General features: G+C 41.7%; 11 protein-coding genes across 30 annotated transcripts in view; 5 read left to right on the forward strand and 6 right to left on the reverse strand.

The window, feature by feature from the left end:
- Positions 1–18856: 18856 nt before the first annotated feature.
- lrp1aa (low density lipoprotein receptor-related protein 1Aa) lies at positions 18857–139546 on the forward strand. The gene is made up of 89 exons (XM_049581894.1): positions 18857–19466; positions 37739–37861; positions 58992–59129; positions 63545–63664; positions 65350–65478; positions 65564–65827; positions 76701–76863; positions 78800–79022; positions 82528–82717; positions 82827–82970; positions 85281–85517; positions 86103–86283; positions 88203–88425; positions 89043–89232; positions 89375–89500; positions 90815–90955; positions 91504–91629; positions 91723–91839; positions 92687–92767; positions 93703–93870; positions 95955–96137; positions 96228–96425; positions 96584–96829; positions 97744–97941; positions 99972–100176; positions 100324–100488; positions 100604–100848; positions 101544–101675; positions 102589–102816; positions 103554–103728; positions 105659–105753; positions 105853–106002; positions 106531–106671; positions 106912–107037; positions 107151–107282; positions 107481–107615; positions 108216–108345; positions 108504–108630; positions 108738–108889; positions 109013–109137; positions 109298–109672; positions 115871–116060; positions 116173–116377; positions 116556–116748; positions 118539–118664; positions 119914–120042; positions 120134–120253; positions 120352–120465; positions 120573–120722; positions 120943–121065; positions 121162–121278; positions 121840–121968; positions 122104–122226; positions 122343–122483; positions 122984–123171; positions 123260–123443; positions 123525–123610; positions 123712–123831; positions 124017–124204; positions 125280–125485; positions 125565–125753; positions 125851–125999; positions 126087–126180; positions 126286–126402; positions 126508–126627; positions 127269–127391; positions 128638–128763; positions 128843–128959; positions 129667–129773; positions 129852–129984; positions 130085–130207; positions 130311–130433; positions 130594–130734; positions 130817–130954; positions 131274–131393; positions 131544–131809; positions 131925–132106; positions 132221–132327; positions 132724–132843; positions 132998–133174; positions 133257–133397; positions 133481–133654; positions 133805–133966; positions 134090–134273; positions 134359–134466; positions 135626–135699; positions 135797–135890; positions 136843–136987; positions 138259–139546. The coding sequence occupies exons 1-89, from the start codon at positions 19370–19372 to the stop codon at positions 138397–138399; spliced, it is 13671 nt and encodes a 4556-aa protein (XP_049437851.1). The 5' UTR covers positions 18857–19369; the 3' UTR covers positions 138400–139546.
- LOC125892156 (galanin receptor 2b) lies at positions 112249–114350 on the reverse strand. The gene has a single exon (XM_049581957.1). The coding sequence runs from the start codon at positions 113679–113681 to the stop codon at positions 112665–112667; it is 1017 nt and encodes a 338-aa protein (XP_049437914.1). The 5' UTR covers positions 113682–114350; the 3' UTR covers positions 112249–112664.
- Positions 139547–139996: 450 nt separating the features above from the next.
- On the reverse strand, positions 139997–148285 carry dtex3lb.1 (deltex E3 ubiquitin ligase 3L b, tandem duplicate 1). 2 transcript variants are annotated; one of them, XM_049581906.1, is made up of 5 exons: positions 148195–148285; positions 147879–147932; positions 142426–142627; positions 142102–142262; positions 139997–142011 (listed from the first exon to the last, which is right to left on the reverse strand). In XM_049581906.1, the coding sequence occupies exons 3-5, from the start codon at positions 142619–142621 to the stop codon at positions 141046–141048; spliced, it is 1323 nt and encodes a 440-aa protein (XP_049437863.1). In that variant the 5' UTR covers positions 142622–142627; positions 147879–147932; positions 148195–148285; the 3' UTR covers positions 139997–141045. The 2 variants fall into 2 exon arrangements, with proteins under 2 accessions (XP_049437863.1, XP_049437873.1); XM_049581916.1 differs by lacking the exon at positions 147879–147932 and having other exon boundaries at positions 148195–148283.
- A 1319-nt stretch (positions 148286–149604) lies between these two features.
- On the reverse strand, positions 149605–155027 carry LOC125892184 (E3 ubiquitin-protein ligase DTX3L-like). 5 transcript variants are annotated; one of them, XM_049582003.1, is made up of 10 exons: positions 154961–155027; positions 154613–154643; positions 154143–154199; positions 153755–153811; positions 153540–153596; positions 151961–152150; positions 151727–151875; positions 150494–151639; positions 150170–150387; positions 149605–150072 (listed from the first exon to the last, which is right to left on the reverse strand). In XM_049582003.1, the coding sequence occupies exons 2-10, from the start codon at positions 154625–154627 to the stop codon at positions 150003–150005; spliced, it is 1959 nt and encodes a 652-aa protein (XP_049437960.1). In that variant the 5' UTR covers positions 154628–154643; positions 154961–155027; the 3' UTR covers positions 149605–150002. The 5 variants fall into 5 exon arrangements, with proteins under 5 accessions (XP_049437960.1, XP_049437968.1, XP_049437983.1 ...); XM_049582011.1 differs by having other exon boundaries at positions 150494–151636; positions 154961–155023; XM_049582026.1 differs by lacking the exon at positions 153755–153811 and having other exon boundaries at positions 154961–155023.
- Positions 155028–156874: 1847 nt separating this feature from the next.
- Positions 156875–180717, reverse strand: esyt1b (extended synaptotagmin-like protein 1b). Of its 2 annotated transcripts, XM_049581982.1 has the most exons (52): positions 179998–180679; positions 178767–178808; positions 177613–177747; positions 177444–177517; positions 177267–177339; positions 177063–177152; positions 176831–176886; positions 175799–175919; positions 175523–175699; positions 175213–175295; positions 174925–174973; positions 174741–174830; positions 174163–174258; positions 173581–173652; positions 173404–173490; positions 173157–173306; positions 172870–172983; positions 170971–171147; positions 169737–169822; positions 169599–169647; positions 169338–169427; positions 169156–169251; positions 168984–169055; positions 168756–168842; positions 168500–168646; positions 168014–168120; positions 167747–167924; positions 167464–167634; positions 167259–167341; positions 166525–166573; positions 166349–166438; positions 166062–166157; positions 165619–165690; positions 165109–165195; positions 164867–165013; positions 164649–164785; positions 164220–164337; positions 164047–164135; positions 163758–163896; positions 162155–162331; positions 161975–162057; positions 161495–161543; positions 161287–161376; positions 160986–161081; positions 160819–160890; positions 160642–160728; positions 160397–160543; positions 159959–160107; positions 158534–158665; positions 158338–158440; positions 157996–158045; positions 156875–157640 (listed from the first exon to the last, which is right to left on the reverse strand). In XM_049581982.1, exons 1-52 carry the CDS (start codon positions 180358–180360, stop codon positions 157613–157615), a joined length of 5502 nt encoding a protein of 1833 aa, XP_049437939.1. In that variant the 5' UTR covers positions 180361–180679; the 3' UTR covers positions 156875–157612. The 2 variants fall into 2 exon arrangements, with proteins under 2 accessions (XP_049437939.1, XP_049437948.1); XM_049581991.1 differs by lacking the exons at positions 167464–167634; positions 167747–167924; positions 168014–168120; ... (5 more) ...; positions 169599–169647; positions 169737–169822 and having other exon boundaries at positions 179998–180717.
- Positions 180718–181264: 547 nt separating this feature from the next.
- Positions 181265–189350, reverse strand: zc3h10 (zinc finger CCCH-type containing 10). Its single transcript, XM_049582047.1, has 3 exons — positions 189159–189350; positions 187498–188708; positions 181265–183486 (listed from the first exon to the last, which is right to left on the reverse strand). The coding sequence occupies exons 2-3, from the start codon at positions 188644–188646 to the stop codon at positions 182968–182970; spliced, it is 1668 nt and encodes a 555-aa protein (XP_049438004.1). The 5' UTR covers positions 188647–188708; positions 189159–189350; the 3' UTR covers positions 181265–182967.
- Positions 189351–189529: 179 nt separating this feature from the next.
- LOC125892218 (dnaJ homolog subfamily B member 9-like) lies at positions 189530–192769 on the forward strand. The gene is made up of 2 exons (XM_049582059.1): positions 189530–190067; positions 192356–192769. The coding sequence occupies exons 1-2, from the start codon at positions 189830–189832 to the stop codon at positions 192655–192657; spliced, it is 540 nt and encodes a 179-aa protein (XP_049438016.1). The 5' UTR covers positions 189530–189829; the 3' UTR covers positions 192658–192769.
- Positions 192770–192958: 189 nt separating this feature from the next.
- si:dkey-28n18.9 (sorting nexin-6) lies at positions 192959–201350 on the forward strand. Its single transcript, XM_049589234.1, has 14 exons — positions 192959–193203; positions 193399–193509; positions 193667–193774; positions 195389–195449; positions 195571–195695; positions 197224–197307; positions 197394–197468; positions 197597–197627; positions 198617–198704; positions 198842–198881; positions 198977–199063; positions 199219–199308; positions 199514–199579; positions 200728–201350. The coding sequence occupies exons 1-14, from the start codon at positions 193198–193200 to the stop codon at positions 200863–200865; spliced, it is 1110 nt and encodes a 369-aa protein (XP_049445191.1). The 5' UTR covers positions 192959–193197; the 3' UTR covers positions 200866–201350.
- Positions 201351–248529: 47179 nt separating this feature from the next.
- LOC125896062 (leucine-rich repeat neuronal protein 1-like) lies at positions 248530–261926 on the forward strand. Its single transcript, XM_049588389.1, has 2 exons — positions 248530–248987; positions 258868–261926. Exon 2 carries the CDS (start codon positions 259102–259104, stop codon positions 261247–261249), a length of 2148 nt encoding a protein of 715 aa, XP_049444346.1. The 5' UTR covers positions 248530–248987; positions 258868–259101; the 3' UTR covers positions 261250–261926.
- Positions 261927–262452: 526 nt separating this feature from the next.
- sumf1 (sulfatase modifying factor 1) lies at positions 262453–274812 on the reverse strand. The gene is made up of 9 exons (XM_049591693.1): positions 274412–274812; positions 270651–270824; positions 270483–270557; positions 269433–269515; positions 267525–267647; positions 267292–267406; positions 266151–266264; positions 264763–264822; positions 262453–263955 (listed from the first exon to the last, which is right to left on the reverse strand). Exons 1-9 carry the CDS (start codon positions 274670–274672, stop codon positions 263854–263856), a joined length of 1107 nt encoding a protein of 368 aa, XP_049447650.1. The 5' UTR covers positions 274673–274812; the 3' UTR covers positions 262453–263853.
- A 130-nt stretch (positions 274813–274942) lies between these two features.
- LOC125898002 (inositol 1,4,5-trisphosphate receptor type 1) overlaps positions 274943–288358 on the forward strand; it is a 108403-nt gene continuing 94987 nt past the window's right edge. For 13 of the 14 annotated variants that reach the window (XM_049591594.1, XM_049591611.1, XM_049591603.1 and 10 more), the window contains exons 1-3: positions 274943–275183; positions 277280–277391; positions 281782–281852. In XM_049591594.1, coding sequence (XP_049447551.1) covers positions 274943–275183; positions 277280–277391; positions 281782–281852 — 424 coding nt within the window. Of the gene's footprint in view, positions 275342–277279; positions 277392–281781; positions 281853–288358 lie in introns of all 14 variants that reach the window. The other variant, XM_049591661.1, reaches the window with a different exon arrangement.

Below are 288358 nucleotides of genomic sequence, written 5' to 3' on the forward strand. Positions count from 1 at the left end.
CACTTAATTCTCCAGATCTACTTTGTTTGAACTAATGGGACAGCATCCAATCAAGTTGCAGGAGAGAACTATGAATATGTAACATTATGTTACGGAGCGGCAGTTGGAAAAAAAATGATACCAAAAATTATTTTGTTCACTACAAAACTATGCAGTGGTCAACATAAAATGAACGGCAGTAAGACACAGGGTTTGTAAATTTAAAACGAAGATGCAACAACTTCCAGCTTCATTTGACATTTCAATTTGCCCAAAGGACAGTAACCAAAGACGAATATTAACATAGTTAGCAAGCTAATACTTAGCTAAAGTACATTAGCTAAGGAAAGTTCAACAAACTTGTTCAAACAAATAAATGCAAATTCTAAAAAGCGTTCGTAATGTATTGTAACTCTGTTCTTCGTTATGACTTGTTATGACTTGTTTAGGACTTGATACCTAAACTTGCCTGTCTTGACTTGGGACTTGACTTTGGAATTTAAGTGGAGAGCATTGGGACTTGACTTGTGACTTGTAAAAGAATGACTTGGTCTCACCTCTGATAAATTACTGTATGGGCCTCCCGGGCACAGGCCCAGGGACCCAAAGTATCATTGCCCCTCCCCCCACCCACCTCCCTTGGCTTACACCTGCAAAATGTCCCTCAAATTAACATGTACCAACCAGGAAAAGACTCAAAATGACCATAAAGAGATGCGAAGGAACTGCAGAGGAACATAAACTAACAGCAAGAGGGCCAAACAACCAAAAGGAAAAAAAACCCACAACGATGATAATGACTACAAAGGGATGCATGACAACAGCACAAAGAGGCTAAACATCTCTAAAGTCTGTGTGTCTTGCTCCTATGTGGGAGAGGTTGTGGGGCCTTTTGCATATCTGTGCCCAGGGGCCCATTGACTCATACTCCACCCATGCTTTTAGGAACAGCCTATGCAAACATTACAGTTTTATAAAACCAGCTTTACATAAATGCAGGAGTAAGTGGACATGTTTTTACGCTGACCAGAAACAGCCGAGTTTAAGGAGGATCTTATAAAAAGCAATTCACAGCCGAATGGTAAAATTCACCTGAAGCTTTAAGCCAACATATAAAACTACAATCTTCCAGGAGAGTGTAAAACCATTAATAACGGATCAGGCCAGGCTAAAACATGCTGCGTTTATACTCTTTGTCTGCGATAAGGTCGTACTGTAAGTGTGTAGCAACTCCACCACCTTTTAACCCAACCAGAGAGTGTGTGTACCCTCTTTGATTTTGCCCCTGTCCTCTCCTTTGCTTGTGTAACCTTCTCTCATGTTTGTTTGTATTGATTGCCATGCACTCTTTAAACTTTGTTGTAGAAATTTGCTACGCAAACAAAATCATCAATCATCAATCCATATTACATTATAACAAGTCCTGTTTAGGAATACTGCATGATTTAAATTCTCTTGATAAACATACTTGAATGCAAAAGTTCAGAGAGTTCATAAAAGTAAAGCCAGTCTTTGTATGAAGCAAATTCAGACTTCAGAGATGAGGTCACGTATTACAGTTAGGATCCTCTGCTTTTGATTTTAACACGTTCATGTCATGATCTGTTTTATCTGTGCCATAAAATAAGATTTATGAACATACCCAGACCTGTTCAACCTTTTAAATGTGTTCACATTGGCACACAGGCCAAAAAAGAGAACTTAATAGAAATAAGGTCATTATTAAGGTTTTCCTTCACCACGGACACTTCTGTTCCTGTCATCACCTCATCAGAATGACAATAAAGCAAGCAGCAAAAAACGCATCTGGCAGAGTATTGTGTACACAGGTCGAGCTCTGTAGGCTTCATACTGAGCAATTCGGTCATGTGTGGAGGAAGCATGTGTGGGGCTATGATCCACTCCTTGTTTGTGCTGTGAACAACCATGTCATGGCCACCTTGCCTGCAATGGATGATACAACTTGTTACATCCGTGATGTGCGTAATAAGACGACTACGACAGCTTGTGCTCATTTAATTTATTAAAATAGTCAAAAAGCTGCAGTTTTATCCAAAACTCTTAAATTACTTACTTGATACATATAATATTTACAGGTATATAAATGCACTTGTAAAATACAATTTTGGGCTTTCAAAGGAGCTGTGTATGACATTCGGAGCAAGATTCAGAGTATGAGCTGGGATTGTCTCTACATGGCTCTCAACATGGAAGTGGGTGAGCTCAGTGAAAAAAAAAAAGAAAAAAGGTGAGCACACATTGGCAGGTGCCAGGCTATCGATGACAAGCTGAACAGTGTCTGAGAAACACTGATTTGTAAAGGGAAACTGTTTTATTCCAGCATTTTTACCAGTTTAAATCACCTCGTCTGTTTGTTTTTTGGAGAGAAGGAGACCTTTGCGGACAATTCGGCTCCTGGTAATAACTTACTGAACAAAGATCACTGAAAGAATCCTACCCAGGTGTTGGCTGGGACTTGGCTCATGGGAGTGAGTCCTTACCTAGTTTATAAGTTACTTTATAAGTTTATTTACTTTATTAATCCCCCTGAGGGGAAATTCAATGTTTTCACTCTTGCTTGTCAATTACACACAGGTCTGAAAGACACACACATGCACAAACAGGACCTATACATGCACAAAGTGGAAAGAGATGTCAAGTTGCAACTAAATCCAACACACTGTTCCTTTAATGCACAGGAGCAGCTGATGATCAAAGGTCCATCATATGATATGGGTGGTGCTGCCCTTTCTAACTTAAACTGCTGGTAATCCTGCAGCCTTCCTCCCATGCAACCCATTATTCCTTCCATTAACATGATGTGATTAATTATGCAGCACCACACCGATGCAACGAGGCTTCACGTAAGACATTGAATCAGACCAAGTGAGAACTCTTGAGGGTGTAGTCAGAGGCAACCATCAGCTGAGCACATGCAGCCCATTACTAAGATAATTTGTTGTAAATGGCCTAAAATAGAAACATCTGCAGTGATCCAATGATGTGGACGGGTCATGGTGTAATGCAGTTGGTCCAGTGCATCTGGTGCCCACACAAACAGTATCCTGCAGTTTTCTCTGAAGGTCACAGACGAAGGCTGTTAAACAGCAGACACACACACACACACACACACAGGGTACTAAACCTAAACATTTGCCATCAGCGTGTGAATGAGCAGTATCCTAGAGTTACCTTTCACATCTTATCCATGGCTGCCTTGTCAGTGACTCTCTGGCTTCTTATCTACTTCTGCTATATTTAAATGCCTTTTCACTTTCTCCTGTTGCCAGCGATTGGCACAGGAGATGTTTCCTAACACAGATGGCAGCTGAAACCTGATGCCTAAAATGCAGAGGTATTCAAAATAATCAGTGCTGGTTACACTACAAAGCATATCTGCTACACTTAATATATCAGGGTCTGAATTATGCAACTGAGAAGACACATGCTCCATTAATAATGCGCCGTGGACAGCTCACTATGAATAGCATGAAATGTAATTTTATGATGTATGCAAAAAAAAAAAAAAAACTGCAAGAAAAAGTGTGAATCATATTTTTTGTTGAGCAGTCTTGACCTCCCCTCAGAATCTACAGTATGTGCCTGTTATTCAAATGAGGGAGCTGAGCTGAACGACCTTGCCAAGCCTCAAAACTAAAGTTTGCCTGTACAGTTTTGCCTGCAGCTCAAAACAGATGTAAACGAGCCAGCAGTTTATAATGTGGAAGATTAATTCATCCTGTAAAAAGCCAAAAAAAAGGTAAAGTGATACCAAACATCATTTGTCCACTCTTTTTGCAGATAAATGCAAACTATAATTTAGGTGAAAAAGAAATCCTTTGTACATTTATTACCTGTCATAAAAGACCAAGCCAGTTACAGCATTAGTCAAATGTTCATATCCCTGCCCAGTCTGTGCACATCTTTCTCCTTCCTTCACAGACGCCTCACTTCTCTAGCTGTGAGCACTGCATGCCCTCTACATGGACCGTAAAATGACAAATAGAGCGGTGTGAACAGCATTTCTATGAATTAGCGCCGTAAGCACTTTGCGTTGGTCTCTGTGTCATTCAGTCCGGCAGCCTGTCTGTGGGCTGTTCCTCCGTCTGCATTTAGGAACACACCAGTGACATTGTTGCACTCAGCAGAACCTCAGTCTGGCACAACCAGCCACTTTGACGACATGAACATTGTTTGGACGTCAACAGGCTCGTTGCTAAGTAACCCAGCCCCCTCCATCCCAAGTGTTCTGGCCTGTGAATCCATACTTATTACCTCTAGGGTAGCTAAGCAGTGTGTTTGTGTATGTGTGCATTCGTGCTTGTAAGTGTGTGTGTTGCTGAATTGAATTACCTAATGATCTGTCTTGGGTAAAGAAGAGTTGGTGCATCGTATAATTTTTTTCTGTTTAATTTATTCTGACCCTGATGTGGGAGGGAACCCACACATTTAAATGTTTTAAAACACAGGTCAAAGGTCATTCCATAAAACCGTGGCCTCATCTGGTCCAGTTTTGTACTGAAGCATGTGCTTCTTGTTGTTATCTAAAATAATTTAATAAGTTAGCTTCTTAGCTTCTATTTTAATGGGCAACTTTAGCATGAAACACAACAAAACAGTCACAACGACCCGTATACAATCTATTTAAGGACAACAACACATGTTGAGGAAATACCACCCTTCCACCCTTTGCCTGCATTAACAACCAACACACCCACCCACACACACACACACACACAAAACAGCATCAATGCCGTGGGGGTGACCCTCTGTCTTCAAAGTGGGCTGTTGTTTGGGAGGAAGGGGATCCAGAGTGTGTGTGTGTGTGTGTGTGTGTGTGTGTGTGTGTGTGTGTGTGTGTGTATGAATGGCATGGAAGGGTTCAGCAAGTTCATGTGTGAGTAAGGTGCTCGGTCATTGAGACCGTCAGTGTGGGGTTCAAGGTCAGAATGGCTAACAGAGGGGGAAGGACAGCAAACGCTGATTGAACATCAAGTAGCAGACAGAAATAGGGGGAAAAAACAGGAAATGTTCAGTTTTAAGAGTTTACATTTGAGAGTTGTGTGTGCTGACTGGTTCAGGGCAAAAGTAAAGGAAAAAAAACACACGCTTAGAAAGTGGACCTGGACTTGATCAGAAACTGGTCAACTGTGAACTGCATCCAGAAGGAACTCTGCACACACGTGTAGCTCAAATTAAACAATCTGCAACATTTGTATTCACGTTTATCCATGGTAGTTATCAGGAGACATAAACCATTTATAATTCTCACGTAATTCATCCAGCAAGAGCAGTTTTGATTCGCATTTTCTCGACTGGTTAGTTTCAGAAATAATGACGTGACTTTCAAAATAAACTATTTTTCACGATGCAATAAAATGTACAACAGGCCTACCACATATTGAGCTCACAAAAAGAAGTTGAAGATTTACTCTAGTTGCAGCTTTAATGAGACACTTTTTTAAATGTAATGACCTACATATGTACACGTGTAATAACGCTTCTGCACAACAGGGAAATCAGGAGGATGTTTACATGCCCGTTGCTGTAAATAAGAAGCAGTAAAATGATGTATTCGACAGCACAGACAAACAGACGGATGTATGTGCTTGCCTCACGTGAGAGGAGTTACTTTACACGTCTGCTGAGCAGACCACACACACACACCCTCACACACTCAGACAATCAGTCAAGCATTCCCTGTGGTTGGAATGTGTTTTTGAGGGAGAGTGAGAAAGAGGAAGTTTGGGTGAGGAAGGCTTGGGGCGAACAAAAAACAAATAAATGTCAGTGGCCTATTTGTACACAGAGGAATCCCTTTTGTTTTTCCATGGGTGAATGTAAATATATGTTTACATGAAACGAGATCAACGTCCATCCCATTTCTTTGTCTCCTTTTTATTGAAGCTCCACTGCAAACTGAACAAAAGCAGTTTGGTTGAGGTTTGGGGGCCCTTAGGAAAGGCAGGCATCGGACCGCTGACTGCCAAAAACCTGACTCTTTTTAAATCTATCCTCAGTAAAAGCTACTCTCAAATTAGACCTGAACCTACAGAGTCTGATGAAGTTTATATTCAGTTTTATGTTCAACACCATCAACAAGCACAAGCATTAAGAGCTGATTTTATGTGTGCAAAGTTGTCAATAAAGTTTTTGTTCTCCTCAAAGATTTATGTGCAAATGCTTTTTATGCATGGAAAACATTAAGACTACTGAAATAATTAAATTCATTTTTCCAACATAACTTGAAGTTCGAATTTATTTAGAACTGACCTATTTTCAAAATCATCTCAGATAATTTAAAATTGTTAATGCAAACTAATGGGCATAGGACATAGTTTTACAAAGCACACTAAGGTAAGTAAACTGGTTTTGCTTTGTGCTTGCTTTTTTTCTGTAATAATATATTGTTTTAATTGGCTAATTCATTGGCAATTCAGGGGAATTTATAATTTGGCCTACTCTTGTGCATTTACAGTGATGCTGATCAATGTGCACTACAACAAAAAATTAAAAATCAGACTGTTCGTTTTGTTTTCTGTCTATGTATCCATTAAATACTGACAGGTGTTGAACTATATAAAAGACTCAGGGTAGATCAGTGAAACCAAGATTTTTGTTTATGAGATCTATATACATTCCATCAGGGTTCTCCCTCAAAAACAAATAGTTTTGGAGTGTCCATCAAGCCTGTTTCTACAAGTCAGTCACTGTTGCTTGATTGGTACAGTTGAGTAATAACATCTCAAATCTAATCATCCCTGGATGTGATTAAGCAGAAATTGTGCATTTGTTAATAAAAAAAACAAACAAATTCTGGCCCTAACACCTTTTCATCGCAACAGTTCATACGAAGTGTTGCAGAACCTGACTGTGGGAAAAAAAAATCCTCTAAATTGCATACTAGTCTCTTTTTTTGTAAATTAGTTTAATGAAACTCTTGAGTGGGTTATTTACTCTATGTTCCAGCTGGAAGTAATCTGAGCAACAGATTTGAGTGTAAAGAGGCAGAAAGCGAGCCTGATGATGGAGTGGGAGGGAAGGGAAGAAGGGGACGAGGGCAGGGGGAAGGGGAGAGAGAGCTCAGCGGATGGGGGAAGGGCTGTTTGCACATGCCTTGAATTCCTTAGGTGTTATCAGCATTGCCCGCTCCATAATTGTTCCTTTCGAGGAGGAAAAAAAAAAATACAGAGACTGTACAACATTGTAAAGCTTCCTCTGTGTTGGAAAACCTGAGGCCAGGAGGTCAAGATCTTTGAACTCTTTTACCGCCATTTTTTACTTACTGCTATTCTGCATTGTTGAAGATAAGAATCAAAAAATATATGTGCCCTTTTTTTAAATCACTTAAAATTAATCATGCTTTATACAGATTATTTCTAAGCACGTGTCATGTCTAATTTCATTTAAATGAGATATGATGAGATGATATTTGCTCTGTTATTAAAAAACCCCAACAACAAACAAAAAACGAATTCACGTTTCATGGTTCACGTTTTGTTGCCTTAGGTTAAATGGAAAGATTCTAGTGTAGCTCAAATAATTTGAAAAAATAGAAATTAACGATGATTTGATTTAAAGAATATATCCACACATTATGGATTATTGATTATTATTTCACATATGCAAGAGTGCGTGAAAATTAGCTAGCAAGCAAGCAAACATTTTAAACAGGTATTGCTAAAAGTATTCAATACAAAAAAAAAATAGATGAAAGAGCTGAAATGATTAGCTAAAAGTAATAGAGGAATAGTTAAAATGGTTAGCTTAAAATATTGGATAAGCCACAGAAAAAAATTGCTAAAAGTACAGATTCAACAGTTTAGAAAGTTAGCTAAAAGCAGCTTTTCTGACCAAACAGTTCAAATAATTAGCTGAAAGTAATCGAGAAATGGTTAATATAGTTATCTTAAAATATTGGCAAAGCCGCAGTAAAAGCTAGCTAAAAGTACTGACTTAACAGTTAAAATAGTTAGCGAAAAACAGCTTTACTGACCAAACAGTTCAAATAATTAGCTTAAAGTAATTGAAAAAAGGTTACAGCTGTTAGCTATATGTACTGGATAAGCGGCAGAAATGGTTAGCTGAAAGTATTGACTACCGTTCAAATAATTACCTTAAAGTAATTGAGGAATGGTTAAAACAGTTAGCTTAGAATATTGGATAATCCGTAGAAATAGTTAGCTAAAAGTACTGATTTAACAGTTTAAATAGTGAGCGAAAAGTAGCCTTTACTGACAAAACAGTTAAAATAATTACCTTAAAGTAATCAAGAAATCGAAAATTGTTAGCTTAACGGTTTGGACAGTGGCAGAAATGGTTAGCTACTGACTACTGTTTAAATAATTAGCTTTAAGTACTAGAAGGATGGTTAAAATAGTTAGCATAATATATCTGCCTCAGAAATAACTGTCCAAATGTACTGTCTAAACCGTAGCTTAAAGTAAGAAAGGTCAGTTAAAGTGGTTAGCTTAAAATATAAGATAAGCCTCAGAAATAGCTAGCTAAAAGTACTGACGTAACAGTTAAAATAGTTAGCTTAAAGTAATGGATAAAAGGTAAAACATTCAGCTTCAGTCCAGATAGTGGTAGTTGCAGACCAGACCAACTTAAATATTGACAGTTCAATTGTATGAAAAAATCACATTATTATGTAATTAATGGTGTTGCACATTATGAATGCTGGGAACTGATAAAGGTGTGAGTTCATCTGACACAGCTGCAGGGGTTCCTCAGACAAAAATGTTGGTAACCTGCCCTTTAGAACAACTGTAAAGGATTACTGACATCCGTAACGTGTCAAGGCCACCCCAAACCCCCCAGATATTTTGATAATGCAATTGTCTCAAACAGTGTTAAAGAGGCTTTCGTGCATGGGCGAGATTAGCCGTTTCCTGTGTGACTCTCTCAGAATGAGCAGATGAAGAGGAATGATAAAGTAATTACTTGAAATATCTTTTCTTTTTCTGTCATTACAAAATGGCTGCGCGGAGTATCCTAGTGAACAGAGACACTGCATTAGTGGGACACACACACACACACACACACACACACACACACACACACACACACACACACAGGACGTGATTCTGGGAACTTTGATTGATGAGGTAATCCATCTGGCTTTGAAGCAAGGGAGGGGAGGACGAGCACCGGTGAAGGGAGGGGAAAAAGGGAGTGTAGAAGATGAGTGATGATGTAGGTCCAAATCATGATGCACTTTAGAGATTTATGAATGTGTATAAGCAGATATTTGTGTGTGTATATATAAGGGTGAGTTTTATCTGAAAATATCTGATGCTGATATAAATTCTTTAAACTGTCCATTTTTGTATTATTATAGAAATGTCATGTATGTTAACAGTAATGCAGTGTGAGAACCGGCACTGACCTGTTTCTTCTCTCTGGGCTTCAACCTGGCTTCCATCACAGCTGCAGTGAACTGGGCGGAGGTGCATCATGGGCCTTAGCTGTGGATGAAAGAATGACGCATGAAATACTTGCTCCAGTCATGACACAAACCAGATGAATGGTGTTTTCACTTACTCCGACAATAAAATCGCCCTGGAAAGAAACTCACCAGCAGCTCAGGAGTGGTCTTTTTTTTTTTTTTGCCGGAGAGACTAATAACCCACAGCTCTCTGATATTTAAGAATCCTGTGACGTGAAAATCACTTTCACAAGGAGAGGAATAAATCAAGTCAGTGTCTGTCTTTTGGGATAGATTAATAAAGAGGAAGTGACAGATGCTTTGCTGTTGCATATTGTTGGCACTTGCTCATTGATACCTTACTTTAAAGAGACAGTTCATCACAAAATCAAAAGTGCATATTTCTCCTCCTACCTGTAGTGCTATTTATTGGTATAAATTGTTTTGATGTAAGTCATAGAGTGTTGGAGATATGTGCTGTAGAGATGTCTGCTTTCCCTCCAATCTAATGGAACTAGATAGCACTCGGCTTGTGGTGCTCAAAGTGCCAAAAAAAATATACATTTGAAAAACTCAACAGCAATGTCTCTTTCGTAAAATCATGACCCGGTTACTCAAGATAATCTTCAGACCTTGTTGTGACCAGTTTCATGTGGGAGCTGGGGGTTTTGTTTCTGCCAAACTACACCCGCTAACCGAATCAACTCGCAAAAGGAAATGTGCATCCACTGCTAGCTCACCTAGCACTGCTGAGCTAGCTAACTTTACAGCTATGCAGAGGAGTACACCATTAATGTTTACATATAGCACTGTCACGAGCATGAACCTCTCATTCATGAGTAGATGTACGCTTCCTTCTGCATGGTGAGACAGTTGGCGGGTGTGGTTTGGTAGAAAGAAAATAAGAAACTGCTCACAACAAGGTCTGTGGATTATCTTCAGTAACCAGGTCATGATTCCCAGAAAGAGACATTGCTGCTGGGTTTTTCAAACATATAGTTTTGGAGCTTTGAGCACCACAAGCCGAGTGCCATCTAGTTCCATTTTATTTGAGAGAAGGCAGAGACCTCTACAAATCACACCAAAACAATCTAGACTGATATATAGCACTAAAGGCAAAAGAGAAATACATATTTTTTTTATTTTGAATTGAGCTGTCCCTTTAATAAATCTTCATTTTGCAAGATGTTGGGAACTGCTAATCCATGCAAAAGATGTTTATTTTCAAAGGAGAAGTGTTCTCTGTGCTATTTACCCTCATTTTATAATATGATGGTCCTCAAATATCAAACAAGGCAAGGTAATCGGGGTTTAATGACTTGACTGGCAACTGAGACGGTAATCCTGACAAAGAGAATTAATTTTGTCCAAAGAAGCGTGTCTAAATCCTCCAAAACTACAGTGTAACACATGAGTCATTCAACAGTATGATGTTACAACATGATGCTGCAGAGGCACAGATCAATACACCAGAGCTACAGATGGAAGAGAAAATTGCTCAGAGATGGATGAGGGGAGGCATTAATGCTGTGCAAAATGTCAGAATAATGAAAGATGTGTATATACAGTATCAGTGAGTCACTTTTTAATGACTGCAGGGTCAGATATCAGCATAAGCCATTATAGCTGATCTCTTTCCCTGTGTCTCTCTTTCACACACGATACACACACACACACACACACACACACACACACACACACACACACACCTGACTGGTTTGTTAAGGCATAAGGAGAAAGATGACGTAAAAACAAGTCATCATGATTCCGGGAGGTGATCCAACACTGATAGATAACCAAAAAGTGATAGGACATCAACAATCTTTAACATCCTCAGCTTTCATCATGAAAAGACTTCAGTAATATAATGAGAAATGAATGGAAATATTGTCCACTATAGAAGATATTGCATATAATGAGCAACATTGCTTTATTTTATTTCCATTGTTAACCTACTTCAAACATTTTGTGAAGCAAATAGACTGTTCTCGAAAATATGTAAAACACAGATGCTAGTTTGGTTCACATACTGTTTTGAATATGCACAGGACTGAGGTCTGACCTTTGGAAATGAGATTTAAATGAAAATAATGCAAGGGGCCTGGATGGCTTGCCACCGGGATGTCTGTCATCAGTGTTGTGCTTCCATCTGCTGGTGAGTTGTGTTAAACACTACTCCATGCCCGACTGACACAGATCGACATCCTCCCTTCACTGACGCAAAAAAGTTTGGAAAAGCAGCAGTACTGTTGAGTAATCCTGCACTTCACTAATAGGTCAGTATGTGCTTTATGTCTTCACATAATCAAACAATACTATAAGTCAGTGGTTGCCAACTTGTTTTTGCTTCTAACCTCTTATTATGAAGTCAAGTCTACATGTGACTCCTCAACACAAGTTGCATGTCCATGACTCTTAGGCAAAAGAGAAAAGATGTACTGTACTTTTACTAGAAAAAGCAAAGATTGTAGAAAAATACAAGAAAAAATATATGACTTGTGACTTCACTTGCACTTGAGCCCTTTCACTTAAAATTATTTGACAGCTTCTTTCAAGCCCAAAGATTGAAAGTATGTTTTTTAGAAAGTGTGCCACGAATCAATCCATTTCCTGAACCTACTAACGTTAGTCATATTCATGTAAGCAAGTCAACATTCAATTCCCCAGATCCACTTTGTGTGAACCATTCCAACAGCATCTAGTCAAGTTGCAGGAAAGAACCATGAGGAACTAACATTATATTACTGAGCACTGGTTGATACCAAAGATAATTTCATTCAAACTACGCAGCGGTCGTCAAAAAAGAAATTGCTGTGTGCATAAAACACATCAAGGACAGACTGAAATGTGGCAACTTCCAATAAACTTGTTTTAACAAATGCAAATTTTAAAAAGCATTCATGATATTTGTAAATGTAATGTATTGTTACTTTGTTCTTAAAATGGCATTACATGTGGTGAAGAGTGCATTATGACTTGTTTAGGACACCAAACTCAAAGTTTAGGACTTGGGACGTGACTCAGGACTTACCTATCTCGACTTGGGACTTGACTTCGGACCTAAATGTAAAGACTTGAGACTTACTTGTGACATGCAGAACAATGACTTGATCCCACCTCTGCCCGATAGTCATCCTGTCACCCCTTGGATTCACCTGGCAGTACCTGGTGGAGGGTTTTCAACTCTCATGGTTGAAACCACTGCCTTAGCCATATGACAAGTCATACAACACACACATAAACATCAGTGCTGTGGACCTATATAGAAACTGTACAACAAGGATTGCAGACAATGACATTTATAATGGGGTAAGTGAAAGATTATTATGGGACAAACAAACAAAAACAATAATAATTGCAACTGAGTTCACTCAGATGCATTGCTTTATTGCACGTCATTCCCCTCTCCCGCTGTATGTTACATATCTCTCCTTTATGATCTGTCCAGACTACGCAGACAAATGCTCAAAATGCAAAATGACATAAATAAATAAGCATGTAGCCTGCCTGGTTGCTGTTACAAAGTTCCACAGAAACTGCTGGGAGAACAGCACCATCCTTCAGCAGACTGATCGCAGAATAATGTAAAATGCCTCAGCAAATGTGCATGTTTGTTTGTGTGTGTGTGTGTGTGTCTGTGTATGTGTGTTTCTTGTGCGCAAAGTCTTTGTCGTAGTGTCTTTCCCTTTTCTTCCACTGCATGTCTGGTCTGTTTTTAGTTAGGTCAGGATTGCGCAAAAACATTTGCTATGAGGACATTTTTGGACTGGAACTCAACATTTGATAGGTTAAAGATTACTGTTGTGTGACTATTGATGTGTAAGCTATGCTAAAAGCACTAAAATAAGCACCTCAATATTTGCCAATCACCTCAGTGTGAATAAAAACATGAGGGTGGATGAAGAGTGAATTGGGGAAATACCTCAGAATCCATAGAATTGAATTAACCCAGAACAAAGCTTGCTTAAAGTGACGTCTTGTCTGCCTCTTTAAATGCTGCAGCCTCGTTTCAGAAAATGAAAAGCAGTTTCTCTTCACGGTGCCTGCAAAGAAGAAGCTCAAAAGATATAATGGTGGCGAGGCCCTAAAATTAGGGAGGAGATTGCTCAGTTTATACTGACAAGACACAATAAGACTCTCTTTCTCAACACAGCTCTGTTAAGTGGTTAGCTGGATAATGTCAGTGATCACAGCTTGATTTTCTCTTTTATCATTCTGAAAACAATCTCTGAAAGAGGCACACTTTGGCTTGTGAGTCAGAAAATAATACCTAAAACCACAAGTCACTTTGGTGTTATGTTAAAAAAAAAGGCTTTTTGACACAAAGAACCTATTGTTCTCTGAAATGTAATACTGGCAGTGTAGACCCACTAGATGTCAGTGTTGTGCAGCATTTCTCAGACAGGTCCGGGTGGCTTTGGAAATTACAGTACACCATTTGGTATAATCACTCCAAACTGATGTATTAATATTTTTAACGGTGTAAATAATAAAAATGCATATCAAATCTGTATGATAAGGATGATTATGTGTGTTTATATGTTCCTGTCTATGCAGGATCACCTGGTATAGATTTACATTTTAAAAAGTGGATATTAAAAATGTAAAAAGGTTGTGCCAAACGTTTCCAGAGTGTGCTTTATACTGAAATAGAGAGTGCAAAACAACAAATGTATGTGAAAACTAACCAAGAAAAGGAGGGGATGTGAAGACCTAAAGATAAAGGTCGCATAGCAAAGTAGTGGACTCATACGTTCATATGACTTTGATTCAAGACAAACTGAAATCCCAAATTACATGATTCCAAAAAGGATCGTAAGTAAATCTAAAAAGTCCCCAAACTCAACTTTGACACCTTTAACTTGTGACTTCACTTGGAGCCTTGAGTGACTGATACTTCTCCAAAAACCAGACTAAAATAACCTTGGCCAGACCAACAAAATAATTGGCAAGTTTAAACTTGTACTGACTCCATTTGCTTCCATTTCCTTAGTATTTATCTTTTGAGAGTACATTTCATGTGTTCACATCATGACATCTTTAAGACTCAAGGCTAGGAATCAAGATATGGCTTGAATCTTGGTTGTCAAGACTTACATAATGACAGAAGACGATATGATACATGGACCTATTACTAATACACGTCCTTCAAATGGCTTGGATTATGGCACAGTGTTGTCAAATGTCAAAAAGTACAACATGAGGATAAGTGTCTGCTGTTTGTGATAAGTACTCAAAAAAAAAATAAAAAATAGCAGACCTTGGTCTTTTTGCCATGGCTTTGATTATTATGTGTCTTATCTTACATTCATTCATTCATTCATCTTCTAACCACTTATCCTCTTGAGGGTCGCGGGGGGGCTGGAGCCTATTCCAGCTGACATCGGGCGAGAGGCAGGGTACACCCGGGACAGGTCGCCAGACTATCGCAGGGCTGACACATAGAGACAAACAACTATTCACGCTCACATTCACACCTACGGACAATTTAGAGTTATCAATTAACCTAGTCCCCAATCTGCATGTCTTTGGACTGTGGGAGGAAGCCGGAGTGCCCGGAGAGAACCCACGCTGACATGGGGAGAACATGCAAACTCCACACAGAAGGGCTCCCACGCCTGGGATCGAACCGGCAACCCTCTTGCTGTGAGGCGACAGTGCTAACCACCACACCACCTTCTTATCTTACATATTCTTGATAAATATGATTGCTCCATGTATAAGCAAGCAATCTATGACTAAGGATATAAATTGGTCTCATCTGCTCTGAAGCAGCACTGTTTTACTCTGAGATTCATGGTTTGGCTTTAACTCACATCCCCACTTGTAATTTAAGAAATTAGTGTAATCAAAGTGTCCTCTAAGATTCCACTTTTATAGCTCTAACTCCATATGCTCTGCTGCACATAATGTTGTGTCTCTCAAAACCATATTTTTGTCAGAGACACTTGAGTACATTCGAAGATCTTGGACCATTTCTGCTGCAAGAGGATAGACATTTTTCTTTGGCTGAATAGTTTTTGCAATTGTGTGGTCCTCTGATCATCCAAGAATTGCCCTCAGTCAAACTTGTTCCCTACCATGTTCTACTACAATCATCTCTCCCTGGCCTGCACTTTCTTTTGTACCTGTACCCTACAGCAGCAAGCAGTTCATAAAGGATAAATATAAAGTGATGTTGAATCTATGATAATATCATTAGGACCCTGAAGTATCTGCAGCCAGACAATTGACAGTGCACTGTTAGTAATAGCCTTGAAAGATAGAGTAGAGAAGATTCTATGTTTGTGCAAGGATTCAAGCATTTCTGGCAATGTCTTTTGAGAGGCTTTTCCAATGTGGTTCTAACAGACTATGAGCCAAACCTCACACCAGGATTTCTGACCAATTTGGAGAGCTGTTATGGAACACATTGTTGGACCTGCTTTGTTGTACAACTCAGACCCTCAGCTTGTAAGCTGTTGTAGTTTATATGCACAATCGGATGTCATCAGCATAGCAGTAGAGAGATAATCTATGAAAGTTTGTTTGTCTGGGAGCCAGAAACTGTCAGTTTGTTGTTAGAGAAGCTGAAGGGGTGGGGTAATCTTTGAAGGGAGATTTTTCAAAGGGAGATTGTATAAGGAATTTATCCCAGTCAATGCAGTAGCAGTCGATGTATTGCTTGTTTTTATCAAAAGAGTCTGGTGGCTTTGAAGAGAGCATAGATTAATAGAATGGCTTCAGTTTCCAATGGGAAAAGGTTGCCTGACAGCAAGGTAAAGCAGTGAAAATACTCTAATTATAGCATATACTTAAACTGATGTTGATTTTTTTTTTTTAGGTTTTAGTACTTTTTTTGTTTTTTAGTTTGGATGCTGCCCCCATCCACAGCAGTACATTGCTTGACTCCCGTGTCTGTACTCCTGTCTGCCTCTCCAAACTGGGGATGTCCTAACGGCTGTCTTCTGTAGGTAATACACACTGACTAAGGATAAATACCTCACACAACCCTGCATCAAAAAAATCCAAATTATTCCTTTGATATTAAATGCAGCACTCGGCCCAGAAGAATCATGAGAGCACACTCCAAAAAACACAGTCTGCAGTGTTTGTGGGTGAAGCCAGCGTGGGATCCTTGCTACTGTTTGTTGCTGCACTGGTGGCCTGGTCACTCACAACACCATCACAGATTAGGGTAGGATATGGGAAGGATGGCACGAACTTCTTTCTCATTACGGCTTTCATTAAACTCTGGCAGGAGAAAAGACGCTGGTGACACTATTTGTCATGGTGACAGCACATTTCTGTGGACTCCCTCCTCATGTCAGTCTTGTCTTGTCTTTCTTTTATATCTTGTCTTGATGCCTTTATGTCTTATGTAAAGCACTTTGAATTGCCTTGTTGTTGAAAGGTGCTATACAAATAAACTTGCTTTGTTTGATTTATTTTCCATTAAACCATTTGCATTTGGCACCGTTTGACAGTGTGGTAGTTAACAATTGATGTCGGCTATCAATAACAACATAAATCAAAACAAATGTGAAAAAAATAACATGTATATTAATTGATACAGGAAAAAATCAAGATCAATCATGAAGACTTTATTGCTCCATGAGAGAGAAATTCAAAAATCAATTTGAGCACACAGCTTAAAAGTAGGGAAATCATTTTCTGTATTCCAAAGTAATTTACCAACATCATTTTCAAATAAGAAGTGAGAGGCGCATGCTTAATTCAATATGCATTTACCACCTGGATCCCCATTTACGTTTCCATTTGGCAGTAATATTGTAGGTAGTGGTGAATCCATTAAACTTAAATGACTTATGAATTCTTGATAGCACACTATGATGTGAAGCAGCGATCTGGATTCATTAGGCTCTCCATTTCAGGACTGTCTCCTCCCAAGGATGCAGCCTTCATGTAGGCTTCAGAGGACAGAATTCTGAAAGAACATATGCCTCCACCCTAAATGAGATGAAATGTCCACAGAGGATTCAACATTGCATCATCACAAAATCCTGCCCTTAGTTTAAGGAGGACCAGAACTAGTGACCAGCATACAAATTAATTCTGGGATACTGACGGCCATAACTAGTTATGACTTTCAAATTATGGCAAAATGTGACTACACTGGAGCCTTAGGAAGGGCTTTGTTAACCCACCATGTTGCATAAGATCTTGAAATAAAGACTATTGTTTTGTCCATATCACCCACTCCTAATAGTAAGTCAAAAATGTTCTTAAATCATGGATGGACTACTGAACAGGTACATGCAACATGCCACTCAAATTAACACTTACCAACCAGGAAGAAACACAAAAATAGCACAATGAGATGCAAAGGAACTGCAAAGAGACACAAAACAACTACTAAGAGACAGAGAACCACAAAAGGATGCATAAGGACTAGGCCTACAGAGATGCAAAATGACCTCACAGAGACACGGAACAACTACTTAGAGACAGAGAACCACAAAAAGATGCATGAGGACTACAAAAAGAAACAAAATGACCTCAAAGAGACACAAAATGACTGCTAAGAGACAGAGAACCACAAAAAATGCATAAGAACTACAAAGAGATGCAAAATGACCTCACAGAGAAACCAAACAACTAAGAGACAGAGAACTACAAAAAAGATGTATAAGGACTACAAAGATACACAAAATGACCTCACAGAGACACAAAATGACTATCAAGAGACAGAGAACCAAAAAAAGATGCATAAGGACAGCAAAGAGATACAAAATGACCTCACAGAGACACATAATGACTAATAAGAGACAGAGTACCACAACAATATGCATAAGGACTACAAAAACACACAAAAGAAAGAAAAAAAGGCAGCAGTATGTAGGAGAGGTGGTGGGGCCTTTTGCATGTCTGTGCCCAGGGACCCGCTGTTTCATAATCCACCCATGTGTTGAAAGTATTTTAAGAGACTGTTTTTTATTTTAAATCAACCCTTCTATTGCCCAATCTGATAAATAGCTTTATGATTTGATGACATGTTGTTGCTGTTGTTTTCATCTTTAAGTGCTCTAAACATTCTGCTTTTCTAGTATCTTAATAATAAATACTGATTGGGATGCTTAGCTGCTCTATAACCTTTTGCAAAGCTCTAGAGGAGAGATGATGATGATGATGATGATGATTGTTGTTGTTTTCAGTAATAGCCATACATTTAACCATCAACATTAGCACAACAAACTTGCAAAGTACTTGCAAGTTAACAGACAATGGAAGAAGTATGAATACATGATGGCACACGCACTTCATAAATTAAGCAGGGACTGAGACACTGTTGCAGTGAGTTTACAGGACAGTGTGTGATGTGATGGAGGTGGATGGTGGGGTGTCGGGTGCTGTAGGGAGAGAGACAGAGAGGCAAAGAGGGAGAGAAAGGGGAGGGCCAGCAGAGCTGCTGCTGCTGCGACGTCACTCAGACCACTGACTGACTGAGCTCCAGGCTTCAGGCTCAATCTGCGGCCAGCAGCAGCAGAGGTGGTGGGGAGGAGAGAGAGAACATTTGATCTACTACTTTATATCCTCCTGCGGCTTCTTCCACTGGGGCAGGGAGAACAAAAGACGGACAATTGCATGATTAGAGGCGCCAGCTCCTCTGTCTTCATCTCTCGACTGTAAGCCAGGCTAGCTTGATGCTCAGTTCAGCCTGCTAGCCTTTGTGGCAGGGCTGTCCATGCATCCAAGGAGCCCCTAAACAACCCCGGGCTGGGAGAAGCCTCGGCTTTCTTTTATTTTTTTTCCTGCTTTGACAGTCTGCAAAAAAAATATTCTCCGAGCGGGCAGACGGCAGCATCCCTGTCAGCTTCATTGCGCACTCACAAAGCGGATTTCCAGTGTGGAGCATCACCGCCTGGGCACGGTTTACACGTCGTCGCCTGTCTGCAACCTCCAGCTTTTGACAGCACCAAGAGACGATTGATGACTAATATTCTTTCAAGATAGGCTACAATGTTGCGCACCGTGGCCAACATGTTGGCAACAGGATTGCTTTTCTTGGGATTGTTGCACAGTTTGGAAGTATTCGCTCCGGCAAGGGCTGTAGATGGTAAGCAGAGCTGGTTTCAGCAGTCTTGTATTAAATGCTCAGGAGGAGGAAAAAAAACTCAATCTAAGTGTTTGCATGCTGGTTATGACAGGGTCTGTGGTGTTTTGTGTCTGCTTGTGTGAGGAGAGTAGACTGTGCCCTGGAGGAATGACTGCTCGGCTGAGTGGAGCAACGTGGAGGGGATGAAACCGAGGCGAGACAATTAAAGCGGTCTTTTGTTTCTGTCTCCCAGTGCCACATGTGAATATTGCAATGTCACAGCGGCGATCGCACATTTCCTCCTGCCCTCCGCTGGATACAGGCGCTCTCACACATTCACACGGACAGTCACTGATGGAAATTGTAGCAAAGGCCCCAAATACCCGCTTCAACCACTTGTTTTACAGATCGATGCCTCTTCTTTCTTCTTGCAGCAATCAGACACAAACCCATGATCATGGTGTCATGTCTGTTAATATGTCAGCTTTGGAGCATTCTGCGGAGAGCTGGAGTGTATCTGATCTGTCAGTTCACGTTCAGATCTCAACAGATCTTACTGAGTGCTGGTGTGATGACAGCAGTCATACTATTCTTTAAGTCCAACAACACTGTCATTTTCTATACATAGGTGTGGATTAAAGGGGGGGGCACAGGGGTCACAGCCCCCTAAATATGTAGAGCATGTGCATTTGTGTCCCTCAAACATGGCAGCAGCAAAATTAAAGACATTGATATCATACATTGGTGCAGAAAAGGCACAAAATGGTGCACGAAAATCACCAGAATGCAGGAAATTAAGTGTTTGATGCTCAAAATTTTGTGGCAGAAGACCCCCTGTTTCATATGTGTGTGTTGTCGATGTTGAAACCTACAACCTTGTTTCTGTTGCTCCTAAGAGGAATCAGATTTGTGTGTGGTTTTGATATGATATCGGAAAGTGTATGTGGCTGATTCTATGAGTAGATTATATGCAATCATCCCAGTTAGTTTTTCCTCTAAAAGCTCAGATGTTTCGTGCTGCTATTGACAGGCATGAGTAGCACTGCGTCACTGTTGTGTATCAGTATGATTGTTCAGCTTATCACACAGGCTGGGAACCCCTGAATGCCGACAGTCACATTGTGATCTGCAGGCAAATAGCGAAGAGTTCAAAACAGCTCCCCCCTACGACCCTGCGAACACACACCTTCTCAGGCTGGAACAACTTCTGGAAACTATTAAGCCTCACAGTCAGTCCCACTCACGCGCTCCTCTGTTTGGTAAGGAAAGGAAAAGGGCGTCATCAAAGGGGAGTTAGTGCAGACAGATTTGTTAAATTCTTTGCAGGTGAAAAGGGAATGTGAGTTTGTTTTTTTTGTTCGCAGAGATCTGCTGCTTCTCATTCATCTTGGGGATGTCTGAATATTTTTAGATAACTTTTCACTGCAGTAAAGCTGCCTCCAAGAAGGAGCACCAGTTGCTGTAAAGATAATCAGTGTTCTAAATTTAACATTGCATTAAATCCTGTAGGACTTTAACACGCATGACTGACTCAAACCACAGGCCGCATCTTGTGAGATTCATCGTCGAGCCATAAAAGCATCCCTCTGCCTTTGAAGTCATCTCATTGCACTTGGCAATCCAGTGCTGTGAGCTTCTTAGGGAGCAAAATCCACATAAATTACCACCTTGAAGATCAACTTGGATAGCCTGCAATCACCTGCAGTTTTCTCGCTCCTCCTTCGGTCGACAGCAACAGCTGAGAAACGCTGCCTATAAACAAACAGTTTCTGCCTCGACGCACTGTTATTGTTTCAGTGAAATTTTCCTCCCTCTCAGTCTTAATGCCTTGATTTGATGAGTCAGCCTTGTGCAGTACACCAGAGGAGATCACCAAACCTTAGCTTTACTTGAAAACTCAGTGGGATGCAGAGGCTGCTGTGCTTGACAGAGCCTTTCAAGGAAACACATTGAAATGTGTATTAATCAGCCAGACTGAATGTGAGATTTATCCTATTACTCTGATTTTTCCTGGTTGCCTGTAATTGCAACACCCTGAATTTGAAGCCAACCTCAGCAGACCATAGCTGACATGTCACTGTAGGAAGCCAGACTGCATGCTACTCCCTTTCAAGCAAAGCTAAATTGCTTTTTTGACCTCTTTGATTGCCTCTTTAATTTTTAAGGCCCTTTGAACCACATATGTTAGTAGTAAAGTTTTTTTTCCAGACTTGCCTGGAACTTGTCTTTTTCCATTTTCTAGACCTCTAAAGATTTTCTCTCACTGTCTATGTACTGTAGCCAGAGCAAAGACCCCGGGCCACCAACAAACCCTGTGTTTAATTGGGTCTAAACTGCTCTTTGTCTCCCAGAGGAGACCTCCAAGAACAGTCTCAAATTGTTCAGAAGGCGCTGCTAATTGGGGGCCCTGTAGAAAAGGCCCTAATGAAAGAATTTGCATCGTTTCACCTCATGAAAGTACTGTAATGTTGCCTCAAAAAGGGATCAGTGGTCCTCAGAAATGGACGGTGCTGTCCCCTGAGGCTTTATGTGATGTTTCCTATGAAAATAAAAATGGAGAAATGTGTTTGACATCTTGTCACAGAGGACAGCTGGAATTCTGACTTGAGTCATTTCTATTTTTTTCAGTTAGACTTCCATTTAAATGTTTTTGAAGTGAGCCTTCCCTATCTGAAATGCGTCATTCCTCATTTCACGTCTCCTTATTTTTCCTCCCTTAGATGTTAATTCATTTAGTAGCACAGGCTCCTCTCTTCTTAATTAACTCACCATCCAGTGCTTCTCCTGGCACTTTCCCCCTGTGGACTCTTCTGCTCTAACATTTGTTAGAGGCCTTAGACCTGGGCCAGCATTTGGCTCTTATTGGGGTGATACTGCCATCACAATGACATCCACATGGCCAAAAGGTTACCACTTTATTGTTTACTGACAACTCAGGGCAATATGGAAAAACAGAGTGCATTTGTGAGGTCCTTATCACTATTGGCCTTATGTCACACAAGCATTTGAAAGTGCATGTAGAAAAGCAGATAATGCAAATAACAGAGGAAGAGTATATTTAACACTGCTATAAATATGTGGTTCAGATCATGCATAACTAAAAGAGTGTTGGTTACTGCCTAAATGCGTTATATGACACAGCGAAAACCAGCCACGACTGCATAACTGAGCAGATATAAAATCCAGTACTCTGGTCAGCAGCTTTTCCTGGGGAAAACAACTCAGAGGCTAAGTAAAGTTCACTCTCATTATTGCACCGATGGTTTATGTGGCTGAACAGTCATAATGAAATTCTGTGCTGCTGTAGCCATAGACTTCCAACTGGCACATAACTGACAATACAACTGCGTCACACCTGATGTGAGATCTTTGTGCCCTGGAGGTATTCATTTATAATGGTCACAGTAAATTTATCTGTTTATGAAGGTCCTTGCAGCATTGTTAACTGCTCCCCTCATTTCTTCTTTTTATATTTAATGCAATAGAACACTGCATTTTGAGCCTTAAAGGGATAGTTTTGGAGATATGTTGATTCACTTTCTTGCCAGCCTGTTAGCAGCCAGTTAGCTTATCTTGGCATAAAGACTAGAAAGGCCCAGACACACCAAACAGACATCAAAGAACTAGCGGTTAAGAAAGCGGACTGTTGCATCACCTCACGTCACCTGCGTGAGAGCAAGTAACTGTCCATGCCAGCAAATGGCGGTAGTTTATAATCATTATTCAAATAGGGAAACTGGAAGACTGCCATGATGCTAGTTAGCCAGTTAGCATATTAAGGCCCCGTTCAGATGTAGCGTCTAAAAGCGTGTGGAAAATGCCAGCTGTGCTGTTTCCATCCTTTTATCCAAGGCGCTTCGGAGGTTGCGTTACTGTCGCGCCTGCTGTTACTAAGCAACCAAAACCGCCTGTCTCTCACAGGGGGAGTAAAAAAGTTACCGTTAGCCATAAAAATAGTGTATCATCATGCTCACCAGTTATCCCAAGCTCCGAGCTGATAATTCTCCAGGCATTGTTCCTTCTGTTGGAGTCAAAGTAGTACAACGTAGACAGGTCATATAACTCTAGGAATCCCTGGACAAGAATGATCAGTTGCTCCTCCATTGCTTGCTGCGCTGTCTCTGAAGCTGATCCAACATGCTGAATCATCTGAGAATAGACTGACAATGGCCAACAAGGGCGAACGGTGTGGAACACACCGCAAAGACTGGGGCGACAGACGCTCACTGATTACCAAACAATGTATGACGGCCTACCATTGGCTTGGTGTCACATTCCCTTATAAGCACCTCTAAGGCAACCAGAGGACAATCTTGTAGCCCTTTTCCGTACACTCATGCGGGCTTGGTTTGACTTGGTTTGACTCTGCGTGGTGGCCCAGTGTGGCAGGGCTTTGCATCTCCAACAGGGTTACCCACTTGGATGTGTGTCTTAAGCTGAAGATTCCCTTATCGAGTCAATGACGCTCTAAAGCAGCGCCCTCTTTAGCACTGTTTACTATCACACTGTGCAATGGCTGTTGGTAGCCAGCTACTTATCATCATGGATTTTCAAGCTGTTCTTCTGATTGTGCTCGGCAAAAATCTTTTGTTTGAAACTGATGAAGTATCTGCTATCGCAGTAGCATAGCAACAGCAGCAGAGGCTACTTAAATCTTTTGTGAATTGACACTGAAATTTGACACTGAATCCCCCCTGAATGATGATAATGTCCATCTGATGTCACTGCAACCTGCTTGACGGCCAGGTGCGCGTTACCTTTTACGAATTGTTTTAATTCTTTTTTTTTTTTTTTTTTGCAGATAAAACAAATAAATACAACATGTTATTCAGTGAGCCTTAGAGATGCTTGCAGGTGGATTTGTTACCTTCGAACAGAGCTAGCCATTTCCCTAAGCTAAGCTAAGTGTCTCTTGGCTCCAGACTCACACTGAATAGACAGATATGAGACTGGTTTTGATCCTCTGACATATTTCTAAAAATGTTGGACTATTTTTTTTTTAACTGGCAGTGTAAGATGTTCCCAATCAGGGAGGGAAATTAACACCAGTTATGAGAAAGTGGCTGGTAGAATTTTAGACACTAAATAATGACTTACTATAGAGTGGCATTTATCTCTTAGTGGCTGGATGCTCACAATTTAAAAGAAGAATTTCCCACCCTGCTCCCAACTCCCAAATTAGAAAGGATCAACAAAAGAGACTTTTTTTTTTTTTTTTTTAATAATTGCCTGAAAACAGTGCGGAAGGCTTTCAAGAGCTGACATTTAGTACCGCCAAAGTGCTCTGGGTACATGTGGCCAGGCTTGTCAGAACCGCCCTATGACCCACTTTAGAGTTGTGACCCAGTGATTGAGAAACACTATCTAGAAGGAGCTATTTAAGGATGGGAGATAGAACACGGCCTCAGGAGGCCCACTGAAAGAATATGAGCAGAAACTTGCTGGAGGATATCATGAACACGCACATGTATATTCACAATACATTAGGCAGCAACTCTTGACACCACAGCTATCAATACATAAAGGTAAGGATAAGGCAAAAAACCACTGGTGAACGCAGGCTTGGAAAGTGCAAAGCACTACCTGCCAGAATTCTTTGATTTATAGCCAAGACCAAATGCTGAGGTGGAGGCTGTATTGGCTGGAAAATCTGTCTGATTCAGTGGTTACTATTTCTCTTGGGACAAAATGACAGAAATCCCTCCTGGATGATGACTAAAGGTTAAACATTGCTCAGTTAATACCAAGGAAGAGATGCCATTTTGCCATATTCCTTTCTGTGTTATATGGGGATAAGAAACAAGTGCACTGAATATACAATAATATCGAATCGAATAATACAAAGTGCTTCTAATGAGAGAGAACAGAAAACCCGGGTTTTAATTCAGGGTCAATATTACGTTTGTCTTGGTGGTCCAGTGCGGTGAAACCTCGATAAGAGCTTTCCATACTCAGCTGTTTAAAAATGTTGATGAAATTTGTTGGGGCATGTCTCTTTAGTTGGCAGTGTAACAGTTGTCCAACTTTATTAATAAGTTAAAAAATATAGCTACCTCAATTAGGGTTATGGTATCTGGTCAGCTGATGACATTGTCATTGTGTACCAAACAGCAGTTGACTCACGCATACAAAAAACAATACTAAAGGCAGAAATGTGCAAATTTCAGCTCTCAACCTGTAGTAACTGGGGTTTTTTTGGCCACTTTGGGGCAGCTGAACCAGCTGGGTATATTACATCAACATATTATCACCTTTTTAGTTAATATGGCAAACACAGCGATGTCTCAACAACCGCTTTCATGCCACTATCCCAGCTAGAAAACCAGCAAGGCGTGGCTACAAAACTCTCCAAAAACTGCCTGACAGGCTGCTGGAGAGACAGGGCTGGGACGCTAAATCACAGCAGTTTTTGTTGTTTGTCTCCAACAGTGGTCTGCAGCTTGGCAGGTGTCTTGCCTAAGTGACACAACATCCACCATATCCTCCAACACCAAATGATGGAGTCAGCTCATATAATACATCACTTTGGAAATGTTAATATGATACGTATGAAACGTAGAAATGTAAAATATTCGTTATTTGCAGAAACGTATAATGCCAACATTTTTCTCTGGTGACTGGGCTGTGCTTTTTGCAGCTTTAAATCTGAAGTCCAGAACACTAATGTGTTGTCCTGTAGCTTCTTTGTTTAACTTATTGTAAGTCCAAGTGCGGAGAAAACCATCACTTTGCTTTATAGCTGTAGCTCACTTTAGTTTTATGTGAAAAGCGCTTTAATATTAAAGCCATACATTTTTTCCTGATATATTGCCCGCAGTGGAAGCAACAGACATTGTACTTTATGGTGTCAGAGCAGATGAGAGCAGAGTGAGAGAGATGATACTCCCCTGATAATTCAGCAGATACATTTGTATCAGCGTGAGTTAGAGTGTGTATGAATGAGTGAAAGTTCTATGTGTCATAAGAAACTTCATTTGAGATGAAGCCATTATAAATGAGCAGCAGTCCTTCACATGGCTATGTAATATACGTAGGTATGAATGTGATCATGGGCAGATTATGAGACAGTGGGCCCTTGGGTACAGATATGCAAAAGGCCCCACCACCTCTCCTACATAGGAGCAAGACACAGCAACTTTGTGCTGGTTTTGCATCTCTTTGTAGACAAGCGTCTTTATGTAGTTTAATGTCTGTTTGTGGTCATTTTTTCCCACATGACTTGAATAGCAACTACAGTTTTGTACACATCACTGCTGAAACTTTGATATAGTGTAATTCCATCAGCTTTAAGGGGCTTGTCACATTTGCAGTGTTGTTTTTATACTTGACATAAAAAATATGCATCTTTATTGTATTTCTTTCTTTTCCTTTCTCTTTTCTATATGTAAGTAACAGGAACCCATGATCACCCTTTAGCGCAGAGGCCAGGCAGTGTCAGGGTCAGGTCGGATGACTTGCGTTGACCCGTTCACACCAACAGCATACATAGGCTTAACTTGCTGCTCTGTGTCAGTCTGAAAGGACTGTGTGTGTGTTGTTCAGTGCACAATGGAGGCTATATCGCATGTTGTTGCTGCCAAAGATTGAACCTATCTATTTAAATCATTTATGCACAATATAAATCCAAAGCGTCATATTACTCTGCCTGTCACAAACATTGTTTAGTTTCAACTCCAGCTCCAGATAAAAATTGTCATTTTTTTTTTTTTGTTCATAAAATGTTACCAATCTTGGTTCCTCTGCCAGATAGAATACAGTCTATTTTCAGCATCAGCCCACACAACAAATACATTCATTCACATCCATTTAAGCCTCTGCTACAGGTTTTTTTTTTCTAAAGACATCCATTTTTTTTCTGGGACAAAAGTGTGACAGAGCAGAATCACACCCATTGTAGACGACTTGTGAATCCATTCCCTGTCGGAAGAAAATTGAAGCCAACAAACAGACTTCATTCTTTTGCAGCACACCCCTGACAGGAGTCGCCATAACTGACATTTTCAGATATGTTACTCAGGCAAACAGAACATCTTCAGCGACGCACACGCTCAGCACCAAGGTCGCTATTCATGCAAACGTGATTTAGATTTACTCCCAAACTTCTAATCCTAAACACAAAGTACCCAACCATAACTTTAACATAAGCCTAATTGTAACACTAATCCCTCAAGCAGGCATTCACCCTTCACTTAGTGGCAGAAATCCCCTCACATGGACCCACAATCATTATTTCTGCCTCCCGCCTGAGCAAAAACACAACATGAGCGAGAGATGATTGTGGAAAACACCTGACAAACATTAAGGTGATATTGCATCCAGTAAATCTCTATGAATATAATTCAGAGTATTGTGCATCAAGCGATCCTCACATTTACTGTGGAGGATTTCCCATACTCAACTGCATGTGTGTAGGCAGTATGACCTCTCTGATTGTGTGCATTGTGTGCTTCTGGGAAGAGAATGGGCAACTGTTCGCTCGACAATTATTACCCTACACACACTAACACCGATGCTACACTGAACATATTTAACAAATAACCCTCAACGTCACATCTTTTTTTATTGTTTGGAGATGATGAGGCACTTTGAACACAGTGAATGGTGGATCTCTACCCGTGTGTTTGCATGCTGAGTTGACTGAACTGGCTATAAAGATCACTAAAATGCCTTAAAGAAATAGTTTGACATTTTGGGGAATAAAATTATTTGCTTTCTGATACCCCTCTCACAACTGTCTATTAAATGGCATGCTACAACCAGCTGCTGGTTAGCTTAGCTTAGCACAAAGTCTGGAAGCAGAGGAAACAGTTAGCCTGGCTGGTTGATGGTAGAGCGCAGCTTGGGCCGCATTTTCCTGGCCAAACCCGACCCGAGTCCTGGTGAAATGCCTCCATACCACTGATTTCCCTGCATGGTTTTCGGAGCTATTAAACATCCCTGATAGCAAGTTTTATCTAGCGGCCTTCATTTTCATTAGCTCAGTCTGAATATTTACTGCCTCCTGCCTGAAATGTAACTATTGGCCTGTGTTGTGTTTAGGCGTTTAGGCTCCTAAATAACAAATTCCAGCACTTGAATAGGCCATAGCACAACAGAGCAGCATGACAAATGGGCCAAACCCGAACCGAACCTGAGCAAAAATTTCCGTCAGGCTCCGAGGGGTCGGGTGATGGTAACAAAATCTGCCTATTGGCTCTTCTAAAGGCAATCTTGGAAACCATCGGCTATCGTATCGTATGATGATATAGCCTCTGGGGACAATGGACAATATGTCAGGAGGTTCTGGTGTATCCAGTGGATATCCTGATATGGTATATGCAGGTCAAGGTTTCCTCTTCAGTGTTCCTGTCATTGTTAACAACCTGATCAGCAACTTGAGACGTGAGAATGAAGTCGATCCAGGTCTAGACAACATTTTGTCTTATCTCTATTAGCAGATAACTGTGTATGAATGAGGATAAATTAGGAAAAGCTAATTAAAAGCTAAATCGTTGAGAGATGATAGCTGTTGGGTTCCGAGATTGCGTTTCATGCAATGCGTTCTGCCTCTTCACATGGACGGTTTATCCACATGCAATCAAAACCCCCTCAAACATGATTGGCCAATACTATTTGAACTACAAATGGACTACAAACGGAAACCAGGATGCTTCTGTTACCAAAATCTTATTCTGTTGCCCACAGGTTCTGTAATTATTTGCAGATATGTTTATAGAGAGTACTCTAAAGATCCCTAATCATGTTATATGTTGTTTAATCTGTACAAAAAAAGAGGACACTGTTTTAATAGAGATTGATGGGCCAGACTATTTTTGACCTGGAGCAGTAACTTCCTTCCTGGTTTCCTGGCAACTGCAAGCAGCCAAAAAAATGTCCAGTATATTACCCATCAGGAACGCTTTGGTTTCTGTACAGACTAAACAACGTATTTGAGTGTCATGAAAAGCGCTATATAAGTATAATGTATTGTTATTATTATTACTATTAGTATTATCTTTAATGGTGCTGGTAGGCAGATTGTGATACCTTTGGCCAGAGATAGGCTGTCCCCCCGTTTCCAGTCTTTATGCTAAGCTAACCGCTGCAGATGAGGGTGGTATTGATCATCTTGTTTCTTAGTGTTTATTGTGTTCCTCAACAAATGTCTTGTTCAAGATTTCATCATCACAGAGTCATGGTCAGGCCCCCTTCTCATCAGGTGTCATTAGCAGTGCTCAGGTTACTTCATCACATGGATAGTTAATGTGAGAGAACATTCTAGAGAATCTCGTCTCATTCCATGAAGCTCATGCACACTGAGGCTTGAAGCTTGTACTGGTCTTATGAAAAGGCACTAAAGAATTTCATATAATCTTCTTTAATATGTTTCCCTCGGCAGCATACTAAGTAGGCTTAATTGTCATTTTTCTCCCCGTGCAGCTACGTACAGAGTATGCTGTGGCGGTGGTGTGGCAAAGGGATTTGTCTAAACTGACTGGTTTGATAATGGCGGATCACACCTTGTGGTTTTCTGCTTCGTCCCCAACTTTGCTGCTAAATTCGATTTAATCCTTATGTGGAAGTGGTGGAGGTCGCAGATCTCCTCCCTCTGAGCTCCAACACTGCCTCTAGTACAAATAGCAGTCGTGGTTGATTACCACTCAGGGGTTGAGACATGGTGAAATCTCAGCCAGACATCCAAATAGCTTTTAATTAAGTTCACATTTGATTACTCTGCTTGGCTCAATAGGCTCTACCTCTCACTACCACAGAGGCGTGTGTAGATTGACTGTGTTTGTGCTCAGATCTGACCTGTAAAATAAAAAAACAGTTTCAGGCAGGGCTGCGTCGTCCTGCATGACGGAGCCCCATTTTACTTGGCAGCTATCACCAGACATGAGCACATTCCTGATGTTAATTCTCCTCAGCTCTAAGTGCATGCATAACACACACTTACGTAGACTTGTGAGCACATAGACGGTTCTAGAAACACACAAAACATCTCATGAAAACGTGATTAAATTAAACATTCATTAATCATCCAGAGGATGACAGACACATCCCCAAACCTTTACTTGTTATCTTTCAAAATATTGATACAATAATGGTGACTGCTTTGTAAGCATGAATACGCTTTGTCGTCCATTCTCTGAGGTAATCACATCCAAATTCTGTCTGAACTTTTGTTCAGTTTGTTCACTCCTGACTCGACTTCCAGCTCCTCCAAACCCTGCCGGAAAGGTTTATTTAAGAGGCGCAGCTGGGGCCTCTTTTTCTCTGTTTTGTAACATGACAAATTGGAAAAGTTTTTTTCCCCCTCCCTCTTCCTTCTTCTCACTCTCTTCCAATACAAACTCCTGAAGCGTTTGTGCCTGAGCTGTGGAGGAGGATGAGGAGGTGGCAGGCCGCAGCCAAACAGTCTAATATAGACTCTTCCCTCGTTTCATGGCCCTCAGTAGAACCCTCTCAGGTCAGCTCAGAGGTCAACAAAATAGACCCCTGCCTCTGTCTTTCTGCTCTGTATCACTCTCTCCCTTTACATCTTTTATTTTTGCTTTGTTGTGGATGTTTGCTGTCTCATTACTTGCCAAGTTATTAAATCAGGCCTGAACACAAAATATTAAAAAACATTTCTCACTTGATATTCTTTGTGGACTTTTCTGAGTTGTTAATCATTAATATCCTGCGGCATTTCTGATGTTTCACTCTGTCCCATTTAAGATATTTAGCTATGAGTCAATGTTGAGCTGGTCACGCTGCTGTGTTATTCTAGTCTGTGGCCCTCTGAAAAGATAAAGTGCGTATATAGATTTGGCCAAGTGGGCGTCAGTGTCGAGATGGATTACACACAATTCAGGTTGTTTATCTTGCCCTCATAAAAAGCTCCCTTTCCTAAATATTTGAAAAGATAACGAAGCTTTATCATGTCTAATAGTGAAGAGTATTTGGGATAGCAGGAACATCTTTTCCCCTTGAGAAACAGTGTGTTATTTGCGTGAGTACACACTATCTTCAGTAGACTAAACTACATGAGTCTTTCCCCGTAGACATTGCAATGGTCTCTAAGCATTTTGATTAACTTCACCATGCACTTACTTCAGCCGACACACCCACCTGACCCGGTGCTTTTGTGCGGCCTGCGTCCTTTATTATCCTCAATTGTTTTTTGTGAGTCATTCCCTGTTACAAAGGATCACCTCCTAAAATCTGAGATGATTTATTCTGATGCATTTATTGTCTTTGTGCTATGTAGTAAAGGAATGCAGCTGCTCTCATGGAAAAGCTTTAAATTTATGTATGCCCAAATAACTTTCCATGCTTATGTTGTATTTCTCTTCACCGTTGTCCCTCTCAGTCTTTAACAGTCATACTGACCTATACAAGGTGTGTGCGCGCGCGCGTGTGTGTGTGCGTGTGAGTGACGATGTTTTAAACAATACAGGGGAAACCCAAGTCTGTTATCTCACACAGCCAGGTAGATTCCAGGGTTATGAAACAAGATTTGTTTAACAGATCTAAACTGAAGATAACCATCCATAGTGCGCAGTATTCTGCAAAAGAATTACAATGAGCTTTTTTTCCTCAATGCTAGCAGCATTGCAGTGTCTATCTGTGTGTCCATAACTGTGGCCCAGACTGAAATATTTTAATAACTATTGGTTGGATTGCTATTAAATTTGAACATTCATGGTCCCCACAGGATGAATCATACAGATTTTGATGATCCTCTGACTCATTATCTAATCTCACCAGCAGGTTGACATGTTTGGTCTTCAGTAAAATATCTCAGCAAGTATTGGATGGACTGCTATGAAATTTGGTGCACATGTATGGTACCCCTTGGATGAGTTCTAATGACTGGTGATCCCCAGACATTTCCTCTAGCACCATCAGTAGGTCAAAGTTTTCACGTATATGATTATGACATTCATGGTTTCCAGTGGATGAATTGTAGAAGTCAGATGATTCTTAGACCTTTCCTCTTCTACCGCCACAAGGCTGACATTAGTTAAAACTTTAATGTGACACAAATAAGACATAAAGGCTAACGAACAATATGTTACTCCAGTGTTTACTGCTGTTGATGTGTAGAGCAGCCATAATGGATTTTGAGGTCAGGGTTGATGAGGTTCTTCCGACTTTCTGAGTGGAAATCCGATTTCAGGTGGTTTCAGTTTAACTTTTTGATTGGGAACTTCTGACTGGAAGATACTATTATACTTGGCTGAAAGATTACCAAGGCTTGCAAGTTTGCATATATTAACTGGTCTCTAAAATTCTAATTGTGACTGTGTCTGCCTCTGCTGTCAGAGCACTAGAAAAGTTAGAGAACAGCAGTTGTGGGGCTGGTGAAGATTGGCTCACTCAAGGGCACTTGATTTGTGGCTGTCCAGTTAAAGGTGTGATACACACAGCCAGCTTTGAAGACTGGATTCCATACTGCTTGAGCTCCCTTTCAGCACCACTGCTGACGGTACTTTAAGTCCGCCTTCACCTCAACCGCTGCTGAGTGGTGCGTGATGAGGCGGTAGTCTCAGTGTCTGCTGGAGCTTTGTAGTGCCCTGGTTGATCTCAGAGGGCAGGCCGCCAACTTATTTATAGCTCTGCTGTGGGTGTCGGAGGAAATGGGGCTGTGGCTGGGGGCGAGGCTTGTGTTTGCCTTAGGAGAAGGCTCTTCCTCCCAACCAGACTGAGCTCATCTTGGAGGACCATCAGACAGCGGCAGGGGCAGAGGGCAGTGGATTTGTAATCCGGTCCAAATGGCGATGACCCAAAGCATTTTCACTCAGCCACCACTTTGGTAAACACACAGGCAGCTCATTGATAGCATGTGTGACATTCCTCCATCCCATCTCAGTATCCTGGCCCAGCTCAGTCTGTTCTCAGATCTTCAGGCCTGCCCCCAGCTGTGAGAGCCCTGCCCCCCTTTGACTTCTGGTTCACTCCCCGCCTCTCCATTTGCTCTCATGGCTGCAGTTCATCCAGCGTTTTCTCTTATGTCATCCTGTGTCATATTCATCTGTTTACCATCTTTATTTGGCTTCATCCTCTTCCTCCCTGCATCATTTCCTTTCCAAACAAAAGACAAACCTGTTAAGACCTGCTGTATTGTGCACCAGTTCACAAAACTGTGAGACAGATAACTCATGCCAAAAACATGTTTTGCTCTGAACTGACTGGCTGTCTTTACTTGGATATTTTTAATCAGATAAATCCTGAGTCTGTCAAGCAGACAGAAATGTTAAAATAACATTAAAATGGTTGTCAAGTGTGCAGAGACCAATTGGTTTTATTCAGCTTGACATGGAAACGCAGTAAACCTTTACATGCCTTATGCAATACCTCAATGCCACCAACCCAAAGCAAGGTTATCATAAAGACAAAGGAGCAAGAAAATGGCACATTTCAGGTATATTGTTGGTGTGCATTGCACTATATAGGTATTCATTACTCCAAATTTTAGATTTTATTTTTTGCTGATCAAGTTTTATTGGATCTGTGTTAAATGTAGGCCTGATTAATAAAGAAAGAAAGACACCATAAACAGCTTTAATCAGTTTAAAAGCTTTTTATCATTTAAAGAAATTGAGCTGGGGGAAGGGGGGTAGTATTCATTCATTCTCTGAGATTACAAAGTCATTAATTTACATCCTGAATTCTCTGAGAATAATTGTCAGAAAGTCAAAGAGCAACAACGCCTATGAAAGAAGGAGGTTGTGGTGGATCAATAGGTATCACGTAACTTAATATAAATAAATACAGATGCAACAGATGAATACACTCTGGAACATAAATGGCACATGCATTCAGTGTCTGAGCAGTAAAATACGCTTATGAACTGTTATCAGACCGATCTGTACTCAGTGTAAATGCACAACAGCTGTGGATGTTTGTCAGACGTTTCATTTTAAAACCGACAGGGCTGGATGTAACTGGGCATTTCACTGAGGAACTGTGTATGCCATTAAAGGAAGAGATGCACCCATTGTCTGAGCTTGCCAACCTGGTCACGGGTGTGGTTTGCGCTGCGTTTGAGTTTTATTGTTTTGTACAAGTGAAAATCAAGGAGAAACACAAGGAAATACAACTTTCAATGGAAAATGGTGTCAAGGGAGAGATTTTTCACAACTTATCCCTAAGCGGTATGAACCATTATTCACCATATATGCAGTTATGTTTATAACTGCTGCATATTTTCAGATATCTTGTTGTGATTTGATGACCTGAGGCCGACTGTATTGGCAGCTCTGACCGTGCGCGTTGTCTGCTCTCCCTTCGCTTCTCTCTAACCATCACAGCTGAGCTGGTGGTACAGTAACCCTTATAGCTGACTGCCTTCACCCTCAGCTAGCTAACCTCCTGACCTACTTCCTCTGGTCCCCGATATGTTTCTGTCAGCAGCATCTCGTGGTTGAGGCTGAGGCGGGCGTGCACTCATCCCACAGCCATTATTGGGAGCAAAGTGAACAGCAAGTCGAGTTAAGGCACGTCTAAATAAACAATACACAGACGCACCGCAACTAGCGACCTGCTAGGGCCAGTGTTGACACCTCTATACAAACAAACAAACAAATAAATGTGCAAGAAAGAAGAGGGATGAGGAGCAAAGAGGAAACGCGTTAACACAAGCCTGGTTGCATCTCATGAATAATTCAAATCCTTGTGAATTCTGAGAGAGAAAAAGATGCCCTACGCACACACACACACACACACACACACACACACCGATCACAGTGGTACACAGAGGGGGATAACTGGGGAGTGTGTGAATGTGTGCAGCAGTATGTCAGGTTGAATTCATGGTATTTAGGTTGAGTTCCATTTCAAGATTCCCTTCACCACTGGAGTTGGAGGCTAGCATTAAATGTAAATACAGTCATCCTGTTTATCCTGCTTCATCCCATCATCCATCCCTCGTCTATCCCATGCTTCCCCTCTGTCTTATTCGTCATGCTATGTGCCTAAATAATCAAGGGGTTACACTAACATTAATGTTTCCAATCAGTGCTTTATACTCTGACCTAAGCAGCTGGAAAAGTATCTGTAGGCTACAGGGCAGATGATGACAAATTCCAGACATCACACTTGATAGTCAGCATGATGACAGAAAGAAACTAGAAAAGCACTCGGAGATCACAGACCTCCGCCAAGCAGCTCGGATTTCCTGCCATTTTATTATTTTATCCACTTCGCTTCAACCGATCAGCACCAAAATTTTATCATCTGTTCCTTGTCCCATTATCAAACTTTCCTGAAAATTTCATTAAAATCCGTTCAGAACTTTTTGAGTTATTTTGCAGACAGACAAACAGACCAACGCCGACGAAAACATTACCTCATTGGCAGAGGTAATGAAAGTTGAGTGTGTATAAAAAGGACCTGTCCAGGTGTAGACATGAGCTGAGATGATAGAGAAACAGTTCAATAACAACCCGGTGATAAATAAGTGAGGGAATTCCAGTCATAGTTTGGGGTTGCCTGTTGCTCTCTTTTAAATGTCAGCTGGTAAAATGTTTGTTTGGCTTTAGTGGATAATAGTTTTGAAGGAAATACTGTTTTATGGAAGCAACTACTTCATTAGATTTGTTTATTATTCAGCTGATGCTTTAGTCCTTAAGTGTCCCGATGCCCTCTGTTGCTTTACACCCACAATATGACATGGTCCTGCAGAGCCTCATGAATAAAACTGATAAAAAAGTGTAATGTAATTCTTCTTTTTAATACTATTAACTCTACATTACCATGACATGGGGTCAAATATCCTATTATAAGGTCTCAGTTTTACTCTTTTCATCCTTTTTCTATGACCTGCTGTTAGAGTGAAGAGGTAGCCTCAGCCAAAAGAGGAGGGTAGTTCCTTCTGGTGTCCAAAGTCTCAATAAATTTACTGTCTGAGCTAGTGATGGGAATATATAAGATTTTAATGATACCAATGCAATTATCCATATACCATCCAATAACCTAAATGAGCTACTTTGGTTGTGTCGGATATTTGTAGCAGTTTGTTACCAAGTGAAACCATGCAGACACAAACAATGTGTCAGTATTGGATTATTATATGTGACTGCCAGCGTTGGTGCATTTACAGCCATTCTCCATTCTGCCAACAGTTTGTTGACAAGTCATGCCTTTTCATCAAGTAGGAGACATCGCTGTTGTCAGTAAATCCCGACATCTCTGACTCAGAATTACAAGTGGGAGGCTGGCGTGATTGCGTGGCTCATAATATGAAAGTGGTATAAACCACAGCAAATTCTCATTGTGTGTATTTGAAGGCAGTTGTTGGCCCCTAATACATCACTTACTATTACTTTGGCTGATGTTTAATTAATAAACTTCTTTAATGAGTTTTGTAATGACTAAAACAGACCTGTTTGGTGTGAAACGCAGCTTTACAAGAGGATTTTAGGAAAGAAGTTTGACATTTGAATTATTTAGTGCAGCATAACATGCAAGACGTGCAAATAAAAGGCTTGTTTGTGAAACTAGGACAACATGAATGGCACAGTTGAAGTGGCCAATCCATTAATACTTTCTTTTCTTTGCTATACTTTCCAATGATGGCTGAGGACCTGCTGAATGAAAGACCATTATGAAGCTTGGGTCATGGCTTACATTTTCAAATTGAGTTTGTAAAATCCCAAGCATAATATAATGTACTCATGTACATCCTGCACATTTCTTTATCTTGCCTTTTTTTAAAAGAATATGCACGCTGCTTTTTTTCCTACATATTTCCCACTCAGCAGTAAGTTGTATCAAACTACACTCCGTCCCCCGAATGCCCCTGGGTGACTCAGCTTTGTTGCTTGGGTGTGTGTATGTATGTTGTCAAAGTGTTTATTTGCTGTTCTGAGAGGACTGTGTGGGCTTGAATACGCTCCCCCATTTGGCTGCGGCTGGAGTGGGCCGTTTTTTTCTCTCTTTTTGGAAGGTTGGATTGAAGGGGATATGGATGATGGTGATGGGGGGGGGCAATTCACAGAACAAGATGTTCTTTGATATCCTCCAGACGTGTTGCATCACTGCTGTTGGCCTGGGAACGCTGACCTGGATATTTAGGTGCAGCAAGTTTACGCAAAGCCTGCATGAATGTGTGTGTTTGGGTTTTTGTGTATCCGCCCTCCAACCCCTCCATCAAATAGCAACTTTCCAGGACCTAATTAGGGCCAGTGAGGGCCACTATTGACTCTGAACACAACAGACCTCGCTTGCTAATGAGACCTCAGAAATAAAGATCGCTGACACAAAAGGAGCTGTTTTTTTCTCAGAAATCTTTTAATTAATTCACTTTTTTCTTTGTCTCTTTCCAGCTCCAAAGACCTGCAGCCCGAAGCAGTTCGTGTGTAAAGATGGGGTGACGTGCATCTCTAAGGGCTGGCGCTGCGATCGGGAGAAGGACTGCCCGGACGGCTCTGATGAGGAGCCTGATGTTTGTAAGTCTTAAAAAAAACATATAAAATATTGAGTCCAAGATATTGTATCCTGACACTGTGGGCTACCCTGATTGTTATGATCCTGCTGCATGTGCTTTTCACAGCACAGTGAACTTTGGCTGACATTTAAACCATTCAGGGAAGATAATTGCAGTGTGGAGAGGAAATGCTTCTCAGTTTATGCAGATCTCTATATGTGTATTATATCATTTAAAGCACCCCTAGTCTAGTGGGTTTAGGACACTTCTTTTTCACATCACATAGCAGATAGTTTGCCCTTTTTAATTCTACAGTATGAATTGTGTGTAACTATGTGGAATAATCTCGTCATCTCTGATGGGAATAAGGGGAAATTAAACAGTGGTGGAAGAAGTACTCAGATGTTTTACTTAAGCAAAAGTAACAATACTATAATGTAAAAATACTCTGTTACAGGTAAAAGTCACGTGTTTAAAATCTTATTCAACTAAAATGACAAAAGTATGAGCATCAACATTTACTTAAAGGAACAGTGTGTAGGATTTAGTGGCATCTAGTGGTACTCCTTTTGTAGAATGGCTTAATTCAGGTTAATGTATATTATGCTAGTTGGAGCTGATTTTATATGCTGCTTAGTAACTTAATCAATAATAGTATGTCATTATTTATTAGCTGATTTATATCTGATTTGTATTAATAATCTAAATATGCAACATAACTAGTTACAAAAGTTGTCAAATACATGAAGCTGAATTTAAGTTCAATATTTGTCTCCAAAATGTAAAAGTAAAAGTAGGTAGAAAAAGTGAAGTACAAGTACAGCAAACTTGTACTTATGTACGACACTTGAGTAAATGTACTTACCGGTAGTTAGATTCCACCAATGAAATGAAAAGAGAGCCAAATCATGAATATTATTCATCTGTAAAAATGCTAACCCATAATTGGTTAACGTAACATCTTCATCTTCATCTGTGCAAGAGATAGTTTTTTAGGCAATGTGTAAATTATGTAATTGGACTCGAACACTGTTCAACAGGTGCAGTTTCCGAGTGCAAAACGTGCTGTGCTGGCTTTTAAGGCATTCCTTTTAGTAACAGCAAAGGTATGCTAATATGTTACTGTAGCGTTTGATCCCTCCGAACACACTCTAAAAGTAGTCGTCGGCGAACAGACTGAGATTGTCAGGCCATTAGATTTATTTGGCTAACCACAGCCAGGCTGGAGAAAACAATGGGATGTTTTATGAGCGAGCGCGAGAGGTCGTTCTGCCTTCAAACAGTCCTGTCATGCCCAATTAGGAGATGTACAAAGTTTGTCTTGTTTTGATCGATGTGATTTCCTTTTGCATTCAGAGCCACAGAGGACGCAGTCATGAGACGAAACCAAAAGTCGTACTAAAAAAAAAGACAGCCGTCGTTTCAAAGTCTTCATTAGAGTGGAGATGCTTTGAGGCCGAATCCCTGGGGAGGGGATGAAAGCAGCAGTGTCTTTTTGGTCAGCCTCTCAGGCTGAAACGCCTGTAGTTTTCTAAGAGGACAGAGGGCTTGGTTTGGGGGGGGGCAGTGTGTTTGTGTGTGTGTGCATGTTTCTTTGTGTGAGGAGGGGTTGGGGGGTGGTTGGCCTGGCAGAGAGTGAGTGAGGCCAGGGTAGAGTGCCATAGCTGCAAGTCTAGATGCAGCGACTGTACGAGAGTCAGTCTGGAAGTCATTAGAGACTCGCCCAGAGCAATGGAGAAACCTGCTGTTTTTCACAACCTGCTCTTCTCCCCCCTTCTCATCTGTGGGCCAGCCTCCTTCCGTGTCTCTATCTGGGACAGAAACAACAGTGACTCCATCCTCTGTCTCTCTCTTCTCTGTCAACCTTATGCCAAACTCTCTCACAAACAACAGTTATAGGACCTAAGCTGCAGAGGGACCTGCCTCCTCTCAGTGTCAGGGTGGAAAAGGAGTGAGTCAGAGAGACAAAAGAAATACCAATCTTCATCTTAGCTTTCTTAGAGTGTAGCTGTTTTAAAGGTTGGAGTAAACATGTCAAGAGCAGAAGTCAGAACAGAAGGTCCAACAGTCTGTCAGGGTGCTCTCTGCTGAATTGTGGTTTTATTTTAGTTAAACTGAAATTAAAGGATAAGTGTGGTGTTTTCTTTTTGTCAACAAACGTCATGAACAGACCAAAACCATCAACAAACACATCCTATTACCAAGTATTGCCTCAGTTGCCAAAGCTTGATATAATTTATTCCTCTGAGCCTCTATTTTTGTTCAAAATCTTTTAACAATACATCAGTGAGCCACACAGTTGCACTTGGTGACATATTTCTTCATTACGAGGAGCACGGGTGCTGTAGTTTATTTGAGCCAGTCCCACATACACCATCCTACTGCTGTGAATAGATGCTCGTGCAGCAAATCTGCAGTTGAAAGAGGCCCAGAAATGCACTTGCATTTGCTCTTGTTTGAGTCACATTTTTTACAGACTTAAAGTATATATATTTGTGACCCAGTTTTAAAGATTTCTGTCTTCTGTGTAATCACATCCATCTTTCAGTTCAGACCTTCGTCACATCTTCCCCCTCTCTCCCTGCGTTTCCTGAGGCCTTCTACTGTCAGATTATCAAAACACAAAACAAAATGTTGTCAGGAAAACAGAGAGATTAAACTACATGATGTTTGATGAAGAGCAGATGTTGGGAGTCAAAGCTGTGACGTACTGAATAAATGTCAATCCAGTTAAATTGGGATTATTAGGGTAGAATATTGGGGCCAGGCAAAAGGGAAAAAATGAAAGGAGGAAGTTTTTTTGTTTGCATTTCGAAAATAAAGTTGAAATATTGAGAAGAATAACCTTCAATATTAGCACCAGGTCTAAGAAAAAATTAGGAGAAAGATGTTTTCTTTTTTTGCATTTTGAGAAGTATGTCAAAATGTTAACAATAAAGTCTAAAAGTCAATAATAAAGTTGACATTTTGAGATTAAAGTTGGATTTATGAGAAATTATTTTTCTATTAAGAGATTGTGCCAAAAATGGGGCGCCCGGTGGCTTAGTAGGTAGAGCAGGCGTCCCATATATGAAGGCAATGTCCTTGCCACAGCGGCGGCAGGCTCAGTTCCAGCCTGTGGCCCTTTACTGCACGGCACCCCCTCTCTCCCCCCGTCACACTTAGACTGTCCCATCTAAAGATGGCAGAAAGCCAAAAAAAATAATGTTTAAAAAAAAAGGGATTGTGCCAAAAAATTGCTTCTCTTCAGAAGGAGCTATCACACAAAATTGAAAGAGGTGGCCACATTTGTGGAAACTGAAAAAGCTGGTAATGGACAGATGCAAGGGTATCCATGGTTACCTCTGTGTGCAATACAGAGAGGTTTTGTTTTATTACAGGAACAATTTTATGACTTAATTCTTCGCATTTTAACTTTATTCTCGACATTTCAACTTAATTCTCGCAAAAAAATAAATAAATAAACACATATATATTTTTCCTATGCCTGGTACTAACTCTGAAATTTTGACTTTATTCTCAATTTTTCAACTTTATTCTCATCACTCTTTAACTTCATTCATTCATTCATCTTCTAACCGCTTCATCCTCTTGAGGGTCGCGGGGGGCTGGAGCCTATCCCAGCTACATCGGGCGAGAGGCAGGGTACACCCTGGACAGGTCGCCAGACTATCACAGGGCTGACACATAGAGACAGACAACCATTCACGCTCACATTCACACCTACGGACAATTTAGAGTTATCAATTAACCTAGTCCCCAATCTGCATGTCTTTGGACTGTGGGAGGAAGCCGGAGTGCCCGGAGAGAACCCACGCTGACACGGGGAGAACATGCAAACTCCGCACAGAAGGGCTCCCACGCCCGGGATCGAACCAGCAACCCTCTTGCTGTGAGGCGACAGTGCTAACCACCACACCACCGTGCCGCCCACTCTTTAACTTTATTGTTGAAATGCAAAAAAAGTCTTATGCCTTCTTTTTCTAATCTTTTCTTATGTCTGACACTAATACCAAAAGTTCAACTTCATTCTCATCATTTCAACTTTATTCACCTTTCATTTTTTCCGTCATGCCTGGCCCTGATGCTTCTCTGTAATGAGCCGATATAGTACACGGAGGGGAGAAAAAAAAAACGCTAATCTGTTTATGTGAGCTGGAGGAGATGTCACAAGGATTAAAAATGAAAATTGATTGAAATGCCATGTTATCATACGCTTTATGAGCTTGTATCCCAAACTGTATGTACACCACCCGTGCCCTGGGAGGCATTTGTAGTTTTATTGTTGTGATAAATGTGCCCTTTGTGAAGGTGCTTTTGCAGATGCTTCTGGTTAAAAAGATGCATGAGAGAGGTTTATTTATTCACTGATGTGGATGGGGCTTCACAGTGGCCTTTGTTAGTGTGTTGGCTATTGCCAGTGAAGTCAGCCACTGTCCAGTGCAGCTGCTTTGCCCTGCTGTGTAACCCCCACAATGCTGTTCTTTGTACCCCGGGGTGCTGGGTCAGACTGGTATAGAGGGATACTGAAAGAGTAAAACAAAAACAAAATGGTTGTCTGGGCATATGACCTTTTATATAGAGCTTTGATCTGCATTCCCAATCAATGAACAATTGAAAGCCACGCAGTGAAGATAAATGTGAAGATTATTCATCTGGATAGCCAACAGGTAGGGCGGGGGCTCTCGTAGAGCTGCCATCTCCCCAGGGTGTAGCCTTTATTGGGGTCCTGAAATATTCCCATGTGCAGTGAACGTGCCCTGGAAGCACAGGAAGTGTGTGACGCTGAAATGACGTCCCCTGCCCCTGGCCTGTAATAAGGACAGTTCTAAAGACAGTTCCCACCTAGGCTGCAATTATCTCTTTAGGAGATGAAGCACTTTTGTAACAGCCACTTTCAGAGTGGAAAACATAATCTTTCATGATGTAATGTGCGTCTCACTGGCTCCTATCAAAAGAAATGAAAGACTGCCTTAAAAAAGAGATTAAATCTTTGCACTACTTGCTCAGAAGTCAGACCTGCAGCAGTTGTAATGAGACAAAGGGGTTTATTTATCTGTTTAGTGTATTTTTGATCAACGGTGTGATTTACTCAACAGCTGACCCAAAGCCAGTAGTTACACTGTTCAGATATGGAAGAGGAAGAGATCCGTCTGATCCTGCTACTGTCTCCTTAAAGCAGCCACCACCCAGTCCAGATAACCATCAGCATGTTAAGGAAAACAACCTTTGCTCAACATGAAAGAGTCTGTTGCCTTGCAGCACCCTGTCCCTACAAGAACCTGCTGCAGGTGTGAGAGCATGTGCACACAGTCTGCCTCTTCTCTACACACATACACTCAACGTATTTCTCTCATACAGACAATAAAGCAAACATTTAATCTCTCTTAAAAAAAAGTTCAAAGATGCTTCACACTGTATTCTTCAAATGGCGTTCCCCAATAGCCACCACCAGCACACACACACGCACACAAATATTCATGCAGGCATTACATCACACACCAACAGAGGAGAAGGATTGTCACCATGAGTGTGTACGACTCTTAAATCAGCTCATGCTTCGTAAGGTAATGTGCCTGTAATTACATGGAGTGTGGTAATTTGGCAGTGAATGGTTTTTGCACGAAATTGTCTGCAAAGTATGACACTATCATAGTGAGTTATGTGTTACGTTCTACTTTTATTGAGTCAGAGAGAAGCAACAACATCCCCACGACCCAATACCCAAGACTTGAAGTAGTTGTACCGTAGAACTTCACTCCGTGCTGCAGAGTAATCAATATTTAATGTACTGAAACCAGGAAATTTGGCCAGAGTATCTGCATTAATTGATTTTTTTTTTTTTTTTTACATTTGGAGGCACCAAGCTGAACTTTAATACTGATATATTAACACTTTATGGAGTTGGTGCTGCTACCTTTTTACCAAACAGTTGTTGGTACTTACACATCCAGAAGACACAGAGCAACATTAACACTGATTCGGTGTCATGTCTCACTCCCAACTCGTCAATACTGACACTTGGTCAGTAGCCCTCGGCGTCAGATACCAACACACCGAGGCATCTTATAGCAGTGGTATAAGACGTACCAAGTGGCGTGTCAATATACACTTGTGGCATGCATTGTGTCCTTTTAAAATAAAATTCCATTTTCACAGGAAATGCAGTTTCTGCTTGTTAAATACACACAGTTCAGACCAATGGTTTGCAACAAGACAAAACTGTTTGAGAATGCTGTAGAGAAACAGAACTGGCTGTCTGAGCTCAACTCAAATCGGCTTATGGTGTCACCTGTAACTCCGCTGGTCAAATCACTGGCAGCTGGTTTTAGAATGTAAAGCACATCACCTGTTTCAACAGCCACTCAGCTTATAGTGAGGTCCACTGGTCAAACCAAAATGGCCAAAGATGGCGTGTTTGCTTGCAGCGTCAGGTGCTCCGTTCTCGCAGAGACCTCTGTTTCCATCCTCACGTGTGCCAGTGTCGAATGGTGGATCACTGCTGCAGCTTGCTGTATGTGCTTATGCCCCCTCACACACACACTTTCTTGTTGACTGATAAATTGGCGCTACTTACTTATAATACTGTGGCGTATTTATTCTGAATACAGTCCATCTGATGCTCATTTTATGTTTTTTGCCATTTCATCACTACTACAAATGCAACTATAGTCAGTATCTCTCTATCACTATCTTTATTCATGTTTTAAGAAGCTACAAACTATATTCAGCCATAAAATAAGCCAAAAAAGCTGGAAATCAAAATGGAAGTACAGAGAGTTGTTGCATAGAGATGATACACTGTCTCATCTAGTTGCATTGGTATGAACTGGCAGGTTTTTAGAATGTATTTTAAGTAGCTGCCTTTTTCAACTCATCTCGTCACGAATCTTTGGTCTAAACTGGGCTTAAAATACACTTGAAACGTTAGTAAAAAAGTTTAGTTTTACTTCCTTCGGTGTAGGTAATAAAAGCACGTGGTTGGGTTTAGAAAAAAAACATGGTTTGGTTTGGCATGGGAAATGAACAGCAGACCATCCTGGGTAGAGGTCCAGAGTTTGTTTGACCCGCCCATCCTCCCTCTCTCCTACCCTATGCAGACTTTTTCTTTTATACAATGTAAGTTGTTAGGAACATCAAAACGTGCTGCCTCCTGGTGTGCCTCAAAGCGCCAGTAAAGGGTTCCTCAGTGCGTCACTATCTGATGCTGAGGGCCTCTGACCAAGCATTGGTATTTGACGAGTTGAGTGTGAGACCAGGTTTCTGGCCAATTTAACACTAATTTTAACTCTCTGTTTAATTTTCCACCATGAGCTAGTTAGCAAAGTTCTCTTAAAAAAATGGCTGCCTGCTGCACCTGGAAACAATGCTGATGAGAGCAGTTAGACTGAAACAAAAGGATAAAGTTGTAAGCTGTGAATCCCAAACAATGACCTGAAAGATGCTAAAATGATCCATAGAGTTGAGGAGAACTCCATCAGTTTCAAATTACATGGTACAATACATATTTCTACTCACTTATGACTAGGGCTGCCAACATTTAAATGTAGTCTGGCGTGAGATAGTAAAATGACTTCAGATTTTTCATGGTCAGAGTCAGGGTCACCCTGAATAGGACTGTACTGAAAATTTCAGCAAACCTCTGAAAGCAAGGATTTTCTATGCGCTACAGTGCTTTGAGATTTCACCATTTAATTTTCAAAATACAAAACAAACCTGTACAATAAAATGACTTTAGATTTTATATGGTCACAGTCAGGGTCATTAGATTATATTGAAAGTTTTAGCAAACCTCTGAAAAAAAGGTTTATGTATTTGATTTATGAAGTTTGAAAATGGGGTCATTTTCATTATGTTACAGCATCACCTAAGCCGACTTGCCCTGCACAGTGATACACTGTGTAACTACTGATGGTCACAGTAAGAGAGACTTTGCAGCAGGAGTCCATTGCGCTTCTCTGCAAACCTTTTATAGAAACCGTTTTATCAAATTAGGACTTCTTGGTGACGTTTTTATTTGGAATATAAAATGTGAGAAAATATTACTGAAATGCGAGTCTTCCTTGTTTTTTTTTCCATAGGACAGCTCACTTGACCACAGTGTTTTATGGTGCTGCTGTTGCGCTGTGCTGCTGTCAGTATCGTCTTTTCGCGACACGGCCTTATCAGTCAGGCCTATAAATTTGCTGGGGTTTTTTTTCATTGCAAAGAGATACAGACATAAGAGCGTGTGAAAAGTGTCGATTGCATGAGCCTTGCAGTCAGTCTGTGAGATTTGGCAGCCCTTCTTATGACTTCATCCGACAAGCAAAGAAGTAAATTAAAAATAGTTATTTATTTGAACACATATTTTCAGCAACACCAAACTTATTCATGTCGAAGATTCATAGGGGTCTCAAAAAGAGTTAATACAGACGGAGCTTGTGCAGCAGTAACAGTAAAGACATATAGAGAAGCTTCATGCAGAAATAATATACATGCTCTATTTAAGGGTGTGGTGAGCCGGATGTGATCCACAGGCCACCAGTTGGCCATTTTTAGATGAGGACATGAGGCCGGGGCAGTAGAGAGGGCAAAGCTGGCCCCTTGAAACAGGACAAGCGAATCCGGCCGGCCTGTGTTCAGCCAAGAAAAGCGTGCCAGGGGTTTAAATTTTAAAAAGACCATTATGTAATCTCAGCAGGGCTCTCTGCAGAAGGGGGTGGGCCAGGACAGAGGCACCCTTTGGAGAGGGGGGGGGCAAGCCTGGGACATGGAGAGAGATAGAGCGGGGCTTATGATGCAGGAGAATCAGGGACATGATCAATAATAATATGATAATTAAAGCCTCCCACCCTGCGTCATGAAGGTGTAGACACCCAGATGCTGAACACCTGGCGATGCCTTTCGGCTGGTCTTTCACTCTGCATGGCAAACTACCTTGTGTCTGATTAGCAGTGGTAATAAACGACTACATCCTGTATGCGAGATTGCATTATTGAACACACAGCTTGCCTTCCGCGGTGGTTGTTTAACGTCGGTCTCCTCTGGTTTCTTGGCTCGTACAGTGACGATTACTCTCATCCTTCTCTCCGAAGTCCCCTTGGGCCTTTCCTGTCATTTGCATAGCTGTTTTTCAGCGCGATAATTAGTCGTCTGTCCTTTGAATTAGTTTTCTAATTCTCTGCGCAACAAATGAAAATGACTGTCTGGAGAGGGGCTCGGCGCTTAATTTGCAATGATTAAAGTTAGTCTCTTGCTTTCTGGGTAAGAACTCTAAGCCAAAACAGACTAAATGCCTTTCAGATATTTAGTCGTCGTGGGGCAGCAGTATGGCCCCCTCTCTGCTCTTTACAAGAAAAACTTGCACAATGCTAATAGTTTTAAGTTAATCCTCGGGTCCACTGTGAGGAAATAGGAGGTGAATGAATCAAATAATGAGCCTTTTCAATCTGAGAAATATAGTAAAGGACCTTATGCCGAGGGCAACAGATCTATTTTTCTTCTTTCATCTGTGTGTGTTTGTGAGAGAATATAGAAGAAAGGGAGACAAAAAGGAGAGTGTCTGTGTGTGAACTTTTATTATCTGCTCTTTTATGCTTAAGGTTAAGGAAATAGTTGTGCGTGAATGAATGACATAACCTCTTGCAATTCCACCACTGATTTCCTTTGTGTGTATTTGCTTACTTTTCCTCTTTCATAACCGATATAGTCCCAAGCTATTTATTTGGTCGGGGTATCTGGTGGTGTTGTCCTGTATGAATTTTGCAATTTACTCTGCTGATAGAACTGTTTGCTTAGTGGTCTCTGTACCCTGAGGAGCAGTGGTGCCGCTGTGTTTGGAGAAGGCTCAGTTTGTTGTGCTTTCGAGAGCTGGATTTAGCCTTCCTGCTTTGCTTGTCGCCCTGCCAGCCACCCCAGAAGCCCCCCAGGAAGGAATAAAAATGTGGTGTTGATATCTTGGAAGGAAAAGGGGGTGAGCGGGGAGAGCAAAGATCCAAGCAGCAAGTGCAGAGTGCAGAGAGGGCACGCAGTCTGCCACCAGGGTGAAAGCCAGAGGTGGTTAGAATAAACTGCATTTACGCTGTCAATTTGTCCAAAAACATTGTTAAACGGAGACGTGATTGCCTGGACAAAGGGAGCTGAAAATAAACATACTCTAGTATTAGTGAGGCACCCACAGGTGCGGTTGGAGTGGCAGGTTAATGTGTTGTTTTCCACCTGCGGAGTGAAGTGTTTATAGGATAGCTGTCAGAAATAAACAGGGGTATTGTTGCCCTCAGGGCTCTGCGGCTAGCTGTTGCCATGCCTGCTCTTTTGCTGCCCGTGATCTTTTTGACAAGACTGCGTTGAGTAGCAACATCAGAATAACACACTCCCATGGCAGCCACCATGTCCTCTCTGTTACCCTGACTCGAGCTCTGGTGTCGCGTCTTGTTTTCGGTGCTGTGTCCTAGTTGTTTGGAGTTTTTCGTTTCTTTGGCAGGGCAGACGAAGGAGGGAGGTCAAGGGGCGCCTCGGGGCTGCTTGGTCAAGATTTCGGCTGCTGCGGCCAAGAATGTGTCAAGTGGGCCAAGAGCATCGCAGGGAGGGCCAGCCGGTTTGTGAGGACATGGTCATCAGTGGTCAGAGAAACCCAGTATTAGTATGTCATTAAGAGCTGCTGGCAGTAAACTGGTGCAGCACTATTTATTCATGAGGTATATTTATGGATCAACATGTTAAATTATTCAGCTGTATCTGGATGGTTGATGTCTGTGAAAAGTAGCAGGATTATTTTTTAATTAATCTTGCTTGTTAGCGGGATATGTGTTTCTGCCATTGTCTCATATGCTGAAGCATCTGCAGTATTTAGAAGCAACTCAAGGCAGTGGGTAGCATCGTTGCTCTCCCCAGTTGGCCTCATTCTGGCCCACATAAAGTCCCTTTTATGTTTTAGCACTGGCAGCGTCTTGTTATTGTTTGTGTGTTTGTTATTGGGTGAATAAGCATTGTGTTGACGAGCATATGGAGCTGAAGCATGAAGTAGTGAATGGAAAATCCCCACAGCCTAACAAGCTTTGGGCTTGGGGACAGCCTGATCTGGACCTGGATCCAGAATCCCTCTCAGTCAGCTGGGCCTCTTTGCTACCACTGCAGAGGGAACACAGATCAAGATCAATAATTCTGCAAAAACTTTACTTGTGAAAGAGAAAAAATTCAACAGTTATAAAAGTATAAAAGGTCGCAGTAGGGAATATGTGTCCTAAAATATCAATCTGAAAACAGCACATAACTAAAAAGTGCCAGCTCCCCTCTCAGCACATTGTCCCCGTGGTCTTCACCATCACCCCAGCTCTCCCTCCAGGTGGCCATGCCACAGTTCAGATCAGGCTTCGCACGTGACGCTTCTTACAACACCGCGGCTCAGCCTGCTTTGTAGGGAGCCACAGCCGATTTGTGTGATCCAAACAATGGCCTTAGTTCTCTTGCCCCCCCCCACACACACACTTCTTTCGTCACCCCCTCTGCCCTCACTCCCTCATACTGGAAAAGTGCATGTGATCCACCCCTTATGTGTAGCGGCTTAAAAACTCCACTCGTGCAAGGTGTCTGAAATCCAGCGTGCCGCAAGGTTGTTTTGATAGATGTTTAGAGAAACAAGGCTTTGTTTGGCTCTAATGGTGACTTGCAGAAAAGTATCCATCAGGTGTTAAAGGGGAACTGCAGTATTTTTTAGAACCTGGACCCTATCTGTCAATGTGTTAGTGTCTAAGTCAGTGGTTTCCAACCTTTATCCCATAGGGACCCATTTTCTATCATTGAGTTAAATGATGACCCCCGACTAAGTGACATATTTTATGGATATTTCATATTATATTCAATGTATAACAATAATAGCACAGAACACCTGATAAATCAGTGCAGTTAAGTCAGATACTGAACACAGTGGCTGCAGAATGAATTTTGAGCAGATTATTTCCCACGAATGTTGCGTCAGAGATGAGTTCTTGATATTTTTAAGAACTTTTTATACCATTCTTTGTCTATTTTATGCATTTTTTTTAAATTGAACAATTATACAGACTTAATAGACTTCTTTTTTTGGCAGATTCAGTGTTTTCTTCTCCCTGACACTTAGCCATTGTTCTGTGAGCTCTTTGGTCGTTAAAACTGCAGTAGGAGGCTGTCAGGAGACAGTGAAGGCTCTGTGAATATAGCTTGTGTTCAGGTCTTCATCGTGCCCTGTGACATTCTTTTTAAGTTTATATCTTGAATAATAATATGAACTTTATTCAGTTTCCTTCACAGAAAGGAATAAAATATTGAGATATAGGCTTACTGTATATTTTTTTAAGTTGTCTTACATCCCCTAAGTTTTAGAAGGCCTCCGTGAAGCTTTGGTGACCCCTAATGGGGTTCAGGAACTCCAGGTTGGGAACCACTGGTCTAAGTGACTAATGGAGACAGCAGTTTTTGAAACTAGTCCAGTATTGGGAGGGACAGCTGCAGCTGTAGTGGCATCAATTTACGTCCACTAAAAGTGGTTGTTTTTTCTACTGACAGGTTAAAATTTTAATTTTAAGTGTCTGACAACATTATGGAGAGAACTCATTGGTGAAATGAAACGCTTTTTCTTACCTGTCACTGATACAGTCTGTTTTTGTCATCAAAGTCTGGCTCATGCTTCTGCATTTTCGTAATCAACTAAATATTCAGTCATGACATTACAAATCAAAGATGACACTTATTCTCGGAACCCATTGGCTGTATTTGGCATCTGACTTCCGGCAGACGGCAATACAGCCTCTGGGGGCAGACCCCCGATTTTTTGGCATTCCGGTTTGATTTGGGTGGAGGAGGCGAATTTCCGTTTCCGACTTCCGTTTATATGTAAGTAAATATGCTGAACCATTGCGATGGATTCAGAGTTTGCAGTGATGCCAATTATGTTCCGCCTCGTTAGTACACCGCGCGGACCGTTTAACCTGGCAACAACTGCAGCCGGCTCAAACGTGATTGATCAATATCACATGGACTACAAACAGCCTACAACCGGAAACCAGGGCTCTTCCGCTCTTCTTCCAGAGGCAAGATCTCCGAGGTTTGCCTACAGACTCTACATTCACTGTATGTAAAGTCTGTATATAGAGACTAGATAACACTAAGCTATACTATCTGAACTCCAGCACAACACAATCTTCTTGGCACTACTCTGTCCATCTCTCACTAACATTTCTGTTATTAAGAGTTAGCCACCTCTTGTGAGATTTCAGAGTGGCACTTCTCCTTGAAGGAGACTTGGTCACAATAATAAACAGAGTAGCGAAAGACACAGGAAAACATTTCATTTCTCTGAGGGAATTCTCATGTTGCCAGACTGTCCGTAGCAATAACAAACACTTTTAATGGTAGTAAATTGACGGTGCGCAATTGCTCGCAGGAATGCAGTGCTCTTTCAATACTGGCCCAATTTCAGAAATTGTTGTCTCCATTATTAACTTGCACACAAAAACATGGGGAAATGGGGTCAAGCTTGAAAAATACAGAAGTGACCCTTTAATATTGTTTCTTTATAGGTATTGCACTGCAATTTTGATAAAGGCTGAAGCTGTTGGCGTGTGTTTGTACATCCTCAGACAAATTTGTTGCGTCAGACTAATGGAAGAAGTGAAATGTGTCCTGGTATCTGCTTACATCTCTATGACGTCTGTAGGAGAGAAGTGAAGCCTTGGAACGATCTGTCGTTCTCCATAGGAAAAGAACAGTCAAATCTCCAGCCTCAGTTTTCACCCACGGGCTCTGTCACAAGGAAAGCCTGTATGGGTCGATGATGGGAACACCAGGATGATTTTCCTTTTCCTTGGGTGCCCTAATTGAGCTACAGAACAGAATAGTTGAAGCTGTACCAGCCAGGCTGTGTAGATCTTTCACTGAACTATTCAACGAGCTGTGTAGAGAAACAGAGCAAATAGAAACTTCTCAAAGAAAAAAAAAGGTTTGGGCCTGCTTAACCTGGCTCGCTCACAGTAGAGGAATGTTGAATAAAAGACCCTGTTTAATTCAAATTAGCGATGCCTTTTCCACCGCGGCCCCGCCGACCGCTGCCAGCTCGCTCAAGAATGAAGCCTTGTGGGGCTCTGTCCACTTCCTGTGGATGAGGTGTTCCACTCTCTGTCTGCTCTCTCACTTTCTCTTCCTTTCTCTTTGTTTCTCAACTGTGTTCGTTTTCCACACACTGCCCTCCCTCTTATACACTTACTGTAAATGGGTCAACAGATGTTGGAGGAAAAATGATGGGAGGAGATAAAGACGGGGAGAGAGAGAGAGAGTAAGGAGGAGGAACAGTTTGACTTTCCACATGGGTTGTGAAACATGAGCCCTGTATAGGAGTGATTGGTTTCATATAAATTTGATGTATCAAAGGAAGGAAGGAAGAAGTTCATGCATTTTGCTTGCAGTTTTATCTACTTTTCAGTAATAAGAAGAAAGAAATTTTCACTTTCTTGCTGAGAGTTAAATGAAAAGATCAACACCACTTTATTTTTGTTTGCTAAAGAGGAAACTAGAGCTTGCAGCTCATTAGCTTAGCATAGCAACATAAAGACTGAAAGCAGGGGGAAACAGCCAGACTGGTTCTCTCCAAAGTTCTACTGTCACCTCTAAAACTCACTAAGGAATATGTTGTACGTATCATGTTTAAAGGTTTACTATGCAGGAATTGTCACACGCAACACACAACTTTAAAACTTGGGCCCTCCTACCTACAATCGGTTCACTGCAAGTTACTATTGTAGGAATGCTACGTTTGTTGTAATGGAAAAGTGGATAGTTTAGCAAGCTCACTGAGCTAACCACCCGCACCTACCTGCCCAACAGAAAACAGGCCAACTCTGTGTCGTTTTTAATACCCATTCTCTCCTTCAGTGCTTGCCAGCGACAGTTCAATTGAAAACCAACCCCAGATTCACACTTGTTTTGGAATGAGCTTTGTCTACTTGGCGTTTCCCCTCACTATATTTGCATTTTCCTGCTGCTATGTCTGAAATTTTCGTAGCTTCCTCTTGGATGGGTGCCACCTGGTTTTTATAAAATCCTGACTTCACCTGCACACTAGTTTTGGCTGGGGGTTACACACCCAGAAATGCCCTGTACACAGCCAAATAAGAAGAAAATAAGAAAATACAGGCAGAGGGCAGGGTCTCTGCAGATAGATACACCGCCACATACAGCAATGTATCTCCATACACCGGTTTGTATAATATCTAATGAATTAGCACCGCACAAATGGCATCATTACATTACTTCCTTAATGTAAAGTTACATAGGTTACGTTTAGGAAAGTATAGTTATATGTAGGTAAGGTAAGGTTTAGGAAAAGAAACATGGTGATTACATCCCACAAAATGACCGTTCATGTATCAAATAATCATGCAATAGCACCTTAAATTTGTGGGGAAAAAAACTTTTTCTGGCATGCATTTGATGAACGAAGAATCCAAAAATGGCAAACTTTGTTGATTCACTGATGTAAACCAGGTTTAACACTAGCAAAACTATATAAAAACATCTGTTTAGAAACTCTCACAGAACTCATCTAGTATAATCGAAGTTTTAGGTATCTAGTCTCATGCTCAGTGCATCCAAAACAGGTTGCATTGCTTTGCCTTCAGCTCTTTCTGACTGGGACTAAGAGTGAAACTTTTCACCTTTAGTCGTGGTCAGAAAGGGCTGTAGGCAAGGCAATGCATCATGTTTTGGAAGAACCTAGCATGTAGCTGAATACAGATGTTTAGGTAAGGTTTTGGTGTTGTTAAATGTGGTCCGCATTTAGCTCAATTAATAAACAATGTTTGTTGTTGTTGGATTCTTTGTCCAGCGGAGGTATGTGAGAAATATAAAGTTTTCTTCACAAATTCAAGGTGACCCAGGATGAGTAATTGATACACAAATGGTCATTTGTTGGGTGAAGCATTCTTTTAAAATAACTTCTCCTGGGAAAAAGTCCTGTGTTTGTTTGATCCATCCACCACCCCAGCCTGTCTACCCTAACCCTAACCCTGACTTTTGTTCTTTATACTACTTTACTTTACTTTTGTTTACCCTGACAGTGCATTGGTCACCTGATCACAGCCTTCCAGATTACATGGGTTATACACAAATTCCTGGCTCATGATTACAGGATTATATATGAATAGCAGTGCATTTCTTTCGTAGGTATATGTACAAACAGTGCATGAGAACAGCTGCTTTTAGGAAAACCCTGCATACTATGTCTTTAATCCACTGGCCATTTAAACCATCAGTGCAGGGACTTCCTCAAGTCTTGCTCTCATTGCTAGGTTGCCAGGCAACTGGTTGCCAAGAAATTATTTGATAACATAATTCCCAGTGAAAACAGAAACTATAATTTATACATTTAGCTTTGTATATGAAATAAAGGCACAAGATACAATATTTAATAAGTGAGCTTTAGACGGACGATAAGCAGTTTATTGGACCGGAGTAGCTGTATGCGTTTGTTGTAATGATTGATGGGTACATAGTTTGTCAGTCATCTCACAGCCCATCGACTTGGAAAGTGATGACAGCAGTTTAACTTTAGGACAGAAGTTGTGCTGAGTCATTAGTCATTTGTGGATGCAAGACTGGTCAGAGTCACAAGGCAGGGAACCTCATCCAAGAAAAAGAGTTCAGTAATAAGACCATTAAGTGGAAAGGCCCTCACAGATTGTCCAGTGACTTTAGCAGTACATTCACTCCTCTATCGAGTAAAAGCCGTATACATTTAGTGTCTTAGGGGGAGCAGTTTTGGACCAACTCAAGATGTTTTCTTTCCCAGGGATTCTAAAATCCTATCACAGCAGATACTACTATACCAGGCCTGCATGCCACTACATTGGTGTGCTTATTGTTGGTGTTGTGCCTCTGAAATGGATGTGTGTACGCTGTAGATGTAGGGAACGTAGTCATTTGGCCAGTTCCAACTAGGATAATGGTGTGTTTGTAATTCCTGCTAGTTTTCTCTAGTGGCTATCTTTTGCTGCCACAATGGTACTTTGAGTGTCTGCCTTGTGGTTTAGTCTGCTAAGTTGGCAAGAGGAAAAGATGAATGTAAATCCATGACGGATGAGAAGGGGAAGGCTGAAGTGTTGGGAAACAAGGTAAATGAACAAAACAGCTAGCGTTAGGAAATAAGGCAAACAGATGCACACAAATAGCCTGCTTTCTTGAACAAATCATTTTAGCATCAGAACTTTGTCTGGTACATTGAAATGAATTTGCCTTTGTGATGTTCCTACAGAGACAGTTTATTAAGGAAGTTTCCAAAATATTCTTGCAGATGTTGTACAAGTTTCCCAACTTGTGAATATTTACAAAATCTTCAGATTTTCCTGACATTACAGCAGTGAGCTCTGATTAATTATTGCAAAGCGCAAGCTCAGCATGATTGATCAATCACTCTGCTGAGTCACACAGATCCTGACGTATATTGTCTCATTATGACTTGAAAGTGTTAACAATTGCTTATGTTGTCAGCATGATTTTAGGAACACTAAACTCGCCCTGTGTTCCGTTCAATTGTTGAAGAAAAGTTTGTTTTTGTCGTGTGCCTCCGGTAAATGAAGAATCCACAAACAGAGGAAATTCTTGATGAATTTAAATAAAAGGGGTCCACATTTGACAACAATACCAAAAAAATTAATTTACAGTCCCTCCCACAACCTGTGCGCTATAATCTAATTCTCATTTATCCAGTGGTATGCTTAGTACTTCCAAAACAGGGAACTTAACAGAAAGTAGAACCTCTGCTCTCTTCAAAAACAGGCTCCATTGGCAAAAACATTATTTTTACTTTGCTGAACACAGGAGCTTCTGGTCTACCACTGCCTTGTTTAATTAGTTAGTTTGTGTTATTGTGTAACTTTGTTGTTTTAAAGGGTTATTTTGGATTCACCAAAGTTAAACAATAACACAAACAAACTATCAACTGAGGCAGCGGTAGACCAGACGCTCCCATGGTCAGCAAAGTAAAAATACTGTTTTGGTCAATGGAGTCTGGATGAATGGATGTCTTTTTTTTTTGTTCTTTTTTTCACTGTAGTTAAATGATGGTGTCAATTCATCAAGAATTTTCTCACTTTTTGGATTCTCCATTCACCGTGAAGGCATACGGGAAAAAAAGTTTTCTTCACACACGAGTAACTCAGATATAAATGGTATTTTGAGGCGTGAAGTATTCTGTACGACACTGAGCATCCCTAGATGATAAGTTGGCCCACTGATTTTCAATAAGGCGAGCATGAGGAATCTTTGGAGGATCTGTTTTTAGTTTATTCATAGCCAGATTGTTTGCTGCAGGTTACTTCTGACTTGTATCTGGGTGTGTAATGGTTTGTGATGACACCCACCACAGTGGTGCCATCCACAGATATGAAGGAACAGATAGCTTGATGTGTGCTCACTGGGGAAGATGGTAGAAAAATATTTCAGTGTTGCTCCAATCTAACAAATATATTGTCAGACACACACAGTTCAGAAACTTTGTCGCCCACTGGCGACAAAGTTTCTGAAACCAGGGTAGGATCAGTTTTAGGAAATACATGGTGTTGTACTATATGTGCTGTCATGGCTTCAAACAAACCAGTTTGTAACGGAGTGTGTGGAGTGGCACAGCTGGAGCTGTGTTCACAGATAAGGTAGTACAGTGCAATTTGTGGTTTATGGGCCCTCTGCTAGGGGGTCCCGATGGGGGATTGACTGCTCGTGGCGGTCCGCTCTCTCGTGTGTTGGTGGGGGCCCATCCTGGGGGGTTCGGGCGGGTGGCCCTTCGCGGTCCCCTGGTTCCCGATGCGCCGGGGACATATGCCTTGCAGTACCACCGCCTCCTTGCCTCCCTCGTCCGCCCGGGCCTGGGTGGGCTCTCATTACTGTCCGGTCCGGCGTCTGCTGGTGGCCGGCGCCTGGTGCGGGCCCGTCCAGTGCGGTGCTGGTTCTCTCCCCGGGGGCGGTGCCGGGCCCCCGCGCCTGGCTCCTTGGGTTGGGGGTGGTCCCTGGGTGCATCCGTGGGTGGGGGTGGGGTGGGGCGGGCGGGTGGTCGGGGCGGGTGGTGGTTGGGGGTGGTGGGGCGGTCCGCTGGCGGTGGGTGGGCGGGCCCTCCTGCCCCGCCTGTCTGGGGTGTGTCTCTGGCTCTCTAGGGGTGCCGGCCTTTGCCGCCCTGGGTCCTTGGGCCTGCGTGGTGTCCTGCTGCCTCTGCGGCTCCCTGGTCTTGGGGTCTGGGCGCTCCTGCGTTCTTGGGATGCCATACCGCCCCCCTTCCCCTGCAGGGCTGGCCCTGGACCCTGTTGATGGTTTTCATAAACACATTGGGAGGGTTCAAATACACGCATGCATGTTCAATACTTCAGCTCCTTGACGCATCGCAAAGAACCGATGGGATCACTCCAAAGGGGCCCACTTTGCCTCAGACCTACCACAACGTGCTGGCAACTCTTCTCTGCAATCGGGCTTTCCCCCTCCACCAAGACTCTCACATTTTTGGTGTTCAGTATAGACTTCTCTTTTGTTTTTGTTTTTCAGTACAGTATAGTAGACATGTATATGTTTATTTTTGATAATCTGCATGAAGCACAACCACCTCAAGGCTACAATACATCAGCTACACTGCCTGTTTCTCCCCTGTTTTTTTTCTTTCTTTCGTTTGTTTGTTCATTTGTTTGTTTTTCCTCCTTCTTCTCCGCATGCACTGTCACTATATAACTCAGGACTTAAGCACCTACTCCCTCCCCCTTGCTTGTTTCCTTACTTTCCCCCTGACACACTTTGGTGTATCACGGCCCTCTCTGACTCATATTAGGAAGTTTTTCCAATAAAGGCTCCAGGGAGGGTGGGTGATGGTCACAACCACGCATTATGGGTATAAAATACTTGACTGCAAGATTAACAGTGCATCAATCTTCACAAGAAGCTTACACCCTTTAGTGGCGCTAAGCTATGAAGACCAATGCAGACAAGTATTAAAAAAAGAAAAAAAAAAAAAAAGTACAGTGCAATTTTGGTATCCATTTTGGCATGACATTGCACTTTTGTTTCTGCCTGCTGAGAATGGTTCTTGTTGCAAACATAAGCAGAGAAAACAATTTCAGCTGTGTACCATACAGGGATTGTAAGTTACTGTTTTCTGTTTATGTTTGTATGAGTCTATACATTGTTTTTAGGAAAATTCTGCATTGTATACCTTCAATGACTTTAGTTGACAGAGGCATACACAGACCCAGTTTTGCATCTTTTACTTTGACATACTTTACAACTTTAATCTAGTGCACTGCACATTCAAAATACATCAAATGACAGTTTAATAATGCAACTGAGAGAGACTTTATTTGGCTCAGATTTATTTGACTTGAACTAAGCGGCAAGTTCCGGGGCTAAATAAATGAAGCCAATGGAAAGTGCGGAAAACTGCAGCTCCTCGAATAGACACTTGAACCTGACTCTAGAAGTGACTCAGTCCCCATAGAGACCCATGATGAAATGCCCAACTGTACAGCAGAAATAAACATATTTACAGCCTGGTACAAAAAACAGTTTTGGTCTCTATAGTTAATTTCCATGTTCATAACAGCTGCACAGTGATGAATTTTTATATAACTGGTTTAAATTTGTCCAAATATGGTCACCCTGGGTCACTTCTGGCTCCAAAAATCCAAGATGGAGACAGTCAAAATGCCAAACTTGATGCTTCAAAACGGGAGTCCACAAACCAATGGGTGACGTCCCTGTGGCTCTATCCATTATTTTTATACAGTCTATGATTTGAACCAATAATGTCACCCACAATGTTACAGGATGTCTAATGTCTTCCTATTGCAGTTGACTCGATATATGTGGCCATGTTGCAGGAAAGATATGTTGTCTCTAATTAGATTGATGCACTGCATACAGTTATGACCAGATCAAACAGCATGGTAAAATGAATAGATAACTAAATTATCAATTAATGGGAAACAATAGCAGAACCAGAAAAGTTGCCACTTTTATTTAAAAGATGAAATATTTGTTTCATCTGTATCGTTGATGTTCCTGAGGGTTTCATGAAATAAAATAGACATTTTTTCATTGTACAGAGAGTTATTATACTTTTTACTGTCCTTACTTTTTCAGTCAACCATAATTGCATGTGTCTTCCTCAGGTCCACACAGCACTGTATCACGTTGCCCTCCCAATGAGTACCAGTGTGGAGGAACGGAGCTCTGCATCCACATGAGCAAGCTGTGCAATGGGGCTTCAGACTGTACTGACGGCTGGGATGAGGGACCACACTGCAGAGGTATCACTGTCACACACACAGACATATTTTTGGGCTATGCAATATGCATATAAAAGAGTGTTCAGGTTAATAACACAATTCTCATGCTAGTACATCCTGTCTGTGTGAAAGAAATGGGAGTAGGAAGTCTGTTGTTCTATTTGACACTTTCTTATCTTACAGTTCTCACCTCTGAAATCTTCACACTGAAGTCACAGTAACAGATTCATTTACCACATCAGTGTGAAAATACTGTGTTGTGTTTTTTGCTGCCACAATTCTGTTTGCTCTATGGAAACAAAATCAACTGTGTGTTTGACATCCCATACCCGGAATAACTAATTTTTTTAACACTCAGATGGGGAAGTTGTCATTTTGGAACCTGAAACTAGGAAGCACATTTATGATGAGCCTTAAGAATGTAATGGCCTCTACAAGAATGTGCTGATCCAAGTCGACCACATTGAAAGAAAATAGAACTTGATTGTGCAAAAGACTTTAATGTATTCACTGAATAGATGGATTATTACAGGAAATGGTGAAGGTCTAAAGGGAACTGAGGAGTTCCTCTATTTGGGAGTCATGTCTGTCAAAAGGTTAGCAGAGAAACTCGACTGACGATGGAGAGCCAAATACTGTCCATCAAGCTAATTTGTGTCCAAATCCTAACAAAGGTCAAATAAATGTAAGAATAGCCAGCAGGCATTACTGCTGTATAACTGATATGCTGAATAAAAGCATAAATGCAACACTTGTCTCATTTTTTATGAGTTGAAGTAAAAGATCTGATACTTTTTCTAAGCACATTTGCACAATTTTGTTCACTGATGTGTTGAGAGCTGTATGGCATATCAAGACGCTGATTAAACAGTATCCTTACTAAACAGGTGTACCTTTACTTAGGATGGTCAGGTTTTGAAGGAGTGTGCCACTGGCATGCTGACTACAGGAATGTCCACCAGAAATGTTGCCCATGGAGTGAATGCTCATTTCATTACCATTCAAATAAACACAAGAAGTTTGTGCTCTAGAGAAATGATCAGCACTCAGTGAATAACCTTCTAAGCCCTATGATTAGCTATTATGGCAAGGCTTAACTATATAGACCAGTGAGCAGTGATAACTAACATGTCTTTGGGGTCATCAGGTGGGAGGCTCCTTTCACCAGTGTTTCGTCTAGTTGGTCCCACGACACCTCCAGGAGGCTAGACAGTGATCTCTGGTGTCCCAGAGACACACCCCTAATGCCAGGTCTCACTGCTCCCCACACCAACCCAATAACCTCCTTTACCTTACTTACACATGGCTTTTTCAGCCCAAACAGCACTGCCACCTTCTAGAAACCCAGGCTCCATAAGCTGTCTGCGATAACATTTTGGTGAATTTGGCAGTACATCCAACCATCCTTACAACTGGACACCAGCCTAGGACGTCCACATCCAACGTCCTCACCTGCAAGATCATCTGAGACCATCCCTTGAGCATCCCTGGGATGGTTTCTGACATATTGGGCAGAAATGATCCAGTTGTTCAAATTAATTGATGCATCAGCTGTCCGGGTGGCTGGTCTCAGACGATCTTGCAGGTGAAGAAGAAAAGGACATCAAATTGTCCTGCACTTTCAGACTGGCTGGACTTTAAAGTGAGAATTGACTCCTGTGTTTGTGTGTCTTTCATATCCACCATAAATATCTGCCCATATGTGGAGGGGCACCAGCTTTCTGGGGACAACCATGGGGTCCATGACTGTAAGGTTAGAATTCAATTAAAGGGTTGGGGTTTTTGTGTGTATTTGCGTCTGTAGCATAAATATCTATGGTTGACATCTTTTGTCTCCTAAAGGGTTGTGTTTTCCAGTCAGGGGTCATCAGATTGATATGAGTGGTTTGCATTCTGAACCAAAACAGAGCAATTTACTGAGCTTTTATTTGCTCAAAATAAATATTTTGTGGTATGTGTCACGGTTGGTTGTTTACATTGTTGCCCATGTTGGTTTTCTAAACACATCTCAGTTGTTCGGTGCTCAGACTTGTTTTGGAAAATTCCGGGCATGTCTGTAATTTGAACTGTGGTTGTCCCAGCAGGCTTCTGCAGTGCAGCAAGAAGACTTGTGTGCTTGTCTATAATATTCATCCACTGTATGAGGATTGGCAGCAGGGTACTGGTTATATGGAGTAACTCATCTGGTGTTTAGTCTCATACAGAGCAGAACACTTAACAGTCGGGAAAAATAGCTGGAAACTGAATAGAAAAATGCTGATTTGTGATGTTTAGCTTTTTCTTGCTCAGCAGTTATAGCTGTTTGGGGCTGTTCGGGTTCAAGATAAACTTTATTATTGATTTAGGAAATCCATTTAGTGCAGAAATACAATATGCGCAGCAGCATAGTATTGCACCAAAACTGTGGGCTTTTGTTTCTTTAATCTCAAAAGTTTCTTGAAATTCTTGCTCCGGAGGTGTTGTGTTAGTGTGAATTGTCTGCCAGTGTTTTCTTGGCGAAGTGAATCACTGGTGACTGATAGATCTCAGCGTGGTTTGACATGACTGTGTCTGTTTGACTATGACTCACTGTGTCTTGATTTATAGCTCACAGGATGTGCAGCGCACTGTTGAAAACACTGCAGAAATTCCATTATGCGTCAGTCAGCTGACTGGAAGGTGTGACTGTAGCATGTTGTGTTTGTGCTCTTCTATATTTGATGTGTGTGTAGCCTTGGAGATGGTCTGGGTTAGCAGAGGGGCATTGATTGTGAGTGCAGGGCCGAAGCATTTATTTGTTTTACTTACTGATTGAAATGTAAAAGTGAAAAGCAATTGCAAGTACAATCATAATGGAACAACAATAACAGTTGATATAACAATTGGTACAACAGTAACCACAGTGTTAAATATTACTATTGTTTTTACATGTGAGATGAGCTGAAGACATCTAGGAGCTGAAAAATCAATTTACCGAAATGGGCTTTTTGGATTTAGAAGTAAATTGAATCCACAACTACACATTTCGGCAATTGAATTTTATCGTGCATATACATTCAGTTTACAGTCCTGAACTACATGGGTAACATGAATTCTTTTTTTCCCCAAGTACCATGCAGTGCTTTATGCTAAAGACAAATAATACAAGTTAATGAAATCCGAAACACAAGACATAAAACTAGACAAAATAATTTAAGCAATTCAAACAAATACGGTAAGGTAAGGTAACTTTATTTGTACCCGAAGGTAGATTTGGTTCACAGTTTAAGTGATGAATGAATGAAGAACAGTCATGAGATAGAGAAGAGGGAAAAGGATACTGAGTTTGCCTGAGGATCTCAGGTAGGGAGCTCCACACATGAGGAGCCTGGTTGCTGTCAATGATCTCGATGGATGCATTTGTTATTCATAAAATAATTTGATAGCTCCAGGCACCTCTGTGCCTTCTGAACTTGCCATCTCTGCCATTTTTTAGTTAAGACTGTTATAGTATTAGAATGGTGTTTGCACAATAGCAGCACTGTGTTCTGCAAAGAATAGCTGTGTTATTATTATTTCCGCCCGAAGTAAGCCCCGGGATCATGCGTTCGGGTGTGTGTGTGTGTATTTGTCTGTCTTGGCAAATCTTGCATGCTACTGGGCCTATCAGCCTAATGTTTTCTGTGCATATGTATGACTGTGTGCTCAAGGCATGCACTTTACTGAGTGTACCTTTCTAGTTAATTCTAGCACTCTTGATTTTGTTATTCTCTATCTGTACTGTTTTTGCACTGAGCTATTGTTCACATATGATCCACATTTGTCGACTCAAATGAATTTTCCAATCAGAAGCTGATGTTTTCAGGGACAGATCTAGAAACTGTATCTAAGAATCTCTTCATTTTTGAAAGTCACACTGCATCCAATCCCACTCGCTGTAGATCACATCTTGTTGATGGTTCACTGAACTGACTCTGAATGTTTTGCACTTACTATTTATATTCGCCTTATTGTCAAGAGGAGGCTGCAGAGAGTATAGTTCAACTATTTAGCCAGACACACATCAAGTATTAACGCACTTCACCACCCTACTGAGCTGTAAATTTTCCCCAGGAATTGTACAATGGCAGCTTCAGCAGCACCTGCTCCTGTCAGGCATGCCTGTCTCTGTGTCTTCTGCCAGATAGAACCCTGCAGGATGAATGAAATGAGTGATCACAGTATAATCTGTGGGTTTAAAGTGGTATGTTTAGAGGATTATTGAAGAATTATACACAAATCCAGCTCCTATTGGAACCACTGATGCAGTGTTTTCAGCCCGATAACAATGTCTGTAACAAGAAAGAAACATGAATAAACACCTTATGTCTTGAGTCACTCCTTTATACAGTGTCAGTCGTCTCCCCTTCTTGCTACACACATTATTCTGACACTCACTCTTGTCTTCTGTCCCCCTCCCTTCCTTTGTCTCCCTCCAGAGTTTATATCCAACTGCTCCCTCATGGGTTGTCAGGAGAGCTGTGCGGTGACTCCAGGAGGGCCTGCTTGTTACTGTAAGAGTGGTTATGAGATCAGCGCAGATGGAAAGACATGCAAAGGTGAGTTCCTGTAAGCAATGGCCACCCTCAGTATGTGCCGCAAGTGTTAAATCAATAAGTCGGGAAGAATAGTTGATGTTTGTTTTTTATTCCTGGATGAAGTGTTAAAGAGCCGGCAATGACAGGATGAGAACAACAACAAACAGATGCTTATGTGCTTATCTTTTCCTGTAGTTTTGCATAGTCAGACCTATATCCCACACTTACTTCTAGTGCTGTGCCAGTGCTTGAGAAAGATCTGGCTGAACCCATCATGATTCCACGCTAGGGGAAAAAGTGCTGTGGGTTGTTTGTATTTCTTTAAACCCTGGGTCTTTAACAGGGGGACAGAAACCCCTAGGGGGTCCTCAGAGACCTGGTCATGTAAAAACAAACAAACAAAAAGTTAATATACAGTACAAAACATTCTTTCAAACCCATGAATTCCCTTGTGCAATGTGAGTTACCTAACGTTAAATCACTGTGCACCACCTGTTTTTTTGTTTGGGTTTTTTGCGAGGAGAACTAGCTAGCTAATAGTTATATACTATTGGAACATATTGGCCAATTAGCTGTATTATTATTACAAGTATACAGACATTCTTGTGAACTACAATGGATCGTTTTGTAACTTTTCAAGCAAGAGACTTTGAAATACCATCCACCTCAGAAACCACTAGTAAAAGTGCAGAGGTTGAGGCTAATGCACCTAGCTATGCTACAGCTCCTGCTAACTTAGCAGCTAAAGGCAACGGCAAACAACAGAAGACCTAAAAATATCCAGAAAATTTTCAAGTACAACTGAATTTTATATGGAGGGTGTCCCTGCTCTGTGCCTCTATCAGCTAAGGGGTCCTTGGCCTGGAAAACAACAATGACCCCTGGTTTAAACCAATTACATTGTCTTGGGCAGCGCTAAGCCCAGGATGCAGCGATGGTGCTTCTGCAAAATAGCGTTGGGATGGAAGTTGTTTAGGTCAAACATTTGCAAAAGAAAACCCCAAATAGAGCATTAAAAGTTTTAATATGTAAGTTAGGTTGCTAGCTCAGAGGTTTTTATTGTTGTTTCACACACAGCTCTAAAACAGTTTGTGGAGCTAGGTCAAGCTATGCAAAACTAGTTTTATGTAATGACAGGGATTTTAAAAACAGTTTCATCCAGATAGCACAAGGGGAGGAAAATTCTGTCTGAAATAAGCTGCCAGTGGCTGGCTTATTGAAAAGTCTTCATCCTGTGAGTCAGACGACTTGTCCGGTAACTCCACATCAATGCTGGAGTCCAAAGCTGCACCAGTGTTTACTCAGGTTTTGGCGAGGCTGAATCAAGTGCAGAGCACACAGTGGGTAGTTCAGGGGGCCCTGGGAGTGTGGAGCATTTCCCACACCAGCCTGTTTAGAAACATTCATAACTTAACAGTCACTGAAATTACAGAGGAGTCACGGGCATTGATGAACAACACTTGTAAACTTCACTGATGTAATGGTTATTTTGCAAAACACATCACAGTGTAATGAATCACTAACTTAGTCTGGCAAAAATAAACTGAGCAGGAGACGCAGAATTGTTAGCTTTTAAAGCTAAATCAGTGTTTTATGCCCCATCTGTGCATATGTTTTTATTGTGTTTGCTGTTCCTACCAATTTCGGAACTATAATTTGTTATGTGCCATATCCTAATAAGACCATCTGTGGTTTCTGTGGTTCAGATTTTGATGAGTGTAGTTTGTATGGGACCTGCAGTCAGACCTGTACCAACACTGAAGGCTCCTACACCTGCTCCTGTGTGGAGGGCTACTTGCCCCAGCCAGACAACCGCTCATGCAAGGCCAAGAATGGTAAGTACCAGCAGACAGCAGCAAGACTGAATGTGTGGATGTTCTGTTCATGTTCCTCCTGTAAACCATTCCTGTCACGTTCCAGTGCCAGTAGACCGTCTGCCTGTCCTGCTGATCGCCAACTCCCAGAACATCCAAGCCACCTCCCTGAGTGGCACCACGGTCCACAGCCTGCTGTCCACCAGCACTAAGCAAACCACAGCTATGGACTTCCTCTATGCCCAGGAGACTGTCTGCTGGATCCACGTAGGAGACGCCCCTGCATCCACACACCTCAAATGTGCCAAGATCCCCAATCTGAAGAGCTTCACAGAGGAGAGAGTCATCAACATCTCCCTCAGCCTGCACCGTGAGTACACCTTGGCAGCATGCAGCTTCGTCCCGGTACATTTATAAAGCACAGTGTGATCTGCACAGGCTAGAGTACATACAGTTCAGTTCTCCACACATTATACATAATACAACAGTAGAAAAAGTTGCCTCAGACTGCAACAGGGCAGAGTATGTGTATGTGAATGTGTATGAGTGTGTGTTATAAATTTTCAGGGTGTTTTATACCTGGAGGCCACAAAAGGTGAATATTCCCTGCAGATTTCATTAGCTCATGTGGCAAGGCTGGAAGAAAACACTGTGTACCACCTGTGGCTACACATCAACCTGTCAAACATCTCATGATTTTTTCAAGCTGAATCTTCTACTTTTGGTAGTGCTGTTTGCTACTGTGGGAATTTCATGCATCGAAAAACACAGACCTGATCCACTCTTCAGAAAATGTATTTTGAAATAAAAATTTAATCATCGCTCGTAATGAATCTTTTGATAGTGATATATGTTTGCCTAGTTAGATCCTGTGTGACTACAGTGCCAGTTTTTCCCTTGCTTCATATACAAAGGAGGAAGATTGTATTTGTGTCGCATTTCACTCAGAGAAGTTCATCCCATGCTTCCATTATTCATGCAGGTCTGGCTAAAATATAGTACAGACTTGATAGCACAGTAGATGAGAAACGATGAAAATACAGACCAAAAAAAAGCAGCACAGCAGACATCCATTTCGCCCACGGCTCCTTCAGCAGGTGGACCTTGAAACTATTAAATAAGCTGGCTGGAAGTTGGTTTCGACACACACACACACACACACACACACACACACACACACACACACATAATTCAAAGAACATATCCAAATTCAATAGGAATTGGCCTGGTAAATACAGTAAAAGCACATTGAGGCAGATGTTTTTTGTCCTGTTTTCTGTCCTGTTGTTCTCTGGAAATGAAGGCAATTGAAATCAGATGTCTGCTCATGTGACAGTTATCTAACAAATCAGAACTGTAAGTCTGATTCACCTCTGGCCTTCCAAGGTCTTCCCCACCTATCAGTAGCAACCCCAACCTTTGGTTAAAGACCTCGACTTATCCTCACCTTAACTTATTATTTTTTGTCTGCTTCGCATCCTTTGCAGGTGGGGATTTGGCCAGACCTGTTGGTCTGAGTGAATTCAAATGCGCTTCACTTTTTAGAATGTAAACAGGTGGAGAAAAAATGTCCTGAAATGTAGCCAGAACCGAATTGTGCATCAATACGTACGTGCTCGTGCACAGCCCATGAGTCAGAGCTATGGTGGCAGCACATTAAAAGCAGCTGTGTTTTTCCATGGCTTAACTTTCAGAGAGAGTCATTTCTTCTGTTAAAATGAAACTAAAAGACAGCCCTTGGAGATCTAAAGGAGTGGAGTTGAGTGCAGTCATGTGTAGTGCGTGCTCCTGACTGTTGACAACCTGAGGGTCAAAAGCCTCCGCACCCACACATGCTTCCCCTCCCATCTGTTTATTACGTCTTTGCTTTAAGTTTCTAGCCCTGTTGCGGCCTGGTTTTCTTGTCTTGAATCAGAGAGAAAGCAGCCATAGAACAACACATATATTCACACAAAGCCAGCAGGAATGTATCACTGTATTGTCTTTAAGGAAGTTGGTTGCAGATGGTTTATAACTATCTGCATTGCCAGACTTATCCGCAAACACTGATTAAAGGACTTGCCTTAAATTAAAGCAACATTCTCACTCACTTAGTCATTATGCTTATATTCTCTGCACTGTCCTTCATAGTTGTCTCCACAGTCTCTTAACTCCACTTCTGATCTGTACACACTCAAGGTATAATGCCGTAGCAGATTGAATCATATCACTCAGCTTTATTTCTTTCTGTTTTGTACTTTCACACAAGCATTGTGACCGATCACATCCACTCAGTATGCAGCAGCTCATCTCCATTCACATCCCTTTTCCATTTGACTAAAGAAGGCATTAACATGACAGAAATGACTTTCTCAGCACAGGCCATCAGAGAAAATGGCCGAGTGATGACAGTTGGGCAGATGTGTCTTCCACATGCTCATATGGTGCGGTGTAGCTGTCATTTGGAAATATGTTCATTTCAAACCAGATGATATCAGGCAAGCTCCGAACAATGGAAATTATGCATGAGGCATTTTGGTATCCCTCGCAGTAATAAGTGGAAGATCCAGCCTAATGCACCTCTAAGTCTGTATTGAGCCACATCTGTTATTAGCACATTATACAGTACATCCCTTAATCAATCAGGCTCATGCAGGAACAAAGACATTATAACACCCCCCTCAAAATATTAGAAACAGTGCCACACTGATATGGAGATTTAGGAAAAAATGTATCTGTGCTTAATTATTATAATCAGAGTAATTAAAATAAAAAGCATTATCACTATAAACCATGCAGCATTAACGAGAATCTTGGCTCGACAGTTTAAGAACCAGAAGAATGTACAGGAAATTCCAGCAGCTTCAGCCGGGTTCTCCACGGCTGTCCTCCCCTCCACACACGCACCCACACACACTGCGGCGCTTGTGCACACACAGACATCCTGATACACATGTGTGCGCGAACACACACAGATAAAATGGAGAGCTGGCTGCACTGAGGAGCATGGACAAGATGTGCATGACTGATGCCGAAGGATTAGAGCTGTATTGCTGAAATAAGGAAGCAATTGAAGGGCATCGTACTTCCTGTGTTCAAACGACAATATTACTGGTTTCATGTCAGTGTGTGTATGAGTGACATGACAAAAAGAGAGATGCCATTTGAAGGCATTTCAACACAAATTGACAGAGAAAAAAATACTGGTTGTTTCCTAGTGTGACTGTTTTGCAGAATAAACCATATCTCAGAGGCAGACAGGCACTGGATGTGACACAAAACATGGAATAAATAGTATAAAGCTTAATATTTATGATGACTTAGACAAATGATGTCAGGAATATCTAAATCTGCATCCTCTGACCACCCAGAGGACCCTGAATGCTTAGCGTCAGCGTAAAAATATACAATACAAAAGGGCACATTTTTCTCATCTGTCCCAGCCCATAATCTGGAGAGACTGCCCAGACAGCAGAGTTGGTCTTTTGGACAGGCTGCTGGCGTGTGAGTGTGACAGCATAGGAGGAGCAGGTTTATGCTTACAGTCAACATGGATGGAGCCAGCAGCAGTAACCAATGGCAGGAGTGAACATACAGGAAATGATGCGCGTGTGGTTGGAGTGACTCATGACCTCAGAATGCCACAGACGAGTTGTCCAGATGTTCCTCCACCTCCCTCTCTCTCTCTCACTCTCTCCGTCTCTCTTACTTTCATTACATTCCCTTTGACTCTTTTTTTTCTTAGTCCCACTTTCCTCTTCCAAATGTCCTGAAACATACACTTACTCTCATTCTATATTTGACAGTGTCTGCTCCTTGCCATTGCTAATTATACCAGTCACTCACAACCATTGTCAGACACACAAAAGTGGTGATGTAAGCACCGTGTGACTATGAAAAATGGAACTTATTTTTTCCACTACTTTTATCTTACATTAAACAAAAAACACAGAATATATATGAGTTTATTTTGATTTATTTTCCGTAACCACTTATCCTGTTGGGGGTCGCTGCAGTACTGGAGCCTATCCCAGCTGACATTGGTTGAGAGGTGGGGTACACCCTGGACAGGTCGCCAGACTATCGCAGGGCTGACACATAGAGACAGACAACCATTCACACACATTCACACCTGCAGCCAATTTAGAGTCACCAATTAACCTAACCTGCATGTCTTTGGATTGTGGGAGCTGAAGTACCCGGAGAAAACCCACGCTGACACGGGGAGAACATGCAAACTCCCCCACCCCAGGTTCAAACCAAGGAAACCTTTTGCTGTGAGGCACCAACGCTAACCACTGAACCACCGTGCCATACAAAATGCATTGGCCTAAAGTAGTAAGTAGTAAAGGAGGTTCACTGTTGAGTCTTTATTTAGGCAAAGTGGTGCCTTGAGCTAAATGCTAACATCTGCATGCTAGCATGCACGCGATGGCAATGCTAACATGCTGATTTTTAGCAGGCATAATGTTTACTATAAACCATCTTAGTTAAGCATATTAGCATGCTAACATTTGCTAATTAGCAGAGGTGGGGGACTTGAGTCACAAGACTTGAGACTCGCTTGACTGACATTGATAAAAGTTTTGTTTATGAAAAACAGCTGGGTAATTTTCTTGTGCTGGGCGTGCAAATCTGCTGGCAAACTACAAGGCCACACCAGCAGAGGCCCACACACAAGGATGGAGGGGGGTAATTCAAAAATAATAAAGTTTGGATCTGGTCTGACTTCATCCATCACTACAAAACCCACAATGAAAGGTACAGAAATGTCTTTTTTAGCTAACGTATTAGATTATTGAGTTATCAGAATTTTAAATGACTTGACTTGTCTTGCTTGACCTGAGCAATGACTTGACTTGAGTTGTGTGGCTCTCACCATAGTATCTTGGGACTTGCGAGAGACTTGAAGGTTAAGACAGAAGACTTGCTTGTGACTTTCACATGTTTGACTTACTCCCACCTCTGCTAACTAGCACCAAATAAAGTACAGCAGAGGCTGATGAGAATGTCATTAGTTTTACACATACTTAAAGGCGCTGTATGTAAGAATGTGGCCAAAACGGTTCCTGCACTCAAATTCAAAATACTGCCGCGAGTCGTGTCTGCCCCCCCTCCCCTACAGATTCAAGGTTGCTGGACAGCGGCATGCTGACTGATCTGTTTATCCACAGGCGGCTGCCGTGGCAGGGCTGCGTTGCCGTGTCCTTGATCTTCGGTTTTCCAGCGGACTGTTCGAGCAAGTCCGAGCTGCTAATGCTATGTACCGGGACACTGCTAATGCTGCTTGCCGTGCTGCTGTAGCTCAGTCGTAACTGTAACTGTTGCTGAGGCTCTACTGACTGCGTGACTGGTAGGTGGCGGTGGGTGGCGCAACAGGCCAGAACACAAATTCAAAACAAAAACATGACCGCAGACCGTAAATTTTTTTTAAAAATGCGAATATTCTGGTTGTACTATTGCTGTCGGTGAGATCAGTATGTTATATTAACATTATTCCTTAGTCTCTGTGACATATTAGGAGGATTTTACGACTATTTGCTTTAGATTTCTTACATATAGCTCCTTTAATTAGAAACCAAAGAACTTGGCAATCTACAAGTTTGACCTCATGTTGGTGCGAAAGATAAGGGATTACCAAGTGATTGCATTTCATCCTGAGGGGACCATGAATGTCTATAGTAAAATTTGTGTCAATCCATTCAATAGTTGCTTAGAGATTTCACACACAAAAAAAACTAATATGTCAGCCTCATGGTGGTGCTGGAAAAGTCCATTGATCAACAAAGTCTGTAGGAACCAAGAGTGTCTGTACAAATTTCATGGCTATCCATCCAGTAGCTGTTAAGAAGTTTCAGTCTGTACCAAAGCAGTGGATCGACTGACAGAGCATGGCTTGATCCGGATAGAAACTGGATTATAAAAACAGCACTTGCAGTGCAAACACATTGCATTTTCAACATTTATTGTTTAAAATTACTTTGAGGTACTTTGGTGCACGAGTCATATCTAAATTGCATTTCCTCACAATTTGTCCTCATCATTTTTCATTCCATAATCTGAATGAGCTGTGCTTGTCAGACATCATTTATTGTAAACTGTAGTGAGGAGTGCCTTATTGCAACATGAAACAATCTTTGAATACACGTGGTACATGAAAATCAGTTTAATCATTTGTTTCTAACATATAGGTGCTGAGAGCTCTCCCAATGGGAAACCTAGAAATGAAGCTTAACACTCAGTGGTCCTGTAGATGCTGATGCTCCACACTATGCACAGGAGGGCTGATCTCAGAGCTGTCACTAAGCTCTCCTTTCTCTGCTGGTACTGTAAGAGCTACAGTACCTGCTCCCCCCTGCACAGTGAGCTACAGTGTGCTGCTTAGCACAGACACTGGCCTGAAATCTCCTTAAGAGGTCATGTGCTGTTAAAAGGCAAGCTGGTCAGCACATTTTCAAATCTTCTCGCTATTCAACACTTTGTTCAGCTTTAAATCTCTCTCCCATTCCTCCTCTCTCCTTTTGGTGCATTAACTTTGAACCATGAAATACATTTTAGTTCCTCAAAGTATCCACTTCCTTTCCCCTCTTGCTTTGTGTCTGGATCTTCACAGAACCATGATTTTTTTGTTGTTGTTTTTTGTACATTCTCCCCCTGCCTGTGTGTTTCTAGTGTGACGCCTAGTGTGACGCCTTCACCAGATGCTGGAGGGAGTGTTTTGGAGTTTGGGAGGTTGGCGAGGGGAAGTGGGGGTTGGAGTGTATGAATGGTTGGTGTTAAAGCTTCAGTCACAGTTCAAAAGTGACAATTCGGAGGTATCAAAACCATATCAGCCGCCTTTAAAGTGATGCCTGTGATATAACTACACTATTCACCCCCCTGTGTTAGCGCAGTAGTACGAGCAGCTGGCGCCTGTGAAGATGTATGCTCCTCACTTGTACTCCTACATACAGTTATTGGAGTAAAACTCTGCCTAGCATTGCCCCATTTGTAGTACACTTTAAATACATTATCTAGACATCCACTCGGCTGTTGTTTTTCTTAGACCAACAGGGAGCTGAGAGATGAACGAGGAAACACGTAGAAAACAAGTTGTTAGAGAGAGAAGGAGGGGAAAAAAACGAAGAAGGCGGCCGGTTCTGTTTTTTCAATTATGCTGTGTTGTTTTTTTATAGCATAGTTTGAGACAGACAGAGCTGCAGTTAATGAATCCAGACTGTTTTCCCACCTCTGGGGAACAGACAAAGGGGTGGATAGGGGGATGATGCATGGAGGAGGATAGAGAATGGGAGGAGATTGAGAAGTCCTTGCTGGAGCCATTTCTGTTCAGCAGAGGTGGAGGAAAATAGAGAGTGGGGGTGTCAGAAAGCAGGGGACAAATTTTTTCAGGTCTTTTAGTAAACTTTTCGAATATTTCACAATCTCCTCTTTTCCCCCTTTGTTTACCCATTGCTTAATCAGTGAGTCAGTGTGTTGTGAGGCAGCTGGAAGCATTTAAACAGAGAACTCTGTGTTAAAAATTAAGAGCACCTTTGGGAATACGGCCCCTGATTCCCATAAACCTCAGAAATGCTGCTGCACAATGGCCAAGTTTCCCTGGTGGAAATCAGATATCGCCCTCTCTCTTTCTTCTCTTCTCTGTCTTCTTTCTTTTCTTCTCACTATTTCTTCCTTTCCTCTCCGTCCATCTGCATTTTTTCTTTTATCCGTTTTCCACTTTTACTCGAACCCAAAATATTTGAAAGACTTCCATTTCCCTCCCTCTGCTAGCCAGGCTCTTCAGAAAAATGTGTCAGTTTTTCTAAACACAGAGGGCTCCTCTGGAATTACAGTCAGATTTATTGGTCCGGAGCTGGTAAGCTTTCACTACGCACACGTTTATTGCACTGTTATGGCGAGGAATCTGCTTTGTCATTTCCCCCAACCCAAGCTTTTCACTTCTGGTTGGAGAAATCGATCCTCTGGTCTCCCCTAAATCATCACAGTGACCTGCTCACCCTGGTAAACATACCATATCAGACCTCCACCCTTAGCACTGAGCGCAGCACGACCACGGCCTCCTGCAGCACGACTTTAGCCCTATATCTGAGGTGTTTGTGTACGTGTGAGTCGGCGTGTGTGCAGAGCAGATCTTGGGGCAGCTGTGAAAATACAAGTCTTGCGGTTTGTGAAGCCCTTCTCCCCACTCTTAAACTCTCTCTGTAGTCATGCAGACTTACAGTTTTCATTTCGAGTTAAGGTCAGTGTTTACAGGTACTTCAGTCAGTGCTGCAAGAATTATTCAGATGCTTTGTTTACATAAAAGTAGCACAAATTCTCAGATACAAATAAAAGACTTCATATTATCTTCATAACACAACTTAAAGGAGCTGTATACGACATTCAGAGCATATCTATGATTCAAAGTCTGGGGTGGTACAGACTGAGCACAGTTCTCAACATGGAGGTGGCTGAGCCAGTGGTTAGCAGCTGATGATGCCAACTTAATTGACAGTGCTAATGACGGCAACAGTGCTGACAGAGCTAACATCGTTAAATGGGGAAACTGAGAGGTGGGCGCTAAACGTCTGCAACAACAACGTCTTGATATCAGTACTTACCACCATATGATCAGTGATTTGCTAGCCAGAGGGACAAACTCACGGGGATTCACATGTACAAAGATGCATACGCGGCTGGCTAGGCTACGACAACAACAAACCGAGAAGTTTGGATTACGATATAGCTACACAGAGGTATGACTTCATTCTTTGCTCAGGACGCCATTACTCCACTATATGTTTGCATTAAAAAAAAATAGTGGTGTGCTGTTATATTAATGTTCTGAATGTCACATATTGCTATAATAAATATTTTTATCTTAACAATGTGCCACATGTCCACATGACTACGGTGTGAAAGGGATCACTTGTAGTGACAAATCAACATGTAATTATCACCAATACCAAAGTTCTCCTTAGCTTTATGGAGCCCTTTAGCATCTTCCAGCTCATTGTTTTCATTTTTACTATACTTGACTGCACTATTTAGTTCAAATATATATATATATATATATGTATATATATATATACAGTACAGGCCAAAAGTTTGGACACACCTTCTCATTCAATGCGTTTTCTTTATTTTCATGACTATTTACATTGTAGATTCTCACTGAAGGCATCAAAACTATGAATGAACACATGTGGAGTTATGTACTTAACAAAAAGGTGAAATAACTGAAAACATGTTTTATATTCTAGTTTCTTCAAAATAGCCACCCTTTGCTCTGATTACTGCTTTGCACACTCTTGGCATTCTCTCCATGAGCTTCAAGAGGTAGTCACCTGAAATGGTTTTCCAACAGTCTTGAAGGAGTTCCCAGAGGTGTTTAGCACTTGTTGGCCCCTTTGCCTTCACTCTGCGGTCCAGCTCACCCCAAACCATCTCTGAACAAAGATAAATTGGCAGATTTACATTTATCAGGACTAAACCTCAATGTAAGTGATATGTGATATTGGGCTTTATAAATAAAATTGATTGATTGATTGAATGTCAAACGAATGCTATTGTTAGGCGTGACTTACTCCATATTGCCTGGATGTGAAAACTGAAAACATCTGTTTGCTAACAACTTATCAACTTGAAAGGTGATAATATGTCAGTGTTGTCTTCGCAGCCTCTTTCCGCTGCCCTCAAGTGTACAAATGTTGTTTTGGCTACTATGGAAGTAGCCATTAGTCCTCCTTGGTTTGTGGACTCCCATTTGGAAGCCTTGAGTTTAGCATTTTGGCAGTTACCATCTTGGATCTTGGAGCCTAAGGTGACCAATATTTAGATGAAAGGGTGGAGCTTACCCTGACGTTAGCTTCCTGCTACCTTGGTTAGCTCACTGCTACCTTGGTTAGCTCAATACATTTACGGTTATGTTGAACTTGGTTGATGGTAATGCTAATTTTTGCTAATGAAAAAGGTCAAAACCATTCAAACACAATGTAGACCACATAGCAGAAACATCCATCTCTTTAGAGGGTCTTTTAGTACAACCAAATACTGAACAAGACGTTTTTTAGGTGACCAAAATGGATAAAATGAAAACACACTGAAAAAGCGCCCGGCTATGGCCATCTGTTATATAGTGTATAGCAATGCATCTTATATGCTCAATATAGTTTTTTTTTTTTTTTTTTAATCTAGGTTTGCACTGGTAACTGCAGCTGTCAAATGAATATTGTAATGTAGAGGGTACATCATTTTCCATCGAAATGTAGTGGTGTATGGTTAACCTATAAAGTTGAAATGGATTAAAGTACTTGAAAAAGTATTTTCATTCTATAAAAAAGTATAAGTACAAGTAGCTCAAAAGTATACCCAAGTACAGTACTGGAGTAAATGTACTTTCCACCATTCACTACAGTAAATTAATTATCCTGGACCTTTAAAATCCTCACATTTCCTTTCCTTCAGCTTTAACAATAGCTTTCTTTCTCTGATCCTTGGCTCAGACTCAGTGTGGCTGAGCTGCTGTTTGAGGAGAGGAAGGAAGAGGAGGGAATGAGTGATCCAGGGAGAGGGGTATATTAGTGTCTCGTGTTATTCTTTTTCACTATTTTTCTGCACTCTCAGACCCTTCCTATGTGGTCCTGCACCACATTCAGGACAGTTTGGATAGAGCAGGGGTATTCCATTTTTTTTCCCCTGTAAATGTTCCATAAATTGGGCGTGTGTGTGGTGGCATGTGCACACGCCTAGGTGTTTAATTTTCATCATCGGGTGGGGCGCTGGTGTTCTCCGTGAGCCGAGCCTCAGGAAAATAAATGCAGCGGCAACCGCCCGCCTGCTGTCACTTAGCTACAGCTACGGCAACATCACACTCCTTGAGGCAACAAACAGCTTGTCTCATATTCTGTCTGTCTGAGCGACTTTGAATGACAGACGCATTACCTAGACACCTGCTAATTGGAGTTGGCTGTCGTCTCATTTGTCAGTCAGGAAAACTACCTCAGGTCCAAACCTGAAATTGTGGACTGTGTGTGAATGTGTGTGTGAGTGCTGTAGAGAGAGATGTTGAAGTAGCTGCCACACAGTATTGCTGACTAATTTACTTCCATCACATGACCATGAGTCAACCTTCTTACCCATCTGCTACAAGTGTGTACAACAACATCACACGCTCAGGCTCTGCACCAGTCAATATGAATCCATTCGAGTACCAAAAACACTGTTTTTACCTCCTGTGTCCCATCTTCCCCCCCTTCTCACCCCTCCACTCTTTCTCTGTCCAGATGTGGAGCAGATGGCCATCGACTGGCTCACAGGAAACTTCTACTTTGTGGATGACGTGGACGACAGGATCTTCGTGTGTGACAAGGATGGGCAGACATGTGTCACCCTCCTGGACCAGGAGCTGTATAACCCTAAAGGCATCGCCTTGGACCCCACCATGGGGTCAGTTTGATCTCTTACTATCTGTCTTATGCGTAAACACAATCCATGCAAACTCATAAAAACCCCATGAAAACAACTGGAGTCAGACTTCTGTCATCTGTCATTGTTACCAAACTTTAAACTTTCAAGTTGAGATGGGGGAAAAGGCTAAATGGGAGTTTGGATGTTGGAGTAATTGAGCGCAGATGTTCCATTTGCAGTGCGGTACGCTGACTGTATAGGTTTGGAGAGTAAAAGCATGTTTTTGTTACAGCTCTTTTGTTTATGACCAGACTTTCCAACTAAATTCCTGAAGGTGCGTGTGTATCTGTGGTGCATGCTTGTGTGAGTGTCTGAGAGTTTGGTAGAAATTAACAGGACAAATGTGAGAATGTGGGTGTATATGTGCCTGTAGCTGTGTGCATCATTTTCATCCCACGCTATTTCCTTGGACGTAATTGGTTCTTCCAGTAACAAGGTCAGGTAGATTCACTGTAAATGATTTTTTGTTGGTCTCTTTTGTTGTGGTCCGCAGTGATGAGAGGGGAAGAAAAACAGCACGAACAACAATATGACAGCAAAAATCATCCTTTGTTGTGCTGTTAAATTAGTGACCACAAATCTTTTCAGAAAGCCCACACAGACTGTTTACTGTATGCACCTTCAAAAAAGTAAAATTGACAAAAACAACATCGTTAAATTTCAAGTTTCCTTCATCTGCTGGTTAACGGTTGTTTTACTCCACTGTGACAGGAGTTTGTGAGGTTTCAGTTTGACAAGGAAATTGTGTGGAATGTGTTTTCCAGCTTGTTAAACACATATCTTTTTTCAGAAAAGATGTTGCTTGCTAACACATTTGCAGGGACTGTGGGCATAATTTGTCATTTGAAGCTTTGAATAAGTAAATAAAACTTAAATAAGGATTACGCTCTGACATACAGACATAGATTATGTTTCACAAAGTAAATACTTGTCAAACTTGTCAAAGTCCTCCACATGATTACATCTCAGAGAGAAACTCATTTTAGGTCTTGAAAATGGTGAAGGGAAGTTACTAAATCCAAGTTGAGGACTTCAGACATCTATTTTTCTCCAACTAACAACACAAAAGTTAAAGATTATGAGCGCACATTCCACATTGTCCTTGAAAAAAAATGACTTAAAGGAATACTTCACCCACAAATGACCATTTGTTTATCAGTTATTTACCCCAAGTTATACTGAAGTCTTAAAAAAAAGTGCCTCAAAGGTGAACGAAGAATCAAAAAATCTGATGAATCCAAGCTTCATTTACACAGTACTTTCTAAACATTTGCTTTTTTGCTAAGATACCACTATTGAAAACCCTTCAGCGAAGGTGTGTGTTTGAACTCTCCTGGTGCATGTTATTGGGCAGGGTTCAAACACACGCACTTGCCCAGATGACCCACTTGTTTGTGTAAGAGACTGTTGATGGGAAAGTGTTTTAAATAGTAAAGTTTTAGCGAAAATTAATGCATGTGTTTGGGAAGTACAGGAGACTTGAAAAATAAGACTTGGATTATGCCACCTGAGTTTGAAAAAAAAATTGTAGATGGATTGAAAATGTTTTGATGTAGTTTTGTTGTTGTTAAACGCAGCACCCTTTTTCTCCAGTTCATTAATTTTCTCCATTTTTAAAGTCTTTGTTTACCTTGGAGGCATGTGAGAAAAACAAAGTATTCACATTTTCAACATAACAGAGGGTGAGGAATAAATAAATAAAGGATAATTTTGTGGTTAAAATCTTCCTTAAAACAATGAAACTTGCTTGCTGTGTGCTACTGAAACTAGATAATTATTGTCTCCCTGTGAGGGGGATAAGGGCGATGAATCAATTTTAACAAAGCCAGATGGGCTGAAAATGAAACAATTTTCTGATTCACTTGATCTGTTCCTCCATCTGTCCTCAATCACTTCTGACCCCTTGTCTCCACAGGAAGGTATTCTTCACAGACTATGGTCAGATCCCCAAGGTGGAGCGCTGCGACATGGATGGCCAGAACCGAACCAAGCTCGTGGACAGTAAGATTGTATTCCCCCACGGCATCACACTGGATCTCGTCAGCAGGCTGGTGTACTGGGCCGATGCCTACCTGGACTACATTGAGGTGGTGGACTATGAAGGCAAGAACCGGCATACCATCATCCAAGGCCTGCTGGTGAGAACAGCTGCACTGGACTCCCATTATCATCAATTAGCAGGCAGATAATCTCTCTTAAATTAGCTGTCCTTGTGTACGCTATTCGTAATGCTCTAAACACTCTAGTGTTCTTTAGAGTTCCCTATATATCTATAATACTCCTTATGTTTCTCCTGTGTGCTCCTGTAATGGGTTCTTGCTCAGTGAGTTATGAGCACAGAGAAGACGGTGGACATTTGCCTTTTCATTAAAGCAGCTGATTAATAGTGTTTAATGCTGAGGCTGTTGATGTTACAGCACTGATAAAGCACACTAACCTGTTACCATGGCTTTTACTGTGATCTGTTGAGAAATAATGGCTTTCATTTACTCACTGATCCTAAGGGCACACACACACACACACACACACACACACACACACACACACAAACCACCAGCTCTTGCTTTGTGTGTGTGTGCACCAGTGATAGGGCATTAGTGCATGCCCATCCTTTAGGTAAAGGTTAAAAGGAAGTGTATTATTGATGGTGTTGAGTTTGGGCTGTTTTATCAAGAGCGTGTGTTTATTAATGTCTGACATGCTGTCTTAAAGCTAGAGTTTTCAAAGTTCTGATCAAGATGTATGTGGTCCTAATTAGACGCCATGATTAAGTGTCCCATGCCTGCTAATTAAAACCCTTTTAGATTGATTGTATTTGGACAAATTCAGTTCTGATGTTGGCTGCAGATAGTTATAGCCACTTGGAACTTGGAGTATGTGAAATCAAGTAGCGCAACGTAACTATTCCTCTCATGCCCTCTTGCATTTGTCTGGTTTGTCATGGGTGCATCTGTTGTTAAACGCCTTTACACATCAGTGTACAGAGTAGGTTTTTGTTTTTTTGGTGCAAATAATTTGCACGTCAATTTATTTTTTTTTGAACTGCTGTTTTTGCCAGGAGTACTTTCACACAGAGCGCGAACAAGTAGCGAAGATGCAGCTTTTATTTTTTTTATTTTTTTGGAATGAAGGTGCTTTTTTGTAGTTTTACAAGTAAAAGGCACCAACCAATCAATGTGTTGGGGATCACGGGGGAGATGGAGCCTATCCCAGCTGACATTGGGGTACACCCTGGACAGGTTGCCAGACTATCACAGGGCTGACAAGCAGTCAGCCCACACTTACGCTTGCTCATTCACGCTCACATTCACACCTATGGCCAGTTTAGAGTCGTCGATTAACCTAGCCTGCATGCCTTTGGACCGTGAGAGGAAGCCAGAGTACCCATAGAAAACCCACGCTGACAACACCTTTCCCACCCAAGGTCGAACCCCCCAGCCCGGGTTTGTACCAGAAACCCTCTTGCTGTGAGGCGACAATGCTAACCACTGCACCGCAGTGCCGCCTATACTTATGAGGATTAAAAAACAACATCATGGAGGCTCTGTAGTCCAAACCATAAACTGTATAAAATAATGGATGTAGCTACGTACTGTGACATCACCCATTGGTTTGTGGACTCCTGTTTTGAAGCCTCAAGTTTGGCATTTCAGCCTTTACCATCTTGTTATTTAAGATCTAGAAGTCACCAATGAAAGGGTGTAGCTGTGGAGGAGTGAGGGATGGATCTGACTCATAGACTGTAGTGATGCTTTGCTGACAGACTATCACTCAGAGTTGCCCCACAATTAAATATGTGTAACGTTAAGCCTTAGTAAAATGTAAACAGGCGAGTTAACTAAAAACTGACAATCTGTAAAGTTGTCATGAACGGTAAAATTAGGTAGAGACCAAAACCGTTTTTGGTTCCAGGCTGTAAACCTGGTATATAGACCCTCATTTAAACATGGGGGTCTGTGGGGATTGACTCGCTCTTGGAGCCCGCCTCAAGTAACCATTTGAGGAACTGCAGTTTTTGGCACTTCCGTGTAGGCTTTATTTTTTTAGCCCTGGAGGTTGTCACTTGGTCTGAACCAAGATGGCAAACTGCATTACTCCTTATTACCTTGACAAAGGCAGCACATACCAGATCTAAACCTTCCATTCTTACCTTTCACAATAAAAGCCCTGGACATATACAATACATAACTGTTTACCAGAGGGAACTCAAATTCACTCAAAGCATTTTGCTAGACGAACTGCCAGACAGTGTCCTTGGTCAGTAGGTTCCTGGTAGTTGTTGAAAGTTTGCATAGCTGCTGGTATGAAAAGTTTTGATGCAAAATATTTGCAGGCAAGTATTTAGCATTTTCGTGTTGTTTATTTGTCATGCCCCTAGTGTGTAAAGACATTAAATGTAACATAGTGCACACTACACAGTCATGTTTCCTCAATGCCTGATTCCAATAGGTTTCCATTCACTGTATCACCAGAACGTCGCCCTTCAGTCTACGATAATAACCCTTTTTCTCTTTCTGAGTTTCTTTCTCTCTCCCTCTATGGCCCAGCCTGAGATAAACCACAATGCCATCTCAGGTTTTATGCTGCTGCTGACATGGCTTCTTTGGACACTGAGTCACTGGCCTATGTTTATCCAGATCTGAAACTTGTTGCCGTGCTTTTCTTCCTGATTTTTTGTCAGCTACAATGAAAAGCTACAATTTGTCTATGAGTTCTGTCTATTGTGAGCAGTGGAAGCTTTCCTGCTTCCTCTCAGTCACACTTCATCACTTTACAATACCACTTTGTACCATGACCACAGAGAATACTTGTTTCTGAGCAAAAGGCAGGTGGCTGTTAAAATTGTTTATCAGGACACCTAAAAAAGATGGTAAACAGTTTAACCACTGCTCCACATCACAGCACATGGTTTATTAAACTCAAAGTTACCATGGAAACAGCACCTCTGCTTCATGCTACATTACCAGTTAACACTCACTTGTAAAATAAAACTAACCATGGGAAAAATGACTAAAGAATATCTTTATAACATGGAGGATAATTGGAACAGAGTCTTTTGTGTGTGTGTGTGTGTGTGTGTGTGTGTGTGTGTGGTAGGTTGCCATGGAAAAGGCACAATAATGGACACTAAGGTTTCCAGATATAGAATATAATGGACCCACTGAAGTAAAATGCCACTTCACATTGAATTGTGGGCCATTATTTTCATATATCAGGGCACATTATTGTGTATTATGGCTTGCATAAAGACAAGATACAGTATGAAGATGAGGCACTAGTTTGCACATCCAAAGTGAAAAAGTTAATGGTAGACTATTCATTTTTCACCAGACTTAGCTCACACTGTATTTTTGCCTGCACAGCTTTCATCAGAGTACATAAAATTTTTTACAAGCTCTGCAAATATGGCACTGGTACAGTATATCTAATTTCTGTGGAAGCACTTATCTATTTTATGGTCATGAGGGGCAGCAAATTACACCAGTGAATGCGTGACTGTCAGTGAAAGTTCATTTTTGTAAAACTGAGTTCTTAGCCAGACTACATGACTGTTAATAAGTAAGTTCAGTAAAGCCCTGGGAGAAGGTGAAACTAATACCATCTCTCTCTCTTTTTCTCTACTTTCTGTGTTCTCTCTTCAAGATCGAGCACCTGTACGGGCTGACTGTGTTTGAAAACTACCTGTATGCCACCAATTCAGACAATGCTAACATGCAGCCTAAAACAAGTGTGATCAGGGTCAACCGCTTCAACAGCACAGACTATCAAGTAGTGACCAGGGTGGACAAGGGAGGAGCACTGCACGTCTACCACCAGAGACGCCAGCCTCCAGGTAGACTACACACACACACACATGCATTCATATCTCATCTGAACACATCTGAACACTATATTGATGATTCTGGTTTTGTGATTTTATCTCCCACCTTTTTGGTGTCCAGTACGTAGCCATGCATGTGAGGTGGACCAGTTTGGGAAGGCTGGAGGCTGCTCAGACATCTGTTTGCTGGGAAACGGCCACAAGACCCGAACCTGCCGCTGTCGCTCTGGATTCAGCCTGGGCAGCGATGGCAAGTCCTGCAAAAGTGAGTAAGACTATTGGTGTAATGAAACAATGATTAAGTCAGTGCGACCTCTAGCTCACCTGGTATAGTGTGTGAACCATGTAGACTGGGGGCTTTGCAGTGGCTGGGGTTTGATTCCCACCTTCGGCCCTTTGCTGTGTGTTACTCCCCATCTCTTTCCCCACTTTCCTGTCTCTTTCCGGCTGCACTATAATAAAGGCAAAAAGCTGTAAAAAACCCATAAACAATAATTCAGTTTCAGTGGCTGCAAATCAACAAATGATCCACATAAACATTCTAGTAGGCACTGTCTCTGTTGCTGTTACCTGTCAAAAGACTTTTAAACATTCATACATTCATTTTCTGTAACCACTTATCCTGTTAGGGGTCACGGGGAGGGGGGGGGGGGCGGCAGAGTCTACCCCAGCTGACACTGGGTGAGAGGCGAGGTGCATTCTATTAAGGTCGCCAGACTATCTCATTACTCTGCAAGGAAGGGCTCCCCCACACTCAGGGTTCAAACCCTCCACCCTCTTGACTTTCAAACATCCACTGTAGAATTGATTCTGAACAACAGGTAGGCTAACCTCAACAGGTTGTTAACGTTACTTTTGCAGTCGCCAGCGGGTATGTGGAAAGATTGGGAAGTAACGCTAACTAGATGAGGTAATTTGGGAAACAAATGAATACATTTTGAGTAGGTTGTGACATGACTGAAACTAGGTAGCAGTTTTATGTTTTGAAAACAGTCATGAGTTAGCAACCAAGCAGAGAGCCCTAAACAGTTAACGCTAGCTTAGCTTATTTAGCTTAAAAATACTGAATGAAATATAAGGTTGAAATTGATAGCTAACTTTAACACAATGATAAAATATAAATCACAGTTAGCTAAATGTATTGGGTAAATTTTTGAAATAGTTAGCTAAAAATAGTGGATAGCAGAAGTAGTGAACAGTTAATGTTAGCTAACAGTAACGTTAGCCAAGTGGCTAAATTGGTAAAATAGATAATGTTAGCTAACAGTTGAAATAGTGAGCCTAATCGATAAATTGTTCAAATAATAAGTCGTTAGCTAAAAGCAATAGGTAAAAGGTTGAAATTGATAGCTAACTTTAACTGAATAATAAAATATAGTTTGAATAGTTACCTAATGTAATGGATTAACTGTGTCGAAAAAGTTAGCTAAAAGTAATGGATAAGCAGAAATTGTTAACAGTTAACGTTAGCTAACAGTAATGTTAGCTTAGTGGCTCAATTATTAAAATAGATAATGTTAGCTAAAAGCTATGACTAGACAGTTGAAATAGTAAGCCTAACAGATAAATTCTTAAAACAGTGAGTGGTTTAAACAGATTAAAGATTTAAATAGTAGACTAATAGTAGCAGATAAAATGGAGGAAATACCTAGCTTTTGTTCCTCCAAGTGGTAGTGCAGTTCAAACTTGACCAAACCACCCTCAATACTGACAGTTTAGTTGTATGAAAGCATTTTTGCAACAATATTTATTTTCATAATTTAAGATACCAAATTACATTCAGTTTAAAATAAATTCAAATTAGCATGTAAGGAACGTGGTGGGTTTTGTCAGCGAGGACACATGAGCCCATCTGATAGGGCTGTGGAAGTCGCCAACGTAGGACAAAATAAGGTTGGGAACCACTGCACTGTAGCATACTGTAGATTCAGCACAACTGATGTGCGCATAGTCCCAGCACAACTGTGAGTACACTCTCAGGAGCCACAGTGATTCAGCTCTGTAGACCTAAAGCCAAGGGCAGCCAAGGTTGGATCGGGGATGTGGTTCCCCCCTGGGCTGTAGACTGGGAAAGAGCTATGTGCAAAGTAGCTGAGCAACACATAACTTAGTCTGAGTCTCTAGCTCATCGCTGACCTCCCCATGAAGCTGCCAGCCTGATTCAGCTTGTTCTGAGAAGTGTTTTAATATTCTATCAACCAATAATAGCATTATATTGATCTGCCTCCTGAGAATAGCCTGTCCTTGAAAATGACACAATTAATTTAAGTAAAGGCACCCCCTCCTCCTATTCTCTACTCTCTCTGCCTCTCAATTCAAAATCACTTAATTTTCATGCAGGGCTTTTGCTGATCGTGCATGTTATTTACTTGTTTAATCAATACACATTTTTGGAAAAAAATAGTCATGAGTCAGCATCTAATTTTTTTATTCTTTGTAACTAGTAATCATTAAAGAACAGGAATGGGTTAGAGGGCAAAAGAAGATTAGTGTTAGCAGCCTCTGTTGAGTTGTGTAACCATATATTTAGGTCCAAGATAAAGTCTTTTGCCTTTGTCTTCCTGTTTTGCTGCAGAACCCGAGCATGAGCTGTTCTTGGTCTATGGTAAAGGTCGCCCAGGGGTTATCAGGGGCATGGATATGAATGCCAAGGTGCCAGATGAGTACATGATCCCCATAGAGAATCTGATGAATCCCAGAGCTCTGGACTTTCACGCTGAGAGCGAGTTCATCTACTTTGCCGATGCCACCAGCTACATCATCGGGCGACAGAAGATTGATGGAACAGAAAGGGATACCATTGTTAAGGAAGGTAGGTATCAGGGTTAAAATAAGGGTCAATGTGAGTTTGAGTTTGTGCAGTGATTTTCAGAAATTATTTGATTGGCTGCTTTAACAGATTTTTTTGACTCTGTAAATTAAATTTCTTTCCCAGGTGGCACTGGAGTTACACATGCACACACACATTCAAGTTATACATATGGATTTTGGCTCAGCTTTTGGCAGTAAACGCAGAAACACAATTTGCACTTGGAACATGAATGCATGCCTGAGATTTTATGCAGGTTAACAAGAGGTGATAAACAACCGTAAGCTATACGATTTTTTTCACAAGCCCAGAATCTTGTTAACACAAACATATTTTATTTGTTTAACCTCAGTTTATCCAGGTTATTCCACTGAGAACGAATTAACTGCTTTCCACAAACCTAGAAAACAGTCTGCATGATATAATACCTGGTGAACTCTGTGTATCAGTAATCCAGTCTAAAATCAAGGTTTAAATCTAAAAGTATAAAAATGGAAATCTTGATTTACTCTTATGAAAAGACTCTAGTAGTGTTTACATGTGTGCTGTAGCAATAGGCTTCTCACCAACAGTATGTGTTTGTCTCAGGAATACACACAGTAGAGGGAATAGCTGTGGACTGGATGGCTGACAACTTGTACTGGACAGATGACGGGCCCAAGAAAACCATCAGTGTGGCTCGGCTGGAAAAGGCTTCACAGACACGCAAAACCCTCATCGAGGGAAAAATGACTCACCCTCGTGCCATTGTAGTGGATCCTCTGCACGGGTAAGGGAGACAAAAAAATGGAGGGAGTGATTGAGGTTTTTTTGTTCCAGAGAAAAGGGATGAAGATTGTGGAACAAGAGTTGCATAGGGGTTGCACCGGCAGTACAGTAGACGTTATGGCAGCAGTTAAAATTGTGTCGACTTCGAGGTAGCTGTTTAATGAAGTATGATGCGACATATGGTGAGAGATGATGATGGGTGGTCATTTCTTTTGGTTAACTTTGGTTAACTGATGACTCAAGTGAAATAATCACAGCTGCTCTGTCACTCACCTCTCAGCAAACTCGTATCTCTGTCAGCTCGCTTTCTGTCAAAGTTTCACTCATCTCTTGTGTATAAGCCGTTTATTGTTTTTATTACTCACCACTTTTTCCCACTGTCTCATCTGTGTCCCTTCGCAATTTCCAGCAGTGAGCCTTTTATCATTTTCATCACATCTGTGTTGTTGACCACCCTGATATACAACGTCCCCTCTGATTACACTTATCACACGCTATTTATTAAAACGGATGGAGCATTTTTGCGCATTACATGGTAGATTTCCTCCACAAGCTTATTAATATCTCTCTCGCACTCCATCAAATGGCCCTTAATCTTGCCGTGTATGGATGTGTCTTATTGATATGACCTCCTGGGCTCTCTCCTGAGATGCACATGCTCATAAACACCAACATGCTTTTTGGATTGCTTGCGACAGGGTGATGTGTGTCCACACACTTCCCAGGGGAAAGGCATTCGCTTCCACTAATGCCTGTAATCAATCAGGCTCAGAGAGAAGAGGAAGGAGGAGGAGGAATTCGCAGAAAGAAAAGGAAGAGAGGGAGACAGATAGAGAAGGAAATATGAAATGTTAATGCTAATGTCACTCATATTCCAGGAAAGAGGGGGTTGAGTCTAGTTTTGTACGATGTTGCAGACAGCCAGTGCTCACAGGCTGAGCCTAGAGCAGTGAGGGATATTGACGGGTGCTAAAGTACCTGGTGACAAACATTTGTCTGCCTGTGGGCAGATCCACTGAGAAACACTGTGGAGCCACATCACAGGATGCTCTGATGAGTATTGTGTGCTTTAGGGCAGCTAGATAAAATGTCATTGGCTCTGTTAATGCCTAAAGATTTTTCAAGATGCCCCAACAAATATCGCTTTTCTCTGTCCTGCTGTCACATATTATCAGTACCTGTACCCATGGTCAGATTATGAGACAATGGGCCTTTGGGCACAGATATGCAAAATGCCCCACCACCTGTCCCACATAGGACCATTCACACAGTTTGCCCTTTTTAAAAATGATTTCTGTTTCTTTGTAGTTGTAGTCATTTTTTGTAGTTTTGTCTCTCTTTGTGGTGACTTTGTGTATCCTTGTGGTTGTTTTGTGTCTCTTCAGGGTCATGTTGTATGCCTTTGGGGTATATTTGACTTTTTGGGCATTTTTCCTTTATGTAGTTGTTTTGTGTCTCTTTGTTGTCGTTTTGTATCTCTCTGAAGTAATTTTGTGTCTCTGAAGTATATCTGTGTCTTTTTTGGTTGTTTTGTGCCTCTGTAGTTTTGTCTCTTGTTTTTTAGTTTCTTTGTATCTCTTTGTACTTGTTTTATAACTCTTGGAAGTTTTTCTTTAAGTTATGTTTGTGTATTTGTTTTTCCTTTGCATGTCGTCATTGTTTTGTATCTCTTTAAAGGTCTATTTGTGTCTCTATATTTGGATTTTTTCTTTGTCATTTTGTGTGTCTGTAGTCCCTTGACATCTCTTCATGGTCATTTTATGTCTCTTCCTGATCCATAAGCGTCAAATTGAGGAGCATTTTACAGATGAAGGCCGGGGAGGCCCTGACACTTACAGGCCTCTGGGCCAGTACCTGGTAGGCCCGTTCAGTAATCCATCCATGCTTGTACCCACAACAGTTCCCTTGTTGCTTCCTCAGGTGGATGTACTGGACAGACTGGGAGGAGGACCCTAAGGAGAGCAAGCGGGGTAAAATTGAGCGGGCTTGGATGGACGGCTCCAGCAGAGAAGTGTTCCTGACCAGCAAGACTGTGCTGTGGCCAAACGGCCTCAGCCTGGACATCCCGCAGGGCATCCTCTACTGGGTGGACGCCTACTACGACCGCATTGAGATGGTCTACCTTAACAGCACTTTACGCAAGGTCAGCACTTGCTTCCATCATCAGGATTACTTTACTGCGGTCTAGAGGCAGAGTGGTTTGCAGGAATCAAGGCAGGGGATTATTCTGACGGGGTTTGACGAGCTGTGAGCGAGGAAATGAGAAATGAGTTTTAAAGTAATGGAGGACAGTGGGTGGTCCATCACAATGCAGGCTTCAGTCTGTGGGCTTGAGGCCTTTTAATGCCGGTCACCCTTAGTAGCTAAATTGATGGTATTTTGTTTTCACTGGCCTGTGTGTTGGATATATTTTGGTTTGGTGGTGTTTTTTTAGCGTTTAAAATTTATAATGTTATGGTTGACATAAAATGAATGAAATTTAAATATTTACTCACATACTCTGAACACCACCGAAAAGGGTATTTTAGGGTTTTATGATCTGCTTTTTTGTACCACTGTTGTTTTGACACTATTTTTAGATTTGTAGCATGCTTTCATCAAATGTTAACTGGTAGAAAGAAAATAAGGTCCATTACATCACATTGTATTGCCACTGTGAACACAAACATGTTTTGAGCTGTAATTCTTGGCACAGAGTGCTGTAGTCTGTTTTTTTTTGTTGTTTTTTTTACCATCTTGTTGCTTTTGTCACATCACCAGACGGTGTATGAAGGTCAGGAACTGAACCACGCCTTTGGTCTATGCCACTACAAACACTTCTTGTTTTGGAACGAGTATCGTAGCGGCAGCATTTACAAGTTGGACACTACCACTGGCACTGCCACACTGCTGCGCAATGAGAGACCTCCCATCTTTGAAATCCGCATGTACGACGCTCAGCAGCAGCAAGGTACTTGGAAACACATCACAAACACATTACTCTTCTGTCCATCCATGTCAAGCCAGATGTTATCATTGTTAAAATGCAGTACATGAGGCATAATATGTGTTTGAATTAACTCATATATACATTCATGTTTGTTCATCCACAGGCTCTAATGCCTGTCGTGTGTACAATGGCGGCTGCAGCAGTCTGTGTCTGGCTACACCAGAAGGCAGGCAGTGTGCCTGTGCAGAAGACCAAATACTCGACCCAGCTGACAACACCAGCTGCAAAGGTAAGTTCAAGACTGATGGGTATTAGTCATGGCATTACATTTTGCTCCATTACAAATACAAGGTTTTATTTCTGCTATGTTGGACAAGAGGAGTCAAGCGGTGTGACTGTTTGCTTTGTTGGAGCTGCTTGACAAAAGCAGTATTTAAACAAATGCAAACATAAAGGGGGCAGTCACAACAACAGAAGCACTTGCTAAATGTAATGCACAGGGCTGCAACTAAGGAATACTTTTTATTATTGATTAACCTGCCTATTATTTTCTTGTTTTATCAATCATTTTGTCAATAAAACAATAGAAAATAGTGAAACATGTCCTGTTTAGTTTCCAGAGACTTTTTCTTCAAATTGTATATTTTATTTGACCAACTGTCCAAAATCCAAAGCTATACATTAATTTCCATAACCGCTTATCCTGTTGGGGGTTGCGGCTAGAGCCTGTCCTGGCTGACGTTGGGCGAGAGGCAAGGTACACCCTGGACAGGTCGCCAGACTATCGCGGGGTTAATATATAGAGACAGACAACCATTCACACTCACATTCACATCTATGGGCAATTTAGAGTCACCAAGTAACCTATCCCCAACCTGCATGTCTCTGGACTGTGGGAGGAAGCTGGAGTACCTGGAGACATGAGGAGAGCATGCAGGCTCCACACAGGCGCTTCCCCACCCTGGGTTCGAGCCAGGAACCCTCTTGCTGTGAGGCCACAGAGTCAACTAGATGTCTGACTCTATACCAGGATAAGCAGTTATAGATAATGAGTGAATTATTCAGTGTTCATAATAGTTGGCAATTATTTTTTTGTCTGTTGACTAATCCTGTAATTGACTAATCAATGCACAAAGTCCAATACAAACTGCAACATATCCTGTCTTTTTGGAGCCTAGAATAATCAAGGTGTTCCTGGTATTTTGCCTTCCCCGATGTTGCTCAAAAACACAAATAAAATACAATCCAATTAAACAACACCACAAATCAGCCAATTTGACACAGTCTGAATAAAAATAAAAGATTCAAATCTTTGCAAAGGTTTTTATTGCAGCACTCTTTATAGTACAAGTGTTGCTGTTTTTATGTCCACCCCTTGTATGTCTTCATTTTAATGCAATCACTAGTCAGCTCAGTTCCAGTCTACTGTGGGTGAGGTGGATTTTGATGATGGATTTCTACTTTTCTTTTAACTGCTCTTTTCCACAAATCCCCTCTGTTTTCTATAATTCAGAAATGCATTTAGATTTTTTTCATGTCTTCAATGACCTCGTTTTTTCACATTCCTTTCATTCCTCTTTTACCCCTCCTTCTCCTTCCACAGCCAACCCATCTTACGTACCCCCTCCTCAGTGCCAGCCTGGGGAGTTCGCTTGTAAGAATAACCGCTGCATCCAGGAGCGCTGGAAGTGTGACGGAGACAACGACTGTCTGGACAACAGCGATGAGGCTCCTGAGCTGTGCCGTGAGTTACTGCACGTGCACACACACACACACACACACACACACACACACACACACACAAACACCTCAGCTAACATGGTTTCGAAACAGCTACCCCTCCTGTTGGAGTCAGATGACCTCTGGCAGTCTGAATTTAACAGTGTGATGATGCCAGAATGAAATGAGAGAGCAGACGTTGAATCTAGTGAGTATGTGTTTATACTTGCTAATTTTTAGTATATGCGAGTACACAATGTATGTGTGTGTGTGTATGTGTGTGTGTGCGTATGTTTGTACAAGGGAGAATGTAGCAATGTCTGTGGATCTGGAAAAGCTCTCTGTCTGCTTGTCCGTCCGTCTGTCTGTGGTTGGAGTGCAGACATGTTCTCGTCCAGACAAAACAAAACCCCGTCCAAGACAGCTCGAATATTTTCGCTCTCTTTCACTCATTTGCACCTCACATCTCTCCACTCTTTCACCTTTCCATTCCCTGTACGCCTCTCCCCACGTGGCCTCTCATTTTCCCATGTTTCCTTCTTGCCTTTGAATGTGTCCTTTCTTCTTCTCCAGACCAGCACACCTGCCCCACAGACCGATTTAAGTGCAAGAACAACCGCTGCATCCCTCTGCGCTGGTTGTGTGATGGAGACAATGACTGCGGGAATGACGAGGACGAATCCAACACCACCTGCTCAGGTACTCTAACAAACATACCCCCGTACTGAAATCGTACTGGTTATTCTCTTCTGTTGTTTACCTGAAGATGAGCTTCACTGCGTTGTCTTTTAGCTCGAACCTGCCCGCCCAATCAGTACTCATGTGCCAGTGGGCGCTGCATCCCTATTTCCTGGACATGTGACCTGGACGATGACTGTGGTGATCGATCAGATGAACCTGCTTCCTGTGGTTGGTCAACTTTGGTGGTTTGGTCTTAAGCTCTAGGCTGATTTCTTGCTTTATATAGAGGTTGTTTTACAGAAAAATGTCACCCCAAATGACATTTGTTTACCAGTTACTTGAGCTTGCAAAAAAACCCCTTTGTTTCTCTCGCATGCCTCCACAGTGAACAAAGAATCCAAAAATGGAGAAAAGCCTTTATGAACTGAAGTCATAGGGGTTCGCATCTAACAACAGCGAAACTATATCAATTCTCACACAGTGCAAGCAGTATAATCCAAGTCTCATTTATCCAGTCGTATGCTCAGTACTTCCCAAACACATGTATTTTTGGTTTAACCTTACTATTTAAAACTGAACTGAAAGTGAAACTGATCTATGCTCCTTTCAAAGCCAGGCTCTACTCAAAAAAATCATTTTACCTTGCTGAACATGGAAGCAGTTGGTCTACCACTGCACTGATCAATTTGTTTGTGTTATTGTGTGACTTCGGTGTTGTAAAGCGTTAGTTTGGATTCACCAAAGTCACACAATTATACAGATTATCAATCGAGGCAGTGGTAGACCAACAGCTCCTGTGTTCAGTGTGGTAAAATTAGTTTTTGTTAACTGAGTCTGGCTTTGAAGAGAGCATTGGTAAGTTTCATATTTGCTAGTTTTGCTGTTGTTAAACGTGGCCTCCTTAAGACTTGGATTCATAAAAAAATTTACTTGAGTCTTCATTCACTAGAAATATGCAAGAAAAACTGAGTTTTCTTCACAAATTTAGGACAACACGAGTTGATATACAAACATTCATTCAGGGGTTGAAGTATTCCAGTGACATTAAGTGTCTAAACTCTAGTTCTGTCCACAGCCTACCCCACATGTTTCCCCCTCACCCAGTTTACCTGCAACAACGGACGCTGCATCAACATAAACTGGCGCTGTGATAATGGTTAGTGTCCTGCTACTGTATTCCCATTTAGCAACTTCTCGCTTTCCTTTATCACAAGTTTGGTGCATGTTTTGCCACCACCCTCATATTGGCACACGCTCCTCTTTTTGTCACCGCGTACCTTTGTGTGTTGTTGCCTTTCTCTCCTGTCTTTTGTTGTTCTGTGTTGTTGGTTTTGTTGTTCCGTGTTGTGCTGTTCGCCCACTCTGCTGTCTTCCGTTGGTTCTGTCTTTCAGAAAAGGATTGTGGGGACGGCTCTGATGAGTTGAATTGTCCAAACCTGACCGGTTAGTGCATAGATCAACATGCACCACAACAGCCATGATGCTAGCCTAGTTCTAGGACCGGCCAAGCGGGCTCAGAAACAGTTAGGGCTGCTTTTCTGCTAATTGAACATGGCCGCAAGCTGAGGCCAATACTGCTGCCTTTCATTGACTGTAGTCTTCTCCACATTATTATTATTCAGCCAACTGAATACACAGGGAAGTCAAAGTGTAGCTGTTGTGTTAGCAATCAAATTAATGAAACTCAATTTAATCCGGTATAAGCTTGATAGAATGCAGGTAAAATGATAAAAAAATTTGTTTACTATAAAATTAGCTGCTGTAAAAAGGCACTAAAGGTTATACGTTTGGTTGCCCTTTTACATTAGTATGGGTACTTAGTGCTTATGATGCTCTGCTGCCAAGCTCAATGTATCAGCGCTTGGTACATTCCCTCATGGTGCATGGTCTGATCTATGCAGTTTCTGTCATTATTCACTCTCTCATCTCTCATATTCTATTTTATTTATGTTCCATTGTTTTCACTGTCACCCTGTTAATTGTGGAAAAAAAAGCAATTACTTTCTGCATATTTATATGTTTTTCCTTTGAGGCAGTGGGCACCTCATATTGCGAGAGAGTGGGTGTTGTTTGATTGTGTTTGTTTTTCAGATAATGACTGCGGGGATAACAGCGACGAGGCAGGCTGTAGTCACTCCTGCTCCAGTGCTCAGTTCAAGTGCAACAGCGGCCGCTGCATCCCAGATTACTGGACCTGTGACGGAGATAATGACTGTGGGGACTACAGTGACGAGACGCATGCAAACTGCACCAATCAGGGTCAGTGTCTTAACCTGCTGATCAGGAGTGACGGTTAGGAAACTCATCCCTGCAACAGATAATTGTATACAAGAAATAGTAAATAAGGATTTATAAGAAATTTCTATAAATTAGACCAGCATCCTTGCAACTATACTTTCAAATTGCTAAGCAACTTCAAATCAAAGCCACAATGGTCATTTTTCACACCTTTCTTATATAAGTAAGTTTTGAGGACCAAACAGTTCTGGGGACTCCCTGAGAGGAACTGCCCACTAGGGAGATCTCCCAAGAACTAGATACCTTAAAGGGCATTTTTATGCCTCTGCATCAGTGAAAGCCCTGGCCTGAGGCATTTTGCTTTCGGGTTGTCCGTCCATCTGTCCGTCCGTCCCATTCTTGTCTCAAAATACATTCAGGGACTTTCTTCAAATTTGGCACAAATGTTCACTTGGACTCAATGATGAAATGATTAGATTTTGGTGGTTAAAGGTTGAGGTCACTGTGAACTTGCATCCATCCCATTCTTATGAACTTCTTCAAATTTGGCACAAACATCAACTCGTAGTCAGGAATGAACTGATTAGAATTTAGTGATCAAAGATCAAAAGTCAAGGTCACTGTGACCTCACAAAAGTTTTTGTCCATAACTCACAAATTTACACACTAGTTATGACAACATTTGAAACAAATAGGATGTCTAATATGATGTAATGATGCAGTGTTGAAATTTTACATCCAAATGGTCATGGGTCAACATCACTGTGACATCATAATGTTGCCGCAAAAATTCTGGCCATGACTCAGTGTCATGTTTCTGCTGTAAAGTTTGGCATTTTAACTTTGGGGTCTACGGGGATTGACCCCTGAAGCCAGCATCAAGTGGCCATTAGAGGAACGGCAGTTTTTTACACTTCTACACTGGCTTCATTTTCCAGCCTGGAGATTGCTGCTTGTGCTTAATGGTAATAATGCCTTCTGCAGTCATGCTTACAATCCACACCTGCTCTCACAGAGTGCTGTTTTTGCGTTGGCATTAGCTTCCGGTCCTTGTTCATAGAGCACACCTGCGGGAGGATGCTATACCATGTAATTATGACAATTGAAATAACTTAAATCTGTATGAAATCCATAAACACACTACCTGGTATGTTTTAATGGAACATTGCACCAATAACAGTTGCGATTATTTGTGGCAAGATTGCATGATCATAAATATGAGCTCCTGCAGCTGATGGGAATGACTGCAATTGATACCAGCCTCTAACACTAATAATGTATGATAATAGATTTCACCCGATCCCAGCCTGTTTCCAAATGCACCATGGGTTTACTATTCACCTGGAGCTGAAAATGCATAAACAATCAGCACCTGATGCAATGACTGATCTGCATCTAGATGCTAGAAAACCTCATCTCTAAGAAAAACTTTGAATAACTAGTTGATATTAAAAGCTAAAGCTCATGTTAAAAGCCACTATTCACAAACAAATAGCCACTGGTCCTTTTCTTAACAGTATTTATGGAAGACAGCTGTAACAGGTGGTCGTCATTATCATGGGTGGATTGTTTCATCGCTGCACTGTTTTGTCATTTATTCCCCGAAGTGCACTAGAGACTAAAATCATAGCTAGTATTTACATTTCAGTCAGCAGATGTAATAGGTCCCTGGTCCCTATTAGTCACACTGGCACCAGTCCAAAGGGTGCCACCACTGGCACCTAATAACTCTCACTAGTCATTTAGTAAGTGATATAATAACTGTTACGATATGCCCTACTTATAATCATCTATTCGTTATTATGCTTCTACTGTTAAGAGCAACATTCAAACAATAACAAAAACTGATTCACTGGCAGCTGGTGTTTATGACTAAAACAATGACCCTCCATCTGAAAGGCATACTTTAATCTGTTCAGTCTTTCCTGTTGCTAAGACTTGTTGCCATCCAGATTCCTAACAGACAGCTCATTAGTTTTTGTTCTCACAGTCTTTTGATGTTGCACATTGTCTCTGCTCAGGGCCGTGTGTCCTGATTTGATTAATGCACGCAGGGATTGAAGACAATGTCATTTTAGAGTTTTATGACATCTTTCTCTCCACAGCCACGCGTCCCCCTGGAGGCTGTCACACCGATGAATTTCAATGTCGTATGGATGGTCTGTGTATCCCCCTACGTTGGCGCTGTGATGGGGACACTGACTGCATGGACCTGAGCGATGAGAAGAACTGTGAGGGTGTCACACACATGTGCGACCCGGCTGTCAAGTTTGGCTGCAGGGACTCTGGTGAGAAGACCATATTTAAACTAGTGTGAAGAACACAAAGTCAAGTTTAAGTACATGTTTTTTAAAAGAAACCCTGCCTTCTATCCATAGCACGCTGTATCAGCAAAGCCTGGGTGTGTGACGGTGACAGCGACTGTGAGGACAACTCCGATGAGGACAACTGTGAGGCGCTAGTGTGTAAGCTCTCTCACCATGTGTGTGCCAACGACTCCACCATCTGCCTGCCTGCAGAGAAACTTTGTGATGGCACTGATGACTGTCCAGATGGCTCTGATGAGAAACTCTGCGGTAAGAGACAACAGTGCCCAGGCTGTGTTTCAGTACAGGGGAACGCCATAACAGCGAGTAAAACTTGGCATCATAAATCATGTCATCAGGGCTTTAATAACAGCTCTGTGAAGCTACCCCTTATGTCAGTGTTCATCTGACTTTCTCTTTTTCTACAGACCTGTGTTCACTGGACAATGGCGACTGCAGTCATAACTGCACAGTGGCCCCTGGCGAGGGGGTGATCTGTTCCTGCCCACTGGGCATGGAGTTGGGGCTCGACAACAAGACCTGTCAAATCCAGAGCTTCTGTGCCAAACACCTTAAGTGCAGTCAACGCTGTGAGCAGGACAAGTTCAGTGTGAAATGTTCTTGTTACGAGGGCTGGGAGTTGGAGCCTGACATGGAGAACTGCAAGAGCACGGGTAAGGGGCCGTGGAAGCAATACAAGAAAGGGAGATGATGGAGGGTGGGTGGCCAGGAGAAGGCAAGAGACATCACTGAAGAATTTTAACATTTGATTGATGGTAGCTGTACAGTAAGGGAGGGAGCTTGAGAAGTGGCTGGGTTCTGGGCTTTGTCAGGGTTCAAGACTGCAGAATCAGGAAGTGTGGTGTGGGTTTGGGATCAAGCAGAGGAGAGGCCGCCCAAGCAGGAAACAGTGTGGTTTGAGAAGACCCACTCTGCCAAAATGTGATTCTCCCTTGGACAATAGATAGAGTGCTTGAGACAGAAGAGGAAGAGCTTCAATGTTGTTCACTCAAGTATATGACTAAGGAATAATAAAAAGCCATAATTATTTTATGAAAAGAAATAATATGAAATATTGAAGAATAAAGTGAAGAACAGATATGCTTTTTGTTCAAATCAGAGAGAGGGCAAGACATGGGAAAAAAAAAGCGGAAACTGCTCAGTCACAGTAAATCAGCTTTGAATTTAATTATCCACATAAAAAATATATTTCTCCCCTGCAGCAACTAGCTGATGAGGAAACATATATTTATGATTGTGCTCTTCACTGCCAGGTCTCAAAGACTAGCCACAGCACCATGTCATTCATCTGGCTGCCTGTTAGGTACAGATAACTCCTGTCTTATTTACACTGCATTTTAATTACCCAGGATTAGAGCCACTTTCAACACAGCCCCTCTGTCATTGGACAAGGCACACACCGCAGTGGAACAGGGCTGTGATGTTTTCCACAGTGTGGAGCAAAGCCGCTCTGCAGTGTTATGAGTAACAATCAAACAGTGACCAAGCAAAGGGTTTTTAACCCTTGACCATCTGGTTGGCTTTTCTTTTAAAGATGGCCACTGATCTTCCCTGTTCATCTCCACAGATCCTTTCAAACCCTTTATCATTTTCTCAAACCGCCACGAGATCCGCCGCATTGATCTGAATAAAGGAGAGTTCAGTGTGTTGGTGCCGGGCCTAAGGAACACCATTGCCCTGGACTTCCATCTGAGCCAAAGCGCCCTCTATTGGACTGATGTGGTGGAGGACAAGATCTACCGTGGGAAACTGTCCGAGAATGGAGGTGAGCTTTTTAAACACAATCATAATGCTTTAAAGACTTTTTGTACCATCTAGGATTTTATCCAAGACTGCATATGATGATGTATGACATGACACTCTCTCCCATTGTTCAAAAAAGAAGCCAAAATATCCCAAACACGGTTATTGCCATCTTGTCATTTTGAGCCCCAGAGTCCGCGCAGTAGTTATCGGGAAGCCATGATAATGAGTTCCTGCCCATTCTACTGCCTGACTCACATCTGTGCAAAATCAACTTTGGCTATTCGCTTCCCGCTCACTTTCATTCAATGTAAGTGAAGGGGCCAATGAAACATTCGGTCTTGGTGGCAAAGCAAATTCACATCTTTGCACTGCGTGGAGTTTAACTTTAGTGAACTTTGACTGTTGAAGTCGCAGCCACAACCAATAGCAAAGAAGTGTGTGTGGAGGAGTTATTGTGTCTAACCAGTCAATGTATTGCCCATGAAAAATACAAACTGCCCCACATTATAGATGATGCCTGGCTGACAGTGAGTCAGGAGACAGGCAAGGAACATAAGAAAATGGAAAACGTGCCAATAACATAATATTTTCTTGGTATTTATTTGCAAGCTAGCTAACATTAGCTAGCCAGCTAGCTCTCTGTCTGCATCACATCAGGCACTGCCCACATTGAAAACAAATACCGCCTCGACAGATGATGGTTACTCACCTGTGTTTACTCATGCGTGACTGCACCCTCAATCACAGCTGTGAGTCATGGGCTTTCTTGTGATAAATATCTTCTGTGATTATTCACCCGTTTTCTGATTAGAAATGAGAGTTGAAAAATGTTTAGCTCCGTGTAAAATGCTGTGCTTGTCACTGTCATCAGCCGTCCAATCACAGTGGAGAGGGGGCGGGACAAACACAGCAAAGACCCAACCATCATAGAGCACAGATACAAGCCCCCAACAACCTTTAGTGGACACCCAGTAAAGCCTGTAATATTTCAGGATGTAAAGCTGCACTGTTGGTTGCTGTTACTGTATTTTCTGCTACTTGTAAGCAGAAAATCTGTTGGTTTCATGAAGGCCAGACCAGTCATTTATGGCCATTATGCATGGCAAACAACAGCCAATCATCACAGCAGCAGTAATAATGAGCAAATCATGTAAACAAGTCTACACTTCAGTTGTGTTGCATTTATGTGTTTGTCTGTGCATGTGGTTGTTTCGTGCCACGTTTTCTGAGCATAGCCAAAAGGCTACATAGTGCATACAGTAAGTGTGTGTTTTCATTGCTCCAGACAGGATAATGACTCGTCTCCAATAATTAGACATGTCCCTCTGATTAGGGACCCAGCGGAAAATGAAAGGGATAGAAAGAAGCCCGAAAATGCATCTCTTTAGCCCTGCAAGACACCACATATTTAGCTTTTCTTTAAGGCCCACTCTATAATTGTAGTATCACACCCCCCGCTGCTGTGCCACTACTGTATTTATTTATGTTTTCATTTATCTTACTGACGTGTTTTCTCCCGAACTTTGCCTCTAAGCATTTGATTAAAGGAATTACAGTTTGTGATGCAATGTTAGCGTTGAATCCAAATAGCTTGATTGCATTTACATAATTTGTAAATACTGAAGCAGAGTGGATCAGTGCTTCGGGTTACAGTGCAATCTGAAATGTTGCCATCAGCAAATCCCAGTTTTCAAAGCATTTATCCGTATATTGAAATGCTGTGTGAGTTCATTAAGAAACTTAAGCGCCCCAGAGGAATGTTTATTTTATTGAGTAGAAAGATGAAATATGATTAGATGAGATTTCTCCTGCAGTTTTAAACAAAGATGGATGATACAGCAACATGCTGCTTATTTGTTCCCTTCCACTATGTTACATAGTTAGACAGATAGATTTTACAAAGGTCATGACATTCATTGAAACTGTCGAGTACAAAAACACAATAAACTTTGAATTTCTATTGCAGTTAGAGAGGGAAAAGGGTACAGTGACATCTTCAAGTCATACAGACATACTAAACAAAACTGTCCTTTTTATTTGTCCTTGCAGCTTTAACCAGCTTCGATGTGGTAATCCAGTATGGGCTGGCTACCCCCGAGGGCTTGGCAGTGGACTGGATAGCAGGAAACATTTACTGGGTGGAAAGCAATTTGGATCAGATAGAGGTGGCCAAGTTGGATGGCACCATGAGGACCACACTGCTGGCTGGGGAGGTGGAGCACCCTCGAGCCATTGCCCTGGATCCCCGGGATGGGTATGCTTATTGTACTGCCCACTGATATAAAACAATGCTCATTTACAACCAATTACAATGGTATTTAAAGGGTAAGTGTTTTGGTAATTAGAACCTATTGTACCTAAAGTTTTAACTGTGTGTCCATGTTGTGGCATGACATTGCAGAATCCTCTTCTGGACAGACTGGGATGCCAGCTTGCCCAGGATTGAGGCGGCATCCATGAGTGGAGAGGGCAGGAAGACCATCCATAAGGAAACTGGCAATGGAGGCTGGCCAAATGGACTCACAGTGGATTATCTAGAGCGCCGCATCCTCTGGATTGATGCCAGGTCAAAAAAAAGGGCCCAGACATGAACAAGCCCACACAAACACCTTTTTTTTAATTCACATTTGGTATCTTTAAGTCATATCCAGATATTGATTTAAAAATCGTGTTATATGCAGGTCTGATGCCATTTATTCAGCCAAGTATGACGGTTCTGGTCTGATCGAGGTTCTGAGGGGACATGAGTATCTGTCGCATCCGTTTGCTGTTACTATGTACGGAGGAGAGGTTTACTGGACGGACTGGAGGACCAACACTCTGGCAAAGGCAAACAAGTGGACAGGAAGCAACGTCACTGTGGTCCAGAGAACCAACACACAACCTTTTGACCTTCAGGTCTATCATCCATCCAGACAGCCGCAGGGTGAGAAACACGCACATGAACGTGCACATACTGTCGAGATCAAGTTTTGAAATTAAAGGAATACTTCACCCACCAAATGATCATTTGTATATCAATTACTCACCCAGTGTTAAGTTGAATTTGTGAAGAAAAGTTAGTTTTTCTCATATGCCTCGTTGGTGGATGAAAGATCAAAAAATGAGAAAATTCTTGATGAATTAAAGTCGTAGGGGTCCATATTTTTAAACGGCAAAACTATATTAAAACATCAGTTTACAAACTCTCACATAACTCGTGCAGTATAATTCGAGTCAACATAAACATCCTTTGTAGAAAGTAAAGTTTTAGCAAAAATGTTTTTAGGAAGTACGGAGCATACCACTTGTAAACGAGACTTGGATTATACTGCACAAGTTGTGTGAGAGTTTGTAATGATGTTTTGATATATAGTAGTTTTGGTGTTGTTAAACGTGGACCCCTTTGAACAAAGTTTTCTTCACAAATTCAAGGTGAGTAACTGATACACAAATGATCATGTTGGGGCTGAAGTATTCCTTTAAGACTCTGAAAATCTTGTCAGTATAGCTACAATGGCAGCCAGTATGTTCCTTATAGTATATTTATTATGAGAATGACAACTCAGTTTTATACATGCTGCTTCATGAGATGTTTAAGGATACATTCTGAATACTTTTTCCATACTCACATCTCCGTAGCTCCTAACCCATGTGCGGCTAAAGACGGCAAGGAGCCCTGTTCTCATCTATGTCTTATTAACTACAATCAGACCTTCTCGTGTGCCTGCCCTCACCTCATGAAGCTAGGCCCCGACAAACGCACTTGCTATGGTAAGCAAGAACACACGACACGTACATAAATGCAGTTACTGTAGAAAAACATACTCTTTGATTCTCCTTTGAGCCAGCAGACAATTTTCCCCTCTGCTTGTCTTGGCAAAATTGTTGTTGAATACCACAGTGTAATCCCTGTCCTTGCAGAATTGTTTATTTCCATTTGTGTGTTGGTGTGTGTGTGTGTGTGTCAGAGAGGACACAGAGAGAGAGAGAGAGAGAGAGAGAGAGAGAGAGAGAGAAAGAGAAAGAGAGGTTTAAACAATCTGGACTTTTTTCACTTTGAGGTGCTACTGCTGTGACAGCTTTGGAGCGCATTGAAGTGTCTGTCCGTGAAAAGTGAGAGCAGGCCTGTTTATTCAGTGTGTGAGCTTAGTATTCAGGGCAGCACTTTCTATTATCTTCAGGGGTAATGGAATAGAGAGCCCCATTCTGTCTGAGGTAGGCATCAGCCACAACCCTCCACATCCACCACCTAGTCTGGCCTGGCCGATACAGCCTGACACTGTCATTACTCTCCGCTCTCTCCTCCCCTCTCTTCCTGTCCATCATTTAAGCTGCACACAGTGAAATGATGATAGGACTGTTGAGACCAATACAATTGTAACGTCCCAGCACTGATTGAATTCACTCTCGCTGTCATGGCTGTGCTATTGAGTTAGCCTGCCAGACACAATCATTAGAGTCAAAGATGCAATTGGATTAACTGTTTGTTCAAGTGGCAGCAATAATGCGCTGATGCACCCATCCATGCTGCAACCACCTATTCCCCACAGCTCTAACATTAGCGTGCACTCATGCATTTGACTTTTGACTTGAAGCTGCATTTAACTCCTGATTACCCCCATTGAATGCCGAAGGTTTGGGGAATCACTGAAGGTTGCATGTCAATGTGTTCCCCACCCTGCAGAGTCTCGTCAGTTCCTGCTGTACGCTCGCCAGATTGAGATCAGAGGAGTGGACATCGACAACCCCTACTACAACTACATCATCTCCTTCACTGTGCCTGACATTGACAACGTGACCGTTGTGGACTATGATGCTCTGGAGCACCGAATCTACTGGTCAGATGTGCGCACTCAGACCATCAAGAGGGCTTTTATCAATGGCACTGGAGTTGAGACTGTGGTCTCTGCTGGTACGGAGAAGACACACCAGACTTAAATTCCATTTCCATTTCCATTCCATTGGTTTACAGATCTTTCACTCGGATATTATGTACATGTGCTTTTAGAGGTTGGGTTTCTTGTGCCAGGGAAACAAATTATCACAGTTTGCAATAAAAATGTCCTCTTATGATGAGGGGTCTAAAGAATATGATCCCAATGATAGAAAGTCAGGGAAAAACAGTGATAAATGCTTTCAAATGATTATCCTTCAAAGTTGTGTATGAAACAAAAAAAGGATCATTTACCATTTATCCATTTATGGATACTCTGTATACCCTGTAACGCTGTATTCCCGTAGTCATATGTTCCCACAGGCCTATGTTCCCCTCGACCCTAACTTAGTCCCTTATCCCTATGTTCCCTCAGTCCTTGTTTCCTCAACCATATATTACCTCAGGCCTACTGGTATGTTCCCCTCAGTCCTATGTTCCTGAAGTCCTATATTCCTTCAACTCTGTGTTCCCTCATCCCTATGTTCCCTCACATCAGTACCTCTGCCAATGAGGTAATGTTTTCTCCCCTGTAGTAACGTGGGCAACCTTAACCCAGTTATGGAAGGGCCAGCTCTTACGGTGAGGGAACATAGGGCTGACCCTCAGTAATCAATTCAGCAGACAAAATCTGTGGCTGTAGGGTAGAAACAAAAAGCTTGCTTTGACTGATGAGGTTAATTAATGGCTCTGTGTGTGTGTTTATCTTTGTTCAGATCTGCCCAATGCTCACGGCCTGGCAGTGGACTGGGTGTCCAGGAACCTGTTCTGGACCAGCTATGATGCCAATAAGAAACAAATTAATGTTGCCAGACTTGACGGCTCCTTCAAAAATGCTGTCATCCAGGGCTTGGACAAACCACACTGTCTAGTGCTGCATCCAATACTGGGGTTGGTCATCCACACACACACACACACACACACACACACACACACACACACACACACACACACACACACAGAAGCTGTCACACTTAGTCTAAAAGAAACTTTCAGAAATTGTTCTCAGACATCCTCCTGATTTCACCTTTAACCTACAACACATACACACAGAAGTGCACATGCACAATCATACACACTCAGGCAATGTCTGGCTGTCAGGCTCCCCTCTGTTTGCAGTCAGAGATGACAGGCAGAGTAGTTGGTCGCTGACCTCTGACTGTTTCTTCACTCAGGAAGTGGTTCCAATTTTTCTCCCGTCGTGTCATCTTTCTCCTCTGTCGCTCTCTTTCTCCATCTTGCTCCATTTCTATTTTTGAAAGATAGCTTCTGCGCTCAGATAGACTATCCATGAATTATTTACTGCCAATGTCTCTGTCGCTTTCTGTCGCTATTTCTGTTCCAGTGTTTATCTTACATCCTGTCCCCTCCTACCTTGTTTAGCAAATGTCCATTTTTCCCTCCCGTCTTCCTTCTTGAAACCTCACCACCACCCCCCCCCCGGCTCCCCAAACACAACCTGGCCTCCGCCCCTCCTCCCACCAGCAGAGCAGAGACAGACCATCTGTATTTATATATTTAGTTTTCTCTTGCAGGAATATGTGTCCCTTTGAGTATTTTAGGTGGATGAGGGAAGGATATTTTCTTAAGAATTGTGTCTCCCTCCTTGTGTTTTTTTTTTTGTGTGTGTGTGTACTCCTTCCTCTCTGCAAAGACTTAGCCTACTTAAGCAGAGGAATGTTTCCGATCTGAGCATTGTTGGCATGGGGGGAAAATGAGAAGCAGATGCTGGATCCATATGCTGGGGCTGTCTCCTCTTCCTGGCACACAAACACACTGCCCAGAATACGTCCAAGGGTGGGTGGGGGCAACAAGAGTCAGGGAGGGACAAACTAAAACTTGCATGTGTGCACAAAAACATGACATTGGGGGCGTTTAAATGCTGCAGAAACTTCATTTAAAGTTAACAAACAAATGAAGGGTGTGGTGGATGTGGTGGGATTTGACAGGAAGTGGGTGATAGAGGCAGAGGATAGATACCCTTTAAACACAGATTACACAAAGTCTAAACACAGTGACACATTGTCCTGTGTACTCCGCATGTGTGTGTGTGGGAGGTCAGAGAGGACTTTAACCAGTTTGAGGAGCAAGGAAGTTTAAGGCGATGAGGTCGCCTTAAATTTAAACCCACATACTGTATTTTTTTTTAAAATTGCTATTAAAGTCACATATGGTTTTTTATGATTTACAGACCAGATGCTCCACAGATTCCACAAAATGTTGTTTATACTATTACTATTATTTGTGTTGCCAATGTATTTGACTTTGAGATCAGCTTTTCAAGAGCGAAAACATCTAGTAAAATCTAACAAACAAGCCTAAAACCAGCATACAAACCATGGCCACCGGTAAACAAATCTAAAGGCAGCCACCCAAAAATTGAACAACAAAAAGTAATAATAAAAACTATTACCAGCGTCCTAACAAACATCCCATAACAAAGCTTTAAATCTCCAAGGGGAATGAAAGAATGTAGCAGGAGAGCTGTTTGCAATCCAGTCTCAATTCACTCCAGTCCTGCCAAGATCAGTGTGTACATATGGGATATCGAAGGTTAAGAAATTATTGGAATGTGTGCTGGAGTTAGTATGAGAGAAGATAAATGAGGTGAGCTGGCCTCAGTATGACAGGAAGTTCAGGACGGCAAATTGATTCCCTCAAATCATTTATTAAACCTTTTTGTCAATATATATACACTGAGCAATGAGGCTTGTATTGCGAGGCATATGAATCTTATTAGGCCTATTGACCAAGTTTAGTCAACAAGATGAATGATGTTGTGAAAATAAATCAAAGTTCTCTCTCTGTCTGCCTCTTTCAGGAAACTCTACTGGACAGATGGGGACAACATCAGCATCGCCAACACAGACGGTAGCAACCGCAGTGTCCTTTTCACGGGCCAGAAAGGCCCTGTCGGTGAGTGACGGACTGTACTTCCTTGTGTGACTGCATGAGAGACAGCGCACCCTAGTGACAGGGCATGTCAACAACATCAGCTCCCTCTTTGTTTTCCAGGTCTCTCTATTGACTTTGAAACTGAGCAGCTGTACTGGATCAGCTCGGGTAACAGCACCATCAGCCGCTGTAAACTGGACGGCTCTGGACTGGAGGTGCTGGAGGGGGTTAAGGGCAAGTTGACCAAGGCTACTGCTCTGGCCATCATGGGTAAGTTTAAAAAAAAACAAAGCCCATTTTAGCCAATAATTAGGGCTGCAACTACCGATTATTTTCATTGTGGATTCATCTGTTGATTTTTTTCTCAATTAATTGATTAATTATTTGGTTTATAAAATGGTGAAAAATGTTGATCAGGGTTTCCTAAAACCCAAGATGACGTTCTCTGATGTCTTTTTTAGTCCTCAATCTAAAGATATTCAGTTTAGAGGGATCATAAAGGAGAAAAGAAAGCAGAAAATATTAACATTTAAGAGGCTGGAATCAAATAGTTTTTACTTTTTCTTAAAAATTACTCACACCAATTAATTATAATTTATTTATAAAATTGCTGGTGATTAATCATCACACTTCTAACAGTGACGCATGTAAAGGGATCTCAGCCATGAGATATGATAGCTTATTCATGTTGCAAGTGTATGTGTGTGCCTTTAAATATTGCTCTGAGTTAAGGTTGAGGGGTCTTCCAGTGTTAGGTCTGAGAGTGTTGAGCATCCTGTGGTGTGTTGCATCCTTCAGGAGACAAGTTGTGGTGGGCGGACCAAGGAACTGACCAGATAGGAACCTGTGACAAGAAGGACGGCGGCAACTGGAAAGTCCTGAGGAACAGCACATCCCCCATGATGCACATGAAAATCTACAATGAAACCGTGCAGAAAGGTGCAGGGTTCTTGGCCACACAGCAACTTTTTCTAAGCCTGTGCAACATTTGTTTGGTTAAATTACTTGGCAAAAAATACAAAAAAGTAAAGGGAGTAAAATATGTCCTTGTCTCATCGCAGGTCTGTTTTGCTTCTTGCATGTTGCCTGTTTATCTATGCCAAAGCACATCTGTTTATGTCTCTGTAACCCTTCTTTGATTTGTTTTGTGTATTTGTTCTCGTGCCTTTGCGTTCCCAGGCACCAATCTCTGCAGTAATAACAACGGAGACTGTTCCCAGCTGTGTCTCCCCACTTCCCCAACCACCAGGGCCTGCATGTGCACCGCAGGATACAGCCTGCGCACAGGGCAACAGTCTTGTGAAGGTACGAGACATTTATACACGCAGTGTTTTCTTGATTTAGCCAAATTTGGATTCAAGGATCGATGAAAATGATGAATGTGTGATGCAACTCAAAATATGAAATATTTGCTGTAGGTGTTGGCTCTTTCCTGCTGTACTCTGTGCATGAGGGCATACGTGGTATTCCTTTGGATCCATCAGACAAGTCTGATGCCCTGGTACCAGTGTCAGGCACATCCCTGGCTGTGGGAATAGATTTCCATGCCGGTAGGACTCGAGTTTTTTTTTTTTAACAACATATGTGGGGGTTTTTTTCTACAAATGTGGAAGAATTACCCAGCATGAAGGGTTTTTTTGTCTCTTGGCTGAAAAAAACACCTTAATTTTACCACTGAGTTTAGTACATATTGCTTTATAAGGGTATAGGAAAGTTCCAGCTCAGACATGTTTTACTTGTTTTCACAGACAATGACACAATCTACTGGGTTGACATGGGCCTGAGCACCATTAGCAGGGCCAAGAGAGACCAGACATGGAGAGAGGACGTGGTCACTAATGGCATTGGCAGAGTGGAGGGCATCGCTGTGGACTGGATAGCAGGTGAGAGACTCCTCGGTCATGAAAAAAACATAGTGTACATGATGAAAATTGTGGAAATCAAACAGCCTTAATAATACATAACGATAAACTGATTCACTTTTGTTGTCAGTCTGTCTTTCATCCTTGCTTGTCTGTTATCACACAATATGGGTGTAAGAAAATACTGATACATAATGTTATCAATGTTACGTTTTGTGATACTGTATCAATTAAAAAAAACTATAATGATTTTTAATAGTTTACTTAATTTGTTTACCTAAAGGATCCTGCAAGCACTTTAATTTTAATTTTTACTAATAGGCAAATGCCACTTTCTTTGCTGAGACTGCACAAAAAGTAGTGCTACTGTATGATAAGGACTGTGATAAATACAAATGCAGATGTCACGGTTCTGATTGCATAAAAACAGCACACTTACTTTTGCATATGATGATATCTTCTTTATACTATGACAGTTTTCATAAAATTAGATTTAAACCATGCAATAGGAAGGGAGATGAACCTAAAGTAATTAGGAGAACCTATTGTACTAACAGAATAATAATAATAATCATGTCAAATAGTGCCAGAGAATCATTATTTCTCCTCCATCCTCAATAGGAAACATCTACTGGACGGACCAAGGCTTTGATGTGATTGAGGTAGCCAGACTGAACGGCTCTTTCCGCTACGTGGTGATCTCTCAGGGCCTGGACAAACCTCGTGCCATCACTGTCCACCCTGAGAAAGGGTGAGAGGAAACAGCACTCCAGTTATTGTCTGTCTTTAGCTTCTGCTTCTGTAATCTCTCTCATTATTGATCACTGAGGAAGTTATCTCTGTGCTTTACTGTGTGTGTGTGTGTGTGTGTGTGTGTGTGTGTGTGTGTGTGTGTGTGTGTGTGCATAGGTATCTGTTCTGGACGGAGTGGGGCCAGTACCCTCGTATTGAACGGTCTCGTCTGGATGGCTCTCAGAGGGCTATCCTGGTCAATGCCAGTATCAGCTGGCCCAACGGTATCTCCATTGACTATGAGGTGCAGTATAACAGACCTTCTTTACATTTATATCACTATGTTAGAGTGCAGAAAGCCGACACTGCATCATAACATTATTTCAACTATTTCTGTCTGCATGCGTGTAGGAGAATCTGCTGTACTGGTGCGATGCCAGGACAGACAAGATTGAGCGCATCAACCTGGAAACTGGAGAGAACAGGGAAGTTGTGCTTGCCAACAACAACATGGACATGTTCTCTGTGTCTGTGTTTGAGAGCTACATCTACTGGAGTGACAGGTTAGATAAATCCCCCTCATTTGTCACTTATTTATGAATAATATTTGTCGTCACCCTTAATGTTTTAAATTTTTTATCTGCAAGCTTAATTTTTGTTTAATTTCTGTTTAATTTTTGACCCAGGACACATGCTAATGGCTCCATAAAGAGAGGCAGCAAGGACAACGCCACAGACTCCGTGTCTCTGAGGACTGGTATTGGGGTACAGCTCAAAGACATCAAGGTTTTCAACAGGGCCAGGCAGCAAGGTGAGCACCGGGGTGTTTATTTCAAAACTTAAATGTCTGCTTTACATGCCAAAAATGAGCATCGAACATTTGCATAGAACATTTTTGTGCAATGTCATGTTCAAACTTGAAATTCAGATGTACATAATGATCATGTCATGGATTTCATGTCTGTATACAGGAACAAACGTATGCAAAGACAAAAATGGCGGTTGCCAGCAGCTTTGTCTTTTCCGTGGCAACGGACAGCGGACATGTGCCTGCGCCCATGGTATGCTGGCCGAAGACGGCTGCAGCTGCCGTGACTACGATGGCTACCTACTCTATTCGGAGCGCACCATACTAAAGAGCGTCCACCTGTCAGATGAAAACAACCTAAATGCACCCATCAAACCATTCGAGGACCCTGAACACATGAAGAATGTCATTGCACTCACTTTTGACTACAGAGGAGGTGGAGGAAAGGGAGCTAACCGCATCTTCTTCAGCGACATCCACTTCGGCAACATCCAGCAGATCAGTGATGATGGGTCTGACCGCAGGACTGTGGTAGAGAGTGAGTATTCCCACATCTTAAAGGGACCTATTATGCTCATTTTTAGGTTCATACATGTATTTTGGGTTTTTACTAGAACATGTTCACATGCTTGAATGTTCAAAAACACTTCATTTTTCTTAAACTGTCAATGCTGGAACACCTGTATTCACCCTCTGTCTCAGACCCTCCATTTTATAGCCTGTCTCTTTTAGCCCCCCGCCCCAAAAAGGCCCAGACTGTTTTGATTGGTTAGCCTTTTCTGAGTCTTCTGTGTCTCAGCATCTCTGCACTTGTCATTGCACGTTTTACCATAAAAAAAATCACCAGTAAAAGATAGGCATGTTCCAGCAGGAGTATAATCCAAAATTAGGGAGAAATTTACAACATCAGCAACCAAGATTACCACGGTTGGGGAGTAACGGCAAGTAATTAAGTTATGTATCTAAAATACAAAAAATGAGTAACTGTATTCTGTTACAGTTACAGTTTAAATCAATGGTATAATGAACACAGTTACTGTCTTTAAAAGGAGATTACATAAAGAGATCACTTATTTGTTTCTGTTTTCTTTGTTCTAACACCATGTCCTAACAAATGTGATGTGAGCAAGCATCAGTTGGATTGTATAGTTTTGGGTTTTTTTTGGAATGTCCTTATTGGCTGCTTGTGCTGCTGTTTGGAGCTGAACTTTTGTCAGAAGCTAATGCTTGCTTTGAAAGCTCCACAATTGATGAGGAACAGCTAATTTGTGACATTGAATTAAGGAATTATCTACACAACAGAACCTAAATAAGATGGGAGCTGGCAAGAGAGAGATCGCAAGGAAGCGTTAAGTTTCTGTTAAATGACCATCACTAATAACAACCCACTTGCTGTTGGCTGTATTGTAAGTCATTCCCAGTAAATATGTAAGGGATAATGTATAGTGAGCCGGTGCGCGTCGGGGTTCCATTCCCCTGTTGGGAGTTATTTTTCAACTGTCACCGGCTCACTATACATTATCCCGCTTAGAACATGGCTTACTACTAAAACATTCAAATGTTACAACTGGCATCAATATTATTAAATTGCTGGCAGAGTGTATTGACAGAGGAGAGGCGTTCACCAGACAAACGGGAGCACAAGGAGAGGATTTTACTCCACTTCTCCCAGTCGGAGATGCTGGGTGCCCAGTAGCTGTGAAGGCTACCCTCACATTTATGGCCAGTGACCAGCATGATCTCCCTGCTCTCCAGGCCAGCTTGGGAGAGCTGTGTGGACTAACGTTAACTGATTTTGATGCTCCTCAGCCGAAGGCTGTTGCTATGGCGTCTCGAGCAACGGAGCAGCAAAGCAGCGGTGATACCTCAAGAAATAAACACAGCAGAATTTTGTTGATTGACCAATCAGAATCAAGTATTTAAGAGTGCCGTGTTCTAACACAATTTAAAACGTGTGTTTTCTTTTTAAAAAACACAAACGTAGAGAGTTAGAGTGTACTTGCCCACCTTACATCTCCAGTCCAATGCACAATGGATAGGTAGCCTACTTGGGTTTGTTTGCATAAAGTAACAGAAGTGCATATTTAACAGCGTCAGTGTGGACAGAGAGCAACACTCACATATTGTTAAGACACGGTGTAAAATTCATTTGGGTTAAGTATTTCTTTTTAACAGATTTTTAAGAAGTTTGTACAGTACACCTGCCGCACAACAATGGTGAAGGAGATACACAGCCTAGACAAATGAGCTCAGCAAGACGATTTTTAAAGTATTCCAAAAGTAATCCAAAGCATTTAGAGTACGTTACTTGGTTTCTAATTCAGTACACAGCAGATTACATTTTAGAGCATGTATTCAGTTATGTGCAGTGGAAGACATTTTAAAGATAACCCTCCCAACATTGAAGATTACACATTTCTCTGACATTAGCATGTAGCTTCTTGTAGCAGTGTATGTAATGTAAATATCTAGAGTAGCATGTCTTGAGCAGATGACCATGTGAGGAATTTCTTCACGATCTGATGTCATCCTGTAGCCAGATTAGACGAAACAGTTGAAAACAGAGTATTCAGAATGGTCTAAAGTCTGAGGTTTTTCTCACAGGGATTACTTTTACATGCGTTCGTCTCATTTTTGAGACCTTTACCTCGTTTGAACGAACATCAGACGTTGTAACATTATAGATACCGGTATGATGGTAAATAAGAAAAAACATAATAAGTCCCTTTAAGTTTGTATAATTTTTTAACACCCCTTTGTCCTTAAATTATCAACCTCCACCCAGCTTATTTCCTAGTTTATCAACAGTGTATTCCCCCTCCATCAGTAGATAATAGGCTTGTCATTAGTCAGGAGTCTTTTCTGGTTACTCCACTTTTTGGTGAATAACAAAGAACTTTAGCTAGAAACATCAGACCTCCCAGTGAGAAATCTCCTGGAGGAAAAAACAGCTGGAGTTCTCCAAAACACCTACTGATCTAAACACAACCAGCAAGCTCTTATTCTGAAGTTGTAGCTAAACTAGAAACAAAAGGAAATACTTTTTTTTTATCTGTGCTTTGAGAACAGTGCATACCAACATAAACAGCCTTACAGAGAGACTTTCATTTGCCTTATCTCAGCACAACAAAATACAGGTGCAGCATTAATGTTTTACCAAAGTGCCTTTACTTAAAACTGTTTTACAAGGAATGCATGATTCAGGATTGTTTGTCCCACTGTCCCCGTGGTGCGGCACTTCCCAGGGCTTACTGTTTGATCCTCTTGTACAATATCAAGACTACCAGTGTATGTTGTAAAGAGGAAAAGATGTTGAACATTGCCTGCTGCTGTGAGTGCTGTTGTTTTGCCTTGTTTAGTATACTTTCCTCATGAGGGTGATGATTGTGTCCACTTTTTTCCATGCAAGTCTTTCAGCAAAGCAACTCAGCTTGTAATTGTTCTACTGGAATTCCCAGTAGTCAGGGTTTGCTCAGTGTTTGTTTGTTAGGTGTTCACATATATCAAGCTGGTTGTTGATAGTAATACAGTCAGGCAGCAGCCATATCCACAGCAACACTGGCTCTTTGCCCTCCAATCTTGAACAGCCTCAGCAGGTCTTGTCTGAACTTTTGGGACATAAGTACATAGAGAATGGGGTTCATCACTGTAGAGGAGGTCGCCATGAGACGTGAAAACACACTGAAGGTGCCATAACGTGGTGAGGTGCCAGTGGCCCCTGATACATCATCCGCCAATAAGGCCAGCGTCAGACCATAGGATGGCAGCCAGCACAGGGTGAAAGCCAGCACCAGCATGGCTGACGTCTGGGTCACTTTGCTCTGGTAGCGTTCTACTTGGGGGACCCTGCCAGCATGCTGCTTCCCCCACAGGAACATGTAGATGCTGCCATACGCCACTGCAATGGTGACCAGTGGAAATAAGAAGGCCACGAGGAAGTGAAGCAATCCATAGATCAGCTGGTCTCGGTGGGACAGGAAAGCAAAGCAAGCATTGCCATCAGTGGCTTGTGGGGATCCCACAAAGCGAAAAACAAGCTGGGGAGCAGCCAGACAGCAGGCCGGGACCCAGAGGAGTGCAGCAACTATAGACACCCGGCGAGGGGAGAGGAGGCTGAAGGCTCTGTTAGGTTTTACCACAGTTAGATAGCGAGATATGGCCAGTGTGGCCAGTGTGAAGGCGCTGGCAGAGGACCAAGCTGATCCGAAGAAGCTCACAATGCGACACATGAATTCCCCAAACGGCCATTGCTGCATGGCTGAGGCGACAGTGTGGAAGGGAAGCACACAGAGAAAAAGCAGGTCTGCAGCGCTCAGAGCCAGCAGGAGGACATCAGTTCCTGTGCCTGTTGGGGAGCTTTGAGAAGACTGTCCAATATGTCCCGCCCCACTCCTCCGCCGTCTACACAGGATCACCATCACCATGGTTTGCCCGCTAACTCCCAGCACCAGAATCAGTACATCTAATATTGGGACCAAGACCTGCTCCACATTACGGAGGCCAGTGTCACTGCTATTCCCCAAACCTGTAGAGTTCCTCAGCAGCATCCTGACTTAAGATATAGACATGTCTTCGAATTATACTGACACTGCTGGCTTTTGGTTGGGTGAAATATGATCAAGCCAGTCATAAAACTACTGATAGTACATGTAGGAATGATTACTCATGGGTCAGTAGCACTTTACTCATAAATAATAGCTCACTGATTTCCAATGACACTCCCTAAAGGTTGATGGTAATATTGTGCAATAACGGAAGACAGATGTTAATACACGAATAAGCACATACACACAGATTATATACATTCAGGTCCCTTCTAACATTGTGAAAATCACACTCCCTTTAAAACATGTGCTGTACATGAATCAAGCCACTCCGGTCCTCGCAATCAGGGCCTCCTCTGATTGGCTGGGGCTGGTAAAGTGAGTGAAATAAAATGAGAGCCCTCCATTGAAGACATTCCTGATTTCTCAGCTGCTGGAGTCTCCATCCCTCCCTCTGGACTCTTGTTAAGAGCGTCCAAGTGTTGAGAACTAAATGCAGTAGATTGTGTGATTTCCTGTCACCTCAGAGCAGGCAGCTACTCCACATGACATCTCAATCAGGTCCGTGTTCGGCAGTCCACAATCAGCCCCACTCCTGCCTCCATGGAACGGATCTCCTGAGGAACACAGTTCTAGCAGAGGAGGAAACGAGAGGCGAATAGTTCGACAGTAAGAGAGGATGAAGCAGAGTATACTGCAGGTGAACTCTGGACTGATTATCACAGAGCACGCGAGAGATAGGCCTGCCTGCTCTCTGTGGGAGGGCCTTATGGGGACAAACACAGTTTTTCCCATGGTGTATTGTCTCTGGTTATTTTCTAAAAGGATCTGTACATTTTGTATAAGTATTGCTTCTGCACACAAATATACATAACAGATACAGATATGGTGTACACACAGTCAGAGACAGAGTGACATCGTGTTTGCCTTCAGAAATCAGGGTCGTTATTGACTGCCGGCCTGATAGCAAACGCTGAACTGCTATCACACCTTATGCAGATAACCGCAATAAAGCACTATCGGTGTCAGTATAACCAGCTGAGCTCAAGAGCTTTAAATTCAGCTCATCTGGATCATTGTAAACAACAAGCACAAATGTACAGGAACCCAGATAGGCTTAGGTCAACAGTGTGAAGATAAACACAACTGAAAAGCAAGAATTTGAGTGGAGAGTACTGCAGGTGAGAGATTTACAATTCATTAACAGCACTGAGGAAAGAGGAAATAGGGGCGAATGGATTTTGTGTTGTTGCTCCTCATCGATTTTTTTAGGGCATTGATTTATGAGCATGAGGAGCCAAGGGGAGTTGTTTTTGTGTTGCATGCCATCACTCGGCCCTCCAGTTGCTTTGCTTCATTCACAGTGTCCTAGCATTCAGCCAGACAAATGTTGATTCATGTCTGCCGCGTTGCACTGGAGATGTTGAGGTGTAGTGTTAAGTATCCCACCTGGTGGTGAACCTCGCTGATCCTCCGGCCCGAGCTGATGGAGTGAGATCATAGCCAGCTCTGGAAAAGGCTGCTGTGATCATTAGACCCTCGCTGTTCCATTGCAGTAACAGTAACAACAAGGCGACTATTACCAGTTATTTGGCATTGGATTGATCTGATGTGTGTTTTCAAATTTACTCCCCCACAAGTGTGTGTGTGCATGTATTGTCTCTCACCGGAGCGGAGCAGCTGTTCTCTATCTGTTGCTGCGGAACTTTGTGTTCCTCCATCTTGGCTGACTCTTGCCTGTCCTCTGGCCTCTGTGCAGGCGAGGAGCTCATAACCTCTTACTCATTTCAAGGCTGTGGAGCAGAAAAAATGACTTTTTTACTTCCCAACTGTTGATGAGGTAGTGCGATGGAAAGTAATACGCTAGGCGGCAACTGTTATTGTGACCTTTTTAGTGAGCTATTTGCTGGATAAAAGCCTTGAATCACACTGTGTTCTTGGTCATTAATACCAAGCTGCCATGTCCATAGCCCTGACTCTGTGCTGCCCCACTGCAGTCTGCCAGCACTGAGCTGCTGCCAGACAGTCCACATTTGGCCTTTTAACATAGCACTGGGATTGACGTGCTTCTTTTCCTTACCCTCTTTTCTCCTCTGCGCTCTCCCTCTTTGTGGTTCTTTTTACCTCTCCCTTTTCCACTGTTCTCTGTATTAATCTCCCCCTCTTCTCTCTATTCTTTCGATCTTTTTCAGATGTCGGCTCGGTGGAGGGCTTGGCGTATCACAGGGGCTGGGATATGCTGTACTGGACCAGTTACACTACCTCAACCATCACCCGCCACACCGTGGATCAAAACCGCTGGGGTGCTGTTGACAGGCACACCGTGGTCAGCATGTCGGGAGATGACCACCCCAGAGCCTTTGTCCTTGATGAGTGTCAGGGGTCAGAACAGATACAATAATTTATATCGCACCTCTTCGCCTTCAGAACTATTCCCAAATTAGGTAAAAAATGTCTGCACACGCACATTACTGATTGTTATTCTCCCCTGCAGCCTCATGTTTTGGACCAACTGGAACGAGCAGTCTCCCAGTATCATGCGTTCCACACTGTCTGGCTCCAACGTCCTTGTGATCATTGGCAATGACATCCGAACCCCTAACGGCCTGGCCATAGACCACCGTGCTGAAAAGCTTTATTTTTCCGATGCCACGCTAGACAAGATAGAGCGCTGCGAATATGACGGCACTCGCCGCTATGTAAGTGACATACACACTGGCATGCATTCGCAGGCAGTGTACATTTGCTTGTGCCACAGTCTGATTGTATTACAGGTTTGCGGAATAAAAGCTGTCACTGTGTTTATCTTTTCAAGTTGCAAGGCTGGAATTTCCTGAATGAATGAGGTCATGACTGTGGTTGTGCTTCCCCCTGCAGGTGGTGTTGAAGAATGAGCCAGCCCACCCGTTTGGCCTGGCTGTGTACGGTGACTACATCTTCTGGACTGACTGGGTGAGGAGGGCCGTGCTTCGGGCTGACAAATACACAGGAGGGGACATGAAGGTGCTGCGTGCTGACATACCTCAGCAGCCAATGGGCATCATCGCTGTGGCCAACGACACCAATAGCTGTGAGTTTTTACAAAGAGTGAAGAAGAAATGTGTACAATACAAGCACAATTAGACAAAAAATAACAATAAACAAAGATAACAACAAGATAATTAAACAATACCAAATATACAAAAAAACAAAATCAAATAAGACGTACCAAATTAGGGGAGATTATACTATATATGTATGAAATGGATGAATTTTGACTAATCCAGCAAGGTACTTCGTCACATTGCTGCAAAAATAAAAGTCATTCATGACAATAATTACAAAGTAAAAGGTTGTTTGAAGTGTAAAGTTGAATCATTTGTGTTATCTCATATTACACTAATACAGTATGCACCTATACCAACTAATTACATTTATGACAACTTGAGCAACCAGTTGCTTGATAGAATCTGAAGTAATAACATGAAATATAATTACAGCACAGATTATAGTTCCAGGGTAGAAAGTACATCATAAATTAAGCTAATTAAAGAGGATCCACTGTGCTCATCTTCAGGTTCATACTTGTAATTTGGGTTTCTACTAGAACATGTTTACAAGCTTCAGTGTTCAGAAAACACTTTATATTCATCACACTATCTGTGTTGGAACACCTATATTTTCCCTCTTCCTCTTTTAGAAAAAACCCATGCTGCTCTGATTGATCAGTGTTTCCATGTCTTCTGTATCTTGGAGAATGACAGTGATGGAGAGTAGTGACAACTTCTACCATGACAAATCACCCATAAAAGCTTCACAAGTGGACATGTTCCAGCAGCAGTATGATCTTAAATCAGAGAGAAATTTACAGCATCATCAACCAAAATTACATGTTTTCTATGGCATTAGAATGTAGCTACATGTAGCAGTGTAGGCTATGTAATGTCAACACTTTAAACAGAGTATTCAGAATGGTCTGAAGTCTGAGGTTTTGTTCACAGGAATTACTTCTACATTTGTTTAATTTATTATTTGAAAATTTGTCCACCTTTAATATAAATATCCATTATTGTAACATTATATATAGGACAGAATATGAGGAATGCCAAAATAAGTCCCCTTTAACTGGCAAGTCTTAATAGGGGCTTTTTTTAAGCAAGTGTCATACTTCAACACAAACAAACACAAACACGAAGATGCTTTTCTGCCTCAACAGAGCGGTTAATTAGGTGATAGAAGTTATCTAAGAGTGTCACTGGAGCAGTTGAGTTACAGACATTTTTGGAACAGGCCCATCTGACATTCTCAACCCCAACATCAGCTTTATATCACCACAGACACAAACATGCATAAGCCTGCTGAACTGCTGTTCCTCCCTTTAATCCATACTTCTCCACCTCCTTCTCCAACTCATCTTGTTCTACATCTCCCATTATCTGTATACTTCTAAATCAATGCAGCCCTGTTTTTTTCTCCGCCCTATTGTCAGCCATCTTCTCATCTTCCTTCAAGTTGCCTCGTTCAGTAAACTCTCTCGCGCTCCAATACCCACCGTGACCATACAAGCTGAGAGCCTGTGGTAATAGCTGCAAATCCCATTTAGATTGAGTCACATTGAATTATGCATTCAGTGGAGGCAGAGCCATCGCCACATTCACGCAGCCGGATCTGTTTGCTGATGTGGATGAGCATGTGAGAAGGGGGTGTTTGCTTGAGTGTCAGGAGGGTGGATATGAAAATTCTTAGCTAACTCACTCAGGTGTGTGTGTGTGTGTGTGTGTGTGTGTGTGTGTGTGTGTGTGTGTGTGTGTGTGTGTGTGTGTGTGTTAATATGTGCAGGTTTGTTTGGCTAACTTCCTCTAACTTGCCTCCTCTCTACAGGTGAGTTCTCCATGTGCCGTGTCAACAACGGAGGATGTCAGGACCTGTGTTTGCTGACCTCTGAGGGAAGGGTCAACTGCAGTTGCCGTGGCGATAGGAAGCTTTTGGAAGACAATACTTGCATAGGTAATGCAATATCCTTTTTCCTCCCAAATTAGTGTATACACTGCATGCATGTTTTTTAAAGTGAGAACATCCACTAAAAATAAGTGATAGACTCCTTCCTCATTGCCTGTAGACCAGGGTAGACAAGTAGGCCTTTCTAGGGGGTTTTCCCCCCATGGTTTGTCATATTCAACATCACAGAAACAGGTTAGTAAAAAACAGAAAGTGTATGGAGGTGCACTAGAAAAGGGCCAAAACTTCCCAGGTCCACCCAGGTGGGGAATTTACTTTTACTAGGACTGTAGAGGCAAGGCCTGCCCTACTCTGCCTAACTCTACTGCTGATTGGCTTACCCTGACATTCCTACCCTAACCCTTACCAATCTCACTCCTCTTGCCTAAACCAAACCAACTCACCCAACCAAGGTAACAAGCACTAACCATTAGAGGGAGAGTTGGGCGAGTCAAGAGGTAGCTATCCTATGAAACTCAAATTTGCGCTCAGGGGTTGTATTTCTATCATCAGTGCTGGAGCTGATGAATACCCGTAACTACTGCAGAGACATTTGGGCTGGGAGTGGATGTTGATTGTAACCTCACCATTAAAGACTTAAGCCAGATGTTAGTGGGGTTTTTTGCATTTGGAAAGGGGCTTTGGTGAATCATAGAAAACAAATGTTTGGTTTTGAAAACTTTAGGTGTCATATAAAGATTTTAAAACAAAGTTATCTTCATTCATTCATTCATCTTCTAACCACTTCATCCTCTTGAGGGTCGCAGGGGGGCTGGAGCCTATCCCAGCTGACATCGGGCGAGAGGCAGGGTACACCCTGGACAGGTCGCCAGACTATCGCAGGGCTGACACATAGAGACAGACAACCATTCACGCTCACATTCACACCTACGGAGAATTTAGAGTTATCAATTAACCTAGTCCCCAATCTGCATGTCTTTGGACTGAGGGAGGAAGCTGGAGTGCCCGGAGAGAACCCGGGCTGACACAGGGAGAACACGCAAACTCCGCACAGAAGGGCTCCCACACCCGGGATCGAACCGGCAACCCTCTTGCTGTGAGGCGACAGTGCTAACCACCACAACACCGTGCCGCCCCTTATCTTCGTTCTATCTAATAAAATGCTTTAATAGAATATTTTTTTCATTAAAAGACTGAGATCAGGCTTTGAATGGATTTGAACAAGCACTGAAGATTTTCCATGTTGCATGCCACGGAGGTAGGCAACTCTTCTTAAGTGCAATTTTCTGTCTCGCAGCCCTCAACACTACATGTAACAACATTGATGAGTTTGAGTGTGGAAATGGAGATTGCATTAACTACACCCTGACTTGTGATGGCACAGCTCACTGCAAGGACAAGTCTGATGAGAAGCAGTCCTACTGTGGTGAGTGGAACCTCTCTCTGAGTCAAAACAATATAGTCCTGTTGTTGACATTTGTGATGTGAGTCCGTATCATTTCCTGTCTGGTTCTCAGCCAACCGTGTGTGCAAGAAGGGATACAGGCGGTGCGTGAACGGCCGCTGTGTGGGGCATAGCTCCTGGTGCAACGGGCAGGACGACTGTGGAGACAGTTCTGATGAAGTCTTCTGTAACGGTGAGTCGACTCTCCTGATTAAACAAGTTCCTCCTGCCTGCAGTCATATGACATTTTGAAATGATATTCTACCTAAACACCGTATCTTCTTTTGTCAGCCACACTGTGCACAGCCGATCAGTTCCAGTGCAGAGATGGAGGCTGCATCTCCAACTCCAGCAAGTGCAACCAGAAAGTGGACTGTGAGGATGCCAGTGATGAGATGAATTGCAGTACGTTTAAATGATCCCATTCATTCAGAATAACTAAACAATGCCAACACTTTCTAGCAGGCTACGGTATAAATTAGTGCTGCTCTCTCTCTCTTTTTTTTTTTAAGCTGCCACGGACTGTTCCAGTTACTTCCATCTTGGTGTGAAAGGAGTGACATTTCAGAAATGCGAGTTCACCACACTCTGCTATGCCCCTTCATGGCTGTGTGATGGAGCTAATGACTGTGGAGACTTCTCAGATGAAAGAAATTGCCCAGGTATTTTTGTCCACATATTTTCTCTCAGCTAAATGTACAAGCAATATTCAGGGAAAAATTGAATTTCCTTTTTTCCACAGATGGATTAGAGCAATTGAATTATTCAAATGGAACAAAAACAGCAAAATTTTTCATCTGTTAAATTGTGGTTTAGAAGGAAATTGTTAAAAAATATTAAGCCTTCACTTTTTCTTCTTTGACTTTTCTGTCACTCTGCCAGGGAGCGGGAAAACAAAGTGTCCAACACCCTTCTTCGCCTGTCCGAGTGGACGCTGTATCCCTATGAGCTGGACTTGCGATAAGGAGAATGACTGTGAGAACGGCGCAGACGAGGCTCACTGTGGTAAGCTCAGATACTGGAGCCCAAACAAACCACAAACCAAAGTGTAACAGTGGCACTTGTATTTTTTACTTTATACATTCTTTCTGTACCTCCTAGATAAATTCTGCTCAGCCTCGCAGTTTGAGTGTGGGAACCACCGCTGCATTCCCAACCGCTGGGTTTGTGACGGAGCGGATGACTGTGGTGACAGCAGTGATGAGGACAGCAAGTGCAGTGAGTGTTGGCCATGAGCTTTCTGTGACTACAAATACAAGAACCATGGGAGCTAACATATCTAGCACCAAAGATATTTTGACAGCAGTAGATTCTGTGGAGAAATATGAACATGCACATCATTCTCAAACTCAGAGGAATCCTTTCATTTATGGACATTGTGATACTTTTAAAACTAGAGCTTTAATCCAGCTGGTGATTTTTGCACAATACTCAATATGCGCCATAGTCACCGGTGCAATATGGACTAAAACATTGGCATGTATGCAGAGAATTTAGGTTTTAAACAGTCATTCTTACATTATTAACAGTATCTTAAAGGAATACTTCAACCCCAATTGACTTCATTTCATCAAGAATCATCTCAGTTTTTGGATTCTTCTTTCTTCACAAATTCAACATACATTTGGGAGGTGAATTGTTACTTTAACTGTTCCTACATGGCTTCTGAAACATTCCAAAAATATAACTATTTGGTTATTTTCAGAGTTTGCGGTATATTCACAAATACTCAGGTCAAAGAAGGGCACCAAAATCTTCAATAAGCTCTCTCCATCACAGAAACCAAAACCTGCAGTCCTGAGGCGTTCCAGTGTCCTGGATCACATATGTGTATCCCTCAGCGCTGGAAGTGCGACGGAGACAAAGACTGTCCTGACGGAGCTGACGAGAGTGTCAAAGCTGGCTGTGGTGAGCGCAGGCTGGGGTTGGATTTTGTCAAAATAAGAACATTTTAATAACCCAGAGAGATGAAGACATAAATCTGTGCTGCACCTGTAGGGGTATATTTATCTTAATCACTCACCAAATGTTTTTATGTCACAGTGTTCAACAACACGTGCCCCAGCAATGAGTTCATGTGCCAAAACCGACAGTGCATCCCCAAGCACTTTGTGTGCGACCATGACAACGACTGCAGCGACGGCTCTGATGAGTCCCTGGAGTGTGGTGAGTAGAATCATGACCTCCTATTTCTCAATTGGGAAATTTTAAAAAGATCCCCGCTCCTTCTCATAGCAATAGAGTTCAACTCTCCTTCACACTCGTGCTGTTTCTCACTGCAGAATATCCGACATGTGGACCCAACGAGTTCCGTTGTGCCAACGGACGCTGCCTCATCCAGAGTTCATGGGAGTGTGATGGAGACTTTGACTGCCATGACCACTCAGACGAAGCCCCCAAGAACCCACGCTGCACTGGAGCAGGTTAGATCCACACAGACACCCCTGCAACAACTTTTTTTTTTTTTTCATTTCATTCACCAAGGAAGTCATGTTTTCCGTTCAGTTTGCGCAGTTGTCAGAGGGATTATGGAAAAAGTACTGGCCCAAATTTTATAAAACTTGGTGGAATTGTTTTTCACTTTCATTAAACTTGCAATATATGCACACAGTTCTCACCTCGGATGTCACAAGCTAACATGGAGGTGACTGAGCTGAAAGGGCTCCACTAGCAATGCAGTGCTAACAACAGCAGTGATATGAGCGCCGCTGGCACTTGGCCTTAGCTGAAGTCTGCACTCTATAAATGCCCCTCTAGTTTATCCTATTGAATCAGTATAAAATGACATAAGTACTTAACAGCAGATCAATAGTACAGAGAGCAAACATGAAGAAGACACATCCAACATAAATACGCACAATATGTAATGCACTTCGTAAATATCACACACAACAATACTTGTTATCTTTCTTTCTTTTCACAGAGAAGAAATGCAACGACACCGCGTACGCCTGCAATAATGGAAACTGTGTCAATGAGACATTGCTCTGTGACCACAAGGATGACTGCGGCGATGGCTCAGATGAACTGAACTGTTTTATTAATGAGTGCCTGAACAGCAAACTGAGCGGCTGCTCCCAGCTCTGTGAAGACCTCAAAATAGGCTTCAAGGTACGTGAACACTGTGACATTCTGACTCGAGCTCTCCAGCAATAGTACGCGCTGTTGCTTTACCTGCTCCGTGCTTTGCCCCTCACAGTGTAGATGCCACCCTGGCTTCCGTCTGAAAGATGACGGGAAGACGTGTGTTGACATAGACGAGTGCACAACCACCTATCCCTGCACGCAGCGTTGCATCAACACACATGGCAGCTTCCACTGCCTGTGTGTGGAGGGTTTCCAGCTTAGCCCTGAAAACCCCACCATATGCAAATCCACCTCTGGTAAGAAACATGACGAGATTAATCACATTCAGGAAGTGTTTACAGTAAATCCACTCACGTACGATGTGTCCCTCCCTACAGATGAAGAACCCTTCCTGATCTTTGCCAACCGCTACTATCTGAGGAAGCTCAATTTAGACGGCTCCAACTACACACTCCTCAAACAGGTGAGACTTGGAGATACAGGATGTTCTTTTGAAGTGCTTAGAAATCCTGCAAAGAGGCGTTTATCGCTGGCCAGACTGATGCAACTCCCATGCTTTGACAGGGCTTGAACAATGCTGTGGCTCTGGACTTCGACTATCGCCAGCAGATGATTTATTGGACAGATGTGACCACCCAGGGCAGCATGATCAGACGCATGCACATCAATGGCAGCGATGTTCAGGTCAGTGTGGATAGCGGACAGTGAAGTGTGCTGATAATACCTCCTTGGTCTTAACATAAAACCTGCATTTAAAATGATTAATTAATCTTCATTTGTATGCATGCATCTGCAGTAAAATCCCAGGAAAAAGAATTAAATTCCCCCTCTGAGACAGAGAAAGTTAATACTGCTTGCTCATTTGTTAGGTCCTTCATCGCACATCACTCAGCAACCCAGACGGTCTGGCAGTGGACTGGGTTGGAGGAAACCTGTACTGGTGCGATAAGGGACGGGACACTATCGAGGTGTCAAAGCTGAACGGAGCATACCGGACAGTTCTGGTAAACAGCGGCCTGAGGGAGCCACGTGCTGTGGCTGTGGATGTGCGTTATGGGTAAGAGTGATGCTACACAGGTTTTATCTGATGATCTGAGGCAAAAATGAGCATGGAAAGTTTGCAGTTAAATAACACCATGAGTTCATGTACAGCAGAATGAGACTGCTAAACCTGCTACTAGTTGTCTGCTACATATAGTAAATGTGTATAAGACTACTACTACTACTGCTCTCTGAAATTTGCAATGCTTGAAAGTCAGTGTTTTAGTTAAAGTCTCCCTCCTCTCAAAAAAAATGTTTTTTTCTTCTGTCAGTGACCTCTCAAATGTTTGTTTGTTAAGTTTGGGGCGATAGTTTGTTATTTTGGGGCGACATCTGTGCATTTCCCTATCCCTGTTCCCTAGATCCAAATGTATGCCAGGCACACTAGATTAGGCAGTTACTAATTGAAAAATAATTCACCATCTAATACAAGAAACATGAATTGACTGCATGGAGAACCTGAAACCTCCATGCCAGAGCGGACTTATCAGTACAGTGAGCGAGAGTTAGCATTAGCATGGTGAAAGTTTTGACAGCAAACATGGTAGAGTGTGCAATTTTTAGATGTGAAGCAAAGCCTGCAGCATCTTCCCACTATCCACCAAAAACCCCAGTGTGGCAGATATTATGTGGTTAATGCTATGTCAGTTATCGCCAGTTAGCCTACAAGGTAACTAGCTAACAGACAAGATAAATAAAAGATGCTAACTATGCTTACCATTCTCATTTGTCTGCTAGTTGCTGAGTTTAGTGCACAACAGACTCCTCATCTGAGTCTGTTTCTGACAGAGGTTCAAATGAGTATGCTGAAACTCTCTAACACTGATGCTAGCCAGCTTGTTGCACAGTGCTCTTTCACTAGTGAACCTAGCACTAGCAACGCTGGTGAAAGCTAAAGGCAAAACCTGTCGCAAGCAACTGTGGGGGTGGGGTGAAGCCAGATCGGAAATTTCTCAAAGGAAAAAGTATTTTACTTTTAAACATATCTGGAGGTGGACTTTAACAAACACGAGACATATGGAACCTAGTTGGTGTTAAAATCTGATTTGTTATGACCAATAAACCAAACTAAAACAGCACATCCCTGACAGGTACTTATACTGGTCAGACTGGGGTGACACCCCCCACATAGGAAGGATTGGGATGGATGGCTCCAACAGGAGTGCCATTGTGGAGGAGAAGATCACCTGGCCCAATGGTCTCACGCTGGACTTTGTCAATGACCGCATCTACTGGGCCGATGCTCGCGAGGACTACATCGCATTTGCCAGCCTGGATGGATCCAACAGGCACACAGGTAACACACACATAGACTCAGTCTCAGTGTCTTTGTGCACTTCTTCCAGTTGATGTCACTAACCTACTTGTCTCCACAGTTCTTGTTCAGGATATCCCCCACATCTTTGCTATGACTCTGTTTGAGGAGTACATCTACTGGACAGACTGGGAGACAAAGTCCATCAACAGAGCTCATAAAACACTGGGAATCAACAAGACGGTGCTGATCAGCACTTTACACAGACCGATGGACGTCCACATTTACCACCCGTATCGCCAACCTGAAGGTAAAACCAAATTACGAGCATCATTCACAACCACGTGTAAATCTCCATCTATGTCCTTGTCCCTGGTCTGATAATTCTACATTTCCTTTTTCTTCAGTGGCCGGCCACCCGTGCCAAGACAACAACGGGGGATGCAGCAACTTGTGTCTGCTCTCACCTGGAGGCGGCTACAAGTGCGCCTGCCCCACTAACTTTTACCTAGCAGCTGATGGCAAACAGTGCTTGTCCAACTGCACCGCAAGTCAGGTGAGCTAGCTTGGAGCTATTGTTTTAGCCCGTATTAACACATTATTTATTTCAAAACATTAATACTTTTCTCTTCTGTCCTTTCAGTTTGTTTGCAAAAACGACAAGTGCATTCCATTTTGGTGGAAGTGTGACACTGAGGATGACTGCGGTGACCGCTCAGATGAGCCTGCAGACTGCCGTGAGTGCTGACTGCAGCCAGACTACAACAATCATGATGATAATTGTTGTTGCAGTTTGTTGTTGTTTATTCTGCTTAATAATGTGCTGTGTTTTGTCACCATAGCTGAGTTCAAGTGCAGACCGGGCCAGTTCCAGTGTGGCACAGGCATCTGCACCAACCCAGCCTACATCTGTGACGGGGACAATGACTGCCAAGACAACTCTGATGAGGCCAACTGCGGTACACACAACGACACATACTTATAGTACATAACAGAAGTATTTATCTTAGGTGAACCCTTCAATAACCCATGTTCTTTTTTGTTTGTTGTCTTCCTGTTTCCAGACATCCATGTGTGTCTGCCAAGTCAGTTTAAATGCACCCACCCCAGTCGCTGCATCCCTGGCATCTTCCGTTGCAATGGACAGGACAACTGTGGAGAGGGAGAGGATGAGAAAGACTGTCGTGAGTCTTATTGCCCCTCTAGTTCCCTTAGGAATTCTGTTATTTTTCAGCTGCAAGTAGCTGTGCTTAAGTATGGTGGTCCTGGTACAGTATGTCTGTCTGCTCATTTGTCCGAACAACACTTTGGTCCATTGGTACAACTCGAAGCATGACTAAATTTTGTCCCCACTGGATGAACCCTACCATTTATGCTGACCCCTCTGACTTTTCCACTATTGCCTCCGTAGCCCACAGTTTCCACTTCTACATATTGTATCACAAATTTAATGAGCAGATAGGAAATTGCTGAATGCTATCAAGCCCCCCCAGAGGATCTCTGTCCATCCATTTTGACCTTTCCTTTAGCGTTCCCCTAGGGCCAAATGATGTTGCATAATGTAATTGCCATGACATTTGCTGAGCACATTCATCCTCCACAGAGGGAGATCACTTGAACTGTTGTGTCGTGCCATCCTGAGGTCAAAATTTACATTTAAGCACCTTTTACTGCAAAGCTGTAAGAAGAATAGCAAAACCACCGTGTCATTATGTAATGAACATTGCAGTCTAGCACGGCTGTAGTCATTTTTATTTTTGACATTTGTTCATAGGCAGAAATTCTTCTGTATTTAGTGGAGTAACTGTCTCTATTTCTTGTGCAGCGGAAGTGACATGTGCCCCCAACCAGTTCCAGTGTGCTATCACCAAGCGCTGTATCCCACGGGTGTGGGTGTGTGACAGGGACAATGACTGTGTGGATGGATCTGATGAGCCTGCCAACTGCAGTAAGACGCAGTTCATTATTTCTGTACAAAACAACACCTCTGCTTCAGAAATAAGTCTCCTCCACAGCATCCACATGTTTATCTAATGGGACCTGACTGACTGTAGTGATGGGAGGCTGTGGATGTCAGTAGTAGATGAAAAACAAAATAACAGAGGAAACTTAAAACCTAAAATTATACAGCCACAACAGAACTGACTGCAGGAGAGGATTGATTCTGACTTAAAGAGATAGTTCGGATAATCAGTGTATTATGCACAGGAGATGGCAGTCGCCCCTAGTTTGGAGAAAGAGACAGGAGTACCACCATGAAAGCTAAGCCATGTACCACTGAGGACGAGGGCAGCAGCAGCAAAAACGTCTTTTAGCTATCTAAAAAAAAGTCCTTCCCAAAAATATTGGTAAAAGTTTAAACTGTCCTCCATATTTAGAATATTTTCATTGGTTTACTTTGACACAGACAGCCCTTTCCTACAGGGGAAGCCACTTCAGTTCCCATCTACGCCCCTGTCAAAGCCACCAGACTCCATTGAGAAAAACAGAAATTTTAACCTGCTGAACACAGGAGCTGCTGGTCTACCGCTGCCTCAGTCAGTTGGTTTGTTTGTGTTATTGTACGACTTTGGTGAATCCAAACTTACCGTTTAAAAAACCAAAGTCACACAATAACACAAACAAACCAACTAATAGAGGCAGTGGTAAACCAGCAGCTCCTGCGTTCAGTGAGCTAAAATTACTGTTTTTCTTAATAGAGTCTGGTTTTCAAGAGAGCAATATAACAGCTTCAGTTACCGTAGGAAATCGCAGTCTGACGGCAAGGTAAAACAGTGAAAATGTACTAAATATAGTGTACGCTTAAACTGATATGGATTTTTTTAGGTGAGAATTTTTTTTAGGTGGCTAAAATATGTTTTGTTGTTGATCCTGTCCACAGCAGAACATTGCGTAGCGTCTGTGTCTTTACTACTGTCTGCTTCCCCAAACTGGGGGCATGCTGACTGCCACACACTGTCGATAATACATTGACTATGGATAAGTACCTCATACAACCCCACTTCAAAAGAGCCAAACTGTCTCTTTAATGCCTCATTATTCAGTTCTTCGTTATTCAGTTAATCATTGCTGAAGCTTAATAATAACACTGTTATCTGTTATCTGTTAATTCTGTTACAGAAACACAGTGAATAAGCCTGCATTCCCATGTCTGGTGTCAATTCTTCTAATCCAATAAATCCTCTCTATTGCAGCTCAGATGACATGTGGTGTGGATGAGTTCCGCTGCAAGGACTCAGGGCGCTGCATCCCGGCGCGCTGGAAGTGTGACGGAGAGGATGACTGCGGAGATGCTTCGGATGAGCCCAAGGAAGAGTGCGGTAAGGACAGAGTGGTGGATGGAGAAAGAAAGGAAGTGGGTAACAGGGCTTGTACTTATCTTGTTTGTTTGGTGTTCAGACGAGCGGACATGTGAGCCATACCAGTTCCGCTGCAAGAACAACCGCTGCGTGCCCGGCCGCTGGCAATGTGATTATGACAATGACTGCGGGGACAACTCTGATGAAGACAAGTGTGGTAAGTTCCACCTGTTTCTTTCTTACTTTGCCCACTCACACATCCACCACTCATCGTGTGTATGAAAGCACTGTTTTAAAGTATAATACAAGCTCTACAATGATCAGACTGTTCAGATGCAGCGGGTTAGAGTGATAAGCACCGTTCACCTTTCACTGTGTGTTCGTTCCTTAGATTTTCTCAACCACATGCATGGTTGAGACTTTGATTTCTTTTTTGCTTTGATTAGTTCTGTGGCCATTTGCACATCTCACATCATCTCATGTCTATTTTGCATTTCACACTGGCCTGTTGATGTGAGCCAGAGGTAGGTGTTTTCACAGTTTCAGCTCAACCATCCACAACCTTAGCTCCCCAGTCCTTGGTGTGCCCCCTCCACTCTACCCAGCTTCTCTTTTCTTCTGTAAGCCTTCTCCTTCCTTTTTCAATCCCACTAGCTCCTCTGCTTCATACAGCATAGAATGTTGCACCATCCCCACCTCTGTGCCCCATGAGTCAATCCTGTGATGTGAATTATCACCCTATTTTATTCATGTACGTCTGGCTCTCAGCAGAGCACCCTGTACTCTTTTTTTGCAGTCTGCTCTATTCCCACCTTTCTCTTCTCTTTTTTCCTTACGCCTCTCCTTGCTCCTCGCCTCTACACTCTGTTCCTGCTCCATCCTCCTCTCACACTCCTTCCTAAGCTTTCTTCTCTCTGTCCTCAGTGCCTCGTCAGTGTTCAGAGAGCGAGTTTTCCTGCACAAACGGCCGTTGTATTGCCGGGCGCTGGAAATGTGATGGGGATCACGACTGTGCTGACGGTTCAGATGAGGTATCAACTTCCTTCCTGATTGACATTCTGCTTTTGAATCGGACACACTAGAGGCACTCATTTTTTTTTTTGTTCCAGAATGACTGTGATGTGAAGTGTGACAGTGATCAGTTCCAGTGCAAAAATGGCCATTGCATCGCCATCCGCTGGCGTTGTGATGCTGATGTTGACTGCTTGGATGGCAGTGATGAGGAGAAATGTGACGGCGGTGGTAAGGAACATACTCTTTTTCTCCCGGATGCTTATGTATCAGCAGCGTATGCTATATATCACTCATCCCTCTCTCCTCTTCTCTCACTGCCGTGTTTCAGTGGATAGACACTGCCCCCTGGACGAGTTCCAGTGCAACAACACTCTCTGTAAACCCCTGGGCTGGAAGTGTGATGGCGAGGATGACTGTGGAGACAACTCAGATGAGAATCCAGATGAGTGTGGTGAGACTCTCTGCATTTCAACAGTATTCCCTTAGACCACTTAACACCTTGCTTGGATGGAATCTTCTTTCTGTGTTGATGTTTCTCTCCCTCTGTCCCCTAGTTAAATTCCAGTGCCCACCCACAAGGCAGTTCCGCTGTCATAATGATCGTGTGTGTCTGCCTTTATCAAAACGCTGTGATGGTGTCAACAACTGTGGGGACAATAGCGATGAAGTCAATTGCCGTGAGTTTGTGTCTCTTGACTTGCTTAAAAGTCACATTGCAATTCAAGAAAGCATTATATTTAAACTGCAATAGTATAGGACTCTTAATCATGGATTGGGCTGACTTATGCACATAATAATTAGGATAATGACCTCTCTGTGACCCCTGTACTCCTCCAGCATCGTTTCCTTCCAAACCTGTATGTCAAAAAGATGAGTTCCAGTGCTCCAGCGGCCGTTGCATCAGCCCTGTCCTGCGCTGCAACTACTTCAATGACTGCGAGGATTATGGTTCTGACGAAATCAACTGCAATAAGAAAGGTGAGTTGTGTCGCAGTATGGATAGCTTACATTCTGCGTAGGTGTCGATGTGAGTGCGTGCAACCTGTTTCTGCGCTTGCAGACACAGTGCTGAACGACTGCCGCAGTAACAGGACAGTGTGCGGAGATGGAGACGAAGCTCATTGTGTGGTGAATGGCACCGACTCCTTCTGCTCCTGCAAACCCGGCTTCCAGTCCAATGGACGCAACAGATGTGAAGGTATGTGAAGAAGTTTTTCTCTGCCTAGCCTACAGTAAGTTTAGGGTACGTGTTGTTTCGCAATCAAAAAGTCGTCTTGACTACAAAAAAAGGGGCGTAACTAGACAACAGGTTTGAGGTATACTGTTAATAATCTTTTTTTTTCCCCACATCCCCCATAATTCACTAGATGATTAATAAACCCATTTTAGAGAAAGCTATCAACTCAGAGATGTAGGCATTTTATTTTAATGCATTTGAAAACACAAGAGGGGCAAAACTGACCTCTTAGCTGTTCTAACGTGTGTGTGTTATCATGTGGCCTTGGGGTGTTTCACAGATAAGAACGAGTGCCAGCAATTCGGAGTGTGTTCCCACATCTGCAACAATACTAAGGGTTCCCACAAGTGCAGCTGCCACAAGTACTTCACCAGAATCAATGACACCTGCAAGGCTGATGGTGAGTGCTTCTATCATAACTGACACTCTCCATGCTTATGTATGTACTCTGCATATTCTGAATTTTACTTCATTTTCTCACATCTTTGCTCTACTACAATGATCTTTTTGTCCTTTTCCTGGCCTGACATAATTCCTTGTGCATCCCCAGCTCCAAGACAAGTGCTCTACATCGCTGATGACAGTGAAATACGTAGCCTGGACCCTTCCATGCCAAACTGGCGCTATGAGCAGGTCTTTCAGGGCGATGCCAACGTTCGCATTGATGCCATGGACCTGCACGTCAAGGCGAACCGCATTTACTGGACGAACTGGCACACAGGGCGGATTTCTTCTTATGATTTGCCTTCCTCCTCCTCCTCCCCCAATAGTAACCGCAACCGACGGCAAAGTGAATCAAGGGTCACAAACGTGGAGGTGAGTGTGCATGTGTGTGCTTGTTCTTATGCAGGCATATGATGTAAAACAAACAAGGCAGGTGTGTATGCAATTTTGGAGGGTCTTAGTGCTGTTTTTCTGTCCCTGTGTGCAGATTCCTGATTTGAAGATGCCCCGTGGCATCGCTGTGGACTGGGTGGCAGGGAACTTGTACTGGACCGACTCTGGTAGAGATGTCATTGAGGTGGCCCAGCTGAGTGGAGGACGCCACCGCAAAACCCTCATCTCCGGCATGATCGATGAGCCTTATGCCATCGTGGTCGACCCCCAGAGAGGGTGAGCAGGTCTTGGGAGACCTGGGGGTCTTACAGTAGCTACTTGTAGAAAATCACAAGAATGCAAATTGTGACAAATAAATGTTAACTGGAGCTTTAACATTTCCTTCATTAGGAAAATGTACTGGGCAGACTGGGGGAACCATCCCAAGATTGAAACAGCTGCTATGGATGGAACAATGAGAGAGACGCTGGTGGAGGAAAACATCCAATGGCCAACTGGTAAAACATGCAGACATGCATAAGTACATCTCCTCAAAGGAATACCTCTTCTATCAAATAATCATTTGTGCATCAGTTACTCACCCCGTGTTACACTTGGGAAATACTGAGCATACGACTGGATAAACGAGGCTTGGATTATACTGCGTGAGTTGTGTGAGAGTTTGTAAATAGATGTTTCGATTCCGATTCTGGTGTTGTTAAACATGGTTCCCCTTTACTCCAGTTCAAGAATTTTCTCTGATTTTTGATTCTTCCTTCACTGAAAATTCACCGTAACACAGGGTGAATAACTGATGATGGGGATGAAGTATTCCTTTAATCATTTGTTCTGAACTAAATACAGGTCTTTTAATCTCTCTACCTTTTGTAACACTGCTCTCTCTCTCTCTGTAGGTCTGGCGGTGGACTACTTCAACGAGCGTCTGTTCTGGGCCGATGCTAAACTCTCCTTGATCTGCAGCGTGAGGCTTAATGGCAGCGATGTGGTTGTGGCTGTAAACAGCATTAAGAACAGTTGAGTGGCACATACTTTAATCTATACATGTTGTTTTTCAAACCAACAATCAGTCTTTTTTATTCAAGACACAATTGCATTTTCCATGTGGGTAGACGAGGCATGTATGCTGTCTGTGAGGGTTCCACAACATCTCCTCTCTTTTCCACACAGAGCTCCATCAGCCCTTCAGCATCGATGTCTTTGAGGACTACATCTACGGTGTCACTTACATCAACAACTATGTCTTCCGAGTGAATAAGTTTGGCAAAGGCCCCATAGAGAACCTGACCACTGGAATGAACCACGCCACAGATATAGCTTTGTACCACCGCTACAAGCAACCTGAGAGTGAGTCGAAACAAAGACGTTACGCAAGCAGACGGTTGTTTTTTATTTTTTTAAATACCGGTTCTCTCTCTGTCTTTGTCAGTGACTAATCCCTGCGACAGGAAGAAATGTGAATGGCTGTGTCTGCTGAGCCCCAGCGGACCAGTCTGCATCTGTCCCAACGGACGCACACTGGACAACGGCACATGTGTGGAGCTGCCCACTCCCACACTGTCTCCTATCTGTGAGTATGCACACACACTCCCACAGACAAAACACACACACACTGGCATCTGAACTCATTCTGTGTGACTTCATCATCTGCAGCGCCTCCCAGCGGTTCCTGCTTGATCCAGTGTATGAACGGTGGCAGCTGTTTCCTGAATGCCCACAAGCAGCCCAAGTGTCGCTGCCAGCCTAATTATGGAGGAGATCGATGTGAGATTGACCAGTGCAGGGACTACTGCAAGAATGGAGGCACATGCACACCTTCCCCTACAGGTAAGACATGGACATTGCAAGGTGGTTTTGTCATTTATGTTAAAATATGTTCTGTTGGCCCAGTAATGTGACTCATATGACTAATATGATTCATGTAATTATGTTTAGCCTTCCATCTGTTTATCCCTTCATATTTCTTTCCCTCCACAGGTTCTCCCACATGTCGATGCCTGACAGGCTTCACGGGGCCAAACTGTAACCTACGCACCTGTAAGGATTACTGCAAAAATGGAGGCAACTGTACAGTCAGTACCGGAAACCAGCCAACCTGCAAGTGCCCATCTGACTTCCTGGGAGACCAGTGCCAGTACAGTGAGTGTTCCCACTGTCTAAGTTTAAAAATGTTCAGATATTTCTGTTGCAGTCGGAGTATCTAAATAGATTATGATGTCATGTGTAAGCAGTGCACTTACATGTTTATGTGTGTATGAGCAGGAAGCTGTGAAGGCCACTGCCAGAACAAAGGCACATGTCTACAGAGTGAAAACGGCTCCAAACTGTGCCGCTGTCTGCCTCAGTACACCGGCACCACATGTGAGATTGACAAGTGTCACTATTGTCGTGATGGCGAGTGTATTCCCAGCGACAGTTTCACATCTACAGGGGACTTCTCCTGCCGGTAAAATGCATTATTTACTCAACTCAAACAAACTTACACATGCATAAAAGTCAGTGTACTCACAGTTTTTTTCTGTTTTCTACAGCTGCACAAATGGAAGAGTTCAACCCAGCTGTTACACATGTGATACAAATGAGTACTGTGCAAATGGCCAGTGCTCTATAAACCCCAACACCAGGCTTCCAGAGTGCAGGTGAGGAGCAGCACTTTTATCTATAATTAGGGTTCAAGCATGAAGAGCTGAAATTGTATTGCTTTTGTGCTGTTTTTTTTTATTTATTTTTCTTTGAAAATGTTTTGCAAATTCCTGTGAGATTGTACATTGTAGGCACTTACAATTTTCAAATGTTGCTCAACAAATATAACCCTAAACAACCTGATAGGGGCGCTGTAATTAAAGGTCATCTTTAAAAAGTCATAACTACTACGCCCTTAGTCCAATTTACACAAAACTTGGTAAAGACATCTATCTGTAACTTTGCTTCAAGATCCACTAAAGTCTACTACATGTTCTTCCATTTTTAAATTTTTTGAAAAAACATTTTTGATATCCTCTCCTAAATCATAGCTCAGATTGCCACCAAATTTTCTGTGGATCATCATTGGACTAAGTATATCAAAACATATCAAAAGCTTGTTTGTATCTCAGTAGATTTTGAAGATATACAGTATGACCAATGAACTTTATAAGGGGGCTTGGCTTAGCACATAAATAGACCTGACTCCAGAACTGTTGGGCCGATGATCATGAAACTTGCAGGAAATGTCCAAATATGTATCTGAAACACACAATGAAGGTTTTCATTCAAATCTCAGGGGCACTACAATTGCAAAAAAAGGGGTGTGGCCAAACAAAAATCAGACTACGAATCAGAAATTGTTTGTTGTTTGTCCACTACAAAACTTGAAGGTTATATTTCTTAAAAACGTTGAACCATGTATGTAAAACTATTTTGAAATTGCTCAATAGGGGGCGCCACCCGTTTCAAACGTGCATAGGCCTTGCGCAAAATTTGGCCATAAATCATCAGTGACAGTTTGTCCAAATATCACTAAACTGAGCAATAGGGGGTGACAGCATTGCAGAAGAAGGACATGGCCTTGCACAGATTTGGTCGTAAATGTAAGCATTTCTCTGGTCATCATAAAACTTGTTTGTTATCTTTAATGCAGGTATATGAAACTGTCAAAGGTCTCAATCCTTTACAGCTTTCAAATTCCAACAGCTTCTGTTGGCTAATCCCTGGAATCACTGTTTGCAGCTATATTTGTTATCATTTGACTCTGAATATCTCCAATGTATCACTGCATACATTCATATCTCTATTTCCTGTCTTCTTGTGTGCCTGCAGATGTTCACCTGGCTGGGCAGGGCATCGCTGTGAGTCCGTAGCCAACACTAACGGTGCCTCAGGTTCAGGCGGACGTATGTCAACGACCATGACATAAATATTAGAAGTCCATTTAGTGGAATAAAACTCTCCGGAGACTGTTCTTATGTTTGTGTGTGTTTGTGTGCGTAGGCACAGCCTCCATAGTGATCCCTGTGCTGCTGCTGTTGCTGCTGATTCTGCTGGCTGCAGGAGCATTGTTCTGGTACAGGAGAAGGATGAGAGGGTGAGTAACGCACAGATTGGAAACAAAAGACATTTGAGACTGCTTTTTGCCTTTGTATTCCCTCTTTCCCTCCTTCTTTCTCTTTCTTCTTTCCTTTCTTCCCTCTGCACTTTTTCTCTCCTCTCCGTAATGGCGTCTCTTCTGCTCCTCAGGTCTAGTCGGCCCGGCAAAACCGGCTCCAGACGCTTGCGGTAACGGTTGCCAGGGTTACACTTTCCTTCCATACCCTCATTCAGTTCTTCATCCTGATGCTCTCTCTTTCTCTGTCTCTCTCTTACTCATAAGTCTTGGTTTGCTGTGCAGTGTTTGGTCCTGTGGTGAATGTCGCGCCATTCTCTCAGATGCTCCTACAGTATCTCTCCTGTGTAATCGCCCTCCTCAGAGCAGCTCCAGGGCAGATCTATTGAAAAGACTCATTGAATAGATCTGTCTGTGCACTCCAGTGCTGTAGATCTGTCATAATGTTGTCCATCATACTGTGCCATATATTGTACTTACTGTACTGTGCTGTGGTTTGTATCGTGGTAGTGTCTCTCATAGTGAGAGATGGACAGTGTGACAGTGTGACAGCATTCTTCCAAGCTCACATTGGAAAATGCAATGTGAAAAATCCAGCATTTACTCAGAGGTAGAAACTAAAGACGATGCAGACATCGTAGCATATTTTGGAGGATCTATTGTGGATTTATTGTGGTCTTAAAGGATACTCTGTACAGTAACAGTCCTGTATCCAGGTCCTCTGTGTCTGGATCTGTCATGGGCTACATGAATGCTGGGTTTGTGTTGATGCCTGTGCTGTGGCTTAGTTCCCTCAGCCTGGATGGTGGTGAGAGTCATGTGATGCCTCTTCCCTCCCTTCATCATGTGGCTGTGTCCCCGCTTGCACTGTTGAGGCTCCTATAACCTTGAACACAGCACGAAGGTATGACTGTGCTCTTCATATTTCGTGTAGGGCCAAGGGCTTCCAGCACCAAAGGATGACCAACGGGGCCATGAATGTTGAGATTGGAAACCCTGCCTACAAGATCTACGAGGGCGAGCCGGATGATGACGCCGGGGAGCTGCTAGACGCTGACTTCACACTCGACCCCGATAAGGTAGATAAAAATACAAGACGTGCATAGAAGACCAAATCACCATGATGTCACTCTAACAACAACAACTGCTTCCGAGTAGACAGCTGGCAATTGGCAGCTTGTTTATTTCTGTTAACAGAGTGGTGTAGGAACGAGTCCTTAAAACCGGAAATGAGTTAGCATTTTAGCACTCCTGGCTCTCTCGTCTTGAAGTCAGTGGGTTTTTGGTTAGATGCCTGACAAAACACAAACTTAAGAGACTTTCACGTTTTGTCCTACAACATAAAAACAGTGAATACCCCACTCATACATTTTGAAGCTTTTAGTTGTCTTAAAAAAGGCAGTTCCCAACAAGTGCGCAAATGAGACTACAGAGTGTCATTTCATTGCGGTAACGACGTTAAGTCATGCGACTGTAGCATAGTTTGTTTACAGCCTAACGTTAGCTTATTACTTCTGGTGATTGCATTTATGTTTCTAAAATTATAAAAGTAGTGTTTATGTGTGGACATTATCTTGTTGAACAAATTGTTTTATTGTCATGAACTTTTTTTTTATCTCCTTTTCTTATTTTCTGCAATAATCCAAAATCCTATCGAAAAATCCCATTTGCTTTTTGATGAGGGAACCAGGGTGATGTTAATTTCCAGGTTAGCCCATAAATAAACATCATCTCTGCAATTTTCAGCCATAATGGTAACATTTAAAGTTACAAAGTTCGACCTAGCTTACATTTCTGCTGTGCTTATTTTATGTACTGTGTTGTTTGTTAGGGTCTTTGATAAACTAAGTCTAGCGGCATGGAATTTAACAATGCACTGCTGTGGACGAGGGCCACAGCAAAGTGTATTTTAGGCATTTACAAAAATCAGTATCAGTTTACATGTATGCTATATTTTGAATATTTTCACTACTTTACCAAGCACAATAACTGATGGAGGCAGCGGTAGACCAGCAACTCCCTTGTTCTGCAAAGTAAAATGAGGAGTTTGGATTTGAAGAGGGTATAGATAGATTTAACAGCTTCAGTTTCCCATTGGAAAGGGCTGTCTTGACGGCGAGGTAAAGCAGTTAAAATATTCTAAATATAATATACACTTAAATTTAGGTGGGCAATTATTAAGGTGGCTAAAAACAAACCAATTGCGGTAGCGTTTGTCACTGCCATTTCGTTGTATATGTGTGACGTGGGGGTTTCTCTCCTGAAGTTATTGTGAACAAACATTTTGATTCTATACATGTTGTAGTCTGCACATATATCTATCTAATGGATGATATTTGTCCCTTTCCAGCCCACCAACTTCACAAACCCAGTATATGCCACTCTGTACATGGGAGCACACAACAGCCGCAACTCTCTGGCCAGCACAGACGAGAAGAAGGAGTTGCTATCACGTGGAGACGAGGAGCCCCTCGTGGACCCCCTGGCATAGACTGTCCATTGGCCCTGGATCACGCTACTCCAAACACACCCCTGTTCTTGCCTTTTGAAGAAAAACGAAACACAAAAAAAAATAAAAAAGTGTGAGAGAAAATTGATAAAAAAAGTGTGAACACTGTATAAAATGTACAAAATGAAGGACTACTTTTGTATGTGATTGCAGTATTATATTTTGTTCTTTTGAGATTCCTCTGGTCAAAAATGAATAACATTTTCTATGAGAGATTTTTAATTTACACTTTGTCCCTTACCCTTTACCTAAATAGCCACTACCTCTGTGCAAAATGAAATGGAAACAAGAAAATCAGAAGAAAAGATGCTATCATTGGAGCAATTTTAATTTTTTATTTTTGTATGAATTGTATAGAAGAGAAAAAAAAGACATTGTTCCATTTCACCAGTGCCAACTGTTTGTTGTTTGTGTTGACTTTGAGTGGGAAAGGCAAAACTCAAAGTTTTCTAAATCGGTACATATGTTGTCTTGCTGGAGTTTCTCAGCAAGACTGTGTGAGACAGATTCGTGATAGCACCGTTTGTGTATAGCACATGTACAATGTCAATACCAGATGGCAACTACAGTATTTCCACGTAATTTCTTCTCAGAGAACAAATGTTCATGAAATGATTGTGTTGTCTTCCTTGCACAGAATTCATATTTTACGGTATAGTGTATACTGTAGGCTTTATACCGTAGGATGTAAAACAGGTATGTTTGTTTTTATCACATTGTATGACAGTTGGAGCTCACATGTTGCTGCAGTGAGAGGATGACAGGTGTTTTTAGTGTGTGATTATGGAGGTGGAGAGTGGGGAAGTTGGTCATGGGTTAAACATTCCAGGCGGAGTGGTGGGTGGAGATTACAGATGTAAAGAGATGGTGAGAGTGAATGCCTTCATGGGTGGGCAGTTGGCTGTGCGTACATGCCCACACCATAGCTGGCTGGTAATAGGAGGGTCAAAGCAGATACAAGACTCTGATGGATAGAGTCATGTCTGCACCATTTAGTTGTCTGTTACAAGGGTCTTCCTTCAGAAGGAAAGGGAGGCTGGGATTATGATAAAATCAAAGGAAAAAATGATCATGATGGGTCTTTTGTTTGTCTTTTTTTCTCCAGTCCATTTTTTTTTTTTTTTGTAAAGACCAGATAACATCCATCTGGCTTTGTGAGTAGAATTATCTTTCTACCTTTAGAGGATCAAAGTCTGTACGTTCACAGTTTTGTAATGACTCAGTCTTAAGTGCATTATGTTCATTTGGTCTTTAGCATTTCTCTGCTCTTCCTGAGCTCTTTCTAATCTCTCACTCTCCTCTGTGCCCTGCTGCTGCTAATGCTACCATTCCGGTCGCTCTGACACGTCCTTACGCTCAGCCTCTGTCCCAAAATGCTGCTTTCTGTCAGAAAATGTGTCAGCCATATCTTAATGCATGTGAAAAGTAACACCAATCTTTGATGTAACTACAATAACAAGTTTTTATTTTTGCTTACCTGTCAGCGAGTGTTATTTTATGCTGTTGTATATGTTTTGTCTTTAATTGAGAGAGAAGTACAATCATTTTACCTAAAGAACATTTTTGCAAAAATCATACATGCATTTTCAGAATTTCTTTTTTTTTTTTTTTCTTGATTAGTCCTTTTTTTTTAAATGAAAAATGACACATAGCTTTTATAGTACACGATGCATGGAGGCTCAGACTTTCTTCTGGAAAGAGAATAATGTTTAATTTTTGCTGGAGTACTTTACAAACTAAATAACAGATATTGTTATAAATAAAATTTTAAAAATTGTACAGAAAAACAAGCCACTGTGTTTTGTGTTTTTTTTCCACAACATGCTGATAAAGAGAAGGATACTGTGATGAGTCAGTGTGGGCTAAAGTTTAAATTATGTTGGTATATTTCATTCTTATACAGATTTAAATAGAAAGACGTTTTCAATTAACAAAAACAAAAACAGGAAATTCTTTTCAAGTAAGAGAGTTAAGCTTTACAGGTGAAGATAGAACATGTAAAAAAAAATTACATGAGAAGAAGAAAGACAGTACAACAGTATGTGCATGGCAGTAAGGGACTGTACTCAATTTATCAGAGAGGAGGGGGTAAAAAAAAATAAATCGTATGTCACAGAGGCAGCATGCATGCAGAAGCACACTATAGCACTATATCAATATTTTAAGCTTAGATTTGATTATTTTTCCTGACATAAGTGTTTGTCCCACATGAGGTGTTGTAGGACCTTTGGGAATTTGAAAATCTAAAAATTTCTGTTTTTGCAGTCTCTGTCTATGATAAATGGTGAAAATTTGCAAATTAAATAAAAACAAAACATGCCTTTCAAACCCATTTGTGGGTTTTGGGGTCCTGAAAATATATACAAAATATGACAAATAAGCCAAATCAAAAAACACAACTCCCTCTCCAATGCTTAAAAATTTATTAAAGTGCCTTCACTGTTTTTCACCACCCCCTCCCCTCTCATAAATAGGGAACAGTCCCTAATTGCTTGTTTTAAATTGTCTCATTTTTTTTGTGTGAAAACAACTTCCCTCACTTTGTAACAAGGTCTTCACTCAGTGCCTTTAGCCTTCAGCTCCTCCTTGACTCTGCTCAAATAACCAGGATCAGAACACTCAAGACTGTTACCCAGACCCAGCAGCACCAATGGGTTGGGTGAAGCTGTAGGGTGATGTTGCAGTCTTCTGGTACAGATGAAGAAGAGCTCTGACAGCATGGCTCTCCATTGACGCATTTCCTCCAGATCTTTTGTGGCAAGCTTTGACTATCACTTTGCCTTGACCGTCGCTTGATTCTTTAAAGTCCACTCCATACTTAGTTTTGATCTTATCTACTTGCTCACTGTAGGAAGTAGTCATCAGCTTCCAGTGGTTTTCCTCCATGGTGAGTCCGGCATTGACGAGAGGGTCATTGATGCTCATGCCAATGTTCCATAATGTGTCTTGAGACGCCCATGTAGACAGTGTGTCTTGAGATGCCTGTGTAGACACTGTGACTTGAGACGCCCGTGTAGACTCTTTGTGTTGAGATGCCCATGTAGACACTGTGTCTTGAGATGCCCGTGTCGACACTGTGATTTGAGACGCCCGTGTAGACTCTTTGTGTTGAGATGCCTGTGTAGACACTGTGTCTTGAGATGCCCATGTAGACACTCCCACAGAAGTGCTGATACTTGTTCTTGCATTTAAGGACTTTCTGATAACATCTTGACTTTTTCTTGGCCCACACACGGTCATTTCTTCAGAGGACAGAGCGAGGACAAGCTTGTTCTCAGGTCTCTGGATGACATTCAGTGTGTCCTTCCACTCTTCTGGATTCATCTCCTTGAGAGGTAGAGTGAAGCCCCTGGATTCCCCTGAGCATTTCTGGACAAGGTTAATGAACTCAGAGAAAGCATGGTTTGGACTTGCATCTTTCTGGTTTGCTTCAAATGTCAGCTTCACTTCTGCCATGATTTTTACTCCACTCTCTTTTTCTATACGTTTAATTTCCTCCTTGTAGGCCTGGTTCACATACCAGAAATGGTGCATTGGGATATCGCAAGTACATGAAAACACGTCATTTCTCTGTTTCCCCAGCTGTCCTTCCACCTAGACAGAAATACAAGGAATTAATAGAATCAAATATAATGTGATTTATTTGTTTATTGAGCACTTGTTTACTCCAAAGTACATACATACTTGTGGTTCTGAGCAGAATGAAGGAGGAAGGTCGATTGAAGCATCATCTGGTCTTCGTGTCTCCAGCTCTGCCTTTGTCAGACTGACGGATATTATTGTGACTGTTGTGTCATCGTTAATGGTCAGTGTTTGTCCTTTCAGTTTCTGAAGCTCATGCAGGGCTAAAAAGAAGACAAACACAAAATGATTTGCCTCCAAAACAAATAAAAGAAGAGCTCAAGAAGCCGACCTGCAAAACCAATACTACTACAGAAAGCTGTCACAATGTCTTTGTTACGGTTTGAACTGCAGTGATTTAAAAAGCCAAACAAAGTCATACTGGACCTCGGGCAGGTGTAATCTTCACCACAACTCTCCCGTCTGTTGAGGCACTTAAAACTAAGCAGGCTGCTCCAACATGGTTTCTGATGAACCAGCGCTGGAGGACCAGCTGTAGCTCCTTTCTAAGTGGTCGATTAACCCCTGACCACTTCATGAAGAGAACAGCCAGAACTTCATTTTTGTCCTGTGATGACATCATCTGAGCCTGAAAACATGGTGTACAACCATTAATGACACTGTATTACTTAATAAATCCTCTGAATTATTCAGCTGAGAAGGTGTGCTCTCTGTTTCCTTTACTTAAAGAGACATGGGACACTTCGGACAATATGGACCTGCTACAGTTTGTTTCATTATTAATAGTCCTAAATAAGTCAAAATGCACTCTTTGACCAATTTTATGCCATGTTACGACAGTCATAATATATTCAGTTTACAGAAATCATGAACTCTATTTTCATTTGTCAAAAAAATGTTTGTTACAACAAATGTGACTGAACTGAACGGAGAGGAAATATCTTTTAAACTGTCACAACTGTTACTGGAAAGTGTCACACAGGTTAGAAACCTTGGTGTCATTCTGGACGCTGATTTAACTTTCCAGAGCCATATTAGCAGCATAATTAAAATAGGTTTTTATCATTTGAGAAATATTAAAAAGATAAGGAGCTTTTTATCCCAGAGTGACGCTGAAAAACTTGTCCACGCTTTTATCTCCAGTCGACTAAACTACTCCAACGCACTGCTCACGGGAATACCTCAAAAGCATCTTCATCGACTGAAGCTGCTCCAAAATGCTGCTGCTAGAGTTTTAATGAGAAAAAAACCTGTTTTAAGGTGCTTACATTGGCTCCCAGTAAAATTTTGGATTGATTTTAAAATTTTAGCACTTGTTTTTAAGGCCCTGCATGGTCTGGCACCTCAATATCTGTCTGACATGCTTTTATTGTATGAGCCAGGTAGACCCCTCAGGTCAACTGGGACAGGCCGTCTGGTTACTCCCAGGGTCTCCACAAAAATTGGTGAGGCTGCGTTCAGCTCCTATGCTCCTAGACTATGGAAGAGCCTACCCAGTCATATTAAGTGTGCTCCAACATTTCTATCTTTTAAATCAAAACTCAAAACATTCCTTTTTAGCCATGCCTTTCAGTAGTCTGGTTTTACTGGTTTTTATTATTTTTATGTGTACTTTATGGTTTTTACTTATGTCTTAATAATATTTGTTTTTTATTATTTTTATTTTGACTTTTATGGTTTTATTGTTTTAAACTTATTTATAATATAATAAACTTTATTTATTTATTTCATTTTATCTCCACTTTTGGTGGGTTTTTTAAATCACATTTATTGTTACTATTATTATTATTATTATTATTATTAGTAGTAGTAGTAGTAGTAGTATTTTTAACTGTGCTTACTTATGTGCTCATGCACACTGTACACTTTTTAACTGCAACCTCTATGGTGGCATATGCTCTGTGAAGCACACTGTGTTTCCACCTGGAATGAATTGTTCATTCTAACCGCTTCATCCTCTTGAGGGTCGCGGGGGGGCTGGAGCCTATCCCAGCTGACATCGGGCGAGAGGCAGGGTACACCCTGGACAGGTCGCCAGACTATTGCAGGGCTGACACATAGAGACAAACAACCATTCACGCTCACATTCACACCTACGGAGAATTTAGAGTTATCAATTAACCTAGTCCCCAATCTGCATGTCTTTGGACTGTGGGAGGAAGCCGGAGTGCCCGGAGAGAACCCACGCTGACACGGGGAGAACATGCAAACTCCGCACAGAAGGGCTTCCACGCCCGGGATCGAACCGGCAACCCTCTTGCTGTGAGGCGAGAGTGCTAACCACCACACCACTGTGCCGCCCGGAATGAATTGTGCTATACAAATAAAGTTTTGCTTGCTTGCTTTGAACTTAATCAGAAAAAAGCAATGATGACGCACACTTTCACAGCATACAATTGCCATTAACTAGGGCCACAACACAGTGGATTTTGATTGTTTTTCTCCTGTCTTGTTGCATTTAACTCATCTCATATTAGAAAAATGTCTATGACCTTATCTTCCCAAATAAGGTATCAAGTATTTTCCAAGCTTATGTTCAAGTGAAGTCACGAGTCACTGGTGTCCAAGCCCAAGTCAAGTTAAGTCAAGTCAAAAGTCATCAAGTTTTTGTCTTGAGTCTGACTCAAATCCACACCTATATATATATATATATATATATATAAAGATTTTATTCTTCAAAATTTAAACCTGTTTAGTTTAGGCATTATTGAGGAAAATGCATTATGTGAGCAAGATCACAAATAATACCTGCTGATATTAACAGTTCTATTCCTAATGAAGACACAGTTGCTGTTACATTTGCACAGATTCATATTAACTTTACATCAACATAGGCCCAGGGTGAACTCAGGTAATGTGGGACACCTTTTGGTACATCTGCTGACCCTGGTTCAAGGTTAGTAGTTGATCCCCTCAAAATTCAGTCACTTTTCAGCCACGCATGCAAAAAGAAATCTGCAGGCCCTGATTTGCAGCAGAGCTAACTCCAGCTGGGTGTCCTGTGTTTTAGAAGTCTGCACATTCTCATTCGGTCCCGGCCCTCTGGAAAAAATCTACCATTATTCCCATTCCAAAGAAACCCTGTCCCATAGAAAACAATGTTTAGACCAGTGGCTTTAACTTCTGTTGTCATGAAATGCTTCGAAAAATACATGGAAGTAAATTCTGAACTAGATCCATTCCAGTTTGCTTATAGACAGGGGAGGAGCACAGATGATGCAATTCATAGCATCACCCACCTGACTCTTATTTTAGCTCTGCTTTTAATACATTGCAGCCTCATCTGCTTTTACAGAAAATGATTCAGATTAATGTTAATCCTTTTATTAGTAAGTGGTTTTATTATTTTTTAACAAATAGAATCCAAAATGTCAGGATCAACGACGCACTCTCCCAATCCAAATGCATTAGTACAGGTGCACCTCAGGGCTGTGTAAGCTCACCAGCCCTGTTCACCCTTTACACAAATGACTGCACCAATAGTCTCCCGGGCAACCTGTTTTTTAAATTTTCTGATGACACTGCCATCCTCAGCCTGCTTCACCAGAACTCAGACCCCTCACTGTACTTCATGGAGGTCAATAAATTTGTTCAATGGTGTGACAATACCTACCTCATCATTAACACTAAAAAAACAAAGGAGATGGTGCTGGGCCCTCGGTCAGTGGGGGATCACACTCCACTCTCTATACACTCAGAGGAGATCAAACAGGTCACATCATTTAGGTATCTGGGCATCCACCTGGATAACCTTTTCACCTGGAATGACCACATGGATCATGTATGTTCTCGTTTACAGCAAAGGCTGTATTTTCTGCGCAGGCTGAGATTGTTTGGTGTCAGTCACAACATTATGTTTTTATTCTATCAGGCAGTGATGGAGAGTGTTATCAGGTACGGGATGACGGCGTGGTTCGGCAACCTCTACGCACAGTCCAGATCCAAGCTGCAGTGCCTGGTACAGACTGCTATGAAGGTGATGGGGAGGACTGAAAAACTCTCCCTCCAGTCCATCTATGAGCAGTCTGTACTCAGGCAGGCACGGAGGGTGTTGGTGGACCCGTCTCACCCCCTTCATCCTGAGCATGAGCTTTTGCCTTCTGGCAGAAGGCACAGACTTCCCAAATGCAAACTGAACCGTTTCAAACACTCATTCATTCCTAATTCCATCAAACTGTTAAGTAGCTCTTGAACGCTGGGAAATACTGGGGATTGTGCAATAACTTAGTGCACATTTTTTCACATTTTGTCTGGTTTGTGTCTTATGAGTGTGTATGTTTGCCATTTCCTGTGTCTTTGCTGTTTTGTGTATATTTATTGTCTGCACGACATGACAAATTTCCCCTCGGGGACAATAAAGTATATTCTATTCTATTCACCAAGAACACCAGCTAAACTCTGACGACTGCCTTAATGTTACTTTTAGAACTTGTTATTGATCTCTGCTATATTTCTATAAAAAAAAATGTGTCCATTTAAAATATTTCAGAAACTCTGACCTTCAAACACATCAAGAACCCTGACTTCACTTTGATGACATGTTCAGGTAAAATGGGACAGTCATGTTTATTTTTTAGATGGTCGAATCCATTTATCAGTTCAGTCTTTAATTTCATTCATGTAACCTAATGCTGTTCATTCAAAAGGATTGTTCTGCCATGCTATTGCTGTTCTTTTGATACCTGTTTCCTAGACAGGTGCGTTAGGATGTGCCATATCATCTAATTCACAATAATACCGGTATGATTTTTTTATATGATGAGAAAAATTCATCGTGATACTCACAATATTTCAACTTGCTGACATATTAACATCATACTGTTACCGACGGCAACAGCGAGCATGGCTGAATGCGAAATTATTATGACTCCACAGTGGCTCCAAAAAGAGGAGCAGCTTCAGTAGTGTGGAATACACTGTGGCGTCCTGAATGTTTTATGAACAGCCCCGGACTTCTCAGACTCTTTTAGCAAGTTACCGCTCAGAAGGAACTCACTCAGCGCCTCCTCCGACAGCAGCACAGTCAGTGTTTCTCCCTATCCTTTCTTGTCATGCACACATGGGAGTCGGCGTCGTCAAGTGATTTGTGTCATAAACCTTTGGTGATGTAAATCTACCTGATAAACACTACATATATGTGAATGTGCAGTAGTTAGGGTAGCATAACAGACTGTCACAGGTTACAGCGTGATGATTAGAGGAGAAATGGCAGAGCATAAAGATCCAGGTGGAAAACAAACAATCGTTGTCTCACGGTCTCGTGCAAGCGTGCACACGTGAGCACGGTGCACAGAGAGGCAGTTAGAGCTACAGGCTACAGTGAGGCTAAAAACAGAGTTCAAATGACGTTTTTCCAAACAACTTTTTATGCCGGGGCTTCAGGACACTTGGATCACTACGGACGAGCAGTATGGAAACACTTTGTGGTTTCAATTATGTGTTTTTGGACGTTTGAGTCTGGGGCGCCGTCAGTCTCCATTAGGTGGAGTTGTGCTGCTACCCCCTCTCCCCTTGGATCTCTGCAAGTGTTGTGAGGACTCTAAAACTTCACCTGAGCCTCCCTCTGCATATGGGTGAGTAGATAATGGCTGAATTTTAATTTTTGGGTGCACTATCCCTTTAATAATCATCTTGTTTGAGGACATTGGAACTTTATTATCATTGACAGTTTTCATTTTTTTAATACTTATTGGGTCCTACTGATCTCAAATACTTATGAGAAATTAAAAATGTATATCAAACAAATGTTGGGGTCTCAGGAGGATATTCAAAGAGCCAAAGATCTAAAACCTTATTTATCCCATTTTACCTGACTCCACCCCACATGAAGGCTACTGTTGCCAGTTCTTTCATAATGTCTCAATCTATGGACTACTCACTATTTCCACAGTCTCTTCTTTGACCTCGACACTGCCTGACGTTTTCACTTTCCTCTGTAAGACACAACAAACAGTCACAATAAACCTGACTGCAGAGGACTGACTGAGCTAACGGTTTAAAAACATCGTTTGACTGCACACAGACATGATGTGAAATATTGGTCGTCAGAAAGAAATGCTCTACTTTCTGTTGCGGCAGGTTATTCAAGGGTAAACTTTTCTAATGCGACACAACCTGGTTGTATCGCATGCTTTACGTTTGCTCATACATACGGGATATATAAAGTTAAATCTGAGACTTAAGCCTGCCACTTACCTCCGTCTGGACTCAAACGTATTTCCGTATTTTTTCCTTGAAATTGAAACTTAGCATGTAAATGAGACACATCATATCCTCGAGCCCGCCCAGTCTGTCCCCAGTACTGTACTATGCTGTTGTTTGTCCTGTGGTACAAGAGTTTGTCTCTGACATATCTTACTGCTCTGTCTCTACATAGCCCACCACTTCAGTCAGAGACATGTCCGCCATATCTTCAAATAACACAAATTGTTATCGGAACTACCTTCTGGGTTGTTGTTTTTTTCACAATTGTATTTTGAGTAGGGACTGTTCTTTACTTATCAGAGGATACCTGGGTGGGACTTCAATTTTTTTTTAACTTATTTTTTGACTGTAGGAATTAATTAAAAGGTGTTTTTTCTATTAGTAATAAGTGGAAGGGATGCTGATTGTTATTCTTTGGTCTTGTTTGTTTTGGCTATGATATCATTTATTATGTGGTCATATTGAGTAGGGGGATAGCAGGTCACAGGGGATATCAAGTTAATATACTCACCTGTTCACAGTCTGGAGAGAGAGAGACCGCTATTTTTCTTTATCATGAGTTCATCATCGTTTTTCATTAATAAAAAGTTAAAATTATTTTAGAAATCTCAGAGTATTCTTTCGTTAAGTGCATCAGACAGTAAGGCCCAACCTCAGTCCCTCAGCGACTCCTTCGCTACATTGACTCTTCCTGTAGCTACAAATATTTTTCCTTCTTTTTCCTTTGAAAGTTAAATGTTCAAGACGAAATCCTGGAGTTGATAAAAGCCTTGGGTTTTCACTCTTGTCGAGCATGCTCGTTAGTTTGTGCAGTTCATTTTTAACCAAATTTTAAACAAGACACAGAATAAGGTGATTTTGATGAAATATCACAATTTTAAGCTGTCATCGCTTTTTTCTATCCCCGATGGAAGCATACGCCACACATGATGTGTGCAAGGACCATCAAAAATTTAAAAATCTATGGACAGTTTCTGTTCATACAGCTTCTGACTATGATAAATAGTGTCATATTGGTGATTTTTAAACAAAACACACCTGCCAAACCTGTATTTTCTTTAAAAATTGCTGGCAAAATAATACAAAATAACACCATTTGAATTTGTATGCCAATTCCCTAAACCAAAAAAAAAATCAATCCCTCCCCACTTCTTTTCTTACCACCCCTCACCCTTCATAAGTAACCAACAGTCCCTTAGTCCTTTTTTCTTTAAATGAAAAATGACTCATAGCTTTTATTGTATATGATGCATGGAGGCTCAGACTTTCTTCTGAATAATGTATAATTTTTATACTTTACCAACTACATCACAAATATTGTTATTACAAAGATTTAAAAAATGTAAAGAAAACAAGCCATTGTGATATTGTTCTGATAAATTGAAGAATACTGAGTCAGCGTGAGTTGATTTATTCATTTATTTGGCAAACAGTAAATCATATCATGTGTACTGTAGACATGAAGTTCAATTTGTATTTGTATATTTCATTCTTATTATACTGTTATAAGCTGAGCAGCTTCATGAAACAACAAAATAATGAGGAAATATTAGATACCCAATCCTTCATCATATTTCTGCTTAAAATGTGAGGATAATACATGCTGCTAAACCATTAACTCTTAGGCTTTAAATTCTGTCCTGTGCACCTCAAAGCAACCCTTACTGATAATGTGAAAAATTACAACATAACAAGAGAGACGGTGTACATTCATTCCATTGCAATGCAGTATTGTTTTATATAATTATCTTAGTTTTTGTGTGAAAACAACTCTCCTCAGCCACTTTGTATCACAGTCTTCACTCGATGCCTTTAGCCTTCAGCTCCTCCTTGACTCTGTTCAGGTAGTCAGGGTCAGGATACCCAAAACTGCAAAGAGCAGGTACAAAAGTTAATATATAGCAGACTTGACATAAGAAAAAAAAATAATATATATATATATATATAAGAGATTTGGCTACTGTACCACTCTGGGCCTCCTGAAATGTTGGTCTTGTGGTGAATGTCGTTCCAGGTCACCTGGTTATCCGCCCCCGTCGTTCTGGATGTCCCAACAGTGAAAATGAGCTTCTGGTCAAACGCCTTCTTCAACAGGCGCAGCACCTCTCTGCCCTCGTTGTTGTCTGGTAGATACGCTGTTCTGTAAATACCAGAATAGTACTTTCCAGGATTTGGATGCTTTTTCTGCAAAACAAGAGTAAAACATGACCACCAAGTCAGAAATTAACTTACAAGTTACAATTGACAGAAATGACAGAAAGTCTCCAAATTTTTAAATGAAGACATTTACCGTCTGGGTTCCACTTGGGATATTATAGCTGATGTTAATAGTGCCACAGTCTGGGAATCCAGGGAGGTGAGAGGAATTTGTATGGGATGTCATGTGTCCATCTGGCTGGTCTCCCTCCATCACACCAAAGACTTCTCTGCAAACAGGACAGGTGGGTCCCATGCTTTTCTTTGACTGTGCCAGACATCCTTCACAAAACTCATGTTTACACTTGAGTTGTGTCTTTTTGGTGAATGTATCCATGCATATAGGACACTTTTCTTCTTCACCATCTCCTGCTGTTGCTCCTCCTCCTGTGGGTGCTTCCGTCTTGTGTTCTGATTGACCATTAAACACGGGTCCGCCGGAGGCTCCCTCTGGCGGCGAGCTGGTGAACCCAGCAGCACCAAGAGGCTGGGTGAAGTTGTAGGGTGATGTTACAGTCTTCTGGTACAGATGAAGAAGAGCTCTGACAGCATGGCTCTCCATTGACGCATTTCCTCCAGATCTTTTGTGGCAAGCTTTGACTTCCACTTTGCCTTGACCGTCACTTGATTCTTTAAAGTCCACTCCAAACTTAGTTTTGATCTTATCTACTTGCTCACTGTAGGAAGTAGTCATCAGCTTCCAGTGGTTCTCCTCCATGGTGAGTCCGGCATTGACGAGAGGGTCATTGATGCTCATGCCAATGTTCCGTAATGTGTCTTGAGACGCCCATGTAGACTCTCCCAAAGAGGTGCTGGCACTTGTTGTTAATGACTTTCTGATGACATTTTGACTTTGTATTGGCCCACATACGATCATTTCTTCAGAGGACAGAGTAAGCAAAATCTTCCTTTCTTTTGTTTGTGCGATTTTCAGTGCATCTTTCCACTCTTCTTGATCCACGTTCTTGAGAGGAATAGTTGAGCCCTCTGAATCACCTAAGCACTTCTGGACAAGGGTTGTGAACTCAGATAAAGCTTCTTGTGGACTTCCATCTTTCCTGTCTGCTTGAAATGTCACATTTACTTCTGCTATGATTTTAACTCCTTGCTTTTTCGCTATACGTTGAATCTCCTCCTTGAAGATGTGGTTCACATACCAGAAATGACCCACTGGGACGGTACATTTCTCCTCTCTTGCTGTAGAGACTGCACCACCCGGCTCCCCTGGTTGCACTTGCTGCTGAATAAAATAAAGTTTATTCATTAAGTAAAAAAGCATTTATTTTCAGTGTAATTTGTTGCTATTGTTTTACTACACAGCACATACATCTGACATGGGTGAAGCAGAAAGGTTAATTGAAGCAGGCGTCTGTATCTTCAGCTCTGGTGGTGTCAAAGTAACAGATGTTATTGTGACCGTTTTCCCATCTTTCCTGGACAGCGATTGCCCGCTCAGTTTCTGAAGCTCAGTCAGGGCTGTGAAAGAAGACAAACAAAAAATGACTCCAAAAGAAATATAAAAAGAATATGCAACTTAATTGTCCTTACAATCACACTGTACCTGGAGGGGGTTTAAGAGATATCACAGCACTGTGATCGTCTGAGACTTTCAAAACTTTGCAGTCTCCATTGAAATTGTCGTTGTTGTTGGCCCAGGTCTGAAGTATTTTCTCCAGCTCTACTTTAGGTTTCTGTGGTTTACCCCCCTCTGACCACATGACTGAGAGAGTGACTTGAACTTCTTCTTTGTTCTGTGATAAAGTCGTCAGAATCAGAGAATAAGGTCACAGTTAGTTATTGTCACTTTATTAGAAGGTAAAATAGCACCAAATCCTGCCTGTCATTTGACTTAAAAGCTTTGGTTTGGACTTAAATTTAAAAAAATTACTTAAAATGTAAAACTAGAAAACAGGAAGTGAATGGCTCCACTGGCACAGTTTCAAAACAGAAAAAAAAAACATACACATTTTTTGTCATCCGCAGTTTTTAAAAAAAAAATTATATTTAGTGTGACTGTGACGTTAGCTCTTTAGTTATAATTTTGTTTTGCAGGTTCTGTGGGCTTTATAACACTAAAGGTCATACACTGTATATGAATATGATATTGGAGGTAGAGCTGCCACTATATCAGACTTTCACAACATGTTTATTGTGGCCAAAAGAGATTATGATAACCACATTATTGCAATGTCTTTAGAAAAAAAGGCAAATTAATTACACTCAAAATATGAGAGAGTGTATAACTATAACTATAAATGAGCAATTTCACTTCAAGGACAGTAAAGAGGCAACCAGATAATGTTACTGGAGACAGACAAAGCAAGAGCAGAAAGAAACAAATTATTTAGGAGGCACTGGATTATTTACACGATATTATCACATGTATTATTAACATGTTTTCATGATACATTCAGCATCACACTTGGGTTTGGCCATGTCACTGATGTGGTTACCTGTCTCTGTCAAGTAGCTGTCCGTTAGTCACTCAATTTACTGCAGGAAACGGTGCTTCAAAATAAAAGCTCTGTGCCGGAAATTCACTGTACTTCAAAATAAAGTGTGTTTTATACAAACGACACATTTGTGAGTCACTTGCGTTTAATTCTGAATAGACCCGCAACCCACTTGTGGACCACAACCCACCAGTTAGGAACAATCGATATATGTATTTCATTTTTATATATCACAGTTATTGTCAATACCAGAATATCACGACAGCCCTAATTGGAGGTAATGTGTCTTTTAACTCAACTAATAGTGCTAACAGTTTTATATAATGTTGATAATGTAGTTGCTATTTAGAACAGAATATGACCTGAGCACTGATACAAAGAGGAGCAGGCTGGGATTATTTGGGACTAACAAAGTCTATCCTGGGAACTTGTGTCTTCATTCTTATATTTTCACTTTCACATACACATACACTTTACAGTAAACACACAGAGGCCTGCTCAAACTCAATCCGGATTTTCCTTGCACCAGTTTGTAATTGATAAAAAATGTCCATGGCTTGGAAATGAAAAAAAAAAAAAATCACTCTGTCACTGTTTCCACACTCCAGTATTAAAATCAAAAGCTGGACTCGAACCAGACTGAGATATCTCTTATTAAGACACACACACGTTCACACAGATAGCTACCTCAGCAGACTGATCATGAGGTGTTGGAAGCTGCTGTGTATCACTGCTCACAGACCACTGCATGTTAAAGTTAAAATTAAAAAACAGACAAACACAACAATGAATACTTCAAAGCCCAAGGCTGTGATTATTTATGAATAACAGCACCACTGCATAAGCACACACACACACACACACACACACACACACACACACACAGTCACAGAAATACCTACCTCAGCAGACTGATCATGAGGTGTTGGAAACTGCGGTGCATCACTGCTCACAGACCACTGCAAGTTATTAAAATAAAAAAACAGACAAACACAACGATGAATGCTTCAAAACCCAGGGCTGTGATTATTTATGAATAACAGAGTGTATCCTGGAGATTTGTGGCTTTATTATTATACTTCCCTTTCACATACACTTTACAGAAAACACATACAGGCCTGCTCAAACTTGACTTGGTTCTCAAAAGAAAAAGAAAACACTCTGCCACTGTTTCCACACTGCAGTTTTCAAATCAAAGACTGGACTTGTACCAGTCTGTTTGAAGTAATATCTGTTGAACACAAAAGCACACACACACACACACACACACACACACACACAGATACCTACCTCAGCAGACTGATCATGAGGTGTTGGGAATTGCTGTGTATCACCGCTCGCAGACCACTACAAGTTATTGTTATAAAGAAAGACAACCACAACACTTAACACTTCAAAACCCAAACCATTTAGAATTGAAAACAGTCACTGTAAATATTCACATATTAATATTAACACCACAGCTTACTTAACAGTTGTCTTTCATACTGTTCCAATGTTCAGCACTTAAGGTTACCATAATGTTGATGACATAATTGCAATACAATATCATAACAGAATATGACCTAAGGGGACACCCTCAATACAACAAAGATAAACAGGCTGTGATTATTCATGAATATCTGAGTCTATCCTGGGAAGTTGTGCCTTCATTATACTTTTCCTTTCGCATAGACTTTACAGAAAACACGTATGTGTTTTGTTGTTTTTGTTCATACTGTATGTTGAGCTTTAAGTTTGCAGACTTGGCTGATACTCACTTCCATGGGCTCCATGTTGACAGTCCTCTTCCTATTAGACAGAGCACAAACAGTACGTGTAACAGACGACAGCAGTGTTTCTTATAGTCGTGCTTTCAGTTCAAACAACCAACAGTTCTTATTTTGGAGTATTTACAGGCTGTAAAACCGGACAAATGTCGACATTATGTGAAAAGACACTGCTGTCTATGACTCAACTCTTCTTCCGCTTACGACACGGTACGACCGTACTTTTACAGGCTGTAACTTTGCCTTCCATTATTCTCTTTCCTACAGTTTTAACACAACGTTATGTCACGAAGTTTACTTTATGAACAGGTAAAACATGAGTTTGTGACGCAGTCTTACCTTCCGCTGGCTCGATACTTTAACGCTGCTTCTTCCTGATAAATGAAAGTGAAAGGAACTCCGCGAGCGAGACACGTGACGTCACAATAAAGGCTCCACACCAGTAGATGCAGCTTTTCACTATTGGTTATCTCTGTTGTTGTTGTTGTTGTTGTTGCTGCTGCTGTTGTTTTAATTTAAGTACTGTACTTAAGTACAGTTTATAGGGGGGAAATATTGTTCTTCCTTTCCACTCCACTACAGCTTTATTTCCTATAGGTTAGCAACAAATACATTCTGTAAACATTATTATACATGAAGCTACCCAACAGTATACACTCACCAGCCACTTTATAAGGTACATCTGCTCATTAATACGGATAGCTAATCGACTAATCACATGGCAGCAACTCAATGCATTAAGGCATGTAGACATGGTCAAGACGACCTGCTGCAGTTCAAACTGAGCATCAGAATGGGGAAGAAAGGTGATTTAAGTGACTTTGGATGTAGCATGGTTGTTGGTGCCAGACGGGCTGGTCTGAGTATTTCAGAAACTGCTGATCTACTGGGATTTTCACGCACAACCATCTCTAGGGTTTACAGAGAAAATATCCAGTGAGCAGGAGTTCTCTGGGTGAAAATGCCTTGTTGATGCCAGAGGTCAGAGGTGAATGGCCAGACTGGTTCAAGATGACAGAAAGGCAACAGGAACTCAAATAACCACTGGTTACAACCAAGGTCTGCAGAAGACCATCTCTGAACACCTCGAACCCTGAAGCAGATGGACTACAGCAGCAGAGGACAACACCAGGTGCCACTCCTGTCAGCTAACAACAGGAAACTGAGACTACAATTTGCACAGGCTCACAAAATGTTGCCTGCGCAAATGAGTTTCAAGTTTTGCTTCAGACAGTAGGGTCAGAATTTGGCGTAAACAGCATGAAAGCATGGATCCATTGTGCCTTCTATCAACTGTTCAGGCTGGTGGTGGTGGTGTAATGGTGTGGGGGAGATTTTCTTAGTTCCAACTGAGCATGGTTTAAACACCACAGCCTACCTGAGTATTGTTGCTGACCGTGTCCATCCCTTTATGACCACAGTGTACCCATCTTCTGATGGCTACCTCCAGCAGGATAACGCACCATGTCACAAAACTCAAACCATCTCAAACTGGTCTTTTGAACATGACAATGAGTTCACTGTATTCCAATGGCCTCCACAGTCACCAGATCTCAATCCAATAGAGCACCTTTGGGATGTGGTAGAGCGGGAGATTTACATCATGGATGTGCAGCAACAAATCTGTAGCAACTGAGTGATGCTATCATGTCAATATGGACCAAAATCTCTGAGGAATGTGTCCAGCACCTTGTTGAATCTATGCCACCAAGAATTAACCAGCAAGGCGTACCTATAAGGTGACCGGAGAGTGTATATATATTTGTGTTTCTAGCAGCAATAATTTTAATGTGTTAAAATAAGTATATACAGTACATTATGTATGAGTGATTCTGGATAATAGCTACCTTTGTTGTGGACTGTGTTGTCTTCAAGTACAATTAGCTGTTAATACGTCTGTAATTCTACTCAAGATTTTGAATGCACGACTTTCACTTGTAACAGAATTGTTCTACAATGTGGTATTAGTAGTTTTGCTAAACAGTAAACAACTGGTACTTCTTACACCACAGTTAATGATGCAAATATCAAGAAAACCTATTTTATCTTTCTGGGGTTTTTTTAAAGAAAAAATATAATGATCTGTCATTGACATTTTTCTTGATTGCCAGTTCCTCACTTGGGGTTTCTCCATATTATTCATTCAAATTCAGATATCTATCCCTTACAGTATAGTGTACTACCCAGTAAAATCATCTTCTGTATAAAAAATATAAGTATAACCCCCAAAAATGGTTCCATAACATCAAAACGTGAGCTGTGCAAAATCTGTTTATTTTTGTTATACCATCTTTCAACAAACAGCTTGGGTCTGATCCATAATCTTTGCAAATATACACAAAATCAAACAAACCATGACCTAATTGTGACGAAGGTGTAACAAATGTCTTGTAGAAAAAAAAACAACATATAAAAAAATTTTTTTAAACGCAAACATGGCAAGGTGCTGTGAAATATAAAATAACTTCAATGTGAGCCTGTCGTAAAGCAGACCCAAAATACTGATATGGCACTAGCATTCATGAGCAACACATGAAAGAAACTAAAGTCTAAAAATGTTACTGCATTTCAAAGAAGACACTCAAAGATTTAAAACATTTGTTCAGCAAAAAAAGGCAAACACAACAGCAAAATATGACTTCATTCTTTCTGAAACTCGTCTTTCACTCCACTCCATCTTCAAACTCTTATCTCTTCATATAGTAAAGTAACCTTCAGTCAATACTAACTTCCACTTCATCCTCGTCAACTCAGCTAATCAGCCTGCTAATCTTTGGTGAGAATACTGATGTGTGGGAATATACAGTGCAGCCAAATTCTATACTACGTGTTAATGCACAGAGCTTGGTGGATGCAGGTAAGGCTGCCACGGTGGTACTGTTTGCAGAGGTGGGAAGGAGAAGGCATCAGTGTGAGCTGCAGCAGTGGCACAATGGCAAGTTGAGTGGTGACATCATCATCATTGTACTGCGACATCAGCAAGCAGAATAACTATTCAGCTTCGTCTTTCAGGGTGAACCTGGAATACATAGAGGAATGGAAATCAAGTGAAAACTGACAGTAAATTATATAATAAGCAATCACTTAATTAACAGGTGCACAGTGAAGTGATACTCCACAGAAACTTCTCAAACTTCTCCACTGTCAAAGCTCGAAGCTCCACTGGACCTAGACATACTTTGGTGAATCACAGTTCAAACTGAGCATATGGATGGATAGCGGAAATATATTTTTCCATCATGAAAATGTCATCACTCCAAGGTGAGCACAACCTCCGTTCTCTGTCATCTAGACTTTCTGCAGCCACCTTTCACGTCAAGTAGCACTTTGAAAAACTTAAATTCAGTCTGAGGAAAGTTTAATCCACTGCTCACCATTCTGTAACACCAGACATCAGGTCAACCTGGGCCAACTCAATCTGCACCTAAAGGACAGGAATGACACATTGACATAGGTATACACTGTACATGCATCTTGTGAAAAGCAGTGTTTCTGTATGTACTGGGTGCACTACAGAGTGAAAGACTTAGAGGCAGGCTAGAAATGCTGCACAGCTTGGCCACATCTGGACAAGTGTAGGTTGAACCAAATTATCTTGATCTGTTGTGGAGTAGTGACATGGAGAATTCTTTGGATACCCTGATTGTCACTTGTTAGCCTTTGGCTGCTGTTTGTGTGTGCGATATCAGAATTGCAGGTGGAGATCTCAGGCTGACCTGTCCAATGACGTCGGGGCTCCTGAACGAGGCCGAGTTATTCTTCACTGATACACTGAGGCGTCTGAATCTTGTCTCATCCATAGACAGGTCGTACTCAAACCTTAAAGAATTCAACAAAGATTAGAGGAGAACACTCACAAAGATCCTGCAAGAATAAAAAAAAGCAAATTAATATAAAGACTGAGTAAATTACCTCTCATTGTATTCTGGGTTGAGGTCTCTTTTCTTCACCGCGGTCTTCCTCTTGGTGGCTTTGCTTTTGTCTGGCAGCAGCATGAGGGAGACATAGCTGTCGACAACATCCTTACCCTGAGACAACAGACCTCTGTGCACAGAAAAAGAAAGCATATCTTAAATAACTGCACATGTTCAAGCATAAGAATATTAAAAGTCAAAGTATAGTAGAGCAGTAAAACAGCTCTTTGTAGATTAGAGCTGTCGTCAACCAAAAGAACAGATGCTTTGTTAAACTGTCAGTTTTTCTTTAAGGGTAAGTTCATAGGTTTTTTAAACCAGACCTCTTTTCAATGGTACTTTAAACAACAGAAACTTTGACAGACTCAGGTTCTTCTTCATCCTCCAACACCAGCAGTAGGAAGATCTTACTTTTCATTAGAACATACAGACGTGTCCAACTATACTGTGAGTGTTCAGTTCTTGAAAATGTGACAAAGGATTTTGAATTATTATAATAGACCTTTTTTACAGAAGACACTGAAGCACAGGTGTAAATAATTAAACTACCGATGGCTGAATTCTATTTAGCTGCTTTGATTTCAGGGTCCTGGTATTGTGCATGCCTGCTCTCTGTCACACTCACTGGGACACTTGAATAGACCAGAGCCACTGTTAGTGTCATTAGTAGCACCCATGCTTTTCCTACTAGCCAAATGAGGTGTGGCAGCAGCATGGTCAGCTTCTCAAAATGAAGGCCTAGGTCACATGTGCAAGGGTATAATTTGCATTATTTTTCTTTGCATTTTGGTCTTTTGTCTACATGCAAACTGTGTTTTACATCACTGAAAATGGATCTTTGGAAAATTCCTTCCAGGGTGAAAATCTTTGGAAACTCCAGTTTTCTATGTTGACGTGAGACAGTTGTAACGTGGCTTGTAACGTCAAAGTGGACGCCATTAACTCCTTTGTGAGGCGTCGCAAATGAGACAACATTTTTGTGCGATGGCAGACGTGACCAAAATAGTGCTGGTTCTAATCTTACTAACAGAACTTTTTTTTTTATGTTAACACATATATTTACAGTAACTCTTCCACTAAATTGAGGAACAGAGGCATCAGAGGTTGCTACAGAGGTCACTGCTGCGGGTAGCCCTCTGCTAATAGCTTATATTGCTTGTGTGGCTGGGAATTATTTTAAAAAGAAAAGAGGTTAAAACCCTGTTTTCACAAACACACATGTCCATGGGGACAAAGTCTGAAGCTGGTGTTGAAGATGTGTTACAATAATAAATGGGAAAGGGGGGAAATGGGTTAAGTCTGAATTGAAAAACAACAACAACAATAAGCCTTTCCTTAAACCGTGGCTCAAATAACTGTTATACCAACAGCGTATCATTGGTGAGAACACAGTCTGACTGAAACAGTATTTAAGGAAGCACACCTGCAGGCATGGACGATGACGATGAGCTGTCTCTCCTGCGAGGAATATGAAAGAGACAACTTCACCTGCCCATTTCCAGACCCAGGGCCAGAGGCAGCACAGGGCAGAGTCCCTGCATCGATCATGTCCACCATTTTGGATTCGAGAATCTGTTGGAAACGAAGGAAGAACAAGAGTCAATACTAATTTTGTTACTTAATACTGTTTAACAAGTGTGTAAATGGTAAATAGATTGCATTAATATAGCACCTCTCTACCTAACCAGGCAAAGCACTTTACAGTTTGCCTCTCAGTCAATCATTCACATGCACATTAAAAAAAGTTCAGCATACGAACAGGAGGACCCGAAGGATTAAAAAGCCAACCTTCTGATTCATTGACAGCCCATTCTACCACCTGAGCCACAGCTACCATGGGCAGATGTGTTTGACTTCTCACCTTGAGTTCAGCCCTCAGCAGGATCTGACTCTCAGGTGCAGCTCCATCCAGATGGAACCACTGGTCCAGGACCAGTTGTGGCTCTGCAAGCAGCTCCTTCACAGGAACCACCACAGATCCCATTGGCTGGTCCCAACCACTGGACAACTGCAATGAAAGAGAGAGAGAGAGAGAATGAAAAGTACCCTCCAACAGTGCTGCTGTTAAAATGTAAGATGCAGAATAAATGTAAATAAATATCTTGCCTTTACTACAAGCATCTGACGTCTAGGGTCATGGACCATGAAGTAGAAAGACTCGTTCCACTGAGGACTGGTGCTGCGGTCACACAGCTTAAGAGAGAATATGCAAAGACAATATAAAGTTATTACACCAAGACTTCATCAGACCGTCTACAGAGGACTGTGCATCAAAAATCTTACATTGGTTTTGTAGGTTGTTTCACCCAGAACAAGCTCAGCTCCTGCTTTGGGTTCCTTTCCACTCTTCTTCAACTGTCAGGGACAAGAGAGGCATCCAAGTTTTATTATATGAGGAATCATTTTTGTTAACTGCTGCACAGTTTGCAAATAAACTGCAGGTGACTTACAGGTAATGAGTGGGCTCCCTCTATATGGACAAAGAGCAGAGCAGCAGAGGGGACAGCCTTGTTGTGATAAGACTGGAGAGACTGAAGCTGCAGCACCTGCAACGTGAAGCACAGTCAGTTGGGCCTGATGGTTATTCTGCAATGTGAATAATGTGCCCTGCGTGCTGGAATGTGACTAGACTGCATTATGTAGGAGGCTGCTTCATTATCTACACGTCAATAGTGAAAGTTAAAAGAATGTTTGAATAAACAGAGTGAGGCTGAATCGAATGGGTGATAAAGGTGTACACATAGTACTGACCTGGTCCAGTCTGACTGAACGAGACACTGTAGGAACCCATTCCAGGATCAAGTGGACCCGTCCGGACTTCACATCATTCAGAGTGTACCACTGTGACAGAGACAGGCAGTTAATGATGCAGGGCAACACCCTTTGTATGAGGAAGTGAGGCACAGATCAAAGTTTAGACATCACATGGCACAACTTGAGATCATGATTACTGACTAACCTGATCTGTGTACTGGGATCTGATGACCTCATTTAGCCTGATGCTGAATCTGTGAACATGAAAAAAGGCAGATGTTTAACAACAAGATGTATAACTTCCATTATGGGTATATTAATGTTGCTTCAAGAAGCTGTGAACAACATTTTGCACTGATATAGCAGTAAACAATGGTTTGCAGTTTAAAGATATAGTGGAGTAATGAGAAGTGAAGTCACGCTCCTTCTGTATGTGTTGTCATCCGAGTGATGAACCGCTGAAAGCACCATTAGCTGCTAGCTGCTGTCTCAGCCACCTCCATGTTGAGAACCATATGTATGATGTATTTATTTGTATGCATTGATGCCTTTCAGTGGAAAATTATGTAAAGTGACAGGTGTATCTGTGAATCCTCACCATGCAGATGAGTGTACTCTGTACTCTACACTTTTTTATCTTGAGCACTAATATAAGTGACTGATTAACCAACATTAGGACACACACCTGCCAAGGAAGTCATCAGAGTCTAAATCCTTATCAAATGCTTCGAACTTGATCTCCTGGACGCTGTGACCGCTCAGAACCAGCTGTTAAAAACAAACAAAAACACACATTTGTACAAAATACTGTTCATGTTGCAAAATCCAGACAATATTTAAAGCTTAAACTGAGAATACTTCATACCTCATACATTTCGTTCCATGTTGGGTTCAGATTCTCCTTGATAACATGACTCTTGAATGTAACTCCCCCTATGTTGATCTTGACATAAGGGTCGCTCTTGCCCTTCACCATGCCCCCCATCAGGTTGTCCTTAGCAACCAGTTTCTGGGCCTCCAGCAGGTGAATCCTCAGCAGCCCCTGCAGGATGAAGACTGTCAGTGTTACAAAGCATACAGGGAGTCACTGAGCACACAACATGCAGTATGTAGCTTGGTCATGTGACACTACTGTATATATTTTCTTTAAAGTTTGTCAAATATTTAACAATATATAATATGGTCTTCTTATACATATAAACACAGAATAATGCACAGAAAGATAATACACTTTTTTTGGTATGTATGCTTGATTTTACCAGGTCCCCAGTGCAAAGTAATAGACTTGTACAAGAACTGTGAGCAACAAGATTATAAGATACTTTAGGTTGCACATAACTAAGGGCGGGTCGCTTTGAGTAATAGGCTGTCAGCAGACATAGTCCTCCCCTTCTTAGTCACATCCACCCCTCACTCCTCCCCAGTGCCAGCCTCTCGCCCACACATGGCCACTTTTGGCAACAGCCAAAATGCCAAATGTGAGACTTCAAAAAGGGAGTTCACAAACCAGTGGGTGATGTCAAGCTAGCTATGTCCATTATTTTTATAGTCTATGATTCCACCCTGTTGAAGCTGGAGACCGATATGAACCGATATGAGGCTCAAATGTTGCTGTATAACAGGAATGGTCCAGTGAGCAACCGTTGTTGCTCTTTATATCAAAATTTCAGAATAATTTCTCTGAATATGGAATTAAACCTTATATCTTGTATCTCAGGGCAGGTCCATATAAATAATAAAATCTGACATTTTACTGCTGGAGCACATTGTACCCCTGGAGTATGTCCAAGTAAACTTTAAGAAGATAGAGGACACCTTTCCAAGTTGTCTCATCTAAATTTGATTCATGAAGACTTCTTTTTTCATTAGTAAAGACTTCTGTACACTGTATAATGATACATGTTTCATTTTGCACCTCCTGTGCATAAATTCCTCTTTTCTGATTGTGGCCGTCATGACACAAGTGCAGAAGTTCACTCAAACACATGAGATCCATCAAAACAACAGAGGAAGCTGAAATCGCCCCCAGCAGAACGTATCGTGATATTTAAAGTTAAGAGGAAGTGGCACATTCACAGTGTTTGGAAAAAGGCTGGGTTTACTCAGAAAACCCACATGATGACCCAGCAGCATCTGATGACTTGGGACAAAATGAGTGACTAGCATGATATTATTATTACCAGTGTGATCATTTATCAGACACTTAGTTCTGATGGAACTCTGCTCCACACATTTTAGATATTATGGTAAATTGTTTTCCTTGATGGATGATCACTTTCGCAGAGGGGTGGAGGGTCCTGCACCTGCCATACACAGCTTAAGGAAGTATTTTCTTATTGTTTTAAATTGTATGAATGTACCAGAAAAAATCTAGAAGGTACAGTGACAAAGACAAATACCACTGTACACTTGGTAGATGCTGAATATTCACTTTTCACTCTGCTAATCAAGACACAAAATCAACCCACCTCTTGACCAAAGTCCTGGCTGGGGGTGGTGTGCGGTGGAAGAACTTCAGCTTCTGGTGTTTCTGTGACCTCTGCTGGCCCCAGGGTATCAGCTGGAAGACCAGTTACTGTGGCGTGAGCGAGGTCACCTAAACCAGTACTACACACACACATACACACACACAGAGAATGCAGAAATATAAGCATGTTTCTTGTTAGGTTTCTCTATATATTAACAGTAATGGATGTTTGGAACAACAGTGAAGGGAAAAAAAGAAATACGGTCTTATAGCTGTGATGTGGAGCTCACCCTGCTGTTTGCTGTGGTTCAAAATCTCCTTTAAAGGAAGTGTCTGACTGTGTGTGATGCTCTTCTGGATCCGTTGGCTCCTCCACCAGCTGAGCAAAATCACATGAAGGTTATAAATGTAGAAAGACGGGTTAAACATAATAACAACAGACTACTATGTGACCATGACTCACTGCAGCAGCAGGGAATGTATCAGGAGCAGTGTGAATGGCAGCCGGTTCAGCATCTTCTGTGGAAGCTGCAGCATCTGCTGCTTCAGAGTCTTTAAACTGGCTGGATACTGCGACTGATCTGAAAATACACACGGCTGTTATTAAAGATCACAGCCAGCCTCCTGACTGAAACTAACAATGGAGAGTAATAGCTTTTTTAGCTTCACGTGGCTACGAATGTACATTCCAAATGATATTTTTAGGGGCATATTTGCGTGTATACCTCACTGACAGACACTACACTTTTTATTGAATGCTTATCAGAGCTTGTTTACATTTCAAATATGTATTAATAGCATACTTTTCTTTACATGTAAATGACAAGTGAGACTGTTTTGTTGAATTTTGAACAAGTCCAAAGTACAGTCAGCAGAGTCTCTGTACACTTACTCATCCTTTGTCATCTCTGGGACTTTTTTGTCCTCGATGACTGCTTTGAATTCCGGTTCAGTGGAAACGGTGGTCTCTGCTTTCCTTGAACCAGTCACAGAAGGCTGTGGAGCTTCAGTCATCCTTGAGCTCAGGACCTGACAACAACACATTTTCCAGTTGGCTATTCTGTGTATAAATGATGACAGTGATAATTCCCTGTGTGTGTATTCTCCTACCTTGAGTTCAGCCCTCAGTAGGATCTCACTTTCAGGCAAGGCTCCATCCAGAGGCATCCACCGGTCCAGGACCAGCTCTGGTTCAGAGAGCAGCTCTCTCACAGGGACGACAAGAGATCCCATTGGCTGGTCCCATGCGCTTGACAACTAGACAAGCGATAAAGACAAATTTGTAACGCCAGTCAGAGGTGAAGATGTACTGATGAGGGCAGCAGGCGTCGTATACTGCAGTGCACAATCACCTTCATTATGAGCATCTCTTTTTCGGGGTCACGAACCAAGAAGTGGAATGCCTCACCCCACTGAGGTGATCTTGAGCGATCACACACCTTCAGACAATAAAAGACATGTAATAAGTTGGGCGAAGTTATATGGTCATTGCACTTTGTTTAAGATGTTTCTCCTTTGATAAAGTTTCCACTGGTATTTTGACTAATGAAGGTATCAGCATACATTGTTGTCAAGCATTGTGTCTTACTCAATACAACCAGTGGGGGGCGCCAACATTTAAATTTTTCAAAATCTCAACATGGTAGCATTTATTCATTTATCCTACAACATTTGGAAGCATTTAGCAACACACTGGTTTAGTTTCTGGGAGTTTGTGATGGGTACTTTATCATGTCATTTTATGGACTGAAATATTAACTGATGTATTTGTTTTAATATGATATGACACAAATATTCATTGGTTGCATTGTAGGCTGGCATAGACAAAGTGTGTGTGTTTGTCTTTATTATCAGCCTCATACCTTGGTTTTGTAGGTTGTGTTACCAAAAACAAGCTCGGCCCCAGCCTTGGGCTCCTTTCCACTTTTCTTAAACTGAAAGACACATAACGGCAAACATCATATGAGTAGTCTGTATTCACTCTCTGTAATTAAGGCCACAACAGGCTGAGATCCAACTTCCCTTTCCTTTGAAAAATAAAAACATTCCTGACTCATTGCACCATAAAAGCCAAATACAGTAACTGTTGCTTAGCAAACAGCAATTATTCCTCAAAGTCTCTATTTTTATCTAGTGATTACTTACAAAAACAATATCTTGGGGAGTAGAAGAAGGAGTTTTCTACTTAATGCCAATAGAGGGTCTGTTTATCATCACAAGCTTTCCAAACTGCTCTCTATCTCCAACTCTGAGGTAGCACACTTATTATAGTGTTTTTCACTGAACCAAATTATAAGGCACTCACAGGCAATGACTGTGCTCTGTCCACATAAACAAAGAGCAGGGCTGCGGAGGGAGTGGCCTTGTTCTTGTACGACTGGAGGGACTGCATCTGCATCACCTGCAGCAGAGAAGCAAATGAAAAATACATCACGATGACTCAGCACTGATGTGCACAGTGAACTGAGCGGGGGATCGTATTTGAAATAGAGCACATGTGGGAGGAATGATGATGCCTATGATGAAGACTATCAATATACGTAAGAGTAAGAGGTAAACATGAACAAATAATAAAAGAAAGATTGCACTAACTTTGTCCAGGGTGCCATTATTGGAAACTGCTGGTACCCACTCCAGAATAAGGCGAACACGTCCGGACTTAACGTCATTAAGGGTGTACCACTGAAACAGAGACGTTCATTTACTGAATTAAAGCCTATAACTACACAGCGGCAGTAACTACGACATAATGAGGTACGCAAACTGACCTGGTCTGTGTACTGGGAACGGATGATGTCTGCCAAACTGATTTTGAATCTGTTCATGATGACAATAATTTTGCATGTTTTACACAAAAGCACAAGTGACATGCATGACCTATGAAAGTGAAGCACGACCCTACAAATGCCCCAAAACATCAGATCTAAATTATTCATATTTTCTAATGCTGTGAAAATCAAAGTCTTAAAAGTATACTATGCAGGGTTGTCCTAAAAAAACAAGGGAGAGACTCATACAAAAGTAATCCCTTTCAATCATTACTTATGACCCATTGGAACTGTGTTGCAGCGTATTTATCTGCAGAGACGCTGCCTTCTGCCTGTAGTATGTTATTGTCTTCTTATTTTGTTGAGGTTGGGACTTCTCTGAACACTGCTCGCAGGTGAGATCAGGACTTGAAAAATGTAGCAACCAGGTGCCAGACTGTAAGCAGCACACATCCAAGAAGAAGCAACAAAAATTGTGGACACAACAGCAAAAAAAAACGAAATTAAAGTGAACAAGAGTGAATCTGGGGTTGGCTTTCAGTTTCAGTTTTGCTGCCAATGAACAGCAATTCAACAATTCCTGCATAGTGTACCTTTAAATATGCACCAAAAGGTAATACACGTTTTTTATCTTTATGGTCAAATAACTATAGTTTGGGCCTGTAAACATGTCGATACACTGAGTTAATAAGGCTTTCCAGTTATAGCCAGACAACTTTCATATTAGCCCTTACCTTCCCAGGAAGTCATCTTTGTCCATGTCTTTGTCAAACAGCTCTACCTGTACCTCCTGTCCTGACTGAGGCCTCAGCACCACCTGAGAGAACCCAGAGCAGTTTAAACAGTGACTAAAAAAAAAAAAAATAGGTGGAAAACATGATTATCTTTATTTGAAATCATGCTGAGAGCAAATCAGACTGTACAGGTCTTCATACACACCTCATACATCTCATTCCAGACTGGGTTGAGATTCTCCTTGATCACATTACTTTTAAATGCAAACTCCCCGACGTTGATCTTGGCATACGGGTCACTCTTGCCCTTCAAGCCCATCATGCTATCTTTGGCAACCAGACTCTGGGCCTCCAGCAGGATAATCCTCAGCAGCCCCTACAGGAAAGGATCATTTCACTTTATATTGGTATTTTTTTTTAATTAATGTGATTGTGTCATGCCCTGTTGCATGTATCTGCCGCTGTAGATCCCTGTCTTGTGATGTTACCTCGCTGGCAAAGCTGAGGTCTGGGGAGGTGTGAGGAGGTTGTGCTACGGCAGGTGTTTGTGACTCTTCCGCCTCCTCTTCAGTCACATCAGCTGCCTTTTCCTTTACGTCAACATCTTCATGTGAGGTCACTGAAGAGGTGACAGTCTCCACAGGAGGGGCGTCCACTGAGCTTGACCTAAAGACACAAAGAGCAGCAGTGAAAAATTAAAGACACAAAGGGAACAATGGAAAGTTAGGGCAGACATTTTGAATTAATCATCTCACCTCAGCACTGTGTCTGCCTCTTGTTTACGCTGAGTGGGGGAAGGGTCTGACGCTGAAGTGACTTTAGCCTTATCAGAGGCACCTGGACATTTGCTGGGAATCAGCATCTGTTGTTGAGTGGATATTATTAGGATTTCATTTTGTTATCCAACCTTGTAACAGTCTTGCTTGTAAATATCAATGTCAGTAGAAATACAAAATTAAATGAATGCCTCAGAAGCCTCAATGAAATATGAAATAACAGATACAGAGACTGAAACAGCCAGATGAGAAAAACAGAAAGAGATACTATACATATTACACCGAGTAAAAGAAACACAAAGATAACGGTTAGATACGATATGGTTACACAAAGAGAGTAAAATATATACACAGAGAAAGAAACAGCACAGAGAGATTAAAAGAAAACATAAATACACTTAAAGGACATACCCTAAATATTTAGAATAAGACAAATAAAGAGCAACAGACAGAGGCTTCTCCCACCTTGAGTTCAGCCCTCAGAAGAATCTGACTCTCAGGTGAGGCTCCATCCAGATTGAACCACTGGTCCAGGACCAGCTCTGGCTCAGAGAGCAGCTCTCTAATAGGAACCACCAGGGAACCAATGGGCAAAGTCCAGGTGTGGGACAGCTGGAGAAACAACACAGGTAGTATTCATTAATTAGAGATTACACTGATTGCCTTTGTACGACTGACCCTCTTTCTGTTCCACTCAAATCATACACTGAAGCCAGCTTACCTTAACAACAAGAATATCTTCTCTGGGGTCTCGAACCGGGAAGCAAAATGCTTCATTCCACTGAGGTGATGTGGTACGATCACACACCTTCAGATATGAAAGAGTCAGACAATATTACTGACATATGTCACTCTTAGAATATTACAATGAGTGTTCTAGAAAGTGACTTAAACATCAGTAATACAACAGTACTATGAACTCTGAACCACATAAGCTCTGAGGTCTTACTGTAGTTTTGCGGGACATTTCTCCGAGAGTAATTTCGGCTCCCACTTTTGGCTCCTTGCCACTCTTCTTAACCTGTTGAGAGACAAATAGGCAGTAACAATAAAAGCGTATGTATTATAAACATTAGCTGTTTATCTAGGCATCATCCTGACATCAATAATAAAAGACTCACTGGTAAGCCGTCTGCTTGCTCGATAAAGACAAACAGGAGGCCTGCAGAGGGAACCGCCTTGTTTAAATAGGACTGCCTGGAATGGAACTGAAGAACCTGAGGACGAAGGAAAGAGCCAGTGAGCGTGGATCAAGTTTACCAGTAACGGCCTATTATTCCATGAGTTATCTGGAAATACCAACCTGGTCCAATCTGCCAGAGTCTGAGGCCATCGGAACCCAGTCCAGTACCAGGTGAACTCGACCGGACTTCACATCATTGAGAGTGTACCACTGACAGGAGAATTGGGATCATTATAACATATGAACAGTGCTTACATGTTACAGATGTATTTAGAGAGGGTTATGGGTCTTATCAGTGTATGTGAGTTTTTCATGTTCACTTTTTCTGACCGCACCCTTTGAAGCTAAACATGCAGCATGTGTTTGGCGAGGGGATCCCACCTGATCAGTGTACTGTGAATCAATGATGTCCTTCAGACTGATCTTCAACCTGTATGTGAGGATATGTGAGATTAGAATATATCCTCTAATGAATCCATTCATTTTATTTCATTATTGAGTTCTTTACAGCAAGCATACCTGCCCATGAAATCATCCTTCATGTCCATGTCTTTATCAAACACCTCCACGCCCAGGTCCTGGCCAGGCAGCTGGGTGAGGATCACCTGAGGGGTGGTCAATGGCACACATTTAAAAAAAAATCTCTCAAAACAAATGATACAGCAGTCATTTTAAATACACGTAAACATCAGCCACTTCTATTCATTTCTTCTTAGGTAAGAACAGAATCTACACACACTCAAGAGCATTGTTACACACATTTTGTGCTGACTTGTTTATGCAGAATAACTGGCTATTGCATTTTCTTCAGTTCTACAGTTGTATAATATTACTGGATTAATATTACAATCATATTTTTATGATTTATATTTTTGTAAGTAATTCTTTTGATTATTTTACAAAAAGCATTATCATCTTCATAAACACTTGAATAACTTTTCAGTTCATATCAGTTATGTTAATGGAAGCCATGCCACCTAATAATTAGTGACTGATCATGCTGGAAAATATCACAGGTGGTTCAGGCAGGTGGGAAAAAAAGTGGTGAAGCATTGTTCCGTGTAAGTTATTAATAACTCACAGTAGCACTGCAGGAAATAGTTCACCTTCACCTTCTCTTCCTCTCTCTAAACACACAGCTTGGAGCTTCATGTCTCTGTCCTCACTCCAGACAACTGTGCTACTGCAATGCATGAAGTTTGCGCTTTGTGGGTCGGGTGGTTGATTAATGCGGGGGGTTTTTTGCATCCCATGCATCTTTTTGTGGGGGTTTTTTTATATCCTGTTCTGACGCTACTAAATATGACAGCTCATTAGCGTTCTCTTTCTGCAGAAGCACCTCCACTTCAAAACAGCACGGGGGGGTTTTATGTTTGCAGTCTGCTGCTCCACCCTCTTCAGACTTTCACTTAGGCAGTCTTGACTCAATTCTCTCAACTTTTTCTTCTACTTCAGTCTCTGTGTGCACATGGCCCTCCAGTCTCATGCCCTTTTATGGGAATTTGTGTGCTGTTTACGTATGCTAATTAGAATCAACTGGCACGTACTTTAAACTTCTGAGGACAATGGTATTCATCGTTAAAGGAACACAGGTGCAAACAATTCTGCCTTTGAAGAACAGGTCATGGATCTGATGGAGACTTTTCTAACTTTACTTCAGAGCAAATTTAAGAGAAAACTTCAAAGAGATAAAAAGAAGATATTGGTGCACGCGGCCCAGTGTTCTTTCAGTAAATGTCCTTATGTTATTTACCTCATACATCTCATTCCATGTGGGGTTAAGGTTAGCCTTGATAACCTGACTTGTGAACGTTTCACCCCCGATGTTTATCTTGACATAGGGGTCACTCTTGCCTTTGACCATGCCCCCCATCAGGTTATCTTTTGGAACAAGGTTCTGTCCTGCCAGTAGGTGAATTCTAAGCAGTCCCTGAAAAAAAATTGAAATGCATTAGAATAAGTACAGTACAGGCCAAAAGTTTGGACACACCTTCTCATTCAATGCATTTTCTTTATTTTCATGACTATTTACATTGTAGATTCTCACTGAAGGCATCAAAACTATGAATGAACACATGTGGAGTTATGTACTTAACAAAAAAAGGTGAAATAACTGAAAACATGTTTTATATTCTAGTTTCTTCAAAATAGCCACCCTTTGCTCTGATTACTGCTTTGCACACTCTTGGCATTCTCTCCATGAGCTTCAAGAGGTAGTCACCTGAAATGGTTTTCCAACAGTCTTGAAGGAGTTCCCAGAGGTGTTTAGCACTTGTTGGCCCCTTTGCCTTCACTCTGCGGTCCAGCTCACCCCAAACCATCTCGATTGGGTTCAGGTCCGGTGACTGTGGAGGCCAGGTCATCTGCCGCAGCACTCCATCACTCTCCTTCTTGGTCAAATAGCCCTTACACAGCCTGGAGGTGTGTTTGGGGTCATTGTCCTGTTGAAAAATAAATGATCGTCCAACTAAACGCAAACCGGATGGGATGGCATGTCGCTGCAGGATGCTGTGGTAGCCATGCTGGTTCAGTGTGCCTTCAATTTTGAATAAATCCCCAACAGTGTCACCAGCAAAACAACCCACACCATCACACCTCCTCCTCCATGCTTCACAGTGGGAACCAGGCATGTGGAATCCATCCGTTCACCTTTTCTGCGTCTCACAAAGACACGGCGGTTGGAACCAAAGATCTCAAATTTGGACTCATCAGACCAAAGCACAGATTTCCACTGGTCTAATGTCCATTCCTTGTGTTTCTTGGCCCAAACAAATCTCTTCTGCTTGTTGCCTCTCCTTAGCAGTGGTTTCCTAGCAGCTATTTGACCATGAAGACCTGATTCGCGCAGTCTCCTCTTAACAGTTGTTCTAGAGATGGGTCTGCTGCTAGAACTCTGTGTGGCATTCATCTGGTCTCTGATCTGAGCTGCTGTTAACTTGCGATTTCTGAGGCTGGTGACTCGGATGAACTTATCCTCAGAAGCAGAGGTGACTCTTGGTCTTCCTTTCCTGGGTCGGTCCTCATGTGTGCCAGTTTCGTTGTAGCGCTTGATGGTTTTTGCGACTCCACTTGGGGACACATTTAAAGTTTTTGCAATTTTCCGGACTGACTGACCTTCATTTCTTAAAGTAATGATGGCCACTTGTTTTTCTTTAGTTAGCTGATTGGTTCTTGCCATAATATGAATTTTAACAGTTGTCCAATAGGGCTGTCGGCTGTGTATTAACCTGACTTCTGCACAACACAACTGATGGTCCCAACCCCATTGATAAAGCAAGAAATTCCACTAATTAACCCTGATAAGGCACACCTGTGAAGTGGAAACCATTTCAGGTGACTACCTCTTGAAGCTCATGGAGAGAATGCCAAGAGTGTGCAAAGCAGTAATCAGAGCAAAGGGTGGCTATTTTGAAGAAACTAGAATATAAAACATGTTTTCAGTTATTTCACCTTTTTTGTTAAGTACATAACTCCACATGTGTTCATTCATAGTTTTGATGCCTTCAGTGAGAATCTACAATGTAAATAGTCATGAAAATAAAGAAAACGCATTGAATGAGAAGGTGTGTCCAAACTTTTGGCCTGTACTGTATGTGCAATTTAAAAAAACACAGTCCTGAGTCAAAGTCCTAATTGCGCTGTCCTCTATTACCTCTGTGGCAAAGCTAGGATGAGGGGAGGTCTGCTGGGGCAGCTGTTTGGACAGTCCAGCCTCCAGATTAGATGACACATCAGATGGAATGCGTTCCTCATCTAACCACAGGACCTATGTTACAACAGAAAAGAGCAGACACAGAAAGAAGCAAAATAAAATGTGACTAAAATTCCAGAATCAAGTCTCATTTAAACTCTGTTGAGAATTAGAAAAACTTTATCTTATTAGTCATGAATTGGTCTACTACAGTGCAGAATTAGTGAACAGGTCTTGTGGCCATTTACCCTGAGAACTGTGTTGATGTAGATGCGACTGGCAGATCCAGAGTTGTCCAACTGGAACCACTGGTCCAGAGAGAGATTAGAATTTGACAGCAGACGGGACAAAGGGATGGTCAGGCTGCCCAACGTCTGCACACGGTCTGCGTCCTTCACCTGGTTCATTTAACATGAGGGAAACCCAAAATTAAGACCACATCAGTCTAATAAACTCAAACTTTATTGAAGAGTAGTTAATCTCTTAAACCATTACCTGAATGTCTATGTCCTGCTTGCGAGGATCCTGGATGAAGAAGGTGAAAGCTTCCTCCCACTCTGGATTAATGGTTGTGTAACAAGTCTAAAGGCAAGAGTAAACAGTATGCATATGAAACAGAAATAAATGAAACACAATCTGCAGTATTATAATGGGCTTTGACAGTAGATATACCTTGCTCTCTCTAGTGATGTCCTGCACAGACAACTGCACCATGGGATTGGGCTCTTTGTTTCCCTTCTTCATCTAAAAGATACACAGACAAACATGAACACACAGTAAGGCATGTGGACAATGACATTCTGTATCCAAGAGCTGAGCAATAAATAGATGTTATTTACCTCCCTGACTACACGTGGTTGATGTGAATAATAGTGTGTATGGGGTTACCATAGTAACACCACAAATGACTAACAGGAAGCAACACATGGCATTATCAGGAAGTATAAATCTGCATTGAAAACCACACAGCCTGAGTTTCATTCCAACCATTCTGTCACTACTGTTCTCTTTTGTGTATAATACCACAGCAGAAACTGGCACACCAGGAAATGTGTGCTTAACAGGCATGGATAAAGTTAGCCACACTCATCCACATTTCAATGGAGGGCACAGGGTTAAAAGCCAAAGCAACAGCTTTGTGGAATGTCAAGACAGGTGGCAGTTACAGCTATGCCCCAGTTTAACCACACACATAGGAAGCAGCTCTGAGCTGAGCACGAATGTGGGCAGGGAGGTTAGACATATTTGACTCACAGGAAGTGCCTCAGCCTTGTCCAGATATACAACCAAAATGGCTGAAGAAGGTGGATCTGCAGTCTTACTGGTGACGCTTTCATTCCTCTTTAGGATCTGGGGAAGAATTGCAAACAGTTTTATTTTACTGTAAAAGAAACACAAAAATCCACTGAACTTGAGAGCCACTTGTAGGAGCTCTATACGACATTCAGACCATTAATATAGCTGCACATGAGGACATAGTGGAGTAATGACATTCTGAGCAGAGAATGAAGTCATGTTACCTCTGTGTGTGTTGTAATCTGAGCTTCTGGCTAGCCACTGGCTAGTTAATTGCTACCGCTTTGCACTGCGCTCATACAGCAGTCACCACTGATAAAGGGATGCTTTCATCACTGAAGTGTATCCCCCTCCCAACAAATTAACACCGTCAGCACTGTAGCCGTTGTTAGCACTGTTTTACACTGTTAGCATCGTTAGCTGCACCTCCTTGTTGAGAGTCGTGTGCAGACAACTTCTGAATCATAGATACACCCTGAATATTGCATGGAGCTCCTAATAAGAGTAATGCATTAGTGGGAATGAGTGACTCAAACCTGCTCGAGCCTGTCAGTGTTGGGCAACAAAGCCAGCCATTCCAGTTTGAAATGAACTCGTCCTGACGGAGCTTCTTTCAAAGTGAACCACTGGGAAGACAGCCACAGGCACACATTTACCATCCAAAGATTCAAAGATTGCTCATACAAACTATGACTGGGACAATAACAGCTTTTAACTTACATTGTCGACAACTACGGATTTCTTCACAATGCCCAAATCCAATTTGGTCCTATACGGAGGAGAAGTATAAGACAGAATTCAATGAAAGGTTAAATAAGCAAATGCATTGCTGGAAATAAAAAGATCATAGCATAGAAAGATAGAGAGCAGATGCTGTAATTTTAGGAGAACAAATATATGCTTAAAAAAAGGTAGGGTACTTTTTCCAACTGATGAAAAGTGACAGATGAGAGGTGACAATGAGAGGTTCAACGTAGGTTCACAAGAGATGTGAGTATGCATATGTACCTGCCCAGGAAATCATCCTGGTCTGGGTCTTTGTCATATACCTCCACCTCCAACTCTTGACCAGGCACTTCATGGACTATAACCTGATGCACCAGACACACACAAGGATATGAAGACTGACAGACGGATTCGTATGGAAGCTGGCTGCGGCCTCGTGAGACCATGCATGAAAATGAACATTCCCCGTGCTGTAACTGTCTAATCCCTTAAATATAGAACAAAGTGAAATGATATATGATTGAGTCTTCCAACGCCTGTGAATTGATGACACAAATTTTAAGCTATCCATAAATCTCTCCGTTCTCCATACCTCATAAATCTCTTCCCACTTGGGCGAGTCGGTGTTGTCAACGTGCTTGGAGGTGAAGGTCTGAGGGCCAACCCTCAATATGGCGTAAGGGTCAGACAAGCCTGCCATCACCCCTTTCACGTAGTTGTCTTTGGCTGCTAGATTCTGTGCTTCAAGCAGGTGGATGCGTACCACACCCTAGGAAGGAAAAAGAGGAATGAGGATGTAATACACTGCAGTTGACTGAGATGTGAAATAAAGTCTCTTTCTATCTGTAGGTGCAGATTCAGGCTTTACCCTGGGCAATGGCGAGCGTAGCTGGGCCACATGCAGGCCTTGAACCAGGGGAACAACCAGGCGGTTGGGCAACACCAAGAAAGAGGCAATGGCATCCATGATCATGCTGTCAGACATGACACTGAGACAAAGAGACAGCATTTTAAATTGGACAACCTTTCAACTTCCCATCCCCCTAGCATTTCCAAGTGGTATTACTGTCGGCACCACTGTCACAAAGACAACTGGATGGCTTTTCATGTTCCTAAGAGCCTAGCAACAAGGCTCTTTTTCTTTTGCCAGGTACAGTTTCCACCGTTACTTCAGTTGCTCCACCATCCATCAATCCCAGTATTGGGGATAGTAACTGCAAAGATCTTACATTGACACTCTTTAGTAACTGGTGATAGCTAGTGGGCAATTTGTTAATTTTTTACAAATGCACTCAAGTCACAATGCTGATTGGAATGCAGAGATTTGATTGGCTGAGAAGCATCACTTGAGATGATTTAATGCATGTAATTGGTCTGTGAGATTCCTGTTCACTAAACCAGTGCTACAAATGCTGTTCCGGTTAAAACAGAAATGCTTCGTCAATGCTGGGTCTGGACCTGGGGGACTGTTTGCTAAAAAGGGAGATGATGTCACCCCTCAACCCCCTATATCACCTACTGGGAATAGCCACTGATAGCTACTGGGGGGGAAAAGTGCTATGCCCTTCCTGTTTCAGTTGCACAATAGTTGACGCACATCCTTTGTGCCATAATTGAGCCTTCATTTTCCTGAGAGATCATACCCGGTGGCAGACAGAATGGCATAGTGAAAGCAAGCCTTATAAGGAGCCAATCTAAACACTGATGGTGTCATCACATTGTGCAGTCAACATTTACTTGTCTATTTCTGCTTAAAAGGCAATGCACTGCTGTATTGCCTGTATCATTTACTAAAAATAAAACCCACACATTAATAAAATATTGTGAGGTTGTGTTTAATCAGACGGTCATGGCTATTATTAATGTGTAAACCATGAAAGGCTATTTCAGCATGACTCACTTCAGTCCAGGGACGTCCAGCAAATTAGTCAGTCCAGTCCAATTGATGTCTAGTTTCTGGGAGGAGATAAAACAGACAAGAATGTGCTGTATGCAGCAAATCAATCACAATCGACGCAAAGTCAATAGCATGAAAAGCACACAAGACTGTTGAGATACATGATAGTTGCGGGATGGGGGGATTGAGGGGCAACAAGAGGAGGACAAATAGAGGTGACTGTAGATAGACGTACAGGCCGCTGGATGAAAAACATGGTGACCGCACCCACTATGGGTACATCACCAATCAGAGGCTCCAGAATCACCCGCATCATCCCATGTAGCTAAGGACAGAGAGGCAGAAATTAACCCTTTAGACAGGGAACATCTTTGTATTAATGTCATGTTGCACTGTAATTAAGTTAAATAATAATTTTAAGCTCGAAAAGAAGACATACCTGTATTCCTTTGACTCCAGCTTTGCAGAAGTATCTCTTCACCTCAACGTTGATCTCTACATTGCCAACATAGCTGAAGATATGAGAGCAAAAACATCATATATACAGAGCTGTAATAGCTGTAATACAGAGATGATAGTGACTCTTAAGTCAAAAGAGGAATGGATTAACATTCACCTAATATACAGATCCAGCAGGACCTGCCCTTTGTCATTCTCTGTGTGTGCCTTGATCCCAACAACCTTCATGGCCTGCATAAAAAGAGAGCACATTTGTTCGCACAATATAAATGCTAAGAATCATTTGTGTGAAACTAATATTATAGCTGAGCTATAAGTGGCATTACTTTGTCTCCCATGTCCACTTTTGTGAAGCTGAGGGTCTGGAGGTGGGTGCTGGAGGCTCGGATAGATGGAGCGATTGTTTCAACCAGCAGCTTCTCAAGGTATTGGCCAACAAAGGGCCACACCTGCTGCAGCACCTAGACAGACCAGTAATGACATGGTTATGAGCTGCTTTTATCAGTTATACACATACCATAATCTACATTGTACATCCCTGTAACCAGAGACTATGTCTTTAAGTAAACGTTGTCATTTTAGCCACATGGCAACAAAACGATCTATCACATGCCTTGGCCTCTATAAGCAATAACTGAAGAATGACAGAGACAGCTGTAGCCAGTCGAGTCTCCGCAGCTGTTAGTCGTCTACTTTGGCTCCTTACATACACCACAATGAATCCTGTGCTCTACGTGTGCTCACTTTTAACAAAATGTTGCTGCATAAACATGTTAAGGCTTTAATCCTTCAGGGAAAAAACAGAAAGCAGAGTTACTGCTTGTTTGCGTGCTTGTGTAACAGTGAAAAAAACCCCTCATAGTTGGTTTCAGTGTGGCATAAGTGGGGAGTGAGTCATCAGCTGCCTGCTCTTGTGAAGGATGCAGACTGAGCAACAAGGGAATCTGCTGACCTCCCCTCCAGTAGCCAGTCTCAAATCTCTTCTTTGTCTGGCTGTCTGACGCTGAGAACTCGTGGTCCTGTTAGCATGAATACTTTTATTACTGTATGTCTACATTGGCAGCTCTTATTTCTCCGGGCTAGAAAAGCAAAGGGGGTGGAGGGGGGACAATGGCTGCAGTTTTATTTAGTTTGGGGGACTGGGCAGCTCCTCCCCCTTCCTGCGAGGGAGCCTGTAATGAAATGGAAATGTTGAGAGGGTTGCCTGGCTATGGGCCTGCTCTCTGCAGCACAGACAGAATGGCTACACTAATGGAGGTGTGGCCTTGTCTGGAATATGGCAGCAACAGCAGCAGTGCTACAATCTATCAACTAGCACCAGCTAGTAACCTAGCATACTCTACAAAGTGTCAATCAGCACAACAGCTGAACAGACAGACGTGTCTTTGCTTTGGGCTTAATAAAGGAGGACACACTTGTGTCTTTGTGTTAAGTTAAACAGTAAAAGATGACGTGAAATAGGAAACCACTGCTATTTTACCTTGTTCAGCCACTCAACCTTCTCCACATCTGGAAAGCTGACCTGAAGGGAAGAAAAACAATGCTTAAATTATGCATAGGGCCTGATAAACACACAACAGGAAGGGGAACTGATTCAGCCATAGCTGAGGCAGGTCTGGAAATGTCATCAATGGCAATGTCGATATCATCCCGCTGCTTTTTGCACCAGACTGTGCAAATACCCTCAAAAGGAAAAAGGGGAAGAAGATAAGTGCAGCAACTGTCCATTCAAAGATATCTTTGAATCAAACATCTGGCTTTTATTTGATGCATCTTTCAGTGTGACAATCCTTCTGTAATATAAGTGCTTATAATGTCTACACCGTTTATTGATCAACTCTTAAGGAAAATCCTTAGACTGTCATTTGTTATGCACACGGGAGCGCAATATGGAGATGCCCCTTTAATAAGGAGTTTTTGAACTGACTGCTTATGCAAGCGATCACTGAAATCCCTCAATGAAACAAGTATCCACAGGAACCTCATTTGGGTGTGGCTAGATGTTCTGAGTCAAAACAGACCCATGTGGGTTTCAGCATGACCATTTTGGGTACATCATGCTCCCCGGATGTACTATTTGCAAATCAAGATTAGTAGAGCTTCTTCATGCAAATTTTCAAACCACCTTTAGTTAAAACTGCACAAAGGATTACAAGAATTTAAGCATTGTTGTAGTTGTTGCAGTACACTCAGAATTGCCTCATCATGCTTTGAAACAAGTTTTGTTGGGAAATACAAATAGCCTACACACATACAAAACAAATTGGGCAACTGTCTTGGCAGAAATTGAGGGAGTGCTGCATATAAATGGACTTGTGCACACCTGGCTGCATGCAGACCTACACTTCATCTGCGACATTAGAAAGAAGGAAAAGAAGACAGAGACCTCAAGAGCAGTGCCTACTGCCTATGAGGAAATGATTTATTGGAAACAATCCCATAAGCCTTTGCTTTAATTATAAGTGTTACCAGGATAGCCTGAAGACATTTGAGAAAAGGCTGGGATGACGCCAAATAATGTAAAACTATGACTAGGCTGGTTTACCTAGGAAAACCCTGCAAATCCCTGATTTTATATTGTGATTTTGGGGTCCACTGCCAAGTTTTTTCTTGTCATACGTAACATGAGGTTACTCTAGGTCGTCGCGGGTTCAGGAAGGAGGATTTTTAGGGATAGTAGACACACTCTGACAGCCATAGTCACTTCTTACCCAAGCGGGAAGGTCTCGCTTGCTTTTGGACACTTTCTTGGACGTGTACTCCTGCTCGTTGTCGAGCAGCTGGATAGCTGACTTCAGCCGAGCCTCCTTGGCTTCTCGGGCATGTTTCCATCCCGTGTAGACCATCATCCCGAACACCAACAGGCTGGTGCTGACCCGGTAGTAACCGGCCAGGTAGACGGGCAGCAGGGCGCCCAGACATTTCCCGAACGTCCAGAGCACCGCGACCGCACTTATCCCTTTGGGCTTGGGACTCCCTGTCTCCACGGGGCTCAACTCCTTCTTCTCGGTGTCGCCTGTACTCACTCCCCCAGCGCCTTTGGCTTCACTCGGCTCCGTTTTGTCGCTGTCCATAGCGGTGTCCCAGCTAAAACAACACTATTATGTTACCGTAGGATAAAAATACTGAAAGTGTTTGAAACGACTTGACGGTTGAGTTACTCTAACGTTTCATGTCTAACGTCAGCTAGCTACCGCTTCAACAAACGCACCGCTGCACGTAACGCACCCTCCGCAGTTTAATGTCGCATCTTTGATGATATTAAAGTATGTTATCGCTGAGTTGCAGCAGTTTTACTGACTAATCGCGGGTCCAGAAGAAATGGCATGCAGCAAGTACTGCCCCTTAACCAGTCCCGTTATCTGGATGAAAACACGCCCTCTGTCTATTATTGAAAAAAACGTATCTTTGACTCTTTCGCTGCTGCGGCAAGCCCGTCATCCCGTTTGTAGCAATTACCGTAATTACTGCAGCACTGCGTTGTCGAAAACACGACACTGTCCACGTAATCACCGGTATTTAAACCAAACTTTCAATGTCTTTCAAAAGGTAACTGCTTCATATATACACACAACATAAAATAAAATCACTGCTTCCGGTCATATTGTTACCCCACCAGAACCTCGGGTCAATTCTTTGTGCTGCTCCAGTTTATTTTAAAACAGCAGACTGGGCTTTCTCCTCAATCCCCAACATCCGGTATGACCGCACAAGCCCAGGCCACGATTCCCATGTCACAGTAACTCAACACAAATACTCCAGTTGTTTAAAGAGCCACACGGATACGAGACGACTGAAGGAGCAGAGGGTTATTACATTCAAGTTTACACAAAGTGACTCCACCCAAATAACTCAAGCAATGGGATGTAAACATGAAGAGTTTGCCACAAGAAGCTGTCTCTCTCTGGGCATGACTTATTTGTCTTGCCTGTGTGAAGAGAGCATATAAAAGTACACAGAAGAAGGTAGCTGTATACAAAATGACAAATAACACGAGATTCATTGTTGAGTGGCTGTTATTCTTTTTTTAAATGTGCAAAGTACCAAAGTTCATTTACACCAGAACAATCCACAAAAATATAAACACAAACTGCTTCCACAGTCTTCACGTCCACAGCAGTGTTGCAGAGATGGTTCAAACGATATGGATGATCATACATTTTCAGTTTGGTGCCATTTTTGGAGCCTGTGTTTGAAAAGATCCCTTTGGTACACAAAATGTTCACAGGTCAGTCAGTCTGTAGGGAAAAAATGTCTTTGTCATGTTGCCACAGCACACAGAAGGAGGGATCCTGCCCTCTGGTGGAGAAGCATCTCTACCTCATTTGGGTTGAAGTCCCAAAGAGGAAGAACACTACTGAGTTTGTGCTGGTTTATTATTCTTTTTAGTACTATTATTATTCGTTGTCTTCCACTGTGACTCAAACTGCTGGGAGCTGGACTGAACTAGAAACATGACACTTGGCCCAGTTAACTGGAAATGATGTGCAAATGCATCCCCAGAAATATGACTTACATCAGCAACATAACACCCAAAAATGCTACTTTCAAAAGGCCATGAACCTCACACCGTAAATTCGATTGATTTAAAATTTGGCAAACACATCCAGCTCAATAGAGTGCTGCGGAGATGAGGCTTATACTGTAGGCGATACAAAAGTTAGCACTGCTCTCGTTCCCTCACCAAAAAGCTAATGAGACTTTTCCATTAGATTTTGGATTATTGAAAAATATAAACTCTGTGGCAAACATGTTTCTGATACTTAAATGTTTTGTTCAGCAAGATAAGCTTCACAAATAATACTACTTGCCAAAATAAAATCACCAGAGGTAAAAAGCTAACATTAGGCTATAAACTCATTACACTACAGTCGCCATCACAATGAGGCTGTAACGCCATGTTAAGTGTGATGACATTCTCTAGTCTCATTTAGCCACTTGTTAGCAACTGTCTTTTTTAAGGCATCAAAACTTACAAGTTGGGTATTTACTGATGTGAATCACAGGCCTTATTTCAGGCATCTAACCAAAAACCCATTCAAAAAACCCACCGACTGTGAGACGAGGGAATTGGGAGTGCATAAATGCTAACTCATTTCTAACGAGAAATCTTACACCACCAAATTTGCTACATGGCCTTGTGGGACTGAGATACACATTTCTATCATCAATGAGCAAGAGCGGGTGAAAACCAAGGCTGCCATCAATGACAAACTTTGCAAAGGGTGGGGCTTAGAAGCAAACTGGCCATAACCCAAGTTGTCTTTAAGCAATCTTGATTAATCTCATTGGACACATCCATTACAAACAATTGAACATATAGACCAAGTTCCTCTCCAGTATGATAAAGAGGGAGCAAATGGCAGGACTTTGAGCGTGCTGTGATTGAAATGCAGCATACATTATGATGGTAGAACGAGTCTGTGATTGGTCTCACTCCTTCTTTAGACAGAACTAATCTAGCTGAGGTGACTTTGCACAAGCTGTCGGCTTTATTTTGGGGCAGTTGAGCTGCTCCTTTCTTTTGGCCAAGAAAGGGCTCAAATGTGTTTGCAGCTATGTGTGTTGCCACTGTTCTGTCATCAGTTAAGTCTCATACACATGAAAGAAGACAGTCTATGTTATAAATCACAGTTAAGGATGCTACAGTCTGACTTTACTGGAGTCCTTTACTTATTCAGTTAGTGAGGCAGATTGGTGATCCTCATGCTCTGACTCGCAATGGGGTACGACACCATCGGGGTGGTGGCGTGACTCATGGTGATGCCAGGCAGAGGCTGCGTCATTGACACTGCCACTGGTGCCACAGATACAGCCACTGGTGCCATAGAAACAGGTGGTGCCATCCCTTGTGCAATGGTCTGTGCAATGGCAGCTGACAGGGGAGTGATCTCAGGGTTCAGGTGAGGCGGAGGGGCCGTCGGTGGGGCAGCGTTAGTCGGGGGCGCTGAAGGGGCACCGGTCGGAGCTACCAGGTCTTGCTGCGTAACAGGCCGAGGCTGCAGTCCTGCGCTGCTCAGGGTGGTGTGAGTCTGGGCGATGCTATGATTGTAGGAACTTACTGCACCTACAGGGGGCACCAGACTCTGCTCAGTGGAGGACAATGCAGGAGTGGAAGACAGCGTCATCACCTTGGTCTGACTTCGGAACTGGGCGTTCTGCTCCAGAAGAACCTCATTGGTGGCAATGAGATTTGAAACCTGAGAAAACACACAAGACGAGGATTAGAAAGGGGCTCCATAAAAGGTCCACTGCAAGAAACTCTGGTTTGTGTCTGGCAGAACCTTATTTCTAGATAGATAGATTCTTTATTAATTGCCTTAATTTCCCTCAGGATTAATAAAGTATCTATCTGTCTATCTAGAAATAAGGTTCTGTCAGACACATAATAGCTACTTCAAGTTACTAAGATCATATTTGCTGAAACTGCAATCTCAGCCCACTGGCTATTGTGGGATGACGATAAAGCCTTTGGGGGCGTGGGCAGATATTTCAGGCAGATCTGGTGTAGCCAGTGGATATCCAGGCCAAGGCTTCCTCTTCTGTGTGCTGGTCATTTTGGCTAATATCTTTAAATAGATATATTTTTTTTAAAAAAAGCTGATAAAAAGCTAACTTGTGTCAGACAATACTACTCAGACTACAAATGAACACCAAACCACTTCAAAATACCAAAAATCAACAGATGTCTGTTTATACATATTAGAGTCATTAGTGCATTTATTAATCTGTCATGCTGCAATGTCTTATCATAAACCCTCCAACTACTAATTTAAAGCTATAGCTGGTAACATTTGTGACAATAACTTTGCTGAAAGGTTTTTTTTTTTGTTTTTCTGAAACTGACACTACATTCACAGAGAACGACATGAGACAGATGGTTGGTGAAAAATCCTCAAAGTGCTTCTAATGGCATTCGCTTGACTCTACTGCAGCTGAAGGAAACAACCAACCAGAGCCGAGGAGTCTCTAACAAAGCTGTCGATCATGTCAATCACTGCTGGTGACCTGCAGTCAAACTAGGCAGCGCTGATCAAATATGAATCAAGATTCTGGAACTGCATTACCTATTTCTCACCTTGAATGTCTTCAGAAATCTATTTTAGTGTACCGTTTAGCTGTAAAATGGGAAATTGGTCCAGCTAGTGTACAGTGCTTAGTTTTGTTCAACATGATGCCAGGTCACAAACCTTCTCATTTTACAGCTTAACAGTACACTAAAATACACTGGCCACTTTATTAGGTACACCTGTTCAACTGCTCGTTAACGGAAATAGCTAATCAGACAATCACGTGGCAGCAGCTCAATGCATTTAGACATGGTCAAGTCGACCTGCTGAAGAATGTGAAGCCATGTTGAGTGGCTGATATTCTTTTTTTTTTTTAAATGTGCAAAGTACCAAAGATCATTTACACCAGAACAATCCACAAAAATATAAACACCATCAGAATGGGGAAGAAAGGTGATTTAAGTGACTTTGGATGTAGCATGGTTGTTGGTGCCAGACAGGCTGGTCTGAGTATTTCAGAAACTGCTGATCTACTGGGATTTTCACGCACAACCATCTCTAGGGTTTACAGAGAAAATATCCAGAGAGCAGGAGTTCTCTGGGTGAAAATGCCTTGTTGATGCCAGAGGTCAGAGGAGGATGGCCACTGGTTACAACCAAGATATGCAGAAGACCATCTCTGACCCAACAACACGTCGAAGCATTAGACGCCACTCCTGTCAGCTAACAACAGGAAACTGAGGCTACAGTTCATATGGTCTCACCAAAATTGGACAATAGAAGATTGTAAAAACATTGCCTGGTCTGATGAGTCTCAATTTCTGCTGCAACATTCAGATGGTAGGGTCAGAATTTGGTGTAAATAACATGAAAGCATGGATCTGTCCAGCCTTGTATCAAAGGTTCAGGCTGCTGGTGGTGGTGTAATGGTGTGGGGGATATTTACTTGGCACACTTTGGGCCCCTTAGTTCCAACTGAGCATGGTTTAAACACCACAGCCTACCTGAGTATTGTTGCTGACCGTGTCCATCCCTTTATGACCACAGTGTACCCATCTTCTGATGGCTACTTCCAGCAGGATAACGCGTCATGTCACAAAACTCAAACCATCTCAAACTGGTTTCTTGAACATGACAATGAGTTCACTGTACTCCAATGGCCTCCACAGTCACCAGATCTTTTGATGGAATGGGAGATTCACATCATGGATATAAAGCTGACAAATCTGCAGCAACTGTGTGATGCTATCATGTCAATATGGACCAAAATCTCTGAGGAATGTTTCCAGCACCTTGTTGCATCTGTACTACTTAGAATTAAGGTAGTTCTGAAGGCAAAAGGGGGTCGGTGCTAGAAAGGTGGACCTAAAATGGTGGCTAGTGTGTGTATCTTTCTGAAGAAATTTCAGGCTGGAAATAGGCAATGCAGTAACAGAATCTTGAGTCATATTTGATCAGTACTGACTAGTTTGACAGTTTAACCGCAGTTCACGAGCAGTGACTTACATGACTGACAGCTGCTATAGAGACTCCTCCACTCTCTCCTCCACTGGTCGTTTTTGTTCACATGCGGCAGATTCTCACAACTATTTATAAATTGTCAACTACAGCTTTAAACTTTGTTGTATCGGCAAAGGCAACTTTCCTCCAGTCCTCAAAACCACTGATTGTTCCATATTAAACTTTTGCAACTTGTTAATGATTAAGTGCTCCTCTCCCATTACAAGTACAATCTGTCAACAAAATGTCAACAAAAAAGTAGCTCTACCACCAAAGCCAAAAGCACAGGTTTAGAAGCTGCTATCACTCAGAAATGCTGTTAAGGATTAATTTACATTTGTAATGTTTGTAAACACAGCAGCAGAGACATAATCATGATGAGGTGACAAACTACTGCTTATTTTCAAATCAACTATTCAGTTAAGGTTGTGAACTGTGGACCTATCGATCAACTAAGTGTTTGAGCTCTACTTCAAACTTCTGATTCTAACAAGTTGTTTGTTCAGTTGGCTTTTCCATTTAGTAAAGTTGTTTGCTTGATATACTGGTCATCAGATACTGTGGTAACTTCAGATGAGAACTCTTGTTTTGGATGACAATGATTTGCTTTGATAAAGTCTCCACTGGACAGCCCTCGAAGAAAATTGACTTCGCCTGCAATTTGGTAGTGACATATAATAAAATTTAACTGACATCCTTGTGACTTAAGTTATGTAACGCTATATAATAAAATTTGGTCTTTTCATATGACACTATCATGTGAAAGAAACATATTAATTCATTCAGCACAGGAAGTGTACAAAATTAGTTACATTTGACAATATAATTCAATTCAATACAAAAGCTTAAATATCTATTCTGCCTTTGTTAAGCTTATAAAATGTAATTATCTGTTAAGACTTTGACTTTGTCAACACATTTTATCACACTGCTTTATACTGTCAAAGGTTGCTGCTATTTTGCACACCATTGTGTTTCGTATTAATTGTTAGAGGAATACTTCACCCCCCAAATGACCATTTTTATATCAATTACTCACCCTGTGTTACTTTAAAGTCATCAAGGGAACTGTTTTTTTTTTTTTGCATGACTCCATGGTAAATGAAGAATCCAAAATACTGCGAAAATTCTTGAGGAATTAAAGAAAACAACAGCATAACTACCAGTATATCAAAACATCTGTTTACAAATTCTCACACAACTCATACAGTATAATCCAGGTCTCATTTATCAGTCATATGCTCAATACTTCTCAGTCAGACAGATGTTTCCGACAGGGAACTGAACTGTCATGCAGTTTCCTGCAGGAAAGCACCATCTATTTGGGATGCACTGAACATACGACTGGATAAATGAGCACAAGTTGTGTGAGAGTTTGCAAATTGATGTTTTGATATAGTTTTGCTGTTGTTAAACACGTACCCCTATGACATTTATTCATGAAGAATTTTCTGAGTTTTTGGATTCTTCAGTCACTACAGGCATGCGAGAAAAACAGTTTCTTGGGGCTGAAGTATTCCTTAAAGAAATACCAAATCATTCTGTATAATGTGTACAAATATGTGTTTAGATCTGACTGAAATACAAGTGCTATACATGTGAGAAAGGTCTACCAGTCCTTTATAACTTTATGCAAGGATTTCTGAGATCTTAAGATTTTGATTAGTCTAATTTCCTTTTTTAACCATCTCTTATTCTAACCTGCTTCTTCAACTCTTCTACTCTTTTCCTCAGTAAGGAGTTCTCTTCCTCCAGGAACCTGTACTCCAAAGGACGTGGTGGCAAGGTGGCTTGAACTCCCAGCTCGTAGTGTGCACCTCCGCTCGCATCTGCCAGGCGCAGCCCCTCCAACCGCCGCCTCTTAATCTGTAGAGCTGTGTGGTCCATAGAGGCCTCCAGGGAGCTCGCATCTAACAGCCCACTTTCTAGCAAAGGGTCATACACTGAGCATGAGCTCCTGTCATAACGTCGCTGCCCTGTGGAACTTATGGACAGACAAGTGCTCATTCCACCTCCACCTACACCCCCGACTCCTGTGATACCTGGATCTCTGCAACCACCCAGGCTGGGGCAACCCATCCCCATCATATTACTTCCACTTCCACCTCCCACAAGTCCTTGCATTCCCCCACAGGTACCTCCCCCTCCAACACCTATCCCTCCCCCAGCATTCACTATTCCGCTGGCACCTGGCCCTATAACACCACCCACTCCAACCCTGGAAGGCTCGTATTCATAGTCTTTTTTGACATGGCGAAATTTACATTTATTGCCCCTCTGGCACTCTCCCTTCAGGAAGTCTCTGCAGATGGGGACTTCCCCACGGCTATGGGGGAGATCCATGGGGGACAGGCCCAGCCGTGCTGCAACTTTCCCTCTTAGTCTGAGGGGGAGCTCTCCTGTTTTCTTGTAATAGTCCTCGTCCTCTTTAGATCCATGGACAAAGCGGCAGTTGGAGCGCATGCACTCCTTGTTCTGGTGGTCATGACAGAAGATGAATTCATTCTTTTGCACTCCCAAGTCTGGCACCTCATTAAAGTCTGGGTGTCTGAAGCGGCAGCGCTTGCCTCTCTTGCAGACATTGCGTATGAAGTCCCTGCAGACACCATCTAATGCCAGTCCTGCACCTTGCCCCCCACTTCCACCGTTCCCGCAACTGTTGCCATTTCCGAGTGCCCCTCCTCTCCCCATGCTCCCAGAGCCAGAGACGTTGCCTCCAAGACTTCCTCCTGAGCCGCCTCTGCCCTCCGCCGAGCCCCCTGCCAAACCAGACCCAGGTCCTCCTTCCTCACCCAGACTACCTCCACTCCCACCGCCACCAGACAGGTAGGAGCTGTCCCGGTCAGGCATGGCGCTTGGCCCAGCTCAAGGAGAAAACAGCACTCATGTGTGTGAGGGGGGGCGGACGTGACCTGTCAAACATTCACATACACAGGTAAACAAGTCATGAATAGCTTTTTCCGTGGAGTACTGCAATTTCCAAAAACAGAAACATAAGCCCAACTTAAAAGACTATCTTTAACAGTACAGGGAAATATAGATAAGAAAGATCCCGGGTGGGAATGTATGGTTCAAATGCATATGTCAAGGCTGAAATATTAGCACGTGACAAAGCTGGTAAATAATGAGTAGCACTGTTGTTGTTATCACTGGATGGTGAGCAGCAGCCAGTGCTTCAATGAAATAACGAAAAACATTTACATCTTGTGAATCTAAATTGAACACACATGGTTGCTGTCGGTAAATAAAGCACTCTCTATTGTGTCATATACCTGAATAAACAAGGCTAAAATGGTGCTAGGAGCCTGCTGCCGTGCACGAGCGTTATCCAGCTAACTGGCTAAATGCTAATGTTGTCTTACCAAATAGAAACAAGATGCAGGATCCAGAGAATAGCTGAGGGACTCCCGCGCAGAAACGTCCTGCTCAGATTCACTGAAATTTACACAGCTAACTATCTCTGCAAACAATAGCGACCTGGCGTGTGTTATTCTTAGCAGTTCCTCGAGGCCCCGGTGCTGTTTACCACATTTCTTGCTGCATCTTTCAACACCAACGAAGAAGACGACTCTCTTCCTCTTCGTTTCCTCTGAGTATTTTTTCTGCCCTCTCGCGGCGACGACGCCGATTTGCAATGAAGGACGTTTATTGTTTGTTTGTTTTCATTTATTTCCGGGAGTTAATTAATACACGGGTTAAATGTTTCATAGTAGAGGTAGTCCTATCGTTATAAGACGGTAAGCTAAGTGAAAAAGAGGTGGAAGAAATGACATTTAATTTGATACACTGTTTTGGTTTGTGCGTGTAGGCGTATCATCTTGAGTCTCGAACCTGTCACCTGATTAAGAAAACTATCCTGTGTGCATTATGGGTTTGACAGAGTGGCATACTTCCGCGGACGTGGTGACTAGACAGCCTTACAAAAGATTGCATATTTAGATGAGCTGTCAAACCGCCAGATAACTGTACTTCCAGATAACTTCTTGGTGCAACAGTTGTGTGTAAGTTCCTCATCTGAGCTCAGACACCCAGCATGGCAGTGCAAGGTGTTTTCCACTGGCTGCAAGCCTGCGTAGTGCTGCTGCTCTGCTTATCTGAAGCCCTGCATGCTGCCTCGGAGTCGAGCAGAAATTACTATGATACCCTCAAAGTTGAGCCAACAGCAACTGACAGCCAGATAAAGAAGGCTTTCCGCAAACTGGCCGTGAAATACCACCCAGATAAGAACAAGAGCGCCGATGCAGAGAAGACTTTCAGAGAGATTGCTGAAGGTAAAACATGCCTGCGACACTGAATCTATCTATGCTGTGTAGGTTATTTACATAATCACTTTAAAAAAAAACCAGATGATTTCTTTATTCTCTTAGGGACTGTTCATTACTTATCAGAGGAGGGGGTGGCTGGGGGGCGTGACTTTTTTTTTTACCCTCCCCAAAGCTACAAATATTTTTCCTTGAACTTCTCTGAGTGACTGGCAGAAAATGCATGACTTCCACCATAAATTAGTTGTTAGATTTTTAAAACTTATGCTTTGATGTTTGAAAGTTAAAAGTTGAAGATGAATTCCGGGAGTTGAGAAAAGCCTCAGTTTTTCACGCTGGTTAGTTGATGCAAATAATTTATTTTTGGCCAAATTTTAAATGAGATGGTTATGTTGTTTTTTTCTGACCGAAGCATTTATGCACATGATGTGTCCAAGGACCGCTGGAAATTTGAAAACCCAATCCATTTTACAGTTTCTGGATATAATAAACAGTGTAATTTTGGCAATTAATACTTTTTAAAGAAAACAAGCCTGCTTTTTTTTTTTGGGGGGGGGGGGGGTGATGTGTCATAAAATAGTAAAAAGAAATTATATTTTTCTTATCATATTTAGCATATTTTAATATTGGGGGGTGTCCCACCAATACATATAATTACTGCTTTTCCTTATTGACTTAAATGGGGTAGAAAACATGAAAAACACGATACAATGCACACTGCACAATTTTAACAGCATCACAAACTACACCCTCTAAAGTTAAATCAATCAATTAGTAAATAGTTCTTATGTCACATGGAATTATACAAGGAACTCTAGTGAAATGTGATCCCATCAGATCCTTTAATTTGTGCACCGTAATTTATTCTTTTTTGTGTGTGTCTTCTTACATTTTTGGCTGCTGCTTTATAATGCTTTCATGCTGTATTTCTATTCATGCTGTATTTCTATTTCTACTTTGCACGGAGCATTGGAACAAAAACAATTTCCCCCCGGGGATTAATAAAGTATTCTGAATCTGAATCTGAATGTTCCATGTTTCTGGATGATTCGGGTAATCCATGGTTTCTGGTTGTGAAATGATTTAACTGTCCACACATCCCAACCCCAACAAGACGGCTGTATGGTTTCTCCCCTCGCACACAGGCAGCAACTCTGCTCTGCAGCTGCCTTTGAATGCCGTATAGCAGTGATTCACAGCAGGAACAGGACAGCACCTCACATTCCCACCATCACACCAGTCCTTATTCACTGCAGAGCACAGGCCTCCTCTCCTTCTCTTGCCAGAGTCCTCTCCTCTGTCCGAATTGGCAAATAAAAAAGGGCCTCCTGGTTGAATGGTGCTGTCCAGGAGTTAGCCAAGGTTTGGTGAATCAAAGGATATTGCAGCTCCTGATATCCTGTTGGAAACTGATGCAGCACAGAGGTCGTAGAGTTTATTATCCAGTGCCTGTTCCATAGCTAGCAGGATGTTAGTTCAGCTGCTGCCATCTTCTCCATCTTGTCCGCGATGTTTACATTTGAAAACCTCAACCTGGCTAGCTAGCAGCTAGCTAGCTATAAGTCGGCAGAGGGAGAGTTTACAGACTGGTGAGTTGATTTCCACATCCTGATGAGTGATCTGCAGCCACACACCACTAACGTCTGAGCCGACCATAAAAAGCACCATCAACACCTGGAAAATAGACATGAGAGCATAAATTTAGCCCCAGTTTAGCAGAGCTGACAGAGAGGCAACCAGAAACATCAGTGGCTACGTCACCATCACGACACCTCTCTAAAGTATTACAACCTTTATGAAGTTATTACAGGACTGTGCTGTCAGACCATATTAGTTTTAGTTAGGTGCCCCTTACCAGTGGTGGTCCTAAACCATTTCAAATACAGGGACCAGACTGGGGCCACATGTAATTGTAGGGGTACCAAACATATGAAGCACAACTCTAAGTACTACTACCATCTCAAAGGACTGGTTCTCCAAGAAACTAACTATATATATATATATATATATATATACCACTAAACACAAAAATAATCACTTACTGTAAACATGCATTTTATTTCACATCCCATGAAAAATTTCCCTGTTTGGGGATAAATGTGACGTAAAAAAAAAAAAAAAGTCTGAAAATATTCGCCACAGCTGAGGGGGGTCCAGTCTTGATATTATGAGGGCACAGCAGCCCCCTTGCCTTTCCTGAGAACTGTCATTGTACCTAATGAACTTCCATCTGAGTGCTCTTTCATTCTTGTAGCTCAGCCAAAGCTAAAGTAATACCTCTGTTTCATCCTTCCCAGCCTACACAGTGCTCTCCAACAAGGAGAAGAGGAGGCTGTATGACAGTGTGGGCCACAAGGCTTTCCTAAAAAATGACAACTCTGTTGACCCTGATGACGAATATGAGACAAGGTTCCCCTTTGGTTTTGAGGACCTCTTCCATGACTTCGACGATAGTCCCTTTATGGAGGATCAGTACTTCCACTGGAGCTTCGATCAGGATGAGGAAGATGGTCCATATGAACATTACAGTTTTGAAGAGCCTGGTTTCAGCTTTTATTTTGGGGATGGGGATGAAAGTGAAGAAGACCTCTACTACTAGTTTCCAGTATCTTTGTCCTGTCTCCTGTATGACTGTTTTAATTTATTGTCTTTTATTGATAATAAAGTCTCCATATTAAGATTGGTATCACAGCATCTGTGTCTTGTATTCACAGTGTAGAGATTCAGTTCAGTTCTGCCTCTTTTATGGGACAACTTGTAAGTTTAATGGTTGTTTACAGGTTTGTGAGGTTGTACCGTTGACAGCTGGGGAAACTGATTGGACCGTTATGCCACCCTTCCTGTGTGGGTGTGTCCAAGGTTCTGAGTTACTGACTAACACACCATTAACTCATCTTTTTTACTACGCCAGCACTTTAGATCTGGTACTGCTTTACTTCATTTCTCACAGGACCAGTGTGCACTTTGACCCAGAGGATATCCTGTGCCTTCTCAGCAGTTGGAGCGCGAGCGCACTATAGCCAACACAAGACAAAAGATCTTTACAGCTTTGTGCACTTTTATCAAGATAAACAGAGATTTAAGCACTCAAAAAAGCGGATAAAAGTTGGACTGAAATCATTCACCTACAAGCTTGACAATGATGGTAAGTGTGCCTTAAAATGCTCTGTTTAACAACCTCTGTGTGTCATGTGACAGCCTTTTACTCCACACACACACATCCACATATACAGTGAGGGATATGCAAGGTTTTTATTCCTGTAAAATTAGCTTGCATTCTAATGTGCTTTACTCCCAGCTGTTGTATTGATAAATTGCTCACTGCAATTTGTTATTACAGGAAGAAGTAAATGAAGTGACATCTACTCTGAGCGTCCATGGTCAAAACATCAAGCTTGTAGAGGTGCTGAAAGACGGGGACACACTTACATTTTTGGTTGTATCACAGAAGGTGAGAAGACAGTTCATCTGCTTGTTATTTGATGCAAGCAAAGATTAGATCTTAATTAATGTGAAAACCACCAGGATAGGTCAGATGATATGTTCGAATTATGATATTGCAACAGCAGGCTGCTCAGATGACATGTTGCCTCTCTTGTCTGTGCCAGCTGTCTGGGACAGGGGAGTACCATGTGTACCGGACCTATGATGATTTTGAATGGCTGCAGCAGCACCTGTTCTCCCAGGAGGATGTGCCCGGGATACAGGGAGTCATAGTGAGTACTTTACTTTATCTGTGCACAATCTGTTATTTGACTTGTAAACCTATGCACACTGTTCTGACAAAAACAAGGTTAGGACTGGAATATCTGTATGATGAGTCACCAAAGGGACAAACCATTCAAAATTCTGTGGAACTTTTGAAAACTTCCTTTCAAAGTGTGCATGCTGCTTTATGTTGTCTTTTTTTTTCTAACTGCCTACTGTAGCTTCAACAGTGGCTGAATTGAAAGTGCTCAGAATTTGAGCTAAACTACAGACTTTAAGTTCCGTGTTCTTGTCATAACTTTTGTAACTGAGATAATCATAATTGAAAATGTTTATTTTTCTACCTAGACCTTACTTTCCCCTTTAATTGTGTCTAAGTGGCTAATGGGAACCACAGTTTTTGAAATTGGTCCAGTATTTAGCAACAGGGCTGCAGCAGGCAGCAGCGACACAGGCTGCAGTGTAACCACTTAAGACAATTATGCACCATCAATTAATGTCCATTTAAAGTGTTTGTTTTTGCCACTGACAGGCTCAGATTGCTATTCAAAGTGTGACACCAGAATGGAAATGATCCTTACAGAGATAGACCATTTTGTTAAAGAGTAAGATCCTTTTTGTTTAACCAGATAAAGTCCCCAAGATTGCAATCTCCATACTCACCAGACTCTACTTAAATAACAGTACTTCTTTCATTGTAAAACACACTTCATTCAACGTTGACGGAATCAAAACTCATATAAGCCGTCTTGGTTTGTGTTTCCACTGGTCCAACAATCACCACATCTGGTATGGTTGAAAGATGTTAGATGTGAAGATAAAATTCCGGCTCTATACACACTAAAATGTCTGGAGTCTGGTGGGGCTGGAGATAGTAATTTCGGGGCTATTTCTGATTTAACAAAAAGGATAACAGAAAGGTCTATCTCTGTAGGGATCCTGTTTATAATGCTGTCAGGCATTTGAAAGAGTACTTTGAGCCTGTCAGTGAAAAAATAGAGTCAAAGCTGATATAAATACCAAAGTTACCCTTTAACTTCTGGTTATAAAATATTATGGGGCCAACCAAGTTATGGGGAACATTTTGTTTCTTTTAAAATGCTTCCTCCTTTCCATTCTTTGAATAGTCCTTCCTTTCTTTTGTAATCAGGAATCTGATTTTAGTGCTGCCATTCTGCTGCTGGTTGCAGTACTGTGGAAAATTAGGCAAAAGCTTTGTCTGATGTGATGTTATTTTGTCTTTCAAGAACATGCAACAATATCCTATCAGGAAGTATTTTTCTACACTACTTCCTGTGTGTGTGTGTGTGTGTGTGTGTGTGTGTGTGTGTGTGTGTGTGTGTGTGTCTGTGTGTCTGTGTGTGTCTGTGTGTCTGTGTGTGTGTGTGTGTGTGTGTGTGCAGCAGGGTTGTGTTTGTCATGTATTATCCAAGCAGATGCCATGCAATATTCGATCCAGGACACAATGTATGTGCATAGTGTGAATTCTGGCAGTGTGTATTTCAAAAAGTATTAACCTTATTTATTTTCCCATGCCAGGCAAAGTGCCTAATGAAGAAAAAAGTTTTGTTTTTGGTTTTGACAGACAATATAAGCAGTAATACTCTCTGTGTTTCTTTAAGTTCCCTCCTCTTCCTGCAAAGGCTCAGGTGAATGCATCTGCCAAAGTTATGAAACAGCTTGGTAAGTACATCTGAGACAACAAAATTAAGATTCAAAAGTCAAATTAACCAAATATATCCTCCTTTTCAGTTTCTACTTTACATGTAGAGTGTGATAATAAGTGTTGATGGTTTTCCTGCAGGTCTGCTTGGTTTAGGAGAGTGGCAGCCATACTGTAAAGCACTGGAAACCTTCCTCCGGCAGATTGCCACACACAGCATACTCAGCAAAAATAAAGCTGTGGAGATCTTCCTGACTAGTTCAGACGTAAGTGGACACAAAAACACAGCCTGTTTTTTAAATTCCTCTTTTTAAATGTTAGAATTTTATGTTAAAATATGGTATTAGCAGCTTGTATTAGTGGCTTGGGCCAAAAAACATCTATGGATAGACCTCTACTCGTCTTGGGAACATTTCAGATACTTTATATGCTGCATTTAAAGGAATACTTCACCCCCCAAAAGAATATTTGGATATCAGTTACTCACGCGAATTTGAGAAGAAAACTTTGTTTTTCCCACATGCCTCCACAGTGACCAAAGAATCCAAGAACAGAGAAAAATGTTGATGAATTGAAGTCATAGGGATCCATACATATTAAACAACAACAAAAAACTATATCAAAAATAGGGCTGCCCCATAAGTCCAAGATCTGAATCATCAGTTGGAGACCTTTCAGTTAACTGAGGTTCTTCAAGTTTAGCAGTCTTTTTTGTTTGTTTGTTTGTTTGTATGTTTGTTTGCATGGTTTTTTTTTGTTTGTTTGTTTTTTTGTCATGTAGCATACTTCTGAGAATATTTTGGTCCCCAGATTTAACTGCAGAGTGAGCTCTCTGGCACGGGCAGCTGCAGACCCAGACCCAGGATGAGTCTGAGTGAGACAAAGGCAGCTGCCCAGAGGAAGAGAGGCTTTGCCCGGTCAGGCTCTGAGATAACTTTATCTTCTGTTTGCTGCCCAGAAGTGGTGAATTCACATCTCAGAGAATCTTAATACGATAAGGTCTATAACTTTTGTTTGATAACTTGTGTCTGCCAGAATGTTTCACATTTCTAATCCGTCATTAGTTAGCACATATTAGCTCAGAGGGCTAACTTGGCATGTTTACTATATCATGTGATGATGCTGTCACCCTGAATGTCCAGCCTAACCTTGTTCAAACTCTTAAACTCTATGGAAAAAAAGGAAAGCATAGTTGTATGTATGTGTTGAACATCCAAATCTGATCATTCTGATTCAGGTACAGCCTCATTCAAAACATCCATTTACAAAGTCTCACACAACTCGGGAATCTGAAATAACCCTTTAAAACATTTAAGTCCTGCAATACCACAAACAAACAAACTGATCCAAGCAGCTGTAGACCAACAGCTCTTGTGTTAAGCAAGCTAAAATTATTGTTTTTGTCAATGGAGTCTGGCTTTGATAGTTAAGGTACATTTCACTTTTAGGTCAGGTCCCCATCAGAAAGGCCTGTCTGTCTGGGAAGAGCTGAGCATACGACTAGATAAATGAAACTTGGAACACACTGCACGAGTTGTGTGAGAGTTTGTAAAAAGATGCTTTGATATAGTTTTACTGTTGTTAAATGCGGACCCCTATGACTTCAATTCATCATAAATTTTCTCAGTTTTTGGATTCTCCATTCACTGTGGAGACTTGTGAGAAAAAGAAAGTTTTCCTCATGACTCAACTCAACAGGATGCGATACAGTTGATCAATGCAGGGTTGAAGTATTCCTTTTAAAGAGTATTAACATAAATATATATTTAAGTTTGTTTGTGTCCTTGTGTGTAGCCTCCAGGCAGACAGAGAGTGAGAAAAAACATTTTCAACTGGCTGAGTCAAGCTGTGGAAGAGAAGAGGAAAGAAGGCCACAAGGTACACAACTGAGATCCATACAAACACAGTCTGCAGCCTCTACACCTGTATGTTAGGTTTTAATACCATATTGTCTGTGTCGACAGGATGTGGATGAGTTCTTTCAAACTGAACGGGATCATAACCTTCTTCTAACCAGCTGTGCCAAGACTGCAGCTGAGGTGAATTGGTCATCTGTTTGTTTTGTGTCTGTGTGTTTTGTCCTCTGTTCTCTCTTTTCACACACAACCAGACGCACTATGACTGTCCTGTGTGACTTTTTTTCTTTCTCTTCTTCTATTTTTTGCAGAGATTCCTGGATGTGGTGCAAACTGAGCAAAGTGAGAACATGATTTAAAGTTTTAGGGGACAAGAAGTGCTCATCATGTGGTGTTATTTGGGATTTATACGTATTCAGGTTTAACAGTTGAAGTCTAAGGGATAGAGGTGTGGACTTGAGTCAAATGACTTGGAGTTGAGACAGACTGTGGTCACAAATTTGATTACTTTGGACTTTTTTTTAAAAGATTATTTTTTGGGGGTTTTTGCCTTTAATGTATCAGATCGAGTGAGGTGGGGTGAGGGAGAGAGCGTGGGGTGACATGGAGAGATGGTTGCAAGCCAGACCTGCTCTCTTGACCGCTGCAGCGAGGCATTGCCTCTGTATATGGGGCGCCGGCACTATCCACTACTCTACCGATGCCCCGATTACTTTAGACTTGACAGAATTGAAAAAGATTTGCAACTTAACCTGGACTTAATCGACCCGTAACTTCAGTTGGAGCCTTTTGACTTGAAATTACTTAGCTACCTTTCACCAAGCCCAAAGTTTAAAAATATGTCATTTAAAAAGTGCGCTACGAAAATATATTTCCCCCCATTACCTAAATCGATGAATGTTAATGTTAATCTCTTTATTCTATTCAAAAATAAAACATGCAACAAACTACAATATCACTTTAAAGAGAGACAGCAGGTAGATGTTAGATCTACTTTTTAATGATTAAGTTCAGTTGCACTTGTTTTAAAAAACCTGTTTTAAAAAAAAACACAAAGTTTGAGCATTCATGTTTTTTTGTAAATTTTATATATATATATATATATATATATATATATATATATATATATATATATATTGGTGTTAAAATTGCATATGATTTGGTGAAGAGCACATTATGACTTGTTTGGGAACTTACTTGTGACTTGCAAAACAGTGACTTGGTCTCCTCTCAGCTTTAGCAGGATATGTAGTGTATTAGAGTTCATCCACAACCCATATTCTGTGTGTCCCAACTCTGATGTTAGTGTTTGTTCCATGTTTTATTTGCAGAAATAGCAGTGGCTTGTGGGCACTTCTCAGCGGCTCTGCATCTCTGTGTGGAACAAGGGGAGGATCCTGACAAACAGGCTTTTACTAAGTGAGACATTAATAGCATTGGGCCCAAGCCAGTATCACATGTACTTCAAATCAATGCTCCAAACATTGCATACAAGTCACAGTAAATTAGCATAATGAACAGAGCATAGACAAATTAACAACACTTTCCTCCTACAGGTCTTGTGTGAAATTATCAGAAGTCTTTAATTCTATGAAGGTGAGTTGTTTGGCCTTTTCTTAACAGGAATATATTTACATAGCGATGCACAACTGCTTTGCCAGATACGCTATGATGTGCTTGTGTGTGGGCAGAAAAATATGGCAGAAGTTGCTGAGAATGATGTGAGTACACTTGGACTAGGCTTGGACCTGGAGTCACGCTACCAGGAGGCAGAAAAGGTGTGTCTTCTACTTCTAAATCCATTTTACATTCATGTTATGTATACTGTCTCTCCATCTACCTTGAATCATGGTCGTCTGTTGAAATATGACGTCACTGCTGAATCCTCTGACTTACACTCCTGTGTGTAACCTGATTATTGTGTCCAACGCAGGAGATGCTCTTCAGGAGAACCTGTAAGCTAGTGGAGTTAGAGACTGCCACAAGGAATGCAGAGAGGGCCAAACCTGTGAAGAAGGCTGCTGTGAGTGTCTGTACACATGTATCTCAAGAACACTCTGCTAAATCAGATGTTCATGCTTAAATGTGGCCAGCAGGTGTCAGTAACGTTCTGCTGATATGACTCAGTGGTAGCGCATGGATGAGGAAAGCTGATGAGAGGACATTAGATGGAAGTATAATCTGTATGAAGTATATAATTACGATGACACACTTTCCATATTCATCAGATGGAGGAGGTGAAGAAAGCAGCAGAGACGGAGTTTAATCACATTTGTGGAGTGGCTAAACAGGAGGTAAAACATCACATTGAAAGTTGGATTTCTACATGGTTTGCCCATCTTCAGTGTGATGTGTAAAATCCCGTTTGTTGACATTCACAGACTTTGTGTATTAAAGGGACAGTTCACCCCAAAATCAAAAATACATATATATCCTCTTACCTGCGGTGCGTCTTATAAATCTAGATTGTTTTTGCAGAGTATTGGAGATATCAGCTGTAGAGATGTCTGCATTCCGTCCAATATAATAGAACTAGATGGCACTCAGCTTGTGGTGCTCAAAGCATTTAAATAAAAAAAGAAAGAAAAACTTAACAGCAATGTTTCTCTCCAGAAATCATGACCCGGTTACTCAAGATAATCCACAGATGTTGTTATGAGCAGTTTCATGTAGGAACTATTTTCTTTCCGCTGAACTTCACCCCCCAACCCAATCACCATGCAGAGGGAAGTGTGCATCTACTCATGGATGGGATGCCCGTGCTCGTGATCAATAGTGTTCTCCGCAGCTGAGCTGTAATGTTAGCTAGCTCAGTGGTGCCACATGAGCTAGCAGTAGGTGCCCCACGGATGTAAAAAGAGAACTGGATACAGAGTTGGAGGGGCCCCGTTCATGTCTGTGGAAGTTGCTCAGTGGCGCATGAAGCCAAAAAAGCTTATTTTCCACAGTATGATATAACCCAGATCTTCTGCATTGAGTGGCTAACTTCCCGTTTAGCCCTTTGCTATCTTGAACGGGGATCAAATGATTAAATCATGCAGTTCTTCTAGACTTTTGAAATATTATTGGGCTGAATGGATCAAATCCTGATAGCTAAAAGATACATTTTGAGGGGGCTGTGATGCTCAAAAAAATCAATGTATGTCTCTTTGGGCCACACTGGGTCATGATTTCTGGAGAGACACATTGTTGTTAAGATTTTTAAATGATTTTTTTTCAGCACTTTGAGCACCACAAGCTGAGTGCTTTCTAGTTCCATTATATTAGAGAGAAGGCAGACGTCTCTACGGCCAATGTCTCAAACACTTGACAACTCACACCAAAATAATCTAGATTGATAAATAGCACTATAGCTATGAGGAAAAACATGTATTTTTGATTTGAGGGTGCATTGTCCCTTTAACATGCATTTGATGTTTTTTTGTTGTTGTTTTTTTCCCAGATTGCACAGCTGAGGAGTGCGCGTGTGAAGATGTTGCAGCAGGCTCTGGTCCAGTGGTGTGAAAAGCAGCTGCTTACAGCCAAAGAAAGTGCTGACCAGATCAACCAGCACCTGCAAGCCTTTAGAGGGATGGCCTAGTGACCCCACACTTAATGAAGCATCCTCAGTATGTCTAAACATAGCATGGGCTAACCCAAACATGTCCTTCACCCTGTTGTGCTGATTCTTTATTGGATTCAATTAGTTCCAGTGTAAATAAACAAATAAAAGAGAAAGGGAAACCTTCCTCTTAATAAAACAGCAATCCTATAATTTGTTCACACCGTCACTTCTCCCCAGTCTCTCCTCAATCACACTAATACCAATAAACCCCCAGTAGAAATGATGTTTTTGATTTCTTTGCAGTGGATTTGTTGTTTAGTGAGACGTGTGTGTGTGTGTGTGTGTGTGTGTGTGTGTGTGTGTGTGTGTGCGTGTGTGTGTGTGTGTGTATTTGTTCTGTACTGCACTCATACGTTTGTGCTGAGAGTGTTTTGTGCTGCTCTCCAGCCGCCACCACATCAGCCGGGGTCACACGAAATAAAGTGTGATGAATTGATTCCCAAAGTACCTGCTTGCCTTTGTGTGTGTTTCTTACTCCTGGATCATTAATCAGTTGGTTTGACTGCTCCTGCAAGGACGTGGCAGCAAGGGCACTCTGTGCTGGCTTTTTGTTTGGTTTTTGAAACTATTCTGGCTTTGTGTGAACAACTGTAATGATCTCTCTTACAGTCATTCTATTTTCTGTATGATTATATGAAACCTGTAGTGAGACCAGGTGTAAAACTCTGACGCACTTAACTAAAAATTTCTGCACATAAGCACAATGTCATCCTCCCCTTCTCTGTCTCCTGCGGACTGTAGGTCCATATCTCAGCACTGCTGCGAGTTTCATCTCATCTGTTCCGGCCTGTGATCTCTCCGTTGGGTGAATAAGGAGGAGTGGTTCCCATTTGAGAGAATGAGTCAGAGAGAGATAGATGACTGGTCTCACAAGAAGAGAGGGTGGAGAGGAGGTTTGGCTCATTTGACAATGAAGGAGTAGATAAAGAGCAATCATGCCATGGAGTGCCCACCCAAACAGAGTGAATTAATGGCTGAAATAATTTGGTATAATCTGGTTCAAAGGAAGTGCTGCCAACTCCGGGCACTGGATGGCACATGTTCCCTTGATGGTCTTGTAACTTGATATCATTTTTATATCATTATCCGCCACCCTCATAACTACTGCTCTTCCTCAGCCTCAAATACAATCCCACAAGCTCACAAACAACAAATAAATGTATTTTACTTTGTGTTTGAAGGGGGTGGTACTATGCTTTTCCTTATTTTCTGTCATATATAGATAACGTTACAATGGCAGAATTGATCCCTGTGAGCAAAAACCTCAGGCTTCAAACTGTTTTGAATATTCTGTGCCAACAGTTTTTTCTAATGTCAAGGCAAGCTGACGTCTTGACAGCTTGTGATGGATTTCTTTATTTGGTCATCTGCACCTGACACACTAATGCACGTTTTTACATTATGTAGCCTACACTGCTACATGTAGCTACATGCTAATTTTTGGGATATGTATTATTGGTTGCTGATGATAATTTCATCCAGATTTTAGGTGGAACATGTCTGCCTGTTTTGGTTTAGAAACTTTTATTGGTGATTTTTAATGGGAGAAAGTGCTGCTGGGGGGAGTAATTGGCTACAGTAATTAAATTACAAAATAAGTGTAATTGCAATCAGTTACAGTTACTGAGAAAAAACAAATAAATTACAGTTATTAATTAAAATGTTGGTGATTACAAAGGGGTTACATTTGAATGTATTCTTTTCAGTAACAAGTTCATTTGTATAATGAAAAATTAATTCTGTTGCTTTGCATCTTTTCACCATGCAGGAACGATTTCTTTTGGGACATTTTTCAGATTTACTGTCGAGGTTTAAAAAAAATTCAGAAAAGTAATTAAGAAGTAATCAAATGTAATGAGTTACATTGCATTAAGTAATTAAAATAGTTGTGTTATTTATTGCATTTTTAACAGGGTAACTAGTCATCTATGACCTATTACATTTTAAAAGTGAGCTTCTGCCACTATACACTATATACTATACATAAAGGTACATGTTAACATCAGGGAAACATGCAACCTTTGTTACCTATGTTGTTAATTTATGACCTGCCTGTGCAGCTAGAAGAAAAGTCAGAGGATCACCAAAGTCATTCATCTGCTGGGCCCCGTGGATATCTGTGCCAATTAATCCACAGATGGTATTCAGTATTTGTCAGGACATTTCAATAAAAGCCAGAAACTTCAAGCTGCTGGTGACGCTAAAGGAAAAGTCAGAGCTTCATCATAGTGATTACAATTCATCCTGAGAGCAATTTAAGTGTCTAGGTGGTGCTAGAGGAAACGTCAGGTGACCACAAAGTCATTAGGATTCATTCTCCAGGAAACTTATTTCAGTCTGGTCATATTTTTGTAGTTTTGTGTCTCTTTGAGGTAGTTTTGTGTGTTTGCAGGTAAAGGCCATTTTGGGCCCCTGGGCCTGTGCCCAGTTGGCCTGTTTGATAAATCCTCCATGCCAAGAAACTCCTATACATATAAATGTGCAAACAAATTAAAAATGTGCACAGAAAAGCAATAATCCTCAGAATTTGTGCTAATACTGTAGGCTTGACCTGTTTAAAGGCCCAAATACACCAAACCAACTTCAAAGAATTATCGTGTTGTATCATCTCACATCGCGAGACCTTGGCCAGAAAGTTGCAGATGACCACACCACAAAGACGACAGCCAACAGCCAACCAGCATGCATTCGTGAGAGGCAGTAACTCTCCACACCAGCAGACGGTGGTAGTCTGTATTCATCATTCAAAAAAGGAAACCAGAGGACCGTTTTGACGCTAGTTAGCAACATAATACAATGTTGAATGAACATAACACAAATTGTAATGAAACATTTATGCGAAAGACCTTAATGGCTAAAGAAAAACAATCTTACCTTATGTAACATGTTTGTTTTGGTATCATTCCCTCTTTGGCTGTTTGTTTACTTTCCTCACTTCTGTTTCTCCTCTCATGTGCTGAGTTGAACTGCCAATCAGAGTGATTTCATTTACCAACAAGCTTCACTGATGTTGTCGCTGATTCAACATGCTGAAACAGCCAAAAAAAGCCGATGGGAGCTGACAAAGGGGAAAGGTGTTGGACACACCGCACCGACTAGGGCAACAGATGCTCACCAATGGCCCAGCGTTGACCGACAGCCGACTGTCAGCTTGGTGTGTCAGGGCCTAAACACAGCTTAAAACAAAGCAACAGCTGGTGCAGGAACTTGCTTTGTTTTAGTCCTATGAGAATATACAAATTATATCTCAGCAGCTTGATCTTTTTTCACACTCGACAGTTGCATGCTGTGTATATCTCCTAATTTATTGGAGAAGCAGATTTTATGTCTATATCAGATCACCTGCTAGTCTATGAAATGCCATTCTAGCTTTTTATACCCCATTTTATGATGTTGAGGTAGTAACAAAAAGACATTCACTCTTCTCGTAGTACGCACATTTATTGATCATTAATCCAGCAATTTCACCATTTGGGTTTTGCACTTCATTTTTGTGGTTTATTGGTTTTAATGAGGCACAGTAAAAGTTAAATGTAAGAAGTTTATGGAGCATTTTTATGATTCTTTTTCTTCTTTATGTGAATGCCTCTAATCTGCCTTAGAAAAACACTGGATACAAGCCTGTGAGTTGTGTGGGATGATGAACACAATGCATTATGCTCTACTTACAGTAAGCAACACAAATGGAAAACTCCATGTATTTTTTAACAGGATTCTATATATTGCAATGTTATTCTCCCTGTTAATATCCGACGTCGTAACACTTCCATCCCTGCTGCTCCTAACTACGTTATAGCAGATGAATTTCACAACAGGGGTGCCACATGTCTGCTGCTTTCATTTTGGGGCTGCAGAAGCTAACTAGCGCATGTGGTGAGAGCACACACACACACACACACACACACACACACACACACACACACACACACACACACACACACGTACACTAATGAGAGCCCTTCTCAGCTGTGCTGAGAGCATGACCCAGATCAAGGACGGAGAGATCATGGCAACGCTCTGCGTCTGTGAGTGAGTGTGAGTGAGCGAGTGCATCCCATTGAAAACATGCACTTAGAGCTGATTTGCTAAAGTAGCTCATTACTGGTGGAAAGGCAGCACTCAGCACACCACCCTATGGCCTGACAGAGACCGGCTTGTCAAGTGTGAAGTGAAGGCAATAGCTTGTCTGAATACACAGTGTGACTCAGCTCACAACGAAGCTACACTACACCAGTCTGACAAGTACGACAGTCTGTCAGATGATTTAAAAAATATGAAGTCAGGCCAAAACAGTAAACCCTGGGGATGAAAAGTGAAGCCATCCCTGAAGTGTCAAAAACTGTAGTTCCTTGAATGGCCACTTGAAGCTGGCTCCAGAAGTGAGTCAATCCCCATCAAACCCCCGTGTTAGAATGCCCAACTTTACAGCAGAAATACATGTTTATACTCTGGTCTCTATAGCTGATTTCCCCTTTATTATGACTGAACGAGGGGTAAATTTTCATATAACTCACCTGTTTATATTTTGAGGCTTCAAAAAGGAAGTCCACAAACCAATAGACCTTTTTCACGGCAGACATTTTGACACGTCAGAGTAGGAGCAACACAGGTGTGTTCAATGACACTAATGACAGCTGCGTTCCACTTAGGGGAGACCCTGGTATTGTCCATGTTGGCTAAATGTTACTAGCTTACTGGGACACTGAATGGAACTCAGCCATCCTTAATGTTATCAATTTCACCTGTGCTTTTTCTACTGACACAAGTCAAAATGGCTGCTGTGAAAAAGGTCCATTGGTGACGTCCTGGTAGCTATATCTATTATTTTATACAGTCTATGGTCAGCTCACAACTGATTATTACTTTTTAATCAGTGTTTATACAGGAAGTGTTTTTATTGTTGTTTGATCATTCTTTGGTGCCTTGAGTCATAAATTTGCACAGGGTGATATATATGCTGCTGAAATAAATTAATAAATGAATGTTAATAAATGAATTTTTGACAACATAAGTCACAAGAATTAAAGTGGCTTTGTTTTATCTTGACAAAGTCTTGTTATCTTGTCGGAGCATCTGCCTGCTCCTGTGTTTTCATACTGTATGGTAGAGGATTAGGGCCAGAAAAGGTTTATTTATTTGAATTAATAGATTTAAGTTAGAATTCTGAAAATAATGTCAGAACTGTGACTTTAAACTCAAATTTTTCACATGTGACCCTAATCCTCTTTCATAACACTGTACTTTAATACTTCTGTTACTTTTACAAATTTGTTAATTCATCTAATACAACTAATGTATGGTGGCTGTCATAGATCAGAAAGTCTGTCTAGTCTTTCCCTGGCTGGTTCCCCCTTCAGACGTCCACATTGCTCTTCTCCATCTTCACAGTCATCTTTGATACCTTTTAGATCCTCCAACTCCTGGGAGGCTGTGAGAACAAAATGTCACTACATAATACGAAAGTTTCTCCTTTTCTTAACTTTTCAATCCCTGCCAATTACACGGGTCTTAAAATAAGAAAGAAAAACAAACTGTAAGAACTGCCTGTATCCGCTGGCGTGGTGCTTCTGTCATAAGGTCCGAGGCTCGGCTGTGCTCTGTCACAAATTAGTGAGCGTGTAGCAGCTGAGTTGAGTCAACCCAAGGTTGTTGGCACCTCATTAAATCTAATCACTGCCGTACACAGATTATGACTCATTAAAAGTTTGTAGATGGAGACAGGAGGAGAGGGAGAGAAAGAGACGAATGCCATAATGCAGATGTCCTAACCATCTGTAGTTTATACAGCTTCATAAGGAACAGTCCATTCTGAATGTGCATCACGGCACAAGGTGAATACTACAAAATAGAGCTTCTCAGCCCTAAAATCAACTCTAATGGCAGCACTCCACCGATGATTTGGATAGTGGATACAGTATCAATTTTCTCCCCTTGCAGTGGATTACAGCATTGCAAAGCATTAGACTTGCTAATTTACTCCATTTCTCTGTTCACTACTGAATGGAGCCATAAATATTAATACTTTCACACTGGCTGCTTGTCATGCGTTCAAGGGATTGCGGGTGATGGTATGATATTGTTAATTAGGTTTGCCGGAAAAATGTCAGCAGCGAACCTCTGGACAGGCAGACATGCTGAGGTGATGACTTCCCTGCCATTTTTAATGCACAGCAGTGTTCTCTGAATATACTGCAACATGAAAAACACTGATGGGAGACATGCAGCAGGAAGGAAAATCTGTCCATCGCCTCATTTTACAACATAATAATTCTTTTTTTTCCCCTCACATTAAAAGTCTCCAATGAAATATTAAAGAGGGAAACACATTATCTAAGAAATGCTGATTATGTTTTGTCACGCAAAGGTGCAGCACAGTGAGTGAAAACAACAAGTACACAACTCAGAGAACACACTCACCCACACAGATACAAATGCACCCATTAGAGTAAAATCAATTATTCATCAATTTTTTCCACCACAGCTTTGGCCAGTGTAGAGGGCACCCACACACAATCACGCTCTCCACTCCAGGGGTCATTTTGTCACATGTTGTCAACATGTGGCTTTTTTTCACCAACAGCGTAACGTACAGCCCGTTGTGTGCTGCATGGGGTGACACGTGGCTGCTACTGTAGTAATACTTGTTTTGCATGTGCACTGCAACATGACAGAGGTGATAGAATTTGACACATTGTATTTTCCTGTCAGTGTTGTAGTCAAGACCCCCTGAACCAAGACCTTGTCATGACCAAGACCAGAGTGTAACAAGACCGAGTCAAGACCAGATCAGTGTGAGTCCCATAGTGCATGACACACTTATGAAAAAATTGGGGCATGTAAAATATAGGCGCTTCTCAAATTGATCTGAAAGAGCCACATTCCCATTAATACATCCACAGAAAACAAAGGATCATTCCCATGTTCCCTGGGTCCTATGTTCCCCTCTTCTACATATGTGCTCTCTCAGGGTTCTGTGTTCTCTGGCTCTATATAGCACATAATGGAACCTGAGAAAGATCTTCCCCAGCTCTGTTTGATAACTATGACATGGGTTATGTTAGGGGACAAACAACATGACTCTTATCGGTGAAGATTCTCAGTCATCCAGGTCATGATAATCGTAAGTGCTATATCGTAGGGGAAGTGGCTTACAACACTACTTATGCCCCACCTACAATGCAGTCTTGGGATCCCTCCCCAGATGACTTCACACCCATTCACCCCTGGTCCCACCTGACCCTAATGACTCACATGGTGGCCAGGTGGGTCAACGACTCACATTGTGACCTTAACGACTCTGAAACTAAGAGCTCATGTGACCCCTATGACTCTGCAAGGGTTTCCACCCACACAGGGTTTATCGCCTGCAACTTCTTACCAGTCATTTAGAACTGAAGAAGTTTCTTGGATGAGAGGCGAAATGTCTTCAAAACACACAAGCCAGTCCAGTTGCCTACGATATAGCAGTTACAATTAGCATGACTCTTAGGGCGCTTTCACACCAGGATAGTCCGGAGGACATGGTTCGACTGGGCGGAGAATGCCAAAAAATTTCATACCTTCATTTGGGTCAGTTCACTTTCACACTGCACTTTTTAAAGTGGACCAAACCACCTGGACAATGTCATGCAGTTACAACAGCTGCTTGTCTGTGGGCAGTATTGCCTGAAACGACCACTGACCAGGAAGAAAAAAAAGCATGAGGAAGAAGAAAACCCAGCTCATCGATTGGCCAGGACTGAAAACAGAAATCCATTGAGGGTAGCCACAAGCAACTGTGATATATAGCGCTCTGACCATGTATTAGTAAGCGCCTGCACATCCTCACTACTCCACGTCTGCCCACGTTTTATCTCGGCTTCTCCTGGTTTGCGCTGTTGGTTTTGTTTTTTTCTACCCAAAATACATGTCACTTCCTCTCTTTGGTTCGCTGGATAGTCTGTTTACATTTCCCACTGTAAGCGAACCACACAGGGTTCACTTGTTGGTGAAAGTGAACTGAGACCCCCAGTTTTCAAGCGGATCAGGGTTCGCTCATTTAGTCCACACCAGAGTTTGAATGAGCGTTCACACCACTCCAAATGAACTGAATTATCCGTGGAAGCGGACCAGGGTTCATTTCAAGTGGACCAAATAGCGCCAGTGTGAATGCGTCTTTGTCTAAATTCAGTTGCTCTTCCAAATTTCCAAAAACAGTTCCAAAATTAATGTCAGCCCAAGAAATTAAAAAACTGTGAATTGAAGTATGAATTAATTAAAAAAATAACAACTTACCAATCAAAGTATGAAAAAAGAGGCTAGAAAAGAGGTCTAGGGCTGCAAGTTTAATTTCTGAACAGGTTAAGGTTAGGAAAAAGGTCAAAGGTCAGGTCAAGGTAAGATATCCAAAACAACTAACCATTCCCATCTCTAAACATATTTAGGTTAGGGGAAGACTTAGAAAGGGGGTCTGAAACCGTCACATGCACTTTTTCCGTCGATTTTAATCTCACATTTTGATGTATTGATGGCTCTTCATTTGATATGTATTGATATACAGAGTAAACAAAAGCTATTTTTAGAAACAAAGAATAAATGGTAAATAGACTGCACCCTTTGCGCCTCAACCACTCAAAGCGCTTTTACACTGAGTCACATTCACCCATTCACACACACTGGTGGCTGAGGCTACCATACAAGGTGCCACCTGCTCCTAAGTAACCATTCACATGCTCGGACACACTGATGGAACAGTCATCGGGGACAATTAAGGATTCAGTATCTTGTCCAAGGGTACTTTGACATGAGGATCGAACCCCTGGTCTTCCAATTGGTGGACGACCCGCTCTACCTCTGACCCACAGCCGCAACAACAAAGTGAACGCAGTAGGAGGGTGATAGTGTTTTAACAGAATATTGAAGTGAAAACGTAGGACCTGGGGAACATACTTTAGATACACTCCCAGAAAGCAATAAAGATTCCTCCTAATTCACCTCTTATATTGCCCTAATGTGTTGTATGTGTATGTATAGGAATACCATAAGACATGTCTTGATAAAGTAATCAAAAGACACTGGGAATTTTCCTTTGTTTTCTATGAGCAACCACTAAGGAGCTGAAATCAACTAAACCATCCCTATTCAACACTCATTTTGCACAGGTAATTTAGTGATACCCATGCAGTTGTGGTCTTGACCAGTGTTCTTTGACTACATTCACACTGCAAGCAAATGTAGCACAAATCTCTCCCTCCTTTTTTGCTCTCCTGACACACAGATTTGATTGAGTAGTTTGTACACAGAAACAGTTTTTTTCCTGTCATATCTGGGCCACTTTCATATGTGGTCCAAAATCCAATACATATCTGATCACTGGCCCGCTGTGAGAACAGTCATATTGGAATTCATGTGTGTTTTTCACACACATCCATAATTCAGTCAGGAACAATTTTTTAAAAGAAAACTTTATTTCCATTAGCAGTATTATACTTGGCTGTATGGTTCTGTTCTGGGGCCCCTCTGCCTTTCCTCTGGGCTACGCCGAAAGCCTCATCCACTTACCTATGTGGGAAGCCTAAGGCAGAGAGAGCACACCTCTCCGCCCTTCCACGTGCAAATGAGGAAAGCCTGAGGCAGAGAGAGCAAACCTCCCTGCCCTTCCATGCGCCTACATGGAGAACCTGAACTAATGCTATGCTCATTTTTTTGCACATCATACATCACTACAAAGGGCGCAGATCCATCACCTTGAGTGCCAGAGGCGAATTTGCGAATCCCAGGATAGCAAAGGAATAACCTGCCTAACTCTGGCTCTGACTGGCTTACCCTGACATTCTTACCCTAACCCTCACCAATCCCACTCCTCTTGCCTAAACCTAACCAATCCATCCAGTAAAGTCAATAAGTACAAGCCAGTCAGGGAGAGAGTTGGATGAGTCATTCCTTTGCTGTTCTAGGGTTCACAAATTTACATGCTGGAGTTGTCTGTTGAAACTACAGAGGGTTGCCACAGCCATAGAGCTATTGTGGTAGGCTGCCCTGGTTGCCAGCCAATACAGCCCAACTGCCAGATGCTTGCCAACAGTCGTGCCATGACAGCCTTGCCTTAAGGCACCGACAAAGAGTGACAGAACCAGCAAAAGGACCAGCAAATCCAGCTAACAGTACTAGTGGACCATAAGCAAATTTGTACAAAAGCCCTGAAAGCAAATGCCCAAGGGTAATTTCTCCAGAAATATGCTACACACTCTCCCAAACAGAAGCATTTGACTAATTTTAATGCAGAATGACATTATCAGACTTTCCTACTATGGCAGGATGTCCTGCCCTACTCAACCTCTGCTTGGCTTACCCTGATATTCTTATCCTTACCTTAATCAATCGCCGTAGTTGGAAGGTCCAGTGAGGTGATGTGTTATGTGAACAGGATGTGCTCCTGTTTGTGAGCATGCCAGTAGAGAAATGGCCCTTCAGAACAATAGGCTGTTCCGTTATCAATATATGACCAATTGTCATCTGACTCCTGCAGCAAATCATTCAGGAGATTGCACCGCTATGTCATTCTTTTTTTTCTCTCCAAATGCCCGTGTCTCGCAAATGTGATGTTTTTATTGTTCCAACACGCATTTGTGTGTTATTATTGGTTGACTGTGAGGCATTTCAGCGTAGAGATCTGTTCACACTCATGTCAGATAAGTGTCACTTCAAACATGTGAACATAGCCTTTGTCTGAGACCAGGATGAGACCAAGTGAAATTGCAGTTGATTTCAAGACAAGGCCAAGAACTTCAAAAAGTGGTCTTGAGACGAAGACTGATCTTGAGTACCAAAACACTGTCCAACATTATACTTGAACTAATAATGATGGTCTACTACTATGTCGTGTCATCTTTGCTACTTTGCAGAACAAAAGGAAATTCCCTTTTTACTTATTTTGTTGTTTTCTTAAATCTTTGATTAAAAAGTTTTCTATGAAAATCTTTTGCTCACCAGAGAAAAATACACTTATAAAAATACAGTCTCACACACACCCCTTTTTTATACCCGTCAGCTACTTCACTGTGCCCCTGGAGTTGCACAGGATTCACAGTTTTGTTCAAGGACACCTCAGCGGGGTGATGCTTGCTGCCAAAGGGGCTCAAACCAGGCCCTTCTACACTAGTTGAAGGACAGACTCTCTACTCACTGCGCCACCTTGATATTCCAAACAAACATGCAAGGGCAAAGCAACCAGATGGAAAGTCATCCCAGGCCCGGCAGCAAACAGAGGATGAGCATCTGTTGCAGGGATGTATCCAAGCCCACTCCAGAGCTCAAGACAAGTCTCGCCTCACCTTTCCTGCTGCTGTTTCCTCTGACTCAGACTTGGCAAAGAGATACAGATGGGATCGCGAATGCCCCTTGGATACTGCTATTAAATTTCACTTTGAGATAATGCATGCTAAAGTCTCATTAAATCCCAGTCAGAGATAATGCATGGTAACCTCCCATTATGGTTTGATTAGAAGGCACGGGGCCTGCCGTCGTGCTGATTGTGTTTTTAATCAGATCCTTCCTGCTGCAGAGCAAACAAGAGCTAAGAGGAGAGGGGGAAAAAGAAGATGGAACAAAGCAAAACAAGCTGAGCTTGCAGAAACAATTTCTTTTCTCTCTGAGGACAATAGTAAGATTGTTGTGTATTGTTTTTGGCACAATGGAAGTATATGAGAGTGGATTTTAAATGGAATTGTTTTTCAGTGTTATTACTGTGTGACTGCAGAAATTAATGATTTGCTGGAACACAAACCAATGTACAAGCAAAATGAGAGTTTAATGTCTCTTCTATTTAAGTGCTTAAAACTTTATAAGTAAAATTGAATATCCGTATTTTCACAGAGAGAGGCACATTTTAGTTCTCAGGTGCATTCTTGATCAGCAACATCACATTGATCATATAAATAGCATTGATTAATATTAACAGAAGACTCATTTTGTCCAATAGACCCAGTAGTCTGTGTTTACACAATACATGCATACCATGTGAAACAATACAATACAATGTTAGTTAAACTAATTTTGGGGGATGAATGACATGTTATACAACTGCCTGCATTAATGAATAAAACAACGCCATACACTAACCATTAACAAACTAATCGTTCACTGCTAGTGTCATTTTATACATCTTAAGCTATAAAGGGTCTTTGAAAAAAAGGAAAGAAGTAAGGTCACAGAAATTTCTGTGTGGATGGAAAGATAGGGGTATATTAAAGATATGGAGATTTTGAATTGGGGTTATATGAGGTACTTATATAGTAAGTAGTCAGTGCATTACCTACAGCTCCCCAGCTCTCCCAAAATGGATGGATGGATGTTGTTGTTGTTGTTGACAAAAACAGTAACTTTACATTGCTGAACATATGAGTTGCTGGTCTACAGTCAGTAAGTAAGTTTGTGTTACTGTGTGAGTTTGGTGAATCCAAGCTAACCCTTTCAAACAGTGTTTCCCAACTGGTGGGTCGCAGGTCCATTCTGAGTGGACCACAAGTGACTTGTGAACGTGTCAAGTTCGCACTTTTTTCTGAAGTAAAGTGAATATCTGACACAGAGTTTTTATTTTGAAGTAAAAAAAAATCTGGCCCTCATGGCTGGACCAGTTGGGAACCACTGCTTTAAAAGTCACACAATAACACAAACAAAATGACCAGCTGAGACAGCAGTAGACCAGCAACTCCTGTGTTTGACAAGGTTTACTGTTTCTGTTGATGGAGTCTGGTGGCTTTGAAGAGACCATAGATAACAGCTTCAGTTCCCCATTGGAAAAGGCTTACTGATGTCAGGGTAAAGCGGAGACAATATTCTAAATACAGCATACACTTGAATTGATATTGATTTTTTTTTTAGTTGTCTAAAATATGTTTTGCTGCTGCCCCCGTCCACAGCAGTACATTGCTTAATTTCCATGTCAGTACTCCTGTCTGCTTCTCCAAACTGGGGGCGTAAAGCCATCTGTGGGTAATACATTGACTATGGATAATCAGCTGATACAACCCCACTTCAGAAAATCCTAACTATCCCTTTAAGTACAGTCAATGTGTAGACAAACTTTATTTTAGTTTGTTTGTTGCAAGCATCTACTGTACAGTTTAGTCTGATATTTAGATAACTAGTGTTTTTCCACACAGATGGTACAAGGCTTTTTAAAGAATCACGGCAAGGACCACAGAGGAGTCAGCAGCTGTCTCTGTGCTTCCTGCTTGTTCAGACTCTGTGATTTATCATTACCTCCAGCCATATTATCGGAGGATACCCTGCTCAGCAAAGTGGAATCAAGTTTATTTGTATTGTCTGATATCTCACACACTGTCTAATTAGGCACATAAACAATGGCTACCATATCAGCCCAAACTATCTAAGAAGACAAAGAAATACTTGATGAAGAATGTTGGCACCTAAAGTGAAAAAGAGACAGAAAGCCATGAGAGAAACACCAGGAGAGGAAAGTCAGGGAGAAATCTTCCCTCCACAGACAGCTAACACTACAATAGGGATGAAAGGGGGTTAAAGGAACACTTCCCCAACAAATTGATAATGTGAATCAGGGACTTTTCCTGTGTTGTGTTATGTGTGTGCTTTTCTCACATGCCTCCCAGTGAACAGATAATCCAAAAGATCATTCTTAATGAATTGAAGTAAAAGGGGTCGGTGTTTAACAGCAGTAGAACTCTATCAGAACATCTGTTTACAAACTCTCACACAACTCCTGCAGTATATACAGATATGCAGTATACTGGATCTAGTATATCCAGTATATTGGATTCAAGGGTGATTCTTCAACTATTGAGACTTTTGTCTCCAGGCAAACCAAAAAAAACCATAAAGTCACCTTCTCTGTGTATTTTTTTCCCCTATATTTCCTTATCCCTGGACCAGATTTAGGACATTCAACTTTGCTTAATTTTGAATTTAATATTTGTTGAATGTTGACTTAAATTACAAATGAGAAATAAATACCAATTCAAAATGTCATTTCCACAATAGTCATTTCTATCACTTTGTTTGCTGTGATGGAATAAGCATATGGTAATAGAAAAAAAAACTGTCAGTGTTATCCCAGCTGGCTACCAACGTCATGATGACATTCATATTCGGTTGAATTCAACTTGTGACATTGGGTGACCAAAATTTAATGTCAGGACAATGTCAAATGTCAGCATTAATTTAACACAGAATACTGACAACAGATGACGCTGATATTTTGTTGGTTTTAAACTGTGTTGTTAGGTAACCAAGATCCAACATCCTCCAAACATCTATCATTTAAAATATCATCAAACTGATTTTCATTTCAACCAAAATTTAATCCGACGTTAAGGGTCCAACATCATGTTGACGTCCAGTGACAGCTGGGATATTACTGAAAATACTGTATCAATACATTCCTCTAAATTTCAAGACCAAACTAGAGGAATGACACCCAAACACATGTACCTACCCAAGCACTACTCATCTGTGTGTGAAAAAGAATAGGAAATGAAATACAAAGTCTTAATGTTTGAATAAAGTAAGTCACACTGAGATAGTTCAAGACTAATATAATAAGTCAAAAGTGATGAGTCCCAGGAGGTATGTAAAAGAAAACTGAGGACAAGTAGAAGTAGTTGGGTGGGAGGGTTAAAGGACTGCAGGACCCAGTCTACTACACTACTGCTAAAACTGCACTACAGCTTCATTTCCACCAAGCAGTACAGTACAGTTCAGTCCGGTACGTTTTTTTAAGTTTCCACTATGAAAAGTTTTGATTGGGACCAATGGAACTTTTCCGTACCATCCCCATTTTTTGGCACCGCTCTGCTGGAGTACCTTGCGCACAAATCTGGCACTAAAAGGTGGAGCTGTGAACACTGTAGTCCGCTGATTGGCCATTAGCGGACAGTCACTGTGCTCAGGGCTGAGTTGTGTCTGGTTTTAAGGCTTATGTAACCACTGTTCATATCATGGAGAGTTTTACTAGTATACTATAACTATAACTATAAAACGAAATGATGTTTTGCTGCCTTTCACTGCCTTTCAGAGCAGTCACTGGGCTGACTGCCAGCAACTTTTAAGGTGGAACGATTACTTGTTATGTTACTCAATGCATGAGCTGATGACGTGATCAACACACCTTAAATTTCAATGTGACAACTTTCACTATGACTTTAGTTTTTATTGTTCCTCTTGGATGACATACACTTTTATAATGAGTGTTTAAAAGTGTTTGAAAATATATATTAATTACAACCTGATTATGTGAACTGCATATATTCTAATCCTCACTCAGGGGAAAACAAAAAAAGTGTTGTGGAGTGTCATTCCTGTGGGCTCTGGCAACACTAAACCAATGAGCTTGCCTTAGAAGGACTAAATCTACAAACCCACTATATTCAAATATCCCATGCTGAGAGACTCTCACTGCAGCCTGTTTTATTTGTTCTGAAAATGTCAGCATGCAACCCTGTTCTGTGGACAATAAATGAGGTGCAGACTGATAAAGGAGGAAATACAGTGAGTGCTGGAAGAGCAGTGAGTGACAAGAACCCCGCCCACATGATGAAGCACTGTCTGCGATGGAAATGCTAAGTGGGTAGGTACCATGTCTGAAGGGTTACTTTTGGTTCCAAAGGTATACCGAAAGTGTTTGGTGGAAACGGGGCTTAAGGTGAAATAGATACTTGCCTGAGCTGAGCCAGAACTGCATTGCACAGACTGTTTAATCCCATCAAATTTAGAAAGTTATGCACACTCTTAAGGCAGCAAGAATAAAGAGGTTTTAAGTCTGGATTTGAAAATCACAAGGAGGGAAGCCTTCTTGACAGCAGCTGGAACTTTATGCCAAAAAGAGGGGGCACAGTAGGGAAGGGCTCTGTTTCCTGAGGTTTCTTCTTAGTTCTTGCAATCCAAGGGGCCTGTCTGCTGAGCTCTTAAAGCATGTAAAGGAACGTAAGGGTTTATAAGGTTTGTTAAGTCTGGTAGAGCACGACTATTTCATACTCTAAGAGTAGCATTCTAAAATCAAACCTTGCATGAATAGGAAGATGATCCTGGGGCGCTAATACCGGATAAATATGGTCAGATGTATGAGTCATTAAAATTTTCCCTGTGATATTTTGAACAAACTTGACTTTTTTTTAGGTTAGGGCATATTAAGCCAGAGAAAATTACATTAGAGCGCAGTATGGAAGTTGGGTGTATTAAAGTCTCAAAGGATGAGCCTGTTCACAGCTCTATGTCCTGTTCTTGTGTCTGGAAAGACTGTGTTGCCTCTCTCACCTGCTGCCTGAGCAGCAATTCCTCTTTCTGTCTCATTCAGCTGAGCCGAGGAGAGACAGAGGGCTTTGTAACTGGACCCGATAAAAAATAATTTTCTGCTGATTACAGCAGTTACAGCACATCTACAGAAAAGAGGTGCTGAGACAAAGGAGAGGACACGAAACCTACCGAGTTATCTCATCAGGTCTATTTTTTGTACAAGAACTTAAACATTTTCCACCCCTCTCCACGACAAGGATAAGTTCATAAACAAATACACTTAAGGGGACTTATTATGCTTTTCCTTATTATCTGTTCTATATATAATATTACAGTGGATGTTCATGTTAAACATAGCCAAAGTTTCAAATAATGAGGTAAACTCTTTAAAAAGTAATCCTTGTGACCAAACACCTCAGGCTTCAGACCATTCTGAATATTCTGTTCTCAAGATTTTTTTTTCACTTTGGCTACAAGCTGCCATCAGCTTGTGAGAGATTTCTTAGACTTAGACTTAGACTTACTTTATTCGTCCCAGTGGGAAATTTGTTTCCACTAACTGTACATTTACATAGATCGATCACAAATATCACAGGCACAGACATATCACAGACATCATAAAACATCACATGTTCATTTACAGAGGTGGACACTTTGAGTCAATGGGATCTCTTGTTCAGCACAGCTATGGCTGCTGGGATCAGGCTCTTCCCGAGTCGAGCTTTCCTAAATTTAAGTGTTCAGTACCTGCGCCCTGAGGGTAATGGAATGAGGTGTTGGTTGAGTGGGTGTGTGGTGTCCCGTTCTATTGATTTTGCAAAGCGTGTAATGGACCTGTTATTTAACTCTGTGAGGTTGGGTGTGGGAAGACCAATGATTTTGGAAGCATTGTGTGTGATACGTGTCAGTTTGGCCCAATTGGTGACAGAAAGCATGGAGAAGAAACACGTGGAACAGTACAGATGGATTGGTTGAATGATGCTTTGGTACAGAAGTAGCAGTAGATGGGGGCGACATAGAGTCCTTTGAGTTTTTGGATAGCTTTTATATGGCCATCTGGTCCAGGCACGCTACTGCAAGTATTTTTTACATTATGTAGCCTACACTGCTACATGTAGCTACATGCTAATTTAAGGGAAATGTATAATCTTGGTTACCGATGTTGTTAATTCCTCCCCAGTTTCAGAACGTATTCCTGCTGGAACATGTGAGGGGTTGTGTTTAGAAGCTTTTATTGGTCATTTCTGATGGGAGAAAATACCACTATAGACATTGCCAGTCAAGTCATTGCAAGTTCACTGCTACATGAAGCTGCATGCTAACTTAAGGGAAATGTGTAACCTTGGTTGCCAATGTTATTTATTTCTCATTTTCCTACTGGAACATGTCCGGCTGTGTTTTAGAAGCTTTTATTGGTGATTTTAATATTATAAAGTGACGCTATACACAGTCATTCCCAGCTGCAAGTACACTGTTACATGTAGCTACATGCTAATGTCAGGAAAACATTGGTTCCTGATGCTGTTAATTTCTCCCTAATTTTGCATTTCCTGCTGCAGCATGTCTGGTAGTGTTTAGAAGCTTTGATTAGTGATTTTATTTTTTTTTTACCCTCTGTTATAGTAAACAACCAATCAGAGCAGACTGGGCAAGCGGGGTTTAAACACACAGGCAATAAAACTGAGTCTCAGACAGAGGGTGAACCCTTGCTGAGACGGTATGAGAAGAATAATGTGTTTTTTGACCATTAAAACATGTAAACATGCTCTAGTGGGAACCCAAAGTACAAATATGAACCTGAAAATGAGCTTAATATGTGTATTTTAAAAAATAAAAATTGCTCAATTGATCAAGATGTGTCATTTAGTATGGCAACTATTATGGAGAGCACTATGCACAGGGAGAGAGGGAACAAAGTCATTAAAAGTGATGAGCACAATAATACATTTTTAACAAGCTTTACTAGCGGCACTCCTGTTTTCTCTCTGCCATTACATGTGTCTGGTGTGTGTGTGTGTGTGGTGTATAACAGTCTGCTCTCTCATAGTGCGAAGCAGCCAATTAGAGGCTGATTGGGAGAAAATGAACAGTACAGGTGGAAGAAATGAGGGGAAGTTAGAGGAGAGGTGGTTAGGAGAGGCAGACGGAGGAGAAGAGAAGGATGGCATAAAACTTAATCAAAGGAACAGCAAAGGAAAAACACACCTTTTGTGAAAAGGGGGAATTAATTGGACCATCTTTTAGGAATCCACTTCAGATCTTTCTTTTTTACGTGGCTGTGCTGTTATTAATCAAAGTCAGACAGCTGAGCAAATTATTCTCCGGGAGTGATAATGAATGATGAGGCAGAGTCTGTCCAGTCTTGTCTGAATGGGATTTCTCTCTGCTGAGATTAACCCTTTCTCCACTCAGAGATTTACAGAGCACTGGGGAATACAACAACAGCAGCTCTACATAAGTCGGGAGCCATCATTACTACAACCACAAGCAAAAGATAAACGATGATTTAAAGTTCACAGTGACAAATTACCATGCAGACAGTTTTTAAAATGGCGACAACTGACATTGTCTGTCCTTCTTGTATTTACAGAAAAAGGGAGGTGTCTTAACTTAAAAAAGTTTTTTTTTTTTTTATTCAGCATTAGTAGTGTGTGTGAGATGGCAGTGTTGGTCTGTCTGTCAGTCATCACTTTGGTCCAGATAGCTATGGATGGACTGCCTTTAAATTTTGTACACATATAATTTGTCCCCTGGTGATGAATCCAGATGACTCTGGTGATCCCTGGACTTTTCATCTGTTGCCACCAACAAAGGTCTCATTTATCCATTGAATTATCCGAAAGTATCCTCATACAACGGTTCGTTTGATATCTTAATTAGCACCCCACGAATGACGTTACCTACAGTTAAGTAAAGGGGTAAAGTTACAAAGGTTAGGTTAAGGCAAGTAAACTTACCACGGTTAGGTTTATGAAAAGAAACATGGTGACACCAAACCTTAAAATGACTCAAAGTTCCCACAATGTTTGCACGGTCTTCTATGAAATGCCTTGGGTTAAAGTCCCATGTTTTGTAACCCATCCACCAATCCAACCTGCATCCTTACACCGCTACCTTATTTATTCCCATCAGTGCATTCGGCACGTGAACACAGCCTTCCCAAATACATGGGTTATGCACAAATTACTGGCTCATGATTCAGTGGAATACGTAAAAAAAATTTGGTTGATGACTTTTTTTGGAAAATGTAGGACCAGTGCATGAGAACAGTCTGATTATCTCAACATCTACTGGGTGAAATGGCACAAAGTTGGTTTGGATCTCAGACAATGTGCCCTAATGATTTTGGCGATTCCCTGATTTTTTATCCAGTGTCATAATGAGTTTGACATTTTTGTGTTTTAGTGAATTGTCTTGACAAGTGTTTGATGGATTGTTGTGACATTTGGCCCAGGCGTTCATGTCCCCTTCAGGATGAATGGTAATAACTCTGACTTTTCATCTTTTGCCACCATCAAGTCAATATATTAATTCCAAGACTTTGATTTATGACCTACCTGAAAAACTCAGCCTCAGCTGCACTTTGTATTTCATGGTATTTAGCATGCTAACACATTAAACTAAGATTGTGAACATGGTAAATGCATACATGTTTAATGATAACTTGATACTGGATGGCACCTATTCATTCCAATGGAGTTGCTTGCCTAGTGCATACCACCAAAAAAAAGTGTCTAGGTTGCGGACTTCCATGGTGTGCAGCCCACTAAATATGTGCAGTAGCTGTAGTTTGAGGCATCCTGTCAACAGTTTAATGCCTCTTTTTTAATGGTGGCCCATGGGGAAAATGGTTTTTGGGCTGCAGGGGATTTTTTTGTTGCAATACAACAAGTGAACGCTGAGAAATATTGGAAGCAAGGCTGAGCAGCTTTCCTGGGTGTCTGGGTAAATATTATACATGCTTCCAAGCATGCTAGCATATTGTAAGCATGTTAGCACAGTGACATTAGCATTTGTCTCACAGCCCTGCTGTGCCCAAATATAGTGTCACAGAGTTGCTAACAACTCAGACACACAAATGCGCATGTGCACAAATACACACACACACACAGACACACACAGAGTCGTGTTTTCATCACTTCAGAGGACATTACATTGACTTAAATTATTTTTTTGGAGACTCGCCCTAACCCTAACCTTAACCTGAACCTAACCTTGCCCTGTTTAACCCAAGTCACCTCAAATTTAATGATTTATGTTATGAGGACTTGCGTTTTGTCCCCAAAGGAATGTGTGTCCCCACATCACAACTGTGTAAACAGATTTAAGTCCCCACAACATCAGTAAATACAAGGCCAGCCACACACTTACACACACACACACACACACACACACACACACACACACACACACACACGTTGCTCCCTTTGTTCCCATTCAGACTTACTGCTTTCTTTTTAGGTTAATCCAATCATTTGTCTCTGCTGAATCATAATCAGTACTAGCAATATAGTAAATAATAAATAAACAAGAGAGCATAGATTTAAAAAACACATTTGACACCCCAAATTAGTGTCATTTTATGTATAAACTGAGTACACAAACTAGTCTGATTAACCAAAACAAAACAGGAGCAGGTTTAATGCAACCTACAGACACAAATTGGTGTCAGTGTCAGTAAGACCATGGCAGTCCTTCACTTCTTCATCTAAAACAATGATCCGCAGAAATGCACACAAAGCTCCCTAATCTGTTCTGTGTAACCAGTGATGAATATGAATGAGGATATGAATATAGATGAGAAAAGAGAAATTAATATTGATGAAGGCAGTTTCTCCACCTTCTGACTGATGGTGTGGGGACACTGAGTGGAACCAATCAATCATCACAGAGCAACCACATGATTGGCAGTCAGGTCTGTCGCTCTTGTCAGTAGAACACCTCGTGGTGTCTGTGTAAGTGTGTGTGTGTGTGCATATAGATACATGTTTGATGTAAAAACACAAGGATTTTTTTTTTATCAGAGGAGCGGTTGGGGGTCAGCTGGCCTTTGCAGTGTAGTAGTCTAAGAAATCATTTTAACTGCATGTGTAACACTTTACTGTTACCCCGCACTGATTTGTCTGTAGCCTCAGTAATTAATAAGTCCTGGTTCTTGTGCTGGTACATTTGAAGCTGTGGTAAACAAAATGTAATGAATGCATCTACCCTGACAAACTAATGGCGTCACTACAGGATGTTTGTTGGGATGATAAATTACATGCAAAACAAGCACATGCATTTTTCTTAATGGTTTCATTGTCATTAAACTGATTAAACCAACTCCAGAGTTAATGAGGCAAGCCAGTCAGATGGCAGAGGAATTGATGGAAGTTATGAGGTGAGGTCAAGGGTCAACATTTCTTATTGACCTGCTGATTGAACTGCCCTAAAGCACCATATCAGTGACGGTGGGTACCTGACACTGCTTTGGTCTTTTTTTGTGTGTCACGCAGCACTCAGTCCCTCAGCTTTTACTTCCCTTCTGAAATGAAACGCTTCCTACAGGCTGTAGCCTCTCAGTGCTTCATTACAGGGCTAATGCAGCGTCTCCTGTTCCTACAGCTGTGGGATCATTTACCACCTCTTTACCTTGTGCTTTCCCCCATTTACCCCAGGCCTCCCATTCCCAGTAATGAGTCAAGAGGCACCAATGGGTGAGTGGATCACATTGTTCCCCTACCATCTGTGGGATATCGACTGTGCAGCCCTTGAATCCCTGCAAGAGAGAAGTGAGTCTTAGTCAGAGCTGAAATGTCTGCATGGACACCTACACATTATTGCTTTACCAAAGAGTCACAGTGAGTTCAAGGGCTCTTCATTAGAGGACTGAGGTACATATTTGCTCCTGGAGGAGGTAGATTTTTACTGGTGCTCAGGGAGGATGTACACCAGGCAGAAGGAGGTTTTTACAACCTTGCAACCCAGAATTTGGATTTCTAAAGCATTGGCGGATGGTTTATTAACCACTGAAGATCAGTTCAATATTGCCTATTCACCTGCCAGCACCTTTAAAGCTCACTGACACATAATAACATGAAAACCGAGGTGTAAAAACAATTGTGATTTTACAAGGGTTTATCAATGGAGTCATTGCACCAGGTCAAGAAAGTAGTCCTGAACGAGGCCCCATCATTAAAGCCACACCTTTTTACACTCTGGTTTCGTATGGCTTAAACAAATGAGATACAACATGTTAATTAGTGAGTTTAAGATGCGCTGGAAGATTTTGTTACCTTTGGACAGAGCCAGACTATAGCCCCAGTTTCCACACTCTATGCTAAGCTAACCCAGTTGGCCACTGACATCATTAGAAGTTGATATTTGGTTGAATTTCGGTTGTGACGTTGGGTGACCAAAGTTCAATGTTAGGGCAACGTCTGATGCCAAAGTCAATTTCACATAGATTAGTGATTTAAGTGTTGTTGTGAAGTAACAAAAATCCTACATCTTCCAGACACCTCATGCCAACATCATCTTGATGTAGAATAACAACATTTGGTGGTAAGGTGTGGAGAACAAAACCCAAAGTCCACATAATGTGACACTTAAAATATCATCAAACCAATTTTCATTCCAACCAAAATTTAACGTCTGTAGAGGCCAATGTCTCTCTGATGTCACATTGACATCCAGTGCCAGCTGGGACACCAACCTGCCGCTAGCTTAAGCTTCATATTGAATGAAAGCACGTAGGTAGGCTGTTGCTCTTCTCATCTAACTCTCAGCAAGAAAATAAAAGTTCTGTGTATGACATTCAAAGCATTAATATAGCAGCAAACCACTATTTGCTTTGTAAATATATAGTGTGGCAATAGCCTCCTTAGCAGAGAATGAAGTCACATGTCTGTGGTGTAATCTGAATTTCTCTGTCCGTTGATGTGGTAACTGCGTCAGCTGTGTGTGCATGTTAGTGTATATGAGTCCCTGTGTGTGCATGACTGAATCAGATAATCTCCACCGCTCTGCACCGAGCTCATATGGCAGCTACCACTGATAACACCATCCCAACCCATGATGGTGGAGCAGTCATCCCCCCCCCAAGGTAAATAGGCCTACCGTTAGCTCTGTCAACACTGTTGATGTTATTAGCACTGTGTGTTAGCACTGTTAGCTGCTAGCCGTCAGCTCAGCCATCTCCGTGTTGAGAGCCATATGCAGGCAATCCCAGCTCAGACTCTGAATCATAAACCATTTAAATCTGATGTTAGAAAATGGTAATGTTCAAAATAAATGGTAATTTGGGCTCTGAGAAAATAGTAGTTTATGATGAGAAGTGGAGTTGCTAAATTGTGGGTAAGACTGACTCTAGAAATGCTCTTCCCCTCTGTAATACAATAAACACTGTGTTCAGGCTACAACAATGGCATGTGTTTTAGCAGCCTGTGCAAGAGTTAAGTGCAGTTTATGTAAAGTAGCTACTGAAAACAGCTTGTAGCTGTGAAGTTCACATATCAGCTCAATGGAAGACATGATGGAAATGTTAATGACAGTTTGCATGTCTTCTGTATGTGAAGGGACAATGCATTGTTTCCCTCAGTAATACGGTTTGTATATTTTTTTCTCAGTGATATGACATGAACATCTCATGATACAATACAGACACTGTCACATAAACGTACGTCACTGTTATCAAAATTTCCCTTCCCACAAACTCCCCCTGCTGTCATTTCCTGGATCCGCTGTGACAAGGACTGTATCGACAGTGGCAAGAATCCCTGTGACAAGTGTGATGGTGGAAACTGTGACATGTATCTGTGGTGGCAGTGCAGAGGGGTGTGACAGGCCTAGACAGGACTGTCTACAATGTGTCATGAGATAGTATGTCAGCACCGTGTGTGACATTCCCCCAGGGGCACAGTTTGTGTGAAAAAGACACTAAAACCACCGATGTCTCGGTTGAAGCCCATCGAGTGTCAGGACAACAACAGAGAGAGGCCGCGCATTATGAATGAATAGTTAATTAGATCCCATTGTGCACATAATTTGTGGATAATTCATGGCCACCCAAAATAAAGTGTTACATGATCATCTCAGGGAGGAACATAATCGGCTTATACGGATGAATCTCTTTTGTACAAACCCTCTCTGAAGGCTTTTAGCCTGCCAGAGGTGCCATCGCTACAGGGTTGCACATTTGTGTCTCTTTTCTGCTTTACAATACACACTCAGCAGGCAGCAAAATGGCCACAATGAGCTTGAGCAATAGAAGTCTTTATCATGGACATATATTTACTGGGCATCGCAGACAGAATGGCCTAAATGACATCATGGACCAAATTTTTTAATTGGTAAATGGGCTCTAAATTCAGACTTGAGAGTAAGCTGATAGAGAAGGATAGATATTTTTAAAGTGAGAAACTGCATTCTCAAGCCCTATAAATCAGAGTTTTTCCCCTCTGGCTGCATTGTAGAGCCAATTAGTCAGATGGATGTGCAGTGTTATCTTCACTCTGGCTCATCTCCACTACGCAGGCACACAGCCCCTGTAAACTACTGCGGCCGAATAGGCCCAGATAAGATCAGTAATAAAGAACCAGCATGCTGATATTTTGGCCATCACAGCAGCCAGAAGAGAAAAAGCAGAGGTTACCACCGTGTGGTTTCATATACTCTCATCTAATCATATCACTTAGTATCATTCAAAACTGGAACATTATTGAATGGGCAATAAACTGCTTCTGTAGCCTCTACACTCTCTTACACTGTGTACAATAACATCATTTTTATCTGCTACCTCAATTAGAGAGTTTAGATAATAAAGTATTTCATATACACACAAGTAATCTTTCTATCTATCTGTTCATCTCATGGACCATAACGTCTGAGAAACCATATCTTTAAGGGGTACTCCAGCGATTTAATCATACACTTGTATAAAGGGAAAGTTGCTGAACATGATGTGGTGTTCAGTCCCTTACCATCACACATGTGTTCAGATCAAACTTGGGGCAAATTTTATGACAGTGCAGCTTCATACAAAGTCAATGAAGAAGTGTGAGTATGTGTAAATTTGCACATGTGGCAAGGACTGAGGGTAAAAGCCATTAATCACCAGTGCGATGCAAAAATGCGGTGTGGGAATACAGAAAATTCACATGGGAATTTCATCCTAAATAGTGCCTGTGTCCACTCCACACAACAAAAACCTACCCAGACAGAGAATATCTAAGGGACTAACATTAATTCCACATTACTAATCAAACCCCAAATTTGATGCTCTGGCTGTTGTGGCCAGCCCTGCTCCATATCGTTAGCAAGCGCATGTCAGCTACAATACCATCTTCATTTAAGTTTAAGTTAAGTTACCTAAAACTGTGGGTAAATGGGGACCCATCATGTCCATTGTGTTCAGGTACTGCAACCTTAAAGCATATTTTGTCAGGCTGTAAAGTTAGCTTGTCACAAGGCCGATATACATGGCGACATAACCAGGTGCTGAAATGTTTAGCTGCAGGCATCGAAGGGAAATGAAGACAGGTGAATTCAGAAGGGGTTAAGGATAGGAGTTAGGCAATTCAATTTGTCCGTGAGGGGGAGAAATACAAAAGGGATAAGTTAGTAAGGAGGCAAGGGTGTGGCCGCCTAGAAGGTGCTTGTGATTGGGAAATGCAAGTAGATTTAGGGGGAAAGCTTGTTGTTCCCCAGGAAATAGTTTGTACCAAGCAGAGGCCTGACATAGTGTTGTGGTCATTGAGTAGTAGGATAGTTTATTTCATTGAGCTGATAGTTCCTTGGGAAGACTCAGTGGAAGAAGCCTATGAAAGGAAAAAGCTTAGATATGCAGACTTAGGAGCAGAAGCTGAGCAGCGAAGATGGAAAACTAGGATTTGTCCAGTGGAAGTGGGGTGTAGAGGATTCATAGCAAGATCAGCTGTCTCGCTCCTGGGGAAACTCGGAGTGTGGGGACAGAGTTTGAGGAAGACAGTGAAGGAAATGTCAGATGGAGCAGGTAGAGCAAACCAATGGATCTGGGTGAGAAGAAATAATGTTAGTTGGGGGCCAGCAGGGGGAACTACTAAGCAGGGTACATAACTCCTCTTGGTTGAAGGTGGCAGTGTTGTTTGGGCTGAGAAAGCCATGTGTAACTAAAAAGAAAATTCAGGAAGACAAAGGTTATTTAAGTGTGGGAATAGCCTATTTGAATCCCTTTTGTTTGAGACCATGTGGCAAGGTGAGTGTGTTTGCTGATCCTGTTAGTTTATTTTATCTCCTTTAACTTTAGCTTATATTGTAGTTATGCTATGTAGCGTGTGAGATAGAGTATGGTGAATGTGCTAGTAGTATCAGCACTGCTTCTACCTGGAGCTCGCATGTACAGAGCCTGGGTTTGGTTGAAGGTGGCAGTGTTGTCTGGGCTGAGAAAGCCATGTGTAAGTAAGGTAAAGGAGGTTATTGGGTTGGTGTGGGGAGCACAGAGACCTGGCATTAGGGGAATGTCTCTGGGACGCCAGATCACTGTCTAGCCAGATCACTGTCTAGCCTCCTGGAGATGTTGTGGGACCAACTAGATGAAACACTGGTGAAAGGAGGTTCCCACCCAATGACCCCAAAGACATGTTAGTTATCACTGCTTACTGGTCTGTATAGTTAAGCCTTGCCATAATAGCTTATCATAGGGCTTAGGAGGTTATTCACTGAGTGCTGATCATTTCTCTAGAGCACAAACTTATTGTGTTTATTTAAATTCATCGCTGCATGAACATGTTTGGTGAAGACACTTAAACTTGGAAGGTTCTGTCCTTTATCCCCTCGAGTTAACACAGCCAACAAAGTATCCAAACCTACATCATCTGTGTTTCTGTGTTGTGCCTGATGTCTATGCTAATGATGTAGCTAACAGCTATGTGCTAGCTGAGGTCACATGAGAGCAGCCCAATACCCCGCCCATATTTCAGTTAATGTTGAAAACCGCTTATGTTGGAGTATGCTATTCAAGCTATAATTTGTGTTTGTGATACTTGTTTTATGATTAGTCTTTATGAGAACGAACAAACTTCCTTAATGAACCAAACTCACTTTATGATTTTGTGTGTTTAGTTTTAGTTCTCATGCCATGTTTCACAGCATGTTTAAAGACATGCTTATAAATGCCATTTTCCACAAGGGACACCTTGTATTTGTGATTGAAACTGAAAGGGAGCCACAGTCACAGTGTTTGTCATTCAATATTAGGTGCTGAGAAACCTAATTGATAGGAGGTTCCCCCATTGTGGCAGCAAACTAGCTATGACCTGGCGGTGGAGCAGCATCAGCCTTTGGTACAAGTTGTGAGCTGTGATTCAGCAGTAAATAATCAGCTGTGTGTGTCTGACTGTGGATGGTGGAGCTGCTGAATGGATTCGTGGAGTTAGTTGCAGCGGTGGCTGTTAGCATTTAACTCCACTCATTAGCTGCTGAACAGCAACAGAACAAGAAGCCACTGGCTGCTGGACCTCACATCTGATGCCCGCAGGACTCCACTCAGATCGATTGCTGTTTGACAGGCAGGTATGAGGCTCGGTTATCTGTGAGGGTAGCTGTGCTCTAAGTAAACAGTCTGAACTCAGCAGAGTTTTCTCTGCAATAAAAGTTTAGTTTTAATCACCAACTCTGTGAGAGTTTAAACCTCCGGACTAACATGTTGCAGATCAAGAAAGAATTCAGGCTTTAATGACCTTATTTTTCTGCTTCTTAACACTGAAATTGATAAGTCAGAGTTTACAATGAACCTGGGTACAAATCCTAGTCGACTCAGATTAGTTATTAGTTAAAAATAATAAACATTTTCGTCCCAACAATAAGACTAAATCTAGAATAGCTGCCAAAATTAACACTGCTATAAAACAAACAACAAAAATAATGATTCAATACTTTACAAGCTTCACTTTCTTGTTACATTTCTTGTGACTGGTACAGCTGAGGTAACAACAGTCTCTGGATTGCATCCCAAAAATGCCACTGATGTGGAATGAATGAGTAACAGCAGAGTAGCTGCGAATAAACAGACGTAATCATTAAAATTGCCTTCAGGCTGTGCTTTCAGACTGAGAAACAGAAGCCGCATGTATTTCTTGTACATTTATGTCAACAGTTCGCTGCCTCCACACAGCAGGAGCACCACCGCACAATATGTCTGTGTGGGTTGGCTTTGGCTGCAGTTGATGGTAGAGCTTCCATAATGATGTTTATTTGGGTAGGCTATAGTACTTAAGGATTATAGGAGCTAAATGTATTTATTGCTTAGATAGTTTTAGATATATCTCTCAGTTTTTCAAACCACCTTTTTGTTTAGAGCAGTTTGATCTTATAACTTAATTTTGATTTCGTAGCAAACAGTGTTGACATAAACAGACTAATTTTATGCAAAATTGTCTGTGAATTTTGTTCTGTGGCAAATAGTGTCTGTTGTGTTAGTCATGTGTTGTGATGTGATGTTGATATCTGTCTGTTTGCAGGCTGTTGTTATGCATTGTTCGTATACTTCCATGAAAAGTAATGCACCACAATTTGTGTATAACCCACCTAATCATGAGGTTTGTAGGCCTGTAACCAACGTAAATGGAAAGGCTACAATAGTGTGACCAATAAGGAGGAAGTAGTATAAAGAGAGAGAGTTAAAAAGTCTGTCTATAGAGCATGGTTGTATTAAGAGACCTGGATACAGCATTGGAGGAGGAACCTCATTCATTCCTATGGAAGCTGCTCAGTGGCGCATGAAGCCAAAATGTTCGACTACTGCTTAGAAAATGACCATTATCAACTCTTACATTATTGGGCCCACAGAGCTGTTGCACTAGAGACTGGTTTAGTGCTTTGCTATCATGTATGGGGATAAAATGATGTAATCTTGTGGCTCTTCTAGACGTTCCAAATGTTATTGGACTGAATCGATAAAATCCAGAGAGTTGAGCAGGTCATTTTCGAGGGGCTGTGACACTTAAAAAAATGTATCCACTGATTTACAGAGGTCTCTTGGTTGCTTTCATAGTGCAAGTCTATGGGGAAAAAAGTCTTTCTAGGCCCAGTGGCATCACTTGATGGACTCAGAAGTATTAATTCCACTGTTTGGCTGCTATGGAAATTGGCTTCAAAGAGTGGCGGACTTCCTAGAGGCTGTCATGGAGGCAGGTTGTGGATTAGTTAAATAAACACTTTTCCCCAAGAGACCAGTGTTCAGGAATTTTAGGTTATTCTAAGGTAATTTGACACCATGTTTCTTTTCCTAAAGGTAACCTACAAATGATAATGATGTTTGATTGACTTTACGCACCATTCTGTACCAAGCTGTATCAACCTCAACCGTGATAATTGATAAATGATTGATTGACTGATTGATTGAAAAGATGTCCAATATCACAAATAAGTAATAAGCAAGTAAGATTTTCAAAATTTGCATTAAGGGCCTTATTTCACTATTTGAAAGTAGAAATTTCGCATTGTTAGCCCTGTTCTTTCAGGTGTAGTGGCAATAATATGAACCAATTTTTGTACTTTCATATCAAAGCACAGCATGTTGCATCATTTGGTGATTTAGATGACAGTGTCCTGTAGTGTAAAACCACTCTGAAATGATCTCCTTCAAAACAAAACAAACAAACAAACAAACAAACAAACACTATTCATCTTTCATGCAGGCCGTTGATACAGTTACTATGTTTACTTTGTTTTACTGATAAGCCACTGAATGGTCCCAGAGGTTGGGCTCATGAAAACTTGCAGGGGGGGGTTAGAGTTCACTGCCACGCTCTTGAACACTGTTGACATGGTGTGACATCATTAGTGAAATTCCCTGACTTTGTCTCTACACTCCAAACCCTCGCCACCCCTCAGTGAAGCCTAGGACTCTGTGTAGTTAGGACAGATGCTCACTTCCACAGACGATGCCCCGTTGGAGCATGGGAACTTGTGTGAAGGCTTGCCGAGCTTGGGCTTGCTCTGGTGTTCATACATATCAAATGCCTTCAGTCACCCATGGGACTGTGGGTGGGGGTTGCTGTGCCTGGTGCGATGCTCTCCCATTGCCCTCCTTCAATATCTATTGATGTCCTAAAGGGTCCAGGTTAGAGGTCAGCCCTTCAGAGGTGGCAGGGTTAAACTTCTCATCTCATGAATATGGAAGACCGCTGGGCACAGGGGACCATCTGGTCGGCTCTATTGGGAGCTGAACAAATGAGCCTGCTGAGAGGGTGTCGTATTAGTGTAATTACTGTGGATTTCCCAGGCCTAAAGAACAGCACCAGTGCTCTCTGGGTCCCCCTTTGCACCCACGATCTGCAGGTTGCCTAAACTGAACCAGATAAAAAAAAAATCCAAACACATATTTAATAATTTAAACATTCAGGGAGTTCATTGTTGTCTTCTTGTTTTTGATCATTAAGTTTGTTTGTTTTTGTTGGCTTTGGTTTGTTAATGATAATTTTGTTGTTGGCTGTTGAAAAATGTAATGGTGGCCAACAAGGGCAACGTGCTACATTTCTATTATGAGAATTGTGCTTCAGCTTCAGAAACGATGCAGATTCAAAACATTAACAGCAAACACACTGCAAATACAGAAACAATGCAAAGTAAAAAACACAGCACATCCAATCAATACAACAAAAGTTCTCCAGGCCTCTGGGGGGAGTGCTCAGAGGAACAGCTTGATTTTTAACTCAAGAGAGAGACAGGAGAGTCTGTTTGTTTTTGAGGTGGAAAGAAAAGTGAAGAGATGACATAATAAGGTACATTTTCTTTTTTAACATTTTGTCTTTTACAATATTATAGAAGAGCAACATATTTATGTAGCTCCCCCTAGGGGCCTGGAGAACTTCCATTGTGTTGTGTTGTCTGGATATGCTGCATTCTCCTGTTAGATTTGTTTTCAGTGTTTGTGTTTTTTGACTGTACATCATTTCTATATTCAAATTTGCAGCGTGTTACCTGTTGTATTTGTTTTGGCTTTCTGAGGGTTATTTTTTTTAATTGCAGCACGTTACCATTGTTGTATGTGTTTCAAATTTACTCCATATGTTTTTGAATTGGTGTCCTTTGTAAGCTGCAGCACATTTCTCCTAATTAAATTGCTTTAGGCCGTTATAGCACATTTGTTGTTGTTGGCCACTGTAAAATGTGCACAAGAAATGGATCATCCCAAGGCATCCTGGTGGCCGAGGCACATGTGATCCTAATGGCCCTGATTTGAGCCTGGAGGCAGCCTTTGTTGCACATCACCTCCCATCGCTCTGCCCTTTTTTCTTGTTGCCTATCTGATTTCAACTATTCAGGAAAACACTTTTTTTTTTTTTTTAAAGAAATGTTTCAGCCCAGTGGCCATTTATAAAACTGAGCATAGATAGTAAAGACATCACACACTGAGGCGCTGAAATTTGCATACTGTAAAGCAGCGTATTTAATTTAAGGGGCCAAAACAAGCCTTCGAGATGAAGCTTAATTAAAGGGAGTGGTTACAGATTATGCTACAGTATGTTTAGAGTGTGACTGTGTTTATAGAACAAAATGTGGTTAACCAAGTGCACAGACCGACACCTTTTTGTGCAAGATGACAGTTTTAGACACAATTTTGATACAAAAAGGAATGACCTTTCTATAGACTATGAATGTGTAAGAAATTGAAGTGAACGTAGCCGTCTGGTGACCTCGATAAGAATCTCATCCTGTTTGTCACACTGTGAGTGCGTCTTTGTGAGGACTTTCACCGGAGGCGAATGGTGGGTCAACCTCTGTCATTCTGCTCTCCTTTCTCCCGCTTTCCATCATTTATACCTCCCAGGAGTGAAAAACCACAATGCAACTGTTTGTCACCGTGGCTGTCTGCGTTGTCTCAAGAGTATTTTTTGAGTTTGAGTGCAGTGAACAATGCTCCGATTCTTTTGTATTGCTCACTGATACAGGTGACCTGGAGGCAATGAAAGCAGAAGCACCAGCCTGCTGATTTCAAAGGGAGATTGAGAGGGTTTGGATACCTCTCTCATCTGACAGCACTGTCTGAGAGCTTGCTGATGGAAGAAACAAAACAGCGGTCCACTAGAGCCAAGGTCACGGCAGAGACAGTGCAGCTATGAACATTCTTTTTATCTCTTTGTTCTGGATCGAGCGCCCATGGCGTTTGATATTGGTAAGAATCAAACACACATTCTAAAAATAACATCTTAGGTGTGTTACATTTATGTTATAGTAATTTGTTTTCCTGTCTTGTGAATTAATTCACATGTGACTATAGTACTTTCCCTTCTCTTTCATGGACCAAACGTCAGAAAAAGTGTTATGGAAATATTAAAGCTGCAGCTAGCCATTATGTTCTTTATCAATTAATTTCTTAAATAATTGATCAATCATTTGGTCTTTAAAATGACTCCATTTTATAGAGTTCTTTTATTTTATCTGCTGAACAGTCTACACCCCAAAGACATTAAATTTACTATCATAGAGGAACTCTATATGAGCCTGACAGACAGTGGACTGGGTATACCTTAACTGTTCAGTTATTCTGTAATGTTGTATGTTTATTGACATAATACTTTGAAATCCTCAGTAGTTGCATAAAAGAAATACTTCATCCACAAAATGATCATTTGTATATCAATTACTCAACCCTGTGTGACATTGAATTCATCCTTGCATGCCTCCACGGTGAACGAAGAATCCAAAAACGGAGAAAATTTCTGATGAAGTCAAAGGGAGCTGCGTTTGACAACAGCAAAACAATATCAAATTATCTGTTAAGAATCTCTCACACAACTCAGCATGATGCAAATCTCATTTACCAGTCCCAAACACATGCGGTTTTGCTAAAACCTTACTATTAAACTTGAGCAGAAACAGTCTCACACACAGATGAGTAGCATGCCAGGAAAGCATATGAACTCTGCTTAGTGGAATGCACGAGCAGAGTTTAAATGCAAATGCTTACTCAGGCATGTTACTCGTATGCAGAAGTGTTTTGATATAGTTTTGCTGTTGTTAAACACAGCCCCTTTTACTCCAAATCATCAACAATTTTCTCCGGTTTTGGATTCTTCGTTCATCATGGAGGCATGCAAAAAACAACTAACTAAATTGTTTTCACAAATTCAGCCTCGCAGCGGGTGAGTAATTGATGTAGAAATCATCATTTTGTAGGCAAAGTATTCCTTTAAGACCCACAAATGTAAAAGAAAAGGAAAAATACCCTGAGAGACAGCGTATTATATATATGCTTTATACAAAGGTGCATTAGGGTGAAAGAGTTTATGTTCAGAAGGGGTGAGCCTGGAGCTTGCCTGTCAGGCTGAGTGCCACTAAAGACTCAGAGCATGAATAAATCACCACAGTTTGACCCATTTAAATACCAAATGGAACCATACTCTCCACTGGGGAACCACAGGCATGCTTGAACACACTGCTTCATTTCCATGATGGCAGCAGGATGCCACTGGTAGACGGTGCGACTGTGGGAGTCGTAGTATTATGCAGCGTCCTTAAAAGTACTTCTGGCATGACTGCATTGCCTTTGGCTCTGGGTCAAATGAACAGAGATGTCCTCCGACTGCAGCCTGAGGTGGGTGATAGCACAGTAATCTAATGATACTGTAACCCTGATGTGAACTCGACGTCCCTCAGCTGCAGTGTCTGAAAGAAAATTCTCAGTCATGCCTTTTCTTTTTCATTCAGCTTCTCTACGCCCGGCAGCATTAGCCTCCAGCCTCCATCTCTAATTGGTCACGGAGTTGCACAGCAGCAAAGTCATCATAAACTGGCTAGCTGGCTAATGGCAACCACTGTTCACTTAACTCCACAGTGCTTAAATGATTCCCTTAATAATGTAAGCCAGCTAGAGCACTTTGAATTTAGAAAAAACATTTTCAGTTAAACATGTAGGCAATTTTCTACACTGACATGATTTTCTACTCCCTCTAGAGGGACCAAGATTTTCAAGGCTAACCTTTGGCACTGATAGGTCCATTCATGCCATGTGACTCAATCATGCCACAGTGTAAATCTCTAATGGGATGACTGTGGTTTGACAATTGTAGCTGTAAAATGTACTTTGACTAAGCTGGTTTCCACCTGCCACCACCACTACCACCATCTGTGTGACTGTCCCAGTGAGAATGTCATTTCTTGTCTGAGGAGCTGGTTAATATTTAAATTTCATGTTTGTCTAGATGTGATGAGTAACAAGAACCACAGCACTGGGAGGGAGGGAGATGGGGAACAGAGTAGTGGTGGGCGAACCGATTCTTTTCACAGTATCGGTTCCTGCCAGTTGATACATGTACTACTCTTAAACCTTTCAAGTTTTGATACTTTTGCAAAAATATTTCTCTGTGACACATGCATGTTCGACAGCTAGTGCTGCCCGCCTCACAGAACTTCCATGCATTACCTATCATCATGTACAAGTTTACAATAATTGAGATGAAATATTGATTTTATGTCAACGTCACTGTCAAACGATCTGTGGTTCTTTGAAGGGCAAGTAGCAGAGGTCCCACCTCAGGAGCCGTGTGCTGCATTCATGTTGTGTTGGAATAATTCGAATAATCCATGGCCCTTGGTCACCAGTTTGTTGTTTAAATAGTGTGAACAATAAAATACAGCTTTCTCTACTCTTTGCAGCCTTAACATTGTTTCCACATTACAACTTAAAGATCATGAACACACAGCAGTCAGAATAACAACCGTCCGAGGAGCACTCGAATGCACCATTGGCCTTGGCTGGTGGGGGTCTTGACTCAAGTCCGATTGAATTGGTCATTGCTCATACACTCAGTGCTGTTGCTACACTATGTTATGACACGTTACAGATTCATGAGCACTCATACATTTGACAGGCTGACTCAGTACATACCAGACACTAAAAAGAGTTAAAAAAGATCTGGCCATTCATTTTCACCCATCACTAGTTTATCACCTCTAGTGTCCCTTATCCCCATATCGCCTGCTACAGCTCTGTGTAACAGGGGATGTGGGGATAAGGGACACTAGAGGTGAATTGGAAAATTACGATGAACAGATATCGCAATGAAACACAATGAAACTGTACTGTACTGTATGAAAATGTACTTACTTACATTAAGATAATTATATATATATTTTGTATTACCAAGCTGTATCAGTCTCAACCATGATGATTGATAAATGATTGATTGACTGATTGATTGAAAAGATTTTGTATTACAAGTTTTCTAAAATCTTATGTTTAAATATGCAAATGAGGAATTATCTAATAAAATATGCACTTTTCGCATACATTTCCAGAACGGAAATATGAACCAAAAGAAACATCTAAAAATGTATTTTTGACATTTTCTTTCCACTAGTCTGACAGACGACATGTTATGGAAGTAAAAGAGGCTGTTCTCATGCACTGTTTATACATTCCTATGAAAACTAATGCACCATATTTTGTATATATGCCACAAAATCATGAGCCAGTAATTTGTTTTTTAACCCACATATTTGGGAAGGTTGCGATCAAGTTACCAGTGCTCTGGCGGGATTAAAGAAGGAGGCCGTTTCTGTGAGGAGGGAGATTAGCATGGTGGATTGGTAAAAAGAACACAGGACTTTTGCCCAGGAGACTGGTGTTTGTAACCATTTGAGCAGTGAGAGTCATTTTAAGGTACGTTTTCACTGTGCTTCTTTTCCTTACCCTAATCACAGTAACTTAATTTGCCTAAATCTAATCTCTTTAACTTTATGGTAAGTACGCAATGTCACTAGTGGGGCACTGATATCATACAAACTGCTGTATGAGGACACATTAAGTAAATCTGTCCAAAGTGTCAAAATTGACCAGTGCATGAAAAAGTTTGCACTGTTTTACCCTCCTGGCAGGCTGAGATCACTGGGACTATTTGATGTCATCGTTTCTGTAATACAGCCAATCAACTACAATGGACAGCTGAAGAAAGCTGGAAAAAATATATGGTGATATCATCTGCATATCAACATACCTCTAGAGCCACCTCGAGTCCCAGTGAAAGACACTAGGGGGCGGCTGTGGCTCAGAGGTAGAGTGGGTCATCCATCAGTCGGAAGATTGTAGTGCGAGCCTCCAATCTGCATGTCGAAGTATCCTTGGGCAAGATACTGAACCCCAAATTGCTCCCAATGGCTGTTCCATCGGTGTGTGAGTGCATGTGAATGGTTACTGAGGAGCAGGTGGCACCACGTATGGCAGCCTCGACCACCAGTGTGTGAATGTGTGTGTGTGAATGGGTGAATGTGACATGTAGTGTAAAAAGTGCTTTGAGTTGGAAGACTGGAGAAGTGCTATACAAGTGCAGTCTAGGAATGAAACATCCTCAGAGGCCCAGCATCCTAATAATATGCTGCGAACTTTGAGTTGAAACCTGTATATATTTTTCATGTGCTATGGGTAAATGTGTGTGAAAGCCTGACACTTACTTGAATCGGCCTTTGTAAAACCAAGTGCCAAGGTTAGAGAGGTGGGGCCATGTTGTTTGTTTACTCAAATGTAGTAATTATTCAAATGTAATGCGGCTTGGAAGAGTTGTAACACTGCTTCACTGTGTCCCTTTGAAGAGCAAGTCTTTATTGATTTAACCTAATGAAGCTCTTTTTTTAAAAAAAAAAATCCCAAATGTATTCCAATTACAGCACTGAATCCTGCAGCTGCAACTAGTCCCGCAGCTGATGGAGTGCTGTGGAGATGTGCACCTGCAGAGGTGGATCCTGACATCTGTATCAACATGTTAGGTGTTTTCTGTTTCTAAGTTCTTTTTTGCCGAAATCTGTAAATAGTAATGAGGCATCTTTGTGGGCAACCTTATATTTGGACCCAATCCCATTGCATCCCTTGCCCCTATCACTTAGCCCACTCCTACATTTTGCGCTTTCAAATCTGGGGTAGCATGTCCCAATTCTTCCTTATCTTTATAACAATCATAACAAGCATAACAAAAGAAATTGCTCCTATGTTTATGTCTCTGTACTAGCTAGATAACAAATGTTTTATTGTTGTTGTTGTTTCTGACATGTGCATGACTCCCACATTTTGACATATTTCCTAGCTGGTGTTTTGTAACAGGCCACTCTGTGTGGGAAAGTTGATCATTGTGTTGGAGTCGAAAGACTCTTTCAGGTAGATTCTCTGGAGTTTTCATGTCCTTGACACCCTCCACTCCCACCCACTACCTTCTCTCTATCTCCAGCTCTCTCTCTAGAATCACCGTGATTTATAAGGGCTAATAGCCGCCCACTCCCTTCACGCTCTTTAACTCTCCATCTATTGATATTAGCCAGCCAGGAAATGGAGCTAAATTATCCCATTCACCAGGTGACCTTAACAGTCCATAGGATTTACCCTCTAAGGGAGACTCTTGTACATTGTAACATTTGTACACACACTCACACAGACACTGACAGACCTTAACCCACTGACAACTGCTTATGCACATAGCAGTTTAATTATGCAGACATTATCATGATGTTATAGAAATAATTAATTGCGATACAGCTTTTTTCTTCCTGCCACAGTGTAAATAACCAGCAATGCAAACCAGCACAAAAAGGCTATCAGCACTCTGGAGATAAAGTGAAAAAAGGGAAAAGGCAGACAAAGAAATATTTCATAGCAGAAAAAAACTAGTAAAGGAGGCCACCCAACCCCCTTCTCCCCCCCTCGCCCAAATAATACCCTCAGGGAACAGACCGGTAAACCACTTCATCAGCCCCCAGCATGTCAGTCCTGCCATATATGGGCAAAAAATGGGTGGGGTAGAAAGGATAGAAAATTCCATCACTCTCCTCACTTGTCCTCCTAATGCAAATCCTCTCCCCCTGGTCCTAATCACTCCAATGTGTTTTTATCCACCTTGCTTCTTCTCAAGTGGGACAACCCTGCCTGTCATTTAACCCCAAGCCTTGTGCTCACTGGGCATTTTTTTTTCTTCTTTTTAAGCACCGGCAGGCTGCAGGGATGAAGTGCTTTGGTGTGGTGAGGGTAAAAAAAAAAAGTGCTGTGTGTGGGTACTGTATCTTTGACAACATCTCATCCTCCTGACAGGAAAAGTGCAGCGCTTATTCTTTTGAAAATCTGAGATATTTTCAAGTTGAAGCACCCAGAGTAGCAGAACAAAAAGGTGGAGTGTTTTGAACAAGAAAAGGTGCTGGGTGAAGCGCTTTTACACAGACAGCTGCTTCAGCTCCACACGCACTCTGTCTCTATTGAAAATGTCTGAAAAAGGCGCTGATGCTCTAAACAGAAACCTAGTGGGCACAAGGCCTAGCATTATCTTCAGGATTATTTCCTCCCCCCATCTCAGCTGCCCATAGTTACACACACACATACATCAGAAGCAGCAGTACCACTATCTCTGCCACCAGCATCGGTGAAAAGACACATTCTGACTCCAAGTCTCAGACAGAGCATGTAGCTAACAAAGAGCAGTTGTCTTTGTTCAGCTGGTGCAGGAGAGGGAGGGGTGAACAAGGAGGGATAAGGATGGAGGATGGGGAGAGACACCGACTTCCCTCTTTTATGTTTGAGCACAAAAAACAGCAGACAAGCAAAATTTTCTCCACTCATCATACACATACACAGTTGTACCTGTTCAGACCCACAGTCCTGAGCTGTGTGTTCTTAAACACTACTGTGCTTACTCAGGTGACTATGAAATATATTAGATTTTTTTACAGTGAAGTATAACATGGTGCAATATACACATTATTCTTCTTACAGTGTATCCAGCGGTGTTGGCCTAGCTGATGAGGTGGGTGCACTAACCTACTGGGTCAAGGAGGAAATGAGTTTACTCCTATATATATTTTAATGGCATTTTGGCTGATAGGTGGTTATACTGCAAGGGTGAAAAGAGTGGGTATACCCCCTATACCTGCATAGGCTATAGCCTCCACTACACCTCTGAGTGAATCTCTGCTCTTGAAGACTGAGTTTGGCTGCTTTGAACTACACACTAACATCAGTTAATATGCTTACAATGACAATGCTAACATGCTGATGTTAAGCAGGTGTAATCCTATGTTCACCATCTTAGTTAAGTGATCTAGCATGCTAATCATTGTCAATTAGCACTAGTGCTAAACACAAAGTAGGACTGAGGCTGATGGGAATGTCATTACTTTTGCAGGTATTAATCAAGTTATTGGACAAATTTCAAAAGTTGTAAACTGTTTTCTCCAAACAATGTCTGGCGTTGCCCTTCCTCACATGTAGCACACTACAGGAGATGATCTCTGTCAGAGGCGTTTTCACCTACTGGACACAGTCCATTTGGATCAGGCGAAGGGTGACACCTGGGTAGTGAATTTGGGAATCCTAAGATAGTGAAGGAATGGCCCACCATACTTTGCCTTACTCTGCCTCTTATTGCCTTACCCTGACATTCTTACCCCAACCCTAACCAATCCTACTCCTCTCGCCTAGACCTAACCAATCCAACAAATGAAGGCAACGACTGCTAGCCAGTCATAGGGAGAGTAGAGCGGGTCATTCCCTCACTATCCTAGGGTTCGCAAATTTTCACCTGGGTAGGAGGCAGGATGCGATGCGGATTACACCGTGGTCCCATAGCTGGTTTGTAATCTGGTCATAAACAACAGTCTCTTGCTGTTCCTTAAATTTATCTGATGATTTTGCTTTTATGGACAGAAGTTCCTGAATCTCATCATCTCTCCAGTTACACATTTTTGTTGGCGTCTGCATGTAAATGACCCTTCTTCTTCACCCTCAGATGTTTGTTTTCTTCTGGTTTTGTGCGAGCCACATGATAGAAATGTCATCAACATGCCCACTGGCTCGCTGTGAATTCTCCAGACAATTACCTGCTCTATTCACGCATAGGCTCAGTCTGACAATAGACGGACTTTGTACTAGGGAGCTGGCAGGGTAAAATCCGTTTCACGTCATCTCCAACTGATTCAGACATTTGCTTTCTCATATACAGCTCCTCTGGGTAATGTCTCGATAATGTCAGGTTTGCAGTGCATAACTGAAAGGAGCTAAAGTTAATACAGTTCATACTGAGGGGGACATCAAAGTGTGTATCACATTTAATGACAATCCATCTAATACTTGTTGAGACAGCCACTAAAAACTATAAATGTCAACCTCATGATGGTGCAAAAGAAACATCAGGGGATCACCAAAGTTATTAGGATACATTGCCTGGAAACCATGAATGGTACAAAATTTTGTGCCAGTGACCAGTCCATTCAGTAAACTTTGACTTCACAATGGCACCAGAGAAAAAGTCAAAGGATCACCAAGGTCAGCAGGGTTCATCCTCTGGTAAACATGAATGTCTGTACTAAATTTCGTTTAAAGTCATCTAATAGCTGTTGACCTATTTTTAATGTCTGGACCAAGCGGCAACCTCTGGGCTGAAAAATGAAGTCAACGTGAAACTGCATTTCCTCTAATAGCCACATGAGGCTGGCTCCAAGAGCGAGGCAGTTTCCATGCAAAAATGCCAACTTTACAACATGTTTACAGCCCAATACAAAAAACGATTTTGGTTTCTGTAACTGATTTCCTCATTCATGAAAACTGGACAGGGGATTACATTTCATATAGCTCAACTATTTGACTTTTGTTAAGGCTTTAAGTGTTATGCATGTGGCCACTTTGAGTGACAGGCTGTCTGCCAATAGTGTCCTTGGCTTCTCAGTCAGATGCACCCCTCACTCCTCCACAGCTCCACCCTCTCGTCCAAATATGGTCAGTTCTGGCTCCAAAAATCCAAGGTGGCGATGACCAAAATGCTAACTAAAGACTTGAAAACGTCATAAAAGTCCACAAACCTGGGGCGTCAGTGGCTTAGTGGTAGAGCAGGCGCCCCATGTACAAGGCTGTTGCCGCAGTGGCCCGGGTTCGACTCCAGCCTGTGGCCCTTTGCTGCATATCATCCCTCTCTCTCTCCCCCTTTCACACCTACCTGTCCTGTCCATTAAAGGCAAAATGGCCCAAAAAATATCTTTAAAAAAAAAAAAAGTCCACAAACCAGTGGGTGACGTTATGGTGGCTACGTCCATATTTTTATACAGTTTACAGTCTGAACCAAAGTGGTTGACCAGCTGACCGCCACTACCACCATAGGGCCAAGCTGCCGGTCTGGTGGAAACCTGAGCAAGGGAGAGATCAAAATTACGATCTTCAAAATTATAACATAGGACACAACCAATGTCTGACAATGTCAGCAGTCACTACATGTGCAGCTTCCCAGCAGGAAGTACAGTCACTATGCTGTGACCTACAGGAATCTCCAAAGCAAAGTAAACTTATTTCATTATTAACTCAGAACCTTGCTGTCTTTCCCTGCTTCAGTCTCTGGAGACGCAACACAGCCTGTATGGTTCCATGATCTTAACATACTGTTGATAATTATTTAATGATGAGGCACAGATGGTGAAGACATCTTTAACTATGTGCTGTCTCACTTTGCAACGGATTGCATGTAGAGTGATTTAATTAATTCAGGAATACTTTAACTCAATGGTATTTTTCTCTCATGTCTGCTGTGCCTGAAATGTGTAGTTAAAAAAAAAACATAAAATGAGTTGACTAATCAAAACAGATCTCTTCTCCTCCTTTGCAAAACATCAGTGATGTAAAAGCTGCTGATGCCATATGTCAATTAAATATTAATGGTGTGGGTTTTTTTCTTGTCGAGATTAACTGAAAGGAAGAAAAAACTTTTCTGGTTAATGTTCTTGTTTGTCTGAGTGGGAACATAAGAAGGATGGATAAATAAAATTGATTAACAAGGGTATAATTGTATGATTCTATTCTATCACTGAGCGGCACACCCAAGAACAATTATCATTATTAATTTATTTTAGCATAAAGCAAATGAAAACAAACACCTACATCTCTCACACACACATGCCTCAGAAACTATTTTAATTTTCGATTGGGCCAAAACAAATCAAGCAAGGCCTGTGTTTGACAAACCCAAATGAAAGTCAGTCCCCAAGAGCCACTGCTAAATTGCTTTGCTCGGGAGCAATTATAAAGGGATCTGTTGATTTTGTTGTTAAGTGGCTCTGATTGGTTGCGGAGTGGCAGGCTCTAATGTGGACACTAATGCAAAGTGACATGTGTAACAGGAGTCAGGACCTCATCACCTCTGTGGCTATTAAGACCAATTCAGGGGAGACATTTCACACTCACGCTCACCTTGAGCTCTCGGTGGAGCAGCTGGATGTGAACAGTCAATGACAGTGGAAGTGCACTGCCCTACAGTTCTGTAATAAGTGACACAGTCAACACATACCAAGTAAAAAAAGTTTAACACAGTATTCTAACAGAGTCATCAATCAAAACTCACATATAAAGATGACTCATACTGGTTCCAGACCTTCTCAAATACATTCCCTCTTAAACTGGCTCATAGCTGACCCAGTCACCACTGGTTGGGTAAATTTGATTTACTTTAACCTCACCCACTCACCTCAGAGTAACCTTTTCCTCTTCTGCACCTCAGTTTTAATGTATTGTTCAGAATATTGCTGTTTAATTAGATGACACATCTCCTCTTTTATTAAGGAGATTGGTCAGAAAATGCTTTTGGTTCTGTATACAACATTCAGAGCATTAGTAAATATATAGTGGGGTATATGGTGTCCTTAGATGAGTCATGCTACCTGTGTGTGTGTTGTAATACAAGCTTCTTTGTTCTTTCCTGTGGTAGACGTCAGACTGTGGATGCATGTTAGTGCATGTGAGTCCCAAGCCCCCAGAAACAGTGCCAGGCTTTTGAGGCCAATTTTACACGGTGGCCAAACGTGGAATTACAATTTCTGGGTCCATCACACGACACAGTCTGCCCAGAGAGACTTTTTCCTGTCACAGTCCCTGTGAAATTATTCATTTGCTATCAGGACTTGATTTATTCGATCCAGTCACATTTCTTTAGTATAAAAGAACCAGATCAGATCATTTTTTATCCCCATTCAAGGTAGCAGAGGGCTAAACTGGCAGTTAGCTGTTTGGTGGTCAGAAGTTAGCCACTCAGCTGTGGTAAGTCCCTAGTACACTTGCTCTATGGGCCACATGATGTGGAAGATCCGGGTAATTTCATACCACTGAAATTGCTGTTGTTAGCACTGGTCACACTGTTAGCACCATTAGCTGCTAGCTGCTGGCTCATCCACCTGCATGTTTAGAACCGTGTACTGCCAGCCTGAATCAGACTCTGACTCATAGATACACTGAATGTTCTACAGACCTTCTTTAACGTAACATTTTGACATTTTGCAAAATGCACTTATTCACTTTCTTCATGGGAGTTAGATGCAAAGAACGATGTCACTGTCAAGTTTGTCCATTAGAAATGAACTACAGCTAGGAGATGCTTAGCTTAGCTTAGCATAAAGACAGGTAAATACAGCAAACATGGCTCTGTTCGGAGAGAACGTAATATGCCTGTAAGCACCTCTAAATATCACTAATGAACACGTTACAGCTTGTTTGTTATTCCACATAAAAACCAAAATGTAAAACGCTGTGGTTTTACAGGGGGATATGTGCTAGAGTATTTCAGTTACTTCTTAGAGACTCCTCTAAAAAAAAAACCCACACACGTGTTGTTATACAGTTGAGAGATAACATGTTATTTAGTCATCTTTAGAGGTGCTGATAGGTAGATTTTGTTACCTTTGGACAGAGCCAGACGAGCTGTTTCCAGTCCTTATGCTAAGCTAAGATAACGGCCTCTTGGCTCTAGCTTCATAGTTCGCGTACAAAGAAATACTGATCTTCTCATTTCTCTGCAATAAAGCAAATAAGTGTATTTCCCCAAATTCCTTTTCCTTCCCAGGCTAGGTGAAAGCTATCCTACATGTGAAACAACATAAGTGCCACCTGTACTCTCTGTTGCAATCCAATATAACGGCCCTGCAATAAATTCAGCCACAGTGAGGCTCATAATGTTCAATTTGTGTTGAGCCTGGGAGGTGCTGATTCAACTCAGAGGGGATTTTCTGAGGCTGTAGTTTGTGCTGTGTTGAGCTGCATTATATTGTAAGGTGTTTCTGTTTCTGTGTCCACCCCCGAGCAGATGCCTTATTTGTTTCAGCTATCATCCTGCAGCTGAAGGAGAGGAGACACAGGCAGAGATTTGGACCTGGACATGGACAAACATGGTATTAGGGTAAGGAAAGGGAAATTGAAAGAAAACTGGACTTGTCACTTTTCTCTTGAGAATGACAGTGTTTGTCAGGTACATGTACAGGCAAACATATGTGTGTGTGTTTGTGTGTCTGTGTCATCCGTACTTTGGCAGCAGTGTTTGCTCCAGTCTGGCAGAAGGTAGCGATTGTACCAGTAATGGTGTGATAGTGACATAGTGTCATAACAAGGTAGCAAATGCGCTAAATGTTCAGAGGCAGGCATCTGCTCCAGTTAGAGCTGAAGACAGCGTCAAGCTGTTCATATTATTGCCAATTAAGATCAGATTTAATTTAATCATGAAAATCAAATTAAAAAGTACAGCATATATCTCTCAGGCTCTAATGGATGTTCACCACAACAACTGGGTGAACTCAGAGAAATACTTCTGGTAAAGATGAAAGCATTAGTCCATTTGCGTTGAAGTCATATGTGTCTGTTTGTGTCTCTGCCTACTTATTATTTTTTTCCAACATTCATCTCATCACTCCTCAACACTTCTCATTTAATATTCTACCCGACTATGACCGAAAATAAGCACTGACGAGAAAACTGACACCTTGTCTTCTCCTCAGCAGAGTGTAATGCGGCAAAATGATGAGAAGACTTTGTGAAAGGTAAAGCGGGGGGCATACGTTTCTGTGTGACTGGTTTTCCCAGATGGCCATGTGGAGGGAGCTGTGTGATCAGAGATCTAATAAACCGGTGGATATGCTGCATCGCCTTTCCTGGGAGGGAGCTGTTGCCATAGCAACCACACCACAAGCACTGCAGGTTAATGGTGGGAAATTATGATTTGCCGGTTGCAACTAACACACAGGGTGACTGCTGAATCAACTTTGAGCTCTCTGTGGCGGCAAAACGATACGAGCGGTTCCCACAGTGCAGTTTTTGGATATCAAAAAGGCCTTTGAACAAGTTCCAGTTGGCCCCCAGCAAAATGAATTAAATTTCACTAATGTATTTGTATTTTAAAAGGCTTTACTCTGCCACATGCGCTCAGCCTGCACTAAATCCTGAATCTAAAAGTAGTGAAACATTTAAAAACACAAATCAGGGTCAAATGGTCAAAATAAACTCCAACAGGAATTCTTCTAACAGGTCCAGTCCTATTAGTGGTTTAAAGGCTGACTAAAACTTTTCTCAACTCTGTTTTTACTGTGTTATGTAAAAGTTTCAGAGCACAGTGTGCAGATGGTTACAATAACTTGTTTGCCATTTGTAGTTTAATATTATAGCATGAGTCAAGCATGGATCAATTACAAATTGACCCCACCAGACAATAGCTGAAGGTCATGCATCACAGAGTGTTTGGTAGATTTAAAGGAATACTGCTCCCTCCAAATGACCAACTGTACAGCAGTTACTTGCCCTGTGTTATGATGCATTTGAGAAAAAAGCTTAGTTTTTCTCACATGCCTCAGTGAAAGAAGAATCCGAAAAAAGGAGAAAATTCTTGATGAATTGAAGACGTAGGCTACTGCCATTAAAGGGGAACTAATATTTTTTTCAACCTGGGCCCTATTTTCCGATCTACTTTTGTCTAAATGAGTGATAGGATGTTCAATATTTGACATTTCTCCAGTACGAAGCTAGGGCTGACCTGTCTGCAGCCCGTGGGCACACGCTATATTAAATAATAGGGCACTCAGACAGCGTCAAACAACGTCAAAATATGTCCATTAAAAGTGCATTTTTTTCCACATAGATAGGCTCGGATAGTTAGTATAATTATCCGACAACATAACGGAAAGGAGAAATGAACGTCTGTGTTTACGTCTAGCTGGATTCAGACGCAGAACTCACTGAAATTGAAGAGCGGACGAGGAGAGAGAGGGAGTAGCAACAGGCAGAGGAACATGCCCGAATCCAGCTAAAGGTAAACACAGACATTCATTTCTCCTTTCTGTTATGATGTTGGATAATTATACAGCAATTGATAAGTCACACAATAACACAAACAACAAGATATAGTTTCTCTTCTGTTAAACACTGACTCCTATGACTTCAATTAATCAAGTATTTCATCCGTTTTTGGATTCTTCGGTCACTGTGGAGGCATGTGAGAGAAATACATTTTTGTTCACAAATTTAGCGTAACATTGGGTGAGCAACTGATCTACAAATAATCATCTGAGGGGGGAAGTTTTCCTTTAATGCTTTGTCAGAAATAAAGGAAATTCATCAGTTACTGTTACCCACCATTAGTCAGACTTGAATGTAGTTTAATACCCTAGATTTTATGAGTGCCCAAAATAATGTCAGTTTTGCTGAACCTTTTAATCTTTGGCTGTTTGTGATCTTCTTTTTTTTTTTACTCTTCAGGCATTTCATGAACATGGACACTGTACAAATGTGTTCAAGTTTTAAACATACATACCAGATTAATATTTGGCCTAAACTAAACACATACAGGAGAACTCATTTTGGAGCATCATAGAAGGATGAAGTCAAACCTGCTCAGGCCGTCTAAGTAGAAAAGATAAAAAACACTGAAATGACAACAATTGTGTTGATCCCCAGTCAATAACTCTCTTCTTAATTCCAATAGAAACAGCAAGAACCTGCACGTGCCATCTGTTTGGCGCACTGTCTTGTCTCAACACAGAGATGATCACATCTCATCTCTGTAGCTACAGTATGGATGAAGAACCTGTCAGGCAGCTCCCAAAGCAGCAGCTCAAACAGCAAGTGATGAAACGTTGTCATTTTCACTGCTCCCCTTAGAGAGGGAGGAGGAGGAGGAAGAATCTAAACAAGTGACAGGTCTGAGAAAAGACTTATCTCTCTCTCAACATAGATGTGTGTGTGTGTGTGTGTGTGTGTGTGTGTGTGTGTGTGTGTGTAATAGAGAGAGAGATTTTTATTTAAACAAAGCACTTTTTTAAACATTATCACATTGGATATATTTACATACACATCAATAAACAGCTACTTTTTTAAAAAAAAAAATAAATACATTTGCATATTGCCGGAGCAAGACAGAGACTAATAAGATCCACTCTAAAGTCCATTTCATTTCATAATTATTATAAATTATTAATTAGCAAGTCATTAAATTTATATCAACTGTGTCCATGGCACCCAAAAGTCTTTTGATGTCCTCCTCTCAAGCGAGCTTTCAAGCCTTTTCCTCAGTGCTGATGGATGAACTTGAGTTGCGTTGACCCGAGCAGTGACGACAGAAACACATTTTAAAGAGGTCAACAGCACACACAGCCGAACAATGAGACGTGTGATGAGTGAGGTGCCATTGGTTCCTCTAGCGCTTCCACCATAAAATCCGCACTCCGCTGCTCGCGGCCGGTATAGGGTGGGACTTTTTGTTCCCATGGTTTGTGATGACAGAACAGATGGTGAGGTTGCCTGTTTGGGCATCACTGTGGGTGTCAGACGCGTTTCAGTCCAGCTGACCTGCACCAGGCAGCTGCTGCTCGTCACTGGAAGCTGTGCGCTGCAGCGTTTCCACTTCTGAAGTGTTAGCGCCGCGTCTCCGGCGCTGGAGATCACATCACAAGCGAAAAGGGGGGTGTTTTCCACAGACACAGATTTGTTCTCGTTAATAAGGCTGAATGTTACTATTCTAAAACATAATCTGCAAACCCCTTCGCGCATCATTCCGGAGCTGCGGATACTGCATGGGTCAGATACAGTAGCCTGCAGCAGTGGGAACGGAGGATACGGCGCTTCAGAGGTGAGAGCGATGTGTTTGTTTCATGCATGTGCTGAAATTGTGATATACATATGCCTGTAAAATATCTCCAAACATTTCCTTGATTGTTTTTGCTTGATAGAAGCGAGGGAATATTTCAGTCTGGTGAAGAGTGGAAAAACTCAGAAAGATGAAGTCATCATATTTGTGATTTCAAGAAACGCACTGATCAACAAAGATGAAATGAAACAATAACGCGATCTTTCTCCGTGGTGTGGGTCCTCGTGCAGCGCGTGCAGCAAAGAGGAATGGCAGTGTTATGGCTTTAACAAACAAATATTTCATTCAGACAGAGATTGGATCCTAAAAGTTGTGCGTATTTATGATATGATCTCAGCATTTGTCTGCAATATGTGCGTCTTATTAATAAAATGCATTATAGCAGTAGTAGATTTGCAAGGACACTGTGCTCTGCAGTCAGTCTATACACACTATATGATTATTGTGAACCTTTTTCCAATCTAGACAATTTATAAATATGAGCTGATCTGAGATAAGAGGCAGGGGAACAAAGGGAAAACCAAATAAAAATCTGTGCACCGCAAACCTCTGTTAAGTTGCAATATTTAGTTTGCTTATACTTCAGCCATAAAAGCCAGGTATTGATGTGAACTGTGAGTCTCCACCGGGCTCATTATTAATTAAAGCTGCAGTCTTGTCAGCAGTCCTGACATTTCACTGCACTGTGACACCGGGTTCAACTAACAGTGTAGTGTAACATTTACACAAACTGCAGCATCACTCGCCAGAGCAGAGTGCTGCTGAAACAGCTGAGTAGCAGCAATGGGCTCATGTGCTCCAGCAAAACCTATTTGCATGCCCAAGAGGCAGGAAATCGGCAGATGTCTGGAGTGAAGAAGACAATCCAGTGTTTCTGATAAGAAGTAGGAGAGAGCAGGGGGAGTCTGTATTGTTAGGGTCACCTTTGTCAAGTGGGCTCTGTTGTTTCAGCTGCTGCATTACGGTGGCACCTGTTACTGAGATCACAAAGAACTCACTAATATCAGCACACTATCAGGAGTTTGATTAGGACAAGAGGAGCATGATTTGCATGATTTTGCACACGTGTTTTTAAGCAACCACACAACTTGTGTGCAGTTTACTTTATCTTGTGAGGAAGCCAGACAATTGATCCAGATGTCACCCAATAAGCCAATGAGGTGGGAGTGTAGCAGGCCGTGGCACCTTCCCCCAGTCCTCACAATGCACAGTGACGTATCTCCTCAGCTGGTGATGAGGAGTGTGAGAACCTACCAAAACAAAGACACGTCTTGGTGTGTCTGTGTGTTTGGGTAGGAGCCTTTGTGAAGCGTAGGGCCGGACACTGCAGCATGTGTTGGTGCTGGGGTTTCCCACAGCGGTGGAGACGGAGGGTGCAACAGCTTGACCTTCTCCCTTTGTGAGCGTGATCTGAAGGGGAACATGGAAACATGACGGGCCATTGTAGGGTTTTGTCAGGATGTCGAGTTGCGTGTTTTGTCCTTTGTTTTTATCAGTGATAAGCTGAAAATGAACTTTTATTCAAAATAGACAGTCTGTAAGAGAGTTTTGGTTGTTATCATACACGGAGCAAAAACCTGATATAAACTGTTCAAAAAATCATGTTGAAGCCCATTTATGAAAATCCATTTTACAAGCATTATTAAATGAATACTATGCAGGGTTTTATTATATAAAGATAATCCCTCTAAATCATTATTTTTTTTTATTTTATTATGTTCAAAAACCTTTGAAAACACATTGGGGGAGAAATTAAAGTTTCAATGGTGTTGAGATATAAACAATAAATGCAGACGCAGCTAAAATCAAAAGGCAACAAAGGAAGAATACAACTAGGCCTATATGTATATACATATATATATATATATATATATATATATAAATTACTTATGACCTACTAGAAATATGTGGTGGTGTATTTATCTGCAGAAAATTTAATTATTATCTCCTTATTTTGTTGTGTTTGGGATGTTCCTGGGTACAACACGCAGGTGAGGTCAGGACTTTATAGAAAGGTAGAGACCAGCACGCATCCATCCAATTACACAGCGCTAAAAGAAAAACACAAATATATTAAAAGTAAAACACCAGGCGTAAACAGCTTGGGTTGGTTTTCACCTTTGCTGGTGATACTGTTTACAAACAGAAGCCAGCAGTGACTTTATAGTGTACCTTTAATGACACAATCTTTTTGGTTGAGAGGTCAGTTTGAACTGCGCAAGTTAATTATCCTTGACCTCTGCGTTGTTTCAAATAGGGGTTCCCCCGAGATTAGAGACTCTTGCCCCGTCAGTAAGATTGATCGATGCTTCAGTGACAACAAATTGGCTTTTTGCCAACATTGCAACTGTAAGGATAGATGAAGAGGAGGGGGGAGGCATACAGGAGAAAAAATTGAGAGCCAGAGAAGAGAAATTGTGTCAAGATCCATCTCAGTTCCACAGGGAAATAAAGCTACCATATGGATTTGCAGTAAATAGAACTACAGAGACAATTTGCCATGCTGCGACTATTAAACACTGATGCAGCCTGAAGTAAAAGTATGCAGCAGAATTTCCTTTAATTCCATAAGCATGGTTTCTTATTGTATCTTCAGCCCTGTTGCATTTTTAGCTCAGCAGTTTACTCCTGTAGCCTCCCGGCTGAAGGAAGCAGAGCTCTCCATCCTCTCCCTCTTTACTTTCTCCCGTCTCTCTGACTGAGTGGACATGCATCCTTCTCCTCCTCCTCGGCTCTACACCTCTGCCATCAGCAGCTGCACCAAAGCCCTGTGTGATGTGAAGTGAGACACTTGCATACTAATGGAGCAGGAACAGGATGTCTCTCAGGCAGGCCAGCACAGTGAGGACATGGAGAAAACATCAGGCAGCACCACTCAGCTTCCCAGCACCACATGAGAGCTCTGGGTTCAAACTGATTGTCTCGAAAAACTGGCAGCTTTAGAGTAGGAATCTGGAAATATATAAATACAATGTGGTGTCTGCTGATAAGGGGAAAGAGTCAGACATTTGAGCCTGTGTGCTTACTGTTGTTTTATTGTGTTTATGCTACAGTCACCTTCTTGTACCAGCAGCTCTCACAAGCATGTTCCTTTAGCCGCCCGGTGGCAGTAATAGCCGTCTTCTCATGTCTTCTCATTTGGTTATGAAACAGACATGCCGGTGGCATAGCCGTTGCTATGGTGATGGCATGTCTGTGAGCCTGTTGTGCGGTTGCTGATTCAGAAACACTGCTTACATTTTGCACCCAGTGAAAAGGGCCTCAGAGATAGAGGGGGTAAAAGCATAGCCTTCTATGAAAAATGATGCAGTGTGCTATCAAGTGAGGTCCCTCCTGGCTGCACCAGTGGCACACAGTGAAGGGTAGTATGAGCAGTATCGCATCTAAACTCCCAGAATGTGTAAAATAAAGTCAGATGCAATGACTTCAAACCAACCGCAGAGACATAATTTCACAAGCCCTTCAAAATGAGTCCTTTTTAACTTCTTCTGCTGAAAACAGTGACTGCACACAAACACCTACATTTCACAGCTCTAAAGAGAAATGCTCCCTGCGTCTGACTGCAGGTCTGTGTTTCTTTCGTGCCTCTGATTATCTCCACTGCCCCCTGTATTGTCCAGAGATCCTGTCTCCTAAATGAATTTACAAGACCTTAGTATGAAGCAGACAAAGCTCATTATGTCCCACAATCACATCTCACTGTCTCGCGTTGGACCTCAGAGCCAGTGATCCTCTGACGGTTTATGGGAACCCAGTGGAAATATCAGCTACTGTAGGTGTGTATTTGTAGACGTGTGTGTGTGTGTGTTTTAAATGTTCTATGTGTACTTAGATTAAAACCTCATAAGGATCGGCTGAGCAAAGAGAGTAAATCCCTCCTGCTGCAGGCTTCAGTTCAGACAGTCAGCTGGATAATGCCAAGCTGTTGAGGGATTTTTCTGCCTCCTTCCAGTGGTCTGTGTATGCATGTGTGTCACAGCGTGCGAGTCAAAGAGTGGGGAAACAGAATCTGGATTTTGTGGCAGTGTGGAGATGGGTGCAGTATGGAGACATATGTATGTGTGCATTTTAAATTGCTGTGTCTTTGCTCTCTGTGGCCTCAGCCAAGAGATTAGCAATAGATTTTCAGGACACACAGGTGTTGGCACACAACTGGTCTGAGAGAGAGAATTAATCTGAGATGATCTAATCTCTGTCGCATCCCAGAGAACAAGAGTTCACAAAGGTGTTGTCCCACCAAAGTGATTCTGTAAAGCATAACAAACCTTACTCCTGTGGGAAGTTTCCTCTGTCATGTTTTGAGACATGATCAAAGCCAGGACTTTGAGAACAAAGTTTACTATTTCTCCTTACAATTTATGTCAGCTCCATCTTGTAAATGACTGCAGATACCAAAACAATAGTGTCTGTATAGTAGCGATGAGGACGTCATTTGTAGAGCTGTTTAAATAAAAATCAAGGTGTTTTCAGGCTATATCAATGATACAGGAATTTCTAACTTTGATACAATACTATAAAAATATTAATATTTGATAAAATTTTCAATAACACAGGAAAAGAGTGACATGAGGGCAGAACATTTATAATTTCTCTTGAAAGAAAAAATATAACAAGGCTGTAACATGTCAGAGATGACTTTCCTTTTCATGGTTAGTAGCAGAGAACAGCACAATGACTGCAGTAAACATTTACAAGCATGCTCAGCTGATACAGGTCTCATATATATACTGCAGAATATGAATACTGAAATCGTTTTAAATATTGCGAATCAATACATACTAATAAATTGACATTTAGCATCAATCAACAGCAACTATGGCTCCCTTCTGTGTATTCTGACAGTTAGGTGGGTGCTAATACATAAAATAATATGTTTCTCAGTCTTTGCCCCAATCATGACATTTATCTTTTGTTTTTATTTTATCTTAATAATATTGTCCGTCTAGCACACATACATGCACACACACTCGTTACCAAATGCATTAACAGTACTATTTCATATCTCCTGCTAGTGGTAAAATTAAAGTTCCTCTTCAGGCATTTATTAAACACCTCAAGATACACCTCTGTTCATCAAAACTACATATTCATACATTTTTTTCCATGAGAAAAAAATCCCTTCATGTCTTAAAATGGCTTAGATGTAACTCTACACCTTTGCCTGATTCAGTATGCACAGTACTGCAAATATGCAATTAAGCCCCGCCCCTTAGCTGTTGGCCTGCAGCTCGTGCATGTCTTCTCACCTTCACTCTGCTCATTAAACACAAACCTCACTAAAGTTGCAAAACACTGGTATGTAGCTTCACCTGCTTCTCCTCCTATACCACTTGTTTTGCCATAGGGTTAATCAAAGTCCCACCCCACAAGTTGACGTGATTGGTTCCTTAGAGTTGTGACATAGCAAGCCCAGGCAGTCAGACTCAGCTTTATTGAGACTGTCATTGGCACTCTACAGTTCCAAGGAAGAAATACTCAGTCGTGGCACTGACTGCTTATTGCGCCCATGATATGTTTTGTAGCAAAAAAACATGATGTAGAAATGTTATAGATTAAAAACCTCTATAAACCATGATGTCAAAATGGAAGTCAGAGGTGAAAGTGAAAAGTGAAATGTGGATCACTTTGTATATATGTTGATTCAGATATTTGATAGATGCTGTGTAGGAAATGGATAATGTTAGAGTGTGCTTTAAAGGTCCAGTGTGTAGGATTTAGGGGCATCTACTGGCAGAAATGGAATTCATTGTGCATTACCTTAGAATGAGTCGTTTATAACTACATATGGAGCGTGTTCTCCTCCATAGTATTTGTCATGTTTCTACAGTAGCCCAGAATGGACAAACCAACCTCACGGCTATATGCCATTAAATCCTACCTGCCTGACCTTTAAAGGTCAGAACACATGAATACATGACAGCTATTTGCTGCACAAAGTAAATATGTGATGTAGATGTTTAGGTATATAGGCCACAGAGAATCTTTTCCTACGCACACAGTAGCAGAGTGGCAAAGCTTACAGGTGGGAAGCTGGTGAGGGATCATGTATTTGGTTAGCAAAGCTTTACTGTAAAATTTGAGGGTATCCTTAAACACAGTAGTTTACTCTGACCACTTCAGTGGAGCTGCTCTGTGGCCGACAAGAGGTATGTGTGGGTGTACCGGGCAGTTTGTGAGTATGAATTTGTGTACTGCAGTGATGATGAAGAAGGCCATGAGTGAAAACGAGCATATGTGCTCAGCAGAGCTTCCTTGGGTCAATGAGGTCAACACGTACACACAGTGAGAGATAGGTGGGAACGGATGCCGACCCCCATAGTGCCTTCAGTCTGCCAGAAACCTGGTGCCAGGTGTCTGAGTTTTATGGGCTCAGCATGAAAGCAGTGATTACTCCACCTGTCTCCTCCGATTTAATAGCCGAGCAGTGCAACACATGGAGGAAGAGAGAGGACAGACAAATGTATCACAAAGTTAATCTCTGTATTCCAAGGCACAGTACATCAATATTTGAATGAATTATTTGAGAAACTAAATGATGGATGACTAAATGCAGAAGGAGGTGCCACATGTTCAGCAGTTACAGTAGGATGTGTGAAAAGAGCCAAGAGGAGTGCCACCCTTCAGTCACACTAAGGGAATCAGTTAAATCTGTTTGAGTGTGGCCGTGGGCGGATCATGAGACAGCGGGCCCCTGGGCACAGATATGCAAAGGGCTCCACCACCTCTCCTACATAGTAGCAAGACACACCAACTTTGTGGTGGTTTCGCATCTCTTTGTAGTCATTATACATTTCTTTGGGGGTTTGTGTCTCTTTGTGGTCATTTTGTGTCTCCTTGTGGTTGTTTTGTGTCTTTTTGTAGTCGTTTGGGTCTCTGAGGTAATTTTGTGTCCTTTTTGGCCACTCAGCAGTCATTTTGTGTCTCCTTGTGTGTCTTTGTAATTATTTTGGGTGTCTTTGAAGTTCCTTTATATCTCTTTGTGGCCTTGTCATGGTCTTTTTGAGTATCTTCCTGGTTGGTGCGTGTTAATTTGTGTGACATTTTGCCGGTAAAGGCCAGGGGGCTCCCTGACATTTTGGGCAACTGGGCCTGTGCCCAGTAAACCTGTTCTGTAATCCATCCATGAGTGTGACTGGGTGATTGCAGAGAGACCAGCCACCTGATATAGGCACAATATGCTAAGAGAAAAAAACATGGATGAGCTGTGATGCTTAAAGTTTCTGCTGCGAGTTGCTGTATTTGAGAAAAGCTGATTTAGCGTGCAGTGCCACTCTTCTGGCATGTTTACATTTCTAGAAACAATGATGTTATTTTCCTGCATAGCACAGTGTTCCATTTTGTATTTACTGAGCTGCTTTTATATACTATTGCACATGCAAATGCGTAGGGAAAACTGTGAGGAGTTGTCAACACATTCCAGGGCACGAACAGACTGCACATAAAAGGAGAGGGAAAACAATCTGTATCTGTTTTATGTTAATATCGGAGGAACTTGTCAGTTTTGATGTAAAACAAAATACTCCCAACGATCTCTCTCTGTTGCACACACACACACACACACACACACACACACACACACACACACTGGATGCTCAACCTCAGTTTTTTTATGAGGATAAATGTGAATTTCTATGAGTGTGAGTCACACTAGAAACTGACACTGTTGGTGTTTCGTGAGCGCAGCCAAGAGTCTTTCTTTCTTTTTCTCTTGCTAATGTCAACTATTATAAAAGCTGATTAATCCTTTTAGTTGTTTATTGTAATAATTGCTACTTTTGACAGCTCACTCATCACACACAAACATAGTAATGACTACACACACAGGAATGTTTAATCATTAATATTTTTTGGCATTTTTTAAAGAAAATCTAAGTGATCACTCACAAGTTTAACATACATGGATACGTTTTAGGATGCATTCCAAGAAACTGATGACTGATTCTTCATCCCCACTGCTCCTGATATTCTATTGTGCTTGTTAAAACTGAGTCTATACCTGTCATCCCTACAGACGTTTCTGGGAGTTGGTGTCATGAAATCGACAAATGAAAGCAAAAGCGTAAAAATATTACAATTCCTCTGGGCGCTCAGCCTGTCAGTCCCCTCCAATCTCTCTCTGCTTGTCTCATTTCGCCCGAACCTGGACGAGCAGGGCATGCACACTAGCACAGCTGCAGCTCTGGCTCTTCAGAATGTTTTTACTAAATTCACGACACATGTGTATGACTGCTTCCTGAGGGACTGTATCATAAGTAGTGAGTGATTAACTGTGAAGAGCACATAAACTCCCTGTTTATTAAGCCTGTTGTGTAATGGGCTAACAGCCAGAGCTGCCGGCTGTGCCCACCCCACACATTCGTTTGAGAGGATCACTGATACCAAGCTGGCATGTAGATAATCTACCCAGCACAGAGAGCAAAACATGTTGGTAATCTCTGAAGAGACAGATACATAACACAGCAGGGAAGCAGAGCTAATATCAAACACATCATCTTAGATCCTGAAAATAGCAGAGCTAAATTCTGCTTCACCCTGTCCGCTAGTTCATAAGTATGCTAAGGTGAATGGACACTGATGTGTACAAAGGTTTTAGATTCCATTGCTGTAAATATCTTTTACTATGTGGGAACAGTACATTTAATTTTTGCTCGTGAAAGACGTTTAAGAAGGAGCATAATGGTTACAGGGACAGTTCATCCCAAAATCAAAAGTACACATTTTTCCTCTTCCCAGTAGTGCTGTTTATCAATGTGCATTGTTTTGGTGTGAGCTGCCGGGTGAGATATCAGCTGTGCAGATGTCTGCCTTCTCTTCAGTATAATGGAACTAGATGGCACGGTGCTCAAAGTCCCCCAAAACATTTTAAACCTCCATCGCAATGTCTGAAATCATGACCTGGATTACTCAAGATAATCCACAGACCTTGTTGTGAGCAGTTTCATGTATAAGCTATTTTCATCCTGCCAAACTACGTCCACCAACTATATCACAGCGCAGAATGAAACGTGCACCTACTCATGGATGAGAGGCTTGAGCTTGTGACAGCACAAGATGTAAACATTAGTGGCATCATCTTGGGCTCAGCTGAAATGTTAGCTAGTTCAGTGGTGCTAGGTGAGCTAGCAGTCGATGCACGCATTCTTCTGCACAGTGATACGGTTGGTGGGTGTATTTCAGTAGAGAGAAAACAGTCCCTTCCATAAAATTGCTCTAAAAAAGTCTGTGGGTTATCTTGAGTAACCAGGTTATGATTTCTGGAAAGAGATGTTGTTTAATTTTTCAAATGTATTTTTTTTGGTGCTTTGATGACCACAAGCCGAGTGTATCTTGTTGTATTATAGTAGAGAGAAAGCACATCTCTGCAGCAACTCACACCAAAACAGTCTAGACTGATAAATAGCACTACAGGTAAGAGGAAAAATATGTATGTTTGGTGGTGAACTGTCCCTTTAATTAGTAGTTGGCATTCATGATCTCACTTAATTTTATGTCAAGGTCCAGAAGTAACTCTTAGTCAAACTTATTCTTATTTTCAAACTGTGTCTGACTGCATAGGAGCTCATTAAAAGGCAGGGAATGAATGTCTACACGATAACAGGGCAACAGGACAAATTTGACAGATTCATTCTGCCCTGTTAGACACGTCAACTTAGTCCCCCTAAATATCTGTGGGGTGGCACTGCGGAAAACTGCCACTTGCCTTATTTGTTACACTCTACGAGAAACCCAAATACTCTCTTACTTTCTCACATTGTTTATTCACCTGTTTTACAGTTAATCTAATTCACTACCTTATTGCAGACAGATAATAAAAATGTATACACTGCAGACTCTAACATTTTATTTGTTTTCTGTCTTTTAGGCTGAAATCTTGAGGTGACTGCACAATCAGCAGAGGTCAAGTTTGCACCAGATGATCTTCTTTCCTGGCCTCTGCAAATAACTTTCTCCCGGATTAGAAATCCCCACTCTGGAAAGTGCCTGCAGCACCCAGCCCGCAGTAAATAAGACTAATGCTCATGAACCTTCCCTCCAAGCCTTTCTCCAGAACACTGCCTCTCATCTAAGCTTTGTGTGAGCAGAGAGAGCAGACAACATGGCGCTCAGCTTGCAGCCGTGGCCTCCTTTACTCTGGCTGTGCATGGGATTGCTTCTTTCCTCTCTGTCTCCCATACGTGGCAAAGAATGTCCGCATTTGTGTGTGTGCGAGATCCGCCCTTGGTTCACCCCCCAGTCGACCTACAAGGAGGCAACAACAGTGGACTGCAATGACTTGAGGCTCACGCACATCCCTACCAACCTGTCCACAGATACTCAGGTGTTACTGCTCCAAAGTAACGCCATCTCTCACACCAGTGGAGAGCTGGAGGCGCTTTTCAACTTGACAGAGTTGGACCTTTCCCAGAACAACTTCAGCACTGTGGAAGCTGTGGGCCTCACAAGCATGAACCACCTGACCACCCTGCACCTAGAGGAGAACCAAATCAGCCAGCTGCCAGACCACTGCCTGGGAAACCTCTCCAATCTCCAGGAGCTCTACATCAACCACAACCAGATAAGCTCCATCTCCCCACGGGCATTCGCAGGCCTGCACAGCCTGCTGCGCCTTCATCTTAACTCCAACAGGCTCCATGTCATAGATAGCCGCTGGTTTGAAGAAACACCTAACCTTGAGATCCTAATGATTGGGGAGAACCCAGTTATTGGCCTCCTAGACATGAACTTCAAGCCTCTAGGAAGCCTGAGGAGTCTGGTCCTGGCCGGCATGGACCTCACTGATGTTCCAGCGAATGCTTTCGTAGGTTTGGATACCCTTGAAAGCATTTCTTTCTATGACAACAAACTGGTCAGAATCCCTCAACTAGCCCTTCAAAAAGTTCCCAATCTGAAGTTCTTGGATTTGAACAAAAATCCAGTTCACAAAATCCAGGAAGGAGATTTCAGGAACATGTTACGTCTGAAGGAGCTGGGTATCAATAACATGATGGAGTTAGTGTCAGTTGACCGCTACGCTCTGGACAACCTACCAGAACTGACAAAGCTGGAGGCCACCAACAACCCCAAGCTGTCCTATGTGCATAGGTTGGCCTTTAGGGACATGCCATCTTTGGAGAGCCTGATGCTTAACAACAATGCCCTCACTGCCCTTTACCAGCACACTGTGGAGGCACTGCCTAATCTGCGGGAGATCAGTCTGCATAGCAATCCATTGCGATGTGACTGTGTCATTCAGTGGATGAGTTCCAACAGGACCACAGTGCGCTTCATGGAGCCCTTGTCCATGCTCTGCAACTCCCCACCCGAACTCAGAGGCCAGCGGGTGCGAGAGGTAAGGCTGCTGGAGTCCCCAGAGCAATGCCTGCCACTCATATCCCACAACACCTTCCCCGGCCACTTGAACCTCGAGCTGGGCATGAGCGTCAGTCTCGACTGCAGGGCCATGGCCGAGCCAGAGCCTGAGATCTACTGGGTGACTCCCCTTGGGACCAAGATCACAATAGACACTGTGTCAGAGCGGTACCACCTGAACAATGAGGGGACCCTGCGGCTGTCTCATGTTCAGGTGGAGGATTCTGGCCGTTACACCTGTGTGGCCCAGAACACAGAAGGAGCTGACACGCGAGTCGCTACAATCCGTGTAAATGGCACCCTGCTCGACAGCGCCCAGGTGATGAAAATCTACGTAAAGCAGACAGAGTCGCACTCCATCCTGGTCTCCTGGAAAGTCAATTCTAACGTCATGACCTCCAACCTGAAATGGGCTTCAGCCACCATGAAGATTGACAACCCGCACATCACCTACACAGCTCGCGTCCCTGTGGACGTTCACGAGTACAACCTCACACACCTTCAACCTGCTACTGAGTATGAAGTCTGCCTCACGGTCTCCAACGTCCACCTGCAGACTCACAAGTCCTGCGTTAATGTGACAACACGTAGCGCTACCTTCGCACTGGACTTGTCAGACCAGCATCCAAGTGCAGCTGTGCTGGCTGTCATGGCGACTATGCTGGCCTTCCTCAGTCTGGCCACTGTGGGCGTCTACATTGCCCGCAGATGGAAGAGAAAAAACTACCACCACTCTCTGAAGAAATACATGCTGAAGACTTCCTCCATCCCCCTGAACGAGCTTTACCCTCCGCTCATCAACCTGTGGGAGGCTGAGGGTGAGAAGGACAAAGACGGTAGCGCAGAGGGAAAACCCTCTCCTGTTGACACCACACGTAGTTATTACATGTGGTGAGGATTCAGTACGGAGGCCTGGCTGACTCTCCAGCAGCACAAAAAGACACACTTTTGCCATTTTGGTGCAAAAGTCAAATAAAGTTGCAAATGTTTTTTTGTATTCTCAGCTTTGCTATTAAGAGGCAGAGTGATCAAGGACAGGATTTTTATTAGTATAGCGTATCGCCTTTGTTTGATTCTTTTTATCTCTTAATTGTTTTCGGACTCTCCAAGATGGCAGCTGTATTTAGCCTCCAGGTTGTCTTAGTTGCTATGCTCTTGTTTCTGTGGTGCGTTTTTGACTCACTTTCTTTTGGGTTAATAATACAGCGGCAGGAGCTGATGGTCTTCTTGCAGCATTAGTAGAAATCAGTGTTTCTTTCTCTGTTTCGTAAAACAGGTAATCTGTTGTGCACTGATCGAAAATGGAGTTTGTATGAACTTCAGTTAAAAGCTGACAGCGGGGTTTAGACTTGTTAAACTGTCTACTGAATGTTAGCAATTGTGCAGTAATGTTGTATCAACTATACCTTTGAACTTTCTGATTTAAATTGCAAGAGAATAGGATTTTTTTTTTTTAGTTTGCTTATAAATGTGATGTTAATGCTAGAAATACAAATGTTTGGTAAAACATTTTGAGTCTTTTTACTAAAGTGCATTAGAAACTTTTCGACCCTTTCCCTGTTTACTCACTTATTTTGCTAGACTTTTTCGCTAATTGCTTATTAGTTTATTATTTTCACATGCAGTCTGTATGCTGAAGAAGTTACAATAAATACTTTTGGTTCTTTTGCAAACATTTGGTCTGGGGTTTTTTTTCAGTTCCTGTTCCAGTTATTTTATCCTTTCAGTTAAGACAGCCACTCTCGCTTCCCCGTGATACATGAATCTTAATCGCATGTCTTAGAAGAACTTAAGCCCATCTCAATCCAAAACTGTCTGAATCAGCTTTACACCGTCACAGTGCTCACTGCCCTGAACCATCTTCACAGACGGAGCTTATACGGTGTCAGCTTAACTTCTCAATATGGGTGTGAAAGACACAAGTACTGTACATACGCTCTTAAATCAGACAGACGGACAGAAAGACAGATAGATATTTGAGCAGGTGCTGCCCTCTGGTGGATGCTGAACTATAACTACCTTATTAAACCTTCTTTATATGGTTGTCACAGAGGTCAATAATCATCAAACTCAGTAATAGCAAAGTAGCACCTTGAGGTTTAGCATCAATTAAGTTTTTATTATTATTATTTTTATGGCTAATTTTAAAAAATCCAGTGCTTTTCAGGTAATAGAAATTATACACACAGTGTTAAACAAAAATCTTCATAGAAAAAAAAAGTCAGGGTTTACTGACTTCAGATTAGAACACAAATACACACACAAAGAGAAAGACAAAAGAGGCTGTTTAAATTCCCATTTGTCACAAAATTTATCAGCTTTGGTCAAAACTATATTACAGTACTTTTAAGATGAAATAATCTCTTTGTTAATCCCACAGCAGGGTCATTTTACAGCATTTCCATTTCATCATTAAAGGAACACTTCACCCACTAAATGACCATATGTATATCAGTTAGTCATGCCATGTTACCTTGACTTCATGACGAAAACTTTGATTTTCTCACATGCCACCCACCCATACATCCACTTTCATCCACTCACCTGGGTCCAGGTCACAGGGGCCACCTCCCCAGCAATGCTTCACAGTATTTCTCACATGCCTCAAGAGAAAAATGCTAACATACTGATTTAGTAACTGATTGGTGACCATGTTTATAAGAACAGAAAAACGATATCAAAACATACATTTACAAACTTTTTCACAACTCATGCTGTATAAGCCAAGTCTCATTTATCCAGTCGTATTACTCATTACTTCCTAAGTGAAACTTATCTATGTTCTCTTCAAAGTCAGACTCCAGTACTGAGGGGTTTTTTTCTAAAATGCATGTGGGAAGTACTGAGCATTCAGCTAGTTAAATGAGACTTGGATTATGCTGCAAGACTTGTGTAAGAGTGTGTAAATGGATGTTTTGATATAGCTTTACCGTTGATAAGTGGTCCCCAATCAACCAATAAATAAGTATTTTAACCATTTTCCATGGAGGCATGCGAGAAAAACACTGTTTTCTAAACAAATTCAGGGTAACACAGCATGACTACTTGATTTAGAAATGGTAATTCTGTCAGTGATGCATTGCTTTAAATATCAAGTGTACAGTTTACATTGACATTCAGTCCAAATCACAGCCACCCGCTGATGAAAACATATACAATAACTTACAAAGACTTCTTTGACATTTGCAAGACCACGCCACTGAAAGTTCTCTGACCCAGGCAGAAACGACTTGAGTTATTAAGTGCTCTCTCCACCTGTGCTCAGAGGCATAAAGAGAACAGAGACGTAGGAAGAACTGCCTTTTCTATTCAATTCTTGTGTAAAAAGTATAAGTAAAAATATAGTCATATAATATAAATATAAAGACACTCTCAATTTCACATCAGTGAGATGGCACATAAGAAAGCCTCTATTAAATTCCTTTCATTGCTTCATTCTACAATCAACAGTTGAGTTAGAGAGCAGCTGGAATAATGGACCCTGTGTATAAAACAAGCATCACCGCTGCTCCTGGGAGGCACAGCGGAAACCAAGGTTAGAGGCCGCGCTGTCCGGAGTGTTCTGGCTACGGGCTGCACATCGGTATCTGTAACAGTAAGACTGGAGGAGGGGGAAAGGAGAGAGGGAAATTTACTGTCAATGAATTTATGGAGCTGCTTTGTAACAGTAAATAAAATGCAAACAGTGAAGACAATCACACAGCTACCATTTTATTTATATTATTTATACATTATTTATTGTATTTCTAATTTCGTCTTGTAGCGAGCCTATTTGTGCTCATTCATTAAGTATGTCTGACTGTTGTCCTCTCCTCCCTCACATGGTTTATTCATATGAAACAAACCAGACCTCTGTGCTCAGAACTTATTTTGCATGCAATTAGTCACATTCCCATGGCAACCGATGCTGGTGGTAGGCAAACTGGAATGGTCACTGGTAGTGGGCGGCTTAAGTGGAGTTGCAGATAAAGTGAATGTATCATATGCGTTGCTATGAGTTCTCTTGTTCTCTCCATTTTATACTTTTCAAGTTTTCTTTTAAAACTAGAACAAACTGAGTCCCTGAGCAAGTGACGAGGCGACTGTGCACACATCAGCACAGAAACTACTTTAGTCTCATGTACCAGGAAGAAAAGAGAGGCTGCATTTTCTCTCTTTGTACTCAAACAGGTGGAGATTAATAAAGAGATCACCTTTCCCCTTTAGAAATGCTTGTGTTAGAGCTGTTGTTGCTTGGATTCAATATTTGCCATCCAGAACTACTTTGTTTTCACTGACCTGAAAGACCTCATTGCCCTTAAAATCTGATCTCACACTGGCCTTCACGTTTGATAATCGAGGTATTAAACTTGATCTTTTGTTTATAGCTTTAGAGCATAAAACATAAAAAAGTGGTTGTCTTCTTTACCTTGTGGCACATGTAGGACCCTCCCTTCTTCACCTTGTCGGTGCCTGATGGAGGACCTGTCTGAACAGAGACAGAAATGGTGAGATATGAGCCTGCTTTCCATCATGCCCTCACACTTTTCTGTTGGACTCAATTTTTAACTGTAAATCGGTCACAACTCAGGCTATGAGAATTATTTATGAACTACTGAACACGCACAAAAAATAAATGGGAAACAGACTTAGATGCACCAATTTCAAAGGAAACTTGGCAAAAAATGATAGGAGAAATCTTCTCCTCTTCAATATGTCTTAGGCATGCTGTTATTCAATTCAAAACTGTACACTGTCTGGATCGATCTAAAGTCAAGATTAAAGCTGACATAGATCCCACTGCGATGGATGCGGGTAAGCTCCAGCCACCCTGTTGCACGTGTTTGGACATGTCCAAGGCTTAACACATTTTGACAAACCATCTTTGAGACCTTCTCTAAAATATGTGGATAACGTTTGAGTCGTCCCCATTGAGTGCAATGTTTGGTGAAGCCCTGGTAGACGCCCCTCTCAGCAGCTGGGAAATCAACATGCTGGCCTTCTGTTCTCACCTGGCCAGGAGATTTATACTGTTTAAATGGAAAGATCCTGTTCCACTAACATATAGTCGGTGAATCAGGGAAGCCATGTATCCTCTTAAACTGGAGAAGATTAGATATACTGTTGGAAGGTTTACTTGGAAATGTCATACTTGGGGCGGCACGGTGGTGTGGTGGTTAGCACTCTTGCCTCACAGCAAGAGGGTTGCCGGTTCGATCCTGGGCGTAGGAGCCCTTCTGTGTGGAGTTTGCATGTTCTCCCCGTGTCAGCGTGGGTTCTCTCCGGGCACTCCGGCTTCCTCCCACAGTCCAAAGACATGCAGATTGGGGACTAGGTTAATTGAGAACTCTAAATTGTCCGTAGGTGTGAATGTGAGCGTGAATGGTTGTCTGTCTCTATGTGTCAGCCCTGCGATAGTCTGGCGACCTGTCCAGGGTGTACCCTGCCTCTCGCCCGATGTCAGCTGGGATAGGCTCCAGTCCCCCCGCGACCCTCAAGAGGATGAAGCGGTTAGAAGATGAATGAATGAATGTCATACTTGGTGGCATTTTTAGAATTGGTTGAGAATATGGACACTGACAGCATGACAGTGTAACTGATTTCCTTATCATTTCAATTTATTTGTGTTATTTATTTGACTTTTGTGGTTTCCTGGGTATGTTTAATGGATATATGTGTATGCCTGTTTGTACCTGAGATGTAATGTGAAAATGAAAACACTGAGAAAGACCTTGCTCAAAAAAGGGAAAAGATGAGACATCAGAGCTAAAACTAATCCTGGAAGACTCAGAAAGCTTACAGGTGATGTGTTCTTACTGGGTTGTGTTGCTGGTCTGTGGTGTGATGCACAGTCCACCAGTCTGAAGTCCATTCCCAAGCATTCCCCACCATGTCATACAACCCAAAACCATTGGCGGGAAAGGACATCACCTGCAGGGAATAGGGGAAGCAAAATGCCATTAATATGCGGTCTAATTAAGATTTTTATTTGAAGCACATGTTACTCCAGAAAGCATTGAAGAAGTGACTCACAAATACAAAATTTTTAATGTTCCATCTGGATTAACAGCTAGTCCAATCTGATTTTCTTCATTGTTTTTTCTTCTATTTCCCAACATGCAAAGCTGCTTAAATGAGACAGTAATTTAAATAAATTGTTAAATGTAACGTTTGTGATTTCAAAATCAGCGAAGCATAAACGTCCCTGTATTTTCAGCTAGTGGGACCAGATGGATGCACTTTCCTTCAGCAGCTCATACCCGTCAGTGCAGGGTTTTTTTTATTTTTTTTTTTTATACAAATACGTTACTGAAGGCTTGCAGGAGTTAATAAAAATTCACATTTGCTTTCATATGATGTTTTTCATACTTGTAGCATCCCAACAATGTTAATATATTTCAAAGTGGGAAAAAAGTAGAGAAAATAAATATAAAGAAATAAGAAAATAATAATAAAATAAAAAAGAGAAAATGATTGAGAAATAAGAAAATGAAGTAGGCTAGTGTGAGTGTGCATATACATACACACATACAATATATATATGCATACATGAATACATACATATATACACATACATATCTGTATATACCTACACGCATACACAAAGAAGAAAAAAATACTCTTCTCCTTTAAGGATTTTAGTGCATACATTCATGATTGATACCTCTAAGTCAGAGCTTTAAAGCCCCCCATGTGGTAAAAGAAATTGGATTAATATTATCTAATAGTTATTCATTTGATCTCTGCAAGCTGTGAGCTATGACTTTATCAACATCTGAGATGAGCTCTTATCTCCAGCACCTTTCATTTCCTGTAGATTCTATAAGCAGTGGCTCAATTATAAACCTGTTTCCATTTCATGAGCACAGTCACTCTTCCTCATACCTGACCTGAAATATGATGCGTCTTTAACACACCCATAACTGTGGCATTTCTCATCTTCCCGCATCTGCCTTACCGGTGAAGTTTTGATGTATCCATCCTCTCCAGAGTTATGGTTTGGGAAATCCCCCTGCCAGAGGTTGGCGTAGTGTTGTCCTTTCGGGTTCAACTTGTTTCCCCAGGGGTAGAGTCTAATTACAGGGGCAGTATATCAGGACACTGACAGGAAACATACTGTATGAAAACTGCAGCACATATGCAAGCACATTGGTGTGTTTTATAGTTAGTTAGTTATAGTAAATATTGTACCTGTCTTTGAGGCCGCCCCTGCAGGCGTACTCCCATTCTGCCTCTGTAGGAAGTCTCCTGTTGGCCCAGGAACAGTAGGCGACTGCATCTTTCCAGGACACATGTAGAACAGGATGGTCCAGCCTACAAAAAAAATAACTGAGCTTGTATTTTGTTTTATTAGTTTGCTTTGGCCAAAAGATAGATAAAAGAAGTAAGAGACAGGTGAGTTTTTGCTTTTGAATTAATACTTAAAACTTAATGGAGTCTGTCTTGAAGAGATACGTTATCCCCAAATGACCATTTGCATATTAATTACTGGGACCATTTTACTTTAAATTTGTGAAGAAAGCTTTGTTTTTCTCACATCCCTCCAGTAACCGGAGAATCCCAAAACTGAGAAAATTCTTGATGTAATGAGGTAAAAGGGGTCCACATTTAACAACAACAAAACTATATCAATAGATCATTTTACAAACTCTCACACAACTCATGCAATATAATCCAAGTCTCATTTATCCAGTTGTATGCTTAGTACTTCCTAAACAGACAGCCCTTTAAGATGGGGAACTAACTGAAAGTGAAAATTTTCTGTGTTCTCCTCAAAGCCAGACTCCATTGACAAAAACAGTAATTTTGCCTCACTGAACACGGGAGCTGCTGTTCTACCACTGCCTCGATCTGTTGGTTTGTTTGCGTTATTGTGTGCCTTTAGTTAATCTGAACTAACCCTTTGAAACACCAAAGTTTCATTTTTAAACTTCTGAACTTGCCCTGAGCCAAACAGCCTTGTCCCAAACAAGAATATATGACTTCAAACAATCAAAAAATCTGAAACAAACAGTACGTACTGATAACATTGGTGTAAAAATGTACTGCAATAATCATCTTTGTTTTGAATATATTTTTTGTGAAAATGTTGGCCCTTTAAAAACCTGTCAACTCTGTCAGTTTTCTACAAAAACATCATTTAATCAGGCATATAAAGGGGTAAGCTATATCCAAAGGACTCCTGTCTCACTTCCTGGTTTCTAAAAAGCTTAAGTGCTGCTCAAGCACTGGGAAGCTTTCTACTTTTTGAGTAATTCATTAAATAATATTGCTATTGAGTTTGTCTCAACTGTAACATGTCAAATCTATAGCCCTTCTAAATCAAAACTAAATAAGAATTATGATTTAACAATGAGTATTTTGATTAGCATGAAGATGCTTACTACGACTGCTGTGAAATGAATTTAATATAACTTTCTGTCAACTCCATAAGACGTCAGCGCCATCAGATCTTACCTCTGACACCCATCATGGATGACGTTCAAGAAAAACATAAATCACTGGGAGGTTGGCTCATTACAAGGTTTAATAACCAAGACTTCAGTCTTTTAAAGTGTATTATATAAGTATATTATTTCCAGGGTGGGTGATGGGGAGCAGAATCTGCAGTCATTGCTCTGTTCAAAATGTATTTGGAAGTGCAGAAAAAGCTCACATGAAACTACAGCAGTCAGCAGCAGGTTTGATCCAAACTTAGTCTTTTCAGTGCCAAATTCCTGGTGTTTTCTGGACAAAATGTTTCCATGAAGAGTTGCAGTACAAAAAAAGACCATCACTTCAGACAAACCCACAATATTTGTCTCACTCACTGCTGAAGCCTTATATTTGCTTTTTCTGAACTTCAGAATGAGCACTGCGGATTTTGTTCCCCATAGCTTACACTAAAATCACTTCCATGACCAGTATGGTAACTGTAAGAACTTTAACAGTAAACAAAAATGGTTTCAATGTACATATCAATGTGCCACTATTGTTTCAAGACAGAAAAAAATGTGAACCTTTAATTTGATATAACAAAAAAAAAAAAAAAAAAAAAAAAAAAAAAAAGGTAAAAATGAGCGTTTGGGGGTTTCTAGCATATATGGAGCATCTTTCTACCTGTCTGTGATGTCAGAGTCTGGACCATCAGGGTGCCTCCAGTTGGCCCCTTTGACTGGAAGCCACCAGGGGGCAGCAGCCACCTAATAACAAAGTGATGGGTACAACGATTACTGGCTAATATTATGCTTCTTTCATACTCTTCATTCCATTTTCTCTCCCATATACACGCTCCAGGGTTCATCTAGAATTGTCTTTAGCGTGTATGATTGCAATGGTACTAATGCTTTCCAGTGTTGCCACACTAATGGCTACACAGCATCTTCTCAGCCACATGATCAGGCTGCACATGACAGCTGAGATGAAGCAGTAAATTCTGGCTTTCGTCTGTGGGAGGCCTGCTGTGCTCAAGCTTCTTACAACCAATCTGTGAACATTCGCAAGACTCTTAAATAACAGTAGTACATGTCGTCTGGTCTATCTAAAGCCAAAAATATGTGCAACCCAAGGCTGGAGAGTCCTGCAGAAATGGGCTTAGTGCACATATATTACTCAACAGATGCTCATATACATCAATATAACATTACATGGACAAAATGACAGACACGCAACATGGAGATTGTTAATTTTCTCTCACATTATGTTTCAATAAACACACAAGGGTGGTCTTTCTTCTCCTCACATGGCTTCCATGCCATGTTATCTGACATAGTTGTTAGTTGCAGCCTTAGTAAGTAGGCAGGTGCACTTTTGATGTTGGAGTGACTCAAAAAGCAGGAAACCGAAACTCTGTCCAACTTGAACAACAAAGCATGTGAACTTCTTCCTCTGGCCCCAAGTTGCTCCAAATTTCCAGGGCAACCACAAAGAGAGCGTGCCCAGCTGTGAGTCATTTCACGTTTGCGTGTGTGTGTGTGTGTGTGTGTGTGTGTGTGTGTGTGTGTGTCCTGATGAAGACAAACAATCAAGGTGTACATGTCTGAAGTCTTTCTACAGGGCTCCAAAAGGCTGAGACTAATAATCGTGGCACTAACAACACTTCATATTGGAGTAGTGTCAAAAAAAAAGTGAGTTGTACAGGTGTGTCAGCTGTTGAATAATCACACTTACTGCCTGGGTGATTCGGTTCTTCACACTCTCGCTCAAAATCCCCTCGAATACAAATGAGTCTCCAAATTTCTCTGCCTAAAAGCACAAGGAAAAAAACGTTATGAGCCGAGGGGATGTCTGTTAACCTTATAGATAGATAGATAGATAGATAGATAGACACATACATACCTCAGTAATGTATCCTGTGGCATTGACGAAGCTTTCAAACTGTCTGACAGAGACTTCCTGGATGTCCATGTAGAAGGAGTCCACATGCACCGGCCTCTGAGGACCCTCGCCATCTGCAGGGATGGCTGGGTTGTCCGTTCCCATCAGGAACTCTCCTCCAGAAATCAGCACCATCTGTAGCAGGAAATAACCTTTTGTAAGTGCTTTCACATGCAGACAGAAATGGTTGAAGAAAGTTACGGAAGTAACAGGATTAAGAGTCTTTAAAAAGGCTGGAAACTTAATCTATTCTACACTTGGGAGTAATCAGATCATTAGGCTGCACAATACCGCCATAAACTCCAGAAGCACATGTCAAAGGCATACAGTGCAGTTATAAAATCATATCAACAGCAGTAAAAGGGTACAAATAAAATGTAATGAGTAAATGTATGAGATAATAAAAAGCATACCTCAGAAGAGGAGATCATTATGAGACTGACAGTTGGCTATTTACATATTTGTGCTATTTAAATGCAGCGTTAATGCAGCTTTGAAACGCATAGCTGTAATTCGCTTTTCCTCCAATTTGTCCTACAGCACAGCACCACATGTCACCTACATTGAATTATATGTGTATTGTGCAGAGCCTGTTGTCTAATATTGCTTGAGGTTTCACAGAGCACAGGGAGCTTCATGCCTCGAACTGACTCTGAGGCAGTCAGACTGCTTCACTAGGATTGGCAAACCCCGGTTATGACCTTAACTGTCTCTAACTCTTGCCAAAAATAACAATCTAATTGGAGGAGCTTGTGGAGGGACACACTGGAGCATAAAACACACTGCCCTTTCCTCAGAACCAGCTGAGAGCAGTCTATAAATAATAGTGAATAAGGAAATAGAATTAATACGGTAGTCCACTTATTTCAACCACAACACAAACATGCGGTCTGTCTCAGAAGCAGTCTGAAATAATAAAAAAACTGTTGGAGAGTATCTCGAATAACGAGTAGGCTCATCAGTCTATTAAAGGGTCACTTTGATATTTTTCATCCTTAAAGGGATAGGATCAGGGATCAGATTTTTTGAAGTGGGGTTTTATGGGGTATTTATTCATAATCAGTGTATCACGTAGTAGATGTCAGTTGGCACACCCTCAATTTAGAGAAGCAGACTGGAGTCCGACACAGAAGCTAAGCAATGTACAGCTGTGGATGGGGGTCACACCCAGTCAAACATATTTTTTGTACCTGAAAAACAATGTCCCACATTAAAAAAAAAATCTGTATCAGTTTAAGTATACGCTATATCGAGAGTATTATAACTGCTTTACCTTACTGTCAGACAGTGATATCTGATGAGATAAGTCGAGTCTCGCTTTTAATAGAGCAATGCAATGGCTTCATTTTCCCGTCGGAGATCACTTTCTGACAGCAAGGTAAAGCATTGAAAATATTCTAAATATAGACTACACTTAAACTGATGTAGATTTTTTTAAAGTTGCTAAAATACATTTGTTGCTGACCCAAATCCATAGCAGCATATTGCTTAGCTTCCGTGTCAGACTCCAGTCTGCTTCTCTAAATTGGGAGCCTGCCAACTGACATATTGTATGTAATATACAGTCTATGAATAAGTACCCCATACAACCCCACTTCAAAAGATCAAAATTATCCCTTTAACCGTGTAGTTGGCAGCTGTGAAACAGGCTGCAATGTAATCATTCGCGGCAGTTATGAAATGTCAATTTACATCCAGTAGAAGTGCTTGTTTTTTGCCACTGACAAACTCAGATTGTCATTATAAGAGTCTGACAACATTATGGAAATGACACCTACAGAGATAGACCTTTTTGTTAAAGTGCAAAATCCTTTTAGTCTAACCAGAAACAGCACTGAAATCACTATTGTCAAAGATCAGCCCCAAAGAGGTGGTCTCGGTCCAGATCAAACTGAACCATGGAGCTACAGTAGCATATCACAAGAAGAGGAGACAACTTTATAAAGAGTTAGTTGGTGAAAAATTGACAAAAACTGACACTTTCTACTTACTAATTACCTTCCCAGAGGATGAGAGAGAGACGACAGGAGAGGACAGAAGAACCTGTCTATAAACCAATCAATGTCAAGTACAAGGAGATGTACCTCATGTAGGTGATGACGACAGCACGCAGGTATGTCATACATGCTTCTTTAATGTGCTTGCATATTTGCCATGTGAAACCCAAACTAACTGGATCAAACATATACAATGTAAGAAAAATGTGCTCAGACTTTTATGTGTGTAAAAGCCCTATTGGATGTAAACTGATGGTGCATACCATAAAACTTCAATTAAAAGCCTAGTCTCTCTTTCTAGCCTGGTGTAGCTACACATTTTGGCGAATAAAGATTAGACGCCTGGTCTGGTTGCCAAGCTGTTTACTTTTACAGAAGTTCTTTGGATGTGTAAAACCAGATTGTTTACTCTCCCCTTGAGCTAACATTAGCTGTTTAGATTGTACATATAAATATAAATATTGAAACTTTTGTCAGTATGGAGATGCTACACATCATTAGCTCATTTTATTTCATTTTACTGAAACTATGCTCACCAGAGAAGACTGTAATTCATTAAAATTTACCAGCATGATGAAAAACAAGTGGTGACTCACTTCCTCTGAGGCTGTCATACAGTCTGATTATGTTTCCATTCCTCGATTACCCAGTAAGATATATATTGATATTTCTTGTTTCCGTAAGGGTCCACTGATCAAAAGAGTCAAGTGTTTTTATGAAGACTAATCCACGTTAGGAAAATTGTTTTAACAGGATAAACTGGTGTGTCAGTGTGCAGGGTGCCGTAATCAACAAGTGTCATAACATAATACATAATTGACATGTTATTCAAAGCCTTATTTTTATCCAAGTAAAATTCATACTGGTTCAAATAAACAATTTGACTGTATTTTCCATCTTTGCTGAGCAACAGTTTGGTGTGAAAGGAATTTAAGGCCTGTCTCAAATACAGGCTACTAAGGCTACTAATGGAGGCTTACGGTAATTGCCTTGAGTGGTTACATTGCAACCCATTTCGCCACTGCCAGTTGCAGTGCTATCACTCAATGCTGGCCCAGTTTCAAAAATTGTTTGTCCCAGTAGACACAAAAATATGGAAAAACAGGGTACTGGCCGAAAAAATACCCACTACCTTTTAAATCCACTCGACTTGGTACCTGGTTGAGATGAGTTGAACTGATTTGCAGTGCAAAACTGTGCAGCTGCTGAGAGAGTTTTTAGTCTGTTTAAGGCAGTGGTTCTCAAGCTTTGTATGTCATGCCCCTCTTCAGAAGGTGAAAATTTTACTTTGGTGAAATCAGGCTCAGCATGATGGTTGCAGCAAACTATTGTTTATGTTTCCTGCTTAGCTCATATTTCTCCATCTCCATATTTATCCCTGGTTATTCATGCTCCATCTGCAGTGACTCCCCACACTTTGAGAACCACTTCAACGGGACAAATACCACACAAGTCTAACTTGTATGTACTGAGCCCCCTATGTGGAAGTCATCATGTTAGGGAGATCATCCTCGAACTCAGTTCAACTTTAATGCATGTTTAGTTAATCTAATGTGGTCTGTACCTTAGGCTATATTTCAGTTTAGGTTTTAAATAACATGAAGTAACATTTCTAGATTCCCTGGTGGTCCACTGAGCAGAAGTCTCAGTAGGGACATATGTTGCATGTCTTGTCTACTATGAGCTGTCCAGTAGAGTAATAAAAGGACAGCAGCTGTATATTACCTGACTTTGTATCTTCTTCTCCTCTCCCTGGGCCTCAGGGTGCCTCTCATTGGCGCTTCTGGAGTATTTGTCTACTGGCTCTGCAGACTCTGTCCCGTCCTCCACAGGCTCCACAGCAGCGGCTCTCTTCAGGCTCTCACAGCCGCAGCCGGCTGCTCTCTGCGGGGCGGCGGGTTCTGACTGAGCCCCGCATGAACCCTGGTTACACAGCACTTCATTCACGCAACCAAAGACTAACAACAAGGCAAAACAGCGAGCCATACCTGCAGGACGCGGCTCAAGACGCGCTCATGTTGTTGATACTCTGACTTCCGCAAAGTCACGTGGTCAGTCAGCTGGCTGCGGTGTAAGACAAGTAACTCTTTCCTGCCCGGAGTGAATGCTGGTTGTTTATTTCTATTTGAAAAGTGACTAAATTGCAAAATATGATGAAATATATAAATAAAGCAGATTCGGGTTGTTTGAATGTACATAAAATGACGCCCTTGAAAATATTATTCAGATGAATGATCAAACAAACCCATAAATGTGATGCTGTTTGACAGTTTCGATCCAACAGGAGACTTTTTTTTTTGCACCGTTAAAATCAGTGTGAGCACAGCTTGGATTCCCCTGGTGGTGGGATGGGACCACATGGACATCATTTCCCAGCTATCAACACTACGGCCGCTTGAGAAGACGAAGAAGTGGCAGCGAGCCAGGCAGCTGAGCCGAGCCAGTGTGCTGCCTGCCTCAGTGAACACAGCCCCGGAGCACCGACAGGCGCGGAAAGGTGATAGAGCTGTCACACACACACACTAAAAACTGGATTATTACAGTCGCTGACGGCTGGATCTGCCCCTCGGCCCGGTGGTGAAGAGGAGAGCCGCAGTCATGTTGTCCTAGCCGGTCCAAAAGAAGCTGAACACCCGAGCGTTTACCACGACCGAGGTAAAGTTGAGCGCACAACTTGTGCAGTTTACCATCTTCCTATCTCTATCTGCTGGCAGCGGAGAGGACAGAGATTTGGTTCGCTCTCCTTAAATGGTTAACAAAATGTTCCCAGCTCATGACCAGCGCCTGTGATGTCCTCGTGTACACACAGTCAAAAACAACCAAAGAAATGAGTCCGACAGTAATTTGGGTTTAACTGTGAAAGTGTGATTGCGGATGCCGAATCCAGTGACAGCGCTTTCGCGTTTGCTCAAGTTTCCTGTGGGTTTTATTGGTGGGTTCAAAAGGCCTGCAGGGAAGATGCGCACCTTTGTTGTGTAATAGCTGACCGTTTCGTGATTTATGTCACAGTTTTGGGCTTGCAACACACGGCCATTTCTTTGAGTGTATTTCTGTGTGATTTATCGACCTCAGTGAGAGGCAGTGCTTCCGATAACCTGAGTGAGGTGGACCTGCACTGCTCACATATCAGCTGTAGCGGCGATGACCTGTTGCAGGTGCACAAACCTTGCTGGTGGCTGGCTGCAGCTCCCTAATCATTAACTGTGTAGCCCTGCAAACCACAACACAAACAGGCAACAGTAACAGCAGAGAATTTCCCTGCAGCTTCTATGCAAATCCTTGCAGGCAGACATAGAGAGAGTGGCATCAGTAAGTCTCACCCTGTCAGGGAGGGAACCCTCGCTTTTTAACAGTTGGCTATATGAATATGTGTGTGGATATTTAGTGAGTGTATTGACATGATCATATCTGCAAATGCAAACTGAATCCACCACTGGTGTTATTTAGCAGCATCTTAGTAGTTGTAGATTATTTTCACAATCATTACAGATATTATCATAATGGATTTGAAATAAGGATGCCTCTGCTGCTCTTTAGCAGGGCTGTGTATTGGCAATAATCTGGAGATACATGAGTATCACAATACAGTGGTGATGATTCAGTATATTGCAATACTGTAAGCAAGGCGATATTTTTAAATCTAATTTTAAGAAAACGGTTATAGTATAAAGCAGTGGTTCTCAGCTATGTGTCTGGGGACCCCCAGGGGTCCTTGAGGGAGTTACAGGGGTTTCCCTAAAAATGGGGAACTTTTTATTTTCTCTATTTACTATAGAACTGAGCTCAGCATGAGTAAGAGTGATAACTATTCTGATTATAAGATTGTTTCACTTCCTCCACAGTTGTCTCCTCAACTGAAGTTGACAGCTAGTGAATTCTGGTTAATCATATCTAACAACCAACATCTTTTCAGATGGGGGTCCCTGAAGCAAAATCTTATGGCGGTCCGTGACATAATGTTTATCAATTTATGGGTCCTTGCATTGGCAATTATGAGACAGTGGGCCCAGCTAAGAAGAAGGCCTCACCACCTCTCCTACACAGGAGCAACACACACAGACTTTGTGGAAGTTTTGCACCTCTTTGTAGTTCATTTTTTGGGGCATTTTGTCCCTTTGAGGTAATTTTCTGTCTTTTTTTGTCATTTTTTGTGTCTTTGTGGTCATTTTGAGTCTCTTCCTGGTCAGTACGTGTTAATTTGACATTTTGCAAGTGAATCTAGGGCCCTGACACTTTGGGCCCCTGGGCCTGTGCCCGTTATACCTGGTTAGTAATCCATCCATCCTTGACACAAAAAGGTTGAGAACCATTGGTATAAAGAACACACTACCAATCAGAACTGTGTGATCAACATCATAGCACTACCTTGTAACATTTGCCTCTATCAGTAAAAAATAAAGTAGAAGTGCACGATTCTTTAGGTGAACAAATTAAGATAATAAAAAGCAAACAATAAAAAATCAATAAACGTAGTATCGCATTACTTAAGTGTATCAATATTTTCTTACACCCCAGCTCTTTATGCTTTTGTGATGATAGCACATCTAACATTGGGAAGATTTTACTAATTTTTTCTCCTTTCCTCCACTGTAGGTGTTCCCTGTGTGTCAAACATGTCGGATAAAATGTCGAGCTTCCTGCATATCGGGGACATCTGCTCCCTGTATGCAGAGGGATCCACCAATGGTTTCATCAGCACCCTGGGGTACGTCCATCTCACTGGCCTAACATTTGTGTGTGGGCCTGCTTCACACTTCTCTCTGTTTCTCTGTTTCACTCCAAGCTGAGCAGCATTTGTAAGGCAGGAAATCACACTAGTAGTGGCCACTGTTAACCACTTTTTTTAGAAAGTTTGATTTAGTGACAACCAAATTCTGGTGCCTTTAGAAAGAGCATCTCTGGATTTTGTGTCCCTGTGTAAACATTTGTTTGCATGTGTCACAGGCATTATATGTAGTTAAGGGGAGATAAATGGATGTAAGATTGCAGTTTATCTTGTGGAAGAAAGCTGTGAAAACAGTGGGAAGCCTTTGATGTGATGCCTTGGCCATGGCGGACCCCGCCACTGATAGTGCTGGGAGAAAAGGAAATATATGGGCGGCAAATGCATAGTTAATGATAAAGTGTGTGTGTGTGTGTGTGTGTGTGTGTGTGTTTGTGAGAGGGTGGCAGGAGTGGGTGTGGAGGGCAGAGTTGAAGTGAGAAAAAAAAATGCTGAGGTCGTGCTTCGTGCAATACACAACACTAATGGTAAACCTCTGTTTACAAGCTACTGATTCACCCACACAGGTAAAGCAATGTTGTGCTGTTTTTGTACATTAGTTCCACCTCATATAAACACAATAACAGCAGTTCTGATATTCAGTTAGATGTGTATTGATCATTTACTCTATTTGTGGGAATCGCAGAATGGCCTAGAGCATTGTAGTCTTAAAGGAACACTTAACCCACAAAATGCTAATTTGTTTATCTGTTACTCATCCCATATGACATTGTATTCGTGAAGAAAACTTTGTTTTTCTCACATGCCTCCACAGTAAATGAAGAATCCAAAATGGAAGAATAATCTTGATGAAGAGAAGTAAAGGGTTTCACATTTAATAACAGCAAAACTATATTAAAACATCCGTTTCCAAACTCGCACACAACTCATGCAGTATAGTCCAAGTCTAATTTATCCAGTCGCATGCTCTGTACTTCCCAAGCACATGCCTTTTCACCAAAACCTTACTATTTAAAACACTTGCACAGTCACACACACTGATGACTAGCGAACCTGGTCAAGTTCAAGCGTTTCAACTCAGCTTGTGCATTCCATTGAGTTCAAAGGCACATGCTTGCCCAAGCGCGTTATTCATCTGTGCGTGTGACTGTTTATGTGGTGTGTTTTAAATAGTAAGGTTTTAGTGAAAAAGCATGTGTTTGGGAAGTTCTGACCGTAAGACTGGATAAATGACACTTGGTTTATACTGCATGAGCTGTGTGAGAGTCTGCAAATGGATATTTTGTTATAGTTTTGCTGTTGTTTAACGCAGATCCCCTTTACTTCAATTCATCATGAATTTTCTCAATTTTTATGATTCTTTGTTTGCCCTGGAGTCATTGGCGAGAAAAGAAGAACTCAGCATAACGTTGGGTGAGTAAGTGATACACAAATGATCATTTTGTGGGTGAAGTATTACTTTGATATCACTGACACAATAACGAGTCACACTTGTTGCATTTAACCTTTCTTCTTCTGTTCTTAGTGAAAACAGGGCAATAAGACAAAACAAGCGTTAATGCTTTGCTAGTAGAAACCATACCATATTTCTAGGAAGATGCTGTATATTGTAGCATCCGTAATGCTAGCAGGGCTATCAGCTTAGTGTCCAAGACCCCCACCCCCCCGGTCATTGAAAATGGAATGACCTACAGCAAAGACTGAGTCACTATAGAGACATTGTGGCCTTTCTCGAGTTCCTGCACTTCCCACGTACACACAATCTCTTTCTCTCTCTCTCTCTCTCTCTCTCTCTCTCACACACACACACACACACACACACACACACACACACACATACAAGTGCACATGTTTACAAAACTGTCATGACAGATTTGGCCAGGAGCCATCTTTTCCACGCACAACCACCAACTCAGCAGCATTCTCCAGATCATCTGCCCTTAGAGGAAGAAATCATATTGAGAAGAGAAAAGGCTCTATGAGAATTACAGTGTCTCCAGCTGAGCAGCAATCCCTGCTCCTGTTTGGTAACTGGAGATCAGAGTCTGTGGGCAAATTAAAGGTTAAAAATGTTAAAAATGCTGCTTTGTACAATGAGCCTGCAACAGGACCTGCACTGTTTGTTCAAAGGTGTAACTGTTAAACTGATGTTAATTGCTAACTGGATTAGCAAGTTATTATGATCGTCCACACATGCAGATGACCGCACACACATGCACACACGCACGCTCACACACACATAGTCTGTGTGATTTCTTCTTCACACTTCCGGATATTTTCTCACTTTTTAAATTTAAGTCTGCAGCCTTGTTCCTTGAGGTGTACGGTCTGGAGCAGTAGACGGGTCTGTTTGGACAACTCTAGACATTCTCCGGGAAAAAGGCTTGAAATGGATGTGGGATTTGGCCCGTGTCCAGACAAGTGTTATTCTAAGCCAGTAAAAGTTAAATTTGTCACCAGAAATTCCAGCCTGCCCACAGGTCATCCATTCCAGAATGATTTTCATTATTGTGTGGAGTCTCAGAATAAATATGCCGCAGCTATGTCAGAGCTCTCAATGAAAGTAGGAAACGCCAGTGGAGTTTTTTACTGCAGGAGCTTTTGTTGGGATGCTTTGTTTTGGCCACTAACACACACCCAAACCTGTTTACACACAAACCCACAGGGATTATAGAGATGGAGTGGCATACAGTAGCTCAGATAGCAGAGTTACATAACAATACATCTCTATAAGTATTTGTGAATGATTCTTAATTATTGTGCTGATAACGTCAGCCAATTTAATCATTCATTTGATTGAATTGAATTATTAATCCAGGAATAATTCAGAAATGAGTAATTTAGGGCTTCAACTAACAATTATTTTCATTTCTGAATATTCTGCTTATTACTCCATAGAAGAATAAACTACCAAATATTTACATTTGAGAAGCTATAATCACTTAACTTTTGGCACTTTATGCTTAAGAACATAACTTATTAAGAGATCAGTGGATTAAAATATAATTTGATTATTTTGCGGTTGGTGTTCTCATGTTGTAATTTAACTAATTACGTCGGCTCAAGAATAAATAACAAAAACATAATAACTCAACATAACTGATTAAGAAGGCTGGCTCCATTATTTGCTGCAAACCAGGCACATTTGAGGCTGTGATGGAGCGGAGGACACTGAACAAACAGTTATCCATTACTGATAATCCCAACCACCCTCTCCACCACCTGCTGGACAGACAGCGGAGCTCTTTCTATAACAGAGAGGACAGATACAGGAAATCTTTCCTGCCCAAAGCAATATCTCTTTACAACACCTCACCTCTGTCTGACAGAGAACTCTCAGCTGTACAGTTCTGTCTCAACTTAACTCTACTCTGCTTTGCTCTTCAATAACCTTGAACATGGAAAATTTTCATTCTTCCACTCTACGTCACTGCATTCTTAAAACTTCAACAAATTTGCACACTTGTTAATGTATATACACTTGTATTATGTTATCCTATTGATATATTTAATTTTTTTCACTATTTTTTAGTATTTAGCATTGTTATTTTAGTTCATTTATAGTATATTATAATATATTCTTAATGTTGTATATTCTATGGATTTTTCATAGACATATCTTATTCTTACAGAATAAGCTGAGGGTTAATTTTTTCTATTGAGCCATCTTTTTCTCTTCTAGTGTAATATGTGTATCACTGTCCAATGCCTTAATAAACTGCTGCTTTAACAAAATAATTTCCCAACTTGGGATTAGTAAAGTACATCTATCTACATATCTAGCTAGCTATCATCTATCTAACTTGCAGCCCCACTTTATGATGACATCCTGGCAGCTGGGTGTGTCATTAGTAGGACTGTTAAGCACTGGTTTCATCATGATTATATCAATTCTTTGGATAATGATTCAGTATTTGCTGATATAACAAAGTGTGCCACCATACAATTTTAAATAAATTCAGGGGCCTGCGGTCAAGATGAGATGATATCAGTAAATATCCTCATTGCCTTTTTCTTGGCTGCATGCTTGTCTGCCTGGTGCAAGGCCGCTAGCGCTGTTTGAATGTTTAGGAAGGAGGTGTACTTGGACGGAAATGGTGACACAAAGGCCATGGGGATTTTAAAAAAGGCGCATCATAAAGACGATGATTTGTAGTGACGTTTTTATTTGCATTAATGCTGTTGGATCATTGATCATTGACTTGACATATCGATCCAGATTGATGTATTGTTACACCCCCAGTCATCAGTGAGAATACATACATACTTAATTATACTCAAATATTCACATTATGTTAAACAAAATACAGACGTGTGAAACACAGATTGATATCAATGATTAACTATATTATTTTGTGTCTATGTCTTGCAGCTTGGTGGATGACCGCTGCGTCGTCCAGCCTGACGCAGGGGACCTCAACAACCCTCCAAAGAAGTTCAGAGGTAAGAAACACACAGTCGACTTCCCTCGTCCTCCTGAGGCCTGACATCATCACACACACTGCTGTCTGTTTACACTGTGGGCTTCGAGACAGAGACGCCGCTGAATCTGTTATGCTGTGTTTCTTTGGTGACAGCCACAATATCTCTGCCCGCTGGACTTCAAACAGGGCTGCCTTTGACTATGTTAATGGCATGTGTGCGTGTTGGACGCTTTTGCATGCATGTGTTTATAGCTGTGTACGCTCGCTCGCACACCTCGCCAGTGGAGGTGGAGGCAGATGGAGAGAATCAGCTCTGATGCTGATTTGTTGGAAAACAACACGCTTGAAAAGCTGCCTTTCAAACAAAAGCCTTGAGATGCCTCTTTGGGTGAACTCGCTATTATTAGCCCCCATGCAGGAAGTGGAACTCATGACCCTCGGTTCTCAGGCTGGAGGTTTATGTCTCTGGGGAGAGGCCTGGCCTGACTTTGTACAGAGAGTTTGAGTGTATTGAAGGCTGTGCAGTATATCTCACAGGTTCTTGTACAAAGTATAAAACCTGAGTTTTTACTTTGTCACTGCTGAATAAATATTTGACTGAAAACATGCAACATTGTTGGACTGCTGGTGGGTAAATTATGTCGGATAGATTATCCCTCAGAAACCCACAATAGACCCTTTCTTGTCTTTTTTAGGGGGACAGGGGATCTTTAGGTGGAGACAGTGGGTCAAATATTTGTTATATACATCACCTGAAAACTGGGAACCTGAAGATTAATTTGAGATGCAGCACTGCGTGTCAGGTTTATTTAGTCACAAATCTGTGATTACCATTGTGTTTTGGTTAGGCGCCTATTTAATCTTTGAGAGTATATGGGAGCTTACAACATTACGATGGAAGTATATGATGGCCATTCCCATGTTCAGTTATGTCTCATAAGTTGTTGCAACAATATTTATGTAGATACCATTTGTTACACAAATTTGATGCAGCATTTTGCCATTTTTGACCGCTTAAAAACTGATATAAATGGTCAACAATCTCTCCAAAATAAAGCATTAAGAAACCAAGAGCTTGAGCAACACCATAAAAAAATCCATGCTGTAATTAAGAATCAAAACTTTTTGACATTTGGAGCTTTCTAAGAATTGCATTTTTTCATGATTGGATGGTGAGCACTTATGTTCAGGAAATTTCTCAGAAATCCCCTAACTGTAAATGTGTTTATGAAAAGTATATATCCTCTGATTGCTCAAGGTCTCTAGTTTGTTATTGTAATTTTTCATCAGGCTGTGATTATCCTAAGGGTCACAGTAGGTCATTTAATATAGTGAGGTCCAGTTTCAAAAAATGGTTTCATACAATGAAAGACTGTTAAGGGTCCCCAGTGCAGTATTAAGTATTCAAAGAACGCATTTTTAGAGTAGCAAAATTAACACTGCATACAAAAAAACTGCATGCTTTTTGCAAGAAGCTGCATGGGATTAGCACAAAGTGGGCGTGTCTGTAATGAGGAGACTTGTATTCAGATATTTCGAGGTAAGAGGTCAATTAACTGCCTCTTAAAAATGTCTATGCCAGTTTTGTCTTTGGAGCATTATTTAGCCCTCTACAGAAAAGCCAGCATGACATAGTTGCCATTTGGTGACACCAATGGATGCATCAGGTTGTCTACTTTCACATTATACCACTACATTCACGCTAGCTTAAAAACTGAGTGCGCCACAGCCTGTTACAGACAGAAACGTTGGCCGAGATCACTGGGAGTCCTGCGGGTCTCTTCGGGGTAAGAATGTTTATTTGATCTATCAAATCCATTGGCCTTTGCAATGTCAAACAACTTGACTTTAGAGTGTTTTATCAGTCTGACTTGTTGGGTAATGAGCAATACACATGCTCACACTTTGCATTTAGGATGCTATCTGCTGTCTCCAGAGTATGAAAAAGAATGCTCCGTATTTAGAAAGTAGAAAGCTTTGATCTGAGTGCTGCCCACACAGCTCAGCTCTTCAGTGGCTCTCTGGTGTCCCAGGACAGGTTATCACCCCCGAGAGGCAATTGCTGTCACCACGATAAACACAGGCTGCAGAATGATACCTCCACCTCGTGCAGCAACATGAAGGATGAGTCTTTTGCTGTCTCTCTCTGTTGCTCTGTGTGTTTCAACAACTGTCAGGTTTATTCCATAGACCAGGACAGAGAGGTGGCAAAAACACACCAGCAGTTTCTAACATCTGTAGATTTCCATCTAATCCAGGCATTAACATCTACAGTTTAGTTCATGGTTCAGTCATTGTGTTTGTCTGTCTCGCATATGAACCGGCTCTAAAAGCATAAGATGCAGATTAATTCTTACAGTAATTAAGCTGGGCTTGGACAGCGTGTGTGTGTATGTACTATGTGGGAATCGGGAGTTTAAATCATGAACTATCCAAACTGTTAGCAGATTTCATTATAATCTTCTGTATGGTTATTTTGGGCACCCAAACGTGATTGTAGCAAGGGTGCTGCCTATTGGCTCACTTACACAGGAAGGCTTTCACTAATCACTTTGCCTCATTTAATCTCCCATCCTCCCACACTCCGTTTTCCCTCGACTTACTTAGAAAACTCATCACAAGGTACAGTGCACTCAGAGGGAAAGCCCTGTACTCAATCCGACCTACCGCAGGACACTAGATGTCTTTTCCAATTTTGAAATTATTGCAGTATATTGTAGATATGTGGTAGAAGTTTTGACCTGTTTTTTTTATTTTTTTCATCTAAACTTTTTTATGCATTTACCAAAAACACACACATTCAAATAAACACAAGAAGTTTGTGCTCTAAAAAAAAAAAATAAATAAATAAGTAAATAAATAAATAAATAAAAAGGGATCAGCACTCAGTGAATAACCTCCTAAGCCCTACGACAAACTATTATGGCAAGGCTTAACTATACAGACTAATGAGCAGTGATAACTAACATGTCTTTGGGGTCATCGGGTGGGAACCTCCTTTCACCGGTGTTTCGTCTAGTTGGTCCCACGACACCTCCAGGAGGCTAGACAGTGATCTCTGGCGTCCCAGAGACACTCCCCTAATGCCAGGTCTCACTGCTCCCCACACTAACCGAACAACCTCCTTTACCTTACCTATATTACCACAGAGGAGGTAGACCCAGGGAGGGAAGCCTTGTTAGGCTATCACACTCCCCCGCCGGGTTAGGCTGTACAGTCTACCTCCCGAGACGAGCCCTCACAACAATGACACCTCCAGGAGGCTAGACAGTGATCTCAGCCCAAACAGAACAGCACTGCCACCTTCAACCAAACCCAGGCTCCGTTTATGCGAGCTCCAGGCAGAAGCAATGCTGATACTACCTTTACTAGCACATTCACCATACTCTATTTCACACGCTACATAGCATAACTACAATGTAAGCTAAAGTTAAAGGAGATAAATGAACTCACAGGATCAGCAAACACACTCACTTTACAGCATGGTCTCAAACAAAATGGATTCAGATAGGCCACTCCCACACTTAAATAACCTTCCTCTTCCTGGATTTCCTCCTTACATACACATGGCTTTCTCAGCCCAAACAGCACTGCCATCTTCAACCAAACCCAGGCTCCATACATGCGAGCTCCAGGTAGAAGCAATGCTGATACTAGCTTTCCTGTCACATTCACCATACTCTATTTCACACGACATAGCATAACTACAATATAAGCTAAAGTTAAAGGAGCTAACTGGACTTACAGGATCAGCAAGCACACTCACCTTGCCGCATGGCCTCAAACAAAATGGATTCCAATAGGCCACTCCCACACTTAAATACTTCCTCTTCCTGGATTTCTCCTGACAGGAAGTGGATCTCTCCACCTGATCTCAAGGAGTTATGTGCCCTGCTTAGTAGTTCTCCCTGCTGGCCCCCAGCTGACATTATTTCTTCTGTAATAGATAAACTGGCTGCATTTAATTGCTTCATCTGACATTTCCTCACTGTCTTCCTCAAACTCTGTCCCGCACTGAGTTCCCAGGAGTGAGACAGTTGATCTTGCTATGAATCCCTACACCCCACTTCCACTGGACAAATCCTAGTCTTCCATCCTCGCTGCTCAGCTTCTGCTCCTAAGTCTGCATATCTAAGCTTTTTTCTTTCATATGCTTCTTCCACTGAGTCTTCCCAAGGAACTGTCAGCTCGATGAAATAAACTATCTGTTGACTCACTGACCACAACACTAAGTCAGGCCTCTGCCTGGTACAGACTATTTCCTGAGGAACAACAAGCTTTCCCCCTAAATCTACTTGCATTTCCCAATCACAAGCACCTTCTAGGCGGCCACACCTTGCCTCCTCACTAACTTATCCCTTCTGTATTTCTCTCCCTCACGGACAAACTGAATTACTAAACTCCTATCCTTAACACCTTCTGAATTCACCTGTCTTCGTTTCCCTTCGATGCCTGCAGCTAAACATTTCAACACCTGATTATGTCGCCATGTATATCGGCCTTGTGACAAGCTAACTTTGCAACCTGACAAAATATGCTTTAAAGTTGCGGTACGTGAACACAATGGGCATGACGGGTCCTCATTTACCCACAGTTTTAGGTTCTGGGGGGTTGGTAAGACATCGTATGTAGCCCCTATCAGGAATCTAATCCGATTCTCCTCCATACTCCACAGGTCCCTCCAACTAAGCTTCCTCTTCTCTACACTTTCCCAGTTCAACCACTGTCCCTGTTTAGCCTGGGCCACTACCTTTGCACCCCTTAATATCTCCTCCTGTCTATGTATCTGTTCTACAACCAGCTTTCTTTTATCTTTGAGGCCTGCTGTATTCCATACCGGTTTACCTGAGCCAAGCCCCAGGCCTCCCCGGCCAAACTGAACATTACCTACAATCTCTGCATGTCTAAGAGCTGCCTCTGCCTCCTGAACTGCCGATCTTGGGTTCCACTTCCTCCCCTTGGTTGGATTTGGAACCACACTCCTAACTACCACATCCTTACTCCCAGCTAACAAGAGCTCTGTCCTGACCTTGGTACATTTAAATTCCTCTGTTAAACTAGTTACTGGCAGCTGAAGTATCCCTTTTCCATACAATGCAACACTATTTAGGCATCTAGGAGCGCCCAACCACTTCCTAATGTAGGAGCTAACCAACCTTTCAATTCTCTCCACAACAGTTATTGGAATTTCATAAATTGACAGTGGCCATATTAACCTAGGATATAGCCCAAATTGCAAACACCACAACTTCAACTTTCCTGGAAGTTCTGATTTATCTATTCTATCCAATCCTTCAGCCACATCTTTCTAAATTTCACCACCTGTTCCTTATCATTCAACTCTACATTGTACAACCTACCTAAGCTCTTTACTGACTTTTCCTAATTGTTGGGATGTCCTCGTCATCTATGACAAACTTCCTATCACTTAATTTCCCTCTACATATCGAGATGCTTCTAGATTTACTAGGCTTGATTTTCATGCTGGCCCACTTGAGGTTCTTATTTACCTTCTCTAGTAGCCTCTTTGTACATGGCATTGTTGTGGTCACCAGTGTCATGTCATCCATGTAAGCCCTAACTGGTGGAAGATGCAACCCATTCTGCCATCTCTCCCCACCTACCACCCACTTAGAAGCCCTGATGATTACTTCCATTGCCATAGTAAATGCTAACGGAGAAATTGTACACCCTGCCATGATGCCTATTTCTAGCCTCTGCCAACCTGTTGTGAAACCTGCTGTACTTAGACACAACCTAATATCCTGAAAGTATGCTTTCACTAAGTTAACAACTACCTGTGGCACTCTGAAGTAGTCAAACGCACTCCAAATGAGGCTGTGCGGAACTGAACCAAATGCATTTGCAAGATCTAAAAATACTACGTGTAGGTCCCTTTTGTTAATCTTCGCTGCCTGAATCTGGTGCCAGATCATGCTAGTATGCTCTAAACACCCTGAAAACCTGGTATTCCTGCCTTCTGCACCATGGTATCTATTAAGCTATTCCTTTCTAAGTAACTAGCTAGTCTCTGCTACTACACTAAAGAAAATCTTCCCTCCACATTCAAGAGAGAAATCATCCGAACTGGCTAAGGTCCACAGACTCCTTCTCCTTAGGAATGAGGACACCCCTGCCCTACGCCATGCTCTTGGTATAATTTGTTTTTCCCAAACTATTCTTAGCTGTTTCCACAAAAATTTAAGGGTATCAGGCGCACTTTTATAAACCCGGTAGGGGACTCCATTAGGCCCTGGGGCCGAAGAAGAAGCCTTGCACGCCTGACCACCTCCTGAACTTCCTTCCACCTAGGTGGCCTGACATCCATCTCATGCTCTATCCCTCCTAATGGAGGGATATCAGGTGGGAAACCTACTATCCTATTCTTCTCCAAATCTGAATATGTGTTTCTCAAATATTCTTCAACCTCTAGCCTTTCTGCTTTAAGCTGCCCTCCCTTTTCCTGGCTGAACAATCCTTTAACAAACTTAAAAGGGTCCCTGAAAAAACCTGTCCTAGCATATT

The sequence above is a fragment of the Epinephelus fuscoguttatus genome, linkage group LG1 (genome assembly GCF_011397635.1).
Source record: "Epinephelus fuscoguttatus linkage group LG1, E.fuscoguttatus.final_Chr_v1".
Lineage (NCBI taxonomy): Eukaryota > Metazoa > Chordata > Actinopteri > Perciformes > Serranidae > Epinephelus > Epinephelus fuscoguttatus.

Excerpts from the sequence above, each read along its gene's own strand:
- dtex3lb.1 (XM_049581906.1), bottom strand. The coding sequence starts at position 142,621 with ATGATGTCATCACAGGACAAAAATGAAGTTCTGGCTGTTCTCTTCATG. Across the intron at positions 142,263-142,425 it reads GAAGATTACACCTGCCCGAG|CCCTGCATGAGCTTCAGAAA; the intron begins GTCCAGTATGAC and ends TCTTCTTTTTAG. Across the intron at positions 142,012-142,101 it reads CATTCTGCTCAGAACCACAA|GTGGAAGGACAGCTGGGGAA; the intron begins GTATGTATGTAC and ends ATTTCTGTCTAG.
- sumf1 (XM_049591693.1), bottom strand. The coding sequence starts at position 274,672 with ATGGCTCGCTGTTTTGCCTTGTTGTTAGTCTTTGGTTGCGTGAATGAA. Across the intron at positions 267,648-269,432 it reads GACTCTGACATCACAGACAG|GCTGGACCATCCTGTTCTAC; the intron begins GTAGAAAGATGC and ends TTTTTTTTGTAG. Across the intron at positions 266,265-267,291 it reads GATACATCAAAACTTCACCG|GTGATGTCCTTTCCCGCCAA; the intron begins GTAAGGCAGATG and ends TATTCCCTGCAG.
- lrp1aa (XM_049581894.1), top strand. The coding sequence starts at position 19,370 with ATGTTGCGCACCGTGGCCAACATGTTGGCAACAGGATTGCTTTTCTTG. Across the intron at positions 108,346-108,503 it reads ACTGTCCACCCTGAGAAAGG|GTATCTGTTCTGGACGGAGT; the intron begins GTGAGAGGAAAC and ends GTGTGTGCATAG. Across the intron at positions 109,138-109,297 it reads CAACAGGGCCAGGCAGCAAG|GAACAAACGTATGCAAAGAC; the intron begins GTGAGCACCGGG and ends GTCTGTATACAG.
- LOC125896062 (XM_049588389.1), top strand. The coding sequence starts at position 259,102 with ATGGCGCTCAGCTTGCAGCCGTGGCCTCCTTTACTCTGGCTGTGCATG.
- LOC125892156 (XM_049581957.1), bottom strand. The coding sequence starts at position 113,681 with ATGCTGCTGAGGAACTCTACAGGTTTGGGGAATAGCAGTGACACTGGC.
- si:dkey-28n18.9 (XM_049589234.1), top strand. Across the intron at positions 197,628-198,616 it reads TGTGGTGCAAACTGAGCAAA|AAATAGCAGTGGCTTGTGGG; the intron begins GTGAGAACATGA and ends TTTTATTTGCAG. Across the intron at positions 198,705-198,841 it reads GACAAACAGGCTTTTACTAA|GTCTTGTGTGAAATTATCAG; the intron begins GTGAGACATTAA and ends TTCCTCCTACAG.
- LOC125892184 (XM_049582003.1), bottom strand. Across the intron at positions 152,151-153,539 it reads CTCATGATCAGTCTGCTGAG|AACAAAGAAGAAGTTCAAGT; the intron begins GTAGCTATCTGT and ends ACTTTATCACAG. Across the intron at positions 151,876-151,960 it reads ATCTCTTAAACCCCCTCCAG|CCCTGACTGAGCTTCAGAAA; the intron begins GTACAGTGTGAT and ends CTTCTTTCACAG.
- esyt1b (XM_049581982.1), bottom strand. The coding sequence starts at position 180,360 with ATGGACAGCGACAAAACGGAGCCGAGTGAAGCCAAAGGCGCTGGGGGA. Across the intron at positions 173,491-173,580 it reads ACATCACTAGAGAGAGCAAG|ACTTGTTACACAACCATTAA; the intron begins GTATATCTACTG and ends TCTTGCCTTTAG. Across the intron at positions 158,441-158,533 it reads AACCCAGAATACAATGAGAG|GTTTGAGTACGACCTGTCTA; the intron begins GTAATTTACTCA and ends GAATTCTTTAAG.
- LOC125892218 (XM_049582059.1), top strand. The coding sequence starts at position 189,830 with ATGGCAGTGCAAGGTGTTTTCCACTGGCTGCAAGCCTGCGTAGTGCTG. Across the intron at positions 190,068-192,355 it reads TTTCAGAGAGATTGCTGAAG|CCTACACAGTGCTCTCCAAC; the intron begins GTAAAACATGCC and ends CATCCTTCCCAG.
- zc3h10 (XM_049582047.1), bottom strand. The coding sequence starts at position 188,646 with ATGCCTGACCGGGACAGCTCCTACCTGTCTGGTGGCGGTGGGAGTGGA. Across the intron at positions 183,487-187,497 it reads TAGAAGAGTTGAAGAAGCAG|GTTTCAAATCTCATTGCCAC; the intron begins GTTAGAATAAGA and ends GTGTTTTCTCAG.